We start from the raw sequence: 228617 nt of genomic DNA on the forward strand, positions 1-228617 counted from the left end.
AAAGTGGAGGGTGAAGTGTTGTGAGGATTTGGCGATGTTGTGTGGACCGATGATGATGAAGTCTGTTTTGTCGCTGTTAAGTTTGAAGAAGTTGTGATTCATCCAGTTTTTGATGTCTGTTGGGCAGTGGGTGAGAGTGGAGTGGATTGTGGGGTTGATGGATGTTGTGGAGATGTAAAGTTGGATGTCGTCAGCGTAGCAGTGAAAACGGAGACCGTGACGACGAATGATGTTGCCGAGGGGGAGGATGTAGAGAATGAAGAGGAGAGGACCAAGCACCGAACCTTGGGGGACTCCCTGCTGCAGGGGGGCTATGGAAGAAGTGGAACAACTTATTGACCACCTCGACTACAGTGTTGCATCCAATGCAATTTGGTTTCCGGTCAAAACACTCCACGGATACAGCATGTTGCTATTTGCTTGAGGTGATCAAGTCTAGTCTGGACAAGGGAGGGGTGGTTGGGGCTATTTTTTTGGATCTCCGTAAGGCATTTGACACTGTTAACCATTCAGTGTAAATTTCAAACTCTCAAGAAACAGTCAGTTGGTTTCAGTCGTACTTGGCAGATCGTCACCAGTGTGTAAGGATAAATGACAAAACATCTCCATTTACCACTTGCTTAGCAGGCGTGCCCCAAGGGTCCATTCTGGGACCGTTGCTCTTCAGCTTGTACATCAACGACCTACCTTCTATTTGTGACGATGTAGAAATGGTGATGTACGCTGACGACACAGTATTCCTTACACACGGTCCCGACGCAAATTCTGTCGCAGCTAAGCTATCTGTGGCAATGGTAAAAGCAATAGAGTGGTTTAACAAATCTTTCATTACTCTGAATACTGAGAAAACAGTTACAATGTACTTCTCAAACAAACAAAGTGTATGTCCAAATATTTATGTGAATAGTTGCATGATTAAAAATGTCGAGGAAGTTAAATACGTAGGAATCATATTAGACCCTACCCTTAATTAAAAAAAAAAAAAAACATATTAAAAAGGTTTGTAATGTCTTGAAATTCAACATTGCTAATTTCCAACACATTAGAAGCTCATTATCATTAGAAGCAGCAAAATCTTATCTCAATGCTATGATTATATCTCACATTTTGTATTGTATTTCCTCATGGTCTCAAGCCAAAATAACAGTACTAAATCCTCTTAGATCATTGCATAATCAGGCGTTGAAAATCCTCGATAAAAAGCCCAGACGTTACCATCATTGCTACATATTGGACAAATTTAAAATATTAAGCTTTGACAACTTGATCAGGTACTCTGATATTCGCCTGGTACATAAAATCTTGCCTGACGCTGCCCCACCCCCACTAAAGACCTATGTACAGCCTCGCTCTCAACTAACAAGGAGAGTGTTAAGGTCCGTGTCTAGGGGTGACTGCAATGTTCCTACAAGAAAGTCCGCTTTCTCTCAATCTGCCTTCTCTTTCATCAAGGAATGGAACGGGCTTCCAGAAAATCTTAAGAACATAGCAGATTATCACAGCTTTTCAGGGGCTGTCAAAAACTGGCTTCTTGACCATCAGTCCTGCCCACACTAATTATACCAGACGGGTATTCGGCCATCAGATGTTACCCTCGTGGGTACCATCTGATGGCCACTAGATTACCAAATCAGTCATGAGTGTTATTGTACTCTCTTAGTGTCATATTACTGTATTGTTTATATTTTTAATACCATTATGGTACAGAGCTATCAGATGCTACCTTCGTGGGTATCATCTGATAGCGACTATACTGTATTTATTCTGATATTTGTTGCATATGTCTCACACTTTAATAACTTGTAGTTTGCACTATGTATTGAAAATTTTGCACACTTGTACATTGTCTTTTGTATTGCACTTTTTATATGTGAATTTTATATGTGAATTGTTTTGTTTTTAATGTTTGTGACACCAAGGACTACAGATGGAAATTAGCATTTTGCTAAATCTGTTGCAGCCATCTTTTTAATGTATCTGCACACTGTCCTTCAAATAAATAAATAAATAAATAAACAGTAAGACAGCCCCCAAAACAGGAATGGTTTTCCAGGTTGATGCCACTGGTATTTTTCCCTCCTCATCTCTTCTGGCAGATTTTTTTACTAACTGATGCTGCAGAGGTTGCACAAGTGGTCCAACTCCTCCTGAATAGCACGTTAATACGCAAGAATGTTTGTTGTGTCTCCCAGCACAATCTCAAGAGCATGGACTAGATTCCAAGAGACAGGTAGTTACTCCAGGAGAGCTGGGCAGGGTTGTAGAAGGTCCTCAAACCCTTGGCAGGATTGGTATCTGCTCCCTTGTGCAAGGAGGAACAGGATGAGCACTGCCAGAGCCCTACAGAATGACCTCCAGCGGGCCACTGAATGTTTCTGACCAAACAATCAGAAACATACTCCACGAGGGTGGCCTGAGGGCCCAATGTTCTGTAGTGGCCCCTGTGCTCACTGCCCAGCACCGTAGAGCTGCATTGGCATTTGCCATAGACCACCAGAATTGGCAAGTGCGCCACTGGCGTCCTGTGCTCTTCACTGATGAGAGCAGGTTCAACCTGACCACATGCAACAGACGTGAAAGGGTCTGGAGGTGCCGCGGAGAACGTCATGTTGCCTGCAACATCACTGAGCATGACCGGTTTGGTGGTGGGTCAGTGATGGTCTAGGGAGGCATATCTCTGGAAGACGCACAGACCTCTACAGGTTAGATAATGGCACTCTGACTGCCATTAGGTATAGGGATGAAATCCTTGGACCAATTGTCAGACCCTATGCTGGTGCAGTGGGACCTGGGTTCCTCCTGATGCATGACAATGCCCAACCTCATGAGTATGCAGGCAGTTCCTGGAGGATGAAGGTATTGATACCATTGACTGGCCCTCACATTCACCTGACCTAAACCCAATAGAACACCTCTGGGACATTATGTTTCGGCCCATCCGGCACCGCCAGGTTGCTCCTCAGACTATCTAGAAGCTCAGTGATGTTCTGGTCCAAATCTGGGAGGAGACACTATCCGTCACCTCATCAAGAGCATGCCCCACCATTGTCAGGCGCATACAAGCACGTGGGGGCCGCACTAACTACTGAGTATCATTTTGAGTTGCTATAATTACATTTTGGCAAAATAGACCCATCTGCTGCATCATTTTTTCAGTTTTGGGGTGTCTTTGGTTTAACCCCACTGTAGGGAGTTTATTTTCATGTACATAAAATCATGTGGCCTCTGACTCAGGTCACTGACGTAGTAGCAATCCAACAGAGCCTTGATCTCGCATCTCGCACATCTCTGCCTTGTTCCAGTAGCCCATTTCTCATCAAGGTGCTCCAGTTCCCCAACACCTGACGCAGACCATGTTGGGGTGGGCGATGTCTGAGCCAGCATCTTGAGGTAGGCAGTAGCTTGAAGGGTCTTGCCTACTTACCCACACTGGTTGACAGACCTGGAATCATTACAGTTTGTTCACTGTACAATGTCCAGAAGGTCCATCTCTTTATACACACACCTGAGTCTCCAGCCAGGCCCTACCCTCCTCATGACATATCTGGTGCAGCCACACCAAAAAGCTCTGCAGAAAACAAGACACCAACCCTTGTCCAACCAGCCCTGTCCAACCGACCCCGTCCAACCAGTCCTGTGCATTCAGACCCTGTCCAATCAGCTTCTGTCTAACCGGCCCCTGTCCAACCAGCCCCTGTAGCTAAAACCTGGAACAATCTTCCTGAAGATGTGAGACAGGCCTCTGCTTTGACAGTGTTTAAATCCAGGCTCTGTTTTGTTTAGCTGTGCATATGACTGAAAGGGTTTTATGCTGTACTCTTATCTTTCAATGCTCATTTTATGATGATTATTTATGTTCTGATCTATTGTGATTTTAACTGATTTATTTCTCATTCTGTAAAACACTTTGAATTACTTAGTGTACTAACTGTACTATACAAATAAACTTGCCTCTTGCCCCTATCCAACCAGCCCCTGTGCAACCAGCCCCTGTGCAACCAGACCCTGTGGAACCAGACCCTGTGGAACCAGCCCCTGTGCAACCATACTCGGTGTAGTGCAGCTCCTCTGGCTACCACTTTCCTTGTTAAGGGTGAGTGATAAACAAAATGATCCATCCATCCATTTTCTTCTGCTTATCCCAGGTCAGGTCACGGGGCAGCAGTCTATGCAGGGACTCCCACACTTCCCTCACCTTAGACATGTCTTCCAGCTCCTCCGGTGGGACCCCAAGGAGTTCCAAGGCAGCTGAGAGACATAGTTTCTCCAGCGTGTCTGGAGTATTCCATGGGGCCTCCTCCCGGTGGACATGCACGGAACACCTCCCTAGGGAGCTGTCCAGGAAGCATCCTGAACAGATGCCCGAGCCACCTAAGCTGGCTCCTCTCGACGTGGAGGAGCAGTGGCTCTACTCCGAGCTCCTCCTGGGTGACCAAGCTCAACTTATCATTAAGGGAGTGCTCAACCACCCTGCAGGGGAAACCCATTTCGGCCGCTTGTATCTGCGATCTTGTCCTTTCGGTCATTACCCAGAGCTCATGACCATAGGTGAGGGCAGGAATGTAGATTGACTGGTAAATTGAGAGCTTCGCCTTTCAGCTCAGATCCTTCTTCACCACAACAGTCTGATACAGCAACTGCAGCACTGCAGATGCTGCAGAGCTCCATCCTTCCCTCACCTGTGAACAAGAGATACGTGAACTCCTCCACTTGAGGCAGGGACTCACTACCCACCTGCAGAGGGCGCTACCTCAGCCACATACAGTATACTGTTCCATACTAAAATTATGTTTCAATCCATTTAAGTGTAGGTTATCTTGGAATCAAACCAAAATGTCTAAAACACATTATTACTCATCAAACAAACACATAATCAAAATCTAAAGTAAAAAAAAAAAAAAGTATGCTGTTAACCATTAAAGCGCTGGCTGTTTTCACTTTCACTTTATCATAAAAAGACCTAAACAAAACATGTGCTAGTCTGTAGTGAATAGACCATAGTTTATCATCGCTGCTGATCTAAAATAATTAAGTACACATCCAAACACATGTTTAATATTTTCCTGGCAATTTCCTAGCAGGTGCAGTTGAACGCCTCTCCTAGTCTGCGTTTAATGTAAATTGGACTGGGCTTATACATGCAGCAAGTATCCAAGTACGTATCAGCTTCTCCCGATGTGTTATTGGGAACTTTGAAATTTGATTCACGGCACCTCAACCGCAGTTTCCAGGTTTGATGCATTTTGGAAAATTGGTTTAAAAATTGATTGGCCAGTTATCTGGTTTTCCTGGCGTGCATGTAAATGGAGTGAGTGGCACATCTGACTGAAGAGAAGTCAGTTAGACTTAACCCTGGAGGTTTAATAAAGTCTGACTGAACTGGGCCTTTATAAATAACTTTGTGATAAACATACAGAGAATTACATAGAGCACAGAGCGGCTTTTACACTTCACATCTCATTTACAGAACAGAACCACACACAAATCTACTCCTGTTGCCTTGTCTTTCTGCTCCTGTCTCCCTCTCTCTGCTCTTGTCTCCCTCTCTCTGCTCCTGTCCCCCTGTTCTGCTCCTGTCCTCCTGTTCCTGTCTCCTGCCCTCCTGTTCCTGTCTCCTGCCTCTGCTCCTGTCCCCTTATTTCTGCTTCTGTCTCCCTGTTCCTGTCTCCTGTCTCTCTACAGCTGTCCCATTCCCCCGTGTCTGCCGTCTCTTATCCTTCTGTCAAACAATGCATTCAATTTATAGCACTTAATCCTGACTTTCTCTCCTCTATCACTCATCTCTCTCCCTCTCCTCACTACCTCTCTCCTCAGACCCTTTCTCTCCCTCTCCTCTCTGTTTTCTTCTCCATCTCCTCCTCTTCTCTCCTTCCCTCTTCCCTCCCTCTCTTGAGACGGAGTAATCTTTCACTCAGACTTTTGGCTTCTCTTTGGCTGGTGCAGTCCTCACACGGCTCTTTCTCCTTTCTCAAATGAAGCAGTGTTGCAGACAGGCAGATGCAGGCAAACAAGCCCTGACAGACAGGTGTAGATAGATAAGCACAGATGTAGACAGGTGCTGACAGACAGCTGTAGACAGACAGGCGAAAAAAATGCAGATATTAACAGACACATATAGACAGGTGCAGACGTGAAGGTGCAGATGTTGACAGACAGATATAGACAGGCGCAGACAGACAGGCACAGATGTTGACATACAGATATAGACAGGTGCAGACAGACAGGCACAGATGTTGACAGACAGATATAGACAGGCGCAGACAGACAGGCACAGATGTTGACATACAGATATAGACAGGCGCAGACAGACAGGCACAGATGTTGACATACAGATATAGACAGGCGCAGACAGACAGGCACAGATGTTGACAGACAGATATAGACAGGCGCAGACAGACAGGCACAGATGTTTACATACAGATAGACAGGCGCAGACAGACAGGCACAGATGTTGACAGACAGATATAGACAGGCACAGACAGACAGGCACAGATGTTGACAGACAGATATAGACAGGCGCAGACAGACAGGCATAGATGTTGACAGACAGATATAGACAGGCGCAGACACAAAGAGACAGCACAGATCTTCTTTTAGAAAACAGTGTCGTTTATAACGCCTGTCTCCTCTTACCTGACATGACCTCGGCTCTGCTCCCTCCCTTTTTCCTTTTTCCTCTTTTCTGTCTCTTCAGCAGAGCAACAGTACAAACATTCAAACTGTTTAGTTACTGTTTTGTCTTCTCCTGCACCACTGGGCACTCAAGAGCTTTAAATCAAGGAAGCACTCACCCATTCACCCTGTCATACAGCTGGACACTGGTGTATGTGCCAGTATTGATCCAAACCGCCAGCTTACCAGCTAAGCTACTGCCAACCTTGATTCCATTAATAAAGTTAAATTGAGGTTATTGTGCAATATTGACTTTGTAGAGCTTTCTACCACTTTATAGCCTTGCCTCATCATAAACATTTGATATGTCATCCATACATGTTTGAGTAATCCAGCAAACTCTCCCAGCCACTACTCAAACCCTTCTTACAGTTCACTGTACAATTCTGTCCAATGCTCAGCCCACAAGCCTACGTCATCCATGTTCCCACATGACAATTCATAATGATTAAAAAAAAAACATGGTACAAAACTATATACCACAACTAGGGATGTAATAGTATATCAGCCCAGTATTGTATTGGGAGATATCCACTTGATTAAATAATATCTGTATCAGCCAAAAGCACCAATAGTGGCTAGCCAATATTGTGCTCCGGTAAAGACAGGGTTAACCCTGTGTCCCTGCGCAGATGCAGAAAGTAAACAGCTCCATGGACATAGCATGAATATGCGATAGAGACATGCTGCTGCTGTATTCTAACAGAGCAGACTGTAAACTGTTATCCAGTCTTTATTCCAAGTCAAAAGACGCAGTAAGGACAACATTATGATGTTTTAAAGCCTCTTATTATGTATTATATTATATTATAATCACCTCCCTTTAAAGTGATGATGAACTATGTACATGTGATAAGTGCTTGGTCCCCTGCATCACCTGCTGGTTTGTCAGTGATGTTTTAGTTTCAAATAATGTCTCCACTCTCCACAACATGAACAGGGGCCGCATAAGACCAGACAATGAAATATTGTTCGGAGATTGTAGAGCATCAGATATCTGGATCTAATGTCAGAATCGTAATGGAAAATGATGAAGCAGCTGACTTATCTTAACTGATTCTTTTTCAGATCAGGGCTCATAAATCTGAAGTTATTGTGAAAATCCACCCTCTTTGTTGGACACACACACGCACACACACAGAATTTCAAAACAATAAAAGGTAACATGGCAATCTAAATATGTGATGTCAATACCCCCATAGAAATGTTATAGCCCCTTTTTAGAACTGTGAGAGTGCAGAGTACAGTTACATATAGTTCCTTTAATTCCTAAGCAACAGTGTTAGATTCTCATCCCTCTGAGTCCCAAGTGTAATATTTCGGCTTGTTCTAATGAAGTTGGTGGTGAGTTGTTTTGGTCCCCGTCCCTCTCGTAACATCTGTCTGCCTGCTCTCACGGTTCACTGGGAGCACATGTTTGGATGGACACATTTGCCAGGAGCAGATCAGATACTGCTGGAATTTTGCTACACTATCCTTTAAACACGTGATCCAACAGTCATGTCCACTCACCTCTCCATTAAAGAAACAGAAGATAGTGGCCACCAGCAGACCCTGAGGACACAAGAAGCACACATGCTTTTAGTCTCATAATGAACGCAGATATGACCAAAACAATATGTCAGATATTACAATTTCTATTCAACTAAAACTATCTGCTTCTTCTATAGCCCTATTCAGATGTGATTTGTTTTACCAAGAATCCCCTAGTAAATTGTAATAATTAAGAACATCTCACACCCATGAACACTCATGTCTGTAAATTCATCTATTTTTTGTCCGTTCATTGAAGCTAATACTAATTCAAAATGTCTCTATGGCCTGTTTTAGGTCCAGATACAAACTAAATTAATAATGATAATTCATCACAGACCATACTCTAATCCAGTTGTTTTTATACAATAAAAAAACAAAACAAAACATACAATGTAAAACAAACTGAAGTAAAGATGTGACGCAGAAATACAATCCCACTGCCGTAGCAACTGAAGACCAGCAGCACCAGAGGGGCTGTAGAGCGTGAACTGATAAACAGAGAGAGACTACAGCATAACAATGCTACAGAGCAAGTGCATTCTGCTAAAATCAATCTTAAAATAAAAGACACGTTGGTGACATGATAAATTAAAAGGTTCTTGTTTTAGTGTGTTTATCATGCTGCCATTTCAGGAATAAAGTCAGTACTTTAAATTTTACAGACATCCCAAAGTTAAACTAATACCGTGTGAATAGGACTTAAGGTTTACACTTCACTGTGATTGGTTACTTTCTGTCAGTGCCTGATGAGTGCTGACCAATAGAAGGAGTGAGTGAGGAAGAATAGATGACATGTATCAGAGCATAGATCATAATTGTGCTGCCAATATATTGCTGGGATATATGGGATAAACATCCCACCCACACATTATAAATACACGCACATGCAGGCATTATAAACCCATCACCATATGAAAAACGGAGACAACCACAAATGTCTTGAAAATGTCTTCTCACATTTGTTAGAGTCTATTTTAAAGGTGCTCTATATGGTCCCTTCAATGTTTGTTTGTCCACTGATACAAAGGTTGGTGGTTCAAATCCCGCTCTCAACATAAACATCTTCAGTTGAGTGATCAGATCCACTGACCCACAGGTTGGTAATGCAAATCCAGCTTCCACAGATGAATGCTGTCGTTGTGTTCTTGGGCAAGACACTTAACCCACCTCACTTGTAGTGTGTGTGTAGGTGCGTGGTCCCTTGATCTATAACGCTTTAAGTGCCTAGAAGGTAGAAATGTCCAACACTGACTGGCCAAAAAAAAAAGTTGCCACCAAAAAAAAAGGCCACACCCTCTAATATTATGTTGGACCTCCTTTAGCTTTGTATACGGCACGCATTCACTGTAGCATTGTTTCGATAAGCTTCTGCAGTGTCACAAGATTTATTTCCATCCAGTCCATCCATCCATTTTCTTCCGCTTATCCGGGGCCGGGTCGCGGGGGCAGCATTCTAAGCAGGGACTCCCAAACTTCCCTCACCCCAGACACGTCCTCCAGCTCCTCCGGTGGGATCCCAAGGCGTTCCGAGGCCAGCCGAGAGACATAGTCCCTCCAGCGTGTCCTGGGTCTTCCCCGGGGCCTCCTCCCGGTGGGACATGCCCAGAACACCTCCCTAGGGAGGTGTCCAGGAGGCATCCTGAGCAGATGCCCGAGCCACCTCAACTGGCTCCTCTCAACGTGTAGGAGCAGCGGCTCTACTCCGAGCTCCTCCCGTGTGACTGAGCTCCTCATCCTATCCCTGAGGGTGCGCCCAGCCATTCTGCAGAGGAAACCCATTTCGGCCGCTTGTATCCGCGATCTTGTCCTTTCGGTCATTACCCAGAGCTCATGACCATAGGTGAGGGTAGGAACGTAGATTGACCGGTAAATCTACGTGTTGCATTCAATTTGCGTTTTTCTTGTATTGATGATGGTAGAGTCTGACAGCTGCACAAAGCCTTCTCCAGCACACCCTAAAGATTCTCAATGGGGTTACGGTCTGGGCTGTGTGGTGACCAATCCATGTGTGAAAATGGTGTCTCATGCTCCCTGAACCACTCTTTCACAATTTGCACCCAATGAATCCTGGCATTGTCATTTTGGAATATGCCCGTGCCATCAAGGAAGAAACAATCCATTGATGGAATAACCTGGTCATTCAGTATATTCAGGTGTCAGCTGACCTCATTCTTTGAGCCCATGCTGTTGCTGAACTTAGACCTGACCAACTGGAAGAGGCTCGTACCTATCTGCTTAAATAGTAAATATTATACAGGATAGGATACAGCAAGCATTTTTTTTTTTTTTTTTTTAGCTTTCTACCATGTTATAGCATTGTTCCCTCATCAAAAACATGCCTGAAGAGGTTTTAGAGGTCATCCAAGCATTGGATGACCTCTAAAACATCTATTTAAATCCCCCTTACATTAGCTGTAAGATTCTGTGCAATTCTCCGCCCACAAGCCTATATCACCCATGCTCCCACATGACAATTCTCCATAAATATACAAGAACATGATACAAAACTGTACACAGCAACTTGATAAACCTGACACGATGTGCAATAGTTTCAATAGTGGGATGCAACTGATATTGTTGTAATAGTGCTATGGAATGGGAGTGACTTATCGTGGAGAGAAAAGTGTGGGGGTACTCAGAGCCTCAAAAATAAAAAGGAAACCTTATAAAACATGTTAATGCATTGTTTTCTGCAAACATAGTCTAAAAAAATAGTGATCTAAATATGTAATATTTTAGTTAAAACCCAATAGAAGTAAAATAGTCCTTCTTTACAGAATACCTGCACTCTGAAGGAGCTAGCATCTCGTATGTTAGCTCCAATGCATTTTCTATAGAAGAGATAGTGTTAGCCTTCAGATAATCTGTTTTTCTGAGAGCCTGAGCCTTGTTAGAAAATATCAGAAGTACGTGAAGTAAGTGTTTAACGTAGTTTATTGGCAAAGCTAACAGCCACGTAATTAATATTTCTTAAAGTTAAAGATTTTTTTTTATTTTATTTCATCAAGCAACAGAAATCCTCCATACACTAGTAAACTCAAAAAACTAAAGCTGGAAGTTATATATTGGATCATATTACTCGTTGACAAATGTAATAACATATAAAACCCAAAGCATGCATTTATTTTTTTGCTGCCTTATTGAAATGGGACAGACATTAACATGAGTCCAAAAGCTCTATGCATACAGACCTGGAGGGTTTCTAACTTTTCTGCTATCACCTGTTTGTCTCCATGGAGATGTTGTTTGTTTAACTGGAACGTTCACTAGTATGGCATTAAACATATATTTTTGTCTTGATAAGATAAGATAAACTTTATTGTCCCAAAGGGAAATTTGTCTTGGGCTCACTGCCCGCAGCTTAAAATCACAGTTACACTCACACATACACAACAGTCTCAAGATACATGTGCCATTATTAATGTCCATTGATGGATATAGTTAATATGCCATGCTGTGGAACATTCTAGACAAAGCTGTAATATGTCTATGGGGCGAAGCAGGTGGCGTGCCCTCTGCCAGGAAAGTTACATAAAAAAAAAAAAAAAAAAAAAAAAAAAGTTCATCCTTCAGCGGCTATATTTGAAGGCCAGTTGCGTCATGATCGGCATTGCCCATTTCACGCAGCCCACAAATGCGCCCGACAAATGTTGCCCGCATTTCCATGGAGATTGGCCGTGAATTAAGAGCACATCCGAGCTTCCTTTGCAGCCTCCTATATCTCATCATGTATCACGAGGCGCTGGTCAGATGTTTGAAAAACATGGAGCAAAAAGCTTGTTTGCAGAGTGGAGAAAACATGTAATCACATGCTCTTAACTTTATGAAATCATTATGAACACAACTGTAAACGTGACATAATGCCATAACGCACACATAATTGTCAAAGAAGTTTGGTGTTAACTGCGTAAGCCTTGGAGGTTTGAGCTAAAAGTCTGACTGGTAATCTGCAGCTAACGCTCAAACATACATATTTGGACAGATGGTCAACAAACACTAATTAAGTTTTTACTGTTAGCAGAATAGAAGCCCATGGAGTAATTCCTCAAACTACGAGGAGGAAACAGCCAAATTTTCATGGACATGGGACCAAACACTTGGCCATTGAAGCTTGGAGGTCGAATAACACATTTATTTCATGTATTAGTCCTAAAAGGCACAGTTTAATTATGTCAAACTTATATTTACTTGTAAATTATGTAATAAAAGCCTCCAATTTATGCATTTAATTCTGTGATTTATCTAGTGATTTATCTGCTTTTTACAATCCCTGAATGTTTTTAAATTAAGGAGTAAAGAACACTGTTTACACTGGTCAGATTGATGACAGACTTTTAACAAATTTGTGCTGACGCTGATGTAGACTACAGACTTGTGTCTGCCTGTTACGTCCATCAGACCTAACTGTATAATAATGAGGAAACTGTTTAAAATGTTTGATATTAATCTTTTCTTCCTCATCTGCAGCCTCCTGTTTGACAGAAACACTGCTGGGGCCACAGAACTGAATCATGATCAAATTGAAATTTTAATTTAAATGGTTCTCACTTCTACCAGTACTGCTCACCTCTTCTCTGACCCTGCTGCCCACGATCTACTCAAGGACTACTGCAAACCACTCTACTATCTGATCAATCTACCTTCTTTTGCACATTTCAAGCTGTAAATAAACATTGTTAAACTGTTCCCCGAGTTCTGTATCTTTGGTCCCCGTCAGTTATTACGACAATGGTGAAAATAAGGATTTCACAAATGTGCACTATTGGTGACTTAATGTAGCTGTTTGTTTTTTTATACAAATGGCCAGTGGATCTGAATGAAGTTTATGACATGCAGTTTGAACCTTTCATCTTAACCTGTAATAGTTTTGTAACTTTCTTAATGTGTTTGTCATTAGAGGTTTTGACTCTGCAGGACTTTCAAATGACAAAACACAAGGCCCCATAATCCCACTGTGCAGCAAACAGAGCTGAGTCCTCCTGGACAAGGGATGCACTATACAGTGGTCTAAGTGCGTTGGGTCACGTCTGTCCCTCATCCAGAGTCTCTGAGGAGGAGGTGATCCTGCAGAACACCTGTGGGGCATCTTTGGTTCCATCGAGGATATGGAATATTTAAATATTTAATTTAAATGTAGAATAAAGGTACCTTTTTTTTTTTTAATCTTAGCTGAAGAGTACCTAAACAGTTTTATCATTGAGGAAGGGTACCATGGTAATGTTGCAGTTACAGGGAATAGATTTGTACTTCACATCTGAAGTGTGTGACAAGAAGCAGAATGTTTTAAAGACCAAAATACAATCTATCCATGATGACCACGAGATAAATGTGTTGATGATGATGTTTCTGTCTATACTGTGGATTCATTGTGAGATGTGACAGTTATTTGCCTCTTTTAATAGTAACTAATTCATTTACATGTACTAAACAATGTTTAGGCAGTAGTAATCCACTTGTTCACATTTTACATGTATAATTTTAAGTTGTTTTGGACTGTCACATGATTTAGTAAAAACAGTTGTAATTCAGTATAATATACAACAGTTTTTTGTACTGACTTTATAATGTGTGTAAAGGGTGTAATGTATTAACTAGTCAGTATCAAAATCCTACTTTAAGAATTCAATAAATTTAGTTAAAACTTTAAGGTGATTTAGGATATTTTATTACACGAATATTGCTAAATTGGTTATATTTACAGAAGTTACACTAGTTTTAATTTTTGTGTTTTTAGTCATAAGATTTGGATCAGATTTATTATAATATCTTGGGCTCATGGTCCGACTATTTGATCACTAGAGAGTAATCTATGTCATTGATCCATGTGCATAATGTGCGTGGTACATATGGTTAGCATTAGTGTTGTCTCGGATTTTGGGTGATGGGAGCGACTCCGTGGGCAAGACCTGTTCCATTTCGGCACGGCCTTTACGGTCGACAAGGCTACACGGAGGAGCAGCCTTCGTTGGCTGGGTCCTTGGAAGGATGCAGCCACTAACTGTGGCACTGGAGCCCAATGCATGCATCATAGTGCTTACAGTCGCAGCTAATTCACAGCACTTGTCCCTAGAAAGGCGTTTAACACACAACACAGAACAAAGGAATGAAATGACACTGATACAAGTGTGTACAACACTGGGCACAAAGACACATGTTAGAAAACTTACATTTAGAATAGAAACACGTTACAAACACAAAAACACATTAAGATGCTGAACACACTGAGGACTTCCGGGATGGCGAGGGAGCAATTGGCAGCATAATTCCTTAGCTCCCCGACGGCCCACTCTTTCCCCGGTAAAAGTATCATAATTAGAAATAAAAGTTGTCAGTATTATGTCAGGGGGCAATAAAAGGAAAACTAGAGCAAATCTGCAGGACATTGCAAACGAAGAGGACTCTTTACCCGCGAAGGCTGCCGCGGCTAACAAGCTAACAGAAAACGTGACCATGGACGCTATTCAAGCTAACATTATAGCAGAGCTGAGAAATGTCCAAAATGATATAAAGAAGGAACTTAACGACTTGACATGCTAAAGACTGTAGTGGCTGGCTTTAGAGAAGAAATGGGAAAGCGTATGGACAGTTTTAATGCGGACTTAAAACATGTCACACAGAGTCGGCGAGGCCGAGCAGAGAGTAGCCGACATCGAGGAGTTCAATGTTGACGTCAAAGACGCTCTGGAGCACTCTCTACAGCTACAACTGGAACTCCAAAGACAACTATCAGACCTAGAAGCCCGCTCCCGCAGAAATAATATCCGAATTCATGGGATTGTTGAGGGGGCGGAGGGGACCAATATTCAAATGTTTACAGAAGATTTTCTTAAATCTGAACTCTCCCTCGCTGACGCTCCTTTAGCCATACAGCGCTGTCAACGCTCTCTGGGGCCCAGACCACCGCCGAGCCCTAACCCCAGATCTATCGTAATATGTTTTTTGGAGTACAAGATGAAAGAGAAGGTTCTCCGCTCTGCTTGGAGCAAAGGGGATATTCAGTTTAATGGAAGGCGTATATATTTTGACTACCCCAGTGATCTGCTTCTTAAACGTAAAGCCTACAACCCCGTCAGGAAAATGCTCAAAGAAAAAGAATATCCCTTCCAAACTCTTTACCCAGCCAGACTGCGTGTTTTATGACGGAGGCAATGACACTGTGGTTTATAATAACGTGGAGGAAGCCACGGATGACTTAAAGAAAAGAGGGCTTTTGCAGGCAGGAGCGGAGGACGCAACGCACCCGGCTCCCTCTCCCAGACAGAGGAGACCTATGTGGAAATCCGCGCGTGCAACAAAGGGTTGGAACAGAGAAGAGCTGATGAGAAGCATCCAAGAAAAGTTGAAGGTGTTTAAAAGAGGCACCGTGTGATTCAAGGCAAGCTTCTGCGTGGTATAGCAGTGAAAGCAATTACACCTGCGCGCCGCTAACTGAATCACCATATCTGATTGGCCGTCGGGGAAATTGCTTCCCCACTTTGCGCCACCACGATGGACAGTAGATGGAGGGTGGCAGCACTGCGAGGGATTCCCTGTTTCCCCAGGGATTCCCCTCCCAACTTTGAAGGTGGACTTATACTTCACTTTTGGAGGTCACGTATGTTCCATGTTCTGGTATGTTCTTGTTTTTTTATTTTGCAGACCCATGTGTGTTTTTCAGAGCATCTACAGATTTCTATGTTTAGTTTGTACCTCTCTCTTGATGGCGGGTAGACAACAGTATACAGTTATCACTCTCAATGTAAATGGTCTTCATAACCCCATTAAAAGGGCTAAAGTAATTGCTAAAATGAAAAGAGGAAAATATGACATAATATTTTGGCAGGAAACTCATCTTTCTGCCACAGAGCATGAAAAGATAAGCAAAATGGGGTTTAAAAATATGTACTACTCCTCATTTGTAAATGGTCACTCTAGAGGAGTTGCCATCCTACTACCAAATAGAGTGAACTTTCAGTATACATCTCAGGTCAGTGACAAGGAAGGACGTTATATCTTAGTTAAAGGATATATAGACAATAAAGAAGTGACTGTTAAACGTGTATAGACCTCCAGGCAAAGACGAATGCACGATTAAGAAGATTTTTGATCTTATTGCAACAGAAATATCAGGTGTGCTTATAAGTGGAGGGGATTGGAATGTCTGTCTTAACCCTTTTATAGATTCCTTCAGTAAAATGAAAAAAAAAACAACCAGAAGCAATATTGGTTAAGAAAATGCTTAAGGAACTAGGAATGATGGATGTGTGGAGACACTTGCATCAATCAGATAAGAGTTATACTTTTTTTCACACTCCCATCAGGTATATTCAAGATTAGATTATTTTTTTATGTTGACGTCTGACAGACATAGAATTGTAACTTGCGAAATAGGTGTCAGAGACGTATCTGACCATGCAGGGGTGTGCTTGACCCTCCATTTGGATAATGATCGTAAAGAAACTCTATGGAGACTTAACACAAGTTTCCTAAAAGATAACAAGTTTAATGACTTCGTAGAGAAGGAACTGAAAGATTATATGGATCATAATAGTATTAATGATATTTCTCCCAGTGTAGTGTGGGATGCGTTAAAGGCCGTACTTAGAGGTAAATTGATTATGTGGTCTTCTTTTAAGAAAAGGCAAAAGGAAAGTTACATGAAACATGTATTTGACAAACTGAAGATTTTAGAAAAAGAACACATGCAAAACAAAAACAATGATATCCTAATAAAGATCAACGAAACAAAACAAAGTTTGAACAAACTGTATGAGGATCAAATAGAAAAGAAGTCAAAATTTATAAAGCAAAATTATTATGAAAATGGTTCTAAATCTAAGAAACGTCTTGCTTGGAGGATACGTAAACAACAGGCCGAAAGATTTATACATAAAATGAAGAGCCCTCTTGATGACAATATATGTCATGATCTAAAAGACATACAGAACTCCTTTGTGGCATATTATGAACAATTGTATACCCAACCCCACTCTGCAAATGTTGAAACTATAAATCATTTTCTTTCTTCACTTGATTTACCATCCATAGGAACCGAACAAAATGAGAGGTTAAATCGGGAAATAACAGATGAAGAAATTAGTAAAGCCATCTCAAAGTTGAAAACCAACAAAATGGCCGGAGAAGATGGTTATCCAGTTGAGTGGTATAAACATTTTCAACATTTAATACTTCTGCCACTTAAGGCTTGCTTTAATCATGTTTTAAGGGGTGGGGAGATACCACCATCTTGGAAAAGAGCAGTGATTTCAGTGATTTATAAACCAGGTAAAGACAGAATTCTATGCAGCTCTTATCGTCCAATATCTATTTTAAATATTGATTATCAAATATTTGTCACGATACTAGCTCAGCGGCTCGAGGCTATTGTTCCAGAATTGACAGACACTGATCAATCTGGATCTGTCCGCAATAGACAGACTCATGATAATATTAGACGTGCTTTACATCTCATTAATAAAATGAAAAACATAGAATCTATAGCAGTTAGTCTTGATGCTGAAAAAGCATTTGATTCTGTCGGTTGGGAGTATCTTTATTTGGTCCTGGACAGGTTCGGTTTTAACAGTAAAATAATTGGATGTATAAAATCTTTATATGATTCCCCATCTGCCAGGATCAAAATCAATGGGGACTTGTCTGACACACTATACTTAGAGAGAGGCTGTCGTCAGGGATGCCCCCTCAGCGCAACCCTGTTTGCACTTTTCATTGAGCCCTTGGCTCAGGCTATCAGAGAACATACAGATATTTCAGGGATTACTGTAGGAGACACCATACACAAAGCTTGTTTAATATACGCAGATGATGGTGTTTAACATTATCTAACCCCAAGGTCAGTTTACCTAATCTTTTGTCCTTGTTGCGGGACTTTGGTACATATTCTGGTTACAAGTTGAATCTACAGAAAACCCAAATAATCTCTTTTAATTATCTGCCCTCTCCTGAGATTCGCAAGATGACAAATTTTAGTTGGAAGAATAAAAGCATCAAATAGTTGGGAGTACATATACCAAAGGATTTATCATTAATCTTTGAAGAAAATTATACTACTCTAACCACCAACATTAAAGCGGATTTACAGCGATGGTCTCTGTTGCCAATGAATATGTATAATAGGATTGACATAATAAAAATGAAGCTTTTGCCAAGGTTTCTTTACCTTTTTCAGGCACTGTCAGTTGAGATACCCTCCAAGCAATTCAATGAGTGGAATAGAATGATCTCAAATTTTATTTGGGGAAACAAAAAAACAAGAATAAAGTTTCAAACATTACAGTTACGAAGAGAGGAGGGTGGACTAGCCCTACCGTGGTTGGAGGGATACTATAAAGCAGCTCAGCTACGAGTTTTGATAAGTTGGTGTGATCCTTGCTGTGAGGTTAAATGGAAAGAGATTGACCAGTCATGCTTTGATGTGCCTCTTCAGTCCATGCTCGGTGATCAGTCTCTTCTTAAAAAGTACTTAGACTCAAACCTGTTGCCCGTCTGGATAAAAGTACCAATAAATATATGGAGTAAAATACTTAAAAACAAAAACATAGAAGGAAATGCCAGATTACTGCGTTGGCCGGCTTTTGATTCAGAGTTTCTACCGGCATGGACTGATAATGGGTTTCGACAGTGGTCATGGCAGGGTATCACTGGTTATTGGACTATATCAAACAATGGTGTTTTGAAAAGTTACATGGAACTCTCAGACGCACATAATTTGGACAAACATGACCTCTTTAGATATTTTCAAGACTTTTAAATTAAATTTACTGAAGAAGAAAGTGATCTGGTGAAATCTTTTCTAGAAGCTTGTAAAGGCAACACATCCAAGAAACAAATAACCACAATTTATAAATGTCTGCAAGCAGCGAGAAATATTTCTACCACATATATTAAAGAGGCATGGGAAAAGGACGCTGGGGTTAAAATATCGGAGGATGACTGGTCAAATATCTGCAAAACTACTATGACTACCTCAAGTTCAGGCCGTTGGAGGGAATTTATGTGGAAAAATATGGTGCTTTTTTGTAACACCTTATATTAGGAGCAAACATTGTAATGACCCAGACAAAGCACAATGTTGGAGAGACTGTGGCAATGACAGAGCTGGACATTTCCATATCTTTTGGAACTGTGACAAGATCGCCCACTACTGGTTATCGGTGATAAGAGTAATCCAGGATATGTTTGGACCTGGCTTGACATGGGGATTCACTGAAGTCTATTTGAGTAAACTTCCACATGGGACGCTAAGATCTGATAAATATCTTTTGTCAATACTACTAGCTGGAGCGAAGAAGGCCATAACCCGCAAATGGTTGTGTAAGGACGCACCTACACTTACTGACTGGATTCAAGTTGTCACCGAGATCTATGACATGGAGAGACTGACCTTTTCACTGAGAGTTTCTGCTGACAAATGTAAAAGATATTGGGAGAAATGGACTTGTTATATTGAAAAACTAGTTATATGATCATGCTAATGGAATAACTGCATTGTTTCTGTATTCTTTCCTGGATGCTCTGTATTGTTTTTGTGGTCTGCTGTTCTTTCTGTTCTAAAATACTTATAAAACCCCTAATAAAAATAAAGTTTAAAAAAAAAAAAAAGATGCTGAACACACGTTTAGCATCTCCTGGCTCATCCGAGATTTAGTTTCTTTTTTGAGGATGCCAAACGTTGTAACTGCTTTTAAATGTATTTTTCTCATACATATATTTTATTCCATTTGGACCAGTGAGATTCATGTGAGTTGACAATAATGATGTTGTAGCACTTGAATGGAACCCAATTTTCCACATCAGCACAGATTAAAAAGCTAAATCATTACTCAAGAAAACGTATCCCAAGGACATTAATCTTCTATGTGCTACTACTCTATAGCAAAATACTTTTAATGTTCTCCTGATGTACTGTGGTGCTGCCCCTTTCAAAGAAACATTAGACTACATGCGGTCTGAGGACTAGATGAGATCTCCAGAGGAAACTGGGACTACATGAGGTCTGTGATGTGTCTTGCCCAAGCATTAAAAAAAACAGAGTACTCTTAGTCCCACCTTTATTGCATTTGAACTACTGACACCAGAGACGGGTGAAAGGCAAAGGTAGAAAGGCAGTGATTGGAATGTTTACAAGTGTAAAAAGCGAAAAAGCTGAATCTAATCTAATCATTAACTCAGTGTGCAGAAGTACTTCTAAGCTGTCCAGAAGTACTTCTGTGCGGTCCAGGAGTGCTTCTGTGCGGTCCATGAGGGCTTCTGTGCTGTCCAGGAGTACTTCTGTGCTGTACAGGAGTACTTCTGTGCTGTCCAGGAGTACTTCTGTGCTGTCCAGTAGTACTTCTGTGTGGTCCAAGAGTACTTCTGTGCTGTCCAGGAGTACTTTGGCTGGGAGTGACATTAAAACCTGGGATTGAATAGGCTGCAGTAGGGGATAACTAGCTGGGGGAAGTATGGCAACCTGAGCACTATCCTCTGCTTCCTCCTATTTTCTCATCAGCAATGCTATTCACATGTTGTCCCCTGTCCCACTCCCCCTGTGGAGTGTAACTCTTTCAGATACCCTGATGACAGCTGGACCCTCTCCTCCTCTCTGCCTGGCCCTCCTCCACCCGGCTGGCCCTCCTCCGCCTCCCTCCTCCTTGCCTGGCTGATTTTTCTTGTTTTGTCTGATTTGTCCTGTTTTTTGATTTGTGTGGTTTGTTTTTGTGTGTAGGCAGCACGGTGGCTGAGTGGCAACACTCATGCCTTACAGCAAGAAGGTTTGGTTCGATCCCTGGATCGCCCAGGCCTTTCTGTGTGGAGTTTTGCATGTTTCTCCCCGTTTCTGGATGGATTTCCTCCGGGTACTCCGGTTTCCCCCATCAACCAAAACATGAACGCCCTTCGAGACAACCGTTGTTGTGATTTTGGGCGTTACAAAAATAAAATGAATTAAATTGAACTTCTGTGCAGTCTTCTTGATAGATTTTATTATTCACATTCACTTCTTCTTTTACAGTGATACCTGTGTGGTCCATGAGCAACTCTTACCTGGTAGTGCATGAGGATGTGCATGATGTACTCGTACACCTCTCCAGCCACGCGGTTCTCTGGTCTCCAGGGGATGATGACAAACTGGATTCCTAGCAGAGGCACCAGAATGAGGGTGGCTCTCACTGCCTTCATGTACATGTTGGACTCTGCGCGGTGCGTGTCCCGGAGCTTGGTCACCAGCACTCGGATGATGTTCAGGAGGAAGAAGAGGTTCACCTGCACAGAGGAAAACCAACCCTACAATCACAAGTGAACCTGGGCTGCCAGTGCCTAAAGCTACAGATAGAGCAGTGCTTCTCAACCTGCAGGTCAGAGGCTTCATCAAAGTAATTATTTGTACAAAATTAAATAGTAAACATCTCCTAGATATGATTGGAAAATGGTTGTGTGAGCATAAACATCACTACTGATGTTTATTTGTATGAAATAAAAGGTTTTTAGTTAACATTTTTGTATCAGGAAATGTATGTTATGTATAGCAAAAGACAAAGTTTGAATCTGTCAACTGGACAAATCGTTGTAGGAATGAAGACGTTTTGCTGTTCATCAAAGCCACTTCTTCAGTTCTGGTCAAATTGCTGATGAACACTGCCTTATATCTATCTGAAGGGAGGATCTAACTACATTGAAACTTTAAACAGCTATTGTCTCTTGTTTGAATCACAGAGTACGGATAACTCCGACTTTGTGCTGCAGTGGATGGTGAGAGGCGGCGAGCTGGTGTGGGCTTGCTTATTGCCTCACAGCTAAGCCGCCTCAATTCAATTCAATTCATTTATTTTTGTAACGCCCAAAATCACAACAACAGTTGTCTCAAAGGGCGTTCATGTTTTGGTTGGCCTCGTGTTAGAGTTCAGTGAACAAGAGGGCCATGTCTGTGCCTTCGGATCAGTGACAGGTCTCTCACTGCTGTGTCGGCCTATGAGCCAAGCAGCAGTACCTGGCATTCTTGGAGTCCCTGGAAGGGGTACTAGAAAGTGCACTGACTGGGGACTCTATTGTTCTACTGGGGCACTTCAACGCCCACGCCACCAGTGACATCTGGAGGGGCGTGATCAGGAAAAATGGCCTCCCTGATCTGAACCCAAGCGGTGTCTCTGCAACATTGCGTGGCGGTCGGGCACCAGAACTACTGGACTGGCAGACCAGGATGGTGACCCCCCTGTATAAGAAGGGAGACCAAAGGGTGTGTTCCAATTACAAGGGAATCACACTCAGCCTTCCCAGTAAGGTCTTTTTCAGAGTACTAGATAGGACAAACTGACCGATAGTCAAACCTCGGATTCAGGGGGAGCAGTGTGGTTTTTGTCCCAGTCGCGTAACACTGGACCAGCTCTATACTCTCCATTGGGTCCTTGAGGGTTCATAGGAGTTTGCCCAACCAGTCTACATGTGTTTTGTGGATCTGGAGAAGGCATTCGTCTGTGTCCCTCCTAATACAATTTGGGGGGTGATCCAGGAGTAGGGTGTCCGGGTCCCTTTGCCCGGCTGTCCGGTCCCTGTATAACCGGAGCAGGAGCTGTGCTCGCATTGCCGGAAGTAAGTCAGACCTGTTCCCGGTGCATGTTGGACTCCGTCAGGGCTGCCCTTTGTCACCGGTTCTGTTCATTGTATTTATGGACAGAATTTCTAGGCACAACCAGGGGCTGGAGGGGGTCCAGTTCAGGAACAGGATCATACGACTGTTTGCAGATGATGTTGTCCTGAACATCGAGTGAGGACCTGCAGCAGGTGCTGGGGCGGTTTGCAGTGTGAAGTGGCTGGGATGGGAATCAGCTCCTCCAAATTCGAGGTCATGGTTCTCGACCGGAAAAAGGTGGTTTGCCCTCTTCAGGTATGTGGTGAATCTTTGCCTCGAGTGGAGGAGTTTACCTCAGGGTCTTGTTCACAAGTGAGGGAAGGATGGAGAGTGAGATTGACATGGATGGATGTTTAACACACAACCCTGCATATTTAGGCTGACTTCTTTTCTCAAACTGAAAATACTCTGTTCCACCTTGTGATGTCATGTGGTAATACAGGAAGTGCTCCACTGTGTTTTTAGACTCCATACACCTTCATTAGAATTTCAGTCGTGGAATTGCCCATTTCTACTGAACGGTACTTCTTTTACCTTTAGTTCAGTAGAAACTGACAATTTCAGGGCTGTTAACTTGAAAACTACAAGTACATGACATCACAAGGTGGAACAGAGCTTTTTGAGCTTTGGAGATGCAGACAGGCTTATAATAAAGTATTACTCAAACATTTGTGAGTGAAACAAAACAGAACTCCAGGTCTGTTTTGAAAGGGTAACAACATTTAACACTTAAAGCTCCATTAAAGAGTCCATTTTACATAATATATAGCAGGGGTGTTCATTACGTCAATCGCGATCTACCAGTCGATCGTGAAAGCATTTTGGGTAGATCACGTCCCGTCATCCATCCAGTCACATGACTAATATACAGGACAGTCAGATTACACCTGACCCTAGGTTACATCAGGGGTGCTGCACACGCATAAACAAGTGCGAGTTAGTTTAACCCTATAGCGTCAGATCCTATCGTCGCTGATAGAGCGCGGTTGCGGACTTTCCAGTGTGTAACTCCGCAACTAGTCGTGCTCTCATGTAAATTCAAATGGCGTCTCAAAGCGGAGACATGGGGCTATCTAAATATTTTATCATCATTACAGTAATCTGCCTCTGTTGTCCCTCGAAGGTGACGAATGAGAGCGCTGGTGCTGCGGGGATTTTCCCAGTCATTTATTCGATGCGTAAAAGAAAAAATATGGATGGATGTGTAAAATAGAAGTAGTTGTGTGAAAAATACAGTAAATTCTGATACTTCGTTTAACATGTTTTTTATGGCTATAAAAAAGACAAAACCGTAATCCACATGATTAGCTCTGTTATCGCTTTCAAACGAAAAATGCAATTTTACTCCTGGCTGTCAGAAGCTACTGCCCGAACTATGCATCCCTCACTGATTCCATTCAGTGCAAGTCATCAGAGCAGTAATCATCATTCAAGTAATTATGAACATGTAAGAAGTTCAACTGTGTTGTGCAGTATTATCTCATGACGTTGTGCAAGGTACATCAAAATGCACTGTACATGTAAGAATTCATAATACATTTACAAATAAATATATGTTTAACATGTTTGTATTAGGTGGTAGATCGTTCAGACACGATCATTTTAAAAGTAGCTCACATACTGAAAAAGTCTGAGCACCCCTGATATATAGGATCTTTAAAGAAACTACTTTTCAGGCAGCATACTTTTACTCCTACTTGAGTAATATTTTTGTTGAAGTAACAGTACTCTTAGTTTAGTAAACGTTTGAGAGGAGGGGTCTTGTTCTACATGCCCCAAAAGTTGTTGTTTTGGGGGGTATTTAAAGCAGACAATGTAAAAATAGACGTTGGAGATATATTTCCAAGTTATTGTTTCCCCCAAACAATCCATGCTTTCTAAATGAATAAAACAAATACACAATAACCTTTTTTTTTTTTTTTGGCCAGGCAGTGTATTTAGTATTTTGACAGAACAGGGTAATGAAGGGTGTGAACAAAGTATTATGATTATTTACTAGAAACTATGTGTGAATGAGGTTTTAGGTTACAACCAGACATGCCAGACTTCATGTGTCTTCTTTAATTCTTTAATGCTTGGTTGCTTGGTTTGATGCATGTTTCTCCCTGTGTCTGGATGGGTTTCCTCCGGGTACTCCAGTTTACCCCATCAACCAAAACATGAATGCCCTTCGAGACAACTGTTGTTGTGATTTTGGGCGTTACAAAAATAAAATGAATTGAATGGAATTGAATAAGTAAATAACATCAATTTATGGGCTTCTGAGAATTTCACATGACAATTTTAAACAACACATTCCACCTTCTGAATGGTGAAAAGTACTCAGAATGGTGCGTGAAATCCATAACTGTAATACAAGCAAACCATACATGTTTATTTATTTATTTTATTTTTATTTATACTTTTATATATTTATATTTATTTTTATATTTACTATATTTACTATATACCTCCCATCTCACAACAAGGTGAGTGAGACTTTTTTTTTTTTTTTTTAGGGCTGCCAGGCCATGCACAACTTGCACAAAGTGCCCAGGGACAGATTAACCTGTTAGCCTTCCATACTGAAGATTAGGCTAAAATAAAATAAAATCAGTAGTTGATTTGGTTCTAATCTTTATGTGCGGACAGGGAGGGGTGCTGGTTTAATTTTGTTGTTTTTGAGGGTTTACTGAACTTTTGCTGCCATTGCCTGATATGCTTTGAAACATTTCTGGCTGGTGAAGGCCTCTCGCCCCTTCTCTAGTCTCTGCTCAAGCACCTTCATTTGATTTTGTCCTTTCTCGTTGTCAAACTTTTCTTGGTCTGTCATTGAGTCGGTTAATATTGCCACAAGTTCCTTCCAAGTGGTTATTATAATGCAACTTTTCCTCGCATTCATTCCTCAGCTCCCTCTGGAGATTCTTATGTGCGACCTTCACCTCCAGTAGGTCCATTACACGGCCTTCAGTCTGGCAGGCCTGATCAACTTGCCTACGGACGACTGCTCCTCAAGGGTTGGAAATCTGGGTCTTTAGGTCTTGTATCTTGCAGGTGAGGAGGTTGTTTTTCCTCTCCAAACACTTCAAACACTTGCATTTCTCAGACTTCTTGTTGAACTCTTTGAGGAGGTGGTCGTATTTTTTCTTGTCCTTCTTCAGCTGACCTTGTTGGTAAGCATTGGTAGTGGGCTGTTCCTGAACCTTCACACGTTCCTTCAATTTCTTGTTCTAGTCTTGTAGTCTCCTTGTAACTGATGATGAGTTATTGTGAGACTGGATTTCATTATCAAGAAGATGTTGGACTGGCCCCATCAAATTCGGGGCCAGTCTGGGTCTGCTGCAATTGCTGGTCGTGCTGGTTGGCCAGCTCTTGAACCTATCCCTTTAGTCTCTTGTTCTCCTCCTCCACCTTCTTAAGGTAATTGGTAGTAGTGGTGATTGGTAGTCAGGTGATTGGTAGTCACGATTTTCTCATTAAGACTACTCTGAAGTCTATAAATTGCATCTCTATAGTTATTTTGTTGTTTGTTAGATAATTGCAACTCTTGTCTCAGCTGTGTGAGAAGATCAGGGTTGGAAATTGGCTGGTTCACCTTCTCGTGTTCAAACTGCCATTCCGCAGCCTTTTACTCTCGAAGAAGGTTGTTGGATTTGGTCTGCAGCTCAAAATTTTGATTCATGTGTTCAGAGTGGACTTTTGCAATGCGCAGCTCTTCCTCAAGCTGCTTAATGCGTTCCTGCAGAGTCCAATTCTTTACCTCAGAATTAGAATCAGAACACTTTTATTGTATTGCCATCGTCTGTGAATACAGTTCACAAACTAGGGACTTGCTGCGGTGATAAAGTGCAACATAAAAACATACTGCATAAATACAAATAAGGACATGCACAAATATATGCTTAAAAATAAAATACATAGAGGTAGAGAAAGAATAACAGTGCAAACATGACTTATTAAAGTGACCGGTGTTATAAAGTGTCCAGTTTTGTGCAGATATTATAAAGTGTTCATGGGACAAACAGCCGAGGGGAAGAAACTGTTCTTATGACGAGAGGTTCTGGTCCCAATGGACCGTAGCCTCCTGCCAGAGGGAAGTGGCTCAAATAGTCCATGTCCAGGGTGAGAAGTGTCAGCTGCTATACGGCCTGCTCCCCCCGAGTCCTGGAGACATACAGGTAGAGATGGAAGAGATGGAAGGCTGCAGCCAATCACCTTCTCAGCAGAGCGCACAATGCTCTGCAGTCTCTGTCTGTCCCTGGCAGTGGCCCCAGAGAACCACACAGTGATGGAGGAGGTGAGGATGGACTCAATGATGGCCGTGTAAAACTGCACCATCATCTGGACTGGCAGTTTGCCTTTCCTCAGCTGCCGCAGGTAGAACATCCTAAGCTGGGCTTTTTTGATGAGGGAGCTGATGGTCGGCTTCCACTTGTGATCCTGGGTGATGCAGGTGCCCAGGAAGTGGAAAGAATCCACAGCGATGATGGGGGAGTCCGTCAGGGTGAGGGGAGGCAGGGGGGCTGTGACTTTCCTGAAGCCCACAATCATCTCCACTGTCTTCTTGGTGTTGAGCTCCAGGTTGTTGCTGCACCAGGACACCAGCCGGTCCAAATTCCTCCTGTAGGCAGACTCATCGCTGTCCAAGATGAGTCCGATGAGGGTGGTGTCATCCGCAAACTTAACCAGTTTGACGGAGTTGTGGCTGGAGGTGCAGCAGTTGGTGTACAGGGAGAAGAGCAGGGGAGAAAGTACACAGCCCTGTGGAGCTCCTGTGCTGATAGTCCGAGTGTCCGAGACATTCTTCCACAGCCACACTCGTTACCTCTGGTCCGTTAGGTGATTCAGGCACGAGCTTGTCCTGGAGCAGAGCAGGGAGGATGGTGTTGAATGCAGAGCTGAAGTCCACAAACAGGATCCTGACGTAGGTTCCTGGGAAGTCCAGATGGTGGAGGATGAAGAGAAGGACCAGGTTAATGGTGTCGTCTACAGACCGTTTGGCTCTGTAGGCAAACTGCAGAGGGTCCAGGAGGGGGGAGGTGAAGGACTTGAGGTGGTGCAGGACCAGGCGCTCGAATGACTTCATGACTACAGGCGTCAGCACCACAGATCTGTTGTTTTTAAATCCAGTGATCCTGGGCTTCCTGGGGATGGGGACAATGGTGGACAGCTTGAAGCAGGCTGGGACGTGACATGACTCCAGGGAGGTGTTAAAGATGTCGGTGAAGACAGGAGCCAGTTCCTCAGCACAGTGTCCAAGGATGTAAAAGCTCAGACATAACTTCATTACATCATTGTTGCAGTGGATCCTCTTGTTGCTGCAGTTAAGTGTTTTGTTTTTGGTTTTTTTTAATTAGCTGGGATTCCAGTGACATCATATGTTGTACTATGTTCCATTGGCCCATGCAGGTCAAAACTCTGAACTGTCAGGGAAGTTAGTTTTACATTTTTAATCACTATGACAACAGCCCTAATTTTTCATTGTTTTAAAAACACGTGGTTAGGCTATATACAGTACTTTATCTACACAGTGTTCTGTTGGTATTTGGAAGTCACATGACAAAGACGACACTCGTGGGTCCCATTGACTTTTTTGATCAGGATGACATGAAGAGTTATGGTGCCAAATTTCACATTATCCCATGAAACTAATATTGTTCCCATGAATGGGAAAAATTGGGAGGTTTCCCATTAGGATAACATTGGCAGTTTGGCGCATCGCCATGGCAACATGGTGCAAAAAAACATGGGTCTAATTGACTTTATTGATTGGGATGACCTAAAGAAATTTTGTGTCAAATTTGATAACATTTGGGAAAACTAAATTTTCAGCCTTCCATACAAATGTATTTGTTATTCTGTAGGGGGCGCTGTTGCCCCAAATGTATTTCTTTCACAAACAGTAGAATTAGGCAGGAAAGTTTTACAACTGATTCGAATTTGAGCCAAATTGGACTTTGTATACGCAAACGGGAGCAAATTTTGAAATTTGAAAACATTGGAATTGGATGGAATTTTGCGGCTTCGCCGCACGGAAACTGTGATAGGCATCATCATAAATTGGATAACTTTTGATGCCCCACTTGTCTAGATGATGTACAGTGAATTTCAGCCCTGCAGGCCTTTAGAGGAGTTGATTAAAATGCAAGGTCAGCGAAAACGATGACTTTTTTGAATTTTCAATCCAAGATGGCCGACTTCCGGTTTGTCAGGGGGCATGGCCATAATAATATTTTTGCTTTGCCCATGCACTCATTGTTGCGGAAGCAATAGGTCCTACGCCCTGTATGGGCTCAGGCCTAAATATTATTGTTAGTTGTGCATTTCTGTCCAGAGCTCAGCCCACAAGGCTACATCAAGGCTACCGCCATTTTTTATAAATATACAAAAGCATAGAACAACTTCACAAACCTGATGCAATTTGCAGTAGTTTAATTGGCAGGATGGACACTGACTGTGTTGTGATAGTGTTCTGAAGGGTAAGTGACTCAATGCCGTGTTAATGTTCACCTGTGGCTAAATACACTGTGAGGTCTGTTCGTGAGGAAAAAAGCTTTTTGAACGACCTTTGCAGACGGAGGCAGGAGACTATTGCTGATATTAAATTGATCCAATTTGCCATGTCAGATGATCATGTCAAACAGCTCCTCTACAGAGCCCATTCATACAAATATACGTGATCCGAGTAAATTCGCTCCGGAAAGATCAACTGCGGTTTTCATTTTGAAAAATTGCGTACTTGGACTACATTATGGAAACAGCATTTTTTTACTTGGAATCCACACATTTATTCTATGATGTTGTTGCCATCTAATACATAGGTATATATTTATAAATATTAATTTTCAATGTCATGAGTCATATGGCGCTCTCTGGTGGGACAAGTTGGCTATTGTTATTTCCTTTTACTTGCTAGGTTGTGCTTCTTTGACAAAATTTGATAATGATTATTTGTAAATAAAAGATTTTTTGTACACTACCCAAAAAAGATTCAATTTCACTATAAAACAGACCCAAAGGGCAAATATTTATGTAAATGATGAGAGATATGATTTACAATATCAACATTATATAGACCATACGTTACTATAAAAACTGTCCCTGTTTTTCTGACAAGACGTGAATAGACGCAGAAATGTCCAACTTTTCAAATCTGACGTATTCTCCACTTCATTCACGTGCCCCTCCTGTTTTCCCCATTCACCACGTTAATGCTTAATTTGCACTACTGTACCACTCACTTAATTGCGGCGCTCGATTTGCTCAAAACATGGGAATCGCGTTGCCCAGTTCGCTTTATTCATGCTGCAGAACTTTTGGTTGCGCGTAGACACGGCTTTACATGGGGTTAACATGTAAACACGCAGCTGACACGCAATTCACATTTGGTGGGAACGCACCATTACTGTCACAGCAGACTGCGTAGGTTAGCCTGAGGTTGGTTGCGTTCACAACGCACTCTCCCCACTCCAGAATACAAGTGGAGCCGCTCCGAGACCTCCTGTTTGAAGTTCTCTTGGACGTGAGCCATTTACTGTGAGCGACTGTTGGGTTCACACCGGCCCAAGCGCACCCCTCTTCGAGCGAATGCTGTTAGGAACTAAAGTGCCAAGAACTTAAGTGTCAGGAACTAAACCATCAGGATATAAAGTGTCAGGAACTAACGCTGTCAGGACTAAAGTGTCAGGAACTAAAGCTGTCAGGAACTAAAGTGTCAGGAACTAAAGCTGTCAGAAACTAAATTGTCAGGAACTAAAGTGTCAGAAACTAAAGCATAAAAAACTAAAGCTGTCAGGAACTAAAGTGTCAGGAACTAAAGCTGTCAGGTACTAAATTGTCAGGAACTAAAGTGTCAGGAACTAACGCTGTCAGGACTAAAGTGTCAGGAACTAAAGTGTCAGAAACTAAAGTGTCAGGTACTAAAGCGTCAGGAACTAAAGCTATCAGGAAAAAAGTGTCAGGAACTAACGCTGTCAGGACTAAAGTGTCAGGAACTAAAGTGTCAGGTACTAAAGCGTCGGGAACTAAAGCTATCAGGGAAAAAGTGTCAGGAACTAACGCTGTCAGGACTAAAGTGTCAGGAACTAAAGCTGTCAGGAACTAAAGCATCAGGAACTTAATTGTCAGAAACTAAAGCATAAAAAACTAAAGCTGTCCGGTGCTAAAGCATCAGGAACTAAACCTGTCAGGAAATAAAGCTGTCAGGACTAAAGTGTCAGGAACTAAACCATCAGGATATAAAGCGTCAGGAACTAAACCTGTCAGGAACTAAAGCTATCAGGAAAAAAAGTGTCAGGAAAAAAGTGTCAGGAACTAACATTGTCAGGACTAAAGTGTCAGGAACTAAACCGTCAGGATATAAAGCGTCAGGAACTAAACCTGTCAGGAACTAAACCTGCAAGAACTAAAGCTATCAGGAAAAAAGTGTCAGGAACTAACGCTGTCAGGACTAAAGTGTCAGGAACTAAAGCTGTCAGGTACTAAAGCATCAGGAACTAAAGTGTCAGGAACTAAAGCGTAAGAAACTAAATCTATCAGGAAAAAAGTGTCAGGAACTGACGCTGTCAGGACTAAAGTGTCAGGGACTAAACTGTCAGGATATAAAGCGTCAGGAACTAAACCTGTCAAGAACTAAAGCTATCAGGAAAAAAGTGTCAGGAACTAAAGTGTCAGGAACTAAGTGTCAGGAACTAAAGCATCAGGAACTTAATTGTCAGAAACTAAAGCGTAAGAAACTAAAGCTGTCAGGTACCAAAGCGTCAGGAACTAAACCTGTCAGGAACTAAACCTGTCAGGAACTAAAGCTATCAGGAAAAAAGTGTCAGGAACTAACGCTGTCAGGACTAAAGTGTCAGGAACTAAAGCGTCAGGAACTTAATTGTCAGAAACTAAAGCGCAAGAAACTAAAGCTGTCAGGTACTAAAGCCGTAAGGAACTAAAGTGTCAGCAACTTAACCGTCAGAAACTAAAGAGTAAGACACTAAAGCTCTCAGGTACTAAAGTTGTCAGGAACTAAAGCATCAGAAATTAAACTGTCAGGAACTAAAACATCAGGAACTAAAGCTGTCATTAATTAATCATCTTGATTATGCCAGTTTTAGTATAATCACCGGGTGTAATAATTGTTATTATAATCGAAATTTGATTAATTACACATCTTTGTGTCAAAGGCTTTCCTGTGTGTGACCCAGAACTGACTACAGTAGCTATTCATATTTTAAGTCATGAGGCATCAGGATGGAAGAACTATGTATAGCATGTAATGTAAGTTTTCATTTGATAAATAATACCTTGCTTATTTTTGTTACAAACTCCCACATGCAAGACAAATACAAAAGTCTAGTACAAATGAAGGAGAGAAGGTTGCATACTTTCAAGGTTGAAGCATCAGTAACTAAAACATTAGGAACTAAAACATCATTAACTAAAGCATCTGGAACTAAAGCTGTTAGAAACTAAAGCTGTTAGGAACTAAAGCTGTTAGGAACTAAAGCGTCAGGAACTAAAGCTGTTAGAAACTAAAGCTGTTAGGAACTAAAGCTGTTAGGAACTAAAGCTGTTAGGAACTAAAGCTGTCAGGAACTAAAGCTGTTAGAAACTAAAGCTGTTAGGAACTAAAGCTGTTAGGAACTAAAGCTGTTAGAAACTAAAGCTGTTAGGAACTAAAGCTGTTAAGAACTAAAGCTGTTAAAAAACTAAAGCTGTTAGAAACTAAAGCTGTTAAGAACTAAAGCTGTTAGGAACTAAAGCTGTCAGGAACTAAAGCTGTCAGGAACTAAAGCTGTTAGAAACTAAAGCTGTTAGGAACTAAAGCTGTCAGGAACTAAAGCTGTCAGGAACTAAAGCTGTTAGGAACTAAAGCTGTCAGGAACTAAAGCATCAGGAACTAAAGCTGTCAGGAACTAAAGCTGTTATGAACTAATGCTGTCAGGAACTAAAGCTGTTAGGAACTAAAGCTGTTAGGAACTAAAGCTGTCAGGAACTAAAGCTGTTAGGAACTAAAGCTGTTAGGAACTAAAGCATCAGGAACTAAAGCTGTTAGGAACTAAAGCTGTTACAAACTAAAGCTGTTAGAAACTAAAGCTGTTAGGAACTAAAGCATCAGGAACTAAAGCTGTTAGGAACTAAAGCATCAGGAACTAAAGCTGTTAGGAACTAAAGCTGTTAGAAACTAAAGCTGTTAGGAACTAAAGCTGTTAGGAACTAAAGCATCAGGAACTAAAGCTGTTAGAAACTAAAGTTGTTAGGAACTAAAGCGTCAGGAACTAAAGCATCACGAACTAAAGCTGTCAGGAACTAATACTTGTAGGAACTAAAGTATCAGGAACCAATGCTGCTAGGAACTAAAACATTAATTTTAGTTCTTATGTAACAGATGTGATTAGACTCACCAGGAGGGCAGCCACGATGGGCCCATGGACCGCATACAGCAGGTGGGTCTCCACACTCATCCAGCAGCTACAGGAAAAAACACAAGTCAAAAAGCATACAACACCAAAATATACAAAATATCACTAATAACACAACAGCTGTTTTGAAGATATGCAAAGTTGGAATATCCAGTACATCATCTCAGAACAAAACTACATGTTGTAGCACATTATCAGAAAAAAATGTATATATTAATTTTGGTCATTATTCTTCACTTCACATTCTGCATGATGTACACATAGTAGAGCAGAACTCACTTATCGTCAAAGTAGGTCTTCCTGGCCACTGCATGGATGGAGGCTGGCACCAGAGGGAACCCTGCAGAGGACCAGTCATTGAACTTTCAGTTTGGGACATCTCTGTTATGAAAATATTGCCTAAAGCCAAAGTGCATATGGTAGGTTAGCGTTCTCGGGTCAATAAAGTTAGCATAAGTAGACATAACTTGGAGAAAAAAAAAAAAAAGAAAACCTGTAATATGCACAAGTTCAGTAAAAGACAATGAGGAACTACAAGTGACCTACTCTAGCCGAGCAGTATTACTAGTATGAAGGATCTTCTACTGTGAAGGCCCTACCTTCGCCCACCAGGGACTACCAGTGTGAAGGGCCTACACCAGCACAGCAGGTAGTACCAGTGTGAAGGACCTACTCCAGCCCAGCAGGTAGTACCAATGTAAAGGATTTACCCAGCCGAGCAGGTAATAATGGTGTGAAGGACCTACCCCAGCCCAGCAGGTAATAATGGTGTGAAGAACCTACCCCAGCCCAGCAGGTAATAATGGTGTGAAGGACCTACCCCAGCCCAGCAGGTAATAATGGTGTGAAGAACCTACCCCAGCCCAGCAGGTAATAATGGTGTGAAGGACCTACCCCAACCTAGCAGGTAGTACCAGTGCAGGTGCTGCTCCTCAGCGAATACGGCCACCACAATGAGTGTGTGTAGGTAGATGCCCTCACAGAGCATCCAGAAGTAGTTACAGCCCAGCATGTACATGTGGAAAAAGTGTAACACCTTACACCCCATCTGCAACACACCATTAGTATAGTATAGTATAGTATAGTATAGAACAGTATAGTACAGTATAGTGCAGTATAGAATAATATAGTATAGCACAGTATAGAATAATATAGTATAGTGCAGTATAACAATATAGTATAGTACAGTATAGTATGGATAGTATAGTACAGGCACGGTATACACGGGCTCTGTATGTTTCTGTATATGTTTTACATACTTCATAGTATTGATAATTATATTACTATCAGATTTGTTCTCTGTTATGAATATTAGATTTTTATATTCCGCTTTTTCCTATATTACAGCTGCTCGGTCACACGGGAGGAGCTCGGAGTAGAGCCGCTGCTCCTACACGTTGAGAGGAACCAGTTGAGGTGGCTCGGGCATCTGCTCAGGATGCCTCCTGGACGCCTCCCTAGGGAGGTGTTCTGGGCATGTCCCACCGGGAGGAGGCCCCGGGGAAGACCCAGGACACGCTGGAGGGACTATGTCTCTCGGCTGGCCTGGGAACGCCTTGGGGTCCCACCGGAGGAGCTGGAGGACGTGTCCGGGGTGAGGGAAGTCTGGGAGTCCCTGCTTAGACTGCTGCCCCCGCGACCCGGCTCCGGATAAGCGGAAGAAAATGGATGGATGGATGGATGGATGGATATTCCACTTTTTGAGTCCAAAAATATTATAATGCTCATGTGTGATAGAAGCAGTAATGATAACAATAATAATACATTTTATTTATAGGGTGCCTTTCTGGGCACTCAAGGTCACCTTACAATACAATACAATACAAGACAGTTAAAATCTACATTCATGAACATACAGTTAAAAGCATTCAGATAAAAACAAACATTGAAAAAGGACAGTGCAGTTGTGGATTATAAAGAATATGCCAGTCTGAACAAGTGGGTTTTGAGTTTGGATTTTGAAGTGTGAGAGTGTGTCAGTATTGCGGAGGTCAGGGGGGAGAGAGTTCCAGAGCTGGGGAGCGGCTGAAGGCCCTGCTCCCCATGGGGACAAGCCGGGCTGAGGGAACAGAGAGATGGAGAGAGGAAAAGGAGCGGAGAGAGCGAGGGGGTGTGGCAATATGGAGGAGGTCTGAGAGGTATGGAGGTGCAAGGTTATGGATGGCTTTGAATGTGTGGAGCAGGATTTTATATTGGATGCAGTGTGAGATGGGGAGCCAATGAAGTTGCTGTAGGATGGGTGTGATGTGGCTGATGGAAGGGGTGCGTGTGATGATGCGAGCTGCTGAATTCTGAACCAGCTGAAGTTTATGGAGTGTTTTTTGTGGGAGACCAAAGAGAAGAGAATTGCAGTAATCCAGGCGGGAAGTGACGAGGCTGTGTACAAGTACGGCTGTGGACTGTGGTGTGAGGGAGGGCCGGAGACGATTAATGTTGCGTAGGTGAAAATAGGCGGAGCGGGTGATGTTATTAATGTGAGAAGTGAAGGAAAGTGTGCTATCGTGGATGACACCCAGACTCTTAACCTGAGGGGAAGGAGAGATGGAGGAGCCGTCAATGGGTATAGAGAAATTGTTGATCTTGTTTAGGGTGGATTTGGTGCCGATAAGGAGAAGTTCAGTTTTATTGCTATTGAGTTTGAGAAAATTAGAGGTGAACCAGGATTTGACTTCATTGATACAGATAAGAAGGGTTGATGGTGGGAGTGATGAGTTTGGTTTGCCAGAGAGATAGAGCTGGGTGTCATCTGCATAGCAGTGGAAGTGGATGTGGTGTTTCTGGAAAATGTGACCAAGGGGGAGGAGATAGATAATGAATAGGAGGGGACCGAGGACAGAACCCTGGGGAACACCTGTGGAGATAGAGACTGGATGAGAAGTGAAGGATTTGAGCTCAATAAAGAGTGCGGTCAGAATGATATGAATGAATGATTAATGAATATGTAAATTGAGGTCCCCTAGTAATATGATATTTGATGAAAGGGAGGAAACATGTGATAAGAAAGCGGCAAAGTCTAACATAAAATCCTTGTTTGGTTTTGGTGGTCGGTAAAGAGTGGCAATGATAGTAGGAGCGGGTCCGGAGAGCTGGCATACGGTGGCCTCAAATGACTGACAGGCACTACTGTCAAGCTCTTGCGGTACAATACCTCGAGACCACCCCCTCGACCAGAAGCACGAGGTTGGGAAAAGTAAACAAACCCCGGAGGAGTAGCATCATTAAGATGAGTGAAGTAATTTTGTTGCTGCCACGTTTCCGTCAAGCAACAGGTCTAACTTACTGTCCACCAGAAGATCCTGGATGAGATGGCCCTTTTCGTCAGAGAGCGGGTGTTAAGAAGACCGAAGTTGACTATGGTTGTGCTAGCCGTGTTAGCTGCCCTCGGGACGCCTGCCAGGACACGCTCAGCACGGCGACTGGTGTTTCTCTTTGTGCAGTGAGCAGTGGACCAAAACGACGGGATGGATGTAGAGTTATCATACTCAAAGTTCCGACGCAAGCCCCGATGGATGGGCCTACGGCGAGGTACATATAGTAGTATGTCCGGGTGTTGGAGCAGAGCAGGCGCTGGTGCATTCTCTGGAGTTTAAACTCAGAGGTGGAGTACTGGAACAAAGCTGTCGCTGGATGGTGGATTATCGACAGAACGAACCAGAGAAGAACCAGCCACGCAATCGACATGGTGTTAGCTTGTCTCCCTGAAGCAGCCATTACCAAAATCTGCAGTGCCGCGGGCCCCTATTGATTCAGAAGCTTCAGTGCTTCACAAGCAAGACAAGTACCTTCCTGTCCTCCTCCTCATCTACTCACGCCCTCCACACCTCTCCTCCTCCTCCCCCTCCACTTCTCCTCCCTCTCTCCTCTTACTTTACCCCTGCTCCTCCTTCTTTTCTCCGCTCCCCACCCTCCTCCTCTCTTTACCACTGTTTGTGCGTCTGCTCTGAAAGGTCAGGAGATTATCAAGAGAAGTCTGACCAGGCCAGTGATGCATGAGAAGCAAAGGAGCACATTTAAAACACCACAAGGGCCAGTGAAGGTTATAGATACAACAGAATTCATAATTGAAATTAAACTGAAGCAGAAATACAACCAAGTCCCACCTGTTTGTCACTGCCAGCCAGTGGCAGCATTCTACCTCTCAACCAATCACCTGTCAAGCAGTTATAAATGCATTCTCTCTCCCTCTTACCCATGTGTTTCAGATTGATGAAAAGCCATTAAGACATTAATTTTCAAAATCGTTTGAATGGTGAATAGTTTTCAAAATGTTGCCTATAACAGGAAGCTGCACTCTACAAACAGATTGAATTCACAAATAGAGTTTAATGATGTCACAGTGAGCGCCTGGTGGCTGGGCCTTTCCCCACGGGGCCCGGTCGGGCCCAGCCCGAAGGAACGACGTGGGGCCGTCCTCCCGTGGACCCATCACCTGCGGGAGGAGCCATGCGGGGCAGGTGCAAAGAGATCCGGGCGGCAGTCGAAGGTGGGGACCTCGACGACCGGATCTCCGGACATGGAGACTAGCTCTGGGGACGTGGAACGTCACCTCGCTGGGGGGGAAGGAGCCTGAGCTTGTGCGGGAGGTTGAGCGTTACCGGCTAGATATAGTCGGCCTCACCTCCACGCACAGCTCGGGCTCTGGAACCCAACTTCTTGAGAGGGGTTGGACTCTCCATTTCTCTGGCGTTGCCCGCGGGGAGCAGCGGCGAGCTGGTGTGGGCTTGCCCATTGCCCCACAGCTCAGCCGCTGCGTGTTGGGGTTCACTCCGGTGAACGGAGGGTCGCGTCCCTGCACCTCCGGGTCGGGGACAGGTCTCTCACTGTTGTGTCGGCCTACGGGCCAAACAGCAGTGCAGAGTACCCGGCCTTCTTGGAGTCCCTGGGAGGGGTACTAGACAGTGCACCAACCGGGGACTCTGTTGTTCTCCTGGGGGACTTCAACGCCCATGTGGGTAACGACAGTGACACTTGGAGGGGCGTGATTGGGAGGAACGGCCTCCCCGATCTGAACCCGAGCGGTGTTTTGTCATTGGACTTCTGTGCTAGTCACAGCTTGTCCATAACAAACACCATGTTCGAGCACAAGGGTGTCCATCGGTGCACATGGCACCAGGACACTCTAGGTCGGAGGTCGATGATCGACTTTGTTGTCGTGTCATCTGACCTCCGACCACGTGTCTTGGACACTCGGGTGAAGAGAGGGGCTGAGCTGTCAACTGATCACCACCTGGTGGTGAGTTGGATCCGCTGGCGGAGGAGGAAGCCGGACAGACCTGGCAGACCCAAGCGCATTGTGAGCGTCTGGCGGAGCCCTCTGTCAGGGGGGTCTTCAACTCCCACCTCCGGGAGAGCTTCTCCCTGATTCCGGGGGAGGTTGGAGACATGGACTCCGAGTGGGCCATGTTCTCCACCTCTATTGTCGATGCGGCTGCTCGTAGCTGTGGTCGTAAGGTCTGTAGTGCTTGTCGCGGCGGCAATCCCCGAACCCGGTGGTGGACACCGGAAGTAAGGGATGCCGTCAAGCTGAAGAAGGAGTCCTATCGAGCCTTGTTGGCTCGTGGGACTCCTGAGGCAGCTGATGAGTACCGGCGGGCCAAGCGTGCCGCGGCTCGGGCAGTCACAGAGGCAAAAACTCGGGGTTGGGAGGAGTTCGGAGAGGTCATGGAGAAGGACTATCGAACGGCCTCAAAGAGATTCTGGCAAACCGTCCGACGCCTCAGGAGGGGGAAGCAGTGCTTCACCAACACTGTTTACAGTGCGGGTGGAGAGCTGCTGACCTCGACTGGGGATGTTGTCGGGCGGTGGAAGGAATACTTTGAGGATCTCCTCAATCCCACTGTCACGTCTTCCGAGGAGGAAGCAGAAACTGGGGACCCAGAGGCGGACTCGTCCATCACCCTGGCTGAAGTCACTGAGGTGGTTGGCAAGCTCCTCGGTGGCAAGGCTCCGGGGGTGGACGAGATCCGTCCTGAGTACCTCAAGTCTCTGGATGTTGTGGGGCTGTCTGTGCTGACACGTCTCTGCAACATCGCGTGGCGGTCGGGGACAGTGCCTGTGGAATGGCAGACTGGGGTGGTGGTCCCTCTGTATAAGAAGGGGGACCGGAGGGTGTGTTCCAATTACAGGGGAATCACACTCCTCAGCCTTCCCGGTAAGGTCTATTCCAGGGTACTGGAGAGGAGAATCCGACCGATAGTCGAACCTCGGATTCAGGAGGAGCAGTGTGGTTTTCGTCCTGGTCGTGGAACACTGGACCAGCTCTATACTCTTCATCGGGTCCTTGAGGGCTCATGGGAGTATGCCCAACCAGTCCACATGTGTTTTGTGGATCTGGAGAAGGCATTCGACCGTGTCCCTCGTGGTGCCCTTTGGGGGGTGCTCTGGGAGTATGGGGTCCGGGGCTCTTTGCTAAGGGCTGTCTGGTCCCTGTATGACCGGAGCAGGAGCTGTGTTCGCATTGCCGGCAGTAAGTCAGACCTGTTCCCGGTGCATGTTGGACTCCGCCAGGGCTGCCCTTTGTCACCGGTTCTGTTCATTATATTTATGGACAGAATTTCTAGGCGCAGCCAGGGGCTGGAGGGGGCCTGGTTTGGGAACCACAGGATTTCATCTCTGCTGTTTGCAGATGATGTTGTCCTGATGGCTTCTTCGAGCCAGGACCTGCAGCAGGCACTGGGGCGGTTTGCAGCCAAGTGTGAAGTGGCTGGGATGAGAATCAGCTCCTCCAAATCCGAGGCCATGGTTCCTGACCGGAAAAAGGTGGTTTGCTCTCTCCGGGTGGGTGGTGAGTCTCTGCCCCAAGTGGAGGAGTTCAAGTATCTCAGGGTCTTGTTCACGAGTGAGGGAAGGATGGAGCGGGAGATTGACAGGCGGATCGGTGCACACACCGATAAACATGGCGGAATGTTCACTAGTTACCATGGTGACACAATGCACACATTAGCTAACACTGAAAAAAAAGTTATATAGTCTGAAAACTCTGATCATGGTCCTGTTTAGGAGTTTGATTTTTGAAGGAAACTGAGAGTGACTGTGTTATGACTGAAAAGTAGATCAAAACATATTTAAGGAAGGAATGAAACAGGAAACAAAGATAAGGGTTCAAAGCTTTTTTTTTTTTTTTTTTTTTTTTAAAGACCTTGGAAAAGACCCTTAAGGATCCCATGTCTAAAAACACAAAGGAAAAAAGGAAAAAGACCATGGCCAACAGCTGCCAACGCTGCGCTGTGCTTACCCTAATGAAAAACAACCCATAAACTATCCCAACACAAAATAAATAACTAAAACTGGGCATCCGGACTTACCAGGCCAAATAAAAAGAAGGTAAGCTAACAAAAGCTAAGGATCTGTAATAGGTGAGCCAGCAGGGGGGAGGGCTGGGGTCTGGTGCACAGGACCAGACATCAGCGAGCAGAGAGTGAGCATACCAGGCTCATCCATCCATCCATTTTCTTCCGCTTATCCGGGGCCGGGTCGCGGGGGCAGCAGTCTAAGCAGGGACTCCCAGACTTCCCTCACCCCGGACACGTCCTCCAGCTCCTCCGGTGGGACCCCAAGGCGTTCCCAGGCCAGCCGAGAGACATAGTCCCTCCAGCGTGTCCTGGGTCTTCCCCGGGGCCTCCTCCCGGTGGGACATGCCCAGAACACCTCCCTAGGGAGGCGTCCAGGAGGCATCCTGAGCAGATGCCCGAGCCACCTCAGCTGGTTCCTCTCAACGTGTAGGAGCAGCGGCTCTACTCCGAGCTCCTCCCGTGTGACCGAGCTCCTCACCCTATCCCTAAGGGTGCGCCCGGCCACTCTGCGGAGGAAGCCCATTTCAGCCGCTTGTATCCGCGATCTTGTCCTTTCGGTCATTACCCAAAGCTCATGACCATAGGTGAGGGTAGGAACGTAGATTGACCGGTAAATCGAGAGCTTCGCCTTCCGGCTCAGCTCCTTCTTTACCACAACGGACCGATACAGCGACCGCATCACTGCAGACGCTGCACCGATCCGCCTGTCAATCTCACGCTCCATCCTTCCCTCACTCGTGAACAAGACCCCGAGATACTTGAACTCCTCCACTTGGGGCAGAGACTCACCACCCACCCGGAGAGAGCAAACCACCTTTTTCCGGTCGAGAACCATGGCCGCCAGGCTCATGCTAGTTAAAAGCTCCTGGGCGCGAAACAAAAAGACCGAGAGCAAAATTAAATCAACTAATGACTAACTAGAACTAACAAAAACATACAGGAAAAAATTTGACTAATGGGCTAGCTTCATCAGTTCTTTATCAGATTGTGTTAAAACAAAGCTCAGATTAAAGCCTTGCCAGCCTTTTCATCTTCTCCTATTTATTACCAGTGTATGTAGGTTTTTCCCCTATAAAATCCACATACTATCCCTTCAGTGTACCAGTATGTGGAGAGAAAAGTTGTTGTAAGAGAAAAGCAATTATTTGGCTGCCTTGGGGACACTGATGATAGCTTAATGATAGCTTCTGCGGTAGTCTCATTTCAAGAAGGCATTTCTCATTCTGTGCACGCTTCTTGTGCTGTGGAGGCTGTAAAAACTCAAGAAGATTGGGTCTGGCCTTTTCTTGAAGCAGAGCAGCGTTCCATTCTCGCATCTCAAATGTCAGGGGAGGGTGCTCACAAAGACCTTTTCTACAAAGAGCCACACGGCCCTGGTTACACTACAACAGCAAATTGAAGGCCCCTGTACGTGGCAGAGTGGTTAGCCTGGCAGTGTGGGGTTTGCATGTCCTCCCTGTGCCTGGATGAGCTTCATAGATTTGGGCGAGATATCAAAATAGCCATAATATCATGAATGTTGGAAAAATAAATAAATTGATAATTATGTAAAGAGGAGAGGAGCCAGTTGAGGTGACTCAGGCATCTATTGCGGATGCCTCCTGGACGACTCCCTAGCGAGGTGTTCCGGGCACGGCCCAGCGGAAGAAGACTCCGGGTAAGACCCAGGACACACTGGAGGCACTGTGTTTCTCGGCTGGCCTGGGAATGCCTCGGGATCCTCCCGGAAGAGTTGGAGGAAGTGTGTGGATAGGGAAGTCTGGGCCTACATGCTGAAACTGCTGCCTCCGGATAAAGCGGAAGAAAATGGATGGAATATGTAAAATTCTAAATAAGGGTAAATACTTTTTTTTTTTCTTAAACCTCAGCTAATACATTTAAAGACATATTTTAATCCATCTCTGTTAGATTAATGATCTGAATTTGATTATCGGGATACTCTCAAAAAATACTGAGATGTTTGTTTTGGTCACTGACCCCTGTCTGGATCATAAACTGTATGTATATATGAACATAACTAACCTGCCAGTTGCCACATTCCAAATAGGAAATGAGCATGGACAAGCTTTTGGCTCCATCAGCTCTGGCTCCAATTAATTTTCTACTGAAAATTTGTCGTTCCTCTTTCTCGTCATTCTAACCTTAAAATGTTTGTTTTAACGCACACTATGTAATCCAGGGTTTTGTATTTCACAATTGTGTCCCTAAATCAAGATATGAACCTTAATAACACACCAATGAGATGCCCTCTTTCACCAAGGTCGCTTCCACTAGCTAGCGCTCCCAACAGGCTTGACTGACAGAGTTCCTAAGTGCCCACTCCCTTCTAAATCAGCTGTTAAGGGGAGGGGGCGTTACATTCAACCCCCTCACTTGTGATTGCCTCTTTGGTTGCTATAATACTCTGCTGGCATCGCTGAGCTTCATTTGGCTGGAGCCAACGCTGTGGGTGACATCACATACCCTTAGTCCACTTCTTTATACAGTCTTTTGTGTTGATGCGCCATTTTCCCCATCAACCTGAATTTATAATAGTGAAAAGCCTTAAAGATATAAAATCAACAGAGAAGTTGTCTTGAATCAAAGAGTCTGGTTTATTGAATCAACTGTGCACAATTGCCAAAGAGCTGTTGTCCCTAGCAGGGTCGTCTCACCCTCAGCTGACAAATGTAAACGCATACAGAGTATTTATACCACCAAAAAAATGTGTTCTGTGCATATGACTGAGGACCCATCCCCAGATCTTGAGCTAGTCTTGGTCAGGACTAACTTAGCTGGACGATTTGACCTAGAGGGCATGTTTTGGGTTAAGAAAATATTTTGAGCAACTATGCCCAAAAGTGTAATCTCTCATTCATCATTCAGGAGTGGTCCTTTTCTACTGACTGTACCCAACTCAATACTGTTGAGTCAATGGACAACTACTATAAATTTTCCCTAATTAATAGACTTTTCTTTTTCATCTTGTTTAAACTTGGTGATGGAATGGGACTCTAAAATTTACAAAAAAGGAGGAGTGGAAGTTGCTTAGCGAGCTGCTGCTTTATTTATCAAGACAATGAGAGCAAAAACTTTATAGAAATTTAGCATTAAACAGGTGCAAATTATCTGCAGAGGATATACGGTTCCAGTTTCTGCACCAACAGTGTATTAAAAGTGATGTAAATTAAAAGTGCATGAGTCTAGGCTTGTAACCCAGGTGTAAAATACGCTAATCTGCAGTCAAATATATAAATTCCCATTTTACGTGTCATGTGAAAGCACCACATGACTTTGTTTGACTCATGTGACCACCTCGACCAATTGCGTGTTAATAGCGCTCCATAGAATGTAGCTGTGCTCCTCTCCTGCCAGTACTGGGAGGAAAGCGCAACAGGACAGCTGCACAGGTATTGTGTCTTCGCTATTTTTTACATAAATAATGCCATCCGTGTCCTAAAACTTTGCTACACTTTGTAAACTTGTAGGAGCCCTTACCACCACCACTGACGCTGAGTATAGACTGCTGTGGCCGATATAAACGGGGGATTTGGTGAGTCTGTCTGTTTGGTTGTTTGCTACGGAGCATTAGCATCACAATACGCCATCTTGTACCTTGTTTCACCTGTCAATATATCATGGTGCATTGTTGTGCTAATGTATCCAATTTAAATTCATTTTAAGCTAATGTAGCTTTTTGTTCCTTGGCCAAACTTAAAGCCAAGTGGTTGTAAGTTTATTCAATGCACTTCTGTTGAGCCAATTGTAAACTGCCTCTTGTATTTATGCAAACAGTATTTTTACTTGAAACTTTGTGTATACTGACTGCTAGCCTAAACTAAGCGATAGCATTTTGCTAAAAGTTGGTCCTGTCTGCGTAATACAGGCCAGGTGTGCCCGGGTTGGGTACCATATCTGATGGCAAGCTAGGAGTCCTACAAAGAACCAGAATATCACACATTCAATTCTACATCCTTCTGCGGTCTGGTAGGAGGCTGCTGCAGCCTGTCACTCCCAAAGACTCAAACACACTCACACAGCCATAGCCTCAAGGACCTTTATCAGCACATGGACAATCTGGATTATCCTATGGACATTTAAACCCACATCAGTGGCAAATCATTTTTGTTTATTGTGAATCTTTTCCATTGTGTGCCTCCTGTTTTGGGAAGTTGTTACCTCAAGTGTTGCATTGTGTTTATTGTGAAACAACCTTTAATCCAAGAAGTTAACTCAATTTGCCTTAACTCAAAGGTTAAATATTAAGACAAAATCCTTTTCAAGCTTGACACTATTTATTCTGCAGATTTGTAAATATTGGGTATTTGTTTGTATGTCTTTTCACTTTTAATATATGGTACCAGCCACTAAAAAATAAATCTTTGTGTCCACCTGTACTATTATATTGCCCTCCCACCTCCCACCGAGCCGCTACCTGATTCTTCTGATCTAACCCAACTCAACATCCAAATTCAAAATATCAATTCCCTGCTTTCTGAGTTGCATGCGCTACAAGTTTGCTACACGTTGTTTTAAAGGCAGTGCGGCGTAATAAAACAACACACTTTGGCCCTGTCCCTCATCATCTGAAAAAGCATCCCAACACATCTGTCTCTCGTTCTGACAACGGTGACGAGTGGACGAATGCTTGCTGTAGGTCATGGATCAGCACTCTGCTGGTAAAGGGCCAAGCTATGATTGCAGCACGTCTTTGGTCATCCTGCTAATTCAACTCTGCTATTATCTCTTCGGTTTTGGCATTGTTGGCAGCAGTATACTAGACTATAGTAAAAGTTTAGCCTGGATTTCCCAAAAACATATTTCTCTTTTATGCGTCTTTGGATGTGGCTCTGGGTGAGGCTGGGCAATGTGCATGAGTAGCAATAGCTATATATTTATGATGATTTTTATAAAATAGGAAATTGAAACTAATAATTAATCACACTAAATGATTGAAGAAATATAAATCGGCAGATTGGTTAATCTGGTAAATCTTTATTTAACCAGGAAAGTCCCATTTAGATTACTAATCTCTTTTTCAAGGGAGTCCTGGCCAAGACAGCAGCACAGTTACATTACATCACACACACATTTCAACACATCACAAAACGGATTCTTAAAAGCAATTACAAATCATAGACTTAATTTCCAAAACTTTCAACATAGATTTAAACAGAATTTAAACTGCAAGCAGTGATAAAGGCCCTCGCCACCCCTTGCGACCGCGGGGTACACGCCACCGCGAAGATCCTGCCTTTCGTTCCCGCTTACATCGCCCTCCCTCCAAAATCAGTGTCTCAGTAATACTACTCCATTCATTCCAATGAGACAATTTATGACATTGTCACGCCTGCACGGTTGGAAACAGAGGTATGTCTTCATTGGCTTTTTTGTTCAGTATGATGAGAGGAATATGTGTACCAAATTTCAGTGTTCTATGATAGTAATCATTTTTCATCCCTGTTAACCAAAACCCATGTATTTCAATGAAAAATGTCAGACGTTGCCATGGCAACACCTTTGAAAATAGAGGTATGTTCTATTTGGCTTTTTTGTTCAGTATAGGAATAGGGATGTCCATGCCAAATTTCAAATGTTTGTGACAAAGTAATTTTTTTTGCGTACCATTTAAAATTTCAAGGGGGCGCTGTGGAGTAATGTAATATTTGACATATGTAAATTGCATATCTATGCACTCAAAATAAGATTTTGAACAAAACGTATATTAATGCCAGAAAATAGGACACTGCATGTTTGAGCTACGGGCCATTTAAAACTTCAAAAAACGTCTTTTTTCTTTGCAGGCTGGCCACACTCACATTTTATGACTTAAAAAAATCCAAGAGAGTAGCCTATAATCCCACATGGGTCTAGTTAATTGTGACCATTTTGTAAGTTTCTTGAATGAAAATCCACGGCGTAAAAAATCCAAATGTGAGAGTTAAAATTTGAAAAAAATGGGGTTCCGCCCACAATGGCCGACTTCCTGTAGGGTTTAGGGTGGGGTCATAATATAATTTTTTGCTTGTCTTGACATGTTCTATGTTTGTACCAAATTTCATTTGTCTACGATGAAAAAGGTCTCTCATTGCCGTAATGTATTTTGATTTTTGAGGTGGCGCTACTGAGTCATTTGGATACGTACATTTTTTTGCACATGAAAATACAAATTTTTTTGCCAGTCTTGAATCTTAGGCCATCATTGGATTAGTGTAGAGCAGGGGTGGGCAAGCTTTTTGGCTCAGCGGCCACATTGACTTTTAAAATTTGACAGACGGACTGGGTCAGCACAAGATACGATAATATAAAAAAATGCATTTGTTAACAGTACATATCAAACATAAACAGAAAAATCAATAAAGTATTAACATACTTTTTAATGAGAACAGTGTTGTTGATCACCCATTTTAGCCAGTGCATCAAAATCTGGTGGTAATCCTGTTGTGGCAATTCTCAGAACAGATCTGAGGTGTTCATCAGTCATCTGGGATCTGTGGGGTGCTTTGTTGGTGTTCATCACACTAAAAGTCTGTTCACACACATATGTAGAGCCAAACAACACCAGCATCCTCTTTGCCATCTTCTGGATGTTTGGAAATTTGACTGCACTTAATGAAGCATAAAACTCATCCAGTTTCAGGGAGTTAAACTTGTCCTTTAACGTCATGTCACGCTGGAGATCAATCAGTTCCAACTGCAACTCCTGTGGCACCATTTCTGGGTCTTGTGAGAAGGGACATGACACCAGCTGAAGTGCCCTGTCAATTTTTCCAAAATCACAAAACCGACGGCAGAATTCCTCATGCAGGTCATCCAGTGATTTCATATATTTTTTCACATGTTGCGGGGCCTCTTTTAACGTAGCCAGTGTGGGAAAATGAGCAAATGACTTGTCTGATATTTGCTTCGAAAATAAAAGCAGCTTAGTTTTGAAGGCTCTGACGTTTGCTTACATTTCATGCTCAAACTGTTTTTTTCCTTGTACCTTTGCAGTCAGCTCATTCATGTATGTCAGTATGTCCACAGTAAAAGCTAAATCACAAAGCCAATCTGTGTCATTCAGCTCAGGAAAATTGTCAGTATTCCCATGTTGCTCTAAAAATTAAATAATCTCCTGTTTGAGCTCCCACACACGTTGACATACTTTTCCCATACTTAACCAGCGGACATTAGAATGGTAAAGTAAGTCCGTGTGATCAGCGTCAGTTTCTTCAAGAAAATGAATAAACTGACGATCGTGAAGTCCCCTCGCTCGAATAAAGTTAACGAGTTTAATAACTGGCTTCACTATGTGGTCAAGCTTCAGCACGGATTTACACAGTACTTCCTGGTGAATTATGCAGTGTAGGAAAATTACCTCCTGCTCAGGGTTGTCCTCTTTCACTCTGTCCTGAATTCTCTTGAGCATCCCGACGTTTTTTCCCGTCAGATTTGGTGATCCATCTGTGGCAATGTTGGCGAGCGCACTCCAAGGTAACTTGTGCCTCTGTATGACCGCTGACACGCTGTTAAATAAATCCTCTCCCCGTGTTTTTCCTTTCAGGGATTCCATATCCAAAAACTCCTCCGTTATCTCGAAATTCTCATTAATTCCTCTGATAAAAATTAAAAGCTGAGCGGTGTCCTTTATATCAGTGCTTTCGTCCAGTGCCAAAGAATATAATGTAAATGACTCCGCTTTTTTGTTTAGCTTGCTTGTTAAGTGTTCGTCAATTACTACAATATGGCGAATCACTGATCTGCGTGATAAGCTTATTTTTTTCAAATTTGTTCTTGCTCTCTGGACATAAAATACTTGCTGTCTCTGCCATGCACTCTTTAAGAAACTCTCCTTCGGAGAAAGGCTTGCTGGCTTTGGCTAGTTTGAATGCCAGTAAATAACTTGCCTTCGTGCTTGCTTCTTGGATGGAAGTTGCTCGTATAAAGGTGTTTTGCTGAGCCTGCAGGCTAGCTACCAACCTGTCAGCGGTCTCAGTACGTTCTTGTATTGAAAGGGTGCTGCCGTAATTAGCATGCTTGGTGGAAAAGTGGCGGCTGATGTTGTATTCTTTTAAAACCGCAACAGATTCCTGGCAAATACATACAGCCTTGGACCAGACTTCAGTAAAAAAGTATTTAAGCGTCCATTCTTTCTTAAACACCCGGCACTCACTGTCAACTTTTCTTTTCTTTGAAATTACTGCAGGTGGGTTCTGATCGGACCAGTAGAGGAAGGTTCACTGCACCAACAGTGACACCTGGTGTTAAATACATGTCACTACAAGTCAAAATGAAATTAACGCAATCATTCATATCAAACCTTAATTCTGTACAAATTTTTTATCCGGCGGGCCGGATTAAAAGGGGCAACGGGCCAGATCTGGTCCGCGGGCCTTAGTTCGCCCACTTCTGGTGTAGAGCATCTATTTAGTCTACAACAAAGACCAGTACTCTGAACCCCATTCATTTCAATGACACATTTATTATGTTACCACGGTAAAATAGTTGCAGATAGAGGTATGTTCTCATTGGCTTTTTTGTTCAGTTTACCAAGCCAAATGTCCATGCCGAATTTCAAATGTTTATGTCAAAGTAATTTTTTGGGTCCAATTCAAAAGTTCAAGGGGGCGCTGTGGAACGAAAAAAATTCTGACATATGTAAATCATACATCACTTCGTGCAGATCAAGACTTTAAACAAAATGTATATTAATGCCGGGAAATAGGACACTGCATGTGTGAGTTATGATGTAGAAAAATCCAAGACAGTTCCCTATAATCCCATATGGGCCTAGTTCATTTTGACCAATTTGCAAGTTTCTTGAATGAAAATGCATGGCGCAAAAATCCAAATGTGACAGGTACAATTTTGAAAAAATGGGGTTCCGCCCACAATGGGCCTGAACCTGTAGGGTTTTTACTTGTCTTAACATGTTCAATGTTTGTACCAAATTTCATTTGTCTACGATGAAAAAGGTCTCTCATTGCCGTAATGTATTTCAAATTTTGAGGTGGTGCTATTGAGTCATTTTGAAACATACATTTTTTTGAACATCAAAAGAATAAAGTTTTGGGTCCAATAAAATTGACTTTTCGTTAACGTTCAGGGGGTCAAATGTGGCTTCAATCCGGCCACCAAAATAAGAAGAAGAAGAATGGAAACGCATTTTCCACCCATTATTTTTCTTCTAAACCATAACAGCTACAGTCATGTGACTTTCTCACATTGTGCCCCATCACAAATAAGGCCCCTGTGATTTTTTTCACACGTCCACGTCAAAGCATTTGTCTTCTACGAATTTTTGAAAATGAAATTTGAAGAGGGCGCTAGAGAGCCATTTTGTGAGAGAGTGCCTTGATTTGCATATAATTGCGTTCAGCACACAAATGTGCATAAACACTGTATTAGCGTTTTCTCATCAAAAAATGTGTGAAAGAGAAATATTTTATTGCAATTTTCAAAAAATTGCGATTTTGTTGAAAATTCACACTGACCACACCCAGAGTCATATTCAAAATGTAATTGATAATCTTTAATCACACATGGGTTGAGTGGGATTTGGCCAAATTTGAAGTGTTTGTGATGAAAACTGTGTGAGGAGATGTCCTGAATGCGAGGGTGTGCACTTTTGTCATTCCCAGGTTTGATCCAATATGACCGACTTCCTGTACATTTCAGGGCAGGGCCATAATATCAGTTTTGTCATGTCCTGACATGTTCTATTTTTTGATATGAGTTTTGGATTTTTACGTTGACTTTTTTCCGAGTAGGGCTCCCATTGGCCCCATGAAAATCAAAGTTTGAGGTGGCGCTACCGAGTCGTCTTTCGTTATTTTTTTCTCAGGATCTTTTGGGTCAATTAGAGCTCATCGAGTTCTAATTTTTGACACCACTCACTGGCATGTCGGGGCGTGTTTACTACTTGATTTTGCCATTTTCTATGCTCCGGTTTTAATGAGTCCCTCACTGGGATGTTGTCCCAGGCTCGGGCCTAACTATTGAAGTCAGTTCTTATAATTTCAAGACTTTTTGTAAATTATTCCATGTTGAAGGTGCAGAATATTGAAATGCCACTTTACCAGTCTCTGTGCGGACACTTGGGACAGAAAGAAGCATGTAGATTTGTGATCGCAGAGCATAATGTCCATCTGTTTTATGTTGAATATACGTGCTTAGATATGGAGGGAGCAGACCCATAATCCCTTTATAAATTAACATGTACCAGTGACTTAGCCTGCGAGTGTCCAGTGCTGCCCAACAACACATGTGTACACTTCACAGTGGTGTGTCCGAGGCTTACAGTTTGTGATAAATTGCAGAGAAGCATGGCAAACGGAGTCCAGCAATTTTAGTGCTTGGGTTGGGGCATTCATATAGATAACATTTCCATAATCTAGAATGGGTAAAAACGTTGCTGCAACAAGTCTCTTCTTTGCATTAAAAGAGAAACATAACTTGTTCCTAAAATAAAAGCCAATTTTCAGTCTTAGCTTGTTAATCAGTTGTTCAATGTATGTTTTAAAAGAAAGACTATCATCAATTAATTAACACTATCATCAATTAAAATACCTAAGTATTTAAATGATTTGACTGCTTCTATTTTTGTCTCTTGAAGAGTAGCAACAGAAGGAATGTTCTGGGAATTACTCTTTGTCTTTGTGAATAGCATTAGTTTGGTCTTGTCTGGATTTAAAGAGAGGTCTAATTGTAAAAAAGTGTACTGAACAATATTAAAAGCATTTTGCAATGTAACAACACTGTTGGCAAGAGTTTTGGAAAAACAATAAAGAATCATATCATCAGCATAGAAATGATCATTTGTATCAATGAGATCTTTGCCAACATCATAAATATAGATAGAGAATAGGAGTGGCCCCAAGACAGACCCTTGCGGCACTCCTTTTGTCACAGAGAGAGTATCACAGCACATATCATCTGATTTAGTACACTGAGATCTATCTGTGAGATAGTTGCAAATCCATCCAACAGCTGTAGCAGACAGACCTATATTGATCAACCTCTGTTTAAGTATATTGTGCAAATGCTTTTGACAAATCAATGAATAGTGAGGTACAGTGTTGTTTGTTGTCTAAACCTGTTGAGATGTCATTTATTACCTTCAGAGTTGCAGTTAAATCCTAAATCCTGACTGAAATTTAGATCAAATATTTTTAGAGTGTAAATATTCTTTTAACTGTTTATTCACCATCCATCCATCCATCCATCCATCCATTTTCTTACACTTATCCGGGGCCGGGTCGCGGGGGCAGCAGTCTAAGCAAACTCCCAAACTTCCCTCACCCCAGACACGTCCTCCAGCTCCTCCGGTGGGATCCCAAGGCGTTCCCAGGCCAGCCAGGAGACATAGTCCCTCCAGTGTGTCCTGGGTCTTCCCCGGGGCCTCCTCCCGGTGGGACATGCCCAGAACACCTCCCTAGGGAGGCATCCAGGAGGCATCCTGAGCAGATGCCCGAGCCACCTCAGCTCGCTCCTCTCAATGTGTAGGAGCAGCGGCTCTACTACGGGCTCCTCCCGTGTGACCGAGCTCCTCACCCTATCCCTAAGGGTGCGCCCAGCCAGAAACCCATTTCGGCCGCTTGTATCCGTGATCTTGTCCTTTCGGTCATTACCCAGAGCTCATGACCATAGGTGAGGGTAGGAACGTAGATTGACCGGTAAATCGAGAGCTTCGCCTTCCGGCTCAGCTCCTTCTTCACCACAACGGACCGATACAGCGACCGCATCACTGCAGACGCTGCACCGATCTGCCTGTCAATCTCATGCTCCATCCTTCCCTCACTCGTGAACAAGACCCTGAGATACTTGAACTCCTCCACTTGGGGCAGAGACTCACCACCCACCCGGAGAGGGCAAACCATCTTTTTCCGGTCGAGAACCATGGCCTCGGATTTGGAGGAGCTGAGTCTCATCCCAGCCACTTCACACTCGGCTGCAAACCGCCCCAGTGCCTGCTGCAGGTCCTGGCTCGATGAAGCCATCAGGACAACATCATCCGCAAAGAGCAGAGATGAAATCCTGTGGTTCCCGAAACAGACCCCCTCCGGCCACTGGCTGCGCCTAGAAATTCTGTCCATAAATATAATCAACAGAAACGGTGACAAAGGGCAGCCCTGGCGGAGTCCAACATGCACCAGGAACAGGTCTGACTTACTGCCGGCAATGCGAACACAGCTCCTGCTCTGGTCATACAGGGACCGGACAGCCCTTAGCAAAGGGCCCTGGACCCCATACTCCCAGAGCACCCCCCAAAGGACACCACAAGGGACACGGTCGAATGCCTCTCCAGATCCACAACACACATGTGGACTGGTTGGGCATACTCCCATGAACCCTCGAGGACCCGATGGAGAGTATAGAGCTGGTCCAGTGTTCCACAACCAGGACGAAAACCACACTGCTCCTCCTGAATCCGAGGTTCGACTATCGGTCTGATTCTCCTCTCCAGTACCCTGGAATAGACCTTACCGGGACGGCTGAGGAGTGTGACCACCCCGGTCTGCCATTCCAGTGGTACTGTCCCCGACCGCCACGCGATGTTGCAGAGACGTGTCAACCAAGACAGTCCCACAACATCCAGAGACATGAGGTACTCGGGATGGATCTCGTTCACCCCCGGAGCCTTGCCACCGAGGAGCTTGCTAACCACCTCGGTGACTTCAGCCAGGGTGATGGACAAGTCCGCCTCCGGGTCCCTAGTCTCTGCTTCCTCTTCGGAAGACATGACGGGGGATTGAGGAGATCCTCAAAGTATTCCTTCCACCGCCCGACAACATCCCCAGTCGAGGTCAACAGCTCTCCACCCGCACTGTAAACAGTGTTGGTGAAGCACTGCTTCCCCCTCCTGACGCATCTGACGGTTTGCCAGAATTTCTTTGAGGCCGTCCGATAGTCCTTCTCCATGGCCTCCCCAAACTCCTCCCAACCCTGAGTTTTTGCCTCTGCAACCGCACGAGCTGCGGCACGCTTGGCCCGCCTGTACTCATCGGCTGCCTCAGGAGTCCCACGAGCCAACAAGGCTCGATAGGACTCCTTCTTCAGCTTGACGGCATCCCTTACTTCCGGTGTCCACCACCGGGTTCGGGGATTGCCGCCGCGACAAGCACCACAGACCTTATGACCACAGCTACGAGTGGCCGCATTGACAATAGAGGTGGAGAACATGGCCCACACCATGTCTCCAGCCTCCCCCGGGATCAGGGAGAAGCTCTCCCGGAGGTGGGAGTTGAAGACCCCTCTGACAGAGGGCTCTGCCAGGCGTTCCTAACAGACCCTTACAATACGCTTGGGTCTGCCAGGCCTGTCCGGCTTCCTCCTCCGCCACCAGGTGGTGATCGGTTGACAGCTCAGCCCCTCTCTTCACCCGAGTGTCCAAGACACGCGGTCGGAGGTCAGATGACAGGACAACAAAGTCAATCATCGACCTCCGACCTAGAGTGTCCTGGTGCCATGTGCACCGATGGACACCCTTGTGCTCGAACATGGTGTTCGTTATGGACAAATTGTGACTAGCACAGAAGTCCAATAACAAAACACCCCTCGGGTTCAGATCAGGGATGCCGTTCTTCCCAATCACGCCCTTCCAGGTGTCACTGTCGTTACCCACATGGGCGTTGAAGTCCCCCAGGAGAACAACGGAGTCCCCAGTCAGTGCACTGTCTAATACCCCTCCCAGGGACTCCAAGAAGGCCAGGTACTCTGCACTGCTGTTTGGCCCGTAGGCCGACACAACAGTGAGAGACCTATCCCCGACCCGAAGGCGCAGGTACGCGACCCTCTCGTTCACCGGAGTGAACCCCAACACGAAGTGGCTGAGCTGTGGGGCAATGAGCAAGCCCACACCAGCTTGCCGCCTCTCCCCGCGGGCAACGCCAGAGAAATGGAGAGTCCAGCCCCTCTCAAGAATTTGGGTTCCAGAGCCCAAACTGTGCGTGGAGGCGAGGCCGACTATATCTAGTCGGTAACGCTCAACCTCCCGCACAAGCTCCAGCTCCTTCCCCCCCAGCGAGGTGACATTCCATGTCCCCAGAGCCAGTCTCCATGTCCAGAGATTCGGTCGTCGAGGCCTCCGCATTCAACTGCTGCCCAGATCTTCATCCCCTTACGGATCCTCTTACGGGTGGTGGGTCCATATGAGGACGGCCCCACGTCACTCCTTCGGGTTGAGCCCGGCTGGGCCCGGCCACCAGGCACTCGCTGTCGAGCACCCACCCCAGGCCTGGCTCCAGGGTGGGGCCCCTGTAACGCTGGTCGGGGCGACGTAGCTTGCCTTGATTTAATTCTGTTCATAAGGGGCTTCTGATTGTTCACCAGAGATTCCAAAGTTTTTGATAGAATACAGAGTTTGGAAATTGGTCTATAATTATTTAGAATTTTTGGATCATCACCTTTGAACAATGGAGTGACAAATGCCAATTTCCAAATTTTGGGAATTTCCATAGTGCTCACAGTTAAGTTAAAAATGTATGTCAGGGGTTGAGCTACAAAACCAGCAGTATTTTCAGAAAATGGGCATCAGCTAGGTCTGGTCTATGTGATTTGTGCACATCCAAGGATTTAAGTGCTTTGTGAACTTGACTCAAAGTAAATAGATGGAAACTAAATGTTGAAAGATCTGGAGATCTTATATTTTGTAGGCCTATATATGTGCTTACAGAGCATGACAGCATGGTCCTTTTGCTCAGAAGCACATCTCTCGTTTAGATATTAGAACTGTGGTAGGAATAACAGGCATAATTTCTAATGGCAAAATGACACTCAGTTATTCACAAATTTTTCAGTAATTTAGCCTGGCTGGTAAAAATTCCCCTGTGTATATATTTAGACTGAGGACAGAGGTGAACAGAGGTACAGACTGTAATGAAAAAGAACACTGCAGGTTTGTGGTGCTCAGGGAGGGAATCATTTTGTTCAAAGCTTAAAGAGGTACACACAGCACAACCTCCACTCTTGCATGTCTCCTGTGTTCATGTGTAGTTGGCCACTGCATTGTACACTGGGTACAGACTGGTACAGACTGGGCAGGCTTGTTTTACTGTTTTGCCTTGAATGCTAAGCAGTATGGCACTTAACCTATCTTTCTCCATTGAGACCTCACCCAGCCAAGTTACAGGTAGAATCTGTGGAGTGGAGACCCCAACTCACAATAAGAATGTATCTTTTTTAGCTTTTAAAAAACAAGACAGATGAGTTTACTTAGGAACATTCTAGGAAGAGAAATAACATCGCAATGAAGACACGCAGGTGGGAGTCCTTTTATCAGAAAATATATTTCAATTGATCTTTCTGATTGCAATAAACAAAATTTTAATTAATGATCTTCAAATACAAAATAGAAAAAGCTAAATATGACTTTATGGTTAAAATGGCTTTTCGGGTTAAAATGGCCTTGTCAAGAGTAAATATTTGGTATTCTATTTAAAGAAATCTATCTGCCTATGTTACCTGTCTGATTGGTTATGTCTACTTCATAAAGCCTCCTATGACAACTACAAGTGTAATATTGGGCCGAAGTAGAAATTCATCAGAAATGTCACCATTGGCCAATCACTGCCTTTACCTTATAATACATCAATATAAACTTGATATAAACTTTCTTTCCCTTTGTTCTTCCTATTCTTTCAGCTGAGAGACCTAGAGAGCAGCAGCGGGACGAGCAGCCTCCTCCCTCTGCCCATTTTCCCGCCCTGTTCTTGCTCTGCCAGTGTCTAACTCATGTTTACATGCACAGAACACTCACAGTACAGTCACCAACCCAATTCAGGTCATACCACTCTTGCGCCAGCCTAGAGCAGCTCAAGGAAATGAACAAATGTAAATGGGGGGGGCTGAGATGTTCAGGGGCGTAAATTAGCATGAATACTAAATACTGCAGCTATAATTGCTAGTAAAAACGGATTTCATATATATTTCAACTGTTACTCACAAGTTATGTGCTTTCAACATCACAAATTAACACACTAACATAGCGGACTAAAACAAGAGATCGACTAATGTGGGTTTTTTCATGGCCGATGCCGATACCAATTGTTCAGAATACAGAGCAACTAATTGGCTGATAAGATCTGCCGATATTTTTGGACCAATATGTCGGGCCAATTTTCCTTATTTCCCCAAATTATGTTTAAATTTACTACAAACTTCCACCAATCTCTTTTTTTAAAACCACAAACCTATAAGAGAGCTGTATAGTCATGTTTTTTTGCAGCTATTTATTTGTATTAAAGTGTTAAAGCAGAACTGAGTAGCATTTTTGTTCTAGTTGTGTCATTGGAATAATTGTTTGCTTTAGAACGCCGTTATCTTGGTAGCAGATGCTATTATTAGAATGATATGTTTTCCCGTCCATCACCCTGGCTGAAGTCACTGAGGTGGTTGGCAAGCTTAACACATCCTTAAGGTAGCAAGGTTCCGGGGATGGATGAGATCCGTTCTGAGTATCTTAAATCTCTGGATGCTGTGGAGCTGTCTTGGTTGACATGCCTTTGCAACATCGGGTGGTGGTCGGGGACAGTACCTGTGGAATGGCAGACCAGGGTGGTGATCCCTCTATATAAGAAGGGGGACCGGAGGAGTGGGGTGGGGGGGGCTATGGGAGTATGGGGTCTGGGGCCCTTTGCTAAGGGCTGTCCGGTCCCTGTATGACTGGAGCAGGAGCTGTGTTCGCATTACCAGCAGTAAGTCAGACCTGTTCCCGGTGCATGTTGGAATCCGCCAGGGATGCTCTTTGTCACCGGTTCTGTTCATTATATTTATGGACAGAATTTCTAGGCACAACTAGGGGCCGAAGGGGGTCTGGTTTGGGAACCACAGAATCTTATTTCTGCTGTTTGTAAATGATGTTGTCCTGATGGCTTCTTCGAGCCAGGTTCTGCAGCAGGCACTGGGGCGGTTTGCAGCCGAGTGTGACGTGACTGGGATGAAAATCAGCACCTCCAAATCCGAGGCCATGTTTCTCAACCGGATAAAGGTGGTTTGCCCTCTTCGAGTGGGTGGAGAGTCCTTGCCTCAAGTGGAAGAGTTCAAGTATCTCGGGGTCTTGTTCACGAGTGAGGGAAGGATGGAGCATGAGATTGACAGGCGGATCGGTGCAGCATCTGCAATGATGCGGTCGCTGTATCGGTCCGTTGTGGTGAAGAAGGAGCTGAGTCAAAAGGCAAAGCTCTTGATTTCATGGTTAATCTACGTTCCTACCCTCACCTCTGTCATGAGCTCTGGGTAATGACCGAAAGCACAAGATCGTGGATACAAGTGGTCGAAATGAGGCATCTATTCCAGATGCCTCCTGGACAACCCCTTAAGCAGGTATTCCAGGCATGTCCCACTGGGAAAAGGCCCCGGGGAAGACCCAGGACACGTTGGAGGGACTATGTCTCTCGGCTGGCCTTGGAACGCCTTGGAATCCTCCCGGAAGAGCTGGAGGAGGTGTGTGTGGAGAGGGAAGAGAAATCTGGGCCTCCCTGCTGAAACTGGTGCCTCCGTGACCCGGCCCCTGATAACGCGGAAAGAAATGGATGGACGTTTTCCCATGTAATGAGCTACCTATGAAGCGGTAACGTTAACAAAGGCTTGCATATGTCTTTTGAGTTGTTTCATCTGCTGCAGCATATGTGCAGCTAATCTCACTTGTTGCGTAAACAAGACCAATGTGCAGATTTAGCCCTGCTATGATATCTGACTATGGCTAACTTCATGCCCAGCATTAAATGGGGTAACACAATTGTGTGTGAGGTTACGTCTGTGACTGTCAGATGATGTTTCATCTGCAGTCATGCTATATGGTTCAGCAGATACATGTGTTCTTTGTTGGCAATCAGCATTGTCAGTCTGTAAATGTAGCAACGAGCAACTTTAGCTCCGATGTAAAGTCAGCCTGAGGCTGATCAATCTGTTTGGGATTTCAGGAGGACTTCTGAATGTTCTTATTTATTTACATATTACAAGCCTCACAGAGCACACAATATATTTACAAGGCACCTTGTGTATAAGAAAAAGTAAAATAACATAAGTCATCTGCAACATTTTGTTGTGTACAGAGTTCACCTGTATTGTGAAAACAAATGTGAGCACTCAGTTGACGGGGAAGGGGCCTGTTTACGACATATGCATTCTCACAAGCAACCTGTAGGGGGAGGGCTACCACTACTTAGTTCTGACTGACCAAAACAAAATATTGGCCTATGCTGGAGATTTAAGGCTTATAGCCGATACACTATAAGTTGATATATGATATGATATATCTCTAATCAAAACAATGAAACATGAACTAGTGTGCGGTGGATGGACAACAGCGTGTCATTGTTCTTAACCAACTGAATACATATCTGAACACAGGTGTAATATTTTCCTGGCAGTTGAATGCTTCTCCTAGTCTGTGCTTAATGTAAATCATACTGTATGTTTACATGGATGGTCCAAGTATGTACCAGCTTCTCCACATGTTTTATTGAAATCTTTGAGATTCGAGTCACAAGATTAGGCCAGTTCTCAGGTTGTCCTGTTATACATGTATGCATAGTGAGTGTGCCTGGTTTGTATTTGACTGACCGGGTTGCGCTCCACCAAAGCGAGATTGTTGACTACAACCACCAGGTACAGGATGGTGAGGGCTGAGTTCAGGACATATGAGCAGAACAGGTTCTTATGAAGAGTGATCCTTTGGCAGCTCAGGCTCCTGTCAGCACAACACATACAATATTAGATGTATTATAACAATCACACATTTTAAACAGGGGTAACTGCTAACACATATTTGGATCACCACGTTGTCTTTTATTGTTTTGAAAATGCTATAATCACTCAAAACAAGGTTTAATAAGTAAAAATTGTATTTTTGATGCTTTAAATCCTGAATGATTATGCTTAGTATGAGTCAGGCACAGTTCACACTTGTGTATCTCCAACAATCAGAAACTGTAAACAATGGGTATGACAGTTTCAATGTAGTTAGCTTCTCCCTTCAGATAGATATAAGACAGTGTCCACCAGTAATCTGACCAGAACTGAAGAAGTGGCTTGGATGAGCAGCCAAATGCCTTCACTTCTACAACTTTTTGTCTAGTTGCCAGATTAGAATTTTTGCTTTATCCTCTGGTAATGTTGATGACATCAGCTGTAAAGTATCAGTTGAATCTACCGATCAAACTGCAAATAGATGTGTGTACAGTATTCGGCGTGCATTCTATGGACTTGGGGTTTGGAGACTATTTTGGTTCTGTCAGCTGCCTGTCTGTGGTACATTTTCTAATCACGTCGCAAGGACCTAGGATTTCTTAACAGACTAAACAAAGCATGCTAAAGCATTTATTTACTCAATGTTCAGAAATATCCAATGTAATACTGTGTAAATGCATTGAAGAAGTCAGGAGGAAACAGTATCTCCTTGGCTTCAAAAATTTTCTAGACATAGGGTTGTGAAAAGTATCAAAAATCTGTTACCAAAAAATACTAAAACTAGTATCAAAACTACATACTCATTTGAGCAGGTATCAATACTAAAAAAGTCACATTCAGAGGACAGAAATGAACTTTTCTTGAAAAGATTTAGAATGACCTTGAGCTGTATCGCTAAGTATAAGACACATAGAGTAGTATACTAGTATAGTGGACCACTATGGAACCTACCTGGACCACTGTGTTCTATTCCCATGTGGCCTTATATCTGTGTAAACCTTCAGAGTACTAAGATTGAATGTTGAAAAGCACATTCTATTGTGAGGACAAAAGCAAGCAGGTCTACATCAGGACTAAACTGCGATCACAGTCAGGACCAAACCAGGACCCTTTGCTGACCTAGTATTATTTTTTATTGTTAAAGCAGGCAAGGCAACTAGGCAACTTTTTGGTTGAAGACATGCTTCCTGACTGAAATGTTCCACCATTATGACATTTAATTTATTTATCATCTCCATGGAAACAGAGTGGAGGGTCTATCCTCAACCATGTTAAAATGTGTAGCTTTAAAACCTTGACTTTAGCATTGTACTATTAGAATTGAGTAGTGTGGGTTGATGGTGGTATAAGCAAATACTGTTGGGAGCACATCTGGAACTAATTGCTGTGATATATTTAGTGACTGAAAACAAGAACCCTCCTCCTCTTCCTCCTCCTCTGAGAATGCACTCTGGAGTTCGAGGCTGCTCTAGGCTGCTCTGGGCTGCTCCAAGTCTGTGTGTTCATGTTGGGCTTGGTCATGTTCTGCTGACACTACAGTCTTAAATCTACATGTGAGTTATAGCTTTGTAAGTCTGCTGTAGTTTGAGCCTTTGCAAGGAGAGGGTCATAGCTGAGTGGGTCACAGTGACTCCCCAATAGCAGAGCAGAGGAGGAGAGGAGCAATCTGGCAGATTGCGCGATGAAGAGGAGGAAGACATGTACCTGGCACAGATGTGTTCCACACTCACTCACTGCATCAGTGAAGTCTGCTCTGGAACAACAAACATTAGGCTCCAGTCTCTAGGCACAAGCCCTCACACTGCTCTAATAATCATAATAATAATAATCATAATAATGCTTTCCAAACGTAATGTTCTTTACAGGCCTGTCGAGGCCTCTCGAAGTGCTATAGTCATGATTCATCCATTGTGTCCATTGTGTTAAAATAAATAAATAAATGACATGAAATTCACTCACTGATAATAGTTTTAGTTTCAGCTAGTACAAAAACACAAAACACAAAAACAAAAAAACAAACTAACAACAATCCAACTGTTTTTTTTTGTTGTTGTTTTTTTTAAACAAACCTTATCCTAGCAGAATGGAAAATCCCACTGAAGTGGTGACGTACAGTGCCCAGCCAAAAAAACTTAGATAAAAAAAAAAAAGATTTAACGAAGCAAATAGTTATAAGCCACCTCCAGTTGGTCAGGTCTAGGTTCAGCAACAGTTTGTGCTCAAAGAATGAGGTCAACTGACTACCTGAATATACTGAATGACCAGGTTATTCCATCAATGGATTGTTTTTCTTCCCTGTTGGCACGGGCATATTCGAAGATGACAATGCCAAGATTCATCAGGCTAAAATTGTGAAACAGTGGTTCAGGAAGACTGAGACAACATTTTCACACATGGATTGTCCACCACAGAGTCCAGACCTTAACCCCACTGAGAATCTTTGGGATGTGCTGGAGAAGGCTTTGCACAGCGGTCAGACTCTACCATCATTAATGCAAAAACTTGGTGAAAAATTAATGCAACACCATCCATCCATCAATTTTCTTCCGCTTATCCGGGACCAGGTGGCGGAGGCAGCAGTCTAAGCAGGGATGGAGGAAGAGCTGATTTTCATCCCAGCCGCTTCACAATCAACTGCAAACCGCCCCAGTGCCTGCTGCAGGTCCTGGCTCGATGAAGCCATCAGGACAACATCATCTGCAAACGGCAGAGATGAGATCCTGTGTTTCCCAAACCAGCCCCTCTCCAGCTCCTGGTTGTGCCTAGAAATTCTGTCCATAAATATAATTAACAGAAACGGTGACAAAGGGCAGCCCTGGCGCAGTCCAACATGCACTGGAAACAGGTCTGACTTACTTGACTTACCGGCAATGCGAACGCAGCTCCTGCTCCGGTCATACAGGGACCGGACAGCCCTTAGCAAAGGGCCCCGGACCCCATATTTCCGGAGCACCCCCAAAGGACACCACAAGGGTCTTTGTCGAATACCTTCCCCAGATCCACAAAACACATGTGGACTGTTTGGGCAAACTCCCATGAACCCTTGAGGACCCGGAGAGTATAGAGCTGGTCCAGTGTTCAAAGACCGGGATGAAAACCACACTGCTCCTCCTGAATCCGAGGTTCAACTATTGGTTGAATTCTCCTCACTAGTATCTTGGAATAGACCTTACTGGGAAGGCTGCGGAGTGTGTATACGGAGGGACCACCACCCCGGTCTGCCAGTCCAGTGGCACTGTCCCCAACTGCCACAACATCCAGAGACTTGAGGTATTCGGGACGGATCTCGTCCACCCCCCACCTCGGTGACTTCAGCCAGGGTGATGGACGAGTCCTTCTCTGGGTCTCCAGTCTCTGCTTCCTCTTCGGAAGATGTGACAGTGAGATTGAGGAGATCCTCAAAGTATTCCACCGCCCAACAACATCCCCAGTCGAGGTCAGCAACCCTCCGCACACACTGTAAACAGTGTTGGTGAAGCACTGCTTCCCCCTCCTGAGGGGTCGGACGGCCCAACAGGACTCTTTCATCAGCCTGACGGCATGCCTTACTATCGGTGTCAATCACCAGGTTCAGGGGTTGCCGCCGTGACAAGCACTGCAGACCTTACAGCCACAGCTATGAGCAGCCGCATCGACAATAGAGGTGGAGAACATGGCCCACACAGAGTCCATGTCCCCAGCCTGAGTGAGTTGAAGACCCCTCTGAGAGAGGGCTCCGCCAGCTTCCTCCTCCACCAGCGCATCCAACTTACGACCAGGTGATGATCGGTCGACAGCTCAGCCTCTCTTCACCCATGTGTCTAAGACACGCAGACGGAGATCAGATGACACAACAACAAAGTTGATCATTGACCGCCGACCTATGATGTCCTGGTGTCATGTGCACTGATGGACACCCTTGTACTTGAACATGGTGTTCATTATGGACTAACTGTGACTAGCAGAAGTCTTTAAGAAGTCCAATAATAAAACACCGCTCGGGTTCAGATCAAGGAGGCCATTCGTCCCAATCATGCCCCTCCAGGTGTCACTGTCATTACCCACATGGGTATTGAAGTCCCCCAGGAGAACAATCGTTTGCTACTGTTTGGCCCATAGGCCGACACAACAGTGAGAGACCTGTCCCTGACCCGGAAGCGCAGGGACGCGACTGTCTCGTTCACCGGGGTGAATTCCAACACGTGGCAGCTGAGCTTTGGGGCAATGAGCATTTCCACACCAGCTAGCCGCCGCAGGCAACACGGGAGAAATAGAGATTCCAGCCCCTCTCAAGGAGTTTGGTTCCAGAGCCCAAGCTGTGTGTGGAGGTGAGACTGTCTATATTTAGCCGGTAACGTTCAGCCTCCCGCAAAAGCTCAGGCTCCTTACCCCCCAGCGAGGTAACATTCCATGTCCCCAGAGCTAGTCTCCATGTCTGGAGGTCCGTTGCCGCCCAGATCTTTTTGCACCCGCCCCTCATGGCTCCTCCCGCAGGTGGTGGGTCCATGGGAGGATGGCACCACGTCGCTCCTTTGGGCTGGGCCCGGTGGGAAAAGGCCCGGCCACATGGGCGACATAACTGGCCTTGTTCTACTGCTTATCATGTGGGGCTTCTGAACCGCTCTTTATCAGACCCGTCTCCCAGAACCTGTTTTCCATGGGTGGCCCTACCAGGGGCATGAAGCCCCCAACAACATAGCTCCCAGGATCATTTGGGTGCTCAAACCCCTCGACCACGCTAAGGTGGTGGTTCAGGGAGGGGAATCAGGGATTGCAACACAGGATGGAAATAAATCTTGTGACATTGCAGAAGCTTACAAAAACAATGCCACAGCAAATATGTGCCTCAGTCAAAGCTATAGGCGATCCAATGAAATATTGTGTGTGACCTTTTTTTTTTGGCCAGGCAGTGTATAAGAGGCACAAAGCTGATGAGGAACACCTGCAAGAACAGTGGCAAAATCTCATCTAACCATCAATTGTAGACATGTTAGGGCACCTTAACGCCTTCACCAGCAGCACTGGACTGATCCTTCTGTATCAAGTTTAGTTTAGTTTATTAGTTTATTTGAAGGGACAGTGTGCAAAAAAACATTAATAAGTGTCTTGTTTGTCCTCTAGAGCATATCTGAAACCCTTTTTATACATATATTCATTAAAATATGATTAGACCAGTATCAAGTATTGGTGTTAAAAATGTACCCACGAAAGTACTTGGTATAGTATCGATAACAAAAATTGTGTTATCGCCCATCCCTAATATCAGATGAATCCCACTGGCTTGTTAAATAAAAAATAATAAAAGGAACTTTACGTAAGCTGTGTTAAGATGTCATAAACAAGACCTGAGTCGCCAGATATGAGGTGAACACATTCAAATCTATATATCTCATGACATCAAATATATATTATTTTTGTTATAATTTGGTGTTTTTGTTAGACTTAGACTTTATTGTTCCCCGAGGGGAGATTCTTTTCCACATACACAGAGCTCGTTTGACATATACACATATAAACACCAAACATCACAGTCACATAAACACATTACAAAACAGACATTATGCCTCAGCGGGGCCTGTTGCTTAAGAAAGCAATGGCTGCTGGGATCAGGCTTCTACCAAACCGTGCCCTCCTGCACCTGATCGCCCTATACCTCTGTCCTGAGGACAGAGGGATTAGATGGTCCTGGAGGGGGTGAGTGAAGTCCTTTATTATGGAGAGTGCAAAGCGTTCAATAGCCCAATTATTTAGATCTGTGAGATTGGGTGTGTGGAGTCCTATGATTTCAGCAGCTATGTGTGTTACTTTTATGAGTTTGGTCCGATTTTTAACAGTAAGCATGTTATAGAAGCACATGGAACAGTACAGTAGGATGGGCTTAATGATACATTTATACAGCAGTAATAACAGGTGTGGAGAAACAGAGTTAGTTGTTCTCAAGATGATTATCCAATCAGAGAGCAGAATGAGTCTCAGTGTCTCATTTGGGTTGTCAGTTTCAATGCTGGATTCCATTGGTTGAAAACTAAAAGGAGGCCTGTCCATATACTGAGAATGAGAAACACTTGTCTCCTCTATGTCCAACTCAGGTTCAGTTGTGAATTTTTTATTTTATTTTTTATTTTATAGTTACAGCACAGGATGCATACATTTCCTTTAAACAACTGTTTTTATATTTTCAAACACATACACTCCTCCACATTCAAAGACCTTCTTCTCCACATTCTAAGACCTCCACATTCTACGTCCTTCTCCTCCACATGCTAAGACCTCCTCCTCCAAATTCTGAGACCTTCACCTCCACATTTTCGAGTTTACATGCAAAGTCTATGGTGGACACACGTGGCTGCTCTACATTTTTGCGGCGCATTTTCAAGCGTCAGAGCAGTGCAAATCTGGCATTGACGCAGCACGTCTTGAACGTTCAGGCATCGGACACTTTGTTCACGCATCCAAGAGTTGAAAAAGCTGAACATCTTGCCAATTGACGCGCAGCGTGAACCAATCAGAGACTACGATGCAGTGTTTTAGCAATGTCATTATCCGGAAAAAGTAGAAAGACATCAGCTACAAACTAGTGCTAACTTAATTATGCTGGGTGCACTGGCTAGCATAAAGACCAGTCACAGACCAAGATATGCCGCCACCGAGCCAACCACCACCCTTGATGGACTTATGTAATAAATACACTAAAGCCAGTTTCTCCAGCTGGTGTGCATCAATCACAAAGACAAAGGAAAAACAAAACATTCAAAGGCACTCACAGTGGACACCCTGTACACGCTTCAAGTATCTTTCTGTCACGATCCTGGTCTGTCCTGCCTCACTTGTTGTCCTTTCCCCCCTCCCTCATGTGTCTGAGTCTGGAGCTAGGCGAAGATCTTGGCTCCTCCCATGCACACCTAGAAGCAATCATCATTAGCTGCACCTGCGGCTGGATAAAAGAAGCCAGGACCCGACACTCAGTGCCAGATTGTCCACGTGTTCACGTGAATATACCTTGCTCGGCTTTGTTCATGTTTTTTCTTTGCTTTTTACATGCTTACTGGATTACCTTTGCTCCTCTCCAAATCCCGCTCCTTGGACCAGCTCAGCACTCCCGCCTTCGACCCTGCTCTCTGTACTGGGTACTGTACTCCTCGTCTCAGACCCAGCTCCTCACTTTTACCCCGGACCACAGCTACTCCCCGCTCCCGACACACAGTCTGATCTACCGTCATTTGTCAACCCTCACCTTATAAATAAACACTGTTGAACACTTCCCTTGGTCCCACATGCCTAGCGTTATGACACTTTCGTTTGTTTTCAAATGCAAAGACATCCAACTAGAAGCATCCAACACGTTTTTGACGGTCCAGTGTGAAACCACACCATAAGACCTTCTCCTCTACATTCTAAGACCTTCACCTCCATATCAAAAAATCCTCCCACATATTCTAAGACCTCCTTCTCCACATTCTAAGACCTTCACCTCCAATTTCGAAAACGTTCTATTCCACATTCTAAGACCCTTCTCCTCACTCACTGTTTCAGTCTGTCCCAGTTTGATCATTCTCACATATGGGTGTGGATGGTCTCATTTTTTTAAGTAAGACTCGCTAAAATACTAAAATATGCTATTTTAGTGGAGCTTTTTTGTTAATTGATATTAAAAAATTTTCAGTTACCTTTTTTTTTATTTATTTATAAAAACAAATAATTATATTCAGTGTATAGTACTTCAAGACATATTTGGCCAGATTAACTTTTCAGAGCATGTAACCATGTTATAATTGGTTTTCAAAGCTGAATTTGTGTTTTGAGTAATCTTTATTCTTCTGCATTCAAACACCTTTGCTCGTGTTTTTCCCCTACCCCCCACCAACATCCGCACTTCTCTAAACTCCATTCTGTGATCTTTTTCTGCATCACATGTAGCCTATTTTGGCACAAATAAAAAAATTTTAACACTGCGACCTTCAGCATGGTCCAGCAGCACTGTGCTTTTTTGTGATGATAGTGTGCAGAAGGCAACTCACGCATTTCTTTCAAGTTAATATTACAATTTAAAATGTTTAAAAATATGGTCCTTTGCCATAAGATTTTAACTATACATTTGCCTCTCTAAAGAGCCTATAATACATATTTTCTGATCTATGTTATAATGATGTTTCATACAGACCTGGAGTTGTGTTTTGTTTCATTCACACATGTTTAACACACAAATCTAGCATATTTAGTTCTTCTTTCAAACTGAAAACACTTGTGATGTCATGTAATATAGGAAGTGCTTCACTGTGTTTTTAAACTCCACACACATTCACTAGAATCATTTGTATAATGATAATAATAATTTCAAACCTGGAACTGCTAATCTCTGCTGAACTAAAGGTAAAACAGAACTGTTAACTTGAAAACTACATGACATAACAAGTTTGAACTGAGCATTTTGAGCTTTGGAGATGTGGACAGACTAATAATAAAAGGTTAGTCAATGTGTAAATGAAACAAAACACAACTCTAGGTATGTTTTTGAAGAGGCAACAACAGCTCACAATAGTCTATTATGCCCTATGACCTTTAACATATGGCCTGCATGCCAGCTGTTCAGTCTGTCCCACTTGGATGGTTTCCAGAGTACTTTTCAAATGTCGTAAAGCAGAGGAGGACCTACCTGAAATAGAAGAAGATGGCCAGTGAGATGAGCAGAGAGGCAATGGAGAGGGCGTGGCCTACGATGGCCATGTAGAACAGGATGTAGGCTGACTGGAACACAGCATAAACCTACTCAGTACAGTAACAGTAAAGTCCTATTGGTGAATTTATACTGACAAGGCTTCAAATGTGACGTGGTGCCACTGACTTTATGGTCTAAGTTATAACCAGCATTAGATTAGTATAGAGCTCATTCATGTACCTATTTCTGTCTGCAGTAAGATGGTTAAATAAAAGGGCTGTGATCTGTCATTCATAAGGAACCGTACCCTGAGCTTGGCCTTGGTGTTCTCATTGCAGCGTGTGTAGTTGGACCAGGTTCGGTTGGTGTCCGGGTGCCGGAACCACAGCCCGTCTTCTCCACAGAACTTTGTGGCCTTTTCTGAGACACAGAAGTACAGGTCAGGGTAATTTTACCAAAGACAGAGTACCTAATATGTGAGCACATGCAGAGTTGTAGAGTACCTAGAGTGTAGGTACCTGTGGAGTACCTAATGCGTGAGCATCTGTGGAGTACCTAATGCGTGAGCATCTGTGGAGTATCTAATGCGTGAGCATCTGTGGAGTACCTAATGCGTGAGCATCTGTGGAGTACCTAATGTGTGAGCATCTGTGGAATACCTAATGCATGAGCACATGTGGAGTACCCAATGTGTGAGCATCTGTGGAGTACCCAATGTATGATCACCTGTGGAGCACCTAGAGCGTGAGCATCTGTGGAATATCTAATGTGTGAGCACCCGTGAATACCTAATGTTGTGAGCATCTGTGTGAGTACCTAATGTGTGAGCACAGATGGTGTACCAAATGTACCTAAAGGTTGAGGTGAAATGCCTAATGTACCTAGTATAAGAGCACCTGTTGAAGCACCTAATGTGTGAGTTCCTGTGGAGAATCTAATTTACCAGAGGGCAGGGGTGCCCAAACTCTTTTCACTGAGGGCTATATCTTGAAACATATTTGACATGGAGGGCCACAGACCAGTGTCAATACAGTGGATAATTCAGATGTGCATTTAACATAGTTTGACGTCATACTTTAAATACGGCTTAAGATATTAATATTAGGTCTGTATGACAATGAAATGTGATGTTATTTATGTTATATTGGTAGGATTACTAAAATTTTGCAGTAAAAAGTATGATTATGATCAATTGGGCCAGTTCAATGAAGGCCAAAGGGCCAATAAATATTGGTTTGCGGCCGCATTTGCCCCCCGGGATATAGTTTGGACACCCCCTGACCTAGGGTGTCAGCAACTGTGGAATACATAATGTGTGGGCACCTGTAGAGTACCTAATGTACCTAGTGTGTGAGTACCTGTGGGGTCGAAGTCCACAAAGTAGTTGGGGCAGTTCTGGGAGGTCAAGGTGCCAGCCGGAGTGTCATCCCAGCACAGCCAGCCATCCCAATTACGAGCACAGTACAGACCTGGGACACACAGATGACTGAGGACGCCACCAAAGACATGTCCCCTGTCCTGCACCCACCACAGTCCAACCGCCAGAGTCCAACCACCTCAGTCCAACCACCTCAGTTCAACAATCATAGTCCAACAACCATGGCCCAACCCCACAGTCCAACCACCACAGTCCAACCACACAGTCCAGCCCCACAGTCCAGCCCCACAGTCCAGCCCCCCAGTCCAACCCCCCAGTCCAACCCCCCAGTCCAACCCCACAGTCCAACCACCACCATCCAACCACCACCATCCAACCACCACCATCCAACCACCACAGTCTAACCAGCAAACTCCACCACAGTTTCACATATCATGTCTCCTGTCCCGTGTCTCCCATTCCTTCTCCCAACCACTGTCTTGTTGTCCTGTTGTTTTGGCCCAGATGCCCTGCTGTACCGGTGCGGTTATAGGCCGGGTCGCGATGCATCTTCTCAAAGCACTTGTACTGGTTGTCCAGGATCTTCCTCCGTACCAGGGTTTCGTCCTCAGACTGGACACTGGGGCTGACTGAGGCATGGGTGGAGTCTATGTCTACATCTGCAGAAAGCTGAGCAGCGGTCTTTACAACACAAAACACAAAAATCACCTGTTATGTAGGAATGTCCTCTGCAAACAAGAACAATAAAAGCAAAAGGATTCTGTATTTTTGTGTAGAATAAATCTGCATGCTTAGACCTCTATAACATATTGTCAAATGTCTCTGTGTGTCAGATGCCATCCCTATGTGTTGTCAAATGCCCTTCCCATGTCTGCATTCTGTGTAACCCTGTAGGCTAGACCTCTACAAGCATGCTCTGAAAAGTATAGGATTCCTTCTTTTTTTTACCCCTGCATCATGACAGCCCTTATATTGCACTGCTTGTTCTGCTGTTGTGAAGATGCCACCAATCAGATTCAAATATTCATTATGAGGTTCCGCCTTTTCCCACTTGCTTTCAGAGAGACATTCCAGATTGATAAATGTGTAGAAGCCGCTTCAGAGTGATAACCGAGTGTGACTCAGGTTACCATAGGTGCTAAAAAACATTTGTTTTACATACAAATACATTTTTAAAACCTAGGGAAATTCCAAATGTGTTCTGATCCTGAGAAGTCAAAAAGAGCCTGAACAATGCAATCCCTTAAAGTGCTTCTAGTAACTTCTGTTTTTTACAGCAAGATGTTATTACTTTACATGATGTGTTCAAGTAACAGGCAATAAACTCTATTTTGGATTTGTTAATTTATATTTAAAACACCAAAATATAAGCAAAAAATAAATCACTTATCTCCATGGATATACGCAAGTGTTTAATGCAATTCTTGGACAAAGCAACATCATCTCCATAAAGACAAGCAGGTGGAAAACTCTCTACCTAAAATATTGTACTGTGCATCTTAAAATTGTACTCTTTCGCCATTTCAGACCTAAACCAGGATTACAGGAGGACTACATCAGACTGCAACCAGATTGACTGCATTGGCCCTGACACTGGTTTAAACTGTTTGCCTTCCCTGCACAAAACCAGGCTTCATCTACCGTTGTCGGTTGTGTTGAGGACCGGAGCAGATCTTTCAGAGCATAGTTCCCCGCCAGATTAAACCAAAATCACCTCCCTCAGGCGGGACAGATCTGCTGACGTGGACTGGGCTGCTAGAGAGCCAGAGACATGAGGAATGTTAAAGAGAAGCCAAATGTGTCCATACATCTGTGAAGGGGGTTCTCACTACGACCTCACTCCCACCTCACTCTAAGCTCTCTTATTTTGGTCCAAACACAGGCTATAATTATAACTATCCATTATTCCAAACTGCTTCCCCAGTACTTTCTTTTCTTTTCCCTGAACCACTGAGGAATAGCACAAATATGAGGCCACAGCCTTATATTTGTGTTATTCCTCAGTGGTCCAGTAGGCTCCATAGTAAATCCATGTGTGTATACTAGTCAATGTGTCTTATACTTGTTCTGATTTTATGAGGTAAACATTCTGTTTCATTGTTGATTTGATAACTTTCTGTTGGTTAAATCAATTATTAATTAATTCATGTTAATTCATTATTAATTAATTCATGTTCAGCCCTAAGAGGTGACTGCTGTTGTGATTTTGGGCACAACAAAAATAAATTGAACATGACATGCTCAATCAGGTTTTACTGATAACTATTACAGTGCTGTTGTATTATTAATTACAAAAAATATTGAAAATGATGGCCATATTATAATTTGGTGTTTTGGTTCTCAAGATGATTATCCAATCAGAAACCAGAATGAGTCTCACATGAATCTGTCATTTGGATTGCCAGTTTTATTTCTGAAATCCAGTTGTTTTAAACCTGAAAGGACTCTCTCTGATCAGTGCTAGTGCAGCCTCTGCAAATTAGTGAATTCTGGAGGTTCTGAGGTTTCCCATGAGGCCTGTCCATATACTGTCCTATATCTGCAGGTTTACTCACTGGCATCCCGGTCAAGTTGTGATTGTAGTAATTTTTTAAAACAGAAAGAGAGCAGGCTGTATACAGTTTGTTCCAGGATGTTTAGTTATCTAGAAGTCTTTTAAAAAATAAATAAATAAATTTGTTCCTAAATATTTCAACAGTTCAAAGTCAATTTGGTCCTCGCTCTTTTACAGGTAACTCCATAAAGCTTTTCTAAGTTCAGGCTAACTTCCACAAATGCGGCTTAAAGTTCTAAACAATTTGTTTTAAGTATATTTCAGCAGCATTGACATTTTTTGCCCAAATGATTTCCCTCATTTGCATTTTCACTTTGCTAATGCCTACAGACTGTGGTTGTTGTGGCAGCTCTTATCACCCGTTATGGCCCTGTGCCTCACCCTGGGATCTCCCACACACACACTGCTGTTGGCTCCATGGCTGCTGCTGTTCAACCACTGCCCCTCCTCCGAGCAGAACCTCCTGACAGTCTCTGAGGACAGTAGGAATGAATGAAAACAATTAAATCAAGAAAATACTGTTTTTTACTCATCAAAATAAATCTAAACCATCCTTTTTTCCCAAAAGGGGGAACATTTATATGGCCAATAAAAATCAGAAAGTAACTTGAATAATCAGATCAGAACCTAACATTTAGATCTGATGTTTGGTGTGTGTTTACATGCACAAGACAAGTATAATGAATGAATGGGGGCGACAGTAGCTCAGTTGGTAGAGTGTTTGTCCACTGATCTGAAGGTTGGCGGCTCTTGACATAAACATCATTGGTTGAGCGGTCAGATCCACTGATCCATAGGTTGGTGGTGCGATTCTAACTCAGGTGTATGAATGTGTGTGTGAGTGGTTCCTTGTTGTAAAGCGCTTTGAGTGCCTTGAAGGTAGAAAACCACTGTAGAAAAATGTGACCATTCCATTTACCATTAAAATAATAATCTTTCAGTCTGTGTAGGTGTGAAAAATCAGATTACTCACATCAGTATAAAGAAGTGGCTCTAAATGAAGCTCAGTTAAAAGGGCCAATTTGGAGTCGAGTTCGAACCGCGAGCATCATAGCCAGCTTTGTTATGCTCATATCTTTATTTACGGACACAATAGTGAATAAAACTCCAGAATCATGTAGAAAGGTTAATACGAACATTTTAAGACCAAACTCACAAAGTTCACTGCAGCAGTTAGAGAGGGGACACAGTTTTTCACTATAAAGTGAACTGGAGCCAGAGTCCAGCGCAACCATTATCACTTCCTATTTGAAACGCTGCGGCTAGCAGGTTAGTTATGTCCATTTACCGTATTTTCTGGAGTATAAATTGAACCAGCCGAAAAAATCATAATAATGAAGAAAAAAACACATATAAGTCGCACCGAAATGTATTTTACAAAATCCGAGACCAAGAGCAGACATTTTATCTTTAAAGACAAGTTATAATAATCATACAACAGGCTGAATATCAGTACAGCACGCTAACGTAACACATTTATATTTATTCAGCTACATGAAGCACAGACAGACCTGAATACAGTACGTGTCTGGTTTGTTAACGTAAAATATTAACTAAAAAAAAAACAGCTCACAAGTTTACTCTCGATATCACTCCAAATCACAAAATCCATTGAATTCTTCACCCTTGGTGCCACTTCTGAACAACTCTGCCAACTCTGGAGGTAGATGAAGCATTGCTTCCTCTTCCAACTGGCTGTCATCAGACGCAGCAGAATACCATTTTCTTTTAGGGGGAATTTTTATTTTTGTTAAGTCTTTCTCAGATGTCTTTTAAATTACTGTAATGGTAAAATTTTAAACTTTAAATAGTACAGGAGTAGTAGTTCCTGGTACAGAAGCCTAGAGTGCCCTCACACGGTTGTCACTGTGACAGTAACAAAGATGTAAAATTATATATTTTAATAATTCCACATATAAGTCACATGTGAGTATAAGTCGCACCCCCAGCCAAGCTATAAAAAAAAATGTTATAGACCAGAAAATATGATGCATATATACAGTCTATGGATGGAACTGATATTTACATAATCTGGTAACTCCAGATTTTTGGTGTGTGTATTAGCCCTTTTTAGTTGACCCCTTTTGAATGGCAAGGGGTGCTGTTCACCTGTGGGGTCTCCAGTCCAGTCGGAGGTGGGGCATTTCTGGGAGGCCACGCCTCCTGCAGGGGTGTGTTCCCAGCACAAGAACCCATCCCACTCAGCACTGCAGTACGGCCCTGCAGCACAAAGCCATGGAAACTTTATAAAGGTAGGTTTAATACAATACTATCAGCTGTAAGATGTGAAATACAAAGATGGTGTTCAATACTAATATAAAAGTAAAGAGCCCGTATCTTTTCCCAAGTATTTGAGCAAAGTCGTATTATATAAGCTGCTCTTGAGGTCAAAATATGTCTGCTGTGTACTGTTGGCATCTAATGATAAAGAATTTAATTGTTTGATAATCAGGAACTAAGTGTTAGCATGCTAGGTGTTTTTAGTTTTGCTATGATGGAAAACTGCACTTTGGCCTCTGAAAGCTGTGAAATGTGCTTAAGTCATTATGGTGAATAGGGTTGTCACTATAAACTTTCAAACTCAATTTCAATACAAAGAAATTCATTCAATACTCAATATCAATTACAACAGCACAATGAAAATAAAAACAGAATGCAACCATCCACAACCATAACCACTGAACAGTAACATAACGCATAAGGTTCAAAATGAAGAAAAGATCAGGTTTTGTCCTGATTATATGATTTTTTGCAGTATCAACACCTGCTCAAATTAGTGTCTAGTTTCAATATTAGTTTCTTAGACAGTAAAAATCAGGTACAGTGCCTTTAACAACTCCATTGAAGTCTTGTTATAATCTCCCCAGCTAATTATCCACTGCTTTTCATGATGATAGTGTATTGTAGTCAACAGCAGCTACAGTATTCATGCACTGTTTTACATTGTCATTTTATAATTAGTTGATATAGTGTTTACTGTATAAATCACATGTTACAGACCTTAGCTGGAAAAACAGGTAAAATGATTTGTACTTGCTCTTAAAGTCTCACACATAAAGTTACAGTCACAAGCTAGCTAGCATTAGCCAGTATGTTTTTCAGTGAATCACGCTCACCTTTTTTGTAAGCAGGACAATGAACACTTGTATTGATCACAGGCTCCTGGGAATGTGTTGTTTAAATCCATTTGTATTAACAACAAGAGGATGGGACAGTGTCTGACCTGCTCCCTGTGGTGTCTCCTCCTTCAGCGTCTCACACCTGAGTCTTCTCTCCTTCAGATGTTTGTTCAGAGCTCTATTCTCCTCCAGGTCCAGGTCCTCCTCTGCAGACCTCTCCACTGACATGTCAGCCATGACAGTCTTCTGCACATACTACATGACAAAGATAACCACTCACACTAGCTCAAGGTCTGGGTTTGTGGACTTTTTAAAAGTTTATAATGATCTTATTTTGGGTTTCATTGGACACATACATGAAGAATATTGCTTTAACAGTAATGTAATTATATAAGAGCAAATGCTGAATCCAAGAACTACTTTCTATGTTTAAATCTGATTGTTATATTAGTGACAAGTTCTGTAGTCTGATTAGGTTCATTAGATCTTATGTATTGATGATACTTTAGATCTTATGTACAGACCTTGATCGTTTCAGCTGCACTCCTTGCCACCTTGTTATGTGATGTTAGTCATTCGGGTGTGGCTCACTAAGCAACAAGCCTACCAAGTACAACAGTCCACAATATCAGACCACTTCAAAAGGGAAAACCGTTTCATGGAATGGAAGTCCCATCAAGATCAGGGAGGCCATCAAAACCCAGAAACGTGCCCACTAGACTGTAAATCAGAATCAGGGGATGCACCAACTTTCTCACACTTGGGATACAGTTCTGAAGAAGCTGGACTGCAAAATCGGTTTAAATCAACTAAGCAGACATTACAGCAACATTTAGTGACACTTCTGTGGAGCATGGCAGAACGAAGCTGAAACTATCAACATCTGAAATCAACAAAGGTCTATACTTCAGATTCTAAAGTAGAATATGTACTATGTATATTTTCTGGTGGAAGGTCTACCAACCTCATGTGTCAACAGAAGTGTTGGGTTTATAATAACACTTTATAATAACTATAGCCTGTTTAGCCTTAATAAAGCATGAACAAAGACATAATTAATAATGAACAAACAATTAATAATGATTCATGCTTAATAACTACTTAATTACTACCTTAATTAACACTTAATTAGCAATTAATGTTGTATATAGTTACTTATACTTATTTCACACTTAGTTACTCCTTAAATATGCATTTACAAATACACACACAAATGGTTAGTTAAGTATCAACTCAAACACTTAATGATTAGTAAGTTACGAGTTCAATGATAATTCAGGCAGCTATTACCTGTTAAGTAAGTCTTTTTTAGAGCTTTTCTAAAGTAAAGACTAATTATGCTTTGTTAAGTATTTGTTAAGGTTGGCCAAACCCCAGAGAAACAATAATAACATTTTCACATTATGTAGGCATGTAATAATGATTAACTAATGTCTAACTAACTCCGTGAGTTCATGATTAGTTCAACCAGGAGCAAATACTGTTTTGTAAACACTAAAGTGAAGACTATTTAGACTGAATTAAGTATTTGTTAAGGTGCTGTACTAGCCATTATCTATGCCATTACCCATTTTCTCACAGAGGTGGGAATCAACTCTACATAAAAAAGCAAGCCAAGAAACATGGATACAAAACAGCTGGATGTTTTCAGAACATTTACAAACACAATCAAAATCTGTTTTGTTTGCAAAACATCTTATAAATATCTTACTACGAATACTTTCAAATGTAAATAATAATAATAATAATAATACAAAATAATAAATATGCTTTTTAATGTTTTTTCAAACCTTTTTAAATGGAACCTCAAAACTTTAAAGTTTACAGTCATGTTCCCATACATGCACCAGCCTGATGCAGAATTAGCCCTTCTTTAGATACCAATGTTTGCCCCTATAGGCCTGGATTACTTTACTGCCCTGCATTCTTGTACAGGCTTGAAGGGGCAATCACTTTAGTCTTTACTTTAGTCTTCACTTTAGTCTTCACTTTAGTCTTCACTTTAGTCTTCACTTTAGTGAAAACAGTATTTGCTCCTGGTTGAACTAATCATGAACTCACGGAGTTAGTTAGACATTAGTTAATCATTATTACATGCCTACATAATGTGAAAATTCTATTATTGTTTCTCTGGGGTTTGGCCAACCTTAACAAATACTTAATAAAGCATAATTAGTCTTAGTACACTTTTACCTGATGAAAAAATGCAATGATATCCAAATCCCATTAAATATTACACTATACTATTTTAAATAGTTTGAGAAGGGAGTGTTGGTGGAAAAATACATTTAACTGTTTTTTTCTTAATATGATACATTTATATCTTTGTGGTTTTCCATACAACTGTTTGTTACAATTGACAAATTTTTGCATAACATATTTGAAATAATAGAAATATGTATTTGAAATAGCAAGATATACAAATGATATTTTGTAGACATTTCCATGTGACAGTTTGTCTATTGCTAGTCCCTTTGCCCTAGGCAGCTGTCAAGTGTCCAGAATGCACATGAGACTGATTACCGTGAGTGCTTTGTCCAGACGCACACATGTGGAAAGCTCTGTCCACTGACCTCCCTCGTCACAGCGCCTCCTGGCCTTCTCTGAGAACACAACAGGTTTACTCAAATGGACACTGATATCAACACAAATGGAGACGTGTGTGCACATCTTATTATGAAAGAGCCAGCATCAGGGGAGTCGAGCTGGATTCTCTGTTGGACATTTGAATTTCTGCTTCATTTTTGTCTTCATTAACCTTTTCTGCTCCAATATGTTTCAATTTGTGGACATGCCTTCCCATAAGACTTGGATGTGGAGGTAATTGACGGCGTTGGCATTTGGTGGACATATTCATCATATGCAGAAGATGTCAATGTTTATTCTGTGCTGAGGAGATGTCAAACCAACGTGCTTCGCGTCAGTTGCAGGCAGTGTCCCAAAAGGCTTAGCACAGCAGCGCCTTTATGACCAATCAGATCAGACACATGGAGACTGCAAATGTTCATGATAAATTCCTCAAGCAACAGTATGTTTCTCACACTGTCAGAATCATTTAGAGTCCTTTAGAGTCCTTTAGAGTACTTTAGAGTACTTTAGAGTCAGAATCTGTCATCGCTGTCAGAGCCTGTCAGAGTCTATCAGAGTATGTTAGTCTGTTAGAGTCTGTCAGAGTTGGTTAAAGTCTGTTAGAGTCTGTCAGAGTCTGTCAGAATCTGTTAGAGTATGTCAGAGTCATCACAGTGTGTCAAAGTGTGTAAGAATCTATCAGAGCCTGTCAGAGTCTGTCAGATTCTGTCAGAGCCTGTCAGAGCCTGTCAGAGCCTGTCAGAGTCTGTTAGAGCCTGTTAGAATGTTAGTCGTCAGAGTGTGTCAAAGTCTGTCAGAGTCTGTTAGAAAGTTAGAGCAAGAGGCTCTTAGAGTCTGTCAAAGTCTGTTAGAGTCTGTCAGGGTCTGTTAGAGTCTTTCAGAGTCTGTCAGAGTCTGTTAGAGTCTGTCAGGGTCTGTCAGAGTCTGTCAGAGTCTGTCAGGGTCTGTCAGAGTCTGTCAGAGTCTGTCAGGGTCTGTTAGAGTCTGTCAGGGTCTGTCAGAGTCTGTCAGGGTCTGTCAGAGCCTGTCAGAGTCTGTCAGGGTCTGTTAGAGTCTGTTAGAGTCTGTCAGGGTCTCTCAGGGTCTGTTAGAGTCTGTCAGAGTCTGTTAGAGTCTGTCAGGGTCTGTTAGAGTCTGTCAGGCTCTGTTAGAGTTTGTTAGAGTCTGTCAGGGTCTGTTAGAGTCTGTCAGGGTATGATAGAGTCTGTCAGGGTCTGTCAGAGTCTGTTAGAGTCTATCAGGGTCTGTCAGAGTCTGTTAGAGTCTGTCAGAGTCTGTCAGAGTCTGTCAGAGTCTGTTAGAGTCTTTCAGAGTCTGTTAGAGTTTGTTAGAGTCTGTCAGGGTCTGTTAGAGTTTGTTAGAGTCTGTCAGGGTCTGTTAGAGTTTGTTAGAGTCTGTCAGGGTCTGTTACAGTCTGTCAGGGTCTGTCAGAGTCTGTCAGGGTTTGTTAGAGTCTGTCAGGGTCTGTTAGAGTCTGTCAGGGTCTATTAGAGTCTGCCAGGGTCTGTCAGAGTCTGTCAAGGTCTGTTAGAGTCTGTCAGGGTCTGTTAGAGTCTGTCAGGGTCTGTTAGAGTCTGTCAGGGTCTGTCAGAGTCTGTCAGAGTCTGTTAGAGTCTGTCAGGGTCTGTTAGAGTTTGTTAGAGTCTGTCAGGATCTGTTAGAGTCTGTCAGGGTCTGTTAGAGTCTGTCAGGGTCTGTCAGAGTCTGTCAGAGTCTGTTAGAGTCTGTTAGAGTCTGTCAGGGTCTGTCAGAGTCTGTTAGAGTCTGTCAGGGTCTGTCAGAGTCTGTCAGGGTCTGTCAGAGTCTGTCAGGGTCTGTCAGAGTCTGTCAGAGTCTGTTAGAGTTTGTTAGAGTCTGTCAGGATCTGTTAGAGTCTGTCAGGGTCTGTTAGAGTCTGTCAGGGTCTGTCAGAGTCTGTTAGAGTCTGTCAGGGTCTGTCAGAGTCTGTTAGAGTCTGTCAGGGTCTGTCAGAGTCTGTCAGAGTCTGTTAGAGTCTGTCAGGGTCTGTCAGAGTCTGTTAGAGTCTGTTAGAGTCTGTCAGGGTCTGTCAGAGTCTGTTAGAGTCTGTCAGGGTCTGTCAGAGTCTGTTAGAGTCTGTCAGGGTCTGTCAGAGTCTGTCAGAGTCTGTTAGAGTCTGTCAGGGTCTGTCAGAGTCTGTCAGAGTCTGTTAGAGTCTGTTAGAGTCTGTCAGGGTCTGTTAGAGTTTGTTAGAATTTGTCTGTCAGAGTCGGTTACAGCCTACTACAATCTGTCAGTTAGAGTCTGTTAGAGTCAGAGTCCTTTACATTCACTAACTTTTAAAAATGTGAAAACACTGGTAGCATGTAGCACTAGACTTAGCTAACCTTAACAATTACAGAGGTGAAAGCATGATTTTTGTTTTGTTTCTTTACTCTTAACCCTTGTGTTGAATACTGTGTGATACAGATATGGAGGTTAACTTGTTTCTCACTAAGAATGCTACACGTGCTTATTTTAAGATGTCTACTCTGGAACCTGCTACTTACAGGATACGGCTCTTCATCTTTCATTTGACACCAGGCCTTGAAATACATTGTTTCAGTGACTGCATCTTTTTAGTGACATATTCTACCTTCCTGTAAACAGTTAACGGTATATCTATTTATGACCTTGTACGGACAGTATGTAAAATGAGTTTACCTCTCCTTTGTAATGTAATATGCATGTGGCTGCTGTCTGTACCTTCATTCATCTGATCAGGTAAAACTTTCAACTCTCTACCTGGTCTGCAATCAATTCCTTCACAATTACAGGAGGTGTGGCCACACAGAGCCTGGAGCCTGATATTTACTCTGACAAACTTTGGGCTTTTCTATGACTTATTGTATGCAGCATCGCACAGTGCGCACATGTGCTGCTACAATTTAAATCCATCATGTCGTATATTGTGACATCCAACTATTTTATAATGAAAAAAAAAAAAAGAAGTGCTGTGGACACAAGGCTTTAGAGTCTATTAGACCCAGTGTGTCCCAGTCCCAGAACAGTGCTGCTCTGTTCACACTTAACCTGTACGTGGCTCTACACACCATAGACATACAATTAGTGGATTATTCCACTTAACATGGCTAGTACAGGAAGATTTTGGAACACTGCATTTTTTTGCATGATAATGCCAATGGCTATAGGAAAAATACAAAGTATGAATATAATTCAGAGGGTGTCAGCTGGTACCAACCAATCAACCACATTAATGTGAGCTCAAGGCCTTTTTGTTAAGTCATTGTAGAGGGTGTAAACCAGACATGTCAGACTCACACCAGCGGGCCAAATTTGGCCCTCGATATAATTATATTTGGCCCTCGAGATCATATCAAATATGTATTAGAGTTGGCCCGCCGGCTGCCGCACCAGTATAGCACATACACCACTAATACTACGAATCCCAGAAAGCTTTGCAAATACATTGGGCGCTGGCCCCCACCACTTCTGTTGATACTCATTACCATCTGCTACCTGTTGCCTCACTCAAATTTAATCCACTCCTTCTGAAAAACATGCAGATGTTGTTAAAATGTTTCAATAAATATTTAGTTTGGCCTGCGACTTAGTCCCGGTTTTTAATTTTGACCCAGAATCAGAAGACTTTTATTGCCATCACCTGTGAACAGAGTTCACAAACTAGGAACTTACTGTGGTGATAAAGTGTAACATAAAACACACTGAATAAATACAAATACAAATAAGGGCATGCACAGAGTTTAAAAAGATATGCTTAAAAATAAAATACTTAGAGATAAGTATAAGTAATATATACAACAGCAGCATCAGAATAACAGTGCAAACATGACTTATTAAAGTGACTGGTGTTATTAAGTGTCCAGTTATGTGCAGATATTATAAAGTGTTCATAAGACAAATGGCAGAGGGGAAGAAACTGTTCTTATGATGAGAGGTTCTGGTCCCAATGGACCGTAGCCTCCTGCCAGAGGGAAGTGGCTCAAATAGTCCATGTCCAGGGTGAGAGGTGTCAGCTGCTATACGGCCTGCTCCCCCCGAGTCCTGGAGACGTACAGGTCCTGTAGAGATGGAAGGCTGCAGCCAATCACCTTCTCAGCAGAGGCACAATGCGCTGCAGTCTGTCTGTCCCTGGCAGTGGCCCCAGAGAACCACACAGTGATGAAGGAGGTGAGGATGGACTCAATGATGGCCATGTAAAACTGCACCATCATCTGGACTGGCAGCTTGAGTTTCCTCAGCTGCCGCAGGTAGAACATCCTAAGCTGGGCTTTTTTGATGAGGGAGCTGATGGTCGGCTCCCACTTGTGATCCTGGGTGATGCAGGTGCCCAGGAAGCGGAAGGAGTCCACAGTGGTGATGGGGGAGTCCGTCAGGGTGAGGGGAGGCAGGAGGACTGTGACTTTCCTGAAGTCCACAATCATCTCCACTGTCTTCTGGGCGTTAAGCTCCAGGTTGTTGCTGCTGCACCAGGACACCAGCCGGTCCACCTTCCTCCTGTAGGCAGACTCATCGCCATCCGAGATGAGTCCAATGAGGGTGGTGTCATCCGCAAACTTAACCAGTTTGACGGAGTCGTGGTTGGAGGTGCAGCAGTTGGTGCACAGAGAGAATAGCAGGGGAGAAAGTACACAGCCCTGTGGAGCTCCTGTGCTGATAGTCCGAGTGTCCGAGACATTCTTCCCCAGCCGCACGCGTTGCCTCCGGTCCGTTAGGAAGGCAGTGATCCATCTGCAGGTGGAGTCAGGCACGTTGAGCTGAGTGAGCTTGTCCTGGAGCAGAGCAGGGAGGATGGTGTTGAACGCAAAGCTGAAGTCCACAAACAGGATCCTGGCGTAGGTTCCTGGGGAGTCCAGATGCTGGAGGATGAAGTGAAGGGCCAGGTTAATGGCGTAGTCTGCAGACCGGTTGGCTCTGTAGGCAAACTGCAGAGGGTCCAGGAGGGGGGAGGTGAAGGACTTGAGGTGGTGCAGGACCAGGTGCTCAAATGACTTCATGACTACAGACGTCAGCACCACAGGCCTGTAGTCATTAAGTCCAGTGATCCTGGGCTTCTTGGGGACGGGGACAATGGTGGACAGCTTGAAACAGTCTGGGACGTGACATGAGTCCAGGGAGGTGTTAAAGATGTCCGTGAAGACAGGAGCCAGTTCCTCAGCACAGTGTCTTAGGGTGGAAGGAGAGACACGGTCCGGGCCCGGGGCCTGACGGGGGTTCTGCTTTCTGAAAAGCTTAGTCACATCCTGCTCCAAATCTGAGGGCAGTGGGGGAGGAGGGGGGGTCCGAGGTGGGTTTGTAGGTAATGTCCATGATGGTGCGGGAGGAGGGGGAGGGGTGTGAGACCTCAAATCTTGTAAAAAAAGCCCTTTAACTTTTCTGCTAATTGTTTGTTGTCCACGGTGGGAGGGGCTTCAGGCCTGTAGTGGGTGATTTGCCTAAGCCCTCTCCAGACAGAAGCAGAGTCGTTGGTGGAGAAATGCTGTTCCAGACGTATATTGTACTCTGCTTTAGCCTTTTCCATCTCTTTGCTAAACGCATACTTGCAACGCCTGTAGCCTTCATGATCTTCTGCCCTGTAAGCCAGGGATCTCAAACTCAATTTACCTGGGGGCCGCTGGAGGCAGAGTTTGGGTGAGGCTGGGCCACATTATGTTTTCCACAGGAAATGGTGTTAAAAAAAATGCACCGTTCCAAGTGTCGTTCGAACGGTGCATTTAAGGGCTTACATAACTTCCGGCGCGACAATTGCTGTCCCATTTCATGCACTCGATGAATGCGGTCGAAAATGTGTCATGCGTTTACATGAAGATTGACCGTAGCGTGCATCCGAGCACACTCCACACACTGCTATATCCCGTCATGCACCGCGCCTACGCAAATGGAGTTCGCTATGCCAAACACATTCAAATGTAAGTACTGGTTTACGTCACCTGCAACAGTGCGACATGAAACTGTTGCTACATGAAACTGTAAAATCTGAATAAAGATGCATACAGGCCGTGTTTTTAATGATTAAAAAAACTGTGCAGCTCTGGCACACTCAGGTATAGAAGGCATAGAAGGTAAACAGCACCCTCTACTGGTATTTAAGTGATTTAGCCACAGATCAAATTCAGAACCGTTAAACTGCAATATCCCACTTTATGTACAACTAATCTGCGTTCTCTGGTTTATAGACTATGAATGTAAAAATGATACTGTTACCTCTGTCTCTGTTATTACGTTTTAACAAAGTTTATTTTGTTAAAGTTATGAAGAAGATACAATTGGGAAAAAATCACCTCAAACCTTATATTTATATATTGATATTCAAAGGGAAAGTACTTCATTCAATTTAAGCAGAAATAAAGGCTGTGATGACGACACCTTGACTCTTCTTCTATTAAATAATAAATAATTAAAATAAATAAAACTAATTATTTCAGCGACGTCATATAAGATGCGTTACATAAGCGCACAGACAGAGTTTGACGTTCGTTTGAACTGTGCATGTGGCGAATTGGGACACAATCGCGCCGTGGGTTTGACCCACAAACCCATGGTGCGACCCTGTAATTGATCCGGGTTACCGGGGACTGTTATTGCCGACGGACAGGTGTGTACGTGACTGCAGACACATTACACTGCATTGAGCTCCTTACTTTTTTTTTTTATCCCGCTGCATCACTTTGATTTATTTCATCAGAGAGAGAGAGAGAGAGACGTCATATTAACTCTGCCAGTGCCAGTGCCATTCATGTGTGTGTATAAATATATGTATACAGTTATACACATTTATATACGTATATATATATATATATATATATATATATATATATATATATATATGTATAATGTCCCGCTTGGCGGAAACTTAAAAAAACTTTTTTTGAAGTGCTGTGAACGCAGTGCGCTGGGATGAATGCCTGCGTGTGTCCAATAGAAACAAGGCATCGGTCAGACACAGAAGAAAACTCCATGACAACGCTGTTGTAACTTTCACTCATTGAGAAATGTTTCTCTGCATTGAGCCCGATGTCCCGCCCCCGGGAGCCATATACCCCACCGTGATTGGTAGGCTGTGCACACAACACTGTAAAGTGTCATACATATCAAACATGCGGGCCGCACTAACATTAAACTTTAATATTAAGACGAGGGCCACAAACTCTGCGCCCCCGGGCCGCAATTGGCCCATGGTCTGAGACCCCTGCTGTAAGCCATCTCCTTTTCCCTCCTCAGATGTCTCAGTCTGGGTGTGAACCAGGGTTTGTCGTTGTTAAAAGTCACCCTGGTGCATGATAGAACGATGCTGTCCTCACAGAACTGAATGCATGACATCACAGTGTCTGTGTACTCATCCAAACTGTATGTGGTCTTGAACACATCCCAGTCTGTAGTGTCCAAACATGTGCGAAGCTCCTCCACAGCCTCACTGGTCCACTTCTTAGAAGTCCTCACAGCAGGTTTGGAGAGTTTCAGCCGTTGTTTGTAAGGAGGGATGAGGTGAACCATGACATGATCAGAGAATCCTGGAGCAGCATGGGCCAGGGCTCTGTAGGCTCCACTGACCGTTGTGTAACAATGATCCAGCATCTTCTGCTCTCTCGTCGGGCATTTAATAAACTGTTTATACTTGGGCAGTTCCTGACTCAGATTTCCCTTATTGAAATCCCCCAGGATGATTAATAAAGAGTCCGGTAAGTTTCACTCCACATCCAGAATCTGCTCCGCGAGCACACACTGGGCCTCGTGCGTGTCCGCGCACGGAGGGATGTAAACAGCGGCCAGAATGAATGAAGCAAACTCACGTGGAGAATAGAAAGGCCTACAGTTAATGAACAGATATTCCACAGCGGGAGACCAGTGTTGGGAGATCACAGTCACATCCGTACACCAGGCGTTGTTGATGTAGAAACAGACACCTCCACCTTTTGTCTTTCTCCCGGAGAGTCCCCGTTGTCTGGGGTTGAAGCGTGCAGTCCGGGATACTCTCGTTGAGCCATGTCTCTGTGACGCACAATATGCAAGACGCGCAAGACGAAGCGCCAGTTCGTCTGTCTTGTTGCTGAGTGAGCGAACGTTAGAGAGGAAAATCCCAGGTAAGGGCGTGCGAGCGCCGTGTCTCCGAAGGCACACCAAGGCCCCTGCCCGCTTTCTCCGTCTTCAGCATCTCACTCTTTTGGCCAAAAAAGTGAACAAAATCTACTGCAGGCACAAAAAAAAAAAAAACTGGCAGTAGATCAGTGGGAGTCGTTCTGATGTTTAAAAGCTCTTCACGGGTGTAAGAGCATGCTGACACACAAAATACACACAAAAACAAAAGAACACACAGCGCACCAAATCAGCAAGGCGACTGTACATGGTGCCATCTTGGATCAGAATAATCATTTGAGTCGGACACTCCTGGTGTAAACCTTTTGGTGTTTTATTTCAGATCATACTTACAGTAAAAGTGGCATCTGAGCTAAAAGCTAACCAACTTTCAGTCGAGATTTCAGAAATTGTGGTAAACATTTAGTGACCACTAAATCTTTTCGTGTACTTGCTACTGTGAAGAGACTAGATAAAGGACATAAATTGAATTAAGACATTATTATACTTTAAATTGGGGATTGGCTTCACCATTCATTTCTATGTGAAGAATTTGAGGTAACTCCAGGTAGCATCGGCTAGCCAAGTGATTGAGTTGAAGTAATTGGCAAAGATATAGAATTCCATGTCAATACTCTGCACTCTCACATAGCAACTGCTGCTGCCTCATTTAGGATGAGATTGGAATGTAACCATGTATTGTAACCAAGAAACCAGTCTCATAACCAGGAAAGCGAGCTCATAACTAGGAAACCAAGCTTGAGTAACCCAGGAAATGCAAAAGCTGTCTCTGCATATTCCCAGTAATTTACCAGAGAAAGAGGGAAATCTGTCCTGGTACACATGACCCTGTTCTGGAAAAATGCAGGTAAATTCCTGGGTCAGGATGTGTCTGCATGTGTATAAATCTGTGAGTGTGTCTGTTTCTTTGTTCTTGCTACTCCCCTCTGAATCACCCCTGCTCTATTAACCATGTCTGATCTTATCACTCACTTACTGCATATGTACAGACACAAACAGTACATTATAAATCATGTGCACGTTTCAAGAACAAGCAGCGTTTGAGAACGTGTGTGTGGTGTGTGTGTGGTGCGCAGAGGGGACAAGTGTGGGTGTGTGTGTGTGTGTGAGGTGTGTGTGTGAGGTGTGCCGTGGGGACATGTGTGTGCATACAGTCTGAGTGGTGTGCAGTGGGGAGCTGTGTGTGTGCAGTCTGAGTGGTGTGCAGTCAGGACATTTGTTTGTGTATGTGTGTGTGCAGTTTCAAAGATGTGCAGAGGGGACCTGTGTGTGTGTGTGTGTGTGTGTGCAAACTAAGTGGTGTGCAGTGGTGACATTTGTGTGTGTACAGCCTCAAAGATGTGCAGTGGGGAGCTATGTGTGTGTGTGCAAACTGAGTGGTGTGCAGTAGGACATTTGTTTGTGTGTGTGTGTGTGTGTGAGTGCAGTCTGAGTGGTGTGCACTCGGGATATTTGTTTGTGTGTGTGTGTGTGTGTGTGTGTGTGTGGGTGTGTGGGTGGGGGTGTGTGGGTGTGGGTGTGAGTGCGTGTGTGCAGTCTGAGTGGTGTGCAGAAGGGACATATGTGCGTGTGTGTCTGTGTAAAGTCTCAAAGGTGTGCAGAGGAGATGTGTGTGTGCATACAGTCTCAAAGATGTGCAGAGGGGGCCTGTGTGTGTGCAGTCTGAGTGGTTTGCTGTGGGATTGTGTGCGTATGTGTGTGTGCTTGCTTCTGTGTGTGACGTGACTCATACCATTCAGCTCCAGTCAAATGAAGCTGATCGAGGCTAGCAGTTATAGTGGCTAATCTGAAGTCCAGTTCCATATTTGCAAATCTGAGCACATGTATCATAGCAACTAAAGAGCCAATCCAGGATGAGGGGTTGAAGCTAGCGCTACTTTTCACAGGCACGGCTGGTTTGGCAGAGAACAGGCACTTAGCAACGCTGTCAGTGAAACCTCAACCATGGAGAAAAAGGACACCTGATTGGTCTGTTATTAATGTTCATATCTTGATTTACAGACAAAATAACCAAGTACCCAGGATCATGTAAAATGTTTGCTAATATGGACATTTTCGTTAATACGAACATTTTAAGGTCAAAATGACAAGCCTGACAGCAGCAGTTACAGACAGAGGGACAAAGGTTTTTTTTTTTTTTTTTATCAATTGAAAGTGATTTGGAGCCAGTTACTGCCAGAATCAAGCCCATGCTCGCTTCTTTTTTGGAATGCTGCAGCTAGTGGGCTAACTGTCCATTTTTATATATAGTGTTTGATTTGAGCGGATTGATATGGCGGTGTGTGTGTGTGTGTGTTTGTGTTTGTGTTTGTGTGTGGTTGTACTTTGAGTGGCTAGACAGAGCTATGTGCAGCAGAGGTGTGTGTGTGAGGGTGTGTGGGTGTGTGTGTGTGTGTGTGTGTGCGTTTGAGCAGATAGACAGAATGGTGTGCACAGCAGGGGACCCCTACAAACCGTGCAGTGCTTTGAAGTCTGTGACTGCAATTTAAAGGTGTGCAGGTTAGCAAGTTATGAAACCTGTCTATTACCCCACGTAGCTTATTTTACCCAGCTGGCCACTATATAAGTATGACAGACTGCACAGGAAATAATATAATAATATTATGATAAGATCTTTGAACACAATCAGGGATAGTGTCATGTCGTTCCCATCCCTCTCTATTTTCTTTGAGCTATATTGTCTTTTCTAGTTAGTTTTTTTTCTTTCTATTTTCTCCCACCCCTGTGCTGAACAAACCATTTTATACAGCCAAAAAATATATAACCAACAAAAATGTATGCAAATATATACATTAAAAAAGAAATGATTCAGGAAAGATGTAGTTTTGATTTGCATCTGTGAGAGGTGATTGTGAGACACAGGGCTGTTTAAGCGGACATTTGTGACACATGAGACTATATTATACTGTAAGTGCACCTGTCTGAGCGGTGCACCTGTCTGACCAGTGCACCTGTCTGACCAGTGAAGAAACAAACAGCCCACTGACCAGCCCTGTTTGTACAGTGTCAAATACAGTTCAAAATATAAAAGTATCACATGAAAAATTCTACTTAAGTAAAAGTATTAAAAGTATCAATTTAAAAATGTACTGAAATCAGCCATGATTGAATAATGGCATTTTAATATTTTCTAAATCACATGAGTGCCTCTGTTCAGTTTTAAATTATTCCTGAACCAGAGGGGTGAACTACTGAAACTGCAAAGACACTCAAGTACATTCCAGTAACCTGGTTTTGAAGAATAATATATATATATATATATATATATATATATATATATATATATATATATATATATAATATATATATATATATATATATATATATACTTTTACTTTTCAATCCTGCTCAAAAATGTAGTGGAGTAGAAATAAAAAGTATCCATTTTAAAATTTGTTTAAATAAAGCACAAATACCCAAAACGTATACTTTTCTTTTGTTACAGTCCACTACTGCTGTGCACCATTGTCCTCTACACAGAGTAGAACATTATTGTCTTTGTCAGATACAAACATATGGTACAGACATTTGGGGTTTCGTCATCCCACTGACCGGACAGAAGAAATGAAAGTGGATGCTGAGGGTATAATGTGATTTTTGCCTCTTGTTTGAACACTGCTCTCTCAAATATTGTCTGCTTAAGACTGTCCAATGAATAAAAGAACAGCTCAAATCCAAGTCCTCTCACTGCACCACATCTCTCCTCAGGACGGCCCTTTCCCTTCTGCCGTGTGCCCACCTTTCCTCAGGACAGCCCTTTCCCCTCTGCCCGCCTTTCCTCAGCACGGCCCATTCCCCTCTGCCGTGTGCACATCTGTCCCCGGGGTGGCCCTTTCCCATCTGCCGTGTGCACATCTCTCCTCAGGACAGCCCTTTCCACTCAGGATGGCCCTTTCCCCTCTGCCATGTACACGTCTCTCCTCAGGTATGTGCCCGTGTGCTTAGGTGGGTAGTACTTAGTTACATTCACTTTTTAAAGAAATTGTGCTTTTCTAGTGGCATACTTTTACTCCTACTTGAGTAATATTTTTACTGAAGTAACAGCACTCTTATCTGAGTAAAAGTTGCGGTTCCTCTTCCCACCCTGAGTGGGTCTACCAGTGACAAAAGGTCTATGTAACAATATGAAATGATTTGAATTTGTGTTTCTTGCACTGCTCCAGATATGATTTAGTTTGTCTCATTTTTGTGATCTATACTTAAATACCAGCTAGATTTTGAGCATTATTTCATGATTTGTCCTTCCAATTACATTAATTTTAAATTAAAAAAAAATCAGATGTACTCTTAAAGTTAGTCTCACTTGAGTAATACTTTTCCCAAATACTTTTTTACTCCTACTTAAGCACCATAGCAAACGGAAATTCTGTTCTTCATTCTGTTCTTCAATTCTGGTCAGATTGCTGGACTCTTACCTTATAAGGTACCTTATATCTAGAAGAGCTAGCTACACTGAGACTATGGTCGTTTTCACACATGTTAATGACTCTGTGGACCAATCGCAGTGCACACTAGATTTAGTTCCATTCACCCAAAACTCTGCGCACACAGGCACTGCGCATCATTCACCCCAAACACGCGCCATGAGCAACGTGAGAGTCCATCAGCTGAACTGTAGACTTATTTCTATGACAATGAGCCCCGTGAATATGTGTGCACACACTCGGTTTCCCCTATATGCAGTGGTCTTTTCTTTCACCTGTGGCTAAAAATGTACATGGATGAGGCATGGTGGCGAAGGAGAAAAAGCTTTTGTAACAATACACAGACAGACCCCAGCATACCTGCGCAGACAGAGGTGGGAGGAGACTAGTCTCCTTCTGAAGACTGATATTAAGTTGATCAAAATTGCCTCAACAGAATGTCACACAGCAGCTCTGCAGCATCCATTCATACAAATATATGTGATTAAGCACTTTTACTGTCAGGATTGTGTAGGCTGGCCTGAGGTCAGCTGCGTTCACACCGCACTTGCCCCGCTCGAAAGTGTAGGTGGAGCCACTCTGAGACCTCCTGTTTCAAGCACTCTCAGTCTCTGTGACTGGTGGGTTCATACCGACCTGAGCACTGCCATCGGAGCTAATGCTCTTTTATGTCGACCCAACATTGAAAACAACCTAACACACCTATTTACAGTTTCTGTTTCTTGGCTCTGTCTAATTTCTTGGACCACTACTTTATATGTCTACTTGAGTAACAGTATGCTACCATATCCACCTCTGCTGACTACCTGTGTGCTGGTCTAAGTCTTACCAAGCTGGTCCTGTGGGGGGCGTCCTGGACAGTCCAGACTGACAGTAGTCCCTGTGGGGGTCCGGGGCCAACACAGGAGGCCATCCCAGGTGTGAGGACAGAACATGGCTGGATACAAGGAAGACACAGGGTCAATAGCCTGCCCCATGGAAGTACATCAGATGTTTTTATTTTAATTCTTATTTATTTATTTTTTTTAAGTGCAATTTTTCTGACTAATACTGTAACTGTAACTAGAATTGCATTTATTACTTTATATATATATATATATATATATATATATATATATATATATATATATATATATATATATATATATATTATATATATAGTAAATAAATGCTTAATATATATACTATAAAATATTCCAGGTTTTGTTTTTTTTTTCACAGAGGAGATGAGTAAACCCTCAAGAATAATCGTCACCTTTAATTACATCTGTTCAAAGTGCCATTTGATTTTGATGTTTTCCTCAGCTCTGTTTCATTAGGATGCATTGTGTTGTCTGTTATACTATGGTAAGCATCAAAGAAGCATCAAGCACCAAGTTTTGTATTAAATTCATTGAAACTATTACTACTTTAAAGGAATTCTATGTAAGATTTTAAGATTTTAAAGGAACTGTATGCAAGATTTTGACTTCCATAAAGATGACCTGTGTCCCCAGATACACGGTAAACATGTTCGCATATACCTACAACTGTTAATAATTGTAATGGTGATTTTTGCCCAATTACCAAACACCGATTATAATTTGGTGTTTTTGGTTCTCAAGACCTTTATCCTATAGAATTTGCTTCTATTAGAATTTGGGTTGCCAGATTCAATGCTGAAATCCATTTGGTTTAAACTGGATGGTTGTATTAATCAGTGCTAGCAGCCTCTGCAGCTCAGTAAGTGAATTCTGAAGTTTCTGAGCTTTCACAATACTGAGAATGAGAAAAACTTCTATGTGTCCTCCCTCTGCAGGTTAAGGGTCTATCAACCCAGACTCAGTTGCAATTGTAATACTTTAAAAAAAAAAACAAAAAAACTTTCCTTTAAAGAATCGTAACTTAGGAATCATATGTTGGCGTATTTTGGTCTCACCCCTGCTCTAGTTGATAAACCCATACAGATAAACGAAAACATAAACCATGTAATTAAAAAAGTGATTCAAATCATTTCTGAGAAATTTCAAGTACTGATATTTTGGAGATTTCTAGAACCAAAAAAAAATTCAATGAAATTTAACCAATGAGAGTCAGACATTGCTTTTTAACCATGCTTCAACAGAATTACTTAAAAAAAAATAATTCTCATGAAGCAGGCCTGGACAAAAATGATGGTACCCATAGAAAAGACTGAAAATAATGTGACCAAAGGGACGTGTTAATCCAAGATGTGTCCACTAATCAGCATCACAGGTGTCTACAATCTTGTAATCATTCAGTGGGCCTATATATAGGACTACAGGTCATCACTGTGCTGTTTGATATGGTGTGTACCACACTCAACATGGACCAGAGGAAGTAAAGGAAAGTGCTGTCTCAGGAGATTAGAGAGAAAATTATAGACAAGCATGTTAAAGGTAAAGGCTATAAGACCATCTCCAAGCAGCTTGATGTTCCTGTGACTACAGTTGCACATATTATTCAGAAATTTAAGATCCATGGGACTGTAGCCAACCTCCCTGGACGTGGCCACAGGAGGAAAATTGATGACAAATCAAAGAGACGGGTAATACAAATGGTAACAAAAGAGCCCAGAAAAACTTCTAAAGAGATTAAAGGTGAACTTCAAGCTCAAGGAACATCAGTGTCAGATCGCACCATCCGTAGTTGTTTGAGCCAAAGTCGACTTAATGGGAGATGACCAAGGAGAACACCATTGTTTAAAACAAATCATAAAAAAGCCAGATTGGAATTTGCCAAACTACATGTTGACAAGCCTCAAAGCTTCTGTGAAAATGTCCTATGGACAGATGAGACAAGGCACATCAGCTCTATGTTCACAGACAAAAAAATGAAGCATATCAAGAAAAGAACACTGTCCCTACTGTGAAACATGGAGGAGGCTCTGTTATGTTCTGGGGCTGCTTTGCTGCATCTGGCACAGGGTGTCTTGAATCTGTGCAGAGTACAATGAAATCTCAAGACTATCAAAGGATTCTAGAGAGAAATGTGCTGGCCAGTGTCAGAGAGCTTGGTCTCAGTCACAGGTCATGGGTCTTGCAACAGGACAATGATCCAAAACACACAGATCAGAACACCCATGAAGGGCTAAGAGGAAAACACTGGACTATTCTAAAGTGGCTTTCTATGAGCCCTGAGCTAAATCCTATTGAGCATCTTTGGAAGGAGCCAAAACATGCTGTCTGGAAAAGGCACCCTTCAAACCTGAGACAACTGGAGTAGTTTGCTCATGAGGAGTGGGGCAAAATACCTGCTGAGAGGTGCAGAAGTCTCATTGACAGTTACAGGAATCATGTAATTGCAGTGATTGCCTCAAAAGGTTGTGCAACTAAATATTAAGTTAAGGGTACCGTAATTTTTGTCCAGGCCTGTTTCATGAATTTATTTTTTTAAATAATTCTGTTGAAGCATGGTTGAAAAGACTGACTTTCATCGGTTACATTTCATAGAATTTGTATTTATTATTACTTTTGTCAGATTCAAGTTATTTCTATGACCATTGTGAGTTTATTTTTTCCATTAACCGATGGGTATCAACAATTTTGTCCACATCTGTACATTAATTAATTAATTAAGTGAGGAACACATGATGAGGTTGAGCTCACCTGTGGAGTTTGATGAGGAGCTCTGAGTAGAGGACCGGGACAGTTCCAGCAGACATTTGGTGTGGTCTGGCTTCAGAGAGCTGCCTTGTGCTGCTGTGGACAGTACTGCCATCTGTGGACAGCAGGGACACAAACACAATGAAGGAATCATGAGTTTCATTTGCCTATAAATATAAAATATTTTTTGTTACTTGAAACAGTTTGGGTTCAAGACATGGTCTGATCATAGAGCTAGGCAGGCCATGTCTTCGGTCGATGCTGGCATTATGGTCAAGGTACACTTTATTGTCCCATAGAATAATATGTCCTGTACATTTGACCTGTCCTTAAATGCCACTGCAGCAAACTGGAGCAGCGGGTACACACAGAGTTTCTGCTGCTTCACAGGGAGGTTCTAGTTCATCCCTTCTGTCCACCAGAGGCGGTGCTTTAAGCACTGAATGATCACTCCTGTCTATGCGCAGGTCGAGAATTAATAACAACAAATTGACACTTGACCTGCTGGTGATCCACGTGAGGCTATATAGCTTACGGGACTCCAGAAAGTAGTCCCTTTTTTTCTTCTCGCACTTAGTTCGAGTGTGTTGTGGCTACTTGTGGATAGCGTTTTTTTCATTCCCCCCCTTTGGTAGAAGCTTATGGCTTAGAGTAGTAGAGTAGTTAGATAGAGTAGTTGATGGTAAGTAGTTTATGCATTATTTAACTGGAAGTGATACCAGGTTCTGTAGAGCTGAATTGAATTTGCTCTCACTTTTGGTTCAGCTTGATTTTAGCTTTGGGTTATATTTGGGTGTGGACCACCATAGGGAAGATTTGACTGAGAATGCTTGCATGAATTGCAGCATTATGCCTATATCTCTGTGTGATAACTGCCTGGCTGCATTTGGGAGAGCTGGGACCTCAGTGTGCTCTGATATTTGGAAGGTGGTGAGAAAGCGCATACGACTGAAAGGTTTTTATTCTGCACTCTTATGTTTTAATGTAAATTTTATGATGATTATTTATGTTTTGATTTGTGTGATTTTGATGTCCTTCTTATTCTGTAAAGCACTTTGAATTACATTGAGTATGGATTGTGCTTTACAAGTAAACTTGCCGAGCCTTGCCTTGCCTTGCTTATACTCAGCGGGATGTGGTTTCTGTTTGCCAGGACGATGTCCTTTCTGTGGCAGCGTCAGATACACGCTTCCGTGATACTGACCCACATAGTGAGAACGGTTTGGATCTGTGTTCGGACATATCAGAGTTGAGCTCATGCTTGACAGCTTCACCCACCTACACGGCCAGTGGCTCCATCATGGGATCTGTCGTTGATTCTGCAGACTCTGCAGGCTCATCCATTTCAGTCTATTCCCCAAGCAGACATTAAGTGGCTGCAATTTAAGACTGCATTTCTCCTCGCCATGGCTTCTGGTATGCGTGTGGGTGAATTGCAGGCCCTGTCTGTCAATGAGTGCGGCTGTAAGGCAAGGCAAGGCAAGGCAAGGCAAGTTTATTTGTATAGCACAATTCGTACACAAGGTAATTCAAAGTGCTTTACAGAATAAGAAAGACATTAAAATCACACAAATCAAAACATAAATAATCACAAATAATCATCATAAAATTAACATTAAAAGAGAAGAGTGCAGAATAAAAACCTTTCAGTCGTATGCACAGCTAAACAGAACCGTTTTGAGCCTGGATTTAAACATTGTCAAAGTAGAGGCCTGTCTCACATCTTCAGGAAGACTGTTCCAAGTTTTAGCTGCATAAAACTTAAACGCTGATTACCCATGTTTAGTCCTGACTCTGGGCACCAGCAGGAGGCCGATCCCTGAAGTCCTCAAATTGCGAGATGGTTCATATGACACTAACATGTCAGAGATATACTTTGGACCTAGGCCATGGAGAGACTTATACACAAGCAGAGCTGCTTTAAAGTCTATTCTTTGAGCTACAGGAAGCCAGTGCAGAGACCTGAGCACAGGACTTATGTGCTCATACTTCCTGGTTCTAGTCAGGACCCGAGCAGCAGCGTTCTGGATGTACTGCAGCTGTGTTAAGGCTCGTTTGGAGAGGCCAGAGAGCAGGACGTTACAGTAGTCTAACCTACTGGAGACAAACGCATGGATAAGTCTCTCTAAGTCTGGCTTTGACAGTATACCTTTGATTTTTGCAATGTTTTTTAGGTGGTAAAAAGCTGCAGATGTTATTGATTTGATGTGGCTGTTAAAGTTCAAGTCTGAGTCCATTATTACCTCTAAATTTCTAGCCTGATTTGAAGGTTTTAGAGATAGAGACTGGAGGTGACTGCTGACACTTTCTCTATGTTTCTGTGGGCCAAAGATGATGACTTCAGTCTTGTCTGAGTTTAGCAGAAGAAAGTTGTTTTGCATCCACATGCTGATCTGTTGGATGCAGTGGCAGAGTGAGTCCACTGGTCCATATTCACCTGCTGCCAGTGAGACATAGATCTGAGTGTCATCTGCATAGTTGTGGTAAGACACATTATTGCTGCGTAATAACTGGCCTAACGGCAGCATGTAGAGATTGAACAGCAGGGGTCCCAGGATTGAACCCTGGGGCACCCCACAGGTCAGGGACATTTTATCTGATATACATTTTCCAATTTCAACAAAGTACTCCCTGTTTTCTAAATAGGACTTGAACCAGTTTAGTGCCGTACCGGAGATGCCACCCAGTCCCCTAGTCTCTGTAAGAGGATCCCATGATCCACAGTGTCAAATGCACCACTCAGATCTAACAGGATCAAGACTGAGACTTTGCCTGCATCAGTGTTCAGGCGGATGTCATTTGTCACCTTGATAAGAGCAGTCTCAGTGCTGTGGTGGGGTCTAAAACCTGATTGGAAGACATCAAAGGAGTTGTTCATTTCGAGGAAGTTAATAAGCTGTTGGTAAACAACTTTTTCAAGGACTTTGCCTAAAAACGGCAGATTTGAGATCGGTCGATAATTGTTCAATATTGTGGCATCAAGACTGCTCTTCTTTAGGAGAGGCTTGATAACCGCAGTTTTCAAAGCGCTTGGGAATGTTCCAGATTGATGTGACATATTAACTGTGTGAGTGAGTGGTGACAGCAAACTGTTGAGCACAGACTTAAAAAATTTAGTGGGTAACACATCGAGGCAGCATGTAGATGAAGTCAGACTGGTGACAATCTCTTGGACAGTTTTATCAGTTACAGGTGCAAAGTGAGTCAGCTCTAAGTGTCTAAGTGGGTGCAGGGTTGTTATTTGCGTTGTGGAATTTATGGCATTTTTAATGCCCTGAACCTTGTCATTAAAGAACACTGCAAACTCATTGCACTTAGATGTGGAAATTAGTGGAAATTAGAGTATGCTGATAGTTCAGGTGTAACTCTCTGGCCTAACTTCTGCAGGCAATGCCTAACCGCTTCAGTTGGCAAGGTTTGGCATGGAATCTACAGTACTATAGAACCTTTGTGCCCTGTACGTGCTTTGGAGGCTTATATACAGGTTACTGCAGGTGTGTGACAGTCTGAAAATCTCTTTGTGTGTTATGCCGGCCTCTGGTTCTCTCTACGCAGCTCTCTCTTCAAATCAAATCAAACCAAACTTTATTTATAGAGCGCTTTTCATACAAAAAAAATGTAACACAAAGTGCTTTACAAAGCATTAAAATCAGTCCCACCCACCAAACCCACCCAACCACCCAACCACCCCACAGCCAAACAACCCAACCCCAACACATCAATAAACATAACCAAACAACCCCCCACCCCAACGCACACTCCCACCCCCCACCCCAACACATGTTAAAATACCTTCGTTTCATTTAAAATATGTTTAATGCAATAGGCTGGATAAAGATGAACCAGATGAGAGAGCGCCACCAGAGGAACCATCTGCACCAGGAGCAGGGTCACCCACAGCCACAGGACACCAGCCCAGGGCCCAGAGAAGAGATGAGGTCAAGACCAAACCTCCAGGGCCCACGAGCCAGGGCCCAGCAGCCACAGCCAACCACAGCTCCCGGTGCAGAGGGCTCCTCAGAGGAAACACTGGCAAATCTAAAATTATTAAAAATAATAAAATAAGTCAAAACTATACAAGTAAATAAAACATAAGTAAAACATAAACACACTAGCCAGCCTAAATAAGACTAAATAAATAGAGAAGTAAACTAAAATGATAAATACTAATCAAAAGCTATGCTAAAAAGATGGGTCTTGAGCCTGCTTTTAAAAACCTGAATGTTCTCTGCGGCCCTGAGGTCCTCCGGCAGGCTGTTCCATAGACGGGGGCCATAAAACTGGAAAGAGGCCTCTCCATGCGTGTGTAGGTAAAATCCATGTAATTAAGAACATTTAAAAATTCCCTTGCAACAGGGTCTAAAATATCTACATGTAAATTAAAATCACCAGTTAAAATAATCATATTGTAAGAATTATGTAGAATTGATAAAAATTCCAAAAATTCATTGATAAAAATACTGCACTTCTTTGGTGGTCTGTAAATTGTTACTGCTAAAATTTGTGGGTTATTAAAAACAACTGTGTGGTATTTGAAACTTGTAAAATGATTAAATAAAATAGGTTTGGTGGCCAGAGTACTTGAACATATAGAAGCAGTGCCACCTCCCCTTTTACTACCCCTAATTGAAAAAGCATAGTTAAAATCAGAGGGGGAGGCCTCATTGAGAACAACCGGTCCATCTCCACCCAACCAAGTTTCCGTTAAAAAGAGACAGTCAAGTTTGTGGTCTAAAATTAAGTCATTGACAATAAAAGCTTTGTTCAGCAGAGAGCGGACATTTAAAAGTGCCATGTTTATTGTTGAAGGAGGATGAGTAGGAGGAATCTTTGATAAATTAATTTTGGTGAGCTGTGATAAATTATTGATGTTAACTGTACGATTGTGAGAGTTTTTGTGAATAGGCCGCTCTCTGTTGAAAATTACCGGGATATGGTGTGATGATTCTATTGATGGCGTGGACGATGGTGATGGGGTTTCTGGAGAAAACCGTCATGTAGATTCTATTGTGAGCTGTATGTTCTGGGAAAGAAGAAATGAACCATGGAGATTTGGATGAAGAAGGTCCTTTTTGAACAGTCCGGGTCTCTTGAAGAACAGAAGGAAATTGTCTATGTAGGGGATATGGTTGGTGGTGCAGAAGGATTTGAGCCAGATGTGAAGTTGTCTTAAGCGGCTGAATTTGATGTCTCCAAAGCGAGGTGGGGTGAGTGGGCCGGAGATTATGCATTTTTTATTTAGACTATGGATGGTGGAGATGAGAGTTAAGAAGTGTTTCTGACTGCTGCAAACGGAGATCATTAGTTCCAACATGAATCACAACTGTGTTAACTGTGGGATGCTCTTGGTGGGTTAAATATGCTTATGCCTCACAGGGGCAGTTGATGCCTGAGGGTGTGAGATGCCATTCAACGAGGAACGAGGGGCCTACCTCCTGGGGTGCTATGCATGGGGTTCCCCTAAATGTCATTTTGTGGTGCAGCTTGGACCTCACTCTCCACGTTTGCCAGATTGTACCTGGTGAATGTCATGGTCTCCCATCCTCTTGACGGAGTGTTACGCTAGCTTTATTTTATTTATATTTGTTGTTATTAATTCCCTACCTGTCATTCAGTACTTGAAGCGCTTCCTCTTGTGGTCATCTGGGATTCATAGAACCACAGTTACATACTTAACCTCTGTAACTTTCATCAGAGCTGACACATGGCTAGTCCAGACCCCTAAGCGCTGCTGTGCTGCACTCTTCCATCCCACCTTGACTCCTATGTAGGCTTTAGGGGCACAGCTCTAAAATGGTTTTGTTCTTTTTTATCAGATCGGAGTTTCTCTGTCTAGCTTGGCCAACAGTTCTCCAAAACCTGTTCCTTGAACTATGGGCCACCCCAGGGTTCCATCCTCGCCTCAACCCTTTTTTCTATCCATCCATCCATTTTTTTCCACTTATCCAGGGCTGGGTCATGGGGCAGAAGTCTAAGCAGAAACTCCCAGACTTCTCTCACCCCAGACACATCCTCCAGCTCTTCTGGTGGGATCTAAAAGCGTTCCCAGGCCAGCCGAGAGACATAATCCCTCCAGTGTGTCCTGGGTCTTCCCCAGGGCCTCCTCCCGGTGGGACATGCCCGGAACACCTCCCTAGAGAGGCGTCCAGGAGGCACCCTGAGCAGATGCCTGAGCCACCTCAGCTAGCTCCTCTCGACGTGTAGGAACAGCGGCTCTACTCCGAGCTCCTCCCGTGTGGCCAAGCCACTCTGCGGAGGAAACCCATTTTGGCCCCTTGTATCTGCAATCTCGTCGTTTCGGTCATTACCCAGAGCTTATGACCATAGGTGAGGCTAGAAACGTAGATTCACTGGTAAATCCCTCACTCGTGAACAACACCCCGAGATACTTGAACTCAGGCAAGGACTCACCACCCACCCAGAGAGGGCAAGCCACCTTTTTCTGGTCGAGAACCATGGCCTCAGATTTGGAGGAGCTAAGTCTCATCCCAGCTGCTTCACACTCGACTGCAAACCACCCCAGTGCCTGCTGCGGGTCCTGGCTCAAAGAAGCCATCGGGACAACATCATCTGCAAACAGCAGAGATGAGATTCTCTGGTTCCCAAACCGGACCCCCTCCGGCCCCTGGCTGCACCTAGAAATTCTGTCCATAGATATAATGAACAGACAAAGGGGACAAAGGGCAGCCCTGACGTATTCCAACATGCACTGGGAACAGGTCTGACTTACTGCTGGCAATGCAAACACAACTCCTGCTCCAGTCATACAGGGACCGGACAGCCCTTAGTAAAGGGCCCCTTTTTCCCGGAGCACCTCCCAAAGGACACCATGAGGGACACGGTGCCTTCTCCGGATCCACAAAATACATGTGGACTGGTTGGGCAACTTCCCATAAATCCCGGAGGACCCGATCAAAGTATAGAGCTGGTCCAGTGTTCCACAACCAGGATGAAATCCTCACTGCTCCTCCTGGATCTGAGGTTCGACTATCGGTCAGATTGTCCTCTCCAGTACCCTGAAATACACCTTACCAGGAAGGCTGAGGAGTGCGATTCCCTTATAATTGGAACACACTCTCCGGTCCCCCTTCTTATACAGAGGGACCACCACCCCGATCTGCCAGTCCAGCGGTACTGTCCCCGAGCGCCACATGATGCTCTAGTCAGCCAAGACAGCCCCACAACACCCAGAGACTTAAGGTACTGGAGCCTTGCCACTGAGGAGCTTGCTAACCACCTCTGTGACTTCAGCCAGGGTGATAGACGAGTCCGCCCCTGGGTCTCCAGTTTTGCTTCCTCCTCGGAAGACATGACAGTAGGATGTCCACCACCAGGTTCAGGGGTTGCCGTTGCGACAAACACCGCAGACCTTACGACCACAGCTACGAGCAGCTGCATTGACAATAGAGGTGGCTCACTCAGAGTCCATATCCCCAGCCTCCCCCATGATCAGGGAGAAGATCTCCCGGAAGTGTGAGTTGAAGACCCCCCTGACAGAGAGCTCCACCAGACGTTCCCGGCAGACCCAGGTCTATCCGGCTTTGCCAAATTTTAAATAGATAGCGGCTATTGTTAGGACTAGCTTTGCATGCTGAGCAAAATAAAGAAATGCACTCCCCAAAGATACTTTGAGAAACACTCTTATTACATCCAGCTCCCAAAATTTGGAACAGCTTTCATCACTGACTAAGCTGCAGCTCATTCCAGTTTATTCTAGTGAATAGGAGAGGGGCAGGATGACAGGGTGAGCGATGTTGTGTGTGGCAGTTAAGCAGCCGTACATATGATGTCACTCCAAGCAATGAAGTAAATGACGTCATACATATGACCACCAGGCTACCACCAGTCCCTCTTTAAGGCTATCACCAGTCTCACAGCCAACCATCAGTCCCACAGCCTACCACCGGTCCCACATAATGGCTTCCACCAGTCCCTCTTTGAGGCTATCACCAGTCCCACAGCTAACCACCGGTCCCACATAAAGGCTACCACTGATCCTACATAAAAGTTACCACCAGTCCCTCTTTAAGGCTACCGGTCCAACAACCAACTAACAGTCCCACAGCCAACCACCAGTGCCACATAAAGGCTACTACTAGCCCTTCAAAAAAGCTTCCAGCTTTTATGAAGGACTAGTAGGCCCACATAAAGGCTACTACCAGTCCCAGTCCACCACCCAATCTCTAGTCCCTCATAAAGGTTACCATCAGTCCCACATTAAATCTACAACCAGTCCCACATTAAAGCTATCACCAGTTAGCAGGTTACCACAAGTAAATGAGCTTATCACCACTCCAGAAAATGGCACAACTGACACATTTTTCACATGTGCAGAATCTTGTAGCAATTTTATTTTAAATTTTGTGCCACAAGATTTTGTCCTAACCTCAATACCAACCAATTAGTCAGTGGCCTAGACCCCAGTCAGCAACCTATCAGGAGTCATTGAGGCAGCCTACCACTAACCTATGACCAGAGCACAGAACAGTCAATCTGCATGCACTAAGCCTTCCTCTGATGATTTTTATTTGATGATCATGACAGAGAATCAAGTGTCTGGGATTAGTGATGGAACTTTCAGCTCCTTTGTGGGATCCAAATCTTTGGATATGTTCCATTCAAAGTAAATTGAAACCAGAAGCTTACATACATTACAGTCCCTGACAAATGTCTTGTCGCTTATCCATTTTGTAGAAACAAAAGCTTATAACCTGACTTTAAATTAATCGATTGGTCTTAGAAATGTCTCATATGAAAGCTAAAACCCTCCCAATTTATGCTCAATATACTAAAAAAAAATTTGCTTCACTGAAGAAAGATTGATCATTTAATGAACACAGAAAGGTCAGATTTTGGCAAGACAAAAGTTTTGTCGCCTACAGAAAATTGAACAAATAATTTACTTAAAATACAAAAATATGTTGCAGTTCAGTGAATTAAGTAGTGGTGCTGTGAGATCCATATTTAATATCTTGTATGACTTCCATGAGCTTGAAGGACTGCATCCATGCAGTTCGACAATGATTCATACAATTTGTTGATGAAGTCATCAGAAATAGCAAAGAAAGCAGTCTTACATGCCTCCCAAAGTTCATCAAGATTCTTTGGTTTTGCCTTCCATGCTTCCTCTTTCATTCTACCCCAGACATGCTCAATGATGTTCATGTCTGGTGACTGGGCCAGCCAGTCCTGTAGCACCTTGATCTTCTTCTCCTTGAGGAACTTTGATGTAGAGATAGAAGTATGCGATGGAGCACCATCCTGCTGCAAAATTTGACCCCTTTTATGGTTGGGAATGTAAGAGGTAGCTATTACTTCTTGATATTTTAGGTCTCACACACCCCCATACTGGATGTAACCCCAGACCATGATTTTTCCACCACCAAACTTAACTGTTCTCTGGGTGAATCTTGGATCCATGCGGGCTCGAGTAGGTCTCTCCTGCAATATTTGCGGCTGTGATTCAACCGAGGATTCATCTGAGAAATCCACCTTCTGCCACTTTTCCAGTGTCCATCCTTTTAGCAGGCTGTGGGCCTTGGCAAATGCCACACGGTTTTTTAATTGCCTTTTGTTTAGTGCTGGTTTCTGTGCACTGATTCGACCATGGAGGCCATTTTGAGACAGAATCCTACAAACTGTTCTGGTTGACACAGGGACTTGAGGTGACCAGCCCTAGTGGAGCTCTGCTGCAGTGGAAAAGGGGCTGGCCTTGGGTCTTTGAATCAACAAACGGTCCTCCCGAGCAGTTGTCTTGCGGGGTCTGCCAGACCTGGGCTTGTCAAAAACATCTCCAGTCTTTTCAGATCTTTTTCTTATTCTTTGTACTTGACGCTGAGACACATTGAAGGTGTCAGCCACCTCAGCAGTGGATCTGGTCTTCAGCCTCTTGATAATTAACGCTTTGGTCTCAGGGTGGATCTTAGGCATGTTGTCAGAGGTCAAGTTGCAGTTGATGTGAAGGTCTGGTGTGCTGGGGTTCTTTTTATACACACCCACTAATTGATTGATCAGTAACTGATCACAGGTGAGGCTGTAATCTAGGATTGGGTGCATCATACGACAAGGCGACAAGACTTTTGTCTTGCCAAAATCTGACCTTTCTGTGTTCATTAAATGATCAATCTTTCTTCAGTGAAGCACATTTATTTTAGTATATTGAGCATAATTTGGCAGGGTTTTAGCCTTCTTATGAGACATTTCTAAAACCAATCGATTAATTTAAAGTCAGGTTATAAGCTTTTGTTTCTACAAAATGGATAAGCGACAAGACTTTTGTCAGGGACTGTATATAAAAGGACATATACTCTTTTTTTCCACTGTCTGACATGAAATCAGACTAAACTTGTCCTGTTTTAGGTCAATTAGGATAACCAAAATTATTTTTATTTGCTAAATTCCAGATTAATGAGAGAGGGATATTTTTTAAACTTTAAACTGTATGACTTGGGTCTAACATTATGGATATCCTTCCACAAGCTTCTCACAATGACTGGCAAGAATTTTGGCCCATTCCTCCTGATAGAACTGATGTAACTGATCCAAGTTTGTAGACCTCCGTGCTCGCACATGCCTTTTCAGGTCTGCACATATATTTTCAATAGGATTGATATCAGGGTTTTGTGATGGCCACTCCAAAACATTTACTTTGTTATCCTTAAGCCATTTTGTAACCAGTTTGGCACAGTGGCCTTTCAGCCCATGTACTCGTACTCCTTTACAGTACTCGTTTCATTGTGGATAATGACACACTCTTACCAGCTTCAGCCAGCATCTTCACAAGATCTTTTGCTTTTGTTCTTGAGTTGATATACACATTTTGGTCATTTTATCTCTGGGACGCAGAACTCATCTCCTTTCTGAGCGGTATGGACGGCTGGACACTCCATTGGTGTTTTTATGTGCATATAACTGTTTGAACAGGTGAACGTGTGTCATGATCCCTGTCGGTCCTGCCCTTTTTGTACTTTCTCCCCTCCCTTCTGTGTCTGAGCAGGGGGAAGAGATTTTGGCTCATCCCATGCACACCTGGAGCTAATCTGCATCTGTTTTTGCGCTTTTTGAATTTGCTGAATTGGATACTTTTGCTCCTCACCAGAGCCAGCTCTCTGGACTCCCTCAGCTCTCCCGTCTCCGACCCTACTCTTCTCTATCGGTACTGTCCGTCCCATCTCAGACTCTGCTACTCCCGCTCTACCCCTAGATCACGGCAAACACCCCGCTCTCGACTCACCGATTGATCTACCGTCATTTTGCACTTTGCACTTCTGTAAATAAACACTGTTAAACCTTTCCCCAAATTCTGTCTTTTTGGTCCCTCCTGTCAGACGTTACGACAATGTGGCACCTTCAAGCATCCGGAAATTGCACCAAGGATGAACCAGACTTGTGCAAGTCCACAACTCTCTTCCTGATATCTTGGCTGATTTCTTTTGACGCTCCCATGATGTTACACAAAGAAAAAGTGTGTTTCAGGTGTGCCTTCAAATACACCTATATTGACTCAAATATTATCAGAAGCTTCCAAAGACATGACATCATCATCTGGGGTTTTTTTTTTCAAACTGTTTAAAGTCATAGTAATCTTACTGTATGTAATCTTCTGACTTTGAAGAAAGTAATGAAACATTGTCTAAAATTATCATTATTCTGGCATTTAGCAAATAGAAAGAATTCTAGTAATCCTAGTTGACCTAAAACAGTATGATTTCATGTCAGACAGTGAGAACAAAAAGTGTATTTGTCTTTTTATATAATGTATGGAAACTTCTGTTTTCAACTGTATTTATTTATGACAGAAGCCAATGTGAGAACTCATTTAACTACAAACTAATCACAAAGAGAAATGACCAAGGCTCAGGTTTATTTAAAATATTTCAACCTGAAAGTGGGAGTGTGTGTGAAATGATGAAATTCTAAATCAAACATTGCACTAGAAAATTAATAATTTAGAAACTATTATGATACTTTTTATTTTACTTTTAGTTTGTGCACAAAGCTCTCACTCTTGTTGCTTACTCTGCTTCTGTGATGAGTCTTGTGTTGGTTTAGGGTTAGTCAGTGTAAAAATTCATTCAAATTAGAAAGCAAAAGATTTGGTTCTTTAAAAAATGAGATCTGGATCTAAACGTTAAAGAGCTGACTTCACAAACATCACATGACTATCTTATTTCCTGTGAATGTTTGTTATTTGAGCAATTTCATGTTTGATTTTCTAAATTACTCTTGGTAAAATTAATTTTGTGAAGCTCTGAGGGGCGATTGCTCTGGTGAATTGGGCTATACACAACTAAATATGACTAATGCATGTAGGGCTAGCCCAGTGCATTAAAGTCTGCGGCAGTAACAAACAACAAAGTTAAATCTGTCAACTGGACAAATCTTGTAGGAGTGAAGACGTTTTGCTGCTCATCCAAGCTGCTTCTTCAGTTCTGGTCAGAATGCTGGTGGCCACTGCCTTATATCTATCTGAGGGGAGGGACTAACTACACTGAAACTGTAAACAGCTATTGTCTCCAGTTTCAGCTGAGACTAACCTATTCAGCCTTTATCGACCCTGCTATTTTTCTCATTGTTCTGGGTCCGAGGATGGAGTTGTAGATGGGGGAGAGTTTATGTCTCAGGCCCCCATTTCTGTTTAAGGAAGGATTCTCTTTCCTAACAAAAATAGCTTCTTTAACTCCTCTCTCAAACCACTTCTTTTCTCTGGCTAAGATCTGAACTTCACTGTCTTCAAAGGAGTGGTTGGTGTCTTTGAGATGGAGATGCACGGCGGACTGGGGTCCAGAGGAACTCTCCCGCCGGTGTTGGTACATCCTCTTATGGAGTAGCTGTTTAGTTTCTCCAATGTAACGCTCACTGCACTCTTTACTACACTGAATGGAGTAGACTACATTACTTTGTTTATGGCTCGGGGTTTTGTCCTTAGGGTCAACCAATTTTTGCCTTAAAGTGTTTGTGGGTTTGAAAAAGCCAGGAATCTCATACTGTCTGAAGATTCTCTGAAGTTTTTCAGACACACCCGCAGTGTAAGGAATGGTAACACCTCTCCTTCTAGGTTCAGATTCCCAGAGAGGGCTTTCTCCACATGTTGCTCCTCCTTTGCTTTTCCCTCTGTGTTTGTGGGCCCCACTTGAGCTCTATGTTGTAGTGTCCGGATAACTTCGAGTTTGTGCTGCAGTGGATGGTGTGAATCAAACAGCAGATATTGGTCCGTATGTGTAGGCTTCCTGTAAACTTCTACCTGGAGTCGCCTGTCCTCACCTATTGTTACTGCACAATCTAAAAAGGCCAGTTTGTTCTCCTTGGCTTCTTGTCTACACAGACATCTGCGGCAATAAAACACGTGTGCTGTGAAGCGTGTCAGAGCTGTGGAGCAGACACTGTCCACTGATGTCCTTACATGTCTTTAATATAATCCAAAGTGCCCTGTCTCCTGTGGGTATTACTCAGTTACATTTACTTTCAGAGTCATTTTCTAGCAGCATACATTTACTCCTTTTTGAGTCATATGTGTACTGAAGTAACAGTACTCTTACTTTACCAAAAGACAAAGGTTAAATCTGTCAACTGGACAAATCGTTGTAAGAGTGAAGACGTTTGACTGCTCATCCAAGCCGCTTCTTCACTTCTGGTCAGATTGCCGGTGGATACTGCCTTAAATCTATCTGAAGAGAGCAGCTAACTACACTGAAACGGGAAACAGCTGTTGTTTCCAGTTTCAGCCTTGACGACCCTTTCATTGTAGTTACTCTTTGTCATGATCCCGGTCTGTCCTACCTTGCTTGTTGTCCTTTCCCCCCTCCCTCACGTGTCTGAGTCTGGAGCTGGGAGGAGATCTTGGCTCCTCCCGTGCACACCTGGAAGCAATCATCATCAGCTGCACCTGCGGTGGATAAGAGGAGCCAGGACCTGGCAGTCGGTGCCAGATCGTCTGCATGTTCACATCTTGCTCCTTGGACCAGCTCAGCTCTCCCGCCTTCGACCCTGCTTCGCTGTACCGGTGCCGTACTCCTCGTCTCAGACTCAGCACGTTTTCTCCCGGACCATGGCTACTCCCCGCTCCTGACACACTGTCTGATCTACCATCATTTGTCAACCCTCACCTTGTAAATAAAATACTGTAGAAACTTCACTGAGTTCTGTAATTTTGGTCCCTTGTGCCTAGCGTTACGACAGAACGATCTGGCCAAACATGGACCAAGTAGTCTGCGACGCCGCCAGGCGGGGAAGTGCTTGTATTGTGGTAAGAGGGGACACAGCAAGAAGGTTTGGTTCGATCCCCGGGTCACCCAGGCCTTTCTGTGTGGAGTTTTGCATGTTTCTCCCCGTGTCTAGATGGGTTTCCTCCGGGTACTCCGGTTTCCCCCATCAACCAAAACATGAACGCCCTTCGAGACAACTGTTGTTGTGATTTTGGGCGTTACAAAAATAAAATGAATTGAATTTAACTTTCTTGCTTCCTGCCCGGTTCGGCCAAAAGGGGACACCCACCGGTAGCATTAGGAGCAGTGGTGGGTAATCAGCTTATCCCAGAGAGAGACAATAAATTTCAGCTTGAAGCTACTCTGTGCTTTCGTTCGCCTACCTTACCCGTCAGAACCCTCATAGACTCTGGAGCAGAGGAGGATTTTCTTGACCAGCAGGTGGCCGAGCAGTCGGGAATTAGGCTGGAGCCACTTCAACAACCCCTCACAGCTCTTGCTCTTAATGGGTGGCTTTTAGCCAGAGTTACGCACATCACGGAACCTATCAGTCAGTTTTGTCCGGCAATCACCACGAGTCCCAATGTTTCCATGTCATCTCCACCCCTTCCTCTCCGCTTGTCTTGGGCTACCTGTGGCTCGCGGCTCACAACCCCATCTTGGACTGGGCCCAGGGAAAGGTCTTGGAGTGGAGTTCCTCTTGTCACAACCATTGCTTACAATCAGCCCTGTCTCCTGCAGGGGGCGCCCACTCCATCCTTAATCCTTCCCCAGACATGCCGGCTCTTTCCTCTATACCATAGGAATACCACAATCTTAAGGATGTTTTTAGTTAGTTAGTTAGACACACACAGAAAAATAAACAAAACATAGTCACAGTCACATACATAGAATTTGTTCATTGTGACTGAAAGGCATAGGCTGAAGCTAAGCTTATTTATGCCTGCCTAATTCCACATCTAAAGAACAATATACAGTATACAACAAGAAGAAATACATTTGTTTTTATATTCTTACAGTTACCTCTGGATTTATATTTGTATATATATAATAATCATTAGTAGTCCTTTTTTATCATGATCATAGATGTTATTTTTAATCATCAATATATTATTATTATTACTATTTTGTTTTCCTATTACATAATTCATATTATGTAGTAGACAAAGTTTATACTATGTTCTTTAATGTTCAGTTCAGTTGTCATAGTAACAGTTATACTATTGCTCTATATTTTTCTAGAATTTTTAATTTATACATTTTCTTAAATACTTTGATTGATGTGCAGCTTTTTAATTCATTGTCCAAACAATTCCATAAGTTAACCCCTGTAACTGAGATGCACATAGATTTTTTTGTAGTTCTTGCCCTAGTTGTTTGGAAGATGCCAGTTCCCCTCAGGTTATAGCGACTCTCTCTAGGTCTAAACAGCTCCTGGATACAGTGTGGAAGCATGTGGTTATGGGCCTTATACATAACAACTGCTGTATTAAATTGAACCAGATCATTTAGTTTTAATGTTTTTAGTTTAATAAAGAGTGGGTTGGTGGATGCATAATATTCTGCCTGATTGACAATCCTAATCGCTTTCTTTTGAAGTAAAAATAGAGGATTCATGTTGGATTTATAATTGTTCCCCCATATTTCCACACAATAATTAAGGCATGGAAGAAAAAGAGAACAATATAATATAAACAGTGATTTTTGGTTTAAAAAAGTTTTCATTTTACACATTACAGCAATAGTTTTTGATATTTTAGTTTTTACATTATTTATATGTACTTTCCAGCTTATTTTACTATCGATGGTGATACCTAAAAATTTAGTTTCATACACTCTTTCTATTTCTATATCATTAATTTTTATTTTAATTTGTTTAGAAATTTGTCTATTCCCAAAGAGTATATATTTGGTTTTACTTAAGTTAAGTGATAGTTTGTTAATATCAAACCATTTCTTAATTATTTTGAGCTCATTTTCCACTGTATCCAGAAGTTGATCTAAGTCTCTTCCTGAGCAGTACAGACTGGTATCATCTGCAAACAAAATGCACTTTAGGTTTTTCAATATGTCACATACATCATTTATATACATAATGAACAATTTTGGTCCCAAAATGGAACCTTGTGGAACTCCATGTGTAATCGTCTTTTTATCTGAATCAAAATTGTTCATATGCACATACTGATGTCGGTTACTAAAATAACTATTTAACCAGGCGAGTGCAGTGCCTCTGACACCATACCTTTCCATTTTTTTCAAGAGTATTTTATGGTCAATGGTGTCAAAGGCCTTGCTTAAGTCTATGAAAACTCCAACTGTGTATTGTTTATTGTCCGTTGCTGTTACTATCTCTTCCACTAGTGCCATGACTGCCATCAAAGTGGACCTGTTTGATCGAAACCCATACTGATGGTTACTTAATAAGTTATTTTTCTCAATAAAGCTATCAAGCCTTACTGCAAACAGTTTTTCTAATATTTTTGAAAATTGCGAGAGTAATGAGATGGGTCTATAATTAGTGAACAGGTGTCGGTCACCATTTTTAAATATTGGAATTACCTTGGCTGTTTTCATTTTACTTGGGAAGATGCCGGTTGTAAAGGATTGATTACAGATGTAGGTAAAAGGTTTAACTATACAGTGTATGATGTCTTTAATCAATAACATATTTATATCAGAGCAGTCAGTAGATTTCTTATTTTTAAATGTTCTTACTATTTGTATAATTTCATCTTCGTGTACATTCCTTACAAACATAGAATTTGTATTTCGTTGAGTAATCTCCTCATTTAACCCTTCCTTTTCTCTGGGCTCTATAATTTCATTTGCAAGGGTGGGCCCTACATTTACAAAAAAGTTATTAAATGCATTTGTCAGTTCTTTGATTTTATCCATTACTATACCGTCCTTGACAAAATGGTTTGGGTATTGGGCTTTTTCAGTCCCCTTTCTAATTATTCTGTTTAGTATTTTCCAAGTCTCTTGGATATTAGATCTATGCTGTTCCAATTTTTTATGATAGTAATCCCTTTTATTTAATCTTATAATATTTGTTAATTTATTTCTGTATGTTTTATATCTATGTTCGGTTTCTTTTGTTCTATATTTTATAAATACTTTATATAAATGATTTTTCTTTTTACATGCATTTTCTATGCCCTTAGTGATCTAAGTTTTTTTTTGTTTATTTTTATTATTAAGTCAGATTTTTCTTTGTGGACAATGCTTATCATAGAGTTTAAGTAACACTGATATGAAGACATTATATGCCCTATCAGGGTCACTAGTGGCATAGACCTCTTCCCACAGCTGTGAGGACAGGTCCGCTTTGAGGGCAGCCATGGCTTCAGGTGTTCTGCATCTAATAAATTTATAATCTACGGTTCTAATTTTATCTATTTTAAAAAGTTGATGGAAAATACCAAAAACAGGAAGATGGTCACTGATGTCGTTGATAAGTAATCCAGCTGTTATTTGGCTACCCATTATATTTAAAAAAAAAAAATATCTATTAATGTAGCTGTATCAACTGTAATCCTACTTGGCTTAGTGATAACTGGGAATAGATTGTTGCTGTACATTGTTGTAATGAAATCTGTTGTCTTGGTGTTTAAGTGGGGGTTTAAAAGATTGATATTAAAATCACCACATACTATGTGAACCTTATTTATATTACTAAATAAACTATCTATTTTGTGATTAAATGTATCTAGACAAGATCCAGGTGTTCTGTACAGACAGCTCACTATTATGTTCTTTGTTCCCTCTCCTGTTATTTCAATTGTTAGACATTCCATAATTCCATCTATTGTAGTTGACATACTATCAATAATATTACTTCTGCAGTCAGTATCTACATACAGAGCTACTCCTCCTCCCTTTCTGCAGGTCCTGTGTAATGTAAACAACTTATATCCCTCCATTTCCACGTTATGACCTTTCTCTATATCTAACCATGTCTCTGACACTGCAATAATAGTAAATTTGTTAAATTGCAAATATTCTTTAATGTTATTATAATTTTTATGTAGACTCCTGCTATTAAAATGTATTATGGTAAAGCTTTTTTCAGTGTTAACATTTTTAAATTGGTCATCAGTGTAGTATTCACAGTTATCTTTTGTACTATTGAAAAAGTTATTATCAGGATCTATATCGTTACCGAACTCGGTCATTTTATATTCCAAAATATCATCCTTAAGACAAAAACTTTCATAACAAGAATATAGTTGACGTGCTTCACTATTAGTGTCATCAAGTGTCTTCATCATTTGTTTTGATTATAGTCCATCTCAAACAACACAGTATGTCCCATCCACCCAAGCACACTCACACGTACAGATACACTGTTCTAATAAAAATAAGTCCAGTCAATCATATGTCCATTCCATAAGTCCATCCCAATATCTCAAAAAACAAACATGCATGAAATAGGAACAGCCTCTAATTCCATCTGAGAAAAGACAAAAAAAAAATAAATAAAAGTTTCATTTTGTCCACAAAAAGTCAATTCAGCAGATCCACAAGTCCAGAAAAAAAGGATCCAGGTTTGTCCATTTTCCCCCGCCCAAAAATAATATATGTCCTGGTCAAAAAACATTATCTATATTTATCTAGGTCTTTTATCTCCCTTACCGTTATGACTTTAGCTTGCTCTGGAGTATTTCCATTCAGCTGGATTAGGACCTTGCAGTTCCTAGTCCACGTCGCCTTGATCTTGTGGTTTTTCTTCATTTTGCATGCTTCCCAAGCGATCTCGGCGTTTTTCTTGGTTAGATGCTCATTCAAAAAGACATTAGATCCCTTTAGTTTCTTCCCTTGCTTCAGCAATTCAATTTTAAACTTTCGGTTAACAAAACGTAGTATGACCGCCGGTTTTGACTTGTCCTCTCTGGGAAGGGTATGACAAGCAGAAATATTGCTTGCATCTAGATTAATGTCTTTATCTGCAAAAAACTGCAGCACCTGTTTTTCCAGCGTTTGCAGCTCCTCTGTTGTGGCGTCCTCGCCAGCGGTTCTGCCTCTCTGCACAACTTTGGCGTAGGAACGCGGTTTAACATCTAATCCAGAAATAATGTTCCAAACTGTTCCAAACTATCAATCCATTTCTCCAGTTGTTCTATGACTTTGTCCTTTGCCGTTATCAAGTCTTTAAGTTGTTTTACTTCATCAAAAAGTCCCGTTAGCTGTTTGGTGACTTTAGTTAACTCCGCCGACATGAAGTTAAGCGAATTTCGGATTCCCGCGAGGTGATTGCACCATAGACCTCTTGCCCGGTGGTCCCTTGCCTTCCAGCCAGCTTTATAACCTTTCCAAGCTGTAATGAATAGCTATGGAGCAGCACATCCGAGATTCACTAGCAGCAGGCATTATCCGTCCGTGGCTAAAAAGAATAAGACTCTACATCCATGCATAGATTACAGGGGCCTCAACAACATCACCATAAAAAATAAATACCCTCTTCCTCTCATTGACTCCGCCTTTACACCACTCCACGGAGCCACCATTTTTACAAAACTTGACCTGTGGAACACATACCACCTGGTGCGCATAAGGGAGGGGGACGAGTGGAAGACTGCCTTCAAGACGCCATTGGGACACTTTGAGTATCTGGTCATGCCTTTTGGACTAACCAATGCCCCAGCAGTCTTTCAGGCCCTTATAAATGACGTCCTTCGAGATTTTCTGAACCGGTTTGTCTTTGTGTATCTTTTTCAGTGTACACACCTTAAAACATATATACACACAGCCTCCTCATAACAAACCCCTGACAGATAGATGAGAAAACAAACAAAAATACACAACAAGAATAAAAAACAAAAACAAGAATTAAAAAAACAAAAACAGACAGAATATGCGCTATTCAAACATTTAGTATAGTTAGATCAATCACTTGATATCCATGTATATGTGAAACAAAAGGCAGTTCATGGGGCTATCTCCAGTGTCAAAGACGTGACATGATCTAGAAAAGGTAGCCAGATTTCCGTGAATTTAAAATCAGAGCCTTTGAGAGAGTGCCTTATTTCCTCTAGTTTCATAAAAGAGAGGGCATCTTTTATCCATTGAGAGTGAGTAGGTGGGTGAGGGTCTTTCCAGCGCATCAGGATGGACCGCCTGGCCAACAATGTAAGAAAGGCAACAAGATCAACAAAACAGGGTGACAGGGAGTGAATGGCTAGAAGAATCCCAAAAAGACCATTCAGTGGGGACCGCCGAACTCTAGCATTGCAAATAACAGAAAGAGAGTCAAATATAGTGTCTCAATATGTGGATAAGGCAAGGCAGGTCAAAAACATGTGAGTGAGATTGGCTGGGCCTAGATTGCATTTTACACAGTTAGGATTGGTGCCAGGGAAGATTTGGGCAAGCCTACTCTTAGACCAGTGTACTCTATGGACCACCTTACACTGAATGATACAATGCCGTGCTCAGATTGAAGAGGAATGAATACGCTTGAGAATGGACCTCCACTGTTCATCATCGATCTCCACCTCGAGCTCCTCAGACCAGGCCATACGAAGATGATCAGATGTGACATCGAGAGAGGAAAATAACAAGCTATATATTTTGGAGATTGCACCTTTCAGAGAGGGCTTGATTTCCATGATAGTATCGAAGATGGTAGCATCAGGAATACTAGGAGAGCAAGGAAAGTGTCTGCCAATAAAGTTTCGGGCTTGTAGAAACCTAAAGAAGTGGGTATTGGGCAGGTTAAAGTTTGAGGATAGTTGGGTAAATGAAGCCAAAACCCCCTCCACATAAAAATCATTTACAGAAGCCAATCCACAGCTCCTCCATATATCAAAAGTGCTATCAGTAAGTGACGGAGGAAACAGAGGATTAGAAGAGAAAGGGGGCAGATGAGGGATTTCCTGAAATCCAAAATGTTCTTTAACCTGAGTCCAAATTTTAAGACAGTTCTTGACTATAATATTATAAGAATAGGTTGTAGGTGATGATTTAAGAGGAAGGCACAAGAGGGAGAACAACGAAGCAGAATTACACGAAGTCTCCTTCATTGGCAACCAGACTGGCATGTCATCATTATTACGGCACCAAAATAACATTGACCGGATATTAACAGCCCAGTAATAGAATAAAAAGTTGGGTAAGGCAAGGCCTCCATCCTCCCTGCCTTTTTGCAATGCAATCTTCCGTATTCTGGGAGGTTTTTTGTTCCATAGAAATTGTGCAATAGAGCTATCAAGTGATTGGAAAAAAATGTTTAGGAATAAACACTGGTATGCATTGAAAAAGATAAAGAAATTTAGGTAGTATATTCATTTTGATGCAACTAATTCTACCTGCAAGAGAGAGAGGCAGCATGGACCAACGATGCAAGTCCTGAGTTAATTGGTCAAGCAATGGATTAAAGTTGGTTTGGAGATCCAAAAATTCCCTGGTTACGTAAATACCCAAATACCTGATTCTCTGTAGAGATACTTTAAAAGGCAAGCTGGCAAGAGGGTATGTAATGGCAGCTGGATTGACAGGGAGGAGTTCGCTTTTATTAAGGTTTAATTTATAACCTGAAATCTCCCCAAATTCCTTTAGTAGAGTCAGAACTGTGGGCATAGAGATGTCTGGGTTTGAAACAAAAAGCAACAGGTCGTCAGCATATAAAGCTACTTTATGGACCAAACCACCCCTCATGATGCCATGCATAGAACTGGATCTGATGGCAGCTGCAAGCGGCTCTATAGCTATTGCGAACAAGAGAGGAGACAGGGGGCAACCCTGACGGGTTCCGTGGCCTAAAGAGAAATATTCAGAAAAATTATTGTTGGTGCGAACACGTGCCATGGGAGAGGTATATAATAATTTGATCCAGGATATGAACTTGTCGCCAAAACCAAAGCGTTTCAAGGTGTAAAATAAATAAGGCCATTCTACCCTGTCGAAAGCCTTTTCAGCATCCATGGAGATAACTATTTCAGGGGTGTCGGATGTCGGCAGGGAGTATAAGATGTCCATTAAGCGCCTAACATTGTGATATGAATGTCTGGCCTTAATAAACCCTGTCTGGTCAGGACTAATTATTGTAGGCATTATTGACTCCACACGTTTAGCCAACATTTTTGCTAGAACTTTAACGTCTGCACATAACAATGAGATAGGACGCTAGTTACTGCAAAAACGAGAGTCTTTATCTTTCTTTAAAATAAAGGAGATAGTGGCTTGCCATAGAGTAACTGGGAGGACACCAGAATCTGCAGATTCCTGTAACATGTTGAGCATCGGGAGGACAGCTTATCAATGAAAACCTTGTAAAATTCTGATGGAAAACCATCAGGACCAGGAGTTTTCCCACTCTGCATAAACATTACCACATTCTTAAGTTCACGAGCGGTGAAGGGCGCATCCAATTCAGCTGCTGTATCTGGCTCAACTGTAGATATAGAAAGGTGTGCAAAAAATGTTTCATAAGAGTTGTCAGACGGTGAACATTCCATTGTGTATAGAGAGGAATAAAAGTCCTTAAATTGATCATTAATGGCCTGAGGGTTAATTGTAAGTACATCAGAGACATAGATTTCAGTAATATGCTGAGCTGCTGAAGACTGCCGGATCTGGTGGGAAAGTATTTTGTTAGGCTTATCACCAAACTCATAGTAGTCATGTCGAGTCTTGGTTAATGTCTGCACAGCCTTGTTAGTGGCCATAGAATCAAATTCAGCCTTTTTAATGAGTAACTCTTTGGTGAGTTCAGCATTTGGGGATTCTGCACACTTAGTTTGCAATTCAGATATAGCTGTGCAGAGAGCATGTGTCTTTTGAGAGGCAACCTTACTTTGGTGGGCTGTAAAAGATATTATCTCACCTCGCAAAAAAGCCTTACATGCTTCCCAAATTGTGGCTGCAGAAACATCTGGTGTGACATTTGTTGATGCAAAGAGGTCTATACGCTCATTAATCATTTTAACAAATTCCTTGTCATTGAGCAATAGTGGGTTCAGTCGCTGAAACAAGGAGTTGCCGGGTAAAGAGATGTCCAGAGTAACAGGTGCGTGGTCCGATATCACTATTGGGGTGTACTCACAGGATTTCACTGTAGAAAGCAGGCTATTGTCCACCAGGAAAAAGTCTATTCGTGAGAATATGCCATGCACCGGGGAAAAAAAGGAGAACCATTGGGAACTCGGGTTGAGGTATCGCCAAACATCCGAAAAATCCGTACTGCTGCATAAGTAATTGTATTACTTTGGAAGATTTAGACACGGGATATGGTTTACTTGAGGAACGGTCCAGCTCTGGATTGAGACAACAGTTAAAATCGCCTCCAATGATAAGTTGGCTGTTTTTCAAGTCAGGAAGTGAAAAAAACATTTTCTTAAAAAAGTCCTCACAGTCATAATTTGGTCCATATACATTTACTAGAGCAAGGTTGTTTCCACAAATTTTGCCTAAAATTATAACGTAGCGTCCATTGGGATCTGATATCACCTCAGTCACTGAAAGTGGAACAGCTTTATGAACAAGGATAGCAACACCCCATGCTTTACTGTTGAAGGAGGAGTGGTATAATTGCCCCACCCACCCAAACCGGAGCTTAAGGTGATCTGCCATTTTCAAATGTGTTTCTTGCAAAAAAAAAGCAATTTTTGTGTTTAACTGTTTTAAGTGGTTAATTACTTTCTTTTTACTGGAGAGTTCAACCCCTTCACATTCCAGCTAACCAGTCTTAGTGCACCGCTTGGTGCCGAAGAGATGTTAGCACTCAACATACCCCATTATTAAGTGGCACAGGTTTGCATTAGGATCCAGTGATTGAAACTGATACATATCCTGTAGCACACATCTGGCAAAGTTAGTAGCACAAAGACAACAAAGATGAGACAAAAATACAAATAAAAAACAAGGTAAATAAAAAGAAGTTGCTACAAAAGCTAACAACCAAGCCCCTGATAAATCAATCAGCATATTGTAAAACTTCCTCATTCCTAACTCTCTGCAACCGCATTAGTAAACAGCAGAACCATTGCATATAATAATGCCAATAAAAGTATAAACAGTATAATTTTCAACCCCCTCCAACCTCAGGTATCCCGCAACTCAGAACAGCTCGTGTCTACAGCGTATTTAATGTTCAGTACACACGGACCAGACAGCGAGCTCATGTCTCCTCCCTGTCCGTGAGAACGGGCAGGTGAACGTACAACCCATGTTAAGAACGTAAACTGAGTCATAAAAAAATAGCAACTATATGTTAACACCAGAACAGAGTGATTACCACATTTGTTTAGGAGTCGCTGTCTAAGTCCTGAACAAACTTGTCCGCCGCTGCTGCAGATGAGAGCCACTTGTTCTCCCCGCTCGGGGAGAAACTAACGTGGCAGCATGCGAGCGTGCGTCTATTACTCTCGCTCTATAACCCGGAAGTCCGTCTTTGTGTATCTTCACGATATCCTGATCTTCTCGCAGTCCCCGCAGGAAAACCAGTATGTACACCAGGTCCTCCAACGTCATCTCAAAAATAAGCTCTACGTCAAGGCCGAAAGGTGTGAGTTCCACACAGATGAGGTCAGTTTCCTGGGATTCATTATGGGGCATGGACAGGTGAGAGCTGACCCAGAGAAAATTAAAGCCGTGACTGATTGGCCAATACCCAAAAACCGAAAACAACTCCAGAGGTTTATTGGTTTTGCCAACTTTTATAGACGGTTTATCTGGGACTATAGCCGTGTGGTTTCACCTCTCACCAAACTCACTTTTCCTTCCAGACAGTTCACTTGGACCCCCGAAGCCCAGTCCGCCTTCGACAATTTGAAGAGCCCCTTCACCTCTGCTCCAATCCTACATCAGCCTGACCCCTCTTGTCAGTTCATCGTGGAGGTAGATGCCTCGGACACCGGAGTGCGGGCTGTCCTCTCACAGAGGTTTGAAGCCTACAATAATTTTCTTCTCTCGTCGTTTGTCTCCAGCGGAAAGCAACTACGATGTGGGGGATCGCGAGCTACTGGCGGTCAAGCTCGCGTTGGAGGAGCCCTTTTTGATATGGACTGACCATAAGAATCTTTCCCACTTTCCTACATACCATAAGAAGCTTTCCTACATTCAATCTGCCAAACGCCTCAATTCCCGTCAAGCCCATTGGTCCTTATTCTTTAGTCGGTTTAATTTTACTCTCACCGACCATCCGGGATCCCGTAATGTCAAGCCAGATGCCCTTTCTCGTCAGTTCGCTCAGGGGTAGTCCATCACCAACCCAGAACCCATCATCCCACCTACCTGTGTTGTCGCAGCTGTTCACTGGGAGATCAAAGACTTGGTCCAAGAGGCCTAACGCAATGACCCTGATCCAAGTAATGGCTCCAAGGTACTGGAATGGACCCATAGCTCACGGTTCGCCTGTCATCCAGGAGCCAATAGCACCCTCTCGCTGTTGAAACGTCATTTCTGGTGGCCTACCGTCGACAGAGACACCAGGGCTTACATCTCTGCGTGCCAGGTGTGTGTCAGGGGTAAGGCCTCCCATATACACCTGTCCAGCCTGCTGCATCCGCTTCCGGTTCCGAAGCGGCCTTGGTCCCATGTGGCATTGGACTTCGTCACAGGCCTCCCGCCGTCCCAAGGCAACTCGGTCATCTTCACCATCATCGATCGCTTCTCCAAGGCAGCTCACTTCATCGTCCTGCCAAAGCTCCCAACCACCAAGGAAACAGCCGACCAGCTTACTAACCACGTGTTCCGGCTGCATGGTATCCCCTTGGATATTGTTTTGGATTGTGGCACTCAGTTTACCTCCCAGGTAAGGCGCTCTTTCTGTGAGGGTCTGGGCACATCTGTCAGCCTCACGTCTGGTTTCCATCCCTAGTCCAACGGACAAACCGAGCGGGCAAACCAGGACTTGGAGACAGCCTTGCGATCTGTGGTATCTTCCAACCTTTCTGCCTGGAGCACATTCGTACCCTGTATGTCCCCTTTCCAAGCCTTTCTTGGTTATCAGCCCCCGCTCTTTCCATTGTCAGCCCCCGCTCTTTCCATTGGAGGAAAAAGCCCTGGCGGTACCGTCCGTACACCATCACCTTCACTGCTGTCGCAAAATCTGGGGGAAGACCAGAGCCGCACTACTCCGAGCGAGGGCTCGGACCAAGACAGCTGAAGCACTCCCGCTCCCAGATACCAACCCGGTCAATCGGTTTGGCTGTCGTCCAAGACCAACTTCCTCCATCTCTCCGCATCCACCCTACCTTCCACGTGTCCCAAATCAAGCCGGTCCGTACCAGTGGCTTTTGCCCTCCGGCCAATCCCCTCCTCCCACCTGGGTCATGGATGGTTACCCGGCTTTTACCGTCCGGCGGCTCATCGATGTCTGCCAGCGAGGCAGGGGACATCAATATCTGGTGGATTGGGAGGGGTATGGTCCCGAGGAGCATTCTTGGGTGCCTAGGGCATGCATTCTGGACCCTGAATTGGTCAGGAATTTTCATGATCCCGGTCTGTCCTGCCTCGCTTGTTGTCCTTTCCCCCTCCCTCACGTGTCTGAGTCTGGAGCTGGGCGGAGATCTTGGCTCCTCCTGTGCACACCTGGAAGCAATCATCATCAGCTGCACCTGCGGTGGATAAGAGGAGCCAGGACCCGACACTCGGCGCCAGATCGTCTGCGTGTTCACATCCCACTCCTTGGACCAGCTCAGCGCTCCCGCCTTCAACCCTGCTTCGCTGTACCGGTACCATACTCCTCGTCTCAGACTCAGCTCCTCACGTTTTCCCCCGGACCATAGCTACTCCCCGCTCCCAATACAGTGTCTGATCTACCATCATTTGTCACTCCTCACCTTGTAAATAAACACTGTAGAAACTTCCCTGAGTTCTGTATTTTTGGTCCCTCATGTCTAGATATGTCACATATTTGTGACTGCTGACGTCATTTCCGGGTGAGTGCATTCTGTTTTGCGAGTTGTATATCTAGCGTATCTAGCGTCTCTCTCCTGAAATTGTTAATCCACGAATCTTTACAATTTTAAAAAGCAGTTTCTAACATCTACACTAGTGCCTGAGTACTTCGCTAAACCACCGAAGTTTCATTCAGCACCTATTGCTCCGCACTTCGTGGATTAAGCCCCTCTATCCCTCGGTTCAGCCTGAACTAGCCTAGCCGACTAGCATCGTGGCTAAACCTTCCTCCTGTTCTCTCGCTTTTCCCTGCCCTGGTTGCCATATGTGGAGTGATGACCCTGGCTTATTTGACGATGATAGGGACAGTTGCGTTAAGTGTAGTGTAGTGGCAGTCCTGTAGGCCAGGGTCTCAGTGTTAGAAACGCGGATCCGCTCATTGGAGGCTCTGACCCCAAGTTACAGTCAGGTAGCAGCAGTAGGGACCGCGGACCGCAGTAGCTTTAGCGTAACTAGTGAGACTAGCCCCCCAGCGCAACCCGTGCAGCAGGGATCAGACCAGGACAGGTTTGTGACAGTTAGAAGAAAGCGTAGGACAGGCCAGGGACACAGGGCTGAGAATAGGACTGTAGCAGACCAGGGACACAGGGTTGAGAGTAGAGAGCTCCCCGTCCAGAACAGGTTTGCTCCCCTGAGCTGGACCCGGGACACTTTAGTCATAGGGAGCTCCATAGTCAGGGACGTGGAACTGCCTGCAGCTTCCACGCGGTGTTACCCTGGAGCCAGACTGGGTGACATCGAGGGGAATCTTAGGCTTTTAAAGAAAAGTAAGAATAGGTACCGCCGGATCGTTATACACGCGGGGGGTAACGATACTCGGCGCGGTCATTCAGAGGTGGTTAAGTTACAGATCAAAACCCTATACTCTCTGACCATTTCTTAATTACCTTTCAATTTATACTAAAAGACTATCCAGTCCCACAGAAAAAAACTATAATGAAAAGATTATTATCAGATAAATCTGAAAATTATTGAGCCATTACTGAAAGATATGTCATGTGACAATGACAATAATTTTAATCCAATTGTCACTGATCAATTGGTTGACAGAACAATGCTCACCTTAAAATCTGCTCTCGATGTTGTAGCTCCGCTAAAACAGAAAAGCATTAAACCAAGACCTCCGGCTCCACGGTACACGTTACAGCTCAGGACACTCAAACAACATGTAAGACGCACAGAGAAGCTTTGGCGCCGCTCGTGCTCTGAGCAGTCTCTGAAGGCATGGAAGTTCTGCCTGCTCACTTATAAGGCCGCTCAGCGGAAAGCCCGAACTAGATACTATTCAAATCTAATAGAAGTAAACAAAAATAACCCCAGATTTCTGTTCAGCACTGTAGCCAGGCTGACAAACTCCCACACTGCTAATGAGTCTCTTATCCCCTCGAACATTAGTTGTGATGACTTTCTTCACTTCTTCGATTACAAAATTACAACCATTAGAGACAAAATCAACAAAGCTACTCCAAAAATCAGCTCTGAGCCAATCCAGTCTGTAATACCAATATCCCCCATGGATCCTCTAATAATATTAGATAAATTTACTCCTGTTGATGAGGTGGAGATTACCTCAGCCATCATGTCGTCCAAACCATCAACCTGTTTGCTCGACCCTATTCCAATCAGACTCCTCAAAGAAGCCCTCCCCCTAATAATAGATTCCATCCATAACATAATAAATATGTCATTAGAAAATGGCTACGTTCCTCAGTCCTTTAAGTATGCTGTGATTAAACCCCTTTTGAAAAAACCTAACCTAAATCCTGATGAACTAGGCAACTATAGACCTATCTCTAATCTTCCCTTCCTCTCAAAAATTCTAGAACGAGTGGTGGTGAAACAGCTCTGCCGCCACCTGCAGGACAATAATATATTTGAAAAATTTCAATCTGGATTCAGAGCTCACCACAGCACAGAGACTGCACTGCTTAAAGTAACAAATGATTTACTACTAGCTGCTGATAACGGGCTGGCTTCAGTCCTGGTCCTACTGGACCTCAGTGCAGCGTTTGACACCATTGATCACAACATTCTACTGCAGAGGTTAGAATGTGACATTGGAATCAGAGGGACCGCCCTCAAATGGTTTAAATCCTATCTATCAGATAGGTACCAGTTTGTTAGTATAAACCAGAGCACCTCTCCCTGTTCTAAAGTAGCCTGTGGTGTTCCACAAGGATCTGTGCTTGGTCCAATCCTATTTACTCTGTATATGTTGCCATTGGGTAACATTATCAGAAAACATGGCATTAATTTTCACTGCTATGCTGATGACACTCAGCTGTACTTATCAATGAAACCGAATCAGACTGATCAAATAGATAAACTCAGTGCCTGTGTGAAGGACATCAAAACCTGGATGACCTTGAATTACCTGCTCTTAAAACCTGAAAAAACAGGTCATTGTCGTTGGTCCCAAAGGTCAAAGAGATTCTCCGTCGGACCAGATAATCTCACTCGACAATGTGAGTATAGCTTCTAGCCCTACTGTAAAAAATCTTGGAGTCCTATAAATCTCTCATTCACAGCCCATATAAACCTAGCTTGTAAAACCGCATACTTTCACCTGCGAAATATAACTACAATTAGAAATATTTTACCTAAAAACGATGCTGAAAAACTCATCCATGCATTTGTTACTTCCAGACTTGATTACTGTAATTCTCTGCTCGCCGCCTGCCCCAAAAGTACTATAAGGAGCCTCCAGTTGGTCCAAAATGCAGCGGCCAGAGTCCTAACAGGAACTAAAAGAAGAGACCACATCAGTCCTGTACTAAAATATCTGCACTGGCTTCCTGTCGAGCTTAGAATCAAATTCAAAGTCCTCCTCCTGACATACAAAGCCCTAAACGGTATGGCCCCATCCTATCTGCAAGATGCTATTGTCCCGTACCAGCCAAACAGAGCACTCTGCTCTCAGAATGCAGGACTATTAGTGGTTCCTAGAGTGTCCAAAAGTACAGTGGGAGGGAGAGCATTCAGTTACCAAGCTCCTGTATTATGGAATCAACTCCCTGCTGATGTTAAACAGGCCCCCACAGTCTCTGTATTTAAGACCAGGCTTAAAACCTTCCTCTTCGGTATAGCTTATGACCAGGTTACTTAGTGAGGGAGTTAGGGACATTAAAACCCGGGATAAGATAGGCTGCAGTAGGAGATAACTAGCTGGGGGAAGTATGACAACCTGAGCACTATCTTCTGCTTTGTCCTATTTTCTCATCAGCAATGCTATTCACATGTTGTCCCCTGTCCCACTCCCCCTGTGGAGTGTATCTCTTTCAGATGCCCCGATGACAGCTGGACCCTCCCCTCCTCCCCGCCTGGCCCTCCTCCTCGCCTGGCTCTCCTCCTCCTCGTCTGGTCTTCCTCCTCCTCGCCTGGCCGATTTTTCTTGTTTTGTCTGATTTTTCCTGTTGTTTTGTTTTTGTGTTGGCGGCACGGTGGCTGAGTGGCAACACTCATGCCTCATAGCAAGAGGGTTTGGTTTGATCCCCGGGTCGCCAGGCCTTTCTGTGTGGAGTTTTTCATGTTTCTCCCCGTGTCTGGATGGGTTTCCTCCGGGTACTCCGGTTTCCCTCATCAACCAAAACATGAACGCCCTTCGAGACAACTGTTGTTGTGATTTTGGGCGTTACAAAAATAAATGAATTGAATTGAATAGTGTTACGACACCCTTTTGTTATGGATAGACCCGGATGGCTGAGGGATTACACAGACAGTACTCTTATTTGAGTAAAAGTTGTGGTTTCTCCTCCCACTGTAAGTGTACAAGTGACCTTATGTAGGCAAAATGAAATGATTTTGTTTGTTGCAGCACTCCTTCAGATATGATTTAGTTTGTCTTACTTTTTGTGTCTGACCTGTGAAAATACCAGATTGCACAAAATATAATGTATTGTCCTTCAAATTATGTTAACTTTAAATTATAAAACATATGGTTACTCTTAGTAGTTTTCCCAAATACTTTTTATTTATTTGAATACCATGTTCAGTCCTGGTTTAGTCCTGGTTCATTACTGGTTTAGTCCGGGCTTAGTTCTGGTTCAGTCCTGTTGTAGTCCAGTTTTAGTCCTTGTTCAGTCATGTTTTAGTCCGTTTTAGTCCTGGTTTAGTCCTGGTTCAGTCCTGTTTTAGTCCATTTTAAGCCTGGCTTAGGCCTGCTTTAGGCCTGGTTTAGTTCATGTGAGTGGATCTATCCTTCAATGTGGTTCTCAGTGAGGTGTCTTTTTCTCGCATTGGGTTGTTGGATTTGTTCCTGTAGAATGAGGATCAAAGGTCAGGGGGTGCTCTAGGACACCTCTCCATTTGTTAGTCATATCTTTAGTTTGAGCCATGTGTGCTGTGTTCTGTGTGCAGCAGAAGAACATGCGTGTGCTGTGAAGTGTGACAGGCCAGAGACCACTGAGTGCACAGGCCTGATGCAGGAGTTCATTCTCTCCATTACACAATTAGCATTTGCGCATTAGCATTAGCACATTAGCATTGGTGTATTAGCATTAGCACAGTGTGGACATGAGAGGCTTGCGATTACAGCGACTAACTCTGTAGAACACATGAATGAAAATACCCCATTAGATTAATTGGTGTCATTTGTCGGAGTGCACTGTCTGATGGACAGAGCACTGTCCCTCCTCTCAGTGATACACCAGGGACCCACCACCACAGCTCCTTCAAATCATATTCACCTTAGTTCTGGTAGCTGTACTTTTTGCTGACAAACATCAAATAAAAAATGTTAAAGACCTATTGTGTTTGTGTCTGCTATTAAGTTATAGTATAGCAGTTATAATTTATGACACCTATGGATCATTTTGTTAATGATCCGTTTAATTTGCACATTTTAAATACCAATACCTATCTAACACAACCAAGGCCAGCTCTGGGCACAGGTGAACTTGGTGATTGCGTAGGGCACCATCTGGTGGAGAGGGTGCCAAATTGCAGTAAAAAAAAAATAAAAATTAATAAAGGAGATCGCCCAACACTTCACTCCACCCGCTTACACTGATAATATCAGTGACCCTGATCAGGCTCTGTTCAGGATCACTGATATTTCAGACCATGAAGTTGCCAAAGTGATTACAGATTTAAAAAACTCAAAGGAGCTTGATGCAACTGGTCTAAATACACATTTTTTTTTAAGAATTTAAGGATCCTCTTGTACGACCAATCACCCATCTTCTCAATATGTCCTTCCAACATTCTTTTGTCCCAGCTGATTGGAAAGTAGCTGCAGTAACACCAATTTTCAAATCAGGTGCTAAAACAGACATAGCTAATTATCGACCTATAAGCATACTTCCTGTAATATCGAAAATAGCTGAGAAGTGGGTGGTCAAACTTCTCACTGCTCACCTAGAAAACACCAAACCTTCATTACATCCACTATAGTTTGGCTTTCATACCCATCACTCCACAGACACTGTCCTGTGTGCATTAACAGAAAACATAAAGAGCTTGCTGGATAGGTGTCCCTGTGTTGGGGCTGTCTTCTTAGACTTGAAGAAAGCCTTCGACTCTGTAAACCACCAGATCTTGCTCTCCAGGTTGACTCAGTTTAACATCTCCAGCCAAGCTCTTCAATGGTTTACATCGTATCTGTCCCACAGGAAACACTATGTGGTAGTTGATGGTGTAAAAACTTCATGTCCCACAGGGGTCAATCCTTGGGCCAGTTTTATTCTCCTCTTTACCAATAACCTGCTCAAATGCTTGTCCAAATATATTCTCACAGATGTATGCGGATGATGTAGTCATATACACTCAAGCCAAAAACATTCAGCAAGCTGCTGATGACCTCACAGCTGCTTTATCATCGATGCATAACTGGCTTAACCCTTTAAGGACTGAGCACACTAGCCTTCGACGCTATAGGGTTAAAGATTCCTGCCTACCACAAAAATGGTCAGTATGTACTTTTCAAAACGTCATGCTGAACTAAAGCAATCCAATGTCTTTCTTAACGGTGTAGAGCTTGATCTGGTCTCAGAATTTAAATACCTTGGAGTCATCCTAGATCCAACATTGTCCTTTAAAAGTCATATAAAAAAAAGTCTCCCAGGTAATTAAATTCAATAATTAGAATTTTCGCTACATCTGGAATAACTTAAACATGACTGCTGCTAAAACTTACTTCTACTCTATGATCATCTCCCACATAGACTATTGTTTAACTACTTGGTCTCTTGCCTGTCCCACAACACTTAAAACATTGAAAACCTCTATAAAAGAGGTCTAAAAATACTTGATAAAAACCCATTTCCCACATTCACTGTCACGTTCTGAAAAAGCATAGACTATTGGACTTTAACAACATGGTCAACCTCAAAAGAGCTTGTCTAATTTACAAGGTCCTACACTCCCTCGCACCACCACCTTTGAAGGAGTACATTAAATATAGAGACAATCCAGCAAGGACCACACGAGCCACCACCAGAGGTGACCTACTGATCCCCCACAGACGGACAACCTTTGGTCATAATGTATTATCTGTCCAAGGTGGGAACCTGTGGAATAGTCTCCCGGTAACCCTGAGAAAATGTCCCACAAATAGTTCTTTTAAAGCTCAGATGAAAAACTGGTTATGGTCCAATGGTCCAACCAAACATGCACTCACCTATAGTAGCAATGTGGTTTTAACTATTCCATAGAGATATATTTGCCTGTATGGACAAAATATGAAGGGGTGGGGGTGGGCAAAATATGAAGGGGGTGGGTGCAGAATATAATTGTCCTGAATGAGTGGCCAAACTGACTGAAATTATGGGGTGTGTGTAATGACTGGAATATGCAATATTTTGTATAGTGCAATAATGGGAACTGTGCAATTAGTGTAATGTGCAATGAATGGAATGTGCAATGAGTGCAATGTGCAATGAATGGAATGTGGAATGTGCAATGAATGTAATGTGCAATTGTGGGGAATGTGCAACCATGGGAACTGTGCAGTGAATGTAATGTAGTGTGCAATTTTTAACTTGACCCTTTTGTGACCCCAGCCTCTGGGACAACAGATGGAAATTAGCCTTTGGCTATAATCTGGCGTATTTACATTCATGTTGAATCATATCTGTTCATCAATATGCATTGTCCAAGTCAAATAAATAAATAAATAAGATGAGATAATTCTATTGATCGACAGATTTAAAAAATAAATGAAAAATTGCACCAAAATAAAAATCCTACAATAATCCTACATGTATCACCAGTTAAGAAAGTAAAATTGGAGAACGAAGTAAGTACAGTAGTGGTGATGAAAACGGGGGATGATTGGCAATATGGCATCTTGAAAATAAGTGATTAAAGATTATTTAATAATTCACAAATCACTCCAAATTGTCATGATGCCTGCATTATCTGTCTCCCTGTGTGCTCTCCCCCTCCCCTACCTGCCTGAATCCGGAGCTGGGCGGAGTTCCTACTCCTCCTGCACGCACCTGGAGCACATCAGCACAATTACCACCACCTGCTGCCGAGTATATGAGGGCTCGGCAGAAGACACTCGGTGCCAGATTGTCTGCGTGTCAACGTCAATGTTCCAGCTCAGTTTTTGCATTTTGTTACCTGTCTTCCAGATTCTTGCTCTCGCTTGTCCCTGCTCCTGTACTCCAGCTCCAGTACAGTCCACCCCTTGTCTTCGCCTCCTGTCCTGTCTTGGTCTCCAGCTTGCTTCTCGCCTCCTGCCCTGGCTCCCGCTCTCTGGATTACCCCTGCTCGGTCTTCCCTGGTCTCGTTCCCGGTCCTGTTGTCGCTTCGGCCCTGGCTGTCTCCGTTCCCGCTCCTGGACTACCCCTGCTCAGTCTGCCCTGGTCCCGTTCCCTATCCTGTCCTCGCGCCGGTCCTGACTTTCCCTGTTCCTGTTCTACACGAAGCCTTTCTGGTTCGCCTCCTGCTCCCCGCTCCTTGTGTGTGTTAAATGAACTATTTAAAACTGTTTCTGCACAAACTGTAAACACTGTAAATCTGCCCTGAGTCTGCGCTCCTTGGTCTGCACCTGCACCTGATGTTACTACACAAATACAACTTTAGAGAGTAATTGAAGGGAAGGGAACAACTGTAACATGGTTAAAAGCGCTGAAAAGACAATTTTGCAGAATAGGTTTGCTTTAATATTGAACAAGTAAAATGTCAACAGTTAGTCAATGAAAGATATTTTTGTTGACTAATCATTTAAAAGGGGTGAGTGGAAGCTAGATCCAAGCTCCCCCTTCTCTACCATAGAGCCTCAAACCAATCCAACTTAATTTAAATATCAAACTATATATTAAAAAAAACCCAAAAAGCACATCTAATGGTTTTGTTTGCATAATCATTCAAATTGGATAATTGCCAGCAGGGCTGGCCCAGCCTATCAGCAGACTAAGCAGCTGCTTAGGACCCCGAGGCCACCAGAGGGCTCCCCAGAGCCCATACATTTATTGGACACAGGGCTTGTGTGTTTACAGCCGCCTGAATATCCCTCTAAAAAAATTACATTTGTTTTATAAATGTAGTAGCAAAATATCTACTGCTGCCAACATTTGTTTTTGAGCCAAGCATAGGTGAGGACAGCTATGTATTTACACCGGTGCAAGGGCTCTTTATAATGTAAATTTAAGCCCACTGTCGCCAACTGGTACACATTAAAATCCACCAGAAACAAACAAACAAAAAAAACAAAAAATGTCTAGAATGGTCAATATTTTTAAATCTTGACCCCCTTTATATGTTTGTCTGCTGTTCTTGTGACTATGGTAGTTGTGACACTTTGGATGTTTTCAGTCTGATGTTGGTCATATAAACACAAATACAACTGGTCAAGGTGATGAGAGCAGAGTTATAATGTTCTCAAATGTGAATCACCAATAGTTGAGGACAGCAGGAGGCATCCACTATCGGATGCCTTCTGGTCTCCTGAAAGCTATAGGCCAGCCCTGGTTGTCAGTCAATGTTACCTTTGGGGAAAAATTACTACTTTTCCAAACACAGTTCATAACATGCTGTCTGTATCCATCCATTTACAATGACATGTGGGTCTACAGCTGACCTGTATCCGAATTGGGGAACCAATCAGGGAAACATATGGTGCGTGTGTGTGAAAAAAAAAAAAAAAAAAATGGTGGAGTAAAAATAAACAAGAATGCTAGTGAGAAGCAGAGTGAAGTTCTGCTCAAGAGAAGCATGAAAACTCTCCTGGATCTGACGTGAGAGAAGTTATAGATTCGGTTCTGATACTGAAATTTCAAACTTGATTTTGATACAAAGGAATAGATTCAATACTCAATACATACAATACTGAATTCATCTTTACTTAGACAACAGAATGTGATTTTCAACATCATAGTTCTTTCTATACCACACCATGTGCCCTTGCATCTGTGTAATCCCTCAGTCGTTCAGGCAGGTTCCATAGTGGTCCATGGGCATATACTAATATATGTGTCTTACACTTTTGAAAGATACAGCTCAAGATCATTGTAAAGTCATTCCAGAAAGGTTCATTTCTGTCCTTTTTTAGTATTGATACCCTCTCAAATGAGTAACTAGTTTCAATACTAGTTTTAGTATCGATTAGTGTCAGATTTCCAATACTATGCGGTGCAAATGAGTTGGTTGAACTTAGATTGGACTGTTAGTCACACTATATGGTTCGGTTCCAAACCATTCTAGACTGGACAGGACTAGAACCTGGATTACACACAACCACATAGGGGCAAATGTGATTGAGAGCTGAGTGCAGGCAGTGAGAGAGAGTGGAGAGGAAAGGAGAGAGGGGAGGAGAGAAGAGGGGAGAGAGTGAGTGTTCGGTTGGTTTGCCATAAGCATTCTGTCAGTTTGTATCTTGGCTCCATCATTCTCCACTACCTTTGGAGGTGTTTCCCACCTTGATCTTGGGGTTTCCAGTCCGTAATCTGCACAGATGTTTATGTACACTATGCCCACCACTTGGTTATGCCACTCCATGTTTGCCTTCCCTGCAGCATCTTACACCCTGCAGTTATGTGCTGGATTGTCTCAGGGGTCTTTGCACAGCCTACACCTTGGGTCTTGTCTGATGTGGTAGATCTGGGCCTCTATTGCTCTGGTGCTCAAGGCCTGCTCCTGTGCAGCCAGGATGAGTGCCTCTGTGCTGTCCTTCAGTCCAGCTCTCTCAAGCCATTGGTAGGATTTTTTGACATCAGCCACTTCAGTTATGTTCCGGTGGTCCATCCCGTGCAGGGGCTTGTCCTTCCATGATGGTTCCTCCAGTACCTCTTCCTCTGCAGTCTGCAGCACGTCATCTGTTGGGGCCTTGTCCTTGATGTTCTTATGGATCTTGGATGTTTCATCTTCCTATTGAGCTGACTTCTTAGGACTTGTCTTACTCGTCTGAGGTATTTGGCCGTGGCTCCTTTCCTTGTTTTCTCTTCAAGGTTGCCATTTGCTTGTGGGATACCAAGGTGCTTGTAACTGTCAGTGTCTTACCTTCCCTCTCTTTGTCACCATCCGGCTTAACTTCTCAAGCCCGAATGACATTCCATCTCTGGTTGGGGAGTTGATGTAAACTCTCCTCTGACCTGGCATCCTGGTTCTTCCTTGCTCTAGCATATTTTGTGTTGTACATATTTTGTACAACACAAAATATGCCACGGCAAGGGGGAATAATTTGTGTAGATGGACAGCGAGAAAGAGAGGGGGGGTTAATAGAGTGAAAGATTTACATAAAGGAGGACCCATTTTACGTTATTTTCTGATCTTAATCGTAATGTTTCTAGGGATGCATCTGATACTGGTATCGGATATCGGATGAAAAAATTTGCTGGACCAGGTATCAGCTTCCAAATATCAGTTCAGCTGATATCCTAGTTGAACATATAATGTGATGTAATAATACTACTAGGCGGCCCAGAAATTCTCTTGAGAGATAAATAGCAGCTACATATCACATTTGGATTATTCTTGCCTTATTTATTCTTGTTTAAAGGAAATACATGCTGTTGTCAGTTGATATCAGGGATCAGCAGATACTTAAAGCCATAGTATTGAAACTGGCATCGGAACTGAAAAAGCCGGATCTGTTTCCTCATCACAAACAGACCTGGAGTTGTGTTTTGTTTCATTCACTCTGTGTGGAGTTTTTCATGTTTCTCTCCGTGTCTGGATGGGTTTCCTCCGGGTACTCCGGTTTCCCCCATCAACCAAACATGAACGCCCTTCGAGACAACTGTTGTTGTGATTTTGGGCGTTACAAAAATAACTGAATTGAATTAAAATTCAGACATGTTTAACACACAAATTCTGCATATTTAGGCTGAGTTAGTCTCTCAAACTGAAAACACTCTGTCTCATCTTCTGATGTCGTGGCAATACAGGAAGTGCTCCACTGTGTTTTTAAACACCATACAGCTTCACTAAAATCATTTTGTGAAATGTGCATGTAATGTAATGTAACTGTGCTGCTGTCTTGGCCAGGACTCCCTTGAAAAAGAGATTAGTAATCTCAATGGGACTTTTCTGGTTAAATAAAGGTTAAATAAAAAAATAAAAATAAAAAATTGACAATTTAAGATGTGGAATTTCCAGTCTAAAATAAAAAAGAAAAAAGGAGCTGTTAACTTGAACTACCAATACATGACATCACAAGGTGGAACAGAGCTTTGAAGATGTAGACAGAATAATAATAATTTGTTTCATTGACACATGTTTGAGTAACATTTAAATCAACATGTGTGAATGAAACAAAACAAAACAAAACTCCTGGAGTGAACTGGACAGCTGGACAAAAACTTGTAAGAGTGAAGATGTTGATGTCTAATGGGCTTGACACACGGGGAGCGACTAACGACAGCGTGCAGCGACACTCATTGCATGGGTTTTAAAATTGAACACACGGGCAGCGACAAACTGCAGCGACTAGTGGCAGCTTGTCACGTCGCGCTCTGTTCCAGAGCGGATCGTGAGTCTCCTACACATCTGATTGGCTGTTTATTTGGAGGGAATTTTGAAGTTGCAATAGCAATAGACGGGAAAAAGAAAATTAAATCTCAAAAAGCTTTGCTTCATATGACTGAAATATTACTATTGGTTGCACACAAATATGAGGGAGCTGATTAGTCTAGAAGAACAACTTGCCATTTGTTTGAGGTAAGCATTTGTCTGTCTGTCTATCTTAATCTATTATCTTTAATAATAATAATAATAATAATTAAAACTGCAAGCAGTGATAAAGGCCCTTGTCACCCCTTGCGACCACAGGGTACATGCCACCATGGAGTTCCTGCCTCTTGTTCCTGCTTACATCGCCCCTCCCCCCAAATTCAGCGATTGAGTAATCGCTGAATCACTTCATCCATTCTAAAGAGAGCATTTCAGACATTTTCATGCCTGCACAGTTGGAAATAGAGGTATGTCTTCATTGGCTTTTTTGTTCGATATGATGTGGAGAATATGTGTACCAAATTTCAATGGTCTGTGACAAAGTCATTTTTTTTCATCCCAGTTGACAAAAAAAACCCATGTATTTCAATGAGAAATGTCAGACGTTGCCATGGCAACACACTTTCAAACAGAGGAATGTTCTCATTGGCTTTTTTTGTTCAGTATGAAGTTGAAATGTTTTTGACAAAGTAAAATTTTTTGGATCGCCTTTAAAATTTCAAAGGGGTGCTGTGGAGCAATGAATTATCTCAGTTATGTAAATTGTATATCATTAGGTTCAGATCATCAGTGTGACCAAAATGTATATTAATGCCGGTTTACAGGACACTGCATTTTTGAGTTAAGTGCAATTAAACACTTGAAAAACACACCATTTTTGTTTACGTGTTGGCCACACCCACATTTTATCACTTAGCAAAATCCAAAAGAGTAGCCTATAATCCCACATGGATCTAGTTCATTTGGAGCAATTTGCAAGTTTCTTGAATGAACATCCATGGCGTAAAAAAACTCAAACGTGAGAATAAAAAAATTGAAAAAAATGAGTTCCGCCCACAATGGCCGACTTCCTGTAGGGTTTAGGGTGGGGTCATAATATAATTTTTTATTTGCCTTGACATGTTCTATGTTTGTATCAAATTTCACTTGTCTATGATTGCCATCATGTATTTTGATTTTTGAGGTGGCGCTCTTGAGTAATTTTGCAACATTAATTTTGTTTCACATGAAAATACAAAATTTGTCACCAATCTTGAATCTTAGGCCATAATTGGATTAGTGTAGAGCATCTATTTAGTCTACAACAAAGTCCAGTACTCTGAACCCCATGTACTTCAATGACACATTTCTTATGTTACCACAGTAACATGGTTGCAGATAGAGGTATGTTCTCATTGGCTTTTTTGTTCAGTTTGTCAAGCCAGATGTCCATGGTGAATTTCATATGTTTTTGAAAAAATGGGGTTCCGCTCACAATGGCCGACTTCCTGTAGGGTTTAGGGTGGGGTCATAATATACATTTTTGCTTGTCTTGACATGTGCTATGTTTGTACCAAATTTCATTTTTCTACGGTGAAAAAGGCCTTTCATTGCAGTAATGTATTTTGATTTTTAAAGTGGCGCTATTTTGAAGCATACATTTTTCTACAACAAAGACCAGCACCCTGAACCCCATTCATTTCAATGACACATTTATTATGTTACCACGGTAACATGGTTGCAAATAGAGGTATGTTCTCATTAACTTTTTTGTTCAGAATGGCAGTAGGGATGTCCATGCCAAATTTCACATGTTTTTGACAAAATATTTTTTTGGGGTCTCATTCAAAACTTCAAGGGGGCGCTGTGGAGCAATGTAATGTCTGACCTATGTAAATTGTACATCATTACATTCAGATCAACATTTTTAACACAATGTACATAAATACCGGGAAATAGGACACTGCGAGTTTGAGTTACGTGCAATTTAAAACTTCAAAAACTTGCGTTTTTATTTACAGGCTGGCCACATCCGCATTTTTTGTATACTATGTACAAAATTCCAAATGAGTTCCCTATAATTTATAGGCAAATTATAATTAATTTTGTCCCGTTTGCAAGTTTCTTGAATTAAAATTAAAAATTAAAAAAATTCACAATATAAAAAATTAGGTAGGTAAGGGAGGTAAAATTTTGAAAAAATTGGGTTCCGGCAGACTTCCTGTAGGGTTTAGGGTGGGGTCATAATAAAACATTTTAGTTGTCTTGACATGTTCTATGTTTGTACCAAATTTCATTTGTCTGTGATAAAAAAGGTCTCTCATTGCCGTAATGTATTTTTATTTTTGAGGTGGCGCTATTGAGTCATTTTGAAAGAATAATTTGTGTGAACAATTTATTCTTCCTCCTCCTCGCCTGGCCCTCCTCCGTCCCCCTCCCTCCTCTTTGCCTGGCCGATTTTTCTTGTTTTGTCTGATTTTTCCTGTTGTTTGATTTTCCTGTTTGTTTTTGTGTGTAGGCAGCACGGTGGCTGAGTGGCAACACTCATGCCTCACAGCGAGAAGGTTTGGTTCGATCCCCGGGTCGCTCAGGCCTTTCTGTGTGGAGTTTCTCCCCGCGTCTGGATGGGTTTCCTCCGGGTACTCCAGTTTCCCCCATCAACCAAAACATGAATGCCCTTAGAGACAACTGTTGTTGTGATTTTGGGGGTTACAAAAATAAAATGAATTGAATTGAACATCAAAATAATTAATTTGTCGCCAAACTTGAATTTTGGTTCAAATAAAATTGACTTTTCATTAACATCCATGGGGTCAAAAATGGCCTCAAAGCGGTAAGTATAATAATAATAATGGAATTTTTTTTTCCACCCATTATTTTTCTCCTAAACGATAAAAGCTACAGTCATGTGACTTTCTCACTTTGTGCTCCCTCACAAATAATAATAATAATAATGTCTTACACTTGTAATGCGCTTTACAGGCTTGTCAAAGCCTCTCAAAGCACTACACTATAGTCATTATTCATTCATTTCCACACTTGGTGATGGTAAGCTACTATTGTAGCCACAGCTGCCCTGGGGAGACTGACGGAAGCGAGGCTGCCAATCTGCGCCATCGGCCCCTCCGACCACCACCTATCATTCACACACACACCACTTTCATACTAGGCAATGTGGGTGAATTTTGTCACAGGTCCACGACAACTCGATTGTCTTCTATGAATTTGTGAAAATGAAAGTTGAAGAGGGCGCTAGAGAGAGATAATGATATGATTTGCATATCACTACATTCACTTTGCATATGTGTATAAATGCTATATTAGCTTTTTCCAACAAAAAAATATGTGAAAGTAAAATGTTTTTTTGAAATTTTCCAGAAATTGCAATTTTGTTGAAAACCTATCATTCACCATGACCATGCCCACAGTCATATTTAAAAGACAACTGATAATCTTTCATTGTACATTAGTTTAGTGGGTTTTAGCCAAAATTGTTTGTGATAAAATTGCGAGGGTGTGTGCTTTTGTCAATTCCAGGTTTGATCCAATATGGCCGACTTCCTGTACATTTTAGTGTGGCGCCATAATATCATTTTTGTCATGTCCTGACATGTTCTATTTTTTGATACAAGTTTCAGATTTTTACGTTGACTATTTTCCAGGTCGGGCTCCAATTGGCCCAATGAAAATGAAAGTTTGAGGGGGCGCTACCAAGTTGTCTTTGGTTATTTTTTCTTCAGTGATAATTAGAGCTCATGGAGTTCTAATTTTTGCCCCGGACGCGTCCCGTGCCGGGACGTTGTCCCAGGCTCGGGCCTAATAATAATAATAAAAGTTTATTAGGGTAGGTATTTTATTGTATAACAGAATTATTATTATAATTCTCATGAGTTACAAATAGGCCTAGTAATATATATTATAAGCATTGGAGCAGCTTTCTTGCATCTCATTGATTCGTCAATCAAACTTTCCCTGAGTGGCTGTTGTGCAGGCAACAGCGATAAAAGTACAATATTTTTCAACTTCACATCGCAGGCCTGCGTGTGCACGTCAACATTACAGTTTCAGTGTAGCCTTATATCAGACAGATATAAGGCAGTGTCCACCAGTAATCTGACCAGAACTGAAGAAGCAGCTTGGATGAGCAGCCAAACGTCTTCACCCCTACAACTTCTTGTCCAGTTGACAGATTTTACTTTTGGCTTTTACTATGGATCAGACCTGGATGACTGAGGGATTACACAGACAAAGCTCTTGGAGGATTTTTGATGAGGTAACAGCATTATAACATGGTTTAAAACCCACAAGTCATTTTTTTGTAATATAGGACCTTTAACGACGTCTGACCCTGCAGATGTAATGTGTAGCAGAGGACTTACCAGGAGCAGAGGCAGCGTGTAGGGGGAGAGTTTCATCTCTGCACCACGGGATCTGGAAATACAGATACAGTTCCACATTATGGCATTAAACTTAAATATTTCCATGGATAAAAGCAGGTGACAACATCAGGTCCCTTAGATGAGAAAAAAATAACAACATATTTGATCACCATGTTAGCTTTTATTGTTTTGAAAATGTTTTATTGACGAAAACAACGTATTAACATGTTTTAGAAGTTTCACCTTGCTTTTCAAGTCACACCACTTTCAGAGCAACATCACGAAATAATCAGTGCATCTCACCAACAAAATTAGTGCACATCGCATCAGGTTTGTCAGGTTGTTGTGTAGTTTTTGTAACATGTTTTTTGTATATTTATGGATAATTGTTTTGTGGGAGCATGGGAGAGTTAGGTTTGTGGGTGGGGCCTTGCACTGAAAATTCGATTTTGCATCAGTCACAAAACTTACATCTGCTTTCCTTTTAAAACACAGCAGATAGTTCTACAAATGACAGTGAAACAATGGCATCATGTGCAGGTGGAGGATATTTAAACACACACACTGCCAATAATAAAAGAGGAGCAGACCATCTCTATCTGAGGAACATCTGGAGCTGGAGCAGTGGGGCTGGGGCTCTATGCAGCACACAGCTCACAGGAAAGAGCAAACCAACACGCTCATTCTGATTTATAGATTTGTACAGGATAATTCTGCATGCGGCTAAAACAGATACATTTAGACACATGTTCATATACAGCTTGTTCTGATTTGTAGAAGAGCCAAAAGAAGAGTCTATTGTGTGTCCTTGTGCATTATTGATCAGTTCCATGTGTGTGAAGCTGTTGAGAGACTATGACTCATCACTAGATGAGTCATTGAGCTCAGGAAGTTCTAGTGGATATAGTTTTCCTTGTGCTGTTGTCATTTCAGCCTTGCTACATAGCCATGCTGCTAAATTCTTAATTCACAATGTTTCACAGCCAACTGCCAAAAGTAATATCTCCTTTACCACACAACAATCAAAAGATAGATAGTGCACATGTAGGTATTTTTGTTTATTTGCGCGTTCCAAATTTATAAGGCCTTCTTACACGTTACACATAGCAAAGTACACCTCCTAGAGCACACGTAGGGTCAGTAATCATGCACACCTGGATCGCATGTGCCTCCCATGGCCACTAGGGGAACACAAATGATGTGAGGCCCTGGAGCTTTCAGATGGTTAGAAAAAAAACTGGCCATAGTACATTGTTTTACATTTACCAAATGGCCTTATAGCTGTGTAATCCCTCAGTGGTTCCTGGGCGCATACTATTTTGTGAAAGATACAGCTCAACATCATTCTAAAGATATATCCTAGTCCTGCAAATAAAGTGTTGAACTATTTTCCGAGTCTATATCTTTGGTCCCTCCATCAGTCTTTATGACAGAACGATCTGGCCAAACATGAACCAATCAGACTCTGGACCAGACCAAATGGGGCGTTTTCATAACACCGAATCATCATTGGACAACACGAACAGAATATCCGGACTCTGCTCGTATGCAACCACACCCTGTCTCAGCAAGACACTCAGCTATCAAACCAGGTTTCTGCCTTCCTCGCTTACCGGCCTGCCTGCCCTGCCATCCAGGGACCTACTCGTGTCTTCTGCCCCTCATCAGGATTGTTGTAGCTAGTAGTTGTAGCTCTGCTGGACACAGTCTTCCATCCAGGGACCTCCTCATGTCTTCTGCTCACCCTGCTCCTCGCCCTCTGTGGACCCAAGACCCTGTTTTCAGGATTTTTGCTCAGAGACTACTGCCTACGACACCACTCCCAACTGTCTGCTCTGTCTACTTTCATTCACATTCATGTATCTGCGAATAAACTCTGAACTGTTTCCAGAGTCTGTATCTTTGGTCCTTCCGTCAGTCTTTACAACAGTGACAAAGTGAACTGGCTAAGTATCCCGGTGCTCCTGTTTTTATTATGGGAGATTACAACAATTGCAGACTGGATCGTGCTCTGCCTTCGTTTGAGCAGTATGTGGATTTACCAACTAGAAGGGGAAACATACTGGATCTATGCTATGGGAACATAGTAAACGCATTTCGAGCCCGCTCATACCCTCTGTTTGGACTCGCAGACCATAATGTGGTCTGTTTACTTCCTGCCTACAGACAGGAACTGAAGCGAAGCAAACCTCAGACTTACACTGCCCCACAATGGACGGAGGAGGGTATTGCTCAACTCCAAGGTTCACTGGCATGTACAGATTGGGACATATTTGAGGGGGATCTGGATGACAAAGTAATAACAATCACGGACTATATTAACTTTTGTATTGGCACCACCATTCCAGTGAAAACTATCAAAAAGTACCCTAACTCTAGGCCATGGATAACTTCGCTATTTAAGAAGTGCCTTGAAGACAAGCACAAGGCCTATATGTCCAAAGATGAGGGTGCACTCAGAACAGCAAACCGCTCAATAAAGAATGAGGTTTTCAATGCTAAGCATAGATACAAAAAAAAGATAGAGCAAAATTTTGGCAATATGAACACCAGACAGGCATTGCAGATGGTTAAGACTCTCACCGGGGGTCCTCCCAAATCCTAATCGGTAACATCAATAGAGTTGGGTAACGACCTAAACATCTTTTTCAATAGATTCAACACACATGACTTTTCACAGGAGTGTGTCAATGAACTGAACAATCTCCCTCTTCTGGATCCTGGGGATGTGGCTCCTTTCACAGTCGAGGACGTTCGAGGCCAGTTGAAAAGGTGCAAGCCCGGAAAAGCACCAGGACCAGACGGCATATCTGGGAGGATGCAAACCTGTGCATCTGAACTGGCACCAGTGATTCACTCTCTCTTCAGTGAGATGTATGACAGCTGCAAGATTCCCTCACTGTGGAAAAAAGCCACTATCATCCTAGTACCCAAAAAAACCAGACCCAAAGAACTAAATGATTACAGACCAATAGCCCTAACATCCTTGATCATGAAATGCCTAGAACACCTACTTCTTGGAATAATTGTACCAGTAGTCAGGCAGCAACTGGACCCACTTCAATTTGCCTATAAGGCCAGGAGAGGGACGGAAGACGCTGTGGCCTGCCTGCTGCATCTTCTTCTGGAACATCTGGACTCTCCTGGCACTTCAGCACGGATTCTTTTTGCAGACTTCAGCTCCGCTTTCAACACAATTCAACGCCATAGACTCATATCAAAACTGAACCAACTCCAGGTTCCATCACGACTCATTCAAATAATACACAACTTTCTTTCAAACAGACAACAGGCTGTCAGAGTTGATAGTGCAATCACAGCCCCTCTTACCACCAACACCGGAGCGCCACAGGGCTGGGTACTAAGTCCATTCCTATATACTCTATATACAAATGACTGCACCAGCCCATCACCTGGAACAGTATACATTAAATATGCAGATGATACAGCTATATTAGGACTTCTCTCAGACAGCACATCACTTGGACAATATCAGAACTCTGTATCACACTTCACCACATGGTATAAAGAAAATCATCTTCAACTCAACCTCAAGAAAACACAAGAAATGACCTTTGGAAGCCCTGGAATATTTGACCCTACCAGTATTGACAATATCACAATAGACACTGTTGAACATTTCAAATATCTTGGACTCACAATTGATCATAAACTGACTTTTGACTTTCACACTCTGGACATTTCAAAAATATGCAATCAAAGACTTTCTGTTATCCGTAAGTTAAAAGGACTCCATGTTTCACCACATCTACTGCTTATTCTGTACACCAGCATCATCCAACCTGTCCTACTGTACTGTTCACCATGTTTTCTTACCATGCTCACAGTTAAAAACCGTAATTCATTCACAAAAATAACCCACCTAGCAGCAAAAATCATTGGTCTCCCTACTCCCAGTCTGTCACAGTTAAACTCAAAAGCCATCACTCGTATAGCACAGACAATAACACAGGACCACACTCACCCACTGCACCAGTACTTTACTCTACTGCCTTCAGGACGACGATACAGGACTCTCAGATATAACAAAGCACGCTTCAAAAATAGTCTCATACCCACAGCCATTATTAACTTGAACAATTTATAGACTACGGAACTCTAATTATCATTATGCACTTTTACAATGTCAATTACTTGCCTTGTGGTTGTCCAATATATGTGTTTGTGTGGCATTGTATGTATGTATGGCGTTTTTCTCTGTGTGATTTGACTGTGAAGACAAATTTCCCCTCGGGGACAATAAAGAAACTAACTAACTAACTAACTAATGCTCGTTTGTGACTAATACTATTGTAACTGTACAAAATCAGCTCACCTGTTGTGTCTCTAACTAAGTCAGTTTTTTATGGTCAAATTGGGTAAAAACAAAGCAGATTAAAGTCTAACTTGAGTAACAGAGCTTCAGACAGAGCAGTGCCTCCAGTTAGTTTCAACTCCCCAAGGCATTTTAATGGCATCAGCTGAAAAGTCTCAATGCCATTGTGAGAATTTTCAAACTGTTGTTTGTACTATCAGGTCTTTCTCATCTAGAGGAGTGAAGTTGTTGAAAATCAGATACTCGTTTGAGCAGGTATCTACTTAAGTCCCATTCACAGAGCATAAATGAACATTTCCCGAATAACTTTATAATGATCTTAAGCTGTATCAGAACAAGACCACATAGACGTATACAGTATACGCCCATGGACCACTATGGAACTACCTGGACCACTGAGGGATTACACAGATATAAGGCCACATGGGACTAGGAAAGAAAATACTATAATCAACTATCAGTATTGAGTATTGAGTCTATTCCTTTGCATCAAAATCCAGTTTGAATTTTTTTGTATCATGACAACAATATACTGTAGTCCCACTTGTTATTATGACGTTTATTTGAATGACTAAAGACTGGAGCGTGATAATGTTTTTGGAGGAGGGTTTATTTTGGGTTTACGATTTAATCCAGAGTTTATTCACTGTTCACTGGCACATGCAGTAGAGTAACAGTATCTACCGTACCTACACTCAGTTTTTGTTTTTGTCCCATATGATAGCTCTGTGGGTCTGTATATAGTATCGAGTCTATTCCTTAGTATCAAAATTGAGTTTGAAATGTTACTATCGTGACAACACTATGTCAGAGTCCCCTGGGTGTGCTCCCAATGCCGCTGGCATTTTTCGTTACTATTTATGCTCAAATGTGAATCAAAAGTATCCAGATTAGTGTGTTTAAAGACTTCCACAGCACTCCTTGTCGCAGATGGCTCGTTTACGTCGTCTGAAGTCATTTGCATTTGAAAGCCTTGTACTCCTCCCTGGATCAGCTGTGTGCTGAGCGAGTCGTGCTAAAGGACCTATTTTTACATTGGTAATAGTACATGTCAGGGCAACGGAGCAGAGCAGAGACCGTGAATGTTTCAGGGGCTGTGCAGTAAACTGTCCATGGGTCAGACATTAGGATCGACGGGATTCTCCTGTTTAGGACCAAAGAGAAAAAAATGTCTGTGTGCGTGTGTGTGTTTAGAAGGTTACACAGATCAGCAATGGAGGCAGTGACCAGGCCATAGGGAATCTGCAAAACGTGTCCCCTCTTATCAAGGGACTATAATTTCAAACTCAATTTCAAAATTAAGGAACAGACTCAATACAGATTCCGATACCACAATGGTAATAAAAAAAATTAATATATTTTAAAAGGTCTTGCTTTATTTAGACAACAGAATGTGACTTTCAATATTAAATGGTAGTATTTTCTTTTACATGTGGACAAAATTGTTGGTACCCCTCGGTTAATGAAAGAAAAACTCACAATGGTCACAGAAATAACTTGAAATAGTAAGTAATAATAAATCAAAATTCTATGAAATTTAACCAATGAGAGTCAGACATTGCTTTTCAACCATGCTTCAACACTTCAATTACTTAAAAAAATTTGACAAAAATGATGATACTCCTAGAAAAGACTGAAAATAAGGTGACCAAAGAGACAGGTTAAACAAAGATGTGTCCACTAATCAGCATCACAGGTGTCTACAATCTTGTAATCATTCAGTGGACCTATATATAGGTCTACAGGTCGTCACTGTGCTGTTTGATATGGTGTGTACCACACTCAACATGGACCAGAGGAAGTAAAGGAAAGAGCTGTCTCAGGAGATTAGAAAGAAAATTATAGACAAGCATGTTAAAGGTAAAGACTTTAAGACCATCTCCAAGCAGCTTGATGTTCCTGTGACTACAGTTAAACATATTATTCAGAAGTTTCAGATCCATGGGACTGTAGCCAACCTCCTTGGACGTGGCCACAGGAGGAAAATTGATGACAAATCAAAGAGACGGATAATACAAATGGTAACAAAAGAGGCCAGAAAAACTTCTAACGAGATTAAAGGTGAACTTCAAGCTCAAGGAACATCAATGTCAGATCGCACCATCCGTCGTTGTTTGAGCCAAAGTGGACTTAATGGGAGACGACCAAGGAGGACACCATTGTTTAAAACAAATCATAAAAAAACCAGATTGGAATTTGGAAGATTTGGAAGTTGTTTTGGTTATAATTTGGTGTTTAGTCAGAAAACAGAATGGGTTGCCAGTTTCAGTACTGAAATCAAGTTGGTTTAACCTAAATGCTCACTACCTAAACCTCAGCACCTGCAGTCAATCATGAATCAGTGCTAGTGCAGCCTCTGCAGCTCAGTGAGTGAATTCACATGAGGCCTGTCCATATACTGAGAACAAGAACAACATTTATGTGTCCTCTATCTGCAGGTTAAGTCATTGGCAAACGAGGTTCAGTCGTGATTGTAGTACCTTTTTAAAACAGTAAGAGCAGGCTACATGCATTAATCACAAACGCCAATATTATTTTTTTCCGCTAAAGTCTGAATCCAAGCTTATGATGAATTGATCGGTTTATGCCAACCTATGTTACACATTTGCGATAGAATTAAATTGCAGTGGATTTGAGCCATATTATTTCTACAGAAAGCGGTGAGTGCTTAGTATTTCTACTGAGCCTTTTTATATACGCAAAAACGGTTTGCAAATATTACATGAACTGTGTCGCTTTTTACCAAATAATGTCATGCTGCAGTCAGTGCATGTATAGACTTTTGAACAGCTTTTCTATGACTTTACACAGACTTATAACGGGCAGAGACTGTATCAATCGAAACACTAGAAGCTCAAAGTAACTTGAAAACTTTAGTTTATAGTTTGGCAGTATTGCCACAGTTCATAAGTACAGTAAGTGCAGTAAGTCACGTTTCAGACATTTCTTAGAATTTATTAAATTTGACTTCAATCACAAATACTCATTCATTAGCATTTCATGAATATCTCCCTGAAGCTAAACTGTGGTTTTAAAATGCAGCTGTACTTTTCTCATTTGTTACTGAATATAACAATTGAGGTCAGGACTGCTTGGATATTTGAGCAGACTTTCTTGGAGCTGCTGTTTGTTTACATTCAGAGTAGAACCGATATGGTGCTGGTGGCATGTAGGTCACATGTCTGGCATGAACCAATTGTACAGCCCAAGTTACAACTTTTATAAGCAAACTCTATTTCCAGCTCCTGTTCCCTGTGTCCCCCTTATCTCCACCACAGCAGTCGAACCATCGGCCTAACCCTCTTCTTTCCCCACACCAAGTGTTCTGAACCCAAAATGAGCTCTTAGAACATAGATTCCACATTTCAAAATCTATAATATTGCTAAAGTTCTCCAATAATTGGATGAGTGCCTGTGCCTCCTTCTAATTTTAGCAACATCTGCAAGCAGTGTTCTGTGTAATGACATGAGTATAGACTGTCAGCTCACATTACCTCAGTCAATGCAATTGTTTAAAGCTGCACTAGGGAACTTTTCTCTAAAGAGATACCATATGGTATTAAAGGTATCTCTATGGGGATAGACAGGTGAGATCTGTGGAGAGGCAACCTCGCTCATAATAAGAATGCATTGATCAGTAAATAGCCGACACCTAATTTATGCAAGGTGGGGATATAGAGATGGAGACAAACCCCCACCAGTTACATAAACCTTTATTCCATTGTCATCCAAACATTAGTCTACACTTTTTCTCACAAAATAAAGTCTATCATACCTGAATTATACTCTTAATCTTAAGTGTCAGCAATTCACAAAAATATGTTCAGTAAGTCCTAGTTTGTGGCACTGTGAGGTGCGGCTAAAGCTAAGCTAGCGTGAACACTATACTACTTCCAGTTTATCGTCAGCTTTTTTCTGCATGTATTTCACTTGTCTGTATCTCTTCATTGTGTTTGAACCTCTCTTTATGTAATGCATTGGGTTTGGCTCATGTTAGATGGATTATGCACTGGAAATATGACATTTTTTATCTTTATGCACAAGTGCTGTGCATCCATAAACAGGAAACAGCTGTTGCTGATGTGCAGACTTTGTTTTGCAAACATATTGGCTCACATATTAATATTGTCTTCGCTGTAAATACTTTACTTGTGCTTTATCACAAGATCAAGTTGGATCGATTTGGTGACATTAGGTTTCCCATCTGCCATCTGCTGGTAAAAAAAAAAATAATAAAAAAAAAATTAGTTTGCTTACTTTACTCTGTCTTTGCTTTGTCTCCAAGGAAACCACAAATGCGTTTTCTCCTCTTCAGATAAGAATCTTTGTGAAAGCATTGATTAATAAGATAAGATAAGATAAGATATGCCTTTATTAGTCCCACAGTGGGGAAATTTTGCACCGCAATATTGCACCGCACAGTTAAAGAACAGAAGGAAAATGGTACATGCAATAAAACAAGATAATAATGATTCATAAAAGCATTTCATTTTTGTTCTTCCTCTTTTTTTCATGGGTCATCATAGTAAACCAGTATGTAATTATTTTATGCCAGATGCCCTTCCTTAAAATATATTTTAAAGGGCACGTATTACGCTATTATCTGATCTTTGTTAAAACGTCGTTTCCTCATCACAATCAATCTCAATCTCCACTAACCAAAATGGCTAAACTTGTACTCAATTATAATTACATTTTAAAAAATCTTCTAGAAAGTATAATTACATAATGTGAGTACTTGTTAGCGTGTGGTACAGCATGTTTTATATTGTATTGCTTATGTATGACTAATAACTTTGTCATTGAGATTGTGATGTAAAATGACCTTAGGGGATGCACACACTAATGGACATCTGTATATAATGGAGACTCGGACTACCCCCTAAGGTCCAGTCGCACTGTTCCCACTGTCCTGTGTCCTCTCCACAGGGAGCCCCACCACGTTCCTCTAACATGTTTATTAGCTCTTGTTTACCCCAGGGTTTATTTATGGCACAGTTACAGTCATAAACACTTAAGTATATGGACTAAAGGTACACTCTGGAGGACTGTGAAAGACATTGTCTGATGGAGGTGGGGAGACCAAAAATGTACTCATGTGAGAGTAAATAAAATAGTATTAAAAATTATAATACAAAATAATCACTCAAGTAGAAGTACAACGTAATGACCCAAGAAATTACTCAAGTAAGAGCAACAAAATATTTGGGAAAACCACTCTTCCAAGAGTAACTTAAAGAATAACAGTCAGGATGTGCCTCTGATTTATGATTTAAAGTGAGTGTAATTGGAAGGACAAAATATTGACATGGGGGTATTAACCCCCTACAATTCCATGTTATCTTGGTGAAATTGCCTTTGTTCTGACCTCTCCAATTTAAAATGATAACCATTTTTGAACCCTCAGTAATATAAACAGAAGTTTGGGGTATTTGTAATGGTAACACCCAATAGTTTTACCCACAGGTGTCAGAATTACTGTATGTCTGGTAACCACTGTTTCCTCCAAGCTGCGCGCGTGCGCAATTGCGCACTGCTGACACGGTCTCTGCACACAGAAAATCTGTGCTGCGCACACAAAAAAATCGAACCGGAATTGAAAATAAACTAAACACACAACAATTAATTCTGTGCTATTTTTCAATGTGAGTCAGTGAGTGTGACCGGTGACGAGCTGCTCCAGCCAATTATGTGATTCACATACGTATTTGTGCAGCTTCTCAACATTATTGACAGGCGTCCTTAACGTGCATTCACATCTTGACGTCAGAGGCATCCAGTTTACATTCAAAGTCTATAGTGGACGCACGTCTTGGGTGTCCTGTGTTTTTGCGGCACGTCTTGAGCGTCCAGAGCGGCGCAAATCTGGCGTGGACGTGTCGCGTCCTGAGCGCATACAAAAATAGAAAAATTTGAACTTTTTGCCCTTTTTTGACTTTGTGTGCCACTACCAGTGTTTTAGCTAGTCGATGTGGTCGATATGGAGTGAAGACTTGCTAATGATGCTAAGTGTTGTTTAAGTTGACTCCTTATAATAAAGGCAAAACGAACGGGCAGTGGCATATCCCCTGACCAAGCCAAACCAGACTCAGACCACAGTAGGATAATTTTTAAGAGGGGGTATTATGCAAAATACATTTTTTTTAGCTTTCTACCATTTTATAACATTGTTTTGTCATCAAAAATATGTCTGGAGAGGTTATAGATGTCATCGATACATGTTTGAGATCTCTCCCATCACTATTAGAACTCTCCTTATGGTTTGCAGACTCCACCCACAACCCTACATCACCCATACTCCAAAATGACAATTTTCCATGAATCCCACTGAAAACTAAACTAAATAAAAGCATACACTCACCTAAAGGATTATCAGGAACACCTGTTCAATTTATCTAATCGACCAATCACATGGCAGTTGCTTCAATGCATTTAGGGGTGTGGTCCTGGTCAAGACAATCTCCTGAACTCCAAACTGAATGTCAGAATGGGAAAGAAAGGTGATTTAAGCAATTTTGAGCGTGGCATGGTTGTTGGTGCCAGATGGGCCGGTCTGAGTATTTCACAATCTGCTCAGTTACTGGGATTTTCACGCACAACCATTTCTAGGGTTTACAAAGAATGGTGTGAAAAGGGAAAAACATCCAGTATGTAGCAGTCCTGTGGGCGAAAATGCCTTGTTGATGCTAGAGGTCAGAGGAGAATGGGCCGAGTGATTCAAGCTGATAGAAGAGCAACATTGACTGAAATAACCACTCATTACAACCGAGGAATGCAGCAAAGCATTTGTGAAGCCACAACACGCACAACCTTGAGGCAGATGGGCTACAACAGCAGAAGACCCCACCGGGTACCACTCATCTCCACTACAAATTGGAAAAAGAGGCTACCATTTGCAAGAGCTCACCAAAATTGGACAGTTGAAGACTGAAAAATGTTGCCTGGTCTGATGAGTCTCGATTTCTGTTGAGACATTCAAATGTTAGAGTCAGAATTTGGTGTAAACAGAATGAGAACATGGATCCATCATGCCTTGTTACCACTGTGCAGGCTGGTGGTGGTGGTGTAATGGTGTGGGGGATGTTTTCTTGGCACACTTTAGGTCCCTTAGTGCCAATTGGGCATTGTTTAAATGCCACGGGCTACCTGAACATTGTTTCTGACCATGTCCATCCCTTCATGACCACCATGTACCCATCCTCTGATGGCTACTTCCAGCAGGATAATGCACCATGTCATAAAGCTCGAATCATTTCAAATTGGTTTCTTGAACATGACAATGAGTTCACTGTACTACAATGGCCCCCACAGTCACCAGATCTCAACCCGATAGAGCATCTTTGGGATGTGGTGGAACGGGAGCTTCGTGCCCTGGATGTGCATCCCACAAATCTCCATCAACTGCAAGATGCTCCAATCAATATGGGCCAACATTTCTAAAGAATGAATCAGCACCTTGTTGAATCAATGCCACGTAGCATTAAGGCAGTTCTGAAGGCGAAAGGGGGTCAAACACCGTATTAGTGTAGTGTTCCTAATAATCCTTCAGGTGAGTGTAAAATGCTGATACAAACAATACACTACAACTTCACAAACCTGATGTGATGTGCAGTAGTTTCATTAGCAAGATGCATGCTGATTGTCTTGTGACAGCGCTCTGAAGGGGGAGTGACTTGGCACACTGATTGTGTTGTGAAGTGGGAGTGACAAAAGGAGGAGGAAGCTTGTGAAACTTACAGAACATTAATACCCCTTTTTCGGCATTTTTAAACAGTTACCATGGTGATCTAGATATGTGCTATCAGTTAATACCCCCTTCTTTAATTATTAGACCATGTTTGTAACATATGAAATTATAAAGTAAAAGCCAAAAGTAAAATATATTAACTGGACAAAACTGAACAAAAGCTTGAAGGAGTCAAGACATTTGGCTGCTTATACAAGCCGCTTCCTGTTCAAGGAATGGGGACCTTATACATCATCTATGCTCCATCTATAATTTCATCCTCAGACCCAAAGCAAACAAAGGAAACAATAGGGCTAGCCAGGATGCTAATACATGTGAAAGCACCCATTAAGAGCTGATATCAGTGCTCTTAATGGGTGCGCTCACATCCGTATGCAAATCAGTATCGCTCACATCTGTATGCAAATCCAAACCAGAAGCAGCCACTGGAGCTATCAAATAGATTTAATATTCTTGACCTGGATGAGTTTCCATGTTTACTAAGTCATGAGGAGCCACCAGTTACTCGTAGATCCTCGTGGGACATCACAGTGGGATCCACAGCATTACGACAACATTAACAAATCATCAGCTCGGCCTCAGTTGGTAAAGGAGCAACATTTTTCACTGGATAAGACCTGCCCCCGGCTCCTCATCAGTTTGTCTATGGTACATCATGTAGCCATCCCACGGGCTGCAGCAGAGTGACATCCTGGAGCTCAGGTATCACACATAAACACCATACTCACAGACACACTGTCCAATTGATCTAACATATCCAATGATATTAAACTACAACTGTCCAAGGTGTTGGGAAATGACTTCAAATTGCTTATAGACATGGCCCTAAAGTCACAAAAACAATGCATAATGTCAAGTTCCATCACCCAGTTTTAGTGGCATGAAATTTAGTCTGATCTGCCAACTTCACGTCTAGCTGAAGGATTATTGCAGTGCTCTTGGAATTCTTTTTGTTGATCATTTTTGTGGATTCTGGAAGAGGAATAATCAGTTTGCCTGCGATTGCATTCATTTAAATAGGGAAAAAACTGTTAAGTGACAATATCAAACTAACGCTGGAGTCTGCACCTAATAGGCCTTCTGAATGACTCCTTAGAAGTAGGATAAACAGCGTCTTGGGTAACTCTTAGACAAACCTGGCACCTCAAAGCATAGATTCTGCATGAAAACACATTAATGTGCATATTTCAAGTAGAATATCTAGTAGAAATTAAAGAAATTATCGGAGGTCATGTAACTTCATTGACATCAATATGACTAACAAACCTAATTCACAGGAGTCAAATCGATCCCAGCCAAACTCAAATAAAGCTATTATCCCTAAGGTGCTAGACGTATGATATTTAAAACTTCAAGACAAGGAAGGGACTGGGAATTACACATATGAATGTACGTAGTACCTTATCTAAATTACATTACATTAAAGTCTGGGCAGATCAAAAAGACCCAGATACATTGCCTGGCCAAAAAAAAAAGTTGCCAGATGGATTTAACTAATCCATCTAATCCACTAATTCTTTTAACAAATAGGTATGAGCCTATCAGGTCAGGTCTAGGTTCAGCAACAGTATGTGCTCAAAGAATGAGGCCAGCTGACTACCTAAATATACTGAATGATCAGGTTATTCCATCAATGGATTTTTCTCTTCCCTGATGACACGGGCATATTCCAAGAAGACAATGCCAGGATTCGTCGGGCTGAAATTGTGAAAGAGTGGTTCAGGAGCATGAGACATCATTTTCACACATTAACCCTATTGAGAATCTTTGTGATGTGCTGGAGAAGGCTTTGTGCAGCGGTCAGACTCTACCATCATCAATGCAAGATCTTGGTGAAAAATCAATGCAACACTGGATGGAAATAAATCTTGTGACACTGCAGAAACTTATCGAAACAATGCAAAGTTTTTCTTTGTGACAGGCAAAAGGAGGAGGCAAGACTGCCTGTCTGTGGCCCTTCTATTCTTTTGGCCAAAGCCTAAATGTTTTGAATATCTATCTACAGTAGTCTGTTAGTTAGGCAAATGATTAAAAAAATGGCTATTGCTGGTATTTATTGTGCCTCTTCAACCCCTAAAAATGCTTTTAATGACCTTTTTATGATGCATTCTAAAATGGAAAATTATGAGGCCCCGGGTGATATAAATATTAAATGGCTGGAGAAAGAGTCCCAAACTTTGCAATAGCCTAAATCTCACACAATTAATTTATATTCTGACTAGACCTGACCATACAAATTTAAATAAAGGCACACTCATTGATGTAATCTTAACAAACAAACCCCATAATTATAAGCCAAATGGTGTTTTTCTACATGCTTTTAGTGACCATTGTCCAATTGGATGTATCTGAAATACAAAAGTGAAAAAGACGTGTAAAAGTCAGAAGATCATTTAAACATTTCAATGAGCAGGCCTTCATCTCTAACCTGTGTAACAGTGAAACCGGGCTAAAGTCAGCATTCCCTGACCCTGATATGGCTTTAAACTTTTTTATTAATACATTTACTGAAATTGTAGACTGTCATGCACCTAAAAGAAAAACTTTAATAAAAAACTGTAGCAAACCTTGGTTCCACTCTGAAACTGCAAGTTCAATTAGCGAAAAGAAGCTGCCTGGAAAACTGCTCACACAACTAGGTCAGAGTTGGAGTGGACATTTTTTCACCAAAAGAGAAATAAATGTTTATCAGCAGGGAAAAAACACTTACGACATGTCTGCGTTGATGGATTGTCACCGAAATCCAGCAAAGTTCTGGAGGACAGTCGGATCCCTCTCAGAGCATAGTATTCATACATTACCAACTCATATTTTATTAGATTCAACTATTGTAAATTCTAAAGAGGAAATATGTGATGCTTTCAATAGGCATTTTATCTCTACATGTGACATTTTGGATCATAATGGTGATCCTTCTGATCTTGATTATGTTGAGTCTGAACCTCGGGCAGATAATCATATTTTTTTAAAGACCTTTAACTTACATGGAGGTCTTAAATGCTCTCCGCTCCATAGACCCAAAGAAGTCCATGGGAGCTGATGACCTTGATCCAAAACTTCTATTACCAGCTACCCCATAATTATTCAACCTCTTTTACATATTTTTAAGTGATCAGTTCAAAAGAAAGTTATACTAGAATTATGGAAAACTACATGTTTTACCTTTACACAAACGTGGGACAAGTAAAAATGTAAATGATTTCCAGCCAATGTTTAAATCACCTTGTCTTGCAAACATTTTAGAAAAGTTAGTTTTAAATGACATTTTCTCAGCACTTGATGATTAACAAGATTCTCTAGCTCTGTTTATTGATTTATTTAAGGCTTTTGATTCAGTGGATCATGGAGTCCTCTTGAAGCATCTGAAACATATTGGATTTGACAATGCTCCATGTGATTGGTCCAAAATGATCTTTCAAACAGAATCCAGCCTGTAATAAATCAGATTTTAACATTTTAAATAAAGGGTTGCCCCAAGGCTCAGTGATGGGCCACCTACTTTTTACGATTTTTATTAATTCTGTTGGTTACAATTTAAAAGAAAGCCACAGTTATATGCGAATGATACTGTTTTGGATGCAAGTGCTCCCTTTGCTGACCAAGCTCTTTTAAAACAGCAACAAGATTTTAATGAAATCCAGAATTCTCTCATAAACTGTCATTGAATGCAAATAAAACGTATAATAAAAAGTATATGATTTTTTTCTAAAAAACATTTACGTAACATGCAAGCTACAAATCTTTATACACTAAATGGTAAATCAATTATAAGAGTCAACACTTACAAATATCTTGGATTTTGGCTTGATGAAAACGTATCCCTTAACAAACATATTTCAGAATTATTTAACAATTTAAAATCTAAATTATCATTTTATTACAGAAACAAATATTGTATCCTAATAAATTACAGAAAAGAAACAGTGCAAGCGACCTTCCTCTCTGTACTGATTATGGATATGTGGTGTTCATGCAGACTTCTGTACTGGATTATGGGGATGTGGTGTCCACTTCTGTACTGGATTATGGAGATGTGGTGTACACTTTGTACTGGATTATGAGAATGTGGTGTGCTGTCAGATTTCTGTACTGGATTATGCGGATTTGGTGTACACTTCTGTACTGGATTATGGGGATGTGGTCTACACTTCTGTACTGGATTATGGAGATGTGGTGTACAATTCTGTACTGGATTATGAGGATGTGGTGTGCTGGCAGACTTCTGTACTGGATTATGGGGATGTGGTGCAGACTTCTGTACTGGATTATGTGGATGTGGTATACGTGCAGACTTCTGTACTGGATTATGTGGATGTGGTGTACGTGCAGACTTCTGTACTGGATTATGGGGATGTGGTGTACGTGCAGACTTCTGTACTGGATTATGGGGATGTGGTGTACGTGCAGACTTCTGTACTGGATTATGTGAATGTGGTGTACGTGCAGACTTCTGTACTGGATTATGGGGATGTGGTCTACACTTCTGTACTGGATTATGGGGATGTGGTCTACACTTCTGTACTGGATTATGAGGATGTGGTGTACACTTCTGTACTGGATTATGCGGATTTGGTGTACACTTCTGTACTGGATTATGGGGATGTGGTCTACACTTCTGTACTGGATTATGGAGATGTGGTGTACACTTCTGTACTGGATTATGAGGATGTGGTGTGCTGGCAGACTTCTGTACTGGATTATGGAGATGTGGTGTACACTTCTGTACTGGATTATGGGGATGTGGTGTACACTTCTGCACTGGATTATGGGGATGTGGTGTATGTGCAGATTTATGTACTGGATTATGGGGATGTGGTCTACACTTCTGCACTGGATTATAGGGATGTGGTGTACGTGCAGATTTCTGTACTGGATTATGGGGATGTGGTCTATGTGCAGACTTCTGTACTCAATTATGGGGATGTGGTCTACACTTCTGTACTGGATTATGGAGATGTGGTGTACAATTCTGTACTGGATTATGAGGATGTGGTGTGCTGGCAGACTTCTGTACTGGATTATGGAGATGTGGTGTACACTTCTGTACTGGATTATGGGGATGTGGTGTATGTGCAGACCTCTGTACTGGATTATGGGGATGTGGTGTATGTGCAGATTTATGTACTGGATTATGGGGATGTGGTCTACACTTCTGCACTGGATTATAGGGATGTGGTGTACGTGCAGATTTCTGTACTGGATTATGGGGATGTGGTGTATGTGCAGACTTCTGTACTCAATTATGGGGATGTGGTCTACACTTCTGTACTGGATTATGAGGATGTGGTGTACACTTCTGTACTGGATTATGGAGATATGGTGTACACGTCTGTACTGGATTATGAGGATGTAGTGTGCTGGCAGACTTCTGTACTGGATTATAGGGATGTGGTGTATGTGCAGACTTCTGTACTGGATTATGGGGAGGTGGTGTACGTGCAGACTTCTGTACTGGATTATGGGGATGTGGTGTATGTGGAGACTTCTGTACTGGATTATGTGGAAGTGGTGTACGTGCAGACTTCTGTACTGGATTATGGGGATGTTGTCTACACTTCTTCACTGGATTATAGGTTTGTGGTGTACGTGCAGACTTCTGTACTGGATTATGGGGATGTGGTGTACGTGCAGACTTCTGTACTGGATTATGTGGATGTGGTATATGTGCAGACTTCTGTACTGGATTATGGGGATGTGGTGTACGTGCAGACTTCTGTACTGGATTATGGGGATGTGGTGTACGTGCAGACTTCTGTACTGTATTATGGGGATGTGGTGTACGTGCAGACGTCTGTACTGGATTATGTGAATGTGGTGTACGTGCAGACTTCTGTACTGGATTATGGGGACGTGGTCTACACTTCGGCACTGGATTATAGGGATGTGGTGTACGTGCAGACTTCTGTACTCGATTATGGGGATGTGATGTATGTGCAGACTTCTGTACTCGATTATGGGGATGTGGTCTACACTTCTGTACTGGATTATGAGGATGTGGTGTACACTTCTGTACTGGATTATGGGGATGTGGTCTACACTTCTGTACTGGATTATGAGGATGTGATGTACACTTCTGTACTGGATTATGGGGATGTGGTCTACACTTCTGTACTGGATTATGAGGATGTGATGTACACTTCTGTACTGGATTATGAGGATGTGATGTACACTTCTGTACTGGATTATGGGGATGTGGTCTACACTTCTGCACTGGATTATAGGGATGCGGTTTCCATGCAGACTTCTGTACTGGATTGTGGGGATGTGGTGTATGTGCAGACTTCTGTACTGGATTATGGAGATGTGGTCTACACTTCTGTACTGGATTATGAGGATGTGGTGTACACTTCTGTACTGGATTATGGAGATGTGGTGTACACTTCTGCACTGGATTATGGGGATGTGGTGTACGTGCAGACTTCTGTACTGGATTATGGGGATGTGGTCTACAGTTCTGCACTGGATTATAGGGATGTGGTGTACATGCAGACTTCTGTACTGGATTATGGGGATGTGGTGTACGTGCAGACTTCTGTACTGGATTATGGGGACGTGGTCTACACTTCGGCACTGGATTATAGGGATGTGGTGTACGTGCAGATTTCTGTACTCGATTATGGGGATGTGATGTATGTGCAGAGTTCTGTACTCGATTATGGGGATGTGGTGTACACTTCTGTACTGGATTATGGGGATGTGGTTTCCATGCAGACTTCTGTACTGGATTGTGGGGATGTGGTGTATGTGCAGACTTCTGTACTGGATTATGGAGATGTGGTCTCCACTTCTGCACTGGATTATGGGGATGTGGTGTACGTGCAGACTTCTGTACTGGATTATGGGGATGTGGTGTACATGCAGACTTCTGCACTGGATTATGGTGATGTGGTGTACGTGCAGACGTCTGTACTGGATTATGGGGATGTGGTGTACGTGCAGACTTCTGTACTGGATTATGCGGATGTGGTGTATGTGCAGACGTCAGCCTCTACTTTGAAACTGTTGGATCCACTCTTTCACTCTGCCCTTTGTTTTATTGCAGGTGATGGATTTGAAACTCATCACTGCATTCTCTATGAAAAAGTGGGTTTTCCATCACTGTCTGTTAGTAGAGAACACACTGTATGAAATGTATCTATAAGGGACGACTTCAAAAACTGCGAGAATACCACACCTGTCTGTTAATCTTTGATACAGGATGATTTAATCCCAGATCACATGACTAAATAAATCTAAGGATGAGCTGCACCAGAACTGCTGTTTTGCTTCATAAAAATAAAACACATTCCAAGGAAAGGCAAAACTAAAGTCGTTGGTGTCACAATCGGAATTTAATAATCTGATAACAAACTTTTATACACACATGCTGTGTAGAGAGAAGGAATTGTGTACAGAGTAGTGGGCAGGAGCTGATTGGCAATATGACGTCTTAATAAGTGATTAAAGATTGCTCAAACATGCACTTCAGGGGGTAAATGAGAAGGAAACAGCTATAACATGGTTAAAAGTTCTGAAAAGTCGATCTTGCAGAATAGGTCTGCTTTAAGGCAAAAGGGTTAAAAATCCCTGGTGTAAGTATTGTGTGTAAAGTAACATTGGTGACATGAGGTATTACTAGTGTGTTTTGGGAAAAAAAATCTAATTTCAGTTAAGTAAATTACATATACATTCAATGGAATAACTGACTATTTTGGACTGTCCTGAGCAACTTCTGAACTACTAAATCAGGTGCCCAAACTTTTTTTTTTTTTTTTTTTTTTTTTTTTATCAAGGGCCACATCTCAAAACATATTCAGAGCAGATGGCCACAGACCAGTCATCAATGCAGTGCGGTGCTTTATACACAGCTTTGACAGAGCCGCTGTATAATAATAAGGTTTGAAACACATTCATTTTAGGTCTGTATCACAATGCAATGTGATGCAGCCCTCAGACCCCTCAAGGGGTCTGAGGGCTGCATTTGGCCATAGTTTGGACACCCCTGCACTAAATCAATCACCAAAGCCAAACAGACTGAACCAGACACAGGGGCAACCAAAATACTACCTTTTTTTTCTAAATGGTGAAATGTGGTAGGCTTTTAGTTTGTTGTGAAACCATTTTAACCCAAAATGTGTGTCACGAGTCAAAAAGGCTTGAAAAACACTGCATTTCGAAACCGATACGTGCTTCTGTATAATGCTCTATTGTTACTTTGAGTTCAGCCCCTCTTTTCCTCCTCTACTCCTGTGTCCTCCTTCCCCGTTTCCCCCTGCTCTCCTCTGTTCCTCCTGCTGAAGGTAGCACCTGTTGTTGTTAGCCTTATTTACACTTTTCCCTTAATACTTCAAACATCCAAAACATGAAACACAAACCTGAGCTACAGCTGTGAGCCTGTTTTTTTGTTGTTTTTTTCTCATCACAATCGTCATGGAGACCTCCTCCCCTATCTTCTGCTCTCTTTTCTCATCCTTTCTCCTCACCTCCCCTCTCCTAACCCCTCCTCCCCTATCTTCTGCTCTCTTTTCTCATCCTTTCTCCTCACCTCCCCTCACCCCTCCTCATCTCTTTTCTAATCCCCTCCCCTCTTCTCACAGCTCCATCCTCCTCCTCCCATCCCCCCTGCTCATCTCCTCCTCTTCCTCCTCACATGTTCAAACCTGCGGTCTGTCTGTCCATAAACACCGTGCTGCGTTCTTCAGGAGCAGTCAGAAGAACATCTGAGGAGGACACAGGGGTCAGGGGAGACGTGCTCCTCCTCTCTGGAAACTGGACCTGCAGGTTGCGAGGATGTTTTTGCAGCTCTGTGCCTGTGGCGTAGGCCGCGTGGGAGGGGAATGACCAAATCGATCTGATATGAAGGAGCGTCACGGATATCACAGAAGCACAGTCAGAGAAACTGTGAGGAGAAGCAGATGAGTTTAAAGCAGGTCTCTTTCTCTGCTCCTCCTCTCCTCCTCTGCTCCTCTACTTCTCCTCTGTCCCTCCTCTGCTCTTCTTCTGTGTCTTCTCTGCTGCTCCTCTGTCCCTCCACTGCTCCTCTTCTTTCTCTCCTTTGCTCCTCCTCTGTCCTTCCTCTGCACCTCCTCTGTCTCTCTTCTGCTCCTCCTCTTTCCCTCCTCTGCTCCTCCTCTTTCTCTCCTCTGTTCTTTCTCTGTCCCTCCTCTGGACCTCCTATGTCCCATTTTTGATTCTCCTATGTCTCTCCTCTCCTACTCCTCTGCTTCTCCTCTGTCTCTCTTCCTCCTGTCCTCCTCCTGTATGATGTTTGATGTTTGCTCCTGAGCAGATAAAAAACACACAAGCTGAAACCACAAAGTGCATGTTTTAGGTATATACACCATTATCTGACCTGCTCTCATCATTTCTCAGCTCTCTTGCCTTGACTGAAAAAAAACAAAAACAAAAAAACTGAGCCCTTTGGGGATGCTTCTTCTATACCCAATCATGACACTCATCTCACTCTTTCCAATTAACCTGTTCACCTGTGGAATGTTCCAAACAGGTGTATTTTAAGTATTCCTCAACTTTCCCATTCTTTTTCTTGCCCCTGTCCCAGCTTTATTGGGATGTGCTGCAGCCATCAAATTGAAAATGAGTGAATATTTGCATAAAAACAATAAAGTTTGAACATTAAATATAATGTCTTTGTAGTTTATTCATTTTAATATAGGATGAAAGGGATTTGCAAATCATAGTATTCTGTATTTTTTTAAGTTTTACACAGTGTCCCAACTTCATAGGAATTAGGTTTATACGTCCGTAGTGTACACCACTTACCTGTCAAACATCAACATATTCCCAGAAAGTTGGTCTCATTCCTTCCATACAGGTCCAGAGAATATAATCCAGTGAAGAAATTATGTCCACAAAATAAGTTAGATTCTCCATGTTCAATCTGCTGCAGGAAAGTATTCCAAACGTGAGATCTGCTCCGTCATTTTTTTGCAATACTTTTGTCAATTTCAGGCATAATAAGCTTCAGACAGCACCAGCTTTGTTCCTCAGTGCTAAACACACGTGTTAGCTTCTGACTGACATCAGTGTTGGCCAATAAGGAGGGGTTGTGGGTTACTGGAGCCTCAGACAACGAATCAGTGGTACAGATGACAGAAAGTTTACGCCCCACTCTCCCCCTTGTAGAATCAACTGGTTACATTACACACATTTAGTGACATTTTCTCCTTATAGCCAATGACCAGCAGAACACAATAGTGTATGGCATGTCATGGTTTTCCGTAAACAGAAAGAGCATGACGAGTGCGTAAACGAAGACAAGTAGATTTCACGCACTGTTGTTTTGCATTCTAAACATGACAGACCTTAATTTTTGATGGTTTGGATGCTGTTCTCGATCGTTAAACGTGGTTTATTCTGCTATTGACATGATTGTAGGTAAAATGTATTGTGCATGTGTGTCTGTAAAATGCTGTTTAGCTAGCGCTAACCTAGCAATAACAAAATCTACACAAATACATCTTATTCATTATTAATACAAATCCAAACACAATCTACGTTCAATAGTTTAGTTCACATGGTATGTTACTTACAATGGATATTTTTGGCTCAGGTTTAGCAAACAATGAAGAATGGTTGTCTCGTAAATGCACCGTGTAAGTTGCTCGTGTTTGCCCCCGGAGCTGCATCTTTCTTTCAGCAGACTCAGTCCTCAGAATAGGCACAGGCACAGACCCCCCTTTCTTGTGGGCAAACACCAGAACTAACATCTAAACATTGTATTGAAACTGCAAACTTGAGGCAGTCTGGTGCCGTAAAGGTGATTATAATCGTGTGCGATGATCACAATTATTTAAAAAAAGCCATGAATGCCATGCCATTAATTGCAGATTTTTTTTTTATCGTGATTAGCGATATTATCATATATCATCCCATCCCTAGTTATAACATGGTTATGACACTTAAAAAGACAATTATGCATAATACCCCTCTTTAAACACCTTTGTAATTCCCTGTGATGGTTAACCCTATTGTGGTGGAAGTTATCATCGCCGATAGAGGGCCATGCAGACTTTCCATTACCATAACTCCGCAACCAATTGTGCTATCATGTAAATTCAAACGGCATCTCAAAGCAAAGGCATGGGGCTCTTTAAATATTTTACTGTTATTACGATAATCTGCTAACGTTGGCCACGAAGATGACCAATCAGAGCGCAGGTGCTGCAGGGATTTTCCGTCAGTTATTTGATGCATCAAAGGAAGAATATGGATGGATATGTAAAATCGAGGTAGTTTTGTGAAAAATGCAATACATCCTGATACTTCCTTTAACATAATTTTTATGGATAAAAAGAATAAAAGTCTAGGCAAGCTATACTGTTTTATAATGTGCTCAGTCCTTAAAGTGTTAAACATATATTTTCCAGCTGTTTGAAGTGCTGGACATTTCTCTCTCTGCTGTCTTTATGCAGAAAACCAGCACTGGCAATCTGAAGAGAGTTCTCCTGGGAAGCCATGACTCTTTTTTATATTTGGCAACATTATTTGCTTTTTGATAAGCATATAATAAACGATAAACAATTTTTTTTTTAAAAGAACAGATAAGAAAAGTGTAAGGGTGTTCCGGGGGGAGCTGTATTGCTGAACATTACCTAGTTCTGCCGTCCCAGAATAGTGTAACTAAAATTAGTCATACTAAAATTTCAAACTGGATTTCAATCCTAAGGAATAGACTAGTTACACAATACTGATTCTGATAACAAGATGATAAAAAAAAATCACTTGTTTAAACCAGACATGGACAAACTATGGCCCGGGGCAACACATGGCCCTTTGGGCTTATTAAATTATATTAAAATAAGTAAGCGTAAACCTTTTTAAAAGCTTTTCTGCTGTGTTTATTTAACTGAAATTTAATAAATTAGTTATTAATATAATTAATGCATGTGCAAAAGAATTGTACAATGAGCCTTGCATATTCATGATTTGCTATGTATGTTACAAGTCAAATCTCTAATGTATATATCTGTCAAACATATATATAATGTCTATACGTTCTGGCCCGGCCCCTCTGTCAAATTTTAGAACCCATTGTGGCCCATGTGTCAAAAAGTTTGCCCACCTCTTGTTTAGACAATAGAATGTGATTTTTACTCTTCACTCTTTGGTTTTCTTTCAACTTTCTGTTGGTTAAATCAACAGTTTTGCTGATCCCTGCTGGGCAACTGCTATTGTGATTTGGGCTTTGCAAAATATGTCAAAATAAATTTTAAAGATTACGATATTTTTTATCTTAATCAGTACTCATTGCAGATTGTATTATTTTTAAAGATGTTACAATCCATATCCAAGAGTTCTAAAAAAAAAAACAACCTCTGAGACGTGTCCATATTTTGATAGACATCCCGTGGTGTGCCAGTTGGGCTTTGCTTTGGTCCTTGGTGATGGATGGAGCAGGATAGATGTCTGTGGGGTTTTGGCTGGAGGGTTGTGGAGCATGTGCTGAGTGAACACCTGCTGTAGTGAATAAAAGGCCACAGACACTCTATCGCTGCTTTATTTTCTCCTCTCTGCTGGCTCAGATACTGTCTGGTGACCTGATACTGGGTGGAACATGGAGAAACCGCTACACTTTTAAAGTGGGACTAAACACATAAACTCCACCCAAAACCACATTTCCAATACAGCTGCTAAACTGGGCAGTACCTGGAGGCCTAAAGGAGAACATGAGGGAAGAGGAGGGGTCTGGGGCTATAAGAACAGTATGATCGCCTGAGGTATAAGAACAGTAAGAATAGTGGTCTAACAGGTATCCACACTCCAAACATACTCTGCTAAAATTTAAAGGGAATTTAAAGGAGTGTTATGCTAAATCGATTTTTTTATTTTTTATTTTTTGCTTTCTACCATGTTATAATGTTCTTTCATCAAAAACAGGCCTGAAGAGGTTTTAGATGTCATCCATGCATATTTGTGTATTTTAGCAATCTCTCCCGGGTCCTATTTAAGGCAGGTGAACACACATTATAATACACATCAATACGATTACATTATAAGACAAACAGTAAAATACAGTAAATGCCCTCCTGTCCAATACATGATGTTTCCTTCAATCCAAACCAATTTAAAAAATCAATTACATGCAGGTTTTTACAATGAGACAAAACAATACAAATTAACTAGACTGACGTGGACACATTTGATTATCAAAAATGTGCTTTTTCAAATTTCTAGTAAAAGTATTCAAATCTACAGACAATTTCAAAGTCTGGAAGCAGATTCCACTGTCTGATGGTTTGAAATGAAAAGGCTGCCTGTGCAAAGGCCGAAGGTCTTTTTGGAAATATGAAATTTCGATTCATAAAGACCGAGTGGATCGGGTAGTTTGTTCAGAAGAAAATTTAATAAATTTTTTCAAAGTAGGTGGAGCTGCATTATTCATACATTTCTTAGATTTGAATACAAAATTAAATTGTTGTAACTGAACCTTTTATATTTACTTAGGATATTACTTTCGAATCCTCCTTACGGTTAGCAGTAAGATTCTGCTTTGCCCACAAGCCTACATCACCCATGCTCCCACATGACAATTCTCCATAAAAAAAAAAAAAAACATGATACAAAACCGTAAACAGCAACCTGACAAACCTGATGTGATGTGCAGTAGTTTCATTAGTGGGATGCAGATGATTGTGTTGTGATAGTGCTCTGAAGGGGGAGTGACTTAGCACAGAGAACAAAGAGACTCCGATCCTCACTTACACATTTAGAGCAACCTATTTATTCAACTAGCATGCTAACTGCACACATCCTGATTATTGGATGACAAAATGCTTTACAATTAGATCCAGATGGTTCACAGCAGACTTATTTTGACCTTAATAGCTATTTATACAATAGAGCAAACATATTTCTCTCAAATACATTGTGACCTCATCTATTAGATCTGAACCATGTGACGGAGAACAAGTGCATCATTACTAAACAAACAAACAACTAGCCCCACCGCAGCCCTCCCAGTTCTTTATCTGACAGATTGTACTGATGCAGAAGACGTCAAATATGAGTCACTTTACAGGGTTAGTTCACAGAATGGATTAAAAGGGAGGGGATTTTCTGAGGGATAATTATACGGAGAAGGATGTATGTATGAATCTGACTGACTTTAGGGCTAACACTGAAGACACCTGGGAATTTGGAACACAAGTAACAGATTGTAAGTCTCCTTCAGCACCCAGGCATTTGGACCATGACCACCCGGCTCACAACCAGCACCCATAACCACCCCGCTCACAACAACCACTCACCACTAGGGATGGGAAAATATACGATAATATCACTAATCGTGATAAAAAGGTCTGCAATTAATCGTTCGTGGTATTTTTTAAAAATCGTGATCATCGCGCATAATTATAATTGACTTTACGGCACCAGACTGCCTCAGGTTTGCAGTTTCGATACAATGTTTAGATGTTAGTTCTGATGTTTGCCCACAAGGGTCACAGCAATGACACTTGTTAGCTTCTGCGCTTTTTGGGCAGCACAGTTATCACTTTCTGAACTATATTCTGCCAGATATCAACAATAAACAAAGTCTGATCCATAACTCTCCACAGCTCCCCCGTGCGCACAGATGAGATGCTAATGTGTGCACATCTTATATTTTTACCTACAATAATGCAAACTGCAGAATAAAACAACACCTTTCAAATGATAGACAAATGAAATCTAATTCATACAGCTGAACACAAATGTGCATGGTTATGTTAATAGCAGAATAAACTACGCTTACCGATCAGGAACAGCATCCAATTCATCAAAAAAATAAGGGCCTCTACTCCCAAATCCACTGTGGAATCTTCACTCTTTGCCAAGAACCGCTCCGGGTCCGAGATGCCTCTAGTATAACTTATACAAACATCCACAGTGTCCTGGATTGTGTACTTCCTTTGTTTTGTCCATTTCGTCATACCGTATTTTCCGCACTATAAGGCGCACCTAAAAGCCTTTAATTTTCTCAAAAACACACAGTGCGCCTTATAATCCGATGCGCCTTATATATGGATCAATATTGGTCAATTATGACACCCGTAGTCAGGAGGCGTCGCTGAAGTAATGGCGGTAATAACCCTTTAAGGACTGAGCACATTATGGGCCAGTGTAGCTCACCTAGACCTAGACTTTTATTATTTTTTAGCCATAAAAATCATGTTAAAGGAAGTATCAGCATTTGCTGCATTTTTTCCACACAACTACTTCTATTTTACACTTTCATCCGTATTTTTTCTTTTACGCATCGAATAAATCCCCGCAGCCCTGCGCTCTCATTCGTCACCTTCAGGACAACAGAGGCAGATTACCGCAATGACGGTAAAATATTTATATAGCCCCGTGTCTCCGCTTTGAGACGCCGTTTGAATTTACATGAAGCACGACTGGGCGCGGAGTTATGCTGCTGGAAAGTCCGCAACCCGCTCTATCTGCGACGATAGGATCCGACGCGGGGAGACAGGGAGACAGCGCCGGGCGACATACGCCACAATCTGCCAATGGATTGCGGATGCCTGGGCTGATATATCAGTCTCAACTGCGGTCCGAGTTTCACGAAGGCAGGAAATGTCACTGAACTGTTAAGACAACAGCAGCGACACGGATAATGGCGATTTTGACGAGACAGAATCGTGCACTTTGAATGAGCTCGATCAACTGTTCAACTCAGACACTGAAGAGGAAGAACTCGACGGATTCGTGAATGAGGAATGAACTGAAAAAGGGAGCTTTACGCGTTTCTTTCACGCGTTTGCAACTAAACAAGGCTGGAGATATTGTGACTATGGACATTAACGTTTGAACAACGTTGAGTTATTGTTATTACGTTGCACTATTTCGAGAGTTACTATATTGTGAATGCATTAACTTGTTTTGTGAGTTTGACTGACTTATCTGACTGTTTTGTTGACGTTCCCTTTAGCGCAGCTCCATCTCGTGGATGCATAACACAACCCCAGCTACTACAGTTTATATTCTATGCGCCTTATAATGCGGTGCGCCCTATATATGAAATTTGTTTTAAAATAGGCCATTCATTGAAGGTGCGCCTTATATTCCGATGCGCCTTATAGTGCGGAAAATACGGTATTTAAAACGCAAAACAACAGTGGATTTCTGCATCCACTCGGCATTGGCTGTCTCCCAATTTGCCAAAGTGCCTAAATGCACCGTTCGAAGTGTTCGTCGACGGGCACTTGTGTCACTTCCAGCGCAGCAAGGGCTGTCCCATTTCGGCAAAATGGCAGCTACACTGAGTAGCAAACATTTTCGGACGGGTTCTTTGAACGGTACTTCAAACAGTGCATTTGACAAATTGGGACACAGCCTTCCTTTACGAACTTGTAAAGCTCCGTCTGTTTGCAGAAAATCACAACATCCGATACATCGTCGTGTTCCGCTGCTCATTGGCTGTAATGGCTTATGTAATGTAAGTGGTTGATTCTACAAGGGGGAGAGTGGGGCGTACACTTTCAGTCACCTGTAGCACTGATTCGCTGTCTGGGGCTCCACGACCGCCACCTTATTGGCCAACACTGGTGTCATTCAGAAGCTAACACGTGTGTTTAGCACTGAAACGAGAAAAGAAATGCAAAAAAGTGACGGAGCAGATTTCACGTTTGAAAAACTTTCCTGCAGCAGATTGGACATAAAGGATCTAATTTATTTTGTAATCCAGTAATGTCTTCACTGGATTATATTCTCTGGATGTGTATGGAACAAATGAGGCCAAATTTAAGGGAATATGTGGATGTTTGACAGAACCAGAACCTTCAAAGGTAAATAAAATCCAAATTTTCTGCCTGCACTGTGGCGATTGCAGGTGAAAATAGTTTGCATATTCAGAAAAATGAGTGCTGTCTTTCATTTGATGTGTAGATTGTTTGTGTGGGTGATAAAGAAGTATATGTACATTGCTGTAGAGTTAAGGTAAAGTATATTTTGGCCCAATAATCGCGATTCAAAATTTTTATATTCTCTCATCCCTACTTATCACAACCACCCGCTCACACTAGCACCCACAACCACCCCATTCACAATCAGCACAAGCCACAACGAACCCGCTCACAACCAACCCAAAATAAAACCAACCCGCTCACAACCAGCACCCACAACCACCCCGCTGACAAACAGGACAAACCACAACCACCCTACTCACCACCAGCATAAATCACAACCATCCTGCTGACAACCAGCAAATACCACAGCCACCCTGGTCACAACCAGCACAAATTACAACCACCCTGCTCACAACCAGCAAGTACAACCACCCCACTCACAACCAGCACAAACCACAACAACCCCGCTCACAACCAGTACAAACCACAACAACCCCGCTCACAACCAGCACAAACCACAACAACCCCGCTCACAACCAGTACAAACCACAACCACCTCACTCACAACCAGCACCCGCAACGCCCGCTCACAACCAGCACCCATAACCACCCCGCTGACCACCAGGACAAACCACAACCACCCCGCTCACAACCAGCATAAACCACAACCATCCCGCTGACAACCAGCAAATACCACAACCACCTCGCTCACAACCAGTACAAAAAACACACCCACGCCGACAACCCGCAAATACCACAACCACCCGCTCACCACCAGCACAAAACACAACTACCCTGCTTACATCCAGCACCCACAACCACCCCCCGCTCTTAATCAGTACAAACCACAACCACCCCGCTCACAGCCAGTACACACAATGGCCTCTCACAACCAGCACCCACAACCACACCGCTCTCAACCAGCCCCTATAACCACCCTGCTGACAACCAGCACAAACCACAACCACCCCACTCACAACCAGCATAAACCACAACCATCCTGCTGACAACCACCAAATACCACAACCACCCTGCTCACAACCAGCACCTATAACCACCCCGCTCACAACCAGCAACCACTCTGCTCACAACCAGTAACCACAACCAGCCCGCTAGGAACCAGCAACCACAACCACCCCGCGCACAACCAGCAACCACAACCTCCCCACTCACAACCAGCACCCACCACAGCCACCTCCCTCACAACCAGCACCCACAACGCCCTCTCACAATCAGCACCCATAACCACCCCACAAACCACAACCACCCTGCACACAACCAGCAACCACAACCACCTCGCTCACAACCAGCACCCATAACCACCCCGCTGACAACCAGCACAAACCACAACCACCCCTTTGACAACCAGCACCCACATATATATATATATATATATATATATATATATATATATATGCCTGTTTACAAGGAAAAAGGAAAAGAAATAGACATTACAGAGGACTGAAAAGCTGAGTCCGGGACAGGTTATAGCATAATTGAATTAACACTGCAAGGGAGCAGATTGGTGACCCGCAACCTGCAAGTAAAGTGTTTCTTTTTATTATGCCTCAATTGCCTTCAAAACTTGTGCACTTTGGCTTTATATCACTTTTAATGTACAGTAGTTGTAGAAACTGGAACTGTCTATTTTCCACAGATAATTTACACCTTTCCAACATGGTCAATTTCTATAAAGTTTTTGCTCCTGTTTCGATAAATCAAGCAGCAGCTCACAAAACAACTTCACCTTCATTTTATCCTCTTTGATCCCAGGAACAAAGTCTGCGCTGCATCAGTGGAGAAATGCTGATCTCAACTGCGTCTGCTTTTTAGCGTGTCCAATGAATTTAGCATATACATAAACACTAAAAATACAAAATATGCATTTAATAATATAAAAAAAAAAGTATTGACAATGCCGTGCTATGACTGGATGTTACAGACCCATTTGAATGCAGGTATTCAATGTGTAACTGTCATGATCCGCACTGTCCACTCCTGGTTTTCCTCCCTGTGTGCTCTTCCCCCTCCCTCACCTGCTTGTACCTGGAGCTGGGCGGAGCTCTCAGCTCCTCCCGCGCACACCTGCTCTCCATCTGGCTAATCACCACACCTGCCATGGATAAGAGGAGATGAGGGAAGACACTCAGGGTGAATCCAAGCAGACGATCTCGCCCCGTCAGTGCTGTCATCCCTGTGTTCCTGTCATGCTCCGGCCCTGGATGTCTCCTGCCCGCTCTGCCCTACGCCCGTCTGGTCTGCCTGTCTTCCTGTCGTCCCTTCATGTCCTCGGTACCTGTGTTCCTGTGTCCCTGCTCACCTGCTCACCTCCGGATCACCCGCTGTTTATACTTTGTTCAATTTTCTACAATAAATACTGTAAATCTGCCCCGAGTCTGCAACCTTTGGTCCGCTACACTCACCCGTTACGACAGTAACTAAACACATTTGATCCTTCCATACTGGAGCTTCATAATAAACTGAGTCTGATGACAGATGGCTGTGTTGATTTTCTCTCCATTTCACTGCTTCACATGTAAAGCACTGAGACAGGAGGGAGAGGGGGACAGAAAGACAAGGGGTGGTGAGAGAAGGAGACAAGCAGAGTGAAGATAAGAGACAGTAAAGAGAAGGAGGAGGAGACAGGGATGGAGGAGGTAGGAGAACGGTAGAAAAAGGGGGGCAGAGGGATGTGGGGGGTGGGGCGGCAGAAGACAATAAGAAGACAGTAAGAAGAGACACTAACAGGGCAGGGACACAGAGAGACATGAGGCAGTAACCAGGGGACAGTGAGTAAGTGAGACAGGAAGACAAGCATGAAGGAGAAAGGCAACACATACAGTAGACAGGATGCATGGAGACAGGGAAACAGACAGACAGGGTGCATAGAAACAAGGAAACAAAGATATAAAGAATATTAGCAGCTGTCTGAGTCATTCATAAATTAAAAATATATTGTTGCATTATAATTGAAAATATAAATGATATGATGTCATGGGGCATAATCACTACAACATCATCATTTTAAATAATGTATGTGTCTCACAGATTCCCCCATTCCATACGACTGTACACAAGTTTATTAGGCCTGGGCCGAGGACAGCATCCCGGCGAGTTAGTAATGTAAACCCTCCAGGGATTCGGCCATTGTGTGGGCGAAACTCGGATTTTGCTAAATTTTAGACCTCACACTTTATTAAAGTGAAAACTTAATTCAAAAAGCTTGCATATGAACTACATTGTAAAATGTGGGTGCATCTGTGCATGCCCAAAAGCTGAATGGTGACCTGAAAGCAATAATACAAAATATGTGCTTCAAATTTGCTCTACAGCGCCCCCTTGAAAATTTGAATGTGGTCACAAAATTTTGTTTATCATAGACAAATGAAATTTGGCACAGACATCTCTCTTGCCACACGGAATTAACAAGCCAATTAGGGCATACCTCTATCTTCAACCCTGTTATCATGGCAATGCTAAAAATGTGTAATTGAAATTATATCAGAATCAAAATGCATTACACCAATAGAAGAAGTGTGCAAACGTTTTAAACATAGAAAAATGAAAATCTTACATATTTCACACAGGTGATGTTGAATTGAGTCGGACCCAATGGAAAATGTGTGCGCATTGACAACCTCAATGCAACAATGTATAAGAAGTATAGCTATGACATAAAAAGGCTTTACAGTGTACCCTAGAAAATTTGAATGCTGCCACAAAATTTAGTTTGTCATAGGCAAGTGAAATTTGGCACAGACATTCTACTGGACATAAAGAAAAAGCCAATGGCTCATTACAGCAACAAGGTTCAGGGTTCAATCCTTGGATCGTCCGGGCCTCTCTATGTGGAGTTTACATGTTCTCTCTGAGTCTGGTTATACGATAGCCCTGACCAAGACTAGCTGAAGATCTGGAGATGGGCCTACAGGCGGGCACTGCAGCGCTCACTGCTCCTGCCAGGTTGCCCCAGTGGCATTGAAGAATGGGTCAAACGCAGAGGACAAATTTCCCTACAGGAACAATAAAGTGGATGTTAACCATAACACCATTCTCATCCCTCTCTCTTCTGTGTGTGGACCATCAGTTCTCTCTGGAACAGATGGTGTCTTTGTCCATGAGACCTTGAGTTATGAATTTCAAAGTATCCCTGATCACTGGGCCTCTGTATTAGCCCGGTTTTGTTCTGAGGAATGGAGAAGTAAGCAGGGAGCAGTGGGCAGCATTTAGGCTCTGGAGCTTCCTCTGCTGCCAGTAATAGGAATGGACATTTAGAAAGTAAACAAATGATCCTTATCCACTGTGCTAATAGAGCCATGAGTTTGTTGTGAATACAGTTTGACACCAGAGTCCAGTGATGGTTTATGCGTTTAAAAACTGCAGGAGACGTCTGGATCTCTCCAGATCTTTCCAGTTTACATACACTATATAAAAAGACACATACTTTTTTCTTTTTTCTCACTGTCCAACATGAAATCAGACTGAATTTTTTCTTGTTTCAGGTCATTTACGTTTGCCAAAATTATTTTTATTTGCTAATTGCCAGAATAATGAGAATTTTTTTTTATTTTTAGACAATTTACTTTCTTCAAAGTTAGAAGTTTACATACAGTAAGATTACTATGCATTTAAACAATTTGGGAAAACCCAGATGATGATATCATTTCTTTAGAAACTTCTGATAGATTTATTGACAAGGTTTAAGTTACTTTGAGACACACCTGTGAATGTATTTGAAGGCACACCTGAAACACACAGCTTCTTTGTGTAACATCATGGGAAAATCAAAAGAAATCACCCAAGATATCAGGAAGAGAATTGTGGACTTACACAAATCTGGTTCATCTTTGGTGCAATTTCCAGATGCCTGAAGGTGCCATGTTCATTTGTTCAAACAATTATACACTCGTATAAAGACCATGGGAATGTCCAGCCATCATCCCGTCCATGAAGGATACGGGTTCTGTGTCCCAGAGATGAACATGCTTTGGTCTGAAATATACATATCAACCCAAGAACAAAAGCAAAGTAACTTATGAAGATGCTACTGAAGCTGGTAAGAGTGTGTCATTATCTACAGTGTGTGCTGTACAGACATGGGCTGAAAGGCCACCGTGCAAGAAGAAGCCATTACTCCAAAAGAAACATAAAAAAAAAAAAAAAAAAAAGATTTGCTAATGCACACAGAGACGAAGACCTTCACCTTTGGTGACATGGACTGTGGTCTGATGAAACTAAAATTAAACTGTTTGGCCATAATGAGCATTGTTACATTACACTTCACAAAATAGTGTTCTTTCCTCATGATGCATCTATGTGGAAATACTGAAGCAACCTCTCGAATTATCAGTCAGGAAGTTAAAGCTTGGGCACAAATGGGTCCTTAAAAGGATAATAAAGTCAATGTTTTGGAGTGGCCATCACAAAGCCCTAATCACAATCCTATTCAAAATGTATGTGCAGACCTGAAAAGGCATGTACGAGCAAGGTGGCCACAAACTTGGTCCAGTCATACAGTTAAAGTCAGTGGTACCAAATACTAATGAAATGTATGTAAACATCTGACTTTGAAGGAAGTAATGAAAAATTTTCTCTCATTATCCTGGCAAATATTAATAATTTAGTTAATCCTAATGTAGCCGGAGTGTCTGGTTGTCCGACTACAAACTCCTGTGTTGTGTTGTGTATGTAGAAGGACTGGGCCACACACAGGGTTTTGCCATTCAGGAGAAGATTTATGCTGTGCCTGTGTGAAACATGAATGTTACAGTCCAGCCTCCAGGTCTCAAAGTCCCACACACACCTCTCCCCTCTGCTCTCATAACAACTGAACGCGTCCCCACAATACAACCAAATATGATAGCACAAAGAAAGGAAATCACATTTAAAGGTGGTACATGGAACAATACCTACATACCTGTGTGAAACATAAATGTTACAGTACAGCCTCCAGGTCTCAAAGTCCCACACACACCTCTGCAGAAACACAGAAAGCACCAGACACGTGTGAGACCACACTTATAATACAATTTCACCTGCTAACAGTACACCTTTCCCGAGCGCTGTATCTGTATATAAACACAATTTCACACATTTTCTACCAATGAAAACTATGGCATAAGTGTTACAAATCATGAACAACGTTATTAACCCAAACTTTCTGTCAACTATATTACACTCTCAAATTTACCGCTTACCTCCCCTCTGCTCTCATAACAACTGAGGGAACCGCGCGATTCGCAAAGTAAGTAAGGGAACTGCTAAAATAAAAGCCCCAAAAAAATATAAGTACAATTTTACTGTTAAATAAAACAGGATTTTGGTGAAATCGATAAACACTAAACCCACATGGGCTACACTAATTGACCTAAAACAGTAAAAGTGTCAGAATGTCAGACAGTGAGGAAAAGGTGTATGTTTTTTTTATATTGTATGTATACTTCTAAGTCTGTCTGTATAGACTTATCCCTCAATATGTGTTGGATGGAACAATAGTTTTTGGGAGCCAGTATTTATTGTGGGTACTGTCATTTGGACTGGACATTTTTTGTTATTGTTCTGTACTACAATGAGATTTGAGCTGTAGAAGATTGAATTTCTGTGACTCATACTTATAGACACAACCTAATACAACCTTACATGTTGCATTCAGCTTTTTTGTAATTTAACAACATTGTACAATATTGTACAATTAGAATTTTTTTGGAAGATAATTCTACTTTATGGTTTGTGTTCAGTATCATCAGTTGTCATCTATATTTACTTAAGCAATATATCACACTTTAAAATATGTTATCATTATCACCCTTCCGAGGAGGAAGCAGAAACTGGGGACCCAGAGGCGGACTCGTCCATCACCCTGGCTGAAGTCACTGAGGTGGTTGGCAAGCTCCTCGGTGGCAAGGCTCCGGGGGTGGACGAGATCCGTCCTGAGTACCTCAAGTCTCTGGATGTTGTGGGACTGTCTTGGCTGACACGTCTCTGCAACATCGCGTGGCGGTCGGGGACAGTGCCTGTGGAATGGCAGACCGGGGTGGTGGTCCCTCTGTATAAGAAGGGGGACCGGAGGGTGTGTTCCAATTACAGGGGAATCACACTCCTCAGCCTCCCCGGTAAGGTCTATTCCAGGGTACTGGAGAGGAGAATCCGACCGATAGTCGAACCTCGGATTCAGGAGGAGCAGTGTGGTTTTCGTCCTGGTCGTGGAACACTGGACCAGCTCTATACTCTCCATCGGGTCCTCGAGGGCTCATGGGAGTATGCCCAACCAGTCCACATGTGTTTTGTGGATCTGGAGAAGGCATTCGACCGTGTCCCTCGTGGTGTCCTTTGGGGGGTGCTCTGGGAGTATGGGGTCCGGGGCTCTTTGCTAAGGGCTGTCCGGTCCCTGTATGACCGGAGCAGGAGCTGTGTTCGCATTGCCGGCAGTAAGTCAGACCTGTTCCCGGTGCATGTTGGACTCCGCCAGGGCTGCCCTTTGTCACCGGTTCTGTTCATTATATTTATGGACAGAATTTCTAGGCGCAGCCAGGGGCCGGAGGGGGCCTGGTTTGGGAACCACAGGATTTCATCTCTGCTGTTTGCAGATGATGTTGTCCTGATGGCTTCTTCGAGCCAGGACCTGCAGCAGGCACTGGGGCGGTTTGCAGCCGAGTGTGAAGCGGCTGGGATGAGAATCAGCTCCTCCAAATCCGAGGCCATGGTTCTCGACCGGAAAAAGGTGGTTTGCTCTCTCCGGGTGGGTGGTGAGTCTCTGCCCCAAGTGGAGGAGTTCAAGTATCTCGGGGTCTTGTTCACGAGTGAGGGAAGGATGGATTGACAGGCGGATCGGTGCAGCGTCTGCAGTGATGCCGTCGCTGTATCGGTCCGTTGTGGTAAAGAAGGAGCTGAGCCGGAAGGCGAAGCTCTCGATTTACCGGTCAATCTACGTTCCTACCCTCACCTATGGTCATGAGCTCTGGGTCATGACCGAAAGGACAAGGTCGCGGATACAAGCGGCTGAAATGGGCTTCCTCCGCAGAGTGGCCGGGCGCACCCTTAGGGATAGGGTGAGGAGTGCGGTCACACGGGAGGAGCTCGGAGTAGAGCCGCTCCTCCTACACGTTGAGAGGAACCAGCTGAGGTGGCTCGGGCATCTGCTTAGGATGCCTCCTGGACGCCTCCCTAGGGAGGTGTTCTGGGCATGTCCCACCGGGAGGAGGCCCCGGGGAAGACCCAGGACACGCTGGAGGGACTATGTCTCTCGGCTGGCCTGGGAACGCCTTGGGGTCCCACCGGAGGAGCTGGAGGACGTGTCCGGGGTGAGGGAAGTCTGGGAGTCCCTGCTTAGACTGCTGCCCCCGCGACCCGGCCCCGGATAAAGCGGAAGAAGATGGATGGATGAATGGATCATTATCACCTTCACAAACCTGATGCAATGTACAATAATTTCATTAGCAGGATACACACTGATTGTATTGTGATAGCACTCTGAACTGGGAGAGACTTAACGCTGAGAGCAAATGTGTTAATGTGCTGTTTTCGGTGACAATAGCACTTTCAAAACAATAAAAGGAAACATGGTGATCTAAATATGTTATGTGTCAGTGGTTAATACCCCGCTGGGTATTAAAACGTCATACTGAACTAAAGCAATCCAATGTCTTTGTTAATGGTGTAGAGCTTGATCTGGTCTCAGAATTTAAATACCTTGGAGTCATCCTAGACCCAACATTGTCCTTTAAAAGTCACGTAAAAAAGTCTCCCAGGTAATTAAATTCAATAATTAGAATTTTCGCCACATCTGGAATAACTTATACATGACTGTTGCTAAAACCTACTTCTACTCTATGATCATCTCCCACATAGACTATTGTTTAACTACTTGGTCTCTTGCCTGTCCCACAACACTTAAAAACATTGAAAACCTCTATAAAAGAGGTCTAAAAATACTAGATAAAAAACCCATTTCCCACATTCACTGTCACGTTCTGAAAAAGCATAGACTATTGGACTTTAACAACATGGTCAACCTCAAAGGAGCTTGTCTAATTTACAAGGTCCTACACTCCCTCGCACCACCACCTTTGAAGGAGTACATTAAATATAGAGACAATCTAGCAAGGACCACACGAGCCACCGCCAGAGGTGACCTGCTGATCCTCCACAGACAGACCACCTTTGGTCAGAAAGAATCTGTCCAAGGTGGGAACCTGTGGAATAGTCTCCCAGTAACCCTGAGAGAATGTCCCAATGGTCCAACCAAACATGCACTCACCTATAGTAGCAATGTGGTTTTAACTATTCCATAGAGATATATTTGCCTGTATGGACAAAATATAAAGGGGTGGGGGGTGGGCAAAATATGAAGGGGGTGGGTGCAGAATATAATTGTCCTGAATGAGTGGCCAAACTGACTGAAATAATGGGGTGTGTGTAATGACTGGAATATGCAATATGGTGCAATAATGGGAACAGTGCAATGAGTGTAATGTGCAATGAATGGAATGTGGAATGTGCAATGAATGGAATGTTGAATGAGTGGAATGTGGAATGTGCAACCATGGCAACTGTGCAGTGAATGTAATGTAGTGTGCAATTTTTAACTTGACCCTTTTGTGACCCCAGCCCCTGGAACAACAGATGGAAATTAGCCTTTGGCTATAATCTGGCGTATTTGCATTCATCTTGAATCATGTTCTGTTCATCAATATGCATTGTCCCAGTCAAATAAATAAATAAATAAATACATAAAAATAAATAAATTGTAATGCCCCCTATTTTAGGATTAACCGACTATGCATGGTTTACAAAAGCCAGTACAGAAACTCTACACAGAAGTTTTGCACTTTTACCTCTTCTGACTGATACTACTCCGCACTTCTCTAATGGGTGGCACTTCTCTTATGGGAAGCACTTCTGGTTGAATAAAAATTCCATTTATTTAAATGGAGAATAGAGAGAAAATATTGCTAAAATATGATATGAAGTATGATCATTGTGTCAGATGTTCATGTGCACCAACAAGTCAACACAGACCTCTTTGTAGAACTTGTTTGCTGTGGCGATCAGCAGCCGTGTGCGAAATCATACAGCCGTAATGATACCGGAGGCAGTCATATATGATAGCTTGTAGAAAGGAGGCTGGGTATAGATTACAAAAGGCACTCAGTAAGTTACATGTTTTCTAAACAGCTTACTTGACTTGTTGTCCTTGTGTAACTGCAGCTCTCAAGCCTTCTAGGCTTGCATCTACTGACAAAATCACTCTTGAGCACAGGTGCATCTTTAACTCTTCAAAGCTCTATACCTATTGTGCTTACCAGCGCCATGCCACGTTTTCCTCTAGCAGCTTTCGGAGATAGGCGCTCACTTTACATAAGTTGGGAAAGAACTTTGCCGCGTACTGCAACATGCCTAAGAAACTCATCAGAGCAGCTCTGTCCTGTGGTTGTGGCATTTCTATGATTGCTTTTATTTTACTTGGATCGAGCTAAAAATCATCACCACTCAGTATGTGCCCAAGGCACTGCTTGCCATGCAGGACAAGGAAGATCTTGGAATATGCATTACATCCTTTGCATTTCTGACTGACTGGCTGATCATTTGCTGTACTGATGTTTGAAACCACTGTTGACAGCTGTCATTTTCTTCATTAAGAGCTTTCATATGTGTCAAGATCCCAGTCTGCCCCGTGTTTTGTGCTGTTTTCCCTCTCCCTTCTGTGTCAGAGCCTGGAGCTGAGTGGAGATTCGGGCTTATCCTATGCACACCTGCAAGTAATCCATAATCAAGCTGCACCTGGGGAAGACAAAGGGACCGAGAACCTGACACTCAGTGCCAGATTGTCTGCGTATCCTCAGTGGTATTGCTCTGCTTGGCTCAGTCTCATTTTTGCATTTATGCCTTTTTTTCACTCAGTTGGATATCTTTGTTCTCTGCCAGATCCCACTCTCTGAACCTGCATCATGCCTCTGTTTCCACTGTGGCACCACACTCTGGAATCGAGAGACGCCATTCGCCACTCCGGGTCGTGAATCTTGCCACCGCCGGTGAGTGCCTGTATTGTGGGAGACATGGTCATTTCCTCGCAATTTGCTGGCCAAAAGGGGGCGCCCATCAGTAGGACTGGAAGTACTGGTGGATCAGCAACACATCCCAGAGAAGAAACATAATAGATTTCAGCTCAACCCTACCTTGTGCTTTCGAACTGTTACCCTACCCGTCTTTAATCGGGCTGGAGCTACTTAAGCAACCACTCACAGCTCTAGCTCTGGGAAGCCACTGGCCAGACACATATCAGCGAGCCTGTTACCTTAGTCTTGTCTGGTAATAACCATCTCACCGACTGCGGCCACCTGCATGGACTACAAAGGCTTAATGCATGATGGGAAACAGGTGTGTCTCCACAAACTATTAAAACGATTTTATTAAGAAAATACTTCAAACGCGAGATCTGTCCTTCCAACGAGACGCTGCGTGATCAGAGGCACTCCATGCTGTTCTCAGCTCTGAACTGTCTGACTTGATTTCAGGCGCTTTTCCCCATCCTCTATTGTGGCCGCCTGTTCTCGCCTGGATTGGCGAGGCGCAGTGCATCTCAAACAAGCCTAATCACACAAGTGATGGCAATTGGCTGCGGAGAAGTTAGTTGGGTGTGCCACAGGTGATCATGCAGTCAGCCAGAGAGACACACATGACTGAGAGACGTTCAGCAATGGCAGTGCCTCCGAGCCCGGAAAATTCAAAAGTAACAGTGGCGTTTTGGAACTGGAAGTACAGACATTACTTTTCTCTCACTGAGATAAAAGGCAAAAATGCATACATGAAATACATATTATGCTCAGGAACAAAGTCTTTGTCCTTGTCGGTCACAAGCTATTCTCATCTTATGAAGCACCTCTCATCTGCACATGCCTCTACAATCCTCGTGGCTAGCAGCCCAAGCCCGGGAGCGGCTAGCCTGAGCTCCGCTAACAACAAGGAAAGTCAAGGAGCCACGCCATCCAAGCAGACAAAGCTTGATTTTTCTGATGGCCAACAACATGCAACACAATCTGAACTAAACAGACTGATAGCCAGGTATGCTGTTGAGAGCATGCTCCCTTTATCCACTGTTGAGTCAGAATCCTTTAGGGCCAAAATACCGGCAAGAGTAGGGGTAACCCCCATGCAGAAAGACATTTACCAAATACATAAACGACCAGTATACCAAAATGAATATAGAGCTCAAGAAGTCATTTGTTAGAATATGTCTCTACTATAGCAGATATTTGGACTGCACACAATAAAAGTTATCTTGGTGTGACTGCTCATTGGATTAATCCACACAGCATGGAACGAGGGAAAGCAGACCTGGCATGGCAGGGGTCATCATACTCATGACAGCATTGCACTTGAGCTTCACAACATTCACTCATCTTATGGCATATCTCACAAAATCACATCAACTGTCACTGATAATGGCTCTAATTTTGTAAAAGCCTTCAAAAGGTACCAACCAGTTGAAGAGACTGATTCTGATCAGGACACTGGATGAAGTTACGTTTCTGAACATTAATGATATTTAATACTACTTTAATACTTTTTTTCGCCCCATCAGCGATGTGCATCACACACCTTAAACCTTGTTTCATGTGCTGATGTTGACAAGTGGTTACTGTCAAAACCAGAAACAAAAGCAATATACAGAAGTGCTACTCCAAAATGTACAGGGTTACGGAATAAAGCCAGTCGTTCAACTTTGGAGACAGAGACTGTAGGTGATGTCATTTCAAAAAAGCTGTTAGTCCCTTGCACTACAAGATGGAATTCATTTTTTCATGCCCTTGCTCGAATCAGTGAGATTTCTGTGGTGGAGCTAAGCACAATTTCTACAATTTTGGATTAACTGCCATCACAGAAAGGGAACACCAGTTTATCAGAGAGTACTGCACTGTGATGAGACCACTTACAATAGCCTTAGACATTCTTCAGGGAGAAGACAACTGTTTCCATGGCACACTCCTACCCATGCTGGAGACATTGATGCACAAGACCTTGGAACGGAAAAGTGGCCTGCAAATCCTAATTGACCTTCCAGAAGCAATTGTCAGGGTAAGAACTTCAATTTATGTAACTTCATTAATTTGGCTGAATGCAAAAAATAAAATAATATATATTTTAAAATATGCCCAGTATAAGACTTTGTGTGTAGAGAGATACACATTGCAGATAGTATAACATGTTCTTTCCATTCTTGTGTATCATTTCAGGCAATTAAAACTAGATTTGCTGATGTACTGGACAGCAAGGATGTGATTTTGGCTACGGTGACTCTCCCTAAGTTCAATTCAATTCATATTATTTTTGTAACGCCCAAAATCACAACAACAGTTGTTTCGAAGGGCGTTCATGTTTTGGTTGATGGGGAAACCGGAGTACCCGGAGGAAACCCATTGAGACATGGGGAGAAACATGCAAAACTCCACACAGAAAGGCCTGAGTTCAAACTACGCTGGCTGAGGTCACAGGAATTAAAGGACAAGACCAAGGCAAGTCTGCTGGCAGAATGCCGGAAAATTGTTCTAGATGAGGAAGACCAGCAACCAGGTACCAGCAAATACACACGCCACCTTAGCAGCACAGAGGCTAAAGAGGGTGAATTCTTTTCCTTTGAGGAGGATGAGGGTGACACCTCTGCAACAGCAGAAGGGTAACTGACAGATTATTTTAAGTCTGGAGCACAAGCCATAAACTCTCTGAATGGGTTTCCACTAATAAAGACAATTTCAATCCTTTTTAATGCGGCTACTCCATCAAGTGCCCCAGTAGAGACACTCTTTAGCCTGGGCAAGATTGTGTTCTCTCCAAAGAGGAATAGGCTCTCAGATCAGAGGTTTGAAAGATTTCTGCTTCTAAGATACAACCACTGGTTCAACCGTTAGGATGGATAGATAGATAAATAAAGGAATAGATAAGTGTTAGTAGGGATTGTGTGAATCTTTTAATGGATGTTTAAGAGTTGGATAAAATTCAGTTTATGTTGAAATAAAAGTGATTAATATTTGAATACTGGACAGAGAATTACATGGTATAGCCAGAGAAGGCTTAAAGGTTTTTTATTATTTTATTACAGGTTTACATTTGAATGCCTTAGTTTTGCAATACATTTAGGGATGGGACGATATACGATAATATCGCTAATCGCTATAAAAAAGGTCCGCAATTAATCGTTCGTGGCATTTTTTAATGATAGTGATCATCGCACGCAATTATAATTGCCTTTACGGCACCAGACTGCCTCAAGTTTGCACTTTCAATACAATATTTAGATGTTAGGTCTGGTGTTTGCCCACAAGGGGGGCCTCTGTCATAGCAATGACACTTGTTAGCTTCCGTGCTTATCTCTGTCTGAATTATATTCTGACAGATAACAATAAACAAAGTCTGATCCATAACTCTCCACAGAAACGTGCCAGAGCGCGCCTCACCCGTGTGCACAGATGAGATGCTAATGTGTGCACATCTTATATTTTTACCTACAATAATGCAAACTGCAGAATAAAATAACAACTTACGTCTGTTTACGGAAAACCATGGCATGTGATACATTGTTGTGTTCCACTGCTCATTGGCTGTAAGGAGAAAACATCACTAAATGTGTGTGATGTAATTGGTTGATTCTACAAGGGGGAGAGTGGGGTGTAAACTTTCAGTCATCTGTAACACTGATTCACTGTCTGGGGATCCAGTAACCCACAACCCCCAATTTATTGGCCAACACTGGTGTCAATCACAAGCTAACACGTGTGTTTCTCATTGAGGAACAAAGTTGGTGCTGTCAGAAGTTTATTATGTCTGAAATCAACAAAAGAAATGCAAAAAAGTGACGGAGCAGATTTCATATTTGGAATACTTAACTGCAGCAGATTGGACATGGAGGATCTTATTTTCTGGACATAATTTCTTCACTGGATTATATTCTCTGGACCTGTACCGAAAGAATGAGACCAACTTTGTGTGAATATGTTGATGTTTGACAGAACCAGAGCCGTCAAAGGTAAGTGAAGTCCAAATCCACATTTGTGACTTTTCTGTAAAAACGTCTTTCCTGTCAGCACTGTTGCGATTGCAGGTGAAAATGGTTTATATAATGTTCAGAAAGACGAGCGCCGTACCTTTCATTTGATGTGTAGATTGTTTGTGTGACTCACTTTACACCTGTAACTGATAAAACTGTCCAAGAGATTGTCACCAGTCTGAGTTCATCTACATGCTGCCTCAATGTGTTACCCACTAAATTTCTAAAGTCTGTGCTCAACAGTTTGCTATGACCAACTCACATAGTTAATATGTCACTTCAATCTGTAACATTCCCAAGCGCTTTGAAAACTGCAGTTATGAAGCCTCTCCTAAAGAAGAGCAGTCTTGATGCCACAATTTGGAACAATTACCTACCAGTCTCAAATCTGCCGTTTTTAGGCAAAGTCCTCGAAAAAGTTGTTTACCAACAGCTTATTAACTTCCTCAAAATTAACAACTCCTTTGATGTCTTCCAATCAGGTTTTAGACCCCACCACAGCTCTGAGACTGCTTTTATCAAGGTGACAAATGACATCCACCTGAGCACTGATGCAAAGTCTCAGTCTTGATCCTGTTAGATCTGAGTGCTACCTTTGACACTGTGGATCATGGGATTCTCTTACAGAGACTAGAGGACTGGGTGGGCATCTCTGGTACGGCACTAAACTGGTTCAAGTCCTATTTAGAAATCAGGGAGTACTTTGTTGAAATTGGAAAATGTATATCAGATAAAATGTCCCTGACCTGTGGGGTGCCCCAGAGTTCAACCCTCGGACCCCTGCTGTTCAATCCCTACATGCTGTCGTTAGGCCAGTTAATACGCAGCAATAATGTGTCCTACCACAACTATGCAGATGGCACTCGGATCTATGTCTCACTGGCAGCAGGTGAATATGGACCAGTGGATTCACTCTGCCACTGCATCCAACAGATCAGTGTGTGGATGCAAAACAACTTTCTTCTGCTAAACTCAGACAAGACTAAAGTCATCATCTTTGGCCCACAGAAACATAGAGAAAGTGTCAGCAGTCACGTCCAGTCTCTCTCTCTAAAACCTTCAAATCAGGCTAGAAATCTAGGGGTAATAATGGACTCAGACTTGAACTTTAACAGCCACATCAAATCAATAACATCGCTAGCTTTTTACCACCTAAAAACATTGCAAAAATCAAAGGTATACTGTCAAAGCCAGACTTAGAGAGACTTATTCGTGCATTTGTCTCCAGTGGGTTAGACTACTGTAACGTCCTGCTCACTGGCCTCTCCAAACGAGCCTTAACACAGCTGCAGTACATCTGTACGCTGCTCCTCGGGTCCTGACTAGAGCCAGGAAGTATGAGCACATAAGTCTTGTGCTCAGGTCTCTGCACTGGGTTCCTGTAGCTCAAAGAATAGACTTTAAAGCAGCTCTGCTTGTGTATAAGTCTCTCCATGGCCTAGGTCCAAAGTATATCTCCTACATGTTGGTGCCATATGAACCATCTCACACTCTGAGGACTTCAGGGACAGGCCTCCTGCTGGTGCCCAGAGTCAGGACTAAACATGGGGAATCAACGTTTACGTTTTATGCAGCTAAAACCTGGAACAATCTTCCTGAAGAGACAGGCCTCTACTTTGACAATGTTTAAATCCAGGCTCAAAACAGTTCTGTTAAGCTGTGCATATGACTGAAAGGTTTTTATTCTGCACTCTTCTCCTTTAATGGTAATTTTATGATGATTATTTGTGATTATTTATGTTTTGATTTGTGTGATTTTAATGTCTTTCTTATTCTGTAAAGCACTTTGAATTACCTTGTGTACAAATTGTGCTATACAAATAAACTTGCCTTGCCTTGTGTGAGTGATGCAGAAGTATATGTACATTGCTGTAAAGTTGTAAAGTTGTAAGGTAGGCCCAGGTCATCCGAACGTTAACAGGTTAATAATTATCATGATAATATCGTTAATCGCAATTATTTTGGCCACAATGATCTTCCATCCATCCATCCATTTTCTTCCGCTTATCCGAGGCCGGGTCGCGGGGGCAGCAGTCTAAGCAGGGACTCCCAGACTTCCCTCACCCCGGACACGTCCTCCAGCTCCTCCGGTGGGACCCCAAGGCGTTCCCAGGCCAGCCGAGAGACATAGTCCCTCCAGCGTGTCCTGGGTCTTCCCCGGGGCCTCCTCCCGGTGGGACATGCCCAGAACACCTCCCTAGGGAGGCGTCCAGGAGGCATCCTGAGCAGATGCCCGAGCCACCTCAGCTGGTTCCTCTCAACGTGTAGGAGCAGCGGCTCTACTCCGAGCTCCTCCCGTGTGACCGAGCTCCTCACCCTATCCCTAAGGGTGCGCCCGGCCACTCTGCGGAGGAAGCCCATTTCAGCCGCTTGTATCCGCGATCTTGTCCTTTCGGTCATTACCCAAAGCTCATGACCATAGGTGAGGGTAGGAACGTAGATTGACCGGTAAATCGAGAGCTTCGCCTTCCGGCTCAGCTCCTTCTTTACCACAACGGACCGATACAGCGACCGCATCACTGCAGACGCTGCACCGATCCGCCTGTCAATCTCACGCTCCATCCTTCCCTCACTCGTGAACAAGACCCCGAGATACTTGAACTCCTCCACTTGGGGCAGAGACTCACCACCCACCCAGAGAGAGCAAACCACCTTTTTCCGGTCGAGAACCATGGCCTCGGATTTGGAGGAGCTGATTCTCATCCCAGCCGCTTCACACTCGGCTGCAAACCGCCCCAGTGCCTGCTGCAGGTCCTGGCTCGAAGAAGCCATCAGGACAACATCATCTGCAAACAGCAGAGATGAAATCCTGTGGTTCCCAAACCAGGCCCCCTCCGGCCCCTGGCTGCGCCTAGAAATTCTGTCCATAAATATAATGAACAGAACCGGTGACAAAGGGCAGCCCTGGCGGAGTCCAACATGCACCGGGAACAGGTCTGACTTACTGCCGGCAATGCGAACACAGCTCCTGCTCCGGTCATACAGGGACCGGACAGCCCTTAGCAAAGAGCCCCGGACCCCATACTCCCAGAGCACCCCCCAAAGGACACCACGAGGGACACGGTCAAATGCCTTCTCCAGATCCACAAAACACATGTGGACTGGTTGGGCATACTCCCATGAGCCCTCGAGGACCCGATGGAGAGTATAGAGCTGGTCCAGTGTTCCACGACCAGGACGAAAACCACACTGCTCCTCCTGAATCCGAGGTTCGACTATCGGTCGGATTCTCCTCTCCAGCACCCTGGAATAGACCTTACCGGGAAGGCTGAGGAGTGTGATTCCCCTGTAATTGGAACACACCCTCCGGTCCCCCTTTTTATACAGAGGGACCACCACCCCGGTCTGCCATTCCACAGGTACTGTCCCCCGACCGCCACGCGATGTTGCAGAGACGTGTCAGCCAAGACAGTCCCACAACATCCAGAGACTTGAGGTACTCAGGACGGATCTCATCCACCCCCGGAGCCTTGCCACCGAGGAGCTTGCCAACCACCTCAGTGACTTCAGCCAGGGTGATGGACGAGTCCGCCTCTGGGTCCCCAGTTTCTGCTTCCTCCTCGGAAGACGTGACAGTGGGATTGAGGAGATCCTCAAAGTATTCCTTCCACCGCCCGACAACATCCCCAGTCGAGGTCAGCAGCTCTCCACCCGCACTGTAAACAGTGTTGGTGAAGCACTGCTTTCCCCTCCTGAGGCGTCGGACGGTTTGCCAGAATCTCTTTGAGGCCGTCCGATAGTCCTCCTCCATGGCCTCCCCGAACTCCTCCCAACCCCGAGTTTTTGCCTCTGTGACTGCCCGAGCCGCGGCACGCTTGGCCTGCCGGTACTCATCAGCTGCCTCAGGAGTCCCACGAGCCAACAAGGCTCGATAGGACTCCTTCTTCAGCTTGACGGCATCCCTTACTTCCGGTGTCCACCACCGGGTTCGGGGATTGTCGCCGCGACAAGCACCACAGACCTTACGACCACAGCTACGAGCAGCCGCATCAACAATAGAGGTGGAGAACATGGCCCACTCGGAGTCCATGTCTCCAACCTCCCCCGGGATCAGGGAGAAGCTCTCCCGGAGGTGGGAGTTGAAGACCCCCCTGACAGAGGGCTCCGCCAGACGTTCCCAGCAGACCCTCACAATACGCTTGGGCCTGCCAGGTCTGTCCGGCTTCCTCCTCCGCCAGCGGATCCAACTCACCACCAGGTGGTGATCAGTTGACAGCTCAGCCCCTCTCTTCACCCGAGTGTCCAAGACACGCGGGTCGGAGGTCAGATGACACGACAACAAAGTCGATCATCGACCTCCGACCTAGAGTGTCCTGGTGCCATGTGCACCGATGGACACCCTTGTGCTCGAACATGGTGTTTGTTATGGACAAGCTGTGACTAGCACAGAAGTCCAATAACAAAACACCGCTCGGGTTCAGATCGGGGAGGCCGTTCCTCCCAATCACGCCCCTCCAAGTGTCACTGTCGTTACCCACATGGGCGTTGAAGTCCCCCAGGAGAACAACGGAGTCCCCGGTTGGTGCACTGTCTAGTACCCCTCCCAGGGACTCCAAGAAGGCCGGGTACTCTGCACTGCTGTTTGGCCCGTAGGCCGACACAACAGTGAGAGACCTGTCCCCGACCCGAAGGCGCAGGGACGCGACCCTCTCGTTCACCGGAGTGAACCCCAACACGCAGCGGCTGAGCTGTGGGGCAATGAGCAAGCCCACACCAGCTCGCCGCCGCTCCCCGCGGGCAACGCCAGAGAAATGGAGAGTCCAACCCCTCTCAAGAAGATGGGTTCCAGAGCCCAAGCTGTGCGTGGAGGTGAGGCCGACTATATCTAGCCGGTAACGCTCAACCTCCCGCACAAGCTCAGGCTCCTTCCCCCCCAGCGAGGTGACATTCCATGTCCCCAGAGCTAGTCTCCATGTCCGGAGATCCGGTCGTCGAGGTCCCCGCCTTCGACTGCTACCCGGATCTCTCCGCACCCGCCCCAATGATCTTGAGTATAAAATTTATTATTGTCCCATCCCTTACATTGCAATGATTTTTTCAGTATTTTACTGAAAGCACTTTATTGTTATTGTTTATTTTAATGAAGAAAATACTTGAAGTACAGTTGTATGAAATTGTGTGATACATTTTTTTATTTACTTGTAAAGAAATGCAATATAATTGTTTTCAGTAAAAGTCAGGCACTGTCTCTTCCTCCCCAAAGACCATATGACTTATGCCTTGCCTATGCCTTATCAACCTCCTGCCCGGTGCTCCCTTGCCCTCCCGTCGTATATAATCTCCACAAACCTGAATTAGAGACTATGGAACAGTATATCCAGGACTCTCTTGCCACGGGTATCATTCGCCCACCCCTAGGAGCTGGATTCTTCTTCGTCACCAAGAAGAACAAAACATTAAGGCCATGTATTGACTTCAGGGCCCTCAATAATATCACTGTTAAAAACAAATATCTATTGCCACTCATTGATTCCGCATTCATGCCACTTCATGGGGCTACCGTCTTTACCAAACTAGACCTCAAGAACACTTATCATCTGGTGCACATAAGGGAAGGGGATGAATGGAAAACCGCATTCAAAACTCCACTGGGACATTTCGAGTATTTAGTGATGCCCTTGGGTTAACCAATGCTCCAGCCATCTTCCAAGCTATGGGATTTTCTCAGTCATTTTGTGTTTGTGTATCTGGACAATATTCTAATCTTTTTAAGACAACACAGGAACACCAGTACCACGTGCGCCTGGTCCTCCAGAGAGTCCTGGAGAACTAGCTATACGTGATGGCGGAGAAGTGTGAGTTCCACGCGGACAAGGTCAGTTTTTTGGGGTTTATTGTGGGATGTGGAAAAGTGAAAGCCGGCCCAGGTTGTAACTGAGTGGCCTACCCCCAACAACAGGAAACAGCTACAAAGATTTATTGGGTTTGTTAACTTTTACATATGTTTTATCAGAGACTTTAGCCATGTTGTTGCTCCCCTCACTAAACTCACCTTTCCCTCCAAACAGGTCTGCTGAACACCAGAAGCCCAGGCTGCCTTTGATAAACTGAAGGATCTATTCACTTATGCCCCGATCTTACACCAGCCTGATCCCTCCCGCCTGTTCGTTGTGGAGGTGGATGCCTCAGACACTGGTGTTGGAGCAGTCCTCTCCCAAAGGTCTGACTCACACAAGCGGTTGTATCCTTGCAATCCATTTCGTTGCTCTACCGAAACTCCCGACCTCCAGGGAGTCTGCTGACCAAATAACCAACCATGTGTTCCGACTCCATGAAATCCCGGTGGATATTGTGTCTGACCGAGCAATTCACAGCTCAAGTTTGGCGTTCCTTCTGTGAGGGCTTCGGCACATTAGTGAGTCTTACCTCTGGCTTTCACCCTCAGACCAATGGACAAACTGAGCGGGCCAACCAAGACTTAGAGACTGTGCTGTACTGTGTCTGTGTAGACCCTCAGTCGTCCAGGTCTGATCCATAGCAAACAACGAAGTTACATCTGTCAACTGGACAAATCTTGTAGGAGTGAAGACGTTTCGCTGCTCATCCAAGCAGCTTCTTCAGTTCTGGTCAGAATGCTGGTGGCCATTGCCTTTTAAATCTATCTGAGGGGAGGAGCTAACCACACTGAACCTGTACACAGCTATTGTCTCCAGTTTCAGCTGAAACTACCCTATTCAGCCCTTAGCGACCCTGCTATTGTTCTCACTGTTCTGGGTCTGAGGATGGAGTTGTAGATGGGGGAGAGATTATGTCTCAGGCCCCCATTTCTGTTTAAGAAAGGATTCTCTTTACTAACAAAAATAGCTTCTTTAACTCCTCTCTCAAACCATTTCTTTTCTCTGGCTAAGATCTGAACTTCACTATCTTCAAAGGAGTGGTTAGTGGTTTTGAGATGGAGATGCACGGCGGACTGGGGTCCAGAGGAACTCTCCCGCTGGTGTTGGTACATCCTCTTATGGAGTAGTTGTTTAGTTTCTCCAATGTAACGCTCATTGCACTCTTCACTACACTGAATGGAGTAGCCTACATGACTTTGTTTATGGCTCGGGGTTTTGTCCTTAGGGTGAACCAATCTTTGCCTTAAAGTGTTTGTGGGTTTGAAAAAGACAGGAATCTCATACTGTCTGAAAATTCTCTGAAGTTTTACAGACACATCCACAGTGTAACGAATGGTAACACCTCTCCTTCTATGTTCAGATTCCCTGCTGTCCTGTTTAGCTCTCTTCAATCTATTGAAGGCCCATTTTGGATATCCACAAGCAGAGAGGGCTTTCTCCACATGTTGCTCCTCCTTCACTTTTTCCCTCTGTGTTTGTAGGCACCATTTGAGCTCTGTGTTGTAGTGACCGGATCACTCCGAGTTTGTGCTGCTGTGGATGGTGTGAATCAAACAGCAGGTATTGGTCAGTGTGAGTGGGCTTCCTGCAAACTTCTACCTGGAGTCGCTGGTCCTCTCCTATTGTTACTGCACAATCTAAAAAGGCCAGTTTGTTCTCCTTGGCTTCTTCCCATGTGAACTTGATGTTTGGATCCACTGCATTTATATGTGCAGTAAAAGGCTCCAGATCCTGAATTTTGATTTTAGTCCAGTTGTCATCCACATATGGATACCAATGTGTGGGTGAAGTACCTGGAAATGAGGCCAAAGCCTCCTGTTCAAATTGTTCCATGTTTAAATTAGCCATAATAGGAGAGACAGGTGAGCCCATGGCACAGCCGTGGCTTTGCCTGTAGAAGTTTCCTCTAAACTGGAAATATGTGGTATTAAGACAAGTTTCCAGCAGTTTGCAGATTTGGTCCGGTGTCAGTTTTGTTCTCTCTTCTAGCTTAGTATCCTGCAGTTGCCTCCTCTTTGCTGCCTCCACCGCTACTAATGTGGGGATACAAGTGAAATGAGAGGTCACATCAAATGAAACCATGGTCTCATCCGGATCAAATTGGAGATGCTTGATTTTCCTCACAAATTCAGCTGTGTTCTCAATATGGTGCTCCGTGTTGCCCACCAGAGGAGCCAGGATGGTCTTCAGATGTTTGGCCACATTGTATGTGACAGAATCAACACTACGTACAATGGGTCTGAGGGGTACTCCTTCTTTGTGGATCTTAGGGAGGCCATAGACACAAGTAATGGAATCACCAGGATAGAGTCTGTAATACAGCTGTCTATCAATGACTCCCTCCTTCTCCAGCTTCTGTAAGTAGTCTATGATTTTCTTCTTGTACCCACTAGTAGGGTCTCGTTTCATAGGTGGCGGTGTCACTGAGGAGGCTGTTCACTTTATGTCATGATCCATGTTTTTCCTGCTCCCTGTTTTGCCTCCTGTCTTGTTCCTTCCCCTCCCTCACCTGCCTGAGCTGGAGCTGGGCGGAGCTCCTGGCTCCTCCCACGTGCACCTGGAACTCATCAGCACAATCAACGCCACCTGCCGCGGGATAAGAGGAGCCAGGACCAGACACTCGGTGCCAGATCGTCCACGTGTCAACGTGATTATCTTGCTTGTCCTTGCTTTTTTGTATTTTTGCTCTCTGTTACCTTGCTCATTGGAATTTGTGCTACCCTTCAGATCTTGCTCCCTGGACCACCCAGCTCCCTTGCTCCCGGCTCTGCTCCGACCCTTCTACCCAGCCCTGGTACAGTCTTCTTGTCTTACCTCTGCACTCCATGTCACTGGACCCTACCTCGCACCCTGCTCCTCGCTCTGGCTCTGCTCGCCTTGTCTCTGTCCCTGCACTCCCTGGACCCTGGCTCGCACTCTGCTCCTTGCCCCTCTACTGCCCACACCGTCGTCTCCTCTGCACTCCATGTTCTGCCCCTGGACCCTGGCCTGCACCTTGCCCACCGCTCATCGCCAGATCTACCCTCATTATTATACTATTTATCACTTATTGTAAATAAACACTGTAAACTTTTCCCCGAGTCCTGCATCTCTTGATCCAATCCGCCTGCATTACGACACTTTAGCCTCGTAATCAGCTGAGTTCAGGATCACAGTGTATCTCCCTTTGTCAGCTGGCAAAATGTTGATGCCGTGGTCCCTTTCTAGAGCTTCCTTTCCTCTGATGTTATGTTGGGGGAGGAGGTTTGGCGCTGCTCAGTGCAGCTGTTACTTTCAGTCTCAGGTCTTCAGAAGTTCAGTCCTTTGGAAACTACCTCTCTCTCTGACTGGGTCTGCATAACTTTATCTCTAAACATTGTTTAATTTTTCACCTGAATTCTGAATCTTTGGTCCCCCATCAGTTGTTATGACAATATGGCTCTGTGGGGCTTTGTTGGATTGCCAGATGTCAACTGCTCTAGTTAGTGAGGTCTGACTCTTGTAGTAGTCCAGCCCTGACTTCCACACCTTTGTCCACATTGGCTTTGCTTTTCAGATCTGTCAGGTGTGCATCAGTGTTTTAATTTTTAGCTTGAGTGGAACAAGAACAAGAGAAGAATGCATGTCTTAGATATGTGATGTTCTTTCATGGTCCACAGTATTCACAGAACTGGAATTTCGCCACTGTGGGACTAATAAAGGCATATCTTAGAACCTTTCTTTTACTACCCCAATGTCCGCTTCATTGTCCTCAAACTTGAAGAAGTGTGGCACATTGAACCTTTTGCGACTTCTCGAAGAGTCCACATGCTATCAGGTATAATTCAAACTTCTGAATCCAAGGATGCTACTTTTCCACCAGATTACCTTCTATGTACTGGTGGTTTGACGGCTGTAGTTGCTCCATGTCACATATGATAGCTTGTATGAGAATGGTCATAGATTAGTAATAAAGATAAACACATGGTGAACAGGCAGGTTGCATGTTTACTGAATAGCTTGTACAAATTTGTATTCCAGGTTAATAATATCGCTCCCTTGTACTTACACATTACAGGGGCAACCACGGTAACTTTTGGGTTAAGGCTCATAGTCACTGACAGGTGTAATAATGCATTAGTCTAATGCCTCACTCAGACTGCACTGGTCCAGCTGTGGCTCCTGTGTCAGAGTGGTTTAGTTGTGGTGTGACACTCACATTCAGGACCTCTACTGTCCTGTACCACCTTTGAAGCTGCACACACCAGTTGGGATGGGAGGATAGTAAAATTTAGACTCACGATTATTGTGGCCAAATAATCGCGATTAACGATATTATCACGATACGATTATTAACCTGTTAACGTTCTGACGGCCTGGGCCTACTTTACAACTCTACAGCAATGTACATATACTTCTACGTCGCCCACGCAAACAATCTACACATCAAATGAAAGATACGGTGCTCATCTTTCTGAATATGCAAACTATTTTCACCTCCAATCACCACAGTGCTGACAGGGAAGACATTTTTTACAGAAAAGTCACAAATGTGGATTTGGACTTCACTTACGTTTGAGCGCTCTGGTTCTGTCAAACAACATATTCACACAAAATTGGTCTCATTTGTTCTGTACAGATCCAGAATATAATCCAGTCAAGCAATTATGTCCACAAAATAAGTTAAATCCTCGATGTCCAATCTGCTGCAGGAAAGTATTCCAGACGTGAAATCTGCTCCGTCACTTTTTTGAATTTCTTTTGTCGATTTCAGGCATAATAAACTTCTGACAGCACCAACTTTCTTCCTCAGTGCTAAACACGTGTTAGCTTATGATTGACACCGATGTTGGCCACTAAGGTGGGGGCTGTGGGTTACTGGAGCCCCAGACAGCAAATCAGTGCTACAGATGACTTAAAGTGTACGCCCCACTCTCCCCTTTGTAGAATCAACCAATTACATTACACACATTTAGTGATGTTTTCTCCTTACAACCAGTGACCAGAGGAACCCGATGATGTATGGCATGTCATGCTTTTCTGTAAACAGACGTACCTGGCCGAAAATGTGCACTCCTCAGTGTAACCACCATCTTGCAGAAGTGGGACAGCTCTTGTTGTGCCGGAAGTGACGCAAGTGCCCGTCGACAAACACTGCCAACAATGCATTTAAGGCACTTTGGTGAATTGGGACATGGCCGAAGCAGAGTGAATGCAGAAATTTGCATTCTACGCACTGCTATTTTGCATTTTAAACATGACGAAATGGACAAAACAAAAAAGTATGCGATCGAGGACACTGTGGATGTTTGTACAAGTTAAACTAGAGGCATCTCAGATCTGGAGCGGTTCATGGCAAAGAGTGAAGATTCCACAGTGGACTCAAGAGTAGAGGGCCTTATTTTTTGATGGATTGGATGCTGTTCTTGATCGGTAAGTGTGGTTTATTCTGCTACTGACATAATTGTAGGTAAAATATTTTGTGTGTATTCGTTAGCTTTGCTTCTGTGCCCATAGTGCGCATTCAGACCATGCTCTCTGGCACATTTGTGTTTGTTTAAGTGCATGAATATGACGTCATTTGTCTATTGTTTTGAAGGTGTTGTTTTATTCTGCAGTTTGCATTATTGTAGGTAAAAATATTAACACATTAGCATCTCATCTGTGCACACGGGTGAGGCGCACTCTGGCATGGTCCTGTGGAGAGTTACGGGTCAGACTTTGTTTATTGTTGATATCTGGCAGAATATAGTTCAGAAAGTGTCATTGCTGTGACAGATGCCTCCCTTGTGGGCAAACACCAGAACTAACACCTAAACACTGTATTGAAACTGGAAACATAAAGCAGTCTGGTGCCGTAAAGCCAATTATAATCATGCGCGATGATCACGATTATTAAAAAATGCCATGAATGATTACGTCCAGTCAGTAGCTCCCATTCAACTCAAGACAATGTAGAATTGGAGGGAGATGTTTTGCTCATAAAAGTGTTGCACAAAGCATTTGGATTGAAATATTATTCACCTGGATTGTTGAAAGTGACTGTAAATCTTTTGACATTTTGTGCGCCACTTCTTCTAAGCAGTTTTGTGAATTTTTTTGTTTTATCATGATTTCCGATATTATCGTATATCGTCCCATCCCTACACATCAGACCATGTGTTCACGCCATAACCATTAATTTATTATGGCAAAACGTTGGCTCTGGAGTCCGGCTAAAATAAACTCTCAACGGAAAGAATCCAAAGTCATGCAGCACCTCCGCTGGCACTGGACCACACGGCGTGTAGTCTGAAACCACTTTTCCAGGTGCTTAAAATTTTGTGTTAATCATTCCCCTCACATTTGGTGGAAATAAGTAGCCACAGCTGCCCTGGGACAGATTGACAGAAGCAAGGCTGCCAATCTGTGCCATTGAACTTTCTGACCACCACCAACACTCACACACATTCCACTTTCATATTAGGCAAGGCGTGTGAAATGTCTTGCCTAGGGACACAACAACAGAACTTGATCCAAGACCAAGAGGGATCCCCCAACCTTCGGATTGGGAGACCGCTGGTCGGGCCCTAACCACTGAGCCCCTGAGGTGCAGAGGGTATATGCGGACTGAATCAACTATATGTTCTACACCAGGGGTGTTCATTACGTCGATCGCGAAGGCATTTTGGGTAGATCACGTCCCATCATCCATCCAGTCACATGACTAATATACAGGACAACCAGTCAGATTACACTTGACTCTAGGTCACATCATGGGTGCTGCACACGCATAAACAAGCACGAATTATCTTAACCCTATAGCGTCGGATCCTATTGTCGCCGATAGAGCGGGTTGCGGACTTTCCAGCAGTGTAACTCCACAACCAGTTGTGCTTTCATGTAAATTCAAACGGCGTCTCAAAGCGGAGACATGGGGCTATCTAAATATTTTACCTTCATTACAGTAATCTGCCTCTGTTGTCCCTCAAAGGTGACGAATGAGAGCACGGGGCTGCTGGGATTTTCCCAGTCATTTATTCGATGCGTAAAAGAAAAAATACGGATGGATGAGTAAAATAGAAATAGTTGTGTGAAAAAATGCAGTAAATTCTGATTCTTTGTTTAACATGATTTTTATGGCTATAAAAAAAAGACAAAACCGTAATCCACATGATTAGCTCTGTTATCACTTTCAAACGAAAAATGCAATTTTACTCCTGGCTGTCAGAAGCTACTGCCCGAACTATGCATCCCTCACTGATTCCATTCAGTGCAAGTCATCAGAGCAGTAATCATCATTCAAGTAATTATCAACATGTAAGAAGTTCAATTGTGTTGTGCAGTATTATCTCATGATGTTGTGCAAGGTCCATCAAAATACACTGTACATGTAAAGAATTCATAATACATTTACAAATAAATATATGTTTAACATTTTTGTATTAGGTGGTAGATCTTTCAGACACGATCATTTAGTAGCTCACATACTAAAAAAGTCTGAGCACCCCTGTTCACCACTGATGTTCTGTTAACCTGTGTGCTCTTGTGTGTCATACCTGTGCTGAATAGACGTGATGCCCTTCCTTCTGCCCCACACATGCACTAGATGTTTTATTTGTGATGGACCGTACTGCTCTCTTGTGTCATACCTGAGCTGATTAAGCCTCATGCCCTCCCTCCTGCTTGTCCCACACATGGAGAGTAGCTGCTCTGATTCTGATGGTTTCATGTGCTTGAATCTGCATGAGCCCATCATAACTCACAGCCAGAGAAGACCAGTAGAGACCAGGAATGTTGCTGTACTCTGAGCGCACTGTTTTCACTTCACAACCATAGTCTCACTGTTAATAGCATATCAGCACTTTAAAGGGTTAGGTGTAGGCATTATTATGCAAAAATCTACCATGTTATTACGCTGTTCCCTCATCAAAAGCATGCCCGCAGAGGTTTTAGATGTCATCAATACATTTTTGAGTATTTTAGTTTTCCACCTGGGCCCTATTTGAATCCTCCTATCCAATTCTCCGCTCACAAGCCTACGATACCCATGCTCCTATTTTCCATAATATAGAAAAATAGGATACAAAACAATACGCTACAGCTTCACAAACCTGGTGCGATGTGCAGGAGTTTCATTAGTGGAATGGGCACTGATTATGTTGTGATTGCACTAAGGAGGAGTGACATAGCAAGTGGAGCAAGGGGGGATTCAGAGGATCAAAAATGAAAGTGAAACTTATTAAACATGTTAATATGTTGTTTTTGCCAAATATAGTTTTCAAAACAATACAAAAGTAACAATATGATCTAAATACCTACCTGCTGCCCTCAGGGAGAAGGTACAGGTCCATACGGGCCAGAACATCCAGACTGGCCAACAGTCTGTATCCACAGGCTGTGAGGCTCCTGAACTCTGCCCCTCTCCCCTCTCGGCCCCTCTCTGCCCCTCTCTCACGGACAAAAACCACATCCAACTCTCAATAACACTGAACTGGTTGCATTGTTGCATTTTTGTCATTATTCTCAAGTCCCTGTCTGTATGTCCCTGTTTTTGTGCACCTTACTGACACCATCATGCTGCTACAAGACTGTCTCATGTTTCACTGAAGCCACACTGGGTCAATGTTACACTGGGGTTTAAGGGTATTTATCAAATCAAATCAAATCAAACTTTATTTATATAGCACTTTTCATACAAAAAAAAAAAGTAACACAAAGTGCTTTACAAAGCATTAAAATCAGTCCCACCCACCAAACCCACCCAGCCACCCGACAGCCCAACAACCCAACCCCAACACATCAATAATCATAACCAAACAACCCCCCACCCCAACACACACTCCCACCCCCCACCTCAACACATGTTAAAATACCTCAGTTTCATTTAAAATATGTTTAAGTGGAACAGGCTGGATAAAGATGAACCAGATGAGAGAGAGAGAACCACCAGAGGAACCATCTGCACCAGGAACAGGGTCACCCACAGCCACAGGACACCAGCCCAGGGCCCAGAGAAGAGATGAGGCAAGACCAAACCTCCAGGGCCCACGAGCCAGGGCCCAGCAGCCACAGCCAACCACAGCTCCCGGTGCAGAGGGCTCCTCAGAGGAAACACTGGCAAATCTAAAATGATTAAAAATAATAAAATAAGTCAAAACTAATAAATAAGTCAATAAATAATAAAATAAATAACCAATAAATAATAAAATAATCAATAAATAATAAAATAAGTCAAAACTAAACAAGTAAATAAAACATAAGTAAAACATAAACACACTAGCCAGCCTAAATAAGACTAAATAAATAGAGAAGTAAACTAAAATGATAAATACTAATCAAAAGCTATGCTAAAAAGATGGGTCTTGAGCCTGCTTTTAAAAACCTGAATGTTCTCTGCGGCACTTATGCACTTTATGGGATGCTCCAAACACAATTTCATTGTTCTTTTTGTGACAATGACTATAAATAAACTGAATGACTGAATGAATGACTAAATATGTTTTATGTTAGCAGTTAATACCCCAGACAAGGGTAATATCCCCTCAGGACAGCAAATGATGAGAGATCTTTATACCCAGTAGTCCTCCTGCTCCTATAAGGAGTCCATGTCTACATATGGGCTTTGCTGCTAATCCCGCATTGCTTGAGTGCTCAGAACATTAAGGTGCTGTTGTAAAATGTCACATAGCCATTTTCCAAAATAAAACTACATGAATGAAAATCTGCTGCGAGCTGCAGTGAAATGTCACTACTATGATGCAGGCCAAGCAGCAAAGAGGCAAAGCTGTGGATTTGAACACAAGATACTACTACTACTTGATTCTGTTATTAAGAGATTTTAGATCAATATTGGTACCACTAGCCCTGTCAAAATAACAAATTTTGATGTACAATATATTGGTGAGGAAAATATAGACATAAACGATGATATTGAATGCCATTATGCGTAACCCTAAAGCAGGATTTTTCCCAAGAAATGATCCCAGTATTATTAATGAATCATTAGAAGTAACCCTCTACAACTCAAATCTTCAGAAAATTACAACAAATTACAAAAAGTTGTCCACTGGCAGAAAGAAAAAGTACCCACCATGAATATTGCTCCCCAAAATTTTTTGTTACATCCATTCTATCTATGTATTGAAATATAAATGATGATGATGTCCTTACTGTGAGCGGGCTTGCATCTCCACAAACCTGACTCTAAACTTTATTGGCTATGTTCGCTGATTTGTGCATTGTGTCAGCATGGAAACTGCTGAATATTCCACCATTGATATACATGGAGGACTCTCCCAGCGTAATGTCACGGCAAAGTATCAATTCATATTTCAGGTATGTTAAAATATGTAAAACACTGCTCAGATATGAATGCTTGCACGGTCTGGAGGATGCATATCCATATGAACCATCTCGCACTCTGAGGACTTCAGGGACCGGCCTCCTGCTGGTGCTCAGAGTCAGGACTAAACATGGGGAATGGGCGTTTCAGTTTTATGCAGCTAAAACCTGGAACAATCTTCCTGAAGATGTGAGACAGGCCTCTACTTTGACAATGTTTAAATCCAGGCTCAAAACGGTTCTGTTCAGCTGTGCAGACGACTGAAAGGTTTTTATTCTGCACTCTTCTGTTTTAATGTTAATTTTATGATGATTATTTGTGATTTATGTTTTTATTTGTATGATTTTAATGTCTTTCTTATTCTGTAAAGCACTTTGAATTACTTTGTGTATGAATTGTGCTATACAAATAAACTTGCCTTGCCTTGCCATAGCACACAGGCACATTTCAGCCATATTCTGAAATGTCCCTGTGTGTCAGATGCCCTCCCTGCATCTCCCCGGAGTCTTATTCTGCATAAACACTGCTAACCCTGTAGTTTAGATCTCTATAAACATGTGGTTCTTGTATTAATTTGTCAGTTCATATAAAAAGTATTTTTGTCAATTCTTCTGGGTACGTTTAAAATGTGAACTTTGAGCAGAATCTTTTTGTTTAAACATAAATTGCTAATCTAATCATAATCACATTGTGATTATGATTAGATTAGCAGAATTCAAATAATTCCTAAATCTTTTTCCTGTTGGCGTTTGGAAATTCAGAGCTGGAGTTTTGAGAACAGGAGCAGGGTCGGCCAAATTTCTCACCTCTGAAGCCTCTCCATAAACACCAGCGCAGGTGTGAGTGTGGGCCACATGAAATATTTTTGTCCAGGCTTTCAGTGCAAGGTCAGCAGCAGGAATACTCCAGATGCTCTTTCTCATACTGAAACATACTGTGACAGGAGTGGTATTTCAAAAATCTATTTTGTTATTGTATGTATGGTTTCAGCTACTTTCTACTTTTTGCCCCAGCACCAGTAATGAAGCGTCAGGCAGTTTTTCCCTGTCACAAAACATAACCGCTTTAAAGACAGATATTGTACGCTGATTCTTTTTGTGTGGTTTTTTTTTGTGTGTGTGTTTTTTTTTTTTTACATTGTATTGTTTTTTTGCCACTTTTGTAACAAAAGTTACACACTGTACATTTAAAGAGAGGGTATGCAAAGTGAAGTTTCCTAACATGTTAGAAACTTGTTCTCTCGTAAAATAAAATGCCTGAATCTCTCCCAGGCCTGAATCGAACCCTTCTTATTGTAAACAGAATGATGCTATCCAAAACAGCCCACAGGCCTATGTTACCCATGCTCCCACAGCCATGTTTCATAAATAGACATAACCAGTCAAAAGTGTGGACACACCCTCTCATTCAATGTTTGATTTTCTTTATTTTTTACTACTTCATCAAATATATTACATAAGATATATAGATTTATGTAGCAAAGACAAAAACATAAACAACTTTACTAATCTTTTTATAATTAATATTCAAATCCTTAAAATAGCCAAGCTACAGCAATGTAGAACTGCCATTCTGTACTTGAATAAAAAATGAGCAGTGTCATGTTTTAACATGATACTATCATGAAATGAAGTGACATTATGATGAAATTGCTGTCTTGAAATTATGTGATGATTTCACAACATCATGGAACAAAATTATCATAAAAAATCATGATAAGGAATTACCATGAAATAACGTGATGTGTAAAATGAGGAACTATGGCTATCTTTCACTTTTGCTCATTTGTATGGCAAGATACAGGATATGCTACTGATCTTGGGATGACTTTTCCCGCCACGCAGTAGTAGTAGTACTAGTAGTAGAGCCTCTAGGAGTAGACTTACTGCTTGTGTGTAAATGACGAGGCCGCATCACTGATGGTAAGATGAGCCCATGAGGGAGCACTGAAGTGAGCGCGTCAGTACTGTGAGCTTCCTGTGGTCCTCCATATCCAAGTCTGTGGCTGAGTGAACTCAACTTGGACCTATGGGAGATGGATGAATCTCTCTCTTTGAGATTGAAGCCCATAGTCTACAGCTGTGCGCACAGCAAGAAGCAGCTTTCTGTCACTGACCAAAGTCTACAACTTCATGAAATAAATAATTTAATGAAGCACCTAACAGCACCTACTGAAGCACCTCTGTGTCCTCATTCTGATCCAGCATCTGTCTGATGCTCTTCTGTGTCACTGTCACGGAATGTATCCCCTCTGTGTAAAGGTGCTGAGTGGCAGCGGAAGGATGGCACACATGGCCAGTTCTGGGTAGTTCCCAGAACTGAAGAAGCGGCTTTGGCTACGGATCAGACCTGAACAACAGCAGGGATCAGACCTGGACAACTGCAGGGACTGCACAGACATTTGGAAGAATAGTGTATAGTGCAGTGTATCAAAATGAGGCCAATTTTGTGTTGGGCCATGCTCCTCCTGGAGCAGCCTTGCTACAAGCAGCCCCTGCTTATCCAATGTCCAGTGAAACTCATCTTCCCAGCACACCAAGCACCAGGTACTGCGCAGAGGCAAAGCCACAAATAGGCGAAGGGCTCCAGGCGTGAGACTGGAGCCCTTCCTTTTTTTTGAGGCCGAGTTGTCAGATGATGATCACTCTCTGAGGCTGCTAGACAAAATGCCACGCTCTGAGCGCTGTCTCTTTGGCTCAGCAGAGCTGGGACGTCATCCTCATCAGCTATTGACTCACTGTAGAGAATGAGGGTTTGGTGGTTATTTTCCACTCGGATGTCTCGTTATGGATAGTGGTGCTATCATACATGAGTTCAAAATAAAACTGAGACTAATTACACATTTTGATATGTTGTCTTTGGGAAATATAAAACAATAAAAAATAGAAACAATAAAAAAACATGGTGATCTAAATATGTGTTAGCACTTAATACCCCACAGAAATGTAATCATTGTTCTGTGGTGGCGTTACACATTTGTTTCTGCCCTGCTGAGGACCAAAGTGGCTATGCTGTTTACATCCTCATTTCCCTGGACAAATGTTTGTTTGGACAAGGTTCCTGTAGATAAGGGCCACAACCCAAAACTTCTGTCTTCTTAAAGTATTGCCACTTTTCCTCTTCAATGAGATGTGCTATATTTTTTGATGTAGCATCAAGACTTTCCAACGACGGAGACAGGCACAATGTACAGTGACATCCTCAAAATGGCAAACAACAACAAACGATTCTTTGTTTAAATCATATGGATTGACTGGAGTGTCTTACCCCGCAGCACATCGTCATATGCACTGTGCGATTTGACCCGACTACCCTAAGGTCAGAGGGCAGAACACACACTAGAAGAGGTATATTTTAACTGGATGCATGCATAAATGAATGTGCAATGCAACATTTCAGTTAAAAAACAAAACAAAAAACTGTTAAAACAGTTAAAACTTTGAACAAGGTTTACCCTAACCTATTTTAATATAATTTGTTCATGTTCGGCAGGCCAGAAAAAAAAGCCCAAAGGGCTGTGTGTGGCCCCCGGGCCGTAGTTTGCCCATGTCTGGTATAGATCCATGTTTATCTGTAAATATTTTTATAAAGAGTCCAAGTGAAGCGTCTAACATGGGCCACACACTCCTCTTTCAGAATGTCCAGTTTATAGGGTTGTCCAAAGCATTGCAAATCAGGTACTAATTGATACTAAAACTAGCATCAAAACTCGATACTGATTTGAGCATGTATCGATACTAAAAAGTCCCATTCACAGGAAAGAACAAGTATAAAACACACAGACTCGTATGAGCCCATGGACCACTATGAACCTACTGGATACTGAGGGATAACACACATATAAAACACATGGGAACAGATCACAAAGTACTATGATTTAATGTTAAAAATCACATTCTGTTGTCTAAAGAAAGTGTTTTTTATTGTCATTGTGGTATCAGAATTGGGATTGAGTATCAAGTTAATTTCTTAGTATCAAAATCAAGTTTTACATTTTATTGTGATAACACGAAGACACCAAGAACCAGTAAAATGTCCACGTCCATCAGTGTTTACTTGTATTCACAAATCACTTAAAGATCGGTTATGTAACAGAGAATTGTGGTGGTGCTTTTTGTAGCAAAAGTATAAAGAAACCACTCATAGTGCCTATGTGTTTTTTTGGGACAGCTGTGAGTCTTTGTTTAAGATGCTGTACCTGATTTTTACAGTCTTAAAAACATGAAAACAAAACTAGTTCATTTTAAATGCAGTGCTTTTACCACCTGTTGCCTCCTCAAAAACAGACCTGGAGTGGTGTTTTGTTTTATTCACATATGTTTGACTAACACTTTATTATTAGTCTGTCTACATCTCCAAAGCTCAAAATGCTCTGTTCCACCTTGTGATGTCATGAAGTGGTAGTTTTCAAGTTAATGGCGCCTTTTACCTTTAGTTCAGTAGAGATTGGAGATTCCAAGGCTGACATAATTCAAGTGATTCTAGTGAAGGCACGTGGAGTGTAAAAACACAGTGGAGCAATTCCTGTATTACCAAGTGACATCACAAGGTGGAAGAGATTGTTTTCAGTTTGACAGAAGAACTGTGTCTAAATTTGCAGGATTTGTGTGTTAAACATGAATGAAACAAAACACAAATCTGTTTGTGATGAAGAAATGACATTATAACATAGATGAGAGAATAGTGTCATATGGGCCCTTTACCTGTACAATAATAAAACATGTGTGAGTATTATTAGCATGCATTACAATGCCATTAGCATGTGCAGGGAGCTAACTGCTAAAGACACACAAAGAGCTTACAGTGCATTATTCATTCTTTCCAAACTTGCTGGTGGTAAGCTAGTACTGTAGCCACAGCTGCCCCGGGACATACTGACAGAAGAGAAGCCATCACCCCCTCTGACCACCACCGACACACACACCACATTCATACTAAGCATTATGGGTCAAGTGTCCTCCTCAGCCTTCCTTTTTCCTTTCTCACTGTTCTATCCTGTCTTTCGCTCTACACCTCACCTTTTCCTATCCCCCTGCTCTATCCTGTTTTTCACTCTGTGCCTCCTCTTTTCCTCCCCCACTGTTCTCTCCTGGCTTTCCCTCTGATCCTATCCCTGTCGACATGAGCTGTTAAGTTTTACACAGAGAAGAGACGTGACTCAAACAACAGTGAATTCCTAAATGTCCAAATGTTTTAGGTGAAACAGAGAAAATACTGGAAAAGTCACTTTGAAGCTTGTTTTGTCCTCAGAGACGCCCAGCAGGAGGACATGGGCAGACGAGTGCAAGTGTGTGAGAGAGGGAGAGGGAGGAGAGGGAGGAGAGAGACACTCAGCAGGAAGAGGGCAGTCCAGTGTTAGACAAGAGAGGAAGAGAAAAAGAGGGAGAAGGGGGCAAACAGAGAGGGAGAGACAGTGCGACAGTGTGTGTGTGTGTGGGGGGGGGGGGGTGCGAAAGAGGAGTGGAGAGAGTAGGAGGGGGACAGAGAGAGAAGAGGGGCAGAGAGAGATGGAGGGAAAAAAGGGGCAAACAGAAAGGGGGGGAGACAGTGAGAGAGAGACAGCACTACAGTGTGTGTGTTTGTGTGTGTGTGTGAGAGACAGAGAGAGTGAGAGAGAGAGAAAGAAAGACAGAGTACAGACACAGAAGAGGAGAGAGAGGAGGAGAGTACAGGCACACACGAGGAGAAAGAGGAGGAGAGTACAGGCACACATGAGGAGAAAGAGGAGGAGAGTACAGGCACACACGAGGAGAAAGAGGAGGAGAGTACAGGCACACACGAGGAGAAAGAGGAGGAGAGTACAGGCACACACGAGGAGAAAGAGGAGGAGAGTACAGGCACAGAGGAGGAGAAAGAGGAGGAGAGTACAGGCACAGAGGAGAAAGAGGAGGAGAGTACAGGCACAGAGGAGGAGAAAGAGGAGGAGAGTACAGGCACAGAGGAGAAAGAGGAGGAGAGTACAGGCACAGAGGAGGAGAAAGAGGAGGAGAGTACAGGCACACACGAGGAGAAAGAGGAGGAGAGTACAGGCACAGAGGAGGAGAAAGAGGAGGAGAGTACAGGCACAGAGGAGAAAGAGGAGGAGAGTACAGGCACAGAGGAGGAGAAAGAGGAGGAGAGTACAGGCACAGAGGAGGAGAAAGAGGAGGAGAGTACAGGCACACACGAGGAGAAAGAGGAGAGTACAGGCACAGAGGAGGAGAAAGAGATGGAGAGTACAGGCACACACGAGGAGAAAGAGGAGGAGAGTACAGGCACACACGAGGAGAAAGAGGAGGAGAGTACAGGCACACACGAGGAGAAAGAGGAGGAGAGTACAAGCACACACGAGGAGAAAGAGGAGGAGAGTACAGGCACAGAGGAGGAGAAAGAGGAGGAGAGTACAGGCACAGAGGAGGAGAAAGAGGAGGAGAGTACAAGCACAGAGGAGGAGAGTAGAGGAGGAGAGTACAAGCACAGAGGAGGAGAGTAGAGGAGGAGAGTACAAGCACAGAGGAGGAGAAAGAGGAGGAGAGTACAGGCACACATGAGGAGAAAGAGGAGGAGAGTACAGGCACACATGAGGAGAAAGAGGAGGAGAGTACAGGCACAGAGGAGGAGAAAGAGGAGGAGAGTACAGGCACACATGAGGAGAAAGAGGAGGAGAGTACAAGCACAGAGGAGGAGAAAGAGGAGGAGAGTACAGGCACAGAGGAGGAGAAAGAGGAGGAGAGTACAAGCACAGAGGAGGAGAGTAGAGGAGGAGAGTACAAGCACAGAGGAGGAGAGTAGAGGAGGAGAGTACAAGCACAGAGGAGGAGAAAGAGGAGGAGAGTACAGGCACAGAGGAGGAGAGTACAGGCACAGAGGAGGAGAAAGAGGAGGAGAGTAGAGGGGAAGAGAATAAAGGGGGAGAGTAGAGGAGAAGAGGGCTCCATATCACACAGGAGCTGTTTTGACAAAAAGCTGTAATTTGTTTTTCATAAACACAACTTGACCAACTGTCACTGTTGCCGCGGCAACAAGTGCAACATTTTTGAGGAAAAGAGAGAGAGAACAAAACAAAGCCACACTCTGTACTCTCTCTGCACCTGTACTCTGTGGGTGTGTGTGTGTGTGTATACTCTCTCTGCACCTGTACGGTGTGTGCGTGTGTGTGTGTATACTCTCTCTGCACCTGTACTCTGTGTGCGTGTGTGTGTGTATACTCTCTCTGCACCTGTACTCTGTGTGTGTGTGTGTACTCTCTCTGCACCTTTACTCTGTGTGTGTGTATACTCTCTCTGCACCTGTACTCTGTGTGTGTACTCTCTCTGCACCTGTACTCTATGTGTGTGTATACTCTCTCTGCACCTGTACTCTGTGTGTGTGTACTCTCTCTGCACCTGTACTCTGTGTGTGTGTATACTCTCTCTGCACCTGTACTCTGTGTGTGTGTATACTCTCTCTGCACCTGTACTCTGTGTGTGTGTATACTCTCTCTGCACCTGTACTCTGTGTGTGTGTATACTCTCTCTGCACCTGTACTCTGTGTGTGTGTATACTCTCTCTGCGCCTGTACTCTGTGTGTGTGTGTATACTCTCTCTGCACCTGTACTCTGTGTGTGTATGTGTGTGTATATACTCTCTCTGCACCTGTACTCTGTGTGTGTGTATACTCTCTCTGCACCTGTACTCTGTGTGTGTGTATACTCTCTCTGCGCCTGTACTCTGTGTGTGTGTATACTCTCTATGCACCTGTACTGTGTGTGTGTGTGCGCGTGTGTATATACTCTCTGCACCTGTACTCTGTGTGTGCGTGTGTGTGTATACTCTCTCTGCACCTGTACTCTGTGTGTGCGTGTGTGTGTGTATACTCTCTCTGCACCTGTACGCTGTGTGTGTGTGTGTGTGTATACTCTCCCTGCACCTGTACTCTGTGTGTGTGTATACTCTCTCTGCACCTGTACTCTGTGAGTGTGTATACTCTCCCTGCATCTTTACTCTGTGTGCGTGTGTGTGTGTGTACTCTCTCTGCACCTGTACGGGGTGTGTGTGTGTGTGTGTGTATACTCTCTCTGCACCTGTACTCTCTGTGTGTGTGTATACTCTCCCTGCACCTGTACTCTGTGTGTGTGTATACTCTCTCTGCACCTGTACTCTGTGTGTGTGTATACTCTCTCTGCACCTTTACTCTGTGTGTGTGTGTGTGTGTGTGTGTGTGTACTCTCTCTGCACCTGTACTCTGTGTGTGTGTGTATACTCTCTCTGCACCTGTACTCTGTGTGTGTGTATACTCTCTCTGCACCTGTACTCTGTGTGTGTGTATACTCTCTCTGCACCTGTACTCTGTGTGTGTGTATACTCTCTCTGCACCTGTACTCTGTGTGTGTGTGTGTGTATACTCTCTCTGCACCTGTACTCTGTGTGTGTGTATACTCTCTCTGCACCTGTACTCTGTGTGTGTGTGTGTGTGTGTGTGTGTATATACTCTCTCTGCACCTGTACTCTGTGTGTGTATACTCTCTCTGCACCTTTACTCTCTCTGTGTGTGTATACTCTCTTTGCCCATGTACTCTGTCTGTGTGTGCATTCTCTCTGTCTGCATCTCTCTCTGCACCTGTACACTATGTGTATACTCTCTATGCACATGTACTCTTTGTGTGTGTGGGTGTGTGTGTGCCCTCTTTCTCTCTGCACTTGTGCTCTGTGTATGTTTGCACTATCTCTCTGCATGTGTACTCTGTGTTTCTGTGTGTACTCTCTCAAGAGTACACCAGGACTAAACTAGGTCTAAACCAGGACTAAACCAGGAGTACACCAGGACTAAACTAGGTCTAAACCAGGACTAAACCAGAAGTATACCAGGACTAAATATAAAACAGGACTAAACCTAGACCAGGATTATCATGTCTAAACCTAATCCAGGAATAAAGCAGAACTATCAAAATTTAACCAGGACTAGATCAGTACTAACAGGTCTCGACCAGGACTAAACCAGGACTAAACCAGGTGTAAACCAGGTCTGAACTAGGATTATCAGGTCTAAACCAAGAATAAATCAGGACTAAACCATGACCAGGAGTGGACAAGGACCAGACCAATTGTAAACTGTTCTAAACCAGATCTAAACCAAGATTAAACCAGGAGTAGCCCAGGACTATCAGGTCTAGACTAGGACTAAACCAGGACTAGGCCAGGATTATCAGGTCTAAACAGTTCTAAATCATAGGAAAAGATGAAGTTTAAATCTGTCAACTGGATAAATCGTAGTAGGAGTGAAGACATTTTGCTGCTCATCCAAGCTGCTTCTTCAGTTCCAGTCAGATTAGTAGTGGACACAGATTTAAACTTCCTCTTTTGCTATGGATCAGACCTGGATGACTGAGGGATTACACCAGGACTATCAGGTCTAAACCAAGACTAAATCAGGACTTAACCATGACTACACCAGGGGTGGACTAGGACTAGACTAGTTCTAAACAGTTCTAAATCAGGTCGAAGCCAGGACTAAATCAGGACTACACCGTGACAATTAGGTCTAAAACAGAACTATGTGACTAAACCAGGATTAAACTAGAACTATCAGATCTAAAATAGATCTAAACCAGGACTGGACCAGGACTAGACAGGACTATCAGGAGATGGATGAGTTGTGCTCTGTCCTCGTGCATGTTACAGTTGAAAGCACATATTTGTATAAAGCCTTAAAGTGCTGCGTAAATCTGAAGCATAAATCAAATGCACCATATGGATCTCTGTTTAAACCAAGAACTAAATTCAGACTGATCCAGGAGTACAACAGGACTGAAACAGGACTAAACCAGGTCCAAAGCAGGACTTGAATAGAACTAAAAAAAAAACAAAACTCACTATTAAATCTAGAGCTGTACTAAACCAGGACTAAACCTGGAGTGCTAAATCAGAGCTGAAGCAGAGCTGAATTAGGACACCGTGGCTATAAGACAAAATGTCTGTCGAATTGAGGGACCAAACTGGGACTTAACCAGTACTAAACCAGGACTAAACTAGCACTAAACCAGGACTACACCAAACTCAAATACCTGTGCCATGGATCATAGGACTAAACTAGGACTAAATCAGGACTAAACCATTACAACAACAGGACTAAACCAGGACTAAACCAGGTTAAACCAGGTTAAACCAGGACTAAACCAGGACTAAACCAGGAATAGCCAGGACTAAATCAGGACTAAACCAGGACTAAACCAGGAACAGCCAGGACTAAATCAGGACTAAACTAGGACTAAACTAGGACTAAATCAGGACTAAACTAAGACTAAACTAAGACTAAACTAGGACTAAACCAGGACTAAACCAGGACAAAATCAGGACTAAACCAGGACTAAACAGGACTAAACTAGGACTAAATCAGGACTAAACCATTAAAACAGGACTAAACCAGGGATAAAACAAGGATAAACCAGGACTAAACCATGACTAAACTAAGACTAAACCAGGACTAAACCAGGACTAACCTTGGACTACATCAGTGCTAAGACAGACATTAAGCGCGTGCTGTATGGTCTAGTTGGACTAAACCAGATCTAGCCCTCGCCAGAACTAAACTAGGACTGAACTCGAACTAAACCAGAATTCAAGCAGGACTAGGACTAAATCAGTACTCACATTGAGGTTTCTCCATCGTGATTAAAATAGATCAAGAGCCTTTTCAAAATATCCTGTGACAATGAAGTAATGACGACTTTCCATTGTACTAAACCAAATCGCTGAGTGGATGCCTCTTTTTATACCACATTAAGTGATAACAGAGGATCAAATAGACCCTAAATCTCAAACGGAGCGTGGGAGTGAGAGGTCCACGCACGGGACCTCTCCTGTGGACTCTACACAGCCCGTCCACCACGCGTCATTTTCGGATTGCACATGAGCACACAGCGTGGTCCGTCTGCGCCTCAGAGCCTCTGCACATGAGCACACAGCGTCTGCGCCTGGAGCTCAGAGCCTCTGCACATGAGCAATCAGCGCAGTCTGTCTGCGCCTGGAGCTCAGAGCCTCTGCACATGAGCAATCAGCGCAGTCTGTCTGCGCCTGGAGCTCAGAGCCTCTGCACATGAGCACACAGCGTCTGCGCCAGGAGAACAGAGCCTCTGCACATGAGCACACAGCCCCCCCTACCAAATGAACAGTTTATACCATATTAGAGCGCGAGGAGGATTTTCTGTTGCGTCACTGCCTCCTGACAAACACAACACTTAAAACACAGCGTTTAACCTTCGGGAATCTACCTCCAGACCCGGAGGAGCAGATTGAGTGCAGCCGTGGGCGCTCGTGCCTTGACCCGCTCGAGCTCGGACCGGAGCCGTACCTTTGAGTGGATGCTCGGAGGATGGAGGTGCGTGCGTCCCTCTCGTCACGTTGCTCCGTCTATCGCGGCATCAGTGAAAACTACTTTTACTCCTCCGGGTCTGTGGGTTTTCCCCGTCACACGTGATCCAAAAGCCCGCGTGTTCGCCCCGTGCATTCGCGGATTTGCTATCCATGAAGGAGCCGGGGGGTTGGCGGTCCGGAGCCGGTGAGGAGCGGAGCGCGGACTGACTCCTGACTCCTGGTCCACAGAACTACACACGCGGCGCTCTCTCGCTCCTCCTTGCTCACCATGTGTCGTTTGCGCATGAAAAGCCCACGCAGCGGTGACTGGCATACGCAGCGTGAGGCGGGAGGGAGGGAGTCCAACCACAGCCCAGTGTCGCGGAGCGTCGGTCACCGCTCACGAGTCCGATTCCCACGGAGCGCTTTGCCTCTGCTCTCAGCTGGTCCAACTCAAAGTCCGCCATCTGCTGTCCATGTCCGTCTGACCGTATGTACACCTACACATGGGGACACGTGTCCTCTGGACATTCAGTCCGGTACAAAACGGTCTCACGCACGTTCACACACCTGTACAGGCACTGGAGTCTCAAGGACACAGGGAGCGGGGATGGAACCGCTGACCCTGTGACGATTATAAATAAATGAGTCTCAGTGTCACGATGCTGAGAGCATAAAGAGCTTTGACACTCTGAGGTGTTAAGATACTGTAGCCACAGCTGCCCTGAGACAGAGACAGGCTGCCATTCTACACCATCGGCCCCTTCTACCAGCTCTCGCGCACCCATCAGAACCACACGAGGCAAGGTGGGTGGAGCCTCTGCTGCCCCCTGTGGGACCAGGTACCAGGTACATTTAGCCATCTCATCACACAGCTGTCCCAGGCCACAGGAGAGAAGGAGAGGAGAGGGAGAGGGGAGAGGGGGGAGGAGAGAGGGAGAGGAGAGAGGAGAGAGGGAGAGGAGAGGAGAGGAGAGAGGGAGAGGAGAGAGGAGAGAGGGAGAGGAGAGAGGAGAGAGGGGGAGGAGAGGGGGGAGGAGAGAGGGAGAGGAGAGAGGGAGAGGAAAGGGAGAGGGGAGAGGAGAGAGGGGGAGGAGAGAGGGAGTGGAGAGAGGGAGAGGAGAGGGAGAGGGGAGAGGAGAGGAGAGAGGAGAGAGGGGGAGGAGAGGGGAGAGGAGAGAGGGAGAGGAGAGGGGGGAGGAGAGAGAGAGAGGAGAGAGGGAGAGGAGAGGAGAGGGGGGAGGGAGAGGAGAGGAGAGAGGGGGGAGGAGAGGAGAGGAGAGGGGGGAGGGAGAGGAGAGAGGAGAGAGGAGAGGGGGGAGGAGAGAGGGAGAGGAGAGAGGGAGAGGAAAGGGAGAGGGGAGGGAGAGGGGAGAGGAAAGGGAGAGGAGAGGGGGAGGAGAGGAGAGAGGGGGGAGGAGAGAGGGAGAGGAGAGGAGAGAGGGGGAGGAGAGAGGGGGAGGAAAGGGAGAGGGGAGAGGAGAGAGGGGGAGGAGAGAGGGAGAGGAGAGGGAGAGGGGAGAGGAGAGAGGGGGAGGAGAGAGGGGAGAGGAGAGAGGGGGAGGAGAGAGGGGGAGGAGAGAGGGGGAGGAGAGGGGAGAGGAGAGAGGGGGGAGGAGAGAGGGAGAGGAGAGGAGAGAGGGAGAGGAGAGGAGAGAGGGAGAGGAGAGAGGAGAGAGGGAGAGGAAAGGGAGAGGGGAGAGGAGAGAGGGAGAGGAAAGGGAGAGGGGAGAGGAGAGAGGGGGGAGGAGAGAGGGAGAGGAGAGGGGGGAGGAGAGAGGGAGAGGAGAGGGGGAGGGGAGAGGGGGAGGAGAGAGGGGGAGGAGAGAGGGAGAGGAGAGAGGGAGAGGAGAGGAGAGAGAGAGAGGAGAGAGGGAGAGGAGAGAGGGGAGGATGAGAGAGGGAGTGAGGAGGGGGGAGGAGAGAGGGGGAGGAGAGGGGAGAGAGGGGGAGGAGAGGGGAGGAGGGAGAGGAGAGAGGGAGAGGAGAGGGGGGAGGAGAGAGGGGGAGGAGAGAGGGGGAGGAGAGAGGGGGAGGAGAGAGGGGCGGGGAAGGGAAATGAGAAAAGAAAAGGACAGAGGGGGAGAGGAGAGAAGGGGAGGACATAGGGGGGGAGTAAAGAGGGAGAAGAGATAAGGAAAACGCAGAGGGAGATTGGAGAGGAGAGGGAAGAGGGAGAGGAGAAAAGAGAGGGAGAGAAGGAGATGGAGGGAGGAGAGAAAAAAAGGGAGAAAGAAGGGAGGAGGGAGGAAGAGGGGGAGAGAGGAGGGGGTAAAAGAGAGAAAGGTGAGGAGGGAGAGGAAAGAGGGAGTGAAGTGCCTAAAACACTCACTTAAACACACAAAAATTGTGTTGCTCAAGGACACATCTTCAGTAAACCTGTGCTGGTATGGGTTGGGATTGTTTTTGCAGTGCCATTTATTTTAGGATTTTATATTTTTAACATGTTCCCATGGAAACACATCTGTAGACAGAGGTACCTTGTCACTCTTGTGTAGCTGTGTTTGAATATGTGTCTCTGTATCTGCCATGTTTTATCGTCACAGTGAAACTGTTTTTGGTCGGAGTGTTCACTTCTCCAAGACTGAGGACGAGCAGGTGTGAGCAGCCACACGAGCGCACCAGGACACATGACTTCCATGACCTCACACATGACCTCACACATGACCTCACACATGACCTCACACATGACCTCACACATGACCTCACACATGACCTCACACATGACCTCCACGACCTCCCTGTGTTCTGGCCATAGTCTGTATAAAGAAGTGGACTAAGTGAGTGTGACATCACGCCCAACAGCGTTCAGCTCCAGTCAGATGAAGCTCATCGAGGCTAGCAGTTATAACGGACGATTTGGAGCAGAGTTCCATGTTTGGAATACCGACTGCGTGTATCGTAGCATTTTTACACAGAAAGTGAATTGGAGCCAGAGTCTATGGAGCTGGATCACTTCCTGTTTGGAATGTGGCGGCAAGCAGGAATATTTATATATACAATCTATGCTAGCAGGTTAGCCATGTCCATTTATATATACAGCCTATGCTAGCAGGTTAGCCATGTCCATTCATATATACAGCCTATGCTAGCAGGTTAGCCATGTCCATTTATATATACAGCCTATGCTAGCAGGTTAGCCATGTCCATTTATATATACAGCCTATGCTAGCAGGTTAGCCATGTCCATTTATATATACAGCCTATGCTAGCAGGTTAGCCATGTCCATTTATATATACAGCCTATGCTAGCAGGTTAGCCATGTCCATTTATAAATACTGTCTCTGGTCCTGTGGTGGTAGAGGGTTGAGGGGACCTTATATTTGGTCAGAAAAGTACAGATGACATCACATTGGGTGTGGAGGGGGAGAGGAAAAGAAGAGAGAGAGCCAGAGGATGGTCATAGAGGGAGAAAGAGAGAGAGGAGAGAACAAGGAGGAAAGGAGAGAGGAGAAAGGGATTTTGGGAGGGGGGAAAAGAGAGAAAGAGAGAGAAGCAAGAAAGGGGATAGCAGGGGAGAAAGAGGATGGTGAGGGAGGAAGGTGAGGAGGGAGAAGAGAAAGGGAGTGTGAGAGAGGAGAGAGAGAGGAAAAGAAGAGATGGAAAGAGGAAAGTGAGGGAGAGGGAAGACAGAGGAGGAAGGGGAGAGAGAAGGGAAAGGAGAGAGGGTAGGAGGGAGGAATAGAGAAAGTTGAAAGTGAGGAGGGAAAGGAGGGTGTGAGGAGGGAGGGAGTGGGGAAGAAAGAGTGCAGAGAGGAGGGTATGACGGAGAGAGAGTGGAGGGAGGGGATGTAGAGGAGGAGGGGGAGGGGAAAACAAAGGACGGAGGGGAAAAGACAGGATGGAGGGAGGATGGGATGATGAGAGAGATAGAGAGAGGTTTTGTGGGGGATTCCGTTCAAACTCAGATGTCTATGAGCTAAATCCTTCATATGAAATCACTGCTGTGGTTTGGAGTTAAAATAAGGTTAAGGCAGGCTAGAATGTTACACAATATGGCTTTAAACTATCTAGCAGCTATTCAAATGTAGTGGTTCTAAAAAAAAATAAAAAAAAATGGGACTGGGCTGTCACGGTCGGGATTTCACATGACTCATATGTTTGATCTATGTTCATAGACTGTATAAAGACGTGGCCTGAGTGAGTGTGACGTCACTCACGGCGTTCGGCTGCAGTCAAATGACAAACAAACAAAACAACATTCTAACATGCCTTAAAGCTGCAAGAGTCATTTTGTTCCATAGAGGAGCTTTAAAGTTGAGCCAGAATTCTGAGGTGAAATGTGCTGTTTAACTATCACATCGCAGGTTGGTTGACACACCTTGTTTTTGGTTTGTTTGAGCAGTAAAACCCATAATACGTGAAGAACTGCAAATTTTTGTTTAACGCTATACTGTGGAACATCCGATAGTCCAATATCTGCTCCTGCCATTGTGCCCTCGAGCCTCACCCTCCTTGTGACGTGCCTCCAGCACAGAGAAGAGTGGAGGAGTGCACTTTAGGTGGAACAGGATATATTTAGAACTGTTCAAAGGCTGAGCAAAAGTGCAGCGAGGAGGGAGGGAGAGAGGGAGAGGAGAGAGGAGAGGAGAGGAGGGGGGGAAGAAAGAAGAGAGAGAGGTGGAGGAGAGAGTTAGAGAGGTGGAGAGATGATGTTATTTGAGGGAGGGAGTGACGGAGAGGAGAGAGAGGAGAGGAGAGAGGGAGGGAGGGAAGGAAGGAAGGAAGGAAGAAGGGAGATAGTAGGAGGGAATGGAGGAGGGAAAGAGAGGCTGGTAAAGGAGGGAGTAAGAGAGAGGAGGGAGGAAGAGGGGGTAGGAGAGAGGGGAGAGAAGAGGGAAAGAATAGAGAAGGAGAGAGGTGGGGTTGGGAGGTTGGGAGGGGCAAAGAGGGAGGATGAGATCAAGATAGAGGAGGGACGAAGAGGAGAGAGGGCGAGAGAGGGCGGTGAAAGATTGAGAGGAGAAAAGGAGAATGAGGAAACAGGGAGAGAATAAAGGCAGGAGAGACAGGGGAAAGAGACAAAGGTGAGGAGAGAAGGAGGGAGGAGAGAGAAGAGAAGAGAAGCGAGAGGGGGTTTAAGGAAATAGGTATGGCAGGAAGAGAGGAAGGAGTGAGGGAGGATCCATAAGGAATGAGGAGAGGTTGTGGACAATATGGAGGGAGAAGTGTGACGTGGAACAGAGAAGCAGGTGAAGGAGGGATGATGAAGGAGGAGTGAATGAGGTAAGGAGGAAGTGCAGTGAAAAGTGCTTGAAGAGAGACGAAAGAAATGGAGAAGACAGAGGAGGAAGACAGGAGGGAAACAGGAGGAAAGAAGGAGGGGATGAAGACAAAACGAGGAAGGGCAGTGGAAGAGGGAGAGAAGTGAGAGTATTGGAGGCTGGAGGGCTGAATGATGTAAAGAGGAGAAGCGAGGGAGGAGGAAGGTATGAAGGCATGAAAAGAGAACGAAGGGGGAAGGGAGTGTGGTGGAAAGAAGGCAAGGAAGGAGGATGGAGTGAACAAGGATGGAGTGAACAAGGAGTGAAGGAGCAAGAAAAGAGTAAGGAAGGAGTGAGGGGATGAGATTAGTCTTATGAGGATGGAGGGAGGGAGGGAATGGAGTGAAGGAAAGCGGAAAGAGGAAGGAGGGAAAAAGGGAGGGAGAGAGGGAATGGTGAGGGAGGGAGAAAGAGAGAGAGGAGAGAGTGAGAAGGAAGGGAGAGAGGGTGAGGAGAGAGGAGAGTGAGGATGGAATGATGAGGCTATGAAGGCAGTGAAAAGTGAAAGAGAAGGAGGAACTGATGGGGTGAGGAGGGGCTGAAGGGTAAGAGGAGAGGGGAGGATGATAGAGGGAGAGAGGTGGGGGCGAGGGGTAAGAGTAAAGGGGAGAATGATATAGGGCTTGAGGAGGGGGTGAGGGGTGAGCGTAGAGGGGAGGATGATAAAGGGAGAGAAGAGGGGGTGAGGGGTAAGAGTAGAGGGGAGGATGATAAGAGGGAGTGAGGAGGGGGTGAAGGGTAAGAGTAGATGGAAGAATGATAGAGGGAGAGAGGTGTTGCTAAGGGTTAAAAGCAGAGGGGAGGATGATAGAGGGAGAGAGGAGGGGGTGAGGGGCAAGAGGGGAGGATGAGAGAGGGAGAGAGGAGGAGGTGAGGGGCAAGAGGGGAGGATGAGAGAGGGAGTGAGGAGGGGGTGAAGGGCAAGAGGGGAGGATGAGAGAGGGAGTGAGGAGGGGGTGAAGGGCAAGAGGGGGGATGAGAAAGGGAGAGAGAGTGGCTGAGGGGCAAGAGGGGAGGATGAGAGAGGGAGTGAGGAGGGGGTGAAGGGCAAGAGGGGAGGATGAGAGAGGGAGTGAGGAGGGGGTGAAGGGCAAGAGGGGGGATGAGAAAGGGAGAGAGCAGCTGAGGGGCAAGAGGGGAGGATGAGAGAGGGAGTGAGGAGGGGGTGAAGGGCAAGAGGGGAGGATGAGAGAGGGATAGAGCAGCTGAGGGGCAAGAGGGGAGGATGAGAGAGGGAGTGAGGAGGGGGTGAAGGGCAAGAGGGGGGATGAGAAAGGGAGAGAGAGTGGCTGAGGGGCAAGAGGGGAGGATGAGAGAGGGAGTGAGGAGGAGGTGAAGGGCAAGAGGGGAGGATAAGAGAGGGAGTGAGGAGGGGGTGAAGGGCAAAGAGGGGGGGATGAGAGAGGGAGAGAGGAGGGGGTGAAGGGCAAGAGGGGTGGATGAGAGAGGGAGAGAGGAGGGGGTGAGGGGCAAGAGGGGAGGATAAGAGGGAGAGAGGAGGAGGTGAGGGGCAAGAGGGGAGGATGAGAGAGGGAGAGAGGAGGGGTGAAGGCAAGAGGGGTGGATGAGAGAGGGAGAGAGGAGGGGGTGAGGGGCAAGAGGGGAGGATAAGAGGGAGAGAGGAGGAGGTGAGGGGCAAGAGGGGAGGATGAGAGAGGGAGAGAGGAGGGGGTGAGGGGTATGGAGAGAGGAGCGGATGATAAAGGGAGTGAGGGGTGAGGTGTAAGAGAGGAGGATGATAGAGGGAGAGGGGAGGGGATGAAGGGTAAGAGAGGAGGATGATAGATGGAGAGAGGACGGGGAGAGGGGTAAGAGAGGAGGATGAGAAAGGGAGAGATGAGGGGATGAGGGCTATGAGCAGAGGATGATAAAGGGAGTGAGGGGTAAGAGGGGAGGATGATAGAGAGAGACAGGAGGGGCTGAAGGGTAAAAGGAGAGTATAATAGATGGAGAGAGAAGGGGGTGAGGGGTAAGAGGGGAGTATTGTAGAGTGAGAGAGGAGGGGGTGAGGGCAAAGAGGAGAGGATGATAGAGGGAGAGAGGAGGAGGGGAGGCATAAGAGGGGAGGATGATAGAGGGAGAGAGGAGGAGGTGAGGCGTAAGAGGGTAGAATGATAGAGGGAGAGAGGAGGAGGTGAGGCGTAAGAGGGGAGGATGATAGAGGGAGAGAGGAGGAGGTGAGGCGTAAGAGGGGAGGATGATAGAAGGAGAGAGGAGGAGGTGAGGCGTAAGAGGGGAGGATGATAGAGGGAGAGGGGAGGAGGTGAGGCATAAGAGGGGAGGATGATAGAGGGAGAGGGGAGGGGGTGAGGCGTAAGAGGGGAGTATGATAGAGGGAGAGAGGAGGTTGATAGTCCGTAGAAGTGAAACATCATTATACAGGATTTACATCATGGACCTGATTTTTATCCCCATGAGAATTTATTTCTCCATATTCCTTAATTTTATTCTCCATAAATTAATCTGGGAAGGCTGTATATCCTGCTTTGTTTGCATCTTTGTTTGTTTTGTTTGCATCTTCAACCTTCCTCCATCTCATTTCCACTGCAGCAGTAAAACCATGTGCCTCCTCAGCCTCTCACACGTCAGTATATGAAACATCCTATAGGCTTTGTAGTGCTTAACGGGTCCACATTAAGCTACTGTCTTATCTATGTTAAACACACAAACACTCTGTTCCACCTTGTGATGTCATGTGGTAATACAGGAAGTGCTGCAATGTGTTTTTAAAACTATGCATCATCACGGAAGTTGTTTGTGCTCATTTCAGCCCAAGAATTGCCAGTCTCTACTGAAGTAAAGGCAAGGCGAAACAGTGCATTTTGAGCAGCGATGTAACAGACTAATAATAAAGTGTTATTCAAACATGTGTGAATGAAACAAAACACAACTCCAGCCATGTTTTTGAGGAGTAGCAACATTAGAACATGGATTAAAGTCCCAAAGAGTCAATTTTGCCTTTAAAGCTACATCATGCAATTTTTCTGGTGAGGTGTCTGCTACCTAATTGTTATGGAGATGTTATCACTTTGCCTGGAATGTTCCACAGTTTGGCATTAGAAGTATCTTGCATTTATTCATTTACACCGTTTTTGTGTCTAAAACACCTTGAAAAATGCATCCTCACTGGGAGTGGGATTGCCACTCCATAGATCTTTCACTTGGCCTAGTGGCTCCTGGTCATGTGCTTTTCTCTAATACCTCAGACTGCACCTGGTCCATTTGCAACTGCTGTGTTCACGCGATAACTATTTATTAAGGGGAAAGGTTCGCAGCCGGCTCCAGCGTCCAGCAAAAATAGAATGCAACGGATTTGAGCCGGTGCACCTCCCTGGCATCTTCACGGCACCTCTGCGGCTCCACCAGACTGTACGCCGTGCTGTCTGAGCTCCTCTCACATTTTGTAGCATACAGAATACTCGCAGCCACCGAACCTGCACCACGTGCAGTCTGAGGAAAGGCGATAGATAATTTTAATGCCCAAAATTGTAACCAAGTAATGTAATGTAATTAGAAGTACAAAAGATTAAATAATGCACCAAATCTGATATTTTCAAAGCATAGATACAAAAAGGAGACAAATTAAACCATATTTTACGAGTGGTGCAACAAACACAAAACACTGAATCATTCCATATTGTTACGCAAAGCTTTTGTCACATCAATATAAATATTATTCATGTGGGAGTCAACGTATGCTGATAGAAAAGTAACATTATAATCCTATAGTATAGTGACATAAGCCCCTCCCTGTCTGTGCGGTGTATGTTCTAACCAAGGCTTCAGGTGAAGAGTCATCAAACTACCTGTGTTGTTCTGAGTGCAGCAAATTTCAAACTTTTTGATACAAAACAATTCCAGAACCATTTTTGATTCACTGTGAAATTATGATTGCACTTTTACTGAACAGTCTTGTGCCCACACAGCCCCCCTGTCAAGATCCCAGTCTGCCTTGTGTTTTGTGCTGTTTTCCCTTTCACTTCTATGTCAGAGCCTGGAGCTGGGCGGAGACTCGGGCTCCTCCCATGCACACCTGGAGCTAATTGTTAATCAAGCTGCACCTGGGGAGGACAAAGGGAGCCAGGACCTGACACCCGGGCCGTGTCTCAATTCGCCAAAATGGCCTAGAATCACCATTTGAAGTGTGCGTCGAAGGGCAGTTATGAAATTTCCGGTGCGACAAGGGCTGTCCCATTTCAACGCACCCTACTGAATGCGCCCGACAAACCTGTCCTGCCCTTTCCACCGTTTCCATGGAGATTGGACGTAACCGAAGCGTGCATCCGTGCACAGTTCAAGCACTGCTATATCCCATCATGCACCGCGACTACGCAAAACAGGGAAGAAAATGGAGTCCGCTGCACAATACACGTTCAAATGTTCGTACTGTTTTACCTCATCTACAACAATGTGACATGAAACTGTTAAATCTGAATAAAGATCTGTACAGTGTGTTTGATGATTAAAAAGGAGTTACATGAAATAAAGGAATGTGAAGTTATTGCTAGACAATAAGAAGATATTATTATCATTAGAAATTATTATTGCAATAAGAATAATGTAAGAATATTCTCTTGTCAAAGACCAAAAGAAACATAAAGTCAGAAGAGTTTAATGAGTTCCACACAGGTAATGTGAACAATGAAGCAACGGACTCTCAGGAAAGGATAGAACAGAGTCCTGAAACGTGCAGGACTCTCATGAGTTCTGGTACATTCCATAGGTCTCCGCCCCCTGGTGGCTCGTGTCATTTACCTTCGTGTTAGTAAATCAAGATACTAGTTTGATGTAGCGCTGCACTGCTAGAAAATACTTTACAATAATAAGATGAAAAGAACTGGCACGGCATAGAAGGGAAACAGTGCCCTCTACTGTTATTAAAGTGGTGTAGCCACTGGCCAAAATACCAAATCGTTAAACTGCAATACCCCCCTTTATGCACAACTAATCAGTGTTATCTGGTTTATAGACTATGAATGTCAAAATGATATTGTTACCTCTGTCTCTGTTATTACGTTTTCACAAGGTTTATTTTGTTAAAGTTATGAAGTAGATACAATTGAGAAAAAAATTCACCTTGAAACTTATATTTGCCTATTGATATTCAATCTAAACAGAAATAAACGGCTGCAACGACGATATCTTGACTTTTCTTCTATTAAATCATAAATAATTAAAAATAACGCACGTATCGTACGCTCAAAGACAGCGGTAGAAGTGCGGTCCGTGGTGTGGGTCTGTCCCACTTCAGCAAGATAGCGGCTACACTGAGGAGGACACATTCTCGTCCGGAAGCTTCAAACTACACTTTGAAGAGTACTTCAAAGGGTCCCTTCAAAAGGTGCATTTGGCGAATTGAGACACGGCCTTGGTGGCAGATCGTCCGCGTATCCACATGGTACAGCTCTGCTTGGCTCAGTCTCTTGTTTTTGCGTTTTGCTACTCATTTCTAAGTTGCATGTTTTTGCTCCTCATCAGATCCCGCTCCCTGGACCCGCTCAGCTCCTCTGTCTCCGACCCTGCTCTCCACGACCGGTACGAACCTCACAACCCCCCCCCAGCTCACTTCTACCAGTACTGCTCACCTCTAGCGGGAGCTAGAGCAGGAGACGAGAAGCAAGCCGGAGACCAAGACAGGGCAGGCGGCAAAGCAGAGGGTCAACTGTACCGGAGCTGGAGCGCAGAGGCAGGAGCAGGAACGAGCAAGAGCAGGAATGTGGACACGCGGATGGTCTGGCCGAGTCTCTGGTCCTAGACGGTCCTGGAGGCAGGGGGAAAGACAAACAGACGGTCTGGCCCCGAGTGTCTTCTGCCGAGCCCTCATATACTTGGCAGCAGGTGCAGGTAATTGCGCTGATGCGCTCCAGGTGCGTGCGGGAGGAGTCAGGAACTCCTCCCAGCTCTGGACAGACAGGTAGGGGAGGGGGAGAGAACACAGGAATTGCAGGCATCATGACAGTTATGTACATGATTGCAATAAAAAAAAAAAAAAATGGGTATTGCTGGTATTCGTTGAGCTCTTAATGATCTATTCATGATGCTTTCTAAACTGGAAAATTATAAGGTCCTAATAATTGGAGATATAAATAGGCTGGAGAAAGAGTCTGAAACATTGGAAGACCTTTTCAATGGCCTAAATCTCACACAATTTCTATTCCAACTAGATCTGACCAAGAAATGTAAATAAAGGCACACTCACTAATGTAATCTTAACAAACCCTATAATTATGAGGCAAATGGTGTTTTTCCACTTGATTTTAGTGACCATTGTCCAAGTAGGTGTATTCAAAGTACAAAAGTGAAAAAGACGCAACCCCATGTGTAAAGGTTAGAAGATCGTACGTATACACATTTCAATGAGCAGCCTTCATCTGTGACCTGTGTACAGTGGTGTCAGGCTAACACCAGCATAGTTCCCCCATATGTAATTCAACCTTTATTACATATTTTTTAATTTATCAATTCAAATGGCAGTTACCAGGCATACCAGGAAAGGAAAACGACACATGTTTTGCCTTTATATGAAGGTGGGACAACTAAAAATGTCAATCATTTTCAGGTCTTGCAAAAGTTTTTAAAACGTTAGCTGCAAATCAAAGTTTTAATTTATTTAAATAAATGCTCCATTTTGAAGTCTTTCCAATCAACTATTGTCTCTACAACCACAAAAGTTTTAAATAACATTTTCACAGCCCTTAATGATTAGTGAGATTCCGTAGCTCTGTTTATTGATTTACCTAAAGCTTTTTGATTCAGTAAATCAGTAAATGGAAAAATCCTCATAAAATCCAACTGAAGCATATTGGATTTGATAATGCTACATGTGATTGGTTCAAATAGAACTCAGGCAGCCCAAGGGGTTTAAATCTCTCTCTTTCTCTTTTTTTTCACTTTAAGCAAAGGAGTGTCCCAAGGCTCAATTTTTGATCGGGTACTTTTCATTTTATATATATCCATCCATCCATCCATCCATCTTCTTCCACTTATCCGGGGCCGGGTCACGGGGCTTGAGGCAGAGACTCACCACCCACCCGGAGAGGTCAAACCACCTTTTTCCGGTCAAGAACCATGGCCTCGGATTTGGAGGAGCTGATTCTCATCCCAGCCGCTTCACACTTGGCTGCAAACCGCCCCAGTGCCTGTTGCAGGTCCTGGCTCAAAGAAGCCATCAGGACAACATCATCTGCAAACAGCAGAGATGAAATCCTGTGGTTCCCAAACCAGACCCCATCCGGCCCCTGGCTGCGCCTAGAAATTCTGTCCATAAATATAATGAACAGAACCGGTGACAAAGGGCAGCCCTGGCGGAGTCCAACATGCACCAGGAACAGGTCTGACTTACTGCCGGCAATGCGAACACAGCTCCTTAGCAAAGAGCCCCGGACCCCATACTCCCAGAGCACCCCCCAAAGGACACCGCGAGGGACACGGTCGAATGCCTTCTCCAGATCCACAAAACACATATGGACTGGTTGGGCATACTCCCATGAACCCTCAAGGACCCGATGGAGAGTATAGAGCTGGTCCAGTGTTCCAAGACCAGGACGAAAACCACACTGCTCCTCCTGAATCCGAGGTTCGACTATCGGTCGGATTCTCCTCTCCAGTACCCTGGAATAGACCTTACCGGGAAGGCTGAGGAGTGTGATTCCCCTGTAATTGGAACACACCCTCCGGTCCCCCTTCTTATACAGAGGGACCACCACCCCGGTCTGCCCTTCCACAGGTACTGTCCCTGACCGTCACGCGATGTTGCAGAGACGTGTCAGCCAAGACAGCCCCACAACATTCAGAGACTTGAGGTACTCAGGATGGATCTCATCCACCCCCGGAGCCTTGCCACCGAGGAGCTTGCCAATCACCTCAGTGACTTCAGCCAGGGTGATGGACGAGTCCGCCTCCGGGTCCCCACTTTCTGCTTCCTCCTCGGAAGACGTGACAGTGGGATTGAGGAGATCCTCAAAGTATTTCTTCCACCGCTTGACAACATCCCCAGTCGAGGTCAGCAGCTCTCCACCCGCACTGTAAACAGTGTTGGTGAAGCACTGCTTCCCCCTCCTGAGGCGTTGGACGATTTGCCAGAATTTCTTTGAGGCCGTCCGATAGTCCTCCTCCATGGCCTCCCCGAACTCCTCCCAACCCTGAGTTTTTGCTTCTGTGACTGCACGAGCCGCGGCCCGCTTGGCCAGCCGGTACTCATCAGCTGCCTCAGGAGTCCCACGAGCCAAAAAGGCTTGATAGGACTCCTTCTTCAGCTTGACGGCATCCCTTACTTCCGGTGTCCACCACCGGGTTCGGGGATTGGCCCACTCAGAGTCCATGTCCCCAGACTCCCCCAGGATCAGGGAGAAGTTCTCCCGGAGGTGTGAGGTGAAGACCCCTCTGACAGAGGGCTCCGGCAGACGTTCCCAGCAGACCCTCACGATGCGCTTGGGCCTGCCAGGTCTGTCCGGCTTCCTCCTCCGCCAGCGGATCCAACTCACCACCAGGTGGTGATCAGTTGACAGCTCAGCCCCTCTCTTCACCCGAGTGTCCAAGACACGCGGTCGGAGGTCAGATGACACGACAACAAAGTCGATCATCGACCTCCAACCTAGAGTGTCCTGGTGCCACGTGCACCGATGGACACCCTTGTGCTCGAACATGGTGTTTGTTATGGACAAACTGTGACTAGCACAGAAGTCCAATAACAAAACACCGCTCGGGTTCAGATCAGGGAGGCCGTTCTTCCCAATCACGCCCCTCCAAGTGTCACTGTCGTTACCCACATGGGCATTGAAGTCCCCCAGGAGAACAACGGAGTCCCCAGTTGGTGCACTGTCTAGTAGCCCTCCCAGGGACTCCAAGAAGGCCGGGTACTCCGCACTGCTGTTTGGCCCGTAGGCCGACACAACAGTGAGAGACCTGTCCCCGACCCGGAGGCGCAGGGACGCGACCCTCTCGTTCACCGGGGTGAACTCCAACATGTGGCGGCTGAGCTGTGGGGCAATGAGCAAGCCCACACCAGCTCGCCGCCGCTCCCCGCGGGCAACGCCAGAGAAATGGAGAGTCCAACCCCTCTCAAAAAGTTGGGTTCCAGAGCCCAAGCTGTGCGTGGAGGTGAGGCCGACTATATCTAGCCGGAATCGCTCAACCTCCCGCACAAGCTCAGGCTCCTTCCCCCCCAGTGAGGTGACATTCCATGTCCCCAGAGCTAGTCTCCATGTCTGGAGATCTGGTCGTCGAGGTCCCCACCTTCGACTGCCGCCCAGATCTCTCTGCACCTGCCCCTCATGGCTCCTCTCGCAGGTGGTGGGTCCACGGGAGGACCCCACGTCGCTTCTTCGGCCCCGTGGGGAAAGGCCCGGCCACCAGGCGCTATATATACATATATATATATATATATATATATATATATATATATATATATATATATATATATATATATATATATATATATATATATATATATATAAATTCCACTGGTTGCAATTTAGAAGGAAGCCTCATATATTTACATGCAGATGATGTTGTTTTGCATGGTAAGTTCTCCCTCTGCTGATCAGGCTAAAACTGCAACCAGATTTTAATGATATAAACAAAATCCCTAAAAAATCTTACATTATCATTGAATGCAAAAAAAAATGAAAAATAAAAAACAAAAATGAATGCATTCAATGAATACAAAAAAACAATAACAAAAAACAAAAACAAAAAAAACAAAGTATGTAATTTTTCTACAAAACATTTAAGTGGTGTGGAAGCTACAGATTTTTATACACTAAATGGAACGTTAATTTAATGAGTCACTAATTATAAAAATTTGGGGTTTTAACTTGACAAAAGCATATTCTTTAAAATGCATATCTTGGAATGATGTAACAGTTTAAAATCTAAATTATCATTCTATTCACAAATTTTGTGTCCCATTGAATTACAGAAAAAAAGTAGTTCAAGCAACCTTCCTTTTTGTGCCAGATTATGGAGATATAATATATATGCAGACTTCAGCCTCCACTTTAGATCTACTTCACTTTCACTTAGACCTATGTTTCATAACAGATCAAGAATTTAACAACACTGCATTAAAAAATGTCTTTATAACTTTGATATGAGAACTTTTAATACAAGATCTCATGATTGTCTGTCTAAACTAAAACTGAAATGGGGGAAAAAAAAACCTTTTGGTTCTTCTGCTTTCCAAAAGTGGATTACTGTGGTGCCTTGCTCTATCGCGGTTCACCTTTTGCAGTCTCAATGTTTTTCAGTTTTTGGGGGGGGTTTTGTGCAATTTTCTATGCTTTTTTTTTTTTTTTTTTTTTACAGTGTATGATCGCACATTATGTTCTGCATCCTGATTGGCTAAGGGATGTGCCATGTCTCCTGTACAGTAAAGAATGCGTCCAGCCAAATTTACATAAATGTTGGATCGCAGTGTGACTCTGAAATGCTGTATGTTTGCAAGTTTTCTCCCCGACAAAACCCACAATGTCGATGAAACATTCTGCACCAACCAAGGCACCTGCACCTGCGCCCAAAAGGCTGAGGAAGATGCTAACCATCGCAGAAAAAGTTGGACTTGTGGACATGCTGAGGGAAGTTACGTGTCTGTAGGGCGCCATTACGGAATAAATGAATCTTCAGTTCGTCACATAAAGACAGAGGAAAATAACATAAGGACGACAGCAGCAATAAGTTTTAACAAGGATGCAAAAAGAGCTGTATCTGACTGACTGATGGTGTCTGCTTTAGCTTTGTGGATCAGTGACTGCAGGAAAAAGAACATTGCGAGATAACATTACAGCAGAGCGGTGCCAGGACGAAGAGGCGCAGTCAGAGGAACTGTGAAATATGCGTGAGTCACTATTAATCATTTCTTATGTGTCCAACCTCATAGGTTGATCATTTAAATTAAATTTGTTACAGTATTTTTAAAACCTGTCAATTTTATTTACAGTACAGTATAGTATTTGGTATCGTTCTATAATACTGTGCTTATTTTTTTTTTTATCTACGAAGGTTTGAACTTTGAGAGTGTTTAAACAAGAGAGAAATGTGACAAAATGTTAATGCCTGTCTGAGAAAAGTGTATAAAGTGTGTGGAGAGGGCTTTTACAGCCTTAAAATATGTATAATAATTGTAAAATATAAAGCTTTCTACTTTTCACCTAGGATTTCACCTATTGCAGGTTATTTTTGGAATGTAACCTCCACAATAAATGAGGGAACACTACACATTTGAAGGACATCACAACATTACGCCTGCACCTGTTTTTAATATTTTAAATGGATCTATGCTGTTGTTTGTCTGCTTTGTTTGTATTTTACTGTATTTTAAGAAGACACTCATGAAAAAAGAGTCTGGTACTCTTATTGGCTCTCCCTGTGTAAATGAAGATACATGAAAATGAATGTCCATACTGAGTTTAATGAGTATCAAGTATTTATTTTCTTTATAAACATTTGGTCCAGGTTTGAAAGCTCAACATTGTCCAGCATGTTTCAGCATCATGTTACTCTGCACACAGCCATGTTCAGCAATACAACTTACAAAGCAGAGAAAAGGTGGGGAAGAAGGTAGGCTCATCTATTACTATACCTTTAAATCACGCTGATTACTAAATAAAATCAACATCACTTTATTTGTCCCTAAGGGGTAATTTAAGCACATCGAGCAGTAAAATACAATAATAGAAAAGCTCAAACAGAAGTCTCAGTGCAGCACAACAGGAGGTCATCAGATCCACTGTCAGGGCAGTTAGAGGACATTAACAGCCCTTAGCACAAAAGTGTCCCTGCTCTCAGACCTCTGTGTCCTGCAGCAACACTGCAGCCTCCAGGAAGAGCCAGGTGAGCTCTGGAGACACAGCAGCCTGTTCTCAACCTCACTGTCACTCCACTCTGTTGCTTGGTCGGTGATGAGACAGGTAATTTCCTCTGGAACATGTTCTGTCATATTTGGTGTAGAAAGTCTGTTGCATTATTGTAAAAAGTCTGTCTGGTTAGCACAGATAGCTTCATGCAGGGTTGCCATGTATACAGGACAAACAAACTGCTCAAATCACACAACCCAATAGTTTTGGATTGTGTGATTTGAGTTGTTTGAACTGCACATGCTACACTTCTTAGTTTGTCAAAAAATCACCAAATATTAAGTAAAAAATGTAACAGCTGCTCAGTGTGCTAGCCAGTCAGCCACACCAAATGTTGATGAAAGGCATGCCTGATTTAAATGACGAATGGGGTAAGAGCAATGCTTCCACAAGCAACACAAGGAGCCAAGGAGTGTGCGTAATAATTTTTAGACAACCACACTTTACGTACAAGAAAAAAAGGCTCTAAAAGCAGAAGCACATGATGACCTACTATAGGAGCATGGCTGATGTAGGCTTGTGGGCTGAGTCTTGTACAAGAGGTGTGGGCTTGTACTGTCAACTGTAAGAACTGTAAGGAGGGTTCAAATAGTGCCAGAGACAGATCTCTAGATTATTCAAACATGCGTGGATGACATAAAACCTCTTCATACAAGTTTTTGATGAGGGAACAATGTTAAAACATGATAGAAAGCTCCCAAAGCAAATTTTGAAAAAATAGCTTCTTTAACTCCTCTCTCAAACCATTTCTTTTCTCTGGCTAAGATCTGAACTTCACTATATTCAAAGGAGTGGTTAGTGTCTTTGAGATGGAGATGCACGGCGGACTGGGGTCCAGAGGAACTCTCCCGCCAGTGTTGGTACATCCTCTTATGGAGTAGCTGTTTAGTTTCTCCAATGTAACGCTCACTGCACTCTTCACTACACTGAATGGAGTAGACTACATGACTTTGTTTATGGTTTTGTCCTTTGGATGAACCAGTTTTTGTCTGTGTTTGTGGGTTTGAAAAAGATAGGAATCTCATACTGTCTGAAGATTCTCTGAAGTTTTTCAGACACACCGCTGTGTAAGGAATGATAACACCTTTCCTTCTGGGTTCAGATTCCCTGTTCAGTTTTTTAGCTCTTAGATCTATTGAAGGCCCATTTTGGATATCCAAATATAAATTACAAATGTTATCTTTGGAATCGAAAAGACCAGCCTGCTAGCATTTTTAATTAAACTATCCAAAAGGGTAAAATACCAACAGAATGGAAATTTAAATTGGTCCTGCGTTTTTTTAAAGGTGGGATCAATCTGACCTGAACAGTTACAGGTCTATCTCTACTCTACCCTATGCATCTAAAATTATGGAGAAACTTGTCAGTTAACAAGTCCATCCATTTTCTTCTGCTTATCCGGGGCCGGGTCATGGGGACAGCAGTCTAACTAGGGACTCTCAGACTTCCCTCACCCCAGACATGTCCTACAGCTCCTCCAGTGGGCACGGAACAGCTCCCTAGGGAGGCGTCCAGGAGGCATCCGGAACAGATACCCGAGCCACCTCAGCTGGCTCCTCTTAACGTGTAGGAGTAGCGGCTCTAATCCGAGCTTTTCCTGTGTTAACAAGCTCCTCACCCTATCCCTAAGGATCCTTATCATTTCAGCTGCTTGTATCCCCGATCTTGTCCTTTTGGTCATTACCCAGAGCTCATGACCATAGGTGAGGGTAGGAACGTAGATTGACATAGATTAAATCGAGAGTAACAACTCATGGATTATATTGAGATGTTTTAAGAAGACCTATTATGCTTCTCTGATATATAGTTATAATCTATGACACCCACAGATCATTATGTTATAATTTGCACATTTTAAATCACAGTATTCATATAACATGAGGAAAAACAATCTACAACAGTAAGGATGGTAGTGTTACCCTGAAAAGGTGGGAGCCCAGTTGCAAAATCTAGAGCTATGTGGGACCAGAGTCGGTGAAAGTACTGGAAGTGGTTGGAATAACCCAGAAGGAGGGCAGTGACTGGTTTTGAACAAATAATATTCCATGACGACCGTTGCTATGATCTAGTTGTGAAGCTTGAGCGTCCTCAGTGATGCTTTGAATTTGACAAAAAAAAAAAAAAAGAAACCTGTCCCAAGTGGAAACTAGAGATGTATTAACCCAGCTGCTAGAGAGACCTTAATGTACTTCTCCATAGCTTTTCTTTCTGGCTTGGACAAATTGTATAAGCAACTGGAGGGGTGTTTAGCACCAGGAATAAATTCTATTGTGGATAGCGCATTGTCGTAAGGATGGTGAGGTGGCAGTGACAGGGTTTTCAACTTATTGAAAAGTTTGTGTATGTCACGGTATACCTTTGGAACATTAGACAGGTCTGGTATATCTTCATGGTTAGAGGGTGCTGGAAAACTGTGTCCCTCTACTGGTGTTAATGCAGATAATATGCAGTTACTCCAGCTACTCGCCCTTCTTTCCAGTCAATAACAGAATGTGTTTGACCAGCCATGGATGATGAAAGATAAGAGGAGTGGTGGCAGACAGGATAATGTTTAACAAGGTTTATTGTCCAAAAACATGGCAAAAATAGTAGACAGGAGCTGGAGGAACAGGGTACAGGTAGCACAAAGGCTGAGGAAAGGACTGGAGATGGACTGCAAGTTTGGCACAAAAAGGTAAGGTCAAAGTAAGTAGAAAAAAACAGGTATAACAAAATATATATATATATATATATATATATATATATATATATATATATATATATATATATATATATATATATATATATATATATATATATATATATATTTTATAGCCAGTGAACGTACCACAAGAGTTAAAGGACGATCTGGTGATGAGTGGAAGAATGGCGAGGCTTCTTATTGATTTTATCCTGCCCCACCAACTTTTGCTGTAAATGTGGCTACATTCAATTCATTTCAATGGAGATGTTGTGGAAAAATTACAGTTCTAATCGATTTGCAAAGCTCGGTGAGTTTTGTAATGCAGAAAAAAAAAAGGTTTATTGTTTGTTACAGCAGATACAGACAGGACAGGGCCCAGGCCTGCCCTGGCCACAGACTGGTAGCTTCTCGGCCTCTCCCCCAGTTCCCCTCTCCCCTAAGTCCAAGTCTCAACAACCACCCTGAGCATCTGAGCTCTGATTATTTTATACCAAAATGACAATGCTACATACATTTCAAAGCAGAGTGACTTTTGTTTCACACCCATATGATAATGAACTT

At 43.3% G+C, this 228617-nt stretch overlaps 1 protein-coding gene across 1 annotated transcript; it reads right to left on the minus strand.

The window, feature by feature from the left end:
• Positions 1–4595: 4595 nt before the first annotated feature.
• On the minus strand, positions 4596–208414 carry calcr (calcitonin receptor). The gene is made up of 20 exons (XM_055225250.1): positions 208255–208414; positions 136879–136930; positions 93522–93633; positions 90743–90850; positions 77351–77430; positions 74932–75082; positions 73818–73928; positions 72090–72181; positions 69673–69835; positions 69135–69245; positions 68084–68196; positions 67774–67865; positions 59016–59142; positions 34096–34249; positions 33481–33541; positions 33184–33250; positions 21232–21450; positions 20414–20605; positions 8185–8226; positions 4596–4679 (listed from the first exon to the last, which is right to left on the minus strand). Exons 2-20 carry the CDS (start codon positions 136912–136914, stop codon positions 4596–4598), a joined length of 2115 nt encoding a protein of 704 aa, XP_055081225.1. The 5' UTR covers positions 136915–136930; positions 208255–208414.
• Positions 208415–228617: the final 20203 nt, after the last annotated feature.

The sequence above is a fragment of the Periophthalmus magnuspinnatus genome, chromosome 11, assembly GCF_009829125.3.
Source record: "Periophthalmus magnuspinnatus isolate fPerMag1 chromosome 11, fPerMag1.2.pri, whole genome shotgun sequence".
NCBI lineage: Eukaryota > Metazoa > Chordata > Actinopteri > Gobiiformes > Gobiidae > Periophthalmus > Periophthalmus magnuspinnatus.

Excerpts from the sequence above, each read along its gene's own strand:
- calcr (XM_055225250.1), bottom strand. The coding sequence starts at position 136,914 with ATGAAACTCTCCCCCTACACGCTGCCTCTGCTCCTG. Across the intron at positions 72,182-73,817 it reads CTGGACTGGAGACCCCACAG|AGACTGTCAGGAGGTTCTGC; the intron begins GTGAACAGCACC and ends TACTGTCCTCAG. Across the intron at positions 67,866-68,083 it reads ACACCAAGGCCAAGCTCAGG|TCAGCCTACATCCTGTTCTA; the intron begins GTACGGTTCCTT and ends GCTGTGTTCCAG.